The 265,394-nt window shown below is 46.9% G+C and overlaps 2 protein-coding genes and 1 pseudogene across 2 annotated transcripts; 2 read left to right on the top strand and 1 right to left on the bottom strand.

The window, feature by feature from the left end:
- The first annotated feature begins 63,333 nt into the window (after positions 1-63,333).
- Positions 63,334-258,064, top strand: reln (reelin). The gene is made up of 64 exons (XM_056281407.1): positions 63,334-63,938; positions 95,174-95,281; positions 138,953-139,091; positions 160,654-160,724; positions 183,874-183,906; positions 184,043-184,121; positions 184,248-184,344; positions 188,188-188,239; positions 190,008-190,116; positions 190,717-190,957; positions 192,192-192,337; positions 194,971-195,122; positions 196,679-196,794; positions 197,186-197,394; positions 198,392-198,520; positions 198,801-198,910; positions 199,894-199,960; positions 200,372-200,605; positions 206,268-206,429; positions 207,469-207,705; positions 208,279-208,471; positions 209,818-209,930; positions 218,295-218,432; positions 218,545-218,731; positions 219,220-219,425; positions 219,733-219,904; positions 220,453-220,659; positions 221,380-221,615; positions 221,909-222,066; positions 222,490-222,697; positions 222,792-222,868; positions 223,778-223,936; positions 224,589-224,783; positions 227,829-228,102; positions 228,253-228,393; positions 228,519-228,696; positions 229,360-229,444; positions 229,574-229,756; positions 230,184-230,352; positions 230,547-230,652; positions 230,785-231,011; positions 231,145-231,368; positions 232,576-232,726; positions 233,195-233,453; positions 234,098-234,347; positions 234,540-234,708; positions 235,707-235,847; positions 236,389-236,566; positions 237,636-237,829; positions 239,429-239,682; positions 239,935-240,089; positions 240,637-240,851; positions 242,154-242,331; positions 243,575-243,750; positions 244,517-244,623; positions 244,773-245,015; positions 245,271-245,446; positions 246,092-246,165; positions 246,364-246,525; positions 248,346-248,503; positions 248,875-249,094; positions 250,882-251,079; positions 251,227-251,325; positions 257,106-258,064. The coding sequence occupies exons 1-64, from the start codon at positions 63,686-63,688 to the stop codon at positions 257,224-257,226; spliced, it is 10,458 nt and encodes a 3,485-aa protein (XP_056137382.1). The 5' UTR covers positions 63,334-63,685; the 3' UTR covers positions 257,227-258,064.
- Positions 178,152-179,697, top strand: LOC130114799 (tetratricopeptide repeat protein 7B-like; annotated as a pseudogene).
- A 439-nt stretch (positions 258,065-258,503) lies between the features above and the next one.
- Positions 258,504-258,884, bottom strand: bncr (bouncer). The gene has a single exon (XM_056282336.1). The coding sequence runs from the start codon at positions 258,882-258,884 to the stop codon at positions 258,504-258,506; it is 381 nt and encodes a 126-aa protein (XP_056138311.1).
- Between the last annotated feature and the right edge of the window lie 6,510 nt (positions 258,885-265,394).

The following is a 265,394-nucleotide window of genomic DNA, read 5'->3' as shown; positions in this document are numbered from 1 at the left end:
AATCTGGAGTGTCATAAATCATATGCAAAACATGTGGAGACTCAGACATATCTGTTTGAAGATTAACTTTCCCATGGTTAATTGGAGACATAATGGAAACTTAAGGGATAACTCATCTTTATATTACGTTACAGCAATGTATGCACTGTAGGCATATAATTGCATGCTCGTTTAAGGACAAATCTTTTTATTTTTCATACATCTGTGTGTGGTAGCAATTCAAAGTGCTTTGCTTTCAACCAGACCTGGGCTCTCTCTCGCTCTCTCCCTCATATATATATATATATATAGATATATATATATATATATATATATATATATATATATATATATATAGATATATATATATATATAGATATAGATATAGATATAGATATAGATATATAGATATCTATATAGATATATAGATATATAGATATAGATATCATATAGCAGCTGGATAGCTCAGTAGGTGAGATCAGGGGTTCAAACCCTGGTTGGGGCAAGTCTCCAGTAAGAGTCTGTAGCTTAGACTCCTAGTACCATATAACCCAACTACCTCAGATATGAGTTAGAGTAAGATGAATAGAGTCATACCAGCTTGGCCGTTGCGCGAGTTAACAAAGTGTGTGTCAGGTGTTGGGAAACCAGGGCAACCTGATGAGAAATGGGCAACTGGAACAAGACATTCATGGACAAGGGCGGAGAACCTGATGGAATGCTACAATAACAGTAGACCCCTGGAGAAGAGCTATATGAAGTGATTGTGGGAACTGTGGACCAGTAGGAGACCTACTTCCACACTGACTCAGAAGCAGCTAGTTGCTCAATGCTCGAACATCGATAGAAGGAAGCTACTGTCATGACTTGAGATGGAGAGGCTCCAACAGGATGACCAAACAATTCAGCATTCTGAAGGGCCACCCAGGAGGTAGGAGATACATGAGGACAGACCCCAACCAGCTGAAACAATCTACCAGCCATGACAGCTGAAGCTATTGAGATTCAAATGAGAATCATGGCCAGACTAAAGACAGTCAACCCCCGGGCATGGCTTCCACAACTCAGTGACAAAGTAACATCACAAAGCCTGCTTGCGGATGTAAACACAGCCTTATGCAACATCTCAAGAGATGTTAGCCAGTTAAGAGAAGTGTAGAAAGATATGATGAAAGACAGGCCCCGGTTGAAGAAGAACAGCAAGCTGTCCATAAGTGAGGCCCTGGAAACTGCCAAAAAAGGGCTCACAGCTCTGGCCACCAGATTGAAGAGATGCACCAGAGGAGCAGAAGTCAAAAGAGTAAATGGGCTGTTCCTCAAAGAACTATCGAAAGTGTACTCCCAGCTGCAGAGTGACAAGGGAAAAACATCAGACCCACCCAGAGCAGAGACTGAGCAATACTGGAAGGACACATGGGAAAAGGAGGAATCACACAACACCAATGCCCAGTGGCTGGTGGACCTATGAGCAGACCACAGCCATATCCCAGAACAAGAACCAGTTATCATCACAGTGGCCAACATCCAATGACAAGTCTCAAACAGGCCCTGACATGATTCATCCCTACTGGCTAAAGAAGCTAACAGCACTCCATGAATGCCTGGTGACACAGATGAACCAGCTGCTACCATCAGGGTCTCACCCTGACTGGCTAACACAGGGGACAACAATACTGATCATGAAGGATCCCCACAAGGGTACAACACCTTCACACTACTGGCCAATAACCTGCCTCTCCACAACATGGAAGTTCCTGTCAGGCATCATAGCAGCTAAGCTGAATGGGCACGAGTCAATACATGAGGGAAACTTTGAAAGGAACAGGGAACAACACAAAAGGGTCAAGGCATCAGCTACTAGTTGATAGAGCAGTCACCCAAGACTCTAAGAACAGACAGACCAACCTGAGCACAGCCTGAAGTGATGACAAGAAAGCCTACAATTCAATGCCCCACTCCTGGTTACTGGAGTGCTTGACACGATATAAAGCCAACAGGACACTAATAGACTTCATGAAGAACTCAATGAGGCAATGGCAAATAACACTAGAGGCCAACTCAAAGACAATCACACAGGTAACTGTCAAATGTGGCATATACCAAGGTGATGCACTGCCCCTTCTGCTGCTCTGCATAGGCCTGAAGCCCCTCAGTCAGATCATCACAGAGCAGATAGGGATAAAGGTTTAGAAGTGGAGTTACCATCAGCCACATCCTATACATACATGGATGACATCAAGCTGTATGCCAGGAATGAGTGAGACATTGACTTACTGATCCACCTCACCAGGATCTATAGCGATAACATTGAGATGTCATTTGGACTGGACATGTGTGGTCAAATGGTGTAAAAAGAGGAATGGTGGTGGGCACTGAAGGGGTTGAATTACCAGATGGCAGGATAACAGACATACAGGACAGTTACAAGTACCTAGGTATTCCATAGGGCAAATGGAAACCACGAGGAGGCAGCAATGAAGTCAGCTATAGCCAAATACCTCCAGAGCATGAGGCGGGTCCCGAGGAGACAGCTCAATGTGAAGAATAAGATACAAGCCATCAAACACATGGCCTTCCAGTCATCAGATACCCAGCTGGAATAATAAGCTGGCCAAAGGAGGAGATTAAGGCCACAGATATCAGTACATGGCAACTCCTCACAATGCACGGAGGGTTCCACCTGAAGACCAGCAGCCTGAGACTGTATGATAAGGAACATCCATGAGTGTCATGGAACATCCATGAGTACTTCAGAAAGAGGGCCCCCCAGGACAAACTGCTGAGTGAGTACCTCAGGCAGCAGAAGACAGAAAGTGGGAAGGAAGAGAAGGTATGGAAGCTCAAGCGCCTCCATGGGATGTACCATTGACAGATAGAAGACATGGCTGATAGAGAAATCCTACCAGTGGCTAGAAAAGGCTGGACTGAAGGACAGCACAGAGGTTCTGATCATAGAATCAGAATCATGTTTATTGGACATGTAGGTTTGCACATATGTGGAATTTGACTCTGGTTTCACGGCTCTCTCAGTGTACTTAACATAGAATAACAATACTACAACACAACAATCCTCAGATATATTCACAAAGATTGACTTATACAGGCTAAATAAGAGGTGATAAAGTGCAATGATGCAGAGAATATATCAGAGATGCTGAAATAGACGTTAGCAAGTTTCTTACATACATGCCTGAGGTAGATGGACGTGACAGAGCGTACCAGTATATGTACAATGTACAGTACAGTATAGTATATACAAATTGATTGGACATAGCATCATAGCAGCACAAGAGCAGGCACTTGGGACCAGATCGGTTGAGGCAGGGGTCTACCGCACCAGACAAGACCCAAGATGCAGGCTGTGCAAAGACACCCCTGAGACAGTCCAGCACTTAGTAGCAGGGTGTAAAATGCCAGCTGGGAAAGTGTACACTGAAAGGCAGAACCAAGTGGCTGGGATAGTGTACAGGAATATCTGTACTGAATACAGACTGGAAATCCCCAAGTCCAAATGGGAGACACCACCAAAGGTGTTTGAGAATGGCAGAGCTAAGATCCTGTGGGACTTCAAGTTCCAGACTGACAAGCAGGTTCTGGCTAACCAACCTGACATTGTGGTTTTCAACAAGGAACAGAAGACAGCCGTAGTGATCGATATAGCAAACCCGAGTGACCGCAGCATCAGGAAGAAAGAGCATGAGAAGCTAGAGAAATACCAAGGGCTGAGGGAAGAACTAGATCAGATGTGAAAGGTGAAATCCACAGCAGCCCCAGTGGTAATAGGAGCACTAGGGGCTGTGACCCCCAAACTGGGAGAGTGGCTCCAGCAGATTCCAGGAATGACATCTGAGGTCTCCGTCCAGAAGAGTGCAGTCCTACGAACAGCTAAGATACTGCACAAAACCCTCAAACTCCCAGGCCTCTGGTAGAGGACCCAAGCTTGAGGAAGACACACACCACCCAATAAACGGTGAGAGGGAGATTATTCATTTCATACATAAATATATTTTCTCATTCTTTACCTGCTCAGAGGACCAGATTGGTGTGGTTTGCCAAACAAATGGTACAACAGAAAGATTGTAAAAATAAATTAGACAACCACACAAAATAACTTTTGAAAATCAAGATTATTTTTAACTGATACTAAGTTTTTGGTGTTGTTTGTTTGTTATTTTGTAGGATTCAATCAGATTCTACATTTTTAAAAAAAAACATTGGGCTTCATCCTCTAAAAAGTGAAGATGAATTAAGTTTTATCTTTTTTTATAATGTATGATACAAACACAAGTTATAATCATTTCAGCTGACTCAGAAGGGATCTATGAATGTGGTTAATACTTTTGGAGGGATAAATGTAAATGTAAATGTAATCCCTCATCAGCAACCACATCAATACTCGAGAATTCAAATAAAGCCCTGCTGTACAACTGAAGATAGGTCTTTAGATGCCTTGCTCGATACAAAAGACATTTGCACCACTAGGAGGATCTGTTCCTTACAGCGGGCTGTGGTTTGGGGCAATTTAGGTCAAATACCCACCACACCTCTTGTTTTTTTATTCCCGCTCTTCTTCAGTGGTAATTTCCATGACAGGTAACACATTGGCCGGGGATGTTTTCTTCGCTTCCTGCCATGTGTGTGCGACATTGCAGTCTTCATTGAACTTGGATTGTGGGGTGGAGGGTACTTCTGGGACAAGTTCCTCTTCACAGCACTCTTCAGTGATGATTAGTTTGGATGACTTGTCCACTCGAGTGCTGGCGAGGTCATATAGTACATCTTCCTGGAAGGCCATTTGGATTATCCATGGAGGTTAAACAAACCCACAGTACTGATGCTAGCACCCTGTTTATAATGGAACTTCTCTGCTGGACCTAATGCTTTTTCCATGTCAATTCAAATCAAATCAAGTTGAGTTTTATTGATCACCAAGGAGCTGTGTGTGGCAGGAAGCTGGTGTAGAACACAGGGGACATAAGTTATTGTAAAAGCAGAGAGACAGTTTAACTGTAAGCAGAAGAGAGCATCTTAGAGTCTGGGAGAATCTGAATATCTGTGAATACCAAGCGGGCAAGCGAGAATAGAGATTTAGGAACTTACGTCTGTACAAAACACGAAATATGAAGAGACTGCACTTCAACAAAAATCTCCACAATAGTGAATCTGTGAATAGCCAAAATCTACTATACTGTATTCACATACCGAGTATGGCACTGTTAAGAACCTCAATGCGTTAGTGAAAACATAGCTTTCACTCATGCATTGAGATTAACAATTTGTTAATTAATAATTTACTATTGTTAATTGTTCACCTTAAATAAAGCAAGCTTCAAAAACCAGTGTAGCATGATTTCCTCATTGCTGCCTCAAGGCGTTCTCTCTCTACAGATCACGTCCACTCATTGTTCATATGAAGCTAGAAGATTGGGGCGTTCATTCTTTATCAAATTCATATCCAGATGGGAAGTTGTCCATGTATGCCGTGTGTAATCAACAATTCACTGCAAATAAACATCTTGAAATTGTCTGAGGATCTTGACTAATTTTTTTGTAATGCAAATATCCGATTCACGGCATACATTTTGCAGCACTGCAATAAATCAACTGATCGTACGTAAATACTGTATTATCATTCCCAATATACTTTCATTTTATTTGGGAATTTACAAGAAACTACTGTCAGGGGAAAAAAAACCACTGCAAAGCAGATGCTGCCATTTGTTTTAAGAAAATAATTCTTGATTCAAGAATATTTTCACATCACACCAGAGGTAGATTTTTTTTACATATTGTGGTTTGGATTAAATTATTTGTTTAGATGGACTGGTGCATACAGTTATTCATATTGATCAGAGAGTGAATTGATTTGATGAATTAAGGAAACAAATTTGTCATATGCCACTTTATATTTCTTTTGTCCAGGAGATGGTGATGTTGTACAACTTTTATGATCAAGAGTCTTGTGTATTGACTGACCATAGCCTTTATCAGTCTCCCTGCAACGGAGTCTACAACCCATATGCACTATTTCACTTTTGTCAATTTGACATATCTGTCCTTTAATCTTATTTTAAAACGGAGGAGTCTTTAGTGCCTGATCAGTGATTTTGATATTTTACCAGGTTCCCTTTAATTCACTGTCCGTTAGATCAAAATAACCCAACAGTCTGAATTCCAAAGAAAACAGCATTATATGCAAACAATAATAGAACCAGATTTTTTTTAACGGTTTGAATAATCTGCAGTACTGCATCTGACCACCGAGGGTCAGCATAAGTTTACATTTGTCCATGCCGGGTACCTCATAAAAACATCTCCCATGAAAACTATTACTTTCATATCTATGCAATATGCACCAGTTGTCCAGTGGTTATTTTGCATAGCTACTGACGCAGTATATTAAAGATGCTTATTGGTCACATCCTAGCACAATATGTTCTCAGTGATGAGTCATGCTCGCTATGAAAAGAACAAATAGCCCAAATGTGCTGCTAGAACAATTTATGATGTCACTAATCTCCAGTAATCTATCGTCTCATCCCTGTATGAGTTGAGGCTCAGATGCAAAGGCCAGGCTTTCAATGCTCTGTGCCCTCTGGACCACTAAGCCTGGAGCTGTGCAGAAAGATAGCAAAGTGAAAATGGTTGGGGGGGACACAGCAGCACAGTATATAACAGCAAACCAGCACAGTGTCTAACAGTTTTGGGTAGAACAGAGACTCAGATGCAGAAAAAGACTCAAGGCACAAGGTAAAGTTCAAAAAGGCAATGTCTTTACTAGAAATTGACAATCTGGCAGGGCAACAGGGTAACCAGGGGAGTATATACACTCGCTAGGAAGATACAATAAGGAACAGGTGCGTGGGTAAGTGGGGGAAACAGGAAGGAACGGGAGCCATGAAGGCAGGAACTGAAACAACAAGACAGGCGAGTGCTTTGAAATAAAACAGGAAAGACAATAGGCGACGATTAACGAGAAGTTACAGTACCCACCCTTCTATGGAGGGCTCCAGACGTCCCAGGTTGTCCAGGTGGCACCGGTGAAAGGCTCTGACAAGGGAATTGTCCAGAATGTCTTCAGTGGGGATCCAGGACCTATTCTCCGGCCCATATCCCTCCCAGTCGACCAGATATTGGGGACCATGGCCCCTGTGGTGGAGCGCCAGCAAACGCTTCACTGTGTACACTGGCTCTCCAATGATTCAGGAGAGAACCGGTGGACTGGTCTTGGTGGGCATAACCTTGCAGACAGGGAAGCAGGAGTGCACTGTCATGGTCCTAGGGAGCCGTAGCTGGACTGCCGCAGGGTTGACCGCTTTGGAGATGGGAAAAGAGCCAATGAATCTGGGCACCAGCTTGTGGGATTCCATGTGGAGGGGAAGGTCAAGGATGGAAAGCCAGACCTGTCCCACTCTGTAGCAAGGGGCTGGAGTGTGATGCTTGTCAGCCGCCCTCTTATAGCAGCCAGATGTACAGAGAAGTGCATCCCGGGCCTTCTTCCAGGTGAGATGGCACCGGCGCACCAGCACCTGAGTGGGTGGCACTGTAACCTTGCCCTCTTGTTCTGGGAACAGCAGTGGTTGATAACCCTAGACACACTGGAAAAGAGACAGATCTGTGGCCGAAACTGGGTGAGCGTTATAGGCATACTCAATGCAAGTCAGCTGTTGACTCCAAAGACATGAGTTTAGAGATACCAGACAACGGAGCCCCGTCTCAAGTTCCTGGTTGTAACACTATTTGACTGGGGATTGAAGCCGGAAGAGAGGCTAGCCATGGCTCCGGATCAATCTGCAGAACTGCTTCCAAAAAAGAGAAGCAAATTGGGGGCTGCCAGAAAACACATCCTGAGATAGGCCGCGTAAACGAAAAACATGGGAGGAGCATGACCTCTGCCACCTCCTTGGCAGAGGGGAGTTTAGGCAGGGAACAAAGTGTGCCACCTTAGAAAAATAGTTAATAATGGTAAGAACTGCTGTTACCTTTGGCAGGGGGCAATCCAGTAAAAAAAGTCCAGGGAGATGTGGGACCACGGCCGTCACGACACAGGAAGAGGATTGAGCAACCTGGAATGACACTGACGGGAGGTCTTATTCTGGGTACAGACTGGACATGCAGAGATGGAACTCCTTAGTGTTCCCGTCCAAAGAGGGCCACCAGAAATGCTGTCTAAGGTGGCCGACAGTCCGATGCACTTCAGATTGGTGGAGTGCCCCCATTGCAAGACCCTTGAACAAAGGGTGACTGGAATTAAGAGGCGATTTGGAGAGCAGCCTTCTGGAACCAGCACTCTCTCCAATGCCCACCTGACCTCACTCTCGATGCCCCAGGTGACAGCACCAATCACGCAAGTCAGAGGCAAGATGGTAGTGGGGGTCCTGGGGGTGTTATCTGGCCCAGGCTTGTGGGATAGGGCATCCGGCTTGATGTTTCTAGAGCGAGGGTGATAACATAAAGTAAAGTTAAAATGGTTCAAGAACAACGCCCACCTGGCTTGTCGGCAGTTTAACCTCTTGGCCGTTCTGATGTATTCCAGGTTCTTATGATCTGTACAGATCAAGAACGGCTGTTCGGCCCTCTCAAAGGCAGTGCCTGCATGTCTCCAATGCCAGCAACTCCCAGTTGCCCATGTCATAGTTCCTCTCTGCCAGAGACAACTTCCTGGAAAAGAAAGCACACAGGTTAACTCTTGTTTTAAGGGGAGCACTGAGAGAGGACTTCCCCCACCCCCAAATCCAAAGCATCCACCTTGACAATCAACTGAAACTGGAGTCAGGCAAGGTGAGGACAGGTGCAGAAGTGAACCGGTGTTTCAGGGTCTGGAAAGCCTGGTCGGCTTGAAGCCATCACAGGAACTTGGTGCCTTGAGGAGTGAGGGCATATAGAGGGGTAGCCAGAGAGTTGAAGTCCTTGATAAAATGCCCACGGAAGTTAGCAAATCCCCAAAATCTTTGTAATTGCTTGCAATCTGAGGGAACAGGCCAGTCCGTGACAGCAGTAACCTTGGCAGGATCCATCTGGATGTTTCAGAGTGACGCAATGAATCCCAAGGAGTCAGGTTGCTGGGGTCTAAAACACAGCTGAAGTATTAGTGAGACCAAAAGGAACAACCAAGTACTCATAGTGACCGCTACGAGTGTTGAAAGTAGTCTTCCATTCATCCCCCTTCCTGATGTGGGCTAGGTGGTATGCATTCCTGAGATCTAGCTTGGTGAAGATAGTGGCTCCCTGCCACAGTGTGAAAGAGCCTCGTTAAAATGGAACTCCGGAGAGGTCAGGGATATCTAAGGGAGAATCAGGAGTCTTGGGAGAAATACTGGGGAAAGACAGACAGAAGACATGAGCGACACTGAATACCTCACCCCAGAATGACCTCAGTGGACCAATCAATGTGTGCGTTATGTTTCATAAACCAGGGATAACCAAGTATAATTGGCAAGTCAGGCGAGTCAATGACGTGCAATACAAAGTGTTCAGAGTGGTTACGTGGCATATGAAGGCCTGGGGGGGAGGGTGTCACATGACAGAGTAAGCGGCCGTCCAAGGCGTTGGCCACCGGGGAGCACAGGCCCTGGCCAGGCCCTGATTAATGAAGCTCTCGTCCGCTCCAGATTCCACAAAGGTGGCCAAATCCAGGTTAACAGAAGGGGAGATCAAGTGAACGCGAGTCAGAGATCGAGAGGGAAGAGAATAAATGGCTCGGCTCACCGATAACCCTCCGTTCACTGATGAGCCCGGCTCTTCTACTGGACATCCTACCAGGAAGTGCCCAACCTGCCCGAAGTAGATGCACCTCCTCCGGAGGCGGGTGAGTCCCGGCTGCATTGGGTTCCTCCCTTCCAAGGGGGCTGTAGCCCCGGCCCTTGGGATCACTGCAGATCAGACCATTACGGCAGGGATGACTGCTTTTAGTGGATGGACGGTCTCCACACAGAATACGCTCTTTTCTCTCCTTTTGAAGTCGGTTGTCTATAGACGTGTTCTCTTGTTTACATGCGCCAAATGTGCGTGCGCAGATTGTGAGGCAGAAAAGGGCCACGAATCTTGTGTTTGTAAACGTTAGTACGTTCATTTCGAAGTGATCATCACGTCAGGGAGAAATTGATTTAAAACGAAACGCCTCACAGTTGTTGCGCTGTCGGTTGTACAAATCGTAAAGATGGTAAAAGCAAACTTCTGCATTTTTATCGTATGCCGGAAGGGAAAAATCCAATCGAAAAACGAAGAAGACAGGCGTGGATTCATGCGATCCGTCGGGAGGACCGGAAGACGTGGTCAGAAGAGTAAATGTCAAGCGCGAAGATTTGCGGAGAACATTTCATATCTGGTATGTATCCGTTTCTTACACAAATAAGTACTGTGATTGAACATATGTAAGTAACAGCTCTAAATGTGATACCGTCATAGTAAAGCAATTGCCAAACCAAAGTTTGAGTTGTTAATGCCTATAGCCTTCCTCAAGTTTGACGACGATTCCATCAGCTTTCTTGTGTCATGATGTTTGAGATCATAATTTGCATCCAGCCTCGATCTCATAGACTCATACCGTACGAACTGTAATATTTGCTAGTAATATTTGATTTGCTAATGTCCCTTACGGCTTTCCGTAGCGCCACAACAAAGTCACGTGATGTACGTAACAACGTCAGTCGGAATCCGGTCGGTGAATAAACACCCAGCACGAGAGAAGTCGTCCTTGCTTTATTAATGTTATAAGTTAACATAGCCAGAGGGCACAGATCATTACATGGTGTCAGAGTAGCGGAGTTTAAATACCCAATATGGATTCGTACGGCGTTCCAGCTCCACGGATGGACTGGGAATCGGCGAACTTACCTGAAGCATGGAGACGATTTCGGCAAACAACGGAGCTAATGTTCAAGGGCCCCCTGCGCGGGAAGAACGAAGAGGAGAAATGCAGCTACCTCCTGCTCTGGATAGGGGAAAAAGGGCGCGATGTGCACAACACTTGGACACTCAGCGGAGAACAAGCCAAGAAGCTAGAAACGTACTACGATAAGTACACTGAGTACATCACCCCCAAAGCAAACCCGATTTATGCCAGATATAAATTTCATGAAAAGATGCAGGGAGAGAGTGAATCCTTCGAACGATTTGTAACTGAGCTAAAGCTCCTAGTCAAAGACTGTGGCTACCCAAATGCCGACGAGATGGTCAGGGACCGCATCGTGTTTGCCACCAACTCACCCAGAGTGAGAGAAAAGCTACTTAGCCAGGGAGCTGAGCTAACGCTAGAAAAAGCCATAGATGTAGCCCGCTCACACGAGCTAGCAAAGCAACAGCTAACGTTTATGGGCCAGGGCAGCACACATGAAACGGTGCACGCAATAGGCAGAAAGACTTACAAACCGAACGCACCCAAAGCAGCTAACGCTAACTTCAGACAAAGGGACGTTAGCACCGCCGCCAGGGCGTGTAGCTATTGTGGAGGGCTACACGGCGCTAAAGCCACTTGCCCAGCTAAGGGTAAACAATGCATTAAATGCAAGAAGCTCAATCATTTTGCTAAAGTATGCAAGTCTAGCTCCCAGGGACAGACAAAGTACTACCGCGGCACAGTACATGCCGTCGGAGAGAACCCAGAAGAGTACACCACTGACAGAGAGCAGGAAGAACTGTACTTCGACAACATTACAGTGGAGAGCACCGCTGTGGGAGAACAGACAGAGCTGTACATAGACTGCATCTCAATAGAGAACAACGGAAAAAGCAACGAGCAGGCTTACGTAGAGGTTGGAATTGGCACACCTCCACAGAAGGTAAAGTTTAAACTAGACACTGGGGCACAGGCCAATACTATTCCCACCAACCTGTTCCAGGCGCTGTTCAAAAATGTGACACTGAAACCAGCAATACACAGACTCACTGAATATGGAGGAGGCGCGCTGAGCGTGAAAGGCACATGCAAACTCAAATGTAAGTACAGAGACAATGCAATGATGCTGGACTTTTACGTCATTGACACAAACGCCCCACCAGTCATGGCAATGAAAACATGCCGTGACCTAAACTTGGTAAAAATAGTGATGGCTGTGAGCAAGGAAAACAATGTCACATCACAGAGCATAATGGATGAGTATGCAGATGTTTTCCAGGGAATAGGAGAGTTCCCAGGCGAGTGCACCTTCCGCGTCACACCAGATGCAACGCCGGTTGTCTGCCCGCCACGCAGAATCCCCATCGCCCTACGCAGCAAACTGAGGGACGAGCTTGACAGCATGGAGAAAGGCGGCATAATCTGTAAGGTAACAGAACCCACAGAATGGGTGAACGCACTCGTCATTGTTGAGAAGCCAAAGACAGGCAAACTTAGAGTGTGTTTAGACCCCAGAGCTCTTAACAAAGTGATACAACGACCTCACTACCCCCTCCCCACGCTGGAGGACGCCACCACAAAGCTTGCTGGAGCTGAGTACTTTAGCGTGTTAGACGCGCGGTCAGGCTATTGGGCCATCAAACTGAGCACTGAATCCTCAATGTTGACGACATTTAACACAGTGTTTGGCAGGTATCGTTTCCTCAGACTGCCATTCGGAATCGTGTCCGCTCAAGACGAGTTCCAGAGACGCGTGGATGAAACATATGAAGGATTGGACGGTGTGACGGCCATAGTGGACGATATACTAGTGTTCGGCAAGACTAAAGAGGAACATGACCAGCGTCTCAGAGCGATGCTGAAGCGCACAAGGGAGCGAGGGGTGAGGCTCAACCCCGACAAGTGTCACATATGCGTGTCCGAGGTAAGCTACTTCGGCCACACGCTCTCACACGAAGGCATCAAACCAGACCCACACAAGGTGAAGGCGGTCAAGGACATGCAACCCCCACAGAACAAAGCAGAGCTGGAGACAGTCCTCGGCATGATCAACTACCTCGCCAGATTCGCTCCACACCTCTCACAGATAAACTCACCCCTCAGACAGCTTCTGAAACAGGACAGTGAGTTTGTGTGGGATGCAGTCCACGACAAGGCGTTCCAAGAGATGAAGAATCTCATTACACAGCACCCAGGTCCAGTACTCTCATATTTCAACCCGCAGAAAGAGCTGCGACTCCAAGTGGATGCATCCAAAAGTGGCCTTGGGGCTGTCATGCTCCAAGATGGCAAACCAATTGCCTATGCGTCCAAGTCACTCAACAGCACTGAAGAAAACTACGCACAGATAGAGAAGGAGCTCTACGCTGTGGTCTTCGGCTGCAAGAGGTTCCACGAGTACATGTACGGACGAAAAGTGATTGTGGAGTCAGACCACAAGCCTCTGGAGGCAATACTAAAAAAGCCACTGGCAGCAGCACCACCCCGGCTGCAACGGATGATCCTGGCGCTCCAAAAATACGACATCCAAATCATCCACCGCCCCGGTAAGGACATACCGGTGGCCGACACACTGTCACGCAAGTCAATAGAACACCACGACAGTGACCTACAGGAAGGGATGGAGGCCCAAGTGCACACAGTCCTCAGCAACATCCCTGTGAGCGACACAAGACTCACAGAAATCAAGCAGGAAACAGCGCAAGATCCACAGCTCACCGCACTCAGACGAGCCACACTCACTGGCTGGCCAGACACAAAGAAAAAGTGCCCGCCCAGCATCCAGGAATACTGGAACCACAGAGCAGAAATCTCAGAAATGGACGGTATCCTGTTCAAAGGTGAGAGAATCATTGTCCCCCAAAAGCTTCGCAAGGACATGATACAGCGCATCCATGCCAGCCACCTTGGCGTGGAAAAAAGCAAATGCCGAGCAAGAGACTTACTGTTCTGGCCTGGCATGGGGAAACAGATCGAGGATGCGGTAGCAGACTGCAGCATATGCCAAGAACGGCGCAGCGCAAATGCAAAGGAACCAATGATGTCACACGCCATACCCGAGCGGCCGTGGCAAGTGATAGGCACAGACCTATTCACATGGAACTCACAGGACTTCATAGTCACTGTGGACTACTACTCCAGATTCTTCGAGCTAGAAAGACTTTACAGCTGCACCTCATCTGCCGTCATCATGAAGCTGAAAGCAGCAATGGCTCGACACGGAATCCCCGAGACTATCATCAGCGACAACGGTCCGTGCTACAGCTCTGGTGAGTTCCGCAACTTCTCACAGACATGGGGTTTCTCACACACCACCACAAGCCCCCACTACCCACAGAGCAACGGCCTCTCCGAGAAGACTGTCCAGACGGCCAAACGCATCCTGGACAAAGCCAAAGCTGAGAACAAAGACCCCTACATGAGCTTACTGGAGTATCGCAACACACCGGTGGACAACCTGAAATCACCGGCACAGCTACTGATGAGTCGGAGGCTGCGGTCCATTCTCCCATCAACAGCAAAACACCTGCAGCCACAGATCGCCAGTCAGGAGGATGTTCACAAAAGGAGAGAGGTATGTCAACAGCGCCAGCAGGCATACTACAACCGAACAGCCAAACCTCTGCCCCACCTGCCCGCAGGCACACCAATCCGCTTCCGGCAGGAGGATGGATCCTGGAGACCTGCAACTGTGGAAAGACCAGCGAACACAGACAGGAGCTACCACATCCAAACCAAAGAAGGTCAGATCTACCGACGCAACCGTCAACACCTGCGACAAAGCAGAGTGAACACTCACACTACACACACACACACTTCACAGCAGACTGTTACCAGCGCTAACAACAACACACAAGCCCATCAGCAAGAGCATGCTGAACCTCCAGACACGAACAATCAGCGACAACCAGACACACAGCCTGGTTACACCACGAGGTCAGGTCGCACGGTCAAACCAAGACAAATCCTTGACTTATGAATGTAAAAAAAAAAGAAATGAAAAAAAAGATGAAATGTTATTACGGTGTCACATTTAGACAGTGAAGGAAATGTTTTACACTACTTTGTTGCAGTCCAGTTATATAAGAGTTCCACTTTCATATTCTTTCTTATTAAGATTGTATTCGCTTATAAACGTGCTCAACGTGGTCTGTATCTCTGCAGAGAAAGCAGCACTTTTCAGAAAAAGGGAGATGTAATATTTGCTAGTAATATTTGATTTGCTAATGTCCCTTACGGCTTTCCGTAGCGCCACAACAAAGTCACGTGATGTACGTAACAACGTCAGTCGGAATCCGGTCGGTGAATAAACACCCAGCACGAGAGAAGTCGTCCTTGCTTTATTAATGTTATAAGTTAACATAGCCAGAGGGCACAGATCATTACACGAACAATTCAACTTTTGTTGAATACAAACAATTCAGCCGTACAAACAGTTAAACTACGAGGGCTTACCTTTGATTTGATGAAGCAAAACTTGTTTTCCTTTGATATCGGATGGTAAAAGCAGTCTTGGACATGTCCACCAACAAAGTAATAGTATGCTTCTAAAGACTTATATGCCTTCATTGATTATTTCGTAAATATACTTGGTGTGTCTGAGGTATTCAGTCACATCCCTCCAGCCGATGTTTGGCAATTTCCTGATGTCACTTGTCCACTGAGCTTCAGCAAGCATAGACGGGTCGGGAAGTTTTTCTTCACTGCTTAGTGTATGTTTCGACTCGCAATGGTTTCTGTCTTCCTTGCTTAGGACCTTCAACATATTCTGAGATTTCCATTTTCTCAAATTTCTAAATTTTCTTCGTTTAATTTTAAGTATTATACACTTTCATCTGTGAGTTTCTTAGGTACGCACGTTATTTCGCTACACGTTCTGCGCGCGCATCTTGTTTACAACGCAACTTTTACATCACGCGATAAGAGGGTCTATCTTAATAGCTAGGGTGAATACGGAATTGAAGTCAGTCTAGATATTGGCAGAAAGGCTGTGCATGACCACGTCAGACGGAGTTTTCGTTCTATTCGCTGTCATCTGCCAGGGTGTGGAAGCGAATGCCTCTCGGCAAGGAGTGCTGTGATCAAAAAGCCCCTCAGAGCCCCTGAAAAGTCTTATAGAAAGGCAAATGGATTGTTTCTCCCACTCGGCTGTGGCCAAATCACGTGCTCTCCCTGTGAGGTTGGTAATCATTAAGGCCACCCGAGATGATTCAGTGTGGTAGGACAGGGGCTGGAGCCCGAAGGTCAGGATGCAGAGTCAGAAAAGAGCAGCAGGTGGCAGGGTCGCTTTCATAACATGAGCTTTTATTTTGGAGCTTCATTTTGAAAAGACCGGTTGTGTTTCCGGCATATATATAGTGATGTATTTTGTGTTTGTCTGCTCGGGACACTTCCCTAGGGTGCCGTTAGAGAGCGCCAGTGTTTATATATATTGGGCATCACTGTTTCCGGGTTGTCTTATTCTGCTCTCTCTCTCTCTCTGGAATAAAGTCGGATCACAGCGCAATGAAAGTCCGCTCGCTCCTGTTATTTTATTACGTACTTCAAGTTTAGTACAGAGAAGGCGGTGACTTCCATCTGTGAATCTAACAAATTGGCGATGAGTACGGTGCACCCGGTGTTCTCTACAACGCTGTGGTAACGAAGAATCCGCGTTAGCAAGTTAGCAACGTGTGGCTAGGTTAACAGTGCTAGTTGCAAGTTAGCAGTGCCGGTATCACTTCAAAGAAGAGATGGCGGGGATCCTCGGGCATATTGATGCCTTTGACGAGGCGGCGGAGCAGTGGTCAACATATGCGGAGAGGTTTGAGCATTTTGTGCTGGCAAATGGGGTTGAGGGGTAGAAGAAGCTGCCAGTTTTTTTAAGTGTGATCGGGCCGAGAATTTATGGACTATTGCGCAGATTAATTGCTCCAGACAAGCCAGGGGGGAAAACATATGATCAAACTGTGGCTGTATTGCAGGCCCATTTCTCCCTGAAGCCCATTGTGATCGCTGAAAGATATCACTTTCACAAAAGGAACCAAGCGGAGGGGAAAACAATAGCACAGTATATTGCTGATCTAAAAAACTGTTGGAGCACTGTGAGTTTGGGGCTTATTTTCATGATGCTGTGAGGGACAGGTTTGTTTGTGGCCTCAAAAGCGAGTCCATTCAGAAGAAGCTGTTAATGGAGCCTGCCCTCACCTACCAGAGAGCAGTGGAAATTGCCGTCTCTATGGAGACGGTGGCAAGGGAGTACCAGCAGCTCAGCGGCTCCTTGAAAGTGAATGCCATGTCTCTTCCAGTCACTCCGGGGAGGAGATGCACTCGATGTGGCAGGACAAATCATACCGAAAGTGACTGTTTCTACAAAGATCAGCTCTGCCGCCGTTGCGGTAAGAAAGGCCACATTTCGCGCACATGTAGAGAGAGCAAGCAGGGAAATAAGGCAGGTAACGCAATGTGGAAAATAAAAGGGCAGAAAGGGAAAGATCGTTCCAAGAGACAGTTAAATAAATTGGACACCAGTGCCAAGCCGAGTGACACTGATACTGACTCAGACGCCGAATTAGCCCTGCACAAGGTAGATGTAGCTGTGAGTGAAAATGTCATACAGCAGGACAATCCGGCCTATTCAGTAATGTGGGTCAGGCCAAAAGTAGAGGGGCTAACAACAGAGATGGACCTAGACACTGTTGCCGCGGTCTCCGTTATTTCAGAAGAGTTGTACAAAGCAAAATTCAGCCACGTTCCCCTGCGCCACACCCACATCCTGCTGAAAGCCTACTCAGGTCAAATGATCCCCAATGTTGGGGTCCTGAAAGTTAGGGTGCAGGTAAACAAACAAAGAGCACGACTCCCCCTATATGTGGTGAAAGGTAATGTGCCACCCCTTTTCGGGCGGGAGTGGCTGAGAAGATTGAGACTGAACTGGAGAGCCATAGAAACTGTCAGATCCATACATCACACGCAGGGAGACACGCTGGAAGCCGTGCTACACCGACATGCAGATGTATTCAAAGATGAGCTGGGAACTCTGAGAGGCTGTGAAGTAGCACTGACACTGAAGCCAGAACATCAACCGAAGTTCTGTCAGGCTCATGTGGCCCCATATGCACTCAGGCCCAAAGTGAAAGCAGAACTGAAGCACCTGCAACAACTAGGTGTTATTTTCCCAGTGCATTTCAGTGAGTGGGCCACCCCCATTGTGCCGATCATGAAGAAAAAGGGGGATGTACGCATCTGCGAGGATTTTAAGGTAACTCTCAACTCTTCCCCTTGTGCTGAACATTATCCATGTCGACCCTGAGGCCACACCATGGTTTTTCAAGCCCAGGTCGGTGCCTTATGCCATGAAAGATTAAAGTTGATGAGGAGCTGGAGCGTTTACAGAAACTGGGCGTCATCGAGCCCGTCCAGTTTTCAAGGTGGGTAGCTCCCATTGTTCCGGTTTTGAAGGAGGACAAAACGGCAAGCATTTGTGGGGACTATAAGCTTACAGTGAATCAGGTCTCTAAGCTGGAAGAGTACCCATTGCCATGGGTGGAGGACCTGTTTGCAACCCTGGCAGGGGGTAAGCTATTCACAAAACTGGACATGAGCCATGCTTACCAACAGCTGCTGCTCGATGAGGATTCAAAAGAATACGTCACAGTTGACACTCACAAAGGATTGTTCAAATACAATCGACTGGTTTTTGGAGTAGCCTCCAGCCCCGCCATTTTCCAAAGGACAATGGATTCGTTGCTGCAGGGGATTCCGCATGTACCAGTGTACCTAAACGATATTCTGGTCACAGGAGCCACGGAGGCGGAACATCTTGCTAACTTGGAACAGGTGCTGAAGAAGCTCACGGATGCAGGGCTGTGATTGAAATGCAGTAAATGTGTCTTCCTGGCACCGAGTGTAACCTACCTAGGACACAAAATCACAGCCGAAGGGCTCTGCCCAGTGGAAGATTAAGTGTGAGCTATCAAGGAAGCTCCAAGCCCCAAGAGCGTCACTGAACTCAGATCATTTATGGGCATGGTGAATTAAGGAAAGTTTCTTCCTGACCTCTCAAAGGTCTTGGCCTCACTGTACAAGCTGCTTCACAGTGACACTAAGTGGCAGTCAAAGGAAGAGCAGGAGGAAGCTTTCAAAGAAGTGAAAGAACTTCTCCACTCAGCAAAGCTGCTCGTTTGTTATGACCCCGGCAAGGAGATCTCCCTTTCATGTGACACCTCACCCTATGGAGTCGGGGCAGTTCTCTCACATGTGATGGAGGACCGTTCAGAGAAGCCTATTGGCTTTGCTTTGCGTCCCCTGACAGCAGCTGAGAGGGGATATTCACAGCTAGACAAAGAGGGTCTGGCCATTTTCTTTGCTGTCAAGCGTTTCCATCAGTACCTCTATGGCCGGGCCTTCACGATTTGTATGGACCATAAACCACTGATGAGCCTGTTCAGTGAGACCAAATGCATCCTACCGCTAGCCTCAGCCAGGATTGTTGTTGGGCTCTCACACTGTCAGCCTACCAGTACACTATAGTGTACAGAGCAGGGAAGGATAATGCATACGCCGACGCGCTGAGTCGACTGCCTTTGCCTGAGACATCTGCTGATACATGTGCCTCCAGAGACTGTGTTTTCATCGGAGAGGTTGTCAGAAAACACCTGTGAAAGCAGCCCAGGTCAAGCTGTGTTCAGAAAGGGACCCTGTCCTGTCCCAAGTAGACTTTTCTTTTACAAGGCTGGCCCAGTGTTGTGGTAGGAGAGGAGCTGAGACCTTATGCTAAATGCAAGACAGAACTGAGCTTGCAGGATGGCTGCATTTTCTGGGGTGCGGGGGTCATTGTACCTCCCCCTGGCCGTTCACAGATTGTGGAGGAAATACATGAGACTCATCCAGGTATGTCACGGATGAAAAGCCTTGCAAGATCATACGTCTGGTGGCCAAAAATGGATAAAGACCTAGAGAGCGAGTTAAAATCATGCACACAGTGTCAGACAAATCAGAACATGCCACCACCAGTGCTCTTGCACCCGTGGGAGTGGCCAGACTGCCATTTCGACTTAGCTGGTCCCTTTATGGGGCAGATGTTTCTAATAATCGTGGATGCACACTCAAAATGGATAGAAGCCCACACAACCATAGACAGACTCAGACAAGTGTTTGCCATACATGGGTTGCCGGACACTCTGGTCACTGATAATGGCACAACATTCACCAGTGAGCTGTTCAGTGAGTTCGTGCAACAGAATGGAATTCATCACATACGGGTGGCTCCTTTCCACCCAGTCTCAAATGGTTTGGCGGAGCGGGCTGTTCAGACAGTGAAGGAGGGGCTGAAGTGGATGACAGGGGACTCGCTTAGCACTCATCTTTCACGTTTCCTGTTTAAACACCATCTCATGCCCCAGACTACAACTGCACGCACTCCAGCAGAGATGCTGATGGGTCGTAGGCCCAAATCAAGATTGGACCTGCTATGCCCGAACATGAAAGTAAACGTGGCAAGGAAGCATGAAAAACAGGAGGGATATAATCAACATGCACGAGAGAGACAGTTAAAACCAGATGACCATGTCTATGTAAGGAACTTCAGCAGTAACAACACTCAGCAATGGCTACCTAGGGTTATTCTCAAGCAGAGTGGTCCAACTCCTATGTTGTTAAGCTGACTGATGGACGTGTTCCGCAGACATCAGGACCATGTGTGCCTGCGTCATGATACAGGCTCAGAGACAGTCAGTTCCACGGAGCGTCCTGTGGTGGGATAGACTACTACTGGGGGAGCGTGTCTGCCAGAGACAGAGAATTAGGTAGAGGTGTCGGTGTCCCCCGGAGAGGATGGACATTTTCACACTAACATACAGACCCCTCCCAGTCCCCCAGCATCAGATCCACGTAAAACTCCCTCACCAGTAGCACCTGCTGGGTCCCCCGGGGTTAGTGCCCAGGTCACAGCGTACCCGCAAACCTCCAGACAGACTGAATATTTAAATGGAGAGTTTTGGGAGAATTAATGCTAAGTCGACCATGTTTTTTTCAATTGTTATATGGTAAATTGTTGCTGAGACACCAGTATATGTTTGAGGTGTACATCAGCTAAAAACAAAACAAAACTACAAAGTAAAGAAACTATTACTGTTATCGTTTTACAGGTTCATTTACATTTGGGGAATGTTGGAATTTAATGGGGGAGAGGTGTTGTAACATGAGCTTTTATTTTGGAGCTTCATTTTGAAAAGACCAGCTGTGTTTCCGGTGTGTGTGTGAGAGAGTGAGTGTGTTGCGCTCTCCAACTTGTTGGATGTTCACAGTGCACATTGCTGCATGTTACTGTCGAGTTTTGCCAGTCCTAGATAAAGTTAATTCAAAAGACACGAAGTTGTCGTGGGGTCCTTTTCTCCAAGATGGAGTTAGCACAGTCGCAGTTATTGACGAGTTTTCCCGCCCTTACCTGGGGCGCCGTGATTTTTTTTTAAATTTCCGGAGTGGGTGCATTGTTCTTCCGGTCTAAACATCCGTAGCCGGATGTAAACATGCAAGCCTAGATCTGCGATATCTTCAACAGCATTAAATATTAAAAATGGACATTAGAAAAAAATTTTTTTTAAATGGTCCAGGGACACATTGTGCGGTGCGTGGCTGTACTAATACACGGAAACGCCTGAATGAGTGGTTGGATGGAGAGCGTGTTGCCCATCGACCTGCCACAAAACGGCGATGTCCCTGCAGCCCATTGTTTTCCTTCCACAGAAAACCAACAGCGGATTTCGAATCACGGATGTAGTTGAAGGCTTTGAATTTGAAGAAACCGCCGAAAAACGTCTTTGTTTGTTGCCGTCGGTTGGGATACGAGCGCCCTCCACAGAGAGAGAGAGACGCGACCTTGAGCGAACCACCGGCTGCCAGATTGACCTTGAATCGCAGGGCAAGTTTAGCTAGCTGGCTGGTTATCGTGTTAGCTACTATATAGCTGATAATACCTGTTATTTTTTATCGTGTTAGTTTTGTGGGTTGTGCATTGTAACGTCGCCTGATTTAAAGCTGGTTACCGAGACAATAACGTTAACGTGTGTTAGTAGTGTAACCGGTTATTTCCTTGCCCGGTGCGGGATTCGATACGAGGTGTACTGCACCGTAAGGCGACATCACTAACTGCTCGGCTAAACGGTCAGACCCGTTAGCTAGGGGCTAACGTGTCTTAATAGTAGTTTACAGTAGAGATTGCAGGCTGCTATCGTTAGCCAGACCAGTCTGGTTAAAACAAAACACATCAGTGCACTGATATTTTATTGACATAATGCTCTCACTGCACTACATGCTCTCACTGCGCACATTTCATAATGGCATACATATTGTAACGTGCATGGATAAGTAGACACGCTGGCCACTGGTTCGCGGGTCTGACCCTTTAGTCGAGCGGTTAGCGATGTCTCTTGCGGTGCGGGCGATACGGGTTCGGTTCCCGGCCGCGGCAGTTCCTATGGTTGCGTTGTCCCCCGAATTCGCTACAATATACAAAACATTGTAAACACATCTCACCAACACACACTGCGTTACAGTTTTGTATTGTATATTTTGCATCATTGTGTGTATATATTTGGTACTGTCATCGCACTTTCCTGTCGTATTTTGGACTGTCATTGTCTGTTTGATTCTGACCAGCTTGTTTGTCGTCTCTGCTAATTAGCTCCATACCATCATCACTAATGTTATTAGGCGGGACACCGCAGTTTTAAAGTATGAAACACATGGCTAAACATGGCTAACGCTGTTTAACCAAGTGTTTGTTTGGGATGAGAGACGTTAATTCCCTCAGCCAAAACATTAGTTTGCTCATACTAATCAACCTGGTGTAGTGTTATGTAGCTCGCGCTAGCGTAGCTTGCTTAGAGTATGATTGGGCCCTTAGCTAAATGTACCACAGTGATGTTGTTACGCTAGATTGTGGACTGAGTGCATTATGCATTATAAGACTGACCGGTCTCTTATTGTGAAAGGCTACATAGCGGAAGTTCTGGCGCAAAGGACGATACCAACTGGTTTTGTTTATGTGGGTGACTTCCTGGTTTCATATTAACTTCTTACAACGCATTAGTACATATCTAATGGTCAAAGTCCATTCCGGAAGACATTATAAAGTTGATAGAATCCGGCCATAACATTTCAAAGCTGATATTTGGTGAAGAAGTTATAATATAATGGACTCTTCCGTTGTGGAACAAGCTCCTCGTTCGCGCCTGGCGCGTTCCCTTTCGCTCTGGACTTATGAAAGAGGCGGTATGTATTCTGTGTGCTGTTAAGAGTTTTGGTAAATTACCCTGTAAATACTGTTTCTCGTTTACCATCGACGGTAATGGTAATAACCGTTAACTAGTTAGTATTTTGTGTTGCAATTCTCAACTATTCTCTTCATTTACGGGGATTGAAAGTGTAGAAAATTTGACGGTAACTACGCATGTCATTCTAGTGTGGGAGTGCATTGTTAGGATGTCCACTAGAGTGTGCTGTTGCCCACTCGTGTGCTGAAAATAGCGTTGTTGGTGAATCAATTGCAGGTTGTGGGCACTGTATGCGGAAAGAGGCCTGTATATTCACTGCTGTGTACTGTTTCCATACAGGCTCCTGATGGCAATAAATACGATATCATGTACCTGGTCGTCGTAGCGTCGTCAGTCACACCAACAAACTACACAACGCAGAGAACCACGCTACACTAAGAAGGTATAAAGAAAATACAATTAAGACATGGCTAACCTACCTTCCTCAGTATCGCAGCTGCACGGCTACATGATCTCCCTGGTCCAGCTACACAAGTGCAGCCTGCAGTCCCCACAACTCCTGCCTCCGTTACCACCCCCCATGCACTGTGCCAGGAATCGTTGAGGCACTGGCTGGGGTTCGACATTTGCCTTCAGATACACAAAGCTGTCATGTTTGTATGTAAGCACACAACCAACTTTGTTGCTGTGGAGACATTGGTAGGCTTCTGAGCTTTTTAGATTTTCCATTGCGTTACCGTCTATCGCCATTGAGTCCACGAAGTAGGAACAAATCTTGCTGGATGTGATGCTGGGCCATTTTGTCATATTATCCTCCCAGGTGTGTACTGTATACGGGTGTGGGATAGTCACAACACCTTCCCTTGACAGAGAAGTCGATGCATGTTCCCATTTCACTTGCATTCCGGTAAAAACAGTAAAACAGAAATAAAAACACGGGGCTAGCAACAACTTTTGATAGCTAACTAGTAACTAGGTAGCTACTCGTTACACCGGAAAAGAAAAGCATAGGGTCGCCCGAATGCGGAAATGGACCGGAAGTGCCGCGTAAACACTACTTCTCAATCTGGGGCGCCCGTGGTTAAGGACAAGGAGCTGGCTGAGGCGTAGCAGGTGGCTGTTGAGCAGGCAGGACAGACACCGAGGGAGGCCGGGTATTTACACTGGTGAGCACTTGTTGTAGCTGGGCGTATGTATAGGTTGTGGAGCCATGTCTGTCATGGTAGCTTGGAAGGCGTGTTTCTGCCGTTAAGCTCCTGGACCCCGCTGATCAGAGTGATCAACAGCTTGTCTCAGAAGCACTGTTCTCTGCTGAGTCTGTCAAGGACAGAATGTGCTGTAACAGTTCTGGGTAGAAGAGAGACTCAGATGCAGAGTAAGACTCGGGACACAAGGTAAAGTTCAAAAAGTCAGAGCCTCACTGGAAAGCCGGGCAGTAGCACAGGTCAGTCTGAATTAAAACAAACAAGTCCAGGCAGGGAGTAGGCAAAAATCCGAAAACCAGACAAGTCCTAAACCATGGAGACTTACACTAGGAAGAAACGCGGGAAAGCGATAAACACACCAGGATGAACAAAGACAATATGGCAGAAACCGGAAACCAGGAGAGTATATATGCTATGGAGCTAATGAGGAAATGGGGAACAGGTGCGCACGTGAGTGGGGGGAAATAGGTAAGGAGTGGGAGATACAAGAGGGCAGGAACTGAAACCACAAGACTTGGCGAGTATTTCAAAATAAAACAGGAAACAAAAAAGGCAATAACAAAACTGGTGAGTACTTCCAAATAAAACAAGAAACACAGCAGGCAGTATTGATTAACAGGATGTTATCCAGTATTGGGTTATGTTGTATTACTCGATGGTAGCCGAAGACGAATGCTAGTTATTGTGTGTGTAGCCTAACCTATTTGGGTCATCACAAAAAACTTTTGAAAGGTTGTTTATCACTTTGACACCAAAAACCATCGCCGCATAATCTAACTAGTTAGCTTTTTTTTTGCATTTTGTCTTTTGAGAGCATGTGTCTTAGATTAGTACAGGATAAACTCACATTATTCACAATTATTTCCGGGATCAAGTATACCTTTGTCGTGGGGCCCAAAACAAGGACACAGAAAAGTAAAGATGGAGAGAGGGGTGACTGCCAGCAGAGTGTGTGTGTGTGTGTGTGTGGGGGGGGGGGGATGGCTGAGACAGAAGGCGGAGTGACGCCTGGGGAGTTAAAGGAGAGAATGGTTGGTAGAGGATGAGAGAGATTTGCCTCTGAATTTTGGGATGAAAGATATCCAGTTAACATGCGCCTGGAGAGAGAAGGAGAGGAAGTGTGGGCTATTTCTGAGTTGGTGTGTGTGTGTGTGCGTGTGTGTGTGTGCACGTGTGCGTGCACGAGAAAGTGAGAGAAAAGGGACACCAAAGAGAGAATGCCTGGGTGTGTTGAGATAAGCATAGTTCGTAGGGAGGTTGTCGTGTTCTTTGTACGTGTGTGTGTGTGTGTGCGTGCACATGTGTGTGGCTGTGTAAATAAGTTTCTTCATCTGCGTGCGTAATGGTGTTGACTGGTTTGTTGATTGGTGATTTGGGATTGTGCAGCCCTCTTCGAAAAGCTGGCCTTCAATGGCGCCACTCTTGATAAGCGTCCCTCTCGCTCTCTCTCTCTCGCTCTCTCTTCTCTCACCCTCCCTTCTTTTTAAACCGCCTCTCTTGCTATCCATATTTCCCAGATGCCTTTTCCTCAGTCATTATTGGCGCGTTGTGTTTTTGAAGTGTTGCTCCTGTTGTTTACTTGCTACTGTTGACCAAATGTGTGTGTTATCTTCTTCTTCATGCTGGGGAGTGTTGCCGGTTAGTGATCTGTCACTGCCGTGCTGTAATCCCTCCTCTTAAGTTCCTCCTTCACTGTTGTGTAACAAGCCCTGAACCCCTAACTGTAAAACACGCTTAACTCTCTGGATTCGGCCGTCCGCTGGTTAGAGTCCAACTTAGCGGGGATTCTGCACGTCACTTCTACTTTACTTGTACTGCGTTAGCGAGTACAGCCAGGAGTACTTCATTTCTACAGACAGAGCCCCAGATAGCTGCAGTACTGACAGCTGCAACACACTGTGATGGCTCAACATGCACGTCTTTAGCAGGGGTGTAGCTAATGGGGGGGGTGGTCATTCGATCTGTCCCCAGAAAGGAAAGGTCCAAATAGTCTTACTAAAGCATATTCAGTGAAACCAAGAAGCAACAAAATGAGCTCATCGTCACTCCCATATGACGCTGTTGATCGTGAAATCCATCATTTGGCGGTCCCTCCACTAAATTACAAGTGTTGGTATACAGTAAGTATGGCTACGGAAGTATTTCCGCTTCCGGTGTGGGAAGATGGCGGTATAAATTCACGTTTGCGGCGGCCTCACCCAGTACCGTCCATGCAGTGTCTTTGTCCACGTCTGTGTCTAAGTTTATCTTCATTTGATGGCTGGGAGAGCTGACGCTGGATCGGCTGGGAGAGCTTGGTCTGCTGCGTCCTGGGCCCAGGGACCACGGCCCTGCCTGGAGCTGTGCCTGAAGAGGTAACACCGAGGGTGGTCTGACAGGACGTGGAAGTGGGGCAGGCTAAGCTAACTGCTAGCTCATGCAGACTGATAACACCGAGGGCGGTCTGGCGGCGGGCTCGCCTACGTAGCCTTGACTGTGTTTTTAGTGTCGTCGTGTGGAGTGCGGGGAGGTGTGTCGAAGGTGTCTGGCCAGGAGAGCTAATGTTGGCCTGGCTGAGGGAGCTGGTCTGCTGCGTCCTGTGGGCCCAAGGACCACGGCCCTGACCGGAGCTGTGCCCGAGGAGGAAACACCGAGGGCGGTCTGACAGGTTGTGGAAACGGGGCAGGCTAAGCTAACTGCTAGCCTGTGCAGACCGGCAGTTCCGACAGTCATCCTGGCTGGCGTTCGTTCTCCTGGACAGTGATTTTTTTTTTTTTTTTGCTGTTGTTTAGTTTAGATATGTGTTAGTTTGGATATGCACATATGTGTTCTTGCATTTCTTGTAGTTTTGGGATGTGTTTTTCGTCTTTGTGTTGCGCTGCTCTGGGCTGGAGGAAACTGTTTCGTTTCATTTTACATGCGCAAGTGCATGAAATGAAAAGTGTTTCTGATTCTACTTCTATCCGGTATCCTTCGCCCAGAATAAAACCGCCCCACCCACTACATTTAGTACAGGCAAACTTCCACCCTGATTACTTTGCTTTCATTTAACGGTGCTTTTATGAACGTCATGTTCATCAGCTGCTTGTGTAAAATCCTTCTGTGAAACTCTTGACAAAGCCTTGTTCCCCCGTATTTGTTTTTCTTTTTTAAAGTCAGAACTGTCCTGAGGTGGTGTTGATGCTAAACGGGTCTGCAGCCTGCTGAGCGTTGGCTCACAGCTACAACCGACCGACTAATTTCAATGTGAAGAAGTTTCCGGCCTTTTTTTTTCTATCTTTTTGTGCGTTCTCTGTGTAAACCCATACTGGTCTATTGTAGAGGTGACCCCCACTGTGTCCCACAAACACATCCCCACACTCTGTTTACCATGACAATGCTGACACTGGCACTTTCCCTCGCTGTCAGGAAGACTCATATTTATGTATTTTCATTGTAATTACATGCCAGTGTTTTTATATTTTGAAAATGCCCCCCCCTCCCCCACTGGCGCTTTTCATCCAAGACGGCAGATCAAACTGGGCTGCTGCCAAAGCCTCGCTTTTCCCGAGCCACCGAGACTAAAACCAGGCCGTAAACAAAAGATAAAAAAAACCCGAATGGAAGCCAGAGAGGGGTGAAAAATCAGCACAATGAGGACTGCTGGATGGAGGCTGGCCGAGTCTGCAGTCTGATGCTGGCGCTGCTGCTGCTGCTGGAATCTGCTGTTTGTGTGTGTGTGTGTGTGTGTGTGTGTGTGTGTGTGTGTGGATACATAGCTCCATCTGTTTGTAAAATACATTTAAGTAAAATAAAAAAAATTGAGTTATGCATGTTTGTTGGCGCCGATAGACCCATTTGCTGTGTTTTATGGAGTCTATTTTAACCAGCAAGCCGTCTCACCTGAGTCTGTAAGTGCTCCCTGGTGCCTCCTTCCAGTTTGTACAGGAAGTTATCTGTTCTTAGTGTGGATGAGTGTGATAGAAGGTGCACATTGGTAGGCCGCTGAAACATCTGGCTGGCAACTGGCAGGATGGACAGATTGCTCCCCATCTGTGGGACCCTGGACCACCTCCTGTGTACCCCCGTATCTGCCGAAGTATCCTCAAGCAAAAATATTTGAAGTTATAATTCTGGAGATCGTGTTTCTGTTTGACTCACACCAATCTTGATACTGGTAACGGCACTGGTGTTTGACCTCTCCAGATCCCAGAGATGAAATGAAACAGGAGTCACAAGAGCCGATGTTGTATCAGTACCTCAACACACGGATGAAACCCCCCAAAACATGGTTGAACCTGGGCTCAGTTATCAATGTGGTAGTATTAGCTCTTCTACCAGCTGGCCATGTCTGCCCGTTAGCCACAAGAACTATGCTTCTTGTGCTTCTTGCTCTTCTTGCTCTTCCTCAGATGCCTGCCTTATTCCTCCTCTTGCTGCTCTGGTGAAGCTATAAAACATTGTACGGTGTGCATTTTATTCCTCCCAGAAAAATCCTACCTTACACTGAAATGAGCGACTACAAAAGCATTCATGGTTTGGATATCAGTGGATTTATCTGCTGTCTTAGATATGTGGGCAATAGAAAGTATGGAAAGGGACATTTGTTTGCAACTTCAGGACTGTTGCTGAAACCCTTCTCATGCCACAATGGGCGGCGTGGTGGTGCAGTGGTTAGCGCTGTCGCCTCACAGCAAGAAGGTGCTAGGTTCGCACCCCGGGGTTGTCAAACCTTGGGGGGTCATCCCAGGTCCTTTCTGTGTGGAGTTTGCATGTCCTCCCCGTGTCTGCGTGGGTTTTCTCGGGGTGCTCCGGTTTCCCCCACCATAATTGATGGTGGGGGAAACCATCATCACTATGGGCGGCATGGTGGCGCAGTGGTTAGCGCTGTCGCCTCACAGCAAGAAGGTGCTAGGTTCGCACCCCGGGGTTGTCCAACCTTCGGGGGTCATCCCAGGTCCTTTCTGTGTGGATTTTGCATGTCCTCCCCGTGTCTGCGTGGGTTTTCTCCGGGTGCTCCGGTTTCCCCCACACTCAAAAAGACATGCATGTTAGGGTTAATACTCCGGTCTGTGCCCCTCACGAAGGCATGGGAAGAAGAACTGGAGTTGGTCCCCGGGTGCTGCACGGCGGCTGCCCACTGCTCCTGGCTACACAGCTAGGATGGGTTAAATGCAGAACATAATTTCCCTGCGGCCATGGGGATTAATAATGTATATCAAAATTTAAAAAAAATAATAAAAAAACCCAACTTCACTAACCTGCTGCCAAAAACAGAATTCACTTCCTCAGGGGATTAACAAAGGTTATCTCCATCCACCCATCCATCCATTATCTGAACCGCTTATCCTGCTCTCAGGGTTGCAGGAGCCTATCCCAGCAGTCATTGGGCGGCAAGCAAGGAGACACTCTGGACAGGCTGCAAGACCATCACAGGCCCCCACCCCACGGATAATTTAGTACGGCCAGTTCACCTAACTTACATGTCTTTGGACTGTGGGAGGAAACCGGAGCCCCCGGAGGAAACCCACGCAGACACGGGGAGAACATGCAAACTCCACACAGAGGATGACCCGGCACGACCCACCCAGGTTGGACTACCCCGGGGGCTCGAACCCAGGACCTTCTTACTGTGAGACGACCGCGTTACCCACTGTGCCACCGTGCCGCCACTAACTAACTCGATAGGCTGCTCGTCCTGACTCATGAAAGCTCTGCAGTGTAAACTTGACCCAACAGCGGACCAGAACAGCTGGTAGTCGTCTCCTCGGCCTCGTGCGTATCATCTACAAATCACCGTCACCGTTGCTAACAGGCAGTACTTTGTACCTGGAGAAGTGCTGGTTTGTTATATTCATTGATGGCTGTGCTGTATTGCTCGCTTGGCCGCTGGTCAGGTTACGTACCGTCTCTGTATGCAGGCAGAGCCATGCATTGCCAAAGATAGAAGTCATTTTTCATTTTAAATGCAAAAAAAGAAGCATATTGTTCCACACACGTGAGTTGTCCACATGAGCTGTATATAGCAGCACGGGGTATTGGGGCACACCGGGCGAGCTTGTGTTTGCAGCATGTACTATCTTCCAGCTTCCCTTCTGGGAGGTGTTTTTGGGAGGATGGGGGAGCTTTCTCCGTCTCCGTCTCTGTCTCCGCCTGCTTCGTCCTGACCCTCCACTGTCTCTGGCTGATAGGCGTGTTTACACCACCCTCATTAGACCGATAATAAAGGCAAGCGCTGCACCGGCCTAATGAGGGCTGTAGTGAACGTGTTGTTCTGTGTGCGTGCATGAGTGCTCAGTGTGGGTGTACGTATATACGTGTGCGTGCGTGTGTGTGTGTGTATATATACACAGCTTCGTGTGTCAGTATGCAGTGGGGCCATGTGTGTGCTGGTGTATTTGTACTTGTATACACGTGCATGTGTGCTTTCCTGTGTGTTTGTGTGTGCCCAGGGACGTGCGGGAGTGTGTAGCGTTGGAAGTAGACAGGTTTATATACGTATGTGGACGGTACTCGTACCCTTATGCGTGAGCCTGTTTGTGCGCATGTGTGTAGCGCCTTTGCTCCCCATCTACATCTGCGGCGATCCAAAGGCTCGGGCCTGTCTCGCTGTCGTCCCCGTCCCTCCGCTGTTAAACCGAGGCACGTCTCGCACGCTGACCTGGTTTTGGGAGTCTTTCCTCCCCTCGGGAGTCGGCTGCCATTAAAGTTACGAGCTTACCAACAGCGCGGGACACATGATCGGCGTCGTTAATCTAATGTGACAGCCCTCTCTTTCGCGAGCGTGGCTGTCAGAGTTAAACATCCTGTCAAGCACATGTCATTTCTTCATGTGGGTAGTATGGTATCTTGAAGGTAAGGTGACGTCATGAGGGGGGAGAGAGCTGTAGTCCACGACGGCCTTGCTCCTAGCAAACAGTCCTCACCTGCTGTGTGTGTGTCTGTGTGCGTGCGCGTGCGCGAGTTCCTGTTCCATAGTACACCACTAGGTGGCAGGCTAAGCGAGGCTTTGGTCACCCCCCAGCTGACGCGTAGAGGCCAAGCAGAATGTATGAGGGCCGTCTGAGGAGGACGCTCCTTTCTGCAGAGCTGCGTTTCATACGTGGCTAAAATGGCCTTGATTGTGTTGGGTACAACACGGTAGACGTTCTCACACAGCAGGGCTTCTTTTTTAAGTGTCTCCGCTCTTGCAAACGAACGCGTGAATCCCTCCCTGCGTTCAGCGCTGGTCGCTGTGCCTCTTGCTGGGAACAGTGGGGGTGGTCCTCACCGAGGTCTAACACCAGGTCTCGCTGTCACAATATTGAGTCTGCAGGAATGTTGAGAAGTGAGAAATTCCAGCGGTTTTCACATACCAGCCGTCGAACAATAATGTCCTTTTTATGGGGACATATGTATGTGTGTGTATATATATTGTGTGTGTGTGTGTTTGTGCCAGGCCAGGCTGCGTTTGCTGTGCGTGACAGAATAAGAGACTAGTGCGGGGAGCAGCCAGCTGTGTGTACCCAGGGACAAAGGCTGCATCTGGGGAGGGGCGTCCCAATGCAGCGAGGCCAGCCTCCCTCCCACCTCTGCTCAGCCACATGAACACAAACCTGCTAGTCAACCTCTCTCTCTTTCTTATCCTCTCGCTTTCTCTCCATTGCACTTCAGTCAGCAGCTGTGTTTTTCTGTCTTTGTCCATCCATCCCAATATGTCTGACATCCACCTCTCTTCCTCTCTCTCTCTGTCTCTCTCTCTCTCTCTCTCTCTCTCTCTCTCTCTCTCTCTCTCTCTCTCTCTCTCTGTGTGTCTCTCTGTGTCTCTCTCACACCCTCGGCGCAATTGCACCGTGCTGTCTCTCTTTTCTTAGCAAACCTTTCTCTCATCCATTATTGAAGCTTGTTTTTTTTCCTTGAGTCTTAGAATAAAGGAGTGGAGCGGATCTTTTGAATTTTTAAAGCCGCCCATGAAAAATGGATCATCAGTCATTTCTCCACAATACGAGCTGGTAAACTTGGCAAGACAGGACACTCCCGAGTCACGAGATGACAGGGGGCTGTGGTGGTGAAAGAGGTGGGAGCGATGCACTTTGACCTCTGATGTGGAGAGATTGCGAGGGGAGGGGTGGGGTTTGAATGACAGACAAAGGAGAGGGGGACGGGTGGGAGAGCGAGACGGCGGAGGAAGTGGAAGCACACTTGCTGAGAGTGTAACCGGCCACCTGACCGTCCCTTCGCCTCGAACAACACACTCGGCGCCTCTGAGAAGACGGCTGGATAGGCATGTGGGAAAGAAGGAGAGGGGGGGGGGGTGTCAAGCGGAGACGATCGGGACGATGTGGAGGTCTACTGGAGAGGAGCCCAGATGAGCCGAGGGGGGTAATCAAATGCAGCGAGTAACAGGCGCCATTTGAATTCCAAAGGTTCTGGTGCACATTTATCTGCTGGGCCGGAGGGAGTTTTGTTATGCACCGGGCAGACCTGTTAGAGCTCGGTGCTGCATCCCAACCCCCCCCCCCACAGCCCCCCCCCCCATCATGGAGCATGCTCCACAACCTGTTAGCATTTCAAACAGCTGGCAGGTCAAGGTCAATGCCTGTGAAGTGGTAAAGATGCTCACCGCCGCCATACACCTGCTCTGCTTCACACACAGCCTTGCATACGATAAGGACTGGGAGGGCTCCTGCAGCCGGCAACTAGTGTGCCGGTGCACGGTGGGAAGCAGGTGGACAGTAGGTGGAGGCACATATCTAAAAGAGAGACGGATGAAAAAGAAGCGAGTTTGAATCAGTGTGTGTGTGTGTGTGGTGTGTGTGTGTGTGTGTGTGTTCTGTGTTTTCGTCTACCGCTCTTATTTCTTGCTCCATCTCTCCGCTTGATGAATTTTTTTTCTCTTGATTTTTTTTTTTATCTCCAGTAACCGTATGGGATTCATTGGCTGGTGAAATGCAGAACATTTCCAGGTCATAATTTCATGTTAGCTGCATTGCTCCATGTGTCAGACAAGAGGCCAGCCATAAGCGAGGCAGGGTAGGAGGGACATGGCTGATACATTTTATGACGGCCTTTATGTGCAAGGCGGAGAAATGATGCTGAAGTCGGGCCGTCTGGAATGATACCTCTGTGCATGAGATAGGAGGATAGGCCCTCATCTGGTTATCCCCATCGTAAATCTGACTCAAGAATGCATCTCCGTTGCCATACATGTGTGTGTGTCAGGGCTCAGGGTCTCGCGGTGAGGTGGGGGGTTCGGTATTGGGGTTGTTGTGGGGGTGGGAGACAGGGTGGGGTAGGTAGCCGGAGGGGGTCGTATATCCATTCCATCAGCCTGGGGCTTGTCATCTATATTTATATACTCATTTAGTTGTTTGTGTCTGCAGATTGGCCCTAACTGCTAGTCACTCATAAATGCTTCATGGCCAAGTAGATTTAATGTAAAGAGCCTCCTCGCCCCTCCCTCCTGACCTTGTGTCATCCCAAGCAGGAGGTTAATGCCTGCATGTGGGAGCGTGAGTGAAGCAATAAAAGTGTGTGTGTGTGTGTGTGTGTGTGTGTGTGTGTGTGTGTGTGTGTGTGTGTGTGTGTGTGTGTGTGTGTGTTTCATCGCTGGGGTCCATATCTTGCATCGTTATATAGTGGGAGGTCTTCATTAAACAGTGCTGTCTATTGTTTTCCTAAAACATCTTGTGTGGCTTTGGGTTTCATGCGATTTATTTATTTATTTATTTTGTTTCCAATAAAGTGAGATACAATAAAATACATATATTTTTTAATATGAACAAACATTTTATCCATCTCATAAAGTTATATGGTATGAGTTATATGACTAACGTTTTTTGGGTTCACAGATGTGTTCTTCAGATAACAACACACAGATAGATAGCTAGCTAGCTACATAGACAGACACAGATAGACAGACAGATAGATAGATAGATTGATAAATAGATAGATTGACCTCTTCATTAATTTCAGCAATTTCCTTTAATAATGCATACCTATTATATTTCATTAGATTTTTGTTTGCTTTTATACTAAACATCATCTTGCATCACAATCAAGTTTTTATAACAAAATACAGTGTGGTGAAATTCCACAGTACATTTCCATATTCTAGTGATATAGAGCAACATTTGACATTTTCCACTTTTTGTCATTTACTGGAAACACGTAACCATTGTTCATTGCCAGAGAGCATCAGATGTACAAGTTACCATCAGCAGAACAGAACAGAGAGACGGAGATAAAGAAGAAAAGGATGTGTTGGAGACAGAGAGAGAGATAGTAGTCCCTCATTGGGATGTGTTGCTGGCGTCGTCCTTGGAGTTTTCTCCCTCCGCTCTCTCTCTCTCTGTCTGTGGTCCCTGGTGTTGGAGCTTTGATTCAGCAGCAGTGGGCTGAAGGTTTTATATTGCAGTTATCCAGATGTCTTGATGTGATGTGTCCACTTGACTACATGGCAAGCGCGCGACCCTTGACCTGAGTGCCGGCCTCTGACCGCCAGCCATCGGGGAAGGAGGAAAAGTCAGACTGGAGGTGAGGGATGAGGCAGGGAGGCCTTCCTGCTCCAGTGTGTTTGTGTGTGTGTGTGTGTGTGGGGGGTTCTGCAATAGTTCTAGGGGGTTTATGGGAATTAGGAGGAACCGTTACGGTTTTTTACTTCATCTATAACCTCCACAATAAACCTCTCCTCTCTCTCCCTGAAATTTGATTTACACAGTGATCGGTACGGTGATTGTCACATGAATTCGATGGACAAATTGTGAATCCATTTAGATCCCGGCACACAGTCGGACAAGTGACCAGACACACCGCCGTCAAGCTTCAGAGAACCACTGCTGCTTAAACGTCACACAGGAAGGTGTCTGTCTGTGTAGAACACAAGTCGGTAATACAGCAGTGCAGTGCGAAGTGAAGTAAAACGTATTTACATTGCAAAGTGTTGAGGGGAAAAAAAAACACAACCTGTTTTTGGGCTGAATTGTTAGTTGTCAGTGCTCTGGAGATCGGGCAGAAAAGCAGGTGTTTCATATGTGGGCTTCATCTGTACATGTGCAATATGCAGAACGTATATGCAGCCTGCGGCATGGGACAGAAATAGGACTAACAGCCTGGCAGTGAACTGTCGAGAGACGGAGGGAGCAGGAGGGTTCAACTGAGGAGGAGGAGGAACAGCGCTCAGCCCGGCTAACAAAAAGCAGAGCGGCTGAGCGGTCAAAAAAGCTTAATAGTAACGGAAGGGGATAACCATGAGAACATCCATAACCATATTTGACAAAGGTTACTGTCCTCCATCTTCATTTCCCGGCTACCCCCCCCCCCTTGACATTACACCCCTCTACCCCACAACTGGGATGGAGTCCTAATAAGTAATAGATTTTTTTTTTTTTTTTTAGAAGGCTATTAAGAGAGAGACCCCCTGACCTTCTAGATGGCTGTAGGTGTGGCGGGAGATGGTCCCTCGTCCCTGGAAATCGATTCGCCAGATGTGGCGGACATCATAACCCTGCCTCAGAGGACCCAAACATGTCATCACGTCTCCGATAGCTATGAAATGAGAGCCCCCCCCGCCCTCCAAACACACACCTCCCGCCAACCCCCTCCTCTGCATGTGTTAGACAGAGGGGGTGGAAAGCGACATTTCCCCCCAATTCCGTGAAATGGTGCGGAAAAATGTGTGTGTGTGGTGGAGTGGGGCCACCGTGGGGTGGGGTCGGGGGGGTGTAGAGACACACCCCCAAGGCATCTATCAATCCTGAACTGGTGGCGGTGACCTCCCGTGAAACTTCATCTCCACGCCCTCATCTATCTGTCAGTGAATGGGAGAAGAGGAGGAGGAGGAGGAGGATGGGGGGTGGTATTGGAGCCAGTAGCCCCTCTCCCCTCCCTCCTCGGATGCATAATTCAGTGTTTCTCTTGCAACAGACTGTGCTGTAGAGGGATCAGCTCCCCCGACCACGTGGCCTGCGGTCTGTTAATATATAAAAGAGAACCTCAGTTCTCAACCCTGCAGTCGCCCTCATATGATTTATTCAGCTTGTTCAGGGCCAGGCCCCACATCATCAGTATAGGGGCAAGACCCGAACCCTCCAGCAGAAGGACTGAGAAGCATTTTTTTTTTGTGTCCTTGTCAGGGTACAGCCACAGAACCTGGCAAAGGAAGTGTGTCGGTACATCACAGTAAAGTTGTCAGAGCAACAGTGGGGGAGCTTATTCTCCCACCAGTGGTCGGTTTTACTTCTTCCGATGGGCCTATGCTGAGTCAGACCACATTGGCCATGCCGCGGCCTAACTAAAGGTCAAAGGAAGGAAGTGTAGAGGATAAGAGCACAGGACGACTGCCCCCGTGCCCAAATATGCCTTCACTCCTGGTGCTGTGTGTCACTCTGGTTGAATCCTAACCTCCAGAATGCTTTGCTTAATATCAACAACACATAACGGCGTGCAAAACACAAAGATCCAGATAGAGAGGAAGTAGATACACCGCACATTTTCCAACATCTGCTGTTTTCCTCAGTTGATAGTGTTTGTGTGTCCACTGTGTTGTTTGCTATGAGAGCCAAGTCTTCTGGGAGGCAAAATGTCACGCAACAACAAAAACACATGATCGGCTCTTGTGTTGTTGAATGCGGAAATCTGTGGCATGTGTATTTATTTGTGTGTATATAAATAAGATAAAATAGATTACATTTATGTAGCACATTTCTAGCTGCAGCACTCGAAGCACTTCGCAATCAATGAATTCCTCACTTTCACCCACGCACACGCACACACACATTCATACACCGACGGTGGTGTCAGCCATACAAGGTAACAACCAGCTCACCGGGAGCAGTAAGGGGTTAGCTAGTTGCCTTGCTCAAGGACACCTCAACATTTTTGCTTGGAGGAGCCCAGGATCAAACCGGCAACCCCCCAGTTACCAGATGACCTGCTGTACCTCCTGAGCCTCTGTCGGCTGTATGTATGTGTGTGTGTGTGTGTGTGGGGGGGGGGGGGTTCACTTTGTTTCGGTCAGTACCCTTCAGCAAGTCCCGCTGTTACTGACTTGTCCTAATGTGTTTTAGGAAAGGCAGAATATTACACATAATGCCTTTAAATGCTCCATGCAGCTGTGCCAATCAACTTGGACCTTGGCGGTTAAATAAAGGATCCCAAAATAAATGTAAAAGGACTCATTTGCCCGTCTCTGTGTTTACTGCTAAGAACACAGCGAACCTCTTGTCCAGGTCGTGCTAAGCTCTTATGTAGTCGGACTGCCACAGGCAGCAGAAAATCTGACATTCTGCATAGTCAGAATGTCATTCAGCCTCTGCAGGAGGGATTATTGAAGACTCTGGACGGCTCTGAAAAGCGAATTTGGATTTAGTAAATGCTAGACTTCTGAAGAACTGCGGCTGAAAGGAGGCCAGCCCTGGGAGAAAATCAAGAATTGTTAGCGTATTATGTTACCAGCGCATGCGAACCAATGCACATGTTCCCTGACCACTTACCCCAACACAACCTCCTACTATACCTGCACACACTCGTACCGCCATGTCTTTAGGCCAGGGGCGTACACTGATGCCATCCATGTTTGTCGTAACTGTGAAGCCTTTTATAGAATTTTATAAAACTGTGCCACTTCTTTATTATTGTTATTATTATTATACAAATTTCCTTTAACTTGATGCCATAATACAACATAATAACCGGGCCCATTCCTTGGGCCTCAGGTTAGAATGAGGTAGCAGTCTATGTGATGGATAGTGCCTTTCTGAGGATATGAGATGTTCCAAACAGTGCGGTCTTCTGGACTTCTTGTGTTCTGATGGTACCCGGGTTGGGTGTATTTCTCCATCCCTTTTTTTTACAAGGCCCAGGGCTCCTATCACTGCTGGTATTGTGGTTTTCATTCCCCACATTCGTTCAATCTCTATTTCAAGGTTTTCATATTTCAACAGTTTTTGTTATTATATTGTTATTATCATTGTTATTAGTCGTAGCAGTAGTGGGAGTAGTAAGTTCCGCCTTTTGGCCTGCACAAACAAGTCAAGAGGAGGAAAGACTTCCATTGATAGGCATGACTATGGGCTCTACCATGACCCTTGACCTCTCATCACATCGTTGTTCCCCCGGTGGGTGGCACGTTTTGCTTTCATTTCCGCAGGGCACGTCGCTGAATTCAGTCTAATGAAAATGTCAACACGTAATTCCGGTTTCTTATATCTGCACCGCGGCTTGCTCCAGTTCTGACATCCCTATGTGACGTCGAATCAAACGAGACGGCTTAATCCTCCCACACCGGCTCTTCCGGTGTAGGAAGATGGCGGCGCGGTTTTCACGTTTGCGGCGGCCTCACCCAGTACCGTCCATGCGGTGCCTTTGCCCACGTCTGCGTCTAAGTCTGTCTTCATTTGATGGCTGGGAGAGCTGGCGCTGGACTGGCAGGGGGAGCTTGGTCTGCCGCGTCCTGTGGGCCCAGGGACCACGGCCTTGCCTGGAGCTGTGCCCGGCGAGGAAACACCGAGGGCGGTCTGACAGGTTGTGGAAACGGGGCAGGCTAAGCTAACTGCTAGCCTGTGCAGACCGGCAGTTCCGACAGTCCTCCTGGCTGGCGTTCGTTCTCCTGAACAGTGATTTTTTTTAGATATATGTGTAAACTACTAATAAGACACGTTAGCCCCTAGCTAACGGGTCTGACCCTTTAGCCGAGCGGTTAGTGATGTTCCCTTGTGGTGCAATACACCCCGTATGGAATCCCGCACCGAGCAAGAAAATAACCGGTTACATTGGTGGCAGCGGTGGGATCCGGAAGTGTGCCGATCCTCAGAAGTCTCTTTGGAGCGCGGGAATAACCAAGCGCGAGGGCGCGCTTCCGGGGAGGGTGACGACTGTAAACTAGTAATAAGACACGTTAGTCCCCAGTTAACGGTTCTGACTCTTTAGCCGAGCGCTTAGTGATGTCGCCTTGTGGTACAATACACCCCGTATCGAATCCCGCACCGGCCAAAAAAATAACCGGTTACATATGTGTTAGTTTGGGTGTGTACTTGTAGTTGTTGGGTGTGTGTTTTTGTCTTTGTGTTGCACTGCTGTGGGCTGGGGGAAACGAGGTTTCGTTTCGTTTCACACATGAAATGAAACGCCAAAGTGTTTCTGATTTCTGATTGTAATGGCGTGACAGCCTGCCGTAAACAACGAAGAGCAGGAGGAAGTGGGTTGGATGGGTGAGCCCGGCCCACTCACACACTGGTTCATGACCAGAGACCACCAGTCTATACTGGTCATGACCCCGATCGTGTCTCTTCAACAGTTTTCCCCCTGTAAACCAGCCCGATCTCGCATCTCAGACCCCCACACCCATCTCTCCTCATCTCTGCCCTGATGCTCAGATCGAGGAGCAGGCTCATTATGAAGGAGCTCATTACACATGTTTAATCACTGCAGCTTGATTTTTACCCCCCCCCCGTTAAAATATTTTCCCCCATTTTCCGCATTGTTGTGATGTCAAATCACTTCCTGGCTTGTGTTCAACTCATCAACCCCCCCCCCCAATCATTTTTTCCAGTAAAAAAAAACCAAAAACTTTTGTTTTTTTAATCATCCACCCAAAATGTCGCCTGTGGACAAGAACTTTCTTATGATGTAATTACTCCCCACAGTACTGGCCATTCACAGAAACTTGAACTGACTTTGCTAACTTGAGTTTCCCTTGTTGTGGCTTTCATACAAAGGCTTTTCTCTCCGTGCACTGTCACTGAGCTGCCTGTGTGGGACTCAAGCCATTAGCCGGCAGTCATTAGCAAGTTGCCTAATTAAACTCATTTACAGACTGTGCTAATCTGCCGAGGTGACCTTGATTCTGTGTCTGGGTAATGTTTATGCCTGTGCAGCGGAGTGCGTCTGTCTCTGTGTGTCATTATGGCCACCAAATGGAGTTAGGCTCATGTTTGGCCATAAGTCTGCACTTCATTAGTCATAATTACCTTTTTGGCGTTACCCAGAGAGGGCCGACTGGTCCCCGCACGCCGACTACAGCAGACCCTCATTACAGCAGCGGAGCCGCAAGGGAGCGGCGCAACCTCAGCACCTCAGCGCCTCAGCATCTCAGCTTCTCAGCATCTCAGCATCTTAGCATCTCAGCACCTCAGCACATCAACACCTCAGCATCTCAGCACCTCTGACAGGGAGCATCTCAGCATCTCAGCATCTCAGCACCTCAGCATCTCAGCACCTCAGCACCTCAGCATCTCAGCACCTCAGCATCTCAGCTTCTCACCATCTCAGCATCTCAGCACCTCAGCATCCCAGCTTCTCAGCATCTCAGCATCTCAGCACCTCAGCATCTCAGCTTCTCAGCATCTCAGCATCTCAGCACCTCAGCATCCCAGCATCTCAGCACCTCAGCACCTCAGCACATCAACACCTCAGCATCTCAGCTTCTCAGCATCTCAGCATCTCAGCACCTCAGCACCTCAGCATCTCAGCTTCTCACCATCTCAGCATCTCAGCACCTCAGCATCTCAGCTTCTCAGCATCTCAGCATCTCAGCACCTCAGCATCCCAGCATCTCAGCACCTCAGCACCTCAGCACATCAACACCTCAGCATCTCAGCACCTCAGCACATCAACACCTCAGCACCTCAGCACCTCAGCATCTCAGCACCTCAGCATCTCAGCTTCTCAGCACCTCAGCATCGCAGCACCTCAGCACCTCAGCATCTCAGCTTCTCACCATCTCAGCATCTCAGCACCTCAGCATCTCAGCTTCTCAGCATCTCAGCATCTCAGCACCTCAGCATCTCAGCACCTCAGCACCTCAGCATCTCAGCACCTCTGACAGGGAGCATCTCAGCACCTCAGTATCTCAGCACCTCAGCATCTAAGCACCTCAGCATCTCAGCATCACAGCATCTCAGCATCTCAGCACCTCAGCATCTCAGCACCTCAGCATCTCAGCATCTCAGCATCTCAGCATCTCAGCACCTCAGCATCTCAGCACCTCAGCGTCTCAGCATCTCAGCACCTCAGCATCTCAGCACCTCAGCACCTCAGCACCTCAGCATCTCAGCACCTCAGCATGCACCTCAGCATCTCAGCACCTCAGCAACTCAGCATCTCAGCATCTCAGCTTCTCGGCACCTCGGCATCTCGGCACCTCAGCATCTTAGCATCTCAGCATCTCAGCATCTCAGCACCTCCGCATCTCAGCACCTCAGCACCTCAGCACCTCAGCATCTCAGCACCTCAGCACCTCAGCATCTCAGCATCTCAGCACCTCAGCACCTCAGCACCTCAGCATCTCAGCATCTCAGCACCTCAGCATCTCAGCACCTCAGCACCTTAGCATCTCAGCACCTCAGCATATCAGCATCTCAGCACCTCAGAATCTCAGCACCTCAGCATCTCAGCACCTCAGCACCTCAGCCTCTCAGATCTCAGCACCTCAGTACCTCAGCACCTCAGCATCTCAGCACCTCAGCACCTCACCCTCTCAGATCTCAGCATCTCAGCACCTCAGCACCTCAGCATCTCAGCATCTCAGCACCTCAGTACCTCAGCATCTCAGCACCTCGGCATCTCGGCATCTCAGCATCTCAGCACCTCAGCACCTCAGCATCTCTTCCTTCTTTTCCTCTACTCGCGCTTTCTCTCTTCACGTCTTTACGTATATCTGCCGTATATCAGCTTAACCTCTGCTGTTGCCACTGCCACGGTCGCCCAGAGGAGAGGGGCAGTAAATCTGGGGCAGTCGTGCGGGACGAGAGGCGAACGCATGGAGGAGGAGGAGGAGAGGAATAGGGGGTGTGAGGTGGAGCATGTTGGAGTGATGGATTAATGAGGCATGGCCTTGTCTCTGTGTGTGTGTGTGTGTGTGTGTGTGTGTGTGTGTGTGTGTGTGTGTGTGTGTGTGTGTGTGTGTGTGTGTGTGTGTGTGTGTGTGTGTGTGTGTGCTTCCTGTGACACCCTCTCTCCCGCCCCGCTGCTTCTGTCATGTGTGTACCAGCTGCCTGTTGTTCGCTGCTCTGAGGGGGTGTTGTGAGGATGCTTTTGACTATTTACTCTCGTAAATTCAAGCTAATCACATCGATTACACCAACTGGCTAGAGTTGAAATTCATTTTGTTCAAATGTCCTCAGTGTTTGTTTGTTTGTCCCCCGCCTCCCCCCCTTTTTTTCTCCCCAAATTACCCCACTCTTCCGAGCCGTCCCGGTCGCTGCTCCACCCCCTCTGCCGATCCGGGGAGGGCTCCGATATGTGTGGAGTCGCCAGCCGCTTCCTTTCACCTGACAGTGAGGAGTTTCACCTAGGGGGACATAGCGCGTGGGAAGATCACCCTACCCCCCCCGAACAAGCGCCCCGACCGACCAGAGGAGGCGCTAGTGCAGTGACCAGGACACATACCCACATCCGGCTTCCCACCCGCAGACACGGCCAGTTGTGTCTGTAGGGACGCCCGACCAAGCCGGGGGCAACACGGGGACTCGAACCGGCGATCCCCGTGTTGGTAGGCAACAGAATAGACCGCTGCGCCACCCGGACGCCCATCCTCAGGGTTTGTTGTCAAACATGCGTAACCAGAGAGTTACCAACAGGAACAAACAATCCCGGCAACATTTGGCCAGTAGTACAGCTAACAATCGCTGCACACAAAAAAACAACAACAACAAAAAACAAAACAAAACACAAACAGCCGCACGCTGACACGGTGACACAGTAACACAGTGACTGTCACACACAAGACCGACTGGCCCAGCTCTCTGAAAGAAGAACAAAACAAAACAAAAGGAAACAGGAAAAAAAGCAGCGACACGGTGGGAAGAATAGTTTCTTTCCTCCTTTTCTCTCCAGGTCGGAGAACTCCCCTCAGGGCAAAGGAGCTGGGAGACTTCCCATGTGATGAGAGGGAGGGAGAGGGAGGGAGAGAGAGATGGGGGGGGGGCAATCAAAGGCGTAGGAGAGAAAGCTCAGGGATGGAGGGCAGCGAATAAGAATAGAGCAGCAACAGAGAAGATAAGGCCTGTCAGAACAATACAGTATAACCGCGCTGCAGGCAGCAGCAGCAGCAGCAGCACCTACAGCTGCTAATGCAGGAGACATGTACAGGAGGAGGAGGAGGAGGAGCAAGAGGAGATCCGTGTATTGGATAGGTGTTTTCAAATAAGATGACCCCCGCCACTGGTGTTTGCAGGTGTCACCGGAGCAGATTTGACCAGTGTGTGTCTGACAGATCGGGGTGGGTGGGGGCAAATTTGGGGTGGATGGGGGGAAGGTCGGGGTGTGGGGGGACAGATCGGGGTGAGGGGGGGGCAGAGCAGGGTGGCCAGCCAGTGATTGGCAGCACACGATTGTGATGGAGACAGACAATGGCAAGCTCTCTGAGCACAGTCAATAGGCATTTAGAGGAGACGAAGTGAGAGATGACAGCTGGGGAGGGAGGGGTGGGGGGAGGCTGAAGAGGACGAGTGAATGAATGATGAATAACTGAGGGCACTCACTGAAGAAGTGTGGAAGTTGGGGGCGTTCGGTGGGGGGGGGGGAGTCAGGAGGCCCCGAGTCTATCTTGTGGTAGGTTGGGACTGTCCTGTGACCTTTGGTAGGATCACCGAGTGTGCCGGGCAGCTCGGATCCATCAGACCAGTCTCCCTACCCGGTGACGTCTATCTGCACCTCACTGCTAATTACCATTTGCGGCCATTGTAACGATGCCGGAGCAGGTGTGTGAACGGCTCGCCCCCCTTTGTCATTGGCACGGCGGCGGCGACGGAGCAGTTATTGTCCTTGGTCTTTGTGATGGAGCACACAAGTGGACAGACCGCACTGCGGCCCTTTACTGGAAGCAAAACACAAAGCCAGAACAGCAAACTCTTCTGATAGACCCTCTCCCTCTCCCCCCCCCCCCCTCTCTCCCTCTCCCTCTCTCTCTCCACCAGAGAGAGAGAGGGAGAGAGAGAGTGTGTGTTTTGTTGAGCTACTCTATGTGGGACCAGCAGTTCACCAGCCACTGGACCACTGACAGAGCTCCTCTCTCTCTCGCTCTCCCCCCCCCTCTCTCTGTTGTTGGAGTAATTGGAGTGTTGGTCAGCCTAATGTGCTCTGTCTGATGGATGCCTGTCATGTCCATCCCAAATCCGTTTGGTTTACCCGGCTCGGGGCAGAATGTTCATCCATCTGTGTGGGGTTTAAATGCCAAAATTGCCATGATCCAATCCCACAAGCCCACGGACACCATTTATCTCTGCTTATTTAGAGAGCCCGGGCCAATATGGATTTAGCTGTACGCTAAGCCGTGAGTGAGGGCTGCATGCCGATAGCTGGCTGAGCCTGGATGCTAAATGAGGAGGCTGTTGTGTGCTACTGCGCTGTGTTCTGGCCACAGCCATCTCTGGTCTTAAGCCCCCCTGACTTCCAGCCCCCTCTCTCTCTAATTGGTGTCATTTTACCAGTGTCAGAGCCTAATTTAGGAAGCTATGAATGTATATATAGAAAAAAGGGGTCAGGTGAAATACACACACACACACACACACACACACACACACACACACACAGATGGTGTGATAGCCCCGCCCCCTCTGCTTGGTGACTGACAGGTGTCAGTGTCTGCTCCGGTAATGGCACGGGGCCGATGCATCCTGGAAGTAGGAAAAGGGGGGGGCGGGCGGGGGGAGAAACGAGGATATGGACCGGGAAGCTCCACTCCTCCTTTTGTCTCGAGAGCAAAGTGAGAGAGAAAAGTGAGACGCATGGGGAGAGCTGACTAAAGTGAGGAGTGGGGGGTGGGGGGGTGGGGGGGGCGATCATTGCTTTATGCTTCTCCTGAATGAAGCCTTGATCACCATCATCATCAGGGACTCGGGCGCGGGGCGGGCGAGGTGGAGGAGGAGGTGCGTGTGTGTGTGTGTGTGCGTGCGTGTGTGTGTGCGTGTGTGTGTGTAGCCGCTGCTTTCAAATGAGATTTCCCTCATTTATTTATTTATTTAGCCGAGCTCATAGCTCAAGGCTATCCTCTTGCTTTTTGTTGTGTACTCTGTGGCCGCTGTGCCCCCCCTCCCCTCCCATCCCCTCCCCTCCTCCTCCTCCTCCTCCTCCTCCTCCTCCCCCCCATGTATTTTTCAATGCGAGCGCATCAGGGCAAGCTCACTTGTGCGCACGCACACACACACGCACACACGCGTGCTCACACCAGGCTGCGTTGCGCGCACGCTATACTCTCCGAGTGTGCACGCGCATGTGAGCACGGTGTCCCTGCGGTGGCTGCGAATGTGTTTTTTATTTTATTTTATTTTTTTTCTTCTTCTCCTCCTTGTGTTCTCTTCTCCGCCTAGCGCGCGCGCGCGCGCGCCGAGAGCCCGTGCTGCTGCTTGGGGATGAATGGCATCTTTTGGGGATGGATCTGTTTTATTATGTTTGTGCCAGACATGCTGTGCATCTATCTTTGCACACACACACATAGGAGAGAAGAGGAGAGAGGAGAGAGGAGCGAGGAGAAGCCGCCGCTCCCAGTCTGTTGCTCAGCACAGAAAACATTGTTACCCTGATATCTATTTCTTTCTTATTTGTTGGTTTACTTATTCTGTGTTACCAGCTCTCGGGCGTTTCCCCCCTTCCATACCCGATGCGGAGTCTGTTTGGCAGTGGAGGGTACATGCACAGGGGGGGGGGTTGTTTTTTTTGTGTTTGTTTGTTTGTTTTTTTGTGCAGGATGTAAGATGGCGACACATTGTCTCGCGTCCTGTTGCAGGCAGGAAGAGTTTGCAAGGCGTTGGCCACATAGCACACCGAGGCTTGTAGCACGGAGGGCCGTCTCGCTGATCTGTGTTATACAGGAAACGAAGCCCCCCACGGCAAGACCTTCTGAGGAAATGATTCCCCCCTGGCCGCGGACACAGTCAAGCATACGCCCATGAACGCTAAAACACATGTTTTTACGTCTTACTACCATAGACCCTGTCCTTTATTTCCTCTCAAATACTGTTTTGTTTTGTTTTTGCCGTGTCCCACATAGATGGGCCTGCTGGCCCCTTCCTCGCTGGTTTGCTGGGCGGCCTTACGGGGAAGGATGGGGAAGTTGCAGGCGGAGGTGTCATACTGTGTGTGTGTGTGTGTGTGTGTGTGTGTGTGTGTGTGTGTGTGTGTGTGTGTGTGTGTGTGTGTGTGTGTGTGTGTGTGTGTGACGGCGTGGCCAAGTGGCTGTCTCTCACCATCTCTCTCACAGCCTATATTCCTTTAGCTTGTTCCCTCTCAGCTCCGTTACCATGACGGCAGGATGGAGGGCTGAACTGACAGTGAACTGAGGACTGGAGTGGAGGAAGGACAACAGATTCCCGAGCTGGGAAAAAAAAAGAAAGAAAAGTGGACGGCCCACTTCTCTCTGCCTATATGAGCTACACACGTTGCAACACAACTCAATAAGAAGTATGACTCACAACTACTGAAAAATACATCACTCTTAAATGGTGATAGACTGCGTCCCTCAACGGGTTAAAACGCACACGCACTCACAAACATCCAGCCGTCCCTGTTGCACCAGTCATTCTGCAGACCACTGCATCCTGCACGCACACACACACACACACACACACACACACACACACACACACACACACACACACACACACACACACACACACACACACACACACACACACACACACAGAGGCATATCTACTCGAGCCAAGCCCACAGCAGGGAGCATGATGTCTCCTGCGTGATGCGCTCCAGTGCATAATTTTATCAAAGTGAAATTGTTGTTTCATCAATTATTCAATTATGAGAAAGAAAACTTAAAAATGGCTAAAAGAGTTAAAAATGCTGAATGCACTTAGAGTCACTTCCAGACAGCACTTTTGTCCTGCGTGCAGGCCGTATTTGGCTAATTGAGAGCCTTGCGGATCTAGGAAGGAGCTACCTTATAGAGTTTCACGTTTTGGCTTTTCTCCAACAGAGTTTACATTTGGATGAAGGACTCCGGCTTTATGAAAAGTGGTTTATATTTAACGTCAGAACAAGTTTAGTGTAGCTGTATACTAGAACGCCGGCACAGCTGACTCCCCCATCAAGCTCAGCCCCGTCTCATCAACTTCTCAGACACACACTCACACTCATGTGATACGGCCATGCAGGTTCCACGACCCCTGTGCCGAGGCAGTTTGGTGCACCAGGCCCATGCCGGGCCGACAGTGGTTTATGGCAGTAATGGTAGAGCTGGCTGCCAGCAGCTCCATCTTTTTTAGTTGTTTAAAGTAGTTTATAGTAGTTGGACCAGTAGTGACCGACAGGCCACGGTTTGTACGGCTACAGGGACGTGTGTTGGACTGGGTGGTGAGCAGCGCTGGTGCTCCACAGGGGACAATTCTGGGTCCCTTTCTCTTCACCCTCTACATCTCGGACTTCAGCCACAACACAGATCTGCCATCTGCAGAAGTGCTCGGACTGAGGACAGAGGACTGGTGGACGGCTTTGTTGAGCGGTTTGAGCAGAACCACTTGCTACTCAACATCAGTAGGACAAAGGCGATGGTGATGGACTTTAGGAGGACTGGGGTGCACTCCATCATATTCTTCATATAGCTTTTAATCTCATTATAATTCTGTTATCCTCTTTCAATGTTGTATTGTGTAAATTGTGTAAACACAACATCCATTGCACGTTGTCCGTCTTGGGAGAGAGCGCCCTCCTCTGTTGCTCTCCCTGAGGTTTCTTCCTATTTTTTGTCCCTGTTAAAAGGTTTTTTTTTAGGGAGTTGTTCTTTATCCAATGCGAGGGTCTAAGAACAGGATGTTGTGTTGCTTTAAAGCCGCTTGAGGCAAATTGGTCATTTGTGATATTGGGCTATACAAAGAAAATTGACTTGACTTGACTCACTGTCTTCTACTTCCATCCAGAGAGAGGATGTGGAGGTGGTCCAGAGCTACAGATACCGGGGGGTGGACCTGGATAATAAACTGGAATGGACCGGTATCATAGATGTCCTGAACAAGAAGGGCCAGAGCCGGCTTCATTTCCCGAGGAGGCTCGGGTCCTTTGGTGTGTGCAAGACTCTGCTGCACATGTCAGTGGTGGCCAGCATCGAGGACAGAACCAGCTTTCCTAATAAGCTTGTTCAGCCTCTCGGTGTCTCCCTGAACAGTGTGGAGGAGGTGGCCAATAGGAGGATGACCAAACTCCTGGCTATCATGGACGGTCCCTCCTATCCCCTACATGAAACTGTGGCGGAGCAGAAAAGCTCCTTTCGCAAGAGATTATGACAACCGCGTTGCACCCAGGAGAGCTATGGGAGCTCTTCTCTGCCTGCCGCCATAAAACTGGACAACTCCTCCTCCGGCTGGATCAACTGGGCTGAGCAGAGTCAGGCTGGGAATGGTAAATCATCCTGCACTGCTCTTACTGTAAAGTTTCAGATGTGTAATTTCTTCTATTGTCGCTTATTTTGTTGTTGTTTGCCATCTATCTATCTCTCTATCTATCTATGTATCTATCTTTGTATCTTTGTATGTATGTATGTATGTATGTATGTATGTATGTATGTATGTATGTATGTATGTATGTATGTATGTATGTATGTATGTATGTATGTATGTACTATGTATGTATGTATGTATGTATGTATGTATGTACTATGTATGTATGTATGTATGTATGTATGTATGTATGTATGTATGTATCTATCTATCTATCTATCTATCTATCTATCTATCTATCTATCTATCTATCTATCTATCTATCTATCTATCTATCGGTCTGTCTACACAGGGGAGTGTTAATACGGGTGGTGTTAACTGGCTTCTGGAGGGCAGTGCTGCAGTTGGTCAACAGAACAGTTTTATTTGCCAGGATGTAAATCTGAGCCCTTCCAGAGCATCTAGGCCTAATCCTGGACTTGTAGAGGGAGACACGGAGGGGCTCTTGTCTCCCGGAGACGATCGAGTTTGACAGCTCCGTGTTTCCGCAAAGGGAATCGGCTATCGGCAGAAGATGGGAGGTGGCAAAGAGGGAGAAAAAAATCATTTACTACAGCAGGTGGAAGGCGTGTTGACTTCGTGGTGAGCTGTGCTGGCACACAGCCAGAGGCGGCGGGTCCGGTCCCAGCCCTGCTGTGTGTGCAGTGGGAATGTCGTCCCCGTGTTCGTGCGGGTTTCCTCTGGGTTATCCCGGTTTCCTCCTGCATTCCAAAGACATGCATATTTATGTCAAGCAGAGACGCGAACTTTACCATAGGGCTGCGTGCGTGTGTGTGTGTGTGTGTGTGTGTGTGTGAGAGAGAGAGAGGGGGGGGGGAGAGAGAGAGAGAGAGAGAGCGATGGACTAGTGACCTGCTCAGGATGTCCTGCATTCTTCCCAGTGCATGCTGGGATTAGACTCACCCCCCACCCCCCCACCCCGAATTAGATTAGGCAGCTACGGACAGTGAATGGACGGATGGATAAGTGAGTGATATAATCTGAACGAATGAACGAGCTACGGTGGGCATGTTGGAAGGACAGTGGACATATTGGAGGGACAGTGGACATATTGGAGGGACAGTGGACATATTGTATTCCCAACACTTGGGATGGTTGGGAATGTGAGAGATTTGGCATGTTTTGGCGCTGTTAACGAAGCACATGACGACGTAAGAACAACAGGAGCGCCCCCCCTCCCCCCTCTCCGGGCGCGGCAGGGGGCGTCGGGGTGTCCGCAGACCCGGCGGCAGCGCCGGCGCCCGGATGAGCGCGACAGCGTCCCTCCCTCTCCGTCAGAGGCGACATTAAGAGGCTTTTGGGTAACGCTAACTGGTTGTATTTACACATGGGCCATGGCACGCCCCCTCAACGCCCATTGTCCTCCTCCTCCTCCCCCCCCTCTCGCCCCTTTTAGTGAGAACACGCTTTTCATGGGACTAATTGGAGTGTGCAAGCCATCGCTGCCGAAGTGCCGCCGCGGGGCCCTCTCTTCTTTCTCTTCCTGTCTCTCTTTCACTTCTCTCGCTCCCTCCCTGCCCTCCTCCAACACCCTCACTTTTATCATCGTATGTCGCATGGAGTCAACAACCTGTTAGTGTAAATTAGGGTCCAGGGAGTGATGAAGCGACAGCTCCCACCCCCCCCTCCTGCCCCTAATCCCCCCCCCCTCTCTCACTTTGTGCGTATGCGTGTGTGTGCGTGTGCGTGCGCGCGTGTGTTCTGACCGGCTTGGCACGTCTGACTGCCTGTTGGGAGGACAGTCGCGGTTTCGTCGCGGTGATGCTGGCGTGTGTGTGTGCGTGGGTGCACGCGCGTGTGAGGACACCGCCTGAGTGATGCGGGGAAAGAGGGCAGGAGGTGGTTTGGGGATTGGGGATTGGGGGTGGGGGGTAAAAATGAAGATTGAAACAGACAAAAAAAGAGCCCCAGTGCAACCTTGAGGTGGAAATTAATAATGATAAAAATAATTACTGCCCCCACGCGCCTGGCCCACCCCTCCCTGACCTAGTTTCCATAATGGAGAGCGATAGCCCCCAGCCCCATTCTGTGTGTGCGTGTGTGTGTGTGTGTGTGTGTGTGTGTGGGGGGGGGTTCCGGAGGGTCGTGGCGTAGCTGCAATGGCTGAAGGGCAGGGCATACATGCAGGAAACACACGTGCCATCAGGTGAGGAGATTGTGTTTCTCTGCTACAGGTAAAACAGATGGACCTGCTGTTACACGGTACCCCCACTCCCCTCTTCTTCTCGCTTTCACACCTCCTCCGTTTCCCTCTTTCTCTCTCGCTCTTCCATTGTGTGGATAACACTTCCTGGTTACACCGAGATGTTTCTCCTCATTTCAGGGCTAATTTGATGGCGCGTGTGCGCACGTGCATGCGTGATCCTCAAGGCACCTGTTCGGAACCCCTTGAAAACTTTCCCCTAGCAGTTGTGTGTTTCATCCGTGTGTGTGTGTGTGTGTGTGTGTGTGTGTGTGTGTGTGTGTGTGTGTGTGTGTGTGTGTGTGTGTGTGTGTGTGTGTGTGTGTGTGTGTGAGTGAGCAGGTGTATTCGGCAGGGGAGAGTGTGGAACAGACGGTGAACGCTGTGTTGTGACCGATCCCTGCCAGCCTCTCAGAGAAGGCTGTGGGGTCTCTCTCTCTCTCTCTCTCTCTCTCTCTCTCTCTCTCTCTCTCTCTCTCTCTCTCTCTCTCTCTCTCTCTCTCTCTCTCTCTCTCTCTCTCTCTCTCACACACACACACACACACACACACACACGGGCAAAACAAAACTGCACACTTTATAATCTTGAACTATGACACAATTACCCCCTTTGATAACCTATGGGCAGCACATATGTCCCGTCATAAGACCGTTCGCAAACAACCCCCATCCCTTCCCATAGGGTGACATAGGACACCACAGGTAGTGTATTCAACACTGTGAATCAGTGTTCCAGTGAAATAAGCGGATGCTAGTTTACACTATCAGGAAGTGGTGACATACAGCATACACTTTTATTTGGTTCTGCGGTGTTGTGGGTGTGGTCTGAAACTTAGCTAACGTGTAAAGATGTGTTATCTAGAATCTGATGCACTCCTGAAGTACCGAAAAGGAAGACAGTCTGCAAGACCTTATCTCATGATGAGACAGTAGCGTACCATGGGGTTTTAGTCAGGGCCTTCAGTAATCAACTGCACCCCCCACACACACACAAAACACACTATCATGCACTATATGCACTACTGGATCAGCACCAGCGAGACAGCTGATCTTCCTCAACAGCCACAGCGCACACCACTGTGCACTATATCTAGCTATTGCAGCACCACCATCAGATCTTCCTTTATGTCACTCAGCAACCAGATTGCACATGCACACCACAGGGCACAAAAACAAAGGCAACTAGAAGAGTGCACCCAGCAGGGTGCAGATCTCCACCAGGCTTATCGTGAAAACCATGACTTGGTAGACAAACCACGTCGTGGTTTTCATGCTGTAAAATGGACGTATTTGAATGACTTTCATTCATTCTAAAGGAATAACACCAAGATGAAAACATAGCTCATGTTTTATTGTAGCTACTGAGACTATTTCCGGCTGAGACTGTGATTAATCCTACTCCTGAAATTCAGAATCAGAATCAGAATCAGAATCATGTTTATTGGCCATGTAGGTTTGCACACACATGGAATGTGACTCCGGTTTCGTGGCTCCCTCGGTGTACTTAACATAGAATAACAACACTACAACACAACAATCTTCAGAAATATACACAAGGGTTGACTATCCATCCATCCAGCTATTATCCAAACCGCTTATCCTGCTCTCAGAGTCGCGGGGATGCTGGCGCCTATCCCAGCAGCCACTGGGCGGCAGGCGGGGAGACACCCTGGACAGGCCGCCAGGCCATCACAGGGCAGGATTGACTATATACAGGCGAAGTAAGAGGTGATAAGGTGCAATGGTGCAGAGAAAATATCAGAGATGCTGAAATAGATGTTAGCTGGTTACTTACATACATGCCTGAGGTAGATGGACATGTCAAGAGTGTACCAGTATACACACAATGGTTGGATTTATTTGACAATGTTAAGCGTTCATTTGAATGACATCCTGTGGGAAAAAAACTTTATATCTGGTTGTTTTGGGGTACGGTGCTCTGTAGCGCCTACCAGAGGGGAGGAATTGGAACAGGTTGTGACCAGGGTGTAATGGGTTTGCAGTGATCTTGCTTGCCCGTTTCCTGACTCTGGAGATGTATAAGTCCTGAATGGAGGGCAGGTTGGCACCAATGATTTTCTTCGCAGACCTAACTGTCCGTTGTCGTCTGTCCCTGTCCGGTTTGGTGGCCGAACCAAACCAGACAGTGATGGATGTGCAGAGGACAGACTGGATTATTGCAATGTGGAACTGAATCAGCAGTTCCTGAGGCAGGTTGAACTTCCTGAGCTGGCAGAGAAAGTACATCCTCTGCTGGGCCGTTTTGATGATTGTGTCTATGTTGGATGCCCACCTTAGGTCCTGGGAGACTGAGGAATTAATTAGCAAATTAATAAAGTGTAGTGACCTACTTGCAGGTTACATATTCACCATGCGAACCAGAGACAGTCCCTTTAAAACAGTGGGTTCAGGGGTTAGCAGGGGGGATTGTGGGTAGACACGAGGCTGAGGTTTTGATATTGTGAACTGTTCACTAAAAGTTAGCTGGAGGAAATAAAGGACCCCACGGCTGTGTGGTCAAAAGCAGAAGCGGTCTCCTCTCCTTTCTACCCTCCTCCACATTGGCGACCCCGACGTGAGCCATGGAGAACGAAGCTACCAGTGCAGTGGCTAACGGCGTCTCGCTCCAACTGCCCGACTTCTGGGAGACGGCTGCGGCAGCGTGGTCCGCTCACACTGAAGCCCAGGGTTAGGTGGCTGACATGCGTCACATACGAGTTTTTGTGCATTACTTTTCATATTGCAGTGAATTCAGGGGTGGACAACTGTAATGAATGAAAGGTCACGTGTTTAACTTGACCTACTCACGGATGTACGTGCAGTGCGTGTGACGTATACAGGAAGTTAGAAGCGCATGGTGATGAAGGTTGTATGTCGGATGAACGCTAGTAAAAGCTACACAGTTAAGAACCTACGAAGTCGGCTCGTTCCTGAATTATTCTTATGTCAGTAAGACAAGGCGTCTACGGACATTACATGGTGTCAGAATAGTCTGTGTATCGGAACACGAGTGGTCATGCCGAAGTTTAATCCGCCGAGTGAATTCAAGTTTGACTGCCCCGTTGAATGGCCGGAGTGGAGACAACGGTTTTCGCGCTTCAGGCTCGCGACAAAGCTGGATAAAGACGACGGGGAGATTCAAGTGAGTTCGCTGATTTATGCAATGGGCAGCGAGGCTGAAAAGATATTCAGCTCGTTTGACTTCGCGGCGGAGGGTGATAAAGTGGACTATGATATCGTACTGAAAAGGTTCGACGACTACTTTATTCCCCGCCGTAACATCATACATGAGAGGGCGTGCTTCTATCAACGTAGCCAGCAGCCAGGAGAGACAGCGGAGATGTACATCCGGACATTGTACGAGCTGTCTGAACACTGTGAGTTTGGGGACAAGAGGGATGAACATATCAGAGATCGTCTGGTAGTGGGCATAAAAGACAAAGTGCTCTCCCGTCAGTTCCAGCTCACAGCGGACCTTACTCTGGTGAAAGTCATTGAACAAGTGCGCCAGGCGGAGGCAATAACAAAGCAGCTCAGCCTCCAAGCTAACCAACCAGAGGCCCTGCTGGCTAACGTCAATGTTGTCCGATGGCGGGACGAACGCCAAAACAAAAAGGGCGGACAGCGTCATGGTGGCGGCAGTCCGGCAACCAACAAAGTAGATGAATGCGGGAGGTGCGGCAAGACGCAGCACACCGATGAGCGGAAGTGTCCTGCAACGAACAGTAAGTGCAACAAGTGTCATAAAAAGGGACATTGGGAGTGTGTATGGCACTCTAAAGCGGTGAGAGAAGTCACTGAAGAGGTTAAACAGCTGTACTTTCTGGGAGAAGTTGGCAAAGAGAGCAGTCAGGAAGATTGGACTGTTAGTTTAACAATAAGTGATGTACCAATAACCTTTAAAATTGACACGGGGGCTGACGCTACTGTTATCAACCAAGGGACATTTAAAAAGCTGAAGCCAAACATAAAGCTGGGACCTCCTGACACATGCTTCATAAGCCCAGGTGGAAACATCAGCTGCATAGGACAGTTTCAAGCCACAACCAACTACAAGGAGAAACAATACTCCTTTCCAGTGTATGTGATCAAGGGGAGAGGCAGCTGTCTGCTGAGTCGTCCAGAGGCAGTGGAGATGGGTCTAGTGAAGCGGATGAATGAGGTCAGTGGAGTTTTCGGTTCAAGTGGACTGCTGAAAACAGACCCAGTGAAAATAGCTCTGGTGGAGGGTGCCCAGCCATACGCGGTGCATACAGCCAGACGGATACCGCTGCCACTTGTACCACTGGTTAAGAAAGAACTGCAGCGCATGGAAAATGAGGGCATTATTGAAAAAGTGACTCAGCCCACAGAATGGTGCGCCGCTATGGTGCCGGTGCTGAAACCGGCCTGGCCTAAAGAGGAACTGATCAAAACCGCTGACGCCGCAGCCAAATCGAGGCAGGCTTTCTACTACAACCGCAGGAACGGCGTGCGGACACTGCGCCCACTGAACTCGGGTGACGCAGTACTCACCAAACCTGATGGACAGAAAACATGGACAATGCCAGCAGTTGTTCACAGTCAGAGCTCCACTCCCAGATCCTACATAGTGGAGACAGCTCAAGGTGAACATTACAGAAGGAACAGGCGCCACCTGTTGGCCACACCCAAAACACTCACCTCTGTCAGCAGGGATCCTGACCATGTCACTCCAGGGGAGAGTGGAAACACGGATGAGTCCCGAGCAGCAGAAATGCCAACTTCCACACCATATGTTACTCGCTCTGGCAGGGGGAGCAAGCCTGCAATCCGGCTGGATTTGTGAGGCGTATGGACTTGTGTACTGTGGGAGATTTTTAATTTTTTGTGAAAAGGGGGGTGATATACAGGTTAAAATTGTTGGCAGTAAATGTTCAGAGAAATGTTTAGAAAATAATCTTAGAGGGGGAGATGTAATGAATGAAAGGTCACGTGTTTAACTTGACCTACTCACGGATGTACGTGCAGTGCGTGTGACGTATACAGGAAGTTAGAAGCGCATGGTGATGAAGGTTGTATGTCGGATGAACGCTAGTAAAAGCTACACAGTTAAGAACCTACGAAGTCGGCTCGTTCCTGAATTATTCTTATGTCAGTAAGACAAGGCGTCTACGGACATTACAACAACCACAGGAACTGCCGCAGCCGGGACGCGAACCCGTAGCTCCCGCACATCAATGTAGCGAATTCGGGGGGGGGGGGTCAACCACAGGAACTGCCGCAGCCGGGACGCGAACCCCTATCTCGCTAACCGCTCGACTAAAGGGTCCGACCCGTTAGCCAAGGGCTGCCGAGCCAATTCATCCGTGATCGTTACATTGTCCCCTTTCCCTCGAGATTCGCGTCCCCGCGAATCGCCACAGCCAGGACGCGAACCTGGGGCTCCCGGCCTACTCATCCGCGATCTTTACAGTATGTTTTACTACGACCAGGGAATGAGAACAGCCTGAGCACTGGGTCAGTATACAAGCCAGAATCGCTGTGTAGCCCAACTCTGTAATCCGGTCTTGGGCCCAGAGTTACCCAGCGATTTACCACCGAGAGAAAAGTCGCGTCGTACAGCGTGTCTGACGAGAGTTAGCATGCTATGCTAGCACCACGAGCAGGCGGGCCGCCGAGTCGAGTAGCCGCTGGTCTCTGCTAGTTATGAACTGTGAGAGACGAATATTTTGGGCCATCTTCGGCTGCAGGGGCTAAAGGACACCATTTTAATTAAGCCAGCCGACGATGGGGAAGCGGGACCGGCAGAAGACGAGGAGAGAACTGCCGAGGCGTATACGCAGAGCTGATTCAGTTTCTGGATGATAAAAGCTCGTCGCTGGTCGTCCGAGAAGCGGCGGAGAACGGTGAGTCATCAAAACCGGCGAAAGCTAAATAAAGCCCCCGTCGCAGTTATTTACATGGTCTCACCGAGGAGAAAACAACAACAAAACCATGTTTTTAAACAAAACCTGAACATGGAAGAAACGCTTTCAGTTAACCTAAAAAGTCATGTTTGGTAAACAAATAGACATTTAGTATTGTAGCAAATTCGGGGGACAACGCAACCACAGGAACTGCCGCGGCCGGGAAGCGAACCTGTATCGCCCGCACCACAGGAGTCATTGCTAACCGCTCGACTAAAGGGTCCTACCCGCAAGCCAGCGGCCAGCGTGTCTTCTTATACATGCACGTTACACTATACTGAACATAAATGAATTATTTTTAGAAAACACAACTTTAATATGTGCAACCGACGTCGATACTTTTAAAAAAATGTAAATCAAACAGATTTGTTTTTTCCCCGGTGGAGTCCTGGCCTGACGCGTTAGCTCTACGGCCAGCGTCTGTTTGGTTTCCCGGATGTATAAATCACGACAACCCTCCCGGAACTTAACTCTATATTGCTCCGCTTGTGCCGGGGACCTGATCCTTGGGGTGCAGCAATTTCTGGCGAGGCGTGTTTTTGGGGTTTGAAAGCAACTGAGATGCTAAAAATTCGTGTCTCAACACCCCCCCCCCCCCACATATGGAATCACCACTGTTTTACACGTATGCTTAGACTGTTTACTTGGGATTTAATCCTTTTTTTATCTTATTGTGTTGCTAAAAGGGTTGAAAGTCAGCGAGCAAGTATGGTGCACTTTGCTCAGCAAGAAAGGCTGTGTTGGGAAAGCAGTCTGCATTGCTGAAGTGTCCATAAGCTAGAATCTGAACCCATACCAGCCCCAAGGCAACAACCCCTTCTAACTTAAAAACAATTCAATCTGTACAGACACAGATACAAAGAAAGGGTGGAGCAAGTTTAGTCAGGAAACTCCTGCTAATGCTGAACTAGTTGGCCCAGCCAGGTCTTACTACTACTACTACTACTACTACTTTCTGCTGATCCTGTTAGGGGTCGCCACAGCAGATCATCTGTTTCCATTTCTTCCTGTCCTCTGCATCTTCCTCTGTCCCACCAGCCACCTGCATGTCCTCCCTCACCGCATCCATAAACCTCCTCTTTGGCCTTCCTCTTTTCCTCTTGCCTGGCAGCTCCATATTCAGCATCCTTCTCCCAAGATACCCAGCATCTCTCCTCCACACATGCCCAAGCCATCTCAGTCTTGCCTCTCTTGCTTTGTCTCTAAACTGTCCAACCTGAGCTGTCCCTCTAATATAATCGTTCCTAATCCTGTCCTCCTCTGTTACTCCCAATGAAAATCTTAGCATCTTCAACTCTGCCACCTCCAGCTCCACCTCTTGTTTTTTCGTCAGTGCCACTGTCTCCAAACCATATAACATAGCTGGTCTCACAACCATCTTGTAAACCTTCCCTTTAACTCTTGCTGGTTCCCTTCTGTCACAAATTACTCCTGACACTCTTCTCCACCCACTCCACCCTGCCTGCACTCTCTTCTTCACCTCTCTTCAACACTCCCCGTTACTTTGAACAGTTTACCCCAAGTATTTAAACTCATCCACCTTCGCCACCTCTACTCCTTGCATCCTCACCATTCTGCTTTTATAACATGGCTCAACCATGTATTAACCTTATTAATTGTAGACCAAATCCCAATCGCGCGTGTTTAAGGCTTGGGTATTCAACTGGAGGAAACCAGTTTGGGCTCCTTCTGTACACCTATGTGGCTGTAGTTATGCTTGCTTCACTGCTGTTCACCTGCCTCCCCCCAACCTGCCACCTGTTTGGATCTGCCCTGTGTACAGTATGAGGGATTTGTGCTCCATGTTATTGGTAGATTTAGTGCATACAGATTTAGGTGTTCTGTGTCTTATGGCAGAGCCATCCATTGCCATTGCTTAAAGTCATATTGCCACTTTCAAGCTACAGAATATGCACTTCAAATATACAAGTTGTTCTGATTGAAATGAAGTTTCTTTCCCTCATCAGCAGATTTGTCCACCGCTTTAAAGAAGAAGGTTTTAAGAGTCAGTACTCGATCAAATATGTCCGTAGAATTGATACTTTTCTGCAGTGCGATGACTGCAGGCTAACTAACCACCACAGCAGTGCTATCGAAACTGCGCACACGGGCCCCCAGCTTAAGCTCATCAAAGTCTCACCGGCGAGTCAAATCTCCAAGATTAATTAAAAGTGTTTAATTAAGCCAATGAGGATATGGAGGGCGGCTGTGGGCTGGTTGTGAGAAACAGCGGTGGAGGACTGAGATAACCCCTGACCTCGCTCTCCAATCTTAGCAGGCAGGGCCACTTAACTGACCCCGCTGAGCAGCAAGGGAGGACACTCACCACTTTCTGGAAAGTTACTGGCCTGAGGTTGGGCCATCCATTCTTTAATGCAATGCTTTGTTATCAAAAATGGTGCAGCAGTCATCTGCTGTGACATTTCATCCATATTTTTGGTATAGAAACAGAAATACAGCTAAATTCCTGTTGAAAAACATAACAGTAATCACGTGTGTCATTGCATTAGACACATGCTATAAATAACAAACAGCAAATACATTGGACAGGATTTATACTCAGAATTGACATGAGTTAGGATGGTATAAGAGTCAACAACTTCCTTTAGTGCTGAGTCTTATGTGCTGAGTCGTATATGTGCAACAGAAGCAGCAGGGGTCTGATCACAGCAATAAGGAAGTCATGAATAGAGGAGAAAGAAACAGCCTCTATGTTGAGCCATTCAGACGCATGTAAATCTCCAGACTGCAAGTCTGAGTCTTTTGGAGAGTCAAATCTATATAGGGTAAAATGAGCAACTCTGCACCAAAAGCAAGACTTATGTTTTAAGTTTCAAGCATGAATAGCAGAACAGAGTGAGGAAACGACGAGACCATGATAGAATATTTGAACACTTACATGAAAATCAACTATTTTTGTATTTAAAAATCACCAAAGATTATTTGTGTTTGTGTTCAGAAAATCAGTTTGTTTTATATGCAGCAAGTCAAGCCAAGTCAAGTCAATTTTATTTGTATAGCCCAATATCACAAATTAAACATTTGCCTCATGGGGCTTTACAGCAACATGTAACAAATGATTATTTTCGAACATGTAACAAATAATCTGATGCATAAATCCACACTTAAATTATTTGCAAGGATTTCTGGCTTTGACATGTACTTATTCACACTAGTTGCATTTTGCTGGACGAGAGCATCGGCGTCGCCAGATCATTTTGCCGGGGCTTAAGCCACGAACGTTTTGTGAAGCCCGACAAAAAACGTAACGTGTGTGACTGTCTGATAGCTTTCGTAACATAATGTAGCGAATTCGGGGGGGGGGGGCAATCCGGGAACCGCCACAGCCGGGACGCGAACCCGTGCCTCCCACTCCGCACACGACAACGTTAACCAGTCGACTAAAGGGTCGGATTCGTTAGTCAAGGACCAACGTGTCTACTTATCCATGCACGTTACAATAACTTCCTTCGGCATCATCAGCTATGATGTTGGCCGCCGGAAAAAAAAAAGAAGCTCAACAAGCTGTTAAGCATATGCTGGGTTTTCGGTAAAAATATTCAGTGGTTCACCATTGCCTTCTGACCGCAGTACAGGAGACCAGATACTAGAGTTTCCAGCATACCTTCTGAGGTTACCGTTGGCCAGACGGTTTGGCTCGTCCGCCGGCTACAGGTACACTGCTGCTGCACAGTGTAGAGCAGGTCTATTTAAAGGCGACCTTCAAGCGCCTTGTCACAGTGCCGTTATGGGGCCTTTGCAGCTTTTTTATAGGTCCGCCAGTGCCACCCAATGGCCCACTGCGCCCCGGTAGCAACCGCCGCTGTTGGTCCGCGACTGCTTATTCGTCAGGTAAGCCTGCTTATTTCGCAGCTGTCCGCCATATTTGAGGGAGCGTTCCACTATCCGCCACCTGTGGACGCGCTCCATAGCAGTACAGCTCTGCCAGAAGACATACATACATAACAGCTTGTCAACATAAACACATACATACATTACATAGCCTATCAAAATAAATGCAGGTCTCTAAACTAACTCCGCGTGTGTGTACGTGCGCCCCCCTCCCCGCGCGCATGTGTGGGAGGGTCTGATAGGCCGCGCTGAGTCACGTGTGATACGACGTAAAGCCGGAAGAGGAGAGCAGACGAGCAATGGCAGAGCGTGCAGGAAAAGAAGAAAAACAGCTCAATCTTTTTGGATTTCTCCCATACAGAAAGAAGGGTAAGAATTTAGCATAAGTAGTAACTTTTCAATAATGGTTGAAATTACCTGCTGATTTATTGATATTTATTTACGATGTATGATATTGTAACGTGCATGGATAAGTAGACTCGCCGGCCCTTGGCTAACGGATCGGTTAACCCTTTAGTCAACGTTAACCCGCCCGGAGCGCGGGAGATCCGGGTTCGCGTCCGGGCTGACCCGGAACCGTATGGTGGGGACTCCCCCCGAATTCGCTTCCATATGAATTGGATTCGGCACCTGCAGTCATGAAGAGACATTCTCTTCGTCACGATTGTAGGCGCCGTTTAGCTAGCGGGCCATAATCGTCTGATGCCACGGCATACTTTTATCGTCCGTTAGGAGGGCTTTGCTCGTAAATACATCAAACGTCCATAAAACGAACTAATAATGATGCAAATAATGTAAATAAGGTGCCAGAGTGCACAGAAAAAGGATCAAAACAGAGCTTGTTCATCACTAATTTTTCCAAGGGGAGGAGTCCCGCGGACCTGCCTGCAGAAGTCCGGGCTTAGCCCCGAATGTCCTCAAATCCTGGAAACGCCCCTGGACAAAGTCAGCGCTAAATTGCATCGTATTTTAATGCTAAGGTTGTGTAATACGTGTCTTGGCGTCCAGGCATCAAGACAGCTGCTTAAAAAGAGGTGGCCTGGGATGAGCCGGGGCAGCTGGCCAGGCAGGTGAACGCATCACATCAGCCTCAAACAAATTACTATTTCAAAAGAAGAGGAGAGAAACCGTGTGTGTGTGTGTGTGTGTGCGCGCGTGCGCGCGCGCGCACAGCTAATCGGCAGGGAAGTGTTTATGTCTATAGCAGGCGTTTAACCACACAAACCCAGCAGGCTGCTAAGGAGACATGCCAGAGGGGCGGCTCAACCCCGTTACCCACAAGTTCCTCACGTTAGCCCATTAGCATGCGATCATGTGTTTAATGTGGTTGGCCTTGCAGAGATGCTATTGAATAGCGACAGGGAATATTGTCGTCTTCGTAATGCACAGTTGACAATTCAAAATGTCATTTTAGAATCCAATAAGGTCTCTGAAGAGAATGAAAGGAAGGGATCAGACAGACGCGTGAGACAGAGCGGGTTATAAGGGAGACAGAGACAGGCAGATGGACAGACTGTGGCCGAGAGGTGGGAAGGGTGCATTTCCATGTTGTTTGTGTTCACCTCATGACAAGAGAGAGAAAAAGAGAAGGAGGTTGAGTGAGAGGAAAGGAGAGAAAGCAAACAGAATGAAAAAGAGTGTGTGTGTGTGTCTGTGTGTGTGTGACAGGGAGATAGAGAGGTCGTAAAAATAGGCGTATTGGAGAGATACCGAACCATCACTTGGTGAGCTGGGAGGAGGTGGGGGAGCGGTGAGTTAATCTAGAACAGAGGGGAGGCGACAGTCAGGGGAAAAAAGTTGGAGAATCCTGTGGAAAAGAGAGAATCTGATGGAAAACCCATGAAGAAAAAAAAAACAGAAACAGTGGAGGAGAGGAAAAACAAAATCTGAGAACAGTAGAGCGCGAGAGAGGGATGAAAGGGGGAGAGAGGAGGAGGGAGAAAGAGAGGGAGGGGGGAGAAAAAAGAAAAACAAAATTTGAGAACAGGAGAGAGTATTAGCGATAGAGGGAGAGAGGGAGAAGGGGGTAGTGGTAACAGAAAGGGTTATGGAGATCGGTAAATGGGAAAAGGAGGAGGAGAGCGACAGCAGGGGAGGGAGGTGAAGAGGGAGAGGGGTGATGGGAGGTGTGATAGTGGGGTGTGTTGGAGGAGGAGGAGGCAGCCTGGTAGATGGGCAGAGAAACAAAGGAGGGAGAGACGGGGGAGAGAGAGAGAGGGATGTGTCAGAGAGCTGCTTGGGGATGGAGGAAACATCATGCACAGAAATAAATACCCACTACTACACAGCATGGACTAATACAGGAAGAAAGATACAGGGGAGAGAGAGAGAGAGCGAGTCATAGAAAGAAAGAGAGAGAGAGATTAGGAAAAACGCTGTGTGACAGACTGAAAGTGAAAAAGAGGGAGGAGAGAGTTGCTGGATGAGGTTGAGAGAGAGAAAAGAGAGAGAGAGAGAGAGATTAAGAAAAAAGCTGATAGACTGACAGTAAAAAAGAGGGAGGAGAGTTGCTGGATGAGAGAGCGAGAGAGTCATAGTGAGCGAGCGAGAGAGAGAAAGAGAGAGAGGGAGGCCGTCTGGTAGAGCGCACTCGGCGCGTGTGGAGCTGCTGCTACAGTGAGGGAGGGTGGGTGGAGAGAGAGGGAAAGAGAAGGAGGGGTTGAGGTATTTAAGCACAGGAACAGGACAGCACAACCGACGCTCTGAACTCTGCCAGAGTGAAAGGAGGAGAGAGGAGGAAGAACGAAGAAGAAGAAGGAGCTGAGGAAGAAGAAGTTTTGTTTTTTTTCCTCGCACCCCCGCTCGTTTGAAACATCGCCATCGTCTCACGCACAACTCCCTCCCGCACCTCCTGGACATCCTCCAAGGCCGAGCGAGCGGCGGACTCCCCTCCGCAGCAGCCGTCTTCTGGAGCTCTACCTGTGTGACTTCCCTCCCTCCCTCCCTCGCTCCCTTGCTCACCCGTCTCACTCATCTTTCCCGTCTCTCCTGGCCCCCACTCCTCTTTCTCTCTCTCTCTCCCTCCGCCCCATCCAGGCGCTCTCTGACCCCTCGGCCCCGTGAGGGCAGATGGCCATGGCGCGGGCCTCTCTCGGGGGTGCCCTAGGCTGTGCCCTGCTGGCCCTGGTCCTGGGGAGCGGCACTATGGATTTGGGGTCCCCGCCCGCCGGGTTCTACCCCCGCTTCAACCCCTTCTTCTTCCTGTGCACCCACCACGGGGATCTGGAGGGGACGGGCATCGCCGAGGCCAGCGGAGAGGTGCTGCTCAGCCTCCAAATCACCGGGAACCCCACCGCCTACACCCCCGGGCAGGAGTACCAAGGTGAGTTGGCCGGACATCTCCCTCCGCATAATAATTAGACTCGTCCAAGCGATCACTTTAATGTCGGTATCTGATCTAGCTCTAGAAGCGAACATGTAAGGTTAAAGAGTACTTTTCTACATGTTTTTCTACTTTTCTACATTTTGCTCGTCACCCACATGAACAAACGTTGCTTTAAATTAGTTCATGGCTGATGAACAGCTCCATACTGAATGCAAACAGGTGAAAGGAAAAAAAAAAGAAGAAGCTTTCGCCGGATGATGGGAGCAGTTCTGCCGTCGGTAGTTTCGTACACATCGGTGACGCGAGACGCAGCATGCTTACTGATGAGACGATATCTTGAAATATGGCAAAGAAGTGTAAAACCTCGACCCCGTGATGCAATTCCACATCTGCTGCGTGTGCAGCACATGTATATTTCAGCAGGTGCTTTGCCTTATAGATGATGTAGCTGGAGCTTATGTATGTATGTATGTATGTATGTATGTATGTATGTATGTATGTATGTATGTATGTATGTATGTATGTATGTATGTATGTATGTGTGTGTGTGTGTGTGTGTGTGGGGGGGGGCTGTGGCCAGAAACAAGCGTTTATGTAAGCATGGGGGGGGGGTTGATGCTGAGCGGACTCCTGGTTGGTGCCGAGGGCTGTTCTGTTGTTCTGCTGAGCCCGTGGTCCTCGGTGCGCTGCATGTAGGTGGCTTCTCCACCGGACCAATAGAGAGATCACTTCAGCTGAATGAAAGAGAGCGAGAGAGAGAGAAAGAGAGTGGATGGGGGGGGGGGGGGGGGCAGGAGAACGAGGGAAAAAAAGCAGTTTGAAAGAAAGAGAAAACAGGATGATCCAGTAAGATGGGTAATCTAGAAACAACGCAAGGGAGCGTGAGAGGAGACAAAGACCAGTGTTGCTGATAATGATGCTATGATGCCCTCATTACCCCGAACGCACTTCCCCACACCCACACCTGATCTGGGGGGGCAAAAAAACAAATGCCCTTTACCCTGAACGCACTTCCCCACACCCACACCTGATCTGGAGGGGGGGCAAAAAAAACCCAATGCCCTTTGACCTCTGAAACTGTGTCACCACGGCTGGTTCCCTCACTGTGGCCTCTCTCGCTCTCTCTCAACACGGCGGACAATGACCCGCTCCCGGGCCGGCAGAAACGGGAAGAGAGCGCGTTCCCAAGCAAGCTGTCCTGCTCCCGGAGATAATATATTATCTTATCTCGCCAGTTTGCGTATGTACACGCATCTTCCTCAATTAACTCTCGCTTCCCGGACATACACATGTTTCTCCCGTTGAGCCCGTCTTGGGGGCCGTAATCAGAAATGACCAGCGCTGGTTTTTTACGCCACGCCGAGCTCTCGCCCCTTTACTCCGCCGTCAGTTGTCACCAGCAGAATAAACCTCTCCCATTCTGCAGGATAGGTTAAAAGGGAGTTTGTGTAATTGTATGTGAGGGCAAAGAAGAGGGGATGAGTGGAACGAGGCAGGCGGCGAGGAGAAGAGAGCGGAGAAGGAGAGGAGGAGTCTGGAGAAAAGGCACATTTATCCGCCGTCTGAGGAAAACAGCGTGGATCAACCTTTCAGTCAAGCACCTTTTAAACCGGAGGGGGGGGCGGAGGGGGGCTTGTAAGGGGAGAGATTAGAATAACTAGCTGGTGGATGGCAGGGATTGAACACACGGAGAGGTTTAAATAATTAGCATTAGAAATGTGGTGGACTGGGAAGGGGAGGGGATGAGGGAGAGGTGGGTGGATGGGGGTGGAGAATTAAGCAGGGCCAGGGCTGGGATCGGATGGAGGAGAGGAGAGGCGACACATATAAACAGCGGTGAGAGGATTGTGCTGATAAGATGAGCGGGGCTAGCCCCGAAACACGACAGGGTTCCAAGCTGCTTTCGCTCCCCTTTATTTTGGCACACGATGGCACCCTTATTGTTGAATTCCAGGGGTTCTGACTGTTTGCATTGGGATGATCGAGGGATCCATGGAAAGTGTGCAAGTGAGACGTGGCAGGCAGTGTGTGTTTCCTTGTGCAATGAGGAGCAATCCTAGTCTCTCTCTCTCTCTCTCTCTCCAGCTCTCTCTCTCTCTCTCTCTCTGGCTGTCTCTCTCTGATCCTCATCTCCTCAAACTCTGTTTACATGAATCCTTATATATATTTTTACTGCTGTACAGTGAAGGGAAAGCCATCACCGACCTCCTTGTGGTCAATGTTGTTGTTGTTGTCATTGGTTTTAAGAGCTACACACACACGTGTCTCCCTGTGATGGCCTGGCGGCCTGTCCAGGGTGTCTCCCCGCCCGCCGCTCGGTGACTGCTGAGATAGGCTCCGGCTTCCCCGCCACCCTGAGAGCAGGATAAGCTGTTTGGATAATGGCTGGATGGATACACAGGTGTTGGAAAGGGGCTGGATAAGTAGTGGACCGCCACCTATCCAAGACAGATTGTCCCAAAAAATGATGTGGAGAATAGGTGGTTGGGGAGGCGGAGGTGGCGGCCCACTCTCACTTTTTTTCTTCTTTTCATGTCGTTTTACGCTGCCCTCCGGGTGGGTTTGATCATCTAAAAACAGCATGTGATGGAGGTGTGTGGATGTGGTGGGTGGAGGGCAGTGGGGACACTGGCCATGTTGGAGAAAACTGAAAAGAGCTTGGCGGAGAAAGGGAAAGTTAAAAAAAGAAAGAATAGGAAACAGCTCAACCAACTGCCTTTGTCTGACAACAAGGATGACCCGTGTCAGGTATTCCTTGTAGACCGCTGTGTGTGTGTGTGTGTGTGTGTGTGTGTGTGTGTGTGTGTGTGAGAACAGCATAGACAAATCACAGTGTGCACAGAGGTGCAGCTCTCATCAGGCTTATGTGTGTGTGTTTGTGTGTGTGTGTGGGGGGGACATGTGGTCAATACGTGGGAGTTGTGTTTCTGGTCTGACCTCCCTGCCTCTTGCATCACACTCATTTCTGAGTGATAAGGCCGTGTGTGTGTGTGTGTGTGTGTGTGTGTGTGTGTTAAGGTCAGATGTGTTACACTGAACCATGAGGATGAAGTGAATGGAAGAGGTTGCTTTATTAAATGCGGGGGCAGCGGTTTTGGGGACAAAATGGAGACGGGTGCAGACATACTGGACCTGTGAGACGTGGAAGGCTGTGAAAAGCTTGGTGCATTCAGCGTCTGTCTGTAAGACTCTCAGTCGGACAGACAAACGGAGACCACACACAAACACATGGATGCTCCAGCACGCTGGAAGGCCACAGGTGGAGAACAAGGCCCGTCCTCTAAATAACCACAAGGCCGGCCTGCCTGCCGGACCACTCTCACTCCACCCAGCGAGCTGTTTTGTGTGGCAGTCTGGCGTCCTCGCCGAGACCCGCGAGACGTCCTCTGTAAACCAGACGTGTTTGGAAGAGCCGACGTGAGGAGACAAACTCCACGAGCCCCGCACTACCTTCTTCTCTTGGTCCCTTTGTCAAAAAACAACGCACAAGTTCGTTTTCCCGAATAAACAAAAACGTTCAAAGGAGGGAAAGTGACACAACGGTAAAGAAATTCAGCAGAGTTCCTCCAGACTGTTTTGGTATTTCAAATTATGGCCTTGCCAAGAAAGCACATTGGATTGTAATCATACAGGGCGCGTGTGTGTGTGTGTGTGTGTGTGTGTATACATAGTGCACGTATTTGTTTTGTGTGTGCGTGTGTTTTTGTGGTGTGTGTGTATCCTTGGTATGTGTGTGTGTTTATTCATGGTGTGTGTGTACATAGTGCATGTATTTGTTTTGTGTGTGCGTGTGTTTTTGTGGTGTGTGTGTGTGTGTGTGTATTCATGGTTTGTGGGGTGGGGTGGGGTAGGGGGGGTCTTCCTTCTACAGTATTATGCTGTATGATTAGAGAGCACAATGAAGAAGATTGGTGGAGAGAATGGCGAGGCAGCATCGTGTCCTTGGCAAATCAATAGAGAATAGCTGGAAAAAAAATGCAAAAAATAAAAAAATGGAGGCACGCGGAGAAGGGAAATTGGGCCGGTGAGATTGATTGAGCACCTTTGTTATGTTCAGGAATTCGTGTTGTTTTTTTTTCTTTTTTGGTGGATTTCATCTCAGCTTGTGACGATGTGTGCAATCATGGCCGAAGCGGTGGTGGCGGGGCGGCTGCGGCGGCGTTTATTATGCCAGCGGTTCCCCAGCACAGCGTAGGTTTATATATGTGCAGAATGCGGCACTTTGTCTGCTGTCAATTAGGAGGCCCGTTTTACGGCCCAGTTATTTTAGCACCTCGCATGAGTGCTTGGTTGTGCATGATGTACATTTACATGTACCGTTTGCATGAGTGTGTGTGTGTTTGTGTGTGTTTGAGGCAGGGTCATAAATATCCGTGTAGAGCGCTGAATGAGGGGGCCACTCACACCAGCCTCTTCTGATGCCGGCTGGCTCAGGTAGGCAGCGGGGGCTCTAGTTCCTACCCTGCTCAGTCGTTCTGCCGCGCTATGGAAAGCCGAACAACGCTCGGTGGCCTTCGGCAGCGTGTCCCTAACCGCGATCCAACAACACAACGCTTGTTAGAGACACAGAACGAGCGGCTAGGGGTAAAGAAAGGGCCGGAGGGAGTGTCGCCCAGAGAACCCATTGGCAACAACAGCTAAAATGACCATCCCTAATCTGTCGATGGCCTCTGCAGCAGCCCCCCGCATCCCGCGGACCCTTTCATGTGCAAATGATCGAGGAGGTTTGAGAACCAATCAACATTTCAAGGAGATTTGGACGTTCCCGCCGAGTGACATTCCTAATGGAGACTCGGGAGGTAAGTTGGCCACGCAGAACGCCGCCGGCTCTTCTCGGTGATAACCTATCAGATGAATCATTCCAGTGGCTTGTCCACCAAACGCCCAGTAATGGCAGCAGCTCCCACGCGTGCGGCCAGAAATGGAGGGGGGAGGCGTTATCTGCATGAGCGGCTGATTTCTTGACACGCCGGAGCTTTTCTCTTGAGTGCGCTGTTGACTGATGTCTGGGGAACAACAAGTCACGCTTGTCCCAAGTGAAGGTCGCTGATACCGGGCCCGGGCTGGGGCCCGCGAAGGAGCCGATAAGATCTCGTCGCCAGTCGTGTCCGTTCGTTCTGACAGCAAGCTATCGCGAAAACACGAAGGCCCATCTTTAAGTCCTCACCGACACGCCGCCGCTGTCAGCTTCGCCTTCCCCATCGGCACGAAAACGCCGTCTGTCTTTGTCTCGCTCGGATGTCACCATACAAACCCCTTAACCTCTGAAGGAAATATTCAGCGCCTGCCTTTTGACCTTTGACCCCCGTCATGTCAGAGCCGCATCTCCGAGAACCCCCCTCAGTCATGGATTAGAGGGTTATTTGGTTAGAGCTGTGGCTGACGGGGGAGAGAAACGTCTTCATTTCTGTCCTCGGTGTGGCCACAGCCGCCACACGGTCCATGTTGATCTGGTTAAAGACGCAGGGAACTGCTGAGGGTTTCTGACGCTGTGGCAGGCATCGAGGACAGGAGACTGGCCTAGATTCTTCCAGGAGACAGCCTCGTTTAGGGGGTGCAGGGAAAAGGGGAGGGGGGAGCAGAGGGGGGAAAGGGGTTAATGGTTTATTAGGGCTCTCCAGTGAACGAGGGGAAAGTAATGCGCTACCAGCACCAGCACTTCCAAGATGTCCAGACCTCGTGTAGTCATTATCTCCCCGGCACTCGAGCCTCTCGGCCTCCCGCTGCTCCGTCTGAATAGGTTACGACGGTGGATCGGGGGAAGTGTGTCAAGTGTATCAGCGTTTGTATGGGCGTGCTGGGTGTGTTTGGGTGTTCCGCCTTTGTATTGTGGCACAGACGTTGAATGATGTACCATTTAAAAAGCGTTGTGTTCATCCAGATATGCCCGTCTACTTTATTCAGGGGGCAGATGGGTGAGAAATCAGATGTATATTGGGAGGGAAATCTTCCTCTCTTTTTTTTTTTTTGTTTTTTTGTTCACACATGCATGCACAAATGCACATACACATACAACACTTAACTCCTGGCTGGCGGGGTGATCCATCAGGACACAGACGGATCAGGTCATCAGGCATTCCGCCGGCTAAACATTCCTGTCCTCCTCATCGCCGGGCAATTACAACCCCTTTGTGTTGACTTCGCAATGCGATAAAACGAGAGAACGGTCGGTGTCATGATCATCAAGCTTTATGCCATATACAATTATTTATGGCCGGTTTGGACCGGAGCACACATTTACGACACCCCCCCGCCTCCTGAAGGGGCGGTCAGTGGTGTCCGGCTCAGAGTCCGTGGCCAGGTGGTGACGGAGAGATGCCGACCGAGAGGACGCGACGCGTTGACTCCATGGCAACACGTCAGGTCGGCTCCACGTGTCGGCGCCGCCCCTGACAAATGAATTCCCCACGTCAACGCACAGAGAGTCACTTCGGATAAGGGTGAAATTGTCCTCCCGTGGTGGTGCCGGGTGGCGCCAACACGACGCCAGAGCAGCACCAGGTGTGGTGGGGAGCAAGCTGTGGATGGTGCCAGCGAGGTGGTGGAGGTGGGGGGGGGTCTCCCTGCCAGGCTGTGCCGTGTGCGCTTGTGCCAGTCTTATCTGGGCAGGCAACGTTGGAGTTCTTCATTTTCATTTTCAATTTCTCCCCCACCCCACCCCCACCCCCCCTTTTTTCTTTGCAACCAGAGAAGAAGAAAGCTTTTAACACGCAAATGGGAGTTGTGTTTTGTGTCACTTCACCGAGCAGGCAGACGGGTTGGCGTAATCATTTTCAGGATGCTGGAGTGTGTGCCGTGGTTTTTTGGATGGGCTGGAGGGCCTCTCTGCTGATAAGGCAAGCTGGGGTGCGCAGATGCCAAGTCCTAACCCCCCCACCCCACACACACACGCACACATACTTTCTCTGGAGACTCGGGGCCAGAGCTTCAAGCCGCATGAGCCCAAACTGGAAGTGGTGAAACTAGAAGTGAATCCTGCTGCAACTTTGGTACATCTGAAAAGATTTATAAAGTCATAATTCTTTTTTCTTGCATCCCCCGTGCATAAACCCTTCTGATCCATCCAGTTTCTGTTTGGATTTCAAACCCGAAATCCTGCCCCATGCTGAAATTTCAGTTTCAATTTGGGAAGCTGCTTTTTTATCCTGACCACCTTGTTATTTCCCACATTCAGTGGTAAATCGCCAAGGGAAGCGGCACGCACCCGCTCCCCCGCGGCACCCAAAACACACTCCGGACCCCGCGGGCGCAAGGACGAAGCTCAAACACACTGAATTAACTACTTTAGTCTTGCCACAAGAGACACGAGGGGACTCGCCCATCTAAGAGTCTAATGACTATTTACTGGCACTTTGCGGGTTTTTTTTCCTTCGGCCTCTCTGATGTCTACTTCCCACTTACAAACAGGTTGTAAACGTAATTAGAAAGTTTCCTTTTCACCCCTCTCTCTCTGTGTCTGTCTCTCTTTTTGCATAGTGCATAAATAAAAAGTCAGTCTTGGCTGCGATCGAAGGTTTGGTGTGCCTATGCAAACGCATGCTAATGTCCCCCAGCTCGATCCACCCTGGAACAATGGGCCTGTGTTCATTCTCCTTAAGGAGTACCAAGTGGCACTAAGCCTGCTTTTGAGGGCTGACAGGTCCCCCTTTTTCAGCCCTCTCCTCCCACCTCCCTTCCCCCCCCCTCTTGCCGGTCGTCTTGTTTCCCTCGGGGGTTGATTCCCACCTTCTGCTGATCGGCGTGTCAGATTTGCCGATGGCCTCTTCCTCGTTGAGCAATGGAGCCGCTGTCTGAGGATTGTGCGCCTCCTATCCTCTTTTTCTCCTCCTCCTCCTCCTTCCTGGGATCCTCCTCCTCCCTCTTTCTCCCCCTGCCTCCATTGAGAGCACTGTAATCCCTGCTTGGGGTGGTGGTGGAGGTGGCGGGGGGTGGGAGGGGTGGGGTGGCAGTGTGTCTCCTGTGCTGATAGCATTCAAAGTGGGGCTGTGTGGCACACCGACAGAGACCTCACTACAGAGGAGGCAGCATGGTGCTGCTAGTCGGGCACTGCATGGGCACATGGTGGTGGGCACAGGGCGCGTGGCACAGGCGGATTAGCACCCCCCCACCACCACCACACACACACACACACACACATACACACCCATTCCCTTGATCCTCCACTGCACACCCATTTTTGGAAAATCAGGCATTTTGCTCTGCACAGAGGGACCAGCCTTGCAGGAGGAGATTACACCTCCATGGGCATCCAAAAAACCCACACACATGCTCATGTTGAAGACCGGCAAGGGGTTAAGGGTTGGAGGGAAGAGGGTAGAGGTTGTTTAGAGCATGAGGAAAAATCAGGATTGTTTGCCTTGTGTAAGGTGGGTTAGAAAAACTTCCTCACTTGTTTTCCTCCATTCCATCGCCAGGAATGGCGAGAGGTAAACTCACCTTTGCTATGGGGACGGTGTCCCCAGGTGTAGGGAAGTGGAGACCGGGAAGAAGTGATGTCATTTAGTGTATGGTTCTCAGCAGATGATTGGTTTCTTGAAGAGAGGACGGAAATAAATCGGTGACATTTAGTTTCGGATGAGCAGAAATGTCTTATTTTTACCCAAGAGTTGACATTTCCCTTAGAAACCGTCTGTCTCACGCCTCAGTAGAGGAAGTGTTGGATCGTGTGTCCAACTTGTCAGCTTTTCTGCGACAGACAAGACGACACATGACACACAGGATGGGAGCAATGCAGAGGCCCCAACGATGGGCGAGACATCGCCTAGCTGCACCCACGGCCCTCTGGGAATTAGAGTTCATACATTGGGCCAAACATGGCCTCTCTTTGGCGTTTGCTGTGCGCTTGGCTTTGCTCTTTCAGCCGGCTCTGCTGCGGAGCTGGTAGCCTGCCTTGGTCACCTGGCCCTCCCTGCTTGGCTCCTCTGGGAGCGACAGCAGGAAATGAGTTCGGCTCTCGCCTCGGATCACAACAATTACCGTTGTCCTCCTCCATATGTGTCAGGAGAGGATACGGCGGCACGCTGGACCCATCCAGTGCAGATAGAGCAGGTTTTGAAGACTACAGCGTGAATCAAGCCGGGGTGTTGTTGTTGTCTACGGTGTACTTCTGAGTCCACTGTGTGCAGAACTTCAGGTGCTGACGCTTAGAAATAGGAGGTCCACACTCGAAATATGTCTTGCTCTGTTTTTCCTCTTGTTTTCTTTCCTTGCTAATCTTGGGCAAAAGTTTGAAGTCGATTTAAAGAAAAGGTAAATTGGTATGTGTTTCCATCAACTGGTGTTTTTCAGAAGAACAAGCGTCCTTGCCCAGTGCTGATAATGGTTTAAACTCCCGGTAAACACTAAACTGCTAAGCGGATGAATGTATTTCAGCATAGAATCTGATCACCTGATCAGCTGTTTCTTCCACTTAACCGGTCCATCCTTGTCGTGAGCGTTGCAGTATGGACGCATGATGTAGGACGCATAACACAGATCTGATGGAAATGCAGCTAATCTGCACTTCTTTTTTTTTGCAACTTTAGAAAAGCTCGCTTACAATTGAATGGAAACATGCCTACTGACAATTGAACCTGACAACTGAATGGAAACATGCCCACTGACAGACAGTCCAGACAGGAGGTCTGAGGTTGTCGGGGAGAGGATGTGTGTTGGGGGAAGTGAGGGTGAGAGGGGAAATGAGGGGGGAAAGCGGAGCATCCTTAATTACCGCAATGAGGCCATCCAAGTTAAGCTGCGCTCGTGTGATTAAGACTCGCTGTCGGGGGAGAAGCTCCCCATTGATCCCCTGCCAGTAGAGACCATCTAGTCTTTCATTACTGCAACCGGCCCGTTAATTAGAAATCAATCTCTCTCCCCTCTGCTCCACGTAGCGCCTTTCCCTGCACCCTGCACACCCAAACCTCCATTCACAAGGGCTACGGAGGCACCGCCGAGTTTGACTAATATTGGTACTTTTTCACTTAGTGTTGGCCATAATCTGTAATGTCAGCGCCAGAGAGGGATCGGGGAGCAAAGAAGGAAATGGGGAGGCACAACACCGTCGTTCCTTTCCAAGCTTCCCCGAGGGGCTTTCTTCAGGGGCCTCTCCGGAGAAATCTGCCAAACTCGGAGCACTGTTTGCAGACTGACAACTGAGGTCCGATTTACCAGTCGAATGACAAACGGCAACACTGTCGTCCCTCAGAATGGGCCCACAGCCCATCCGTGGGCCACACTGTATTTAAAGGGAGCGATCGCACACCTGAAGATGCATTTGGTCCTGGTAACAAAATGTGCCCTCTCCCAAGCCTCACAAGAGTCAGAAACAACCAGGGCTCAAATACCAAACAGGCAAATTATTGAAAGAAATCGAAAACAAAAAGAAAAGACAGGGGAGAGAGAGAGCGATAGAGAGGGAGAGATGGAGGAATAGACGCCGAGAAGGACCAGCGGTGCAGGCATGTAATATGGAGCTCCTGTGTATAGCGACGGCTCCATTATTCATATTAAAGCTATTATATCTGTGATAGTGGGGACATGGTTAAGACTGCTGTCAGCCTGGCAGCCTGCAGGCAGCTTTAGCCTGAACCACTGCTAGCCTACAACTCTGTGTGTGTGTGTGTGTGTGTGTGTGTGTCTGTGTGTGTTTTGCATGCACGTATGTGTGTGTGTGTAGTTGGAGCTTACAGGCAGATAGATACCAGCTGCCTCTTTAGGAGCAAGGTGCCACCAGATGTTTTACAGCAGTGGAGGGTATTCACAGGATATTCACAGATGTTTGTATGGTGTAGGTGGGCCGGCTCGTACTGAAACGGCTTATGTTGTTACTCTCCATGAAAAACACGCAGCTACGTGTTTCTCCATTTAACTGGTCTCTGTTATACTGGTAATGATTCCTAGGTGAAACATCTAGCCTGTAACGAAGTGATTACACCATCTGCAAGTATGTGTGCTGTCGCTCTGATGTGAGGGGAGGACTCTAAAAGTCACCTCCTCGTTTAACTCGTTTTAAGCATGCCATCACAGAGGCTCTCATGCTACTTTTCCCTTGCATTATTTTGGAGAAGGCTCACGTAGAAACCTCACTTGCATGGAGGAGGAGCTTGGTTAAGTAGATAGTCATGGGGGTTGAATTAAGCCCACGCCACCTCCAAAAGGCATTGCAATAATAATATTAATAATACATATAATAATAAGAAATATAATAATGATAATAATAATAATAAGATGATAACCCATCCATTATCCAAACCGCTTATCCTGCTCAAGGTCACAGGATGCTGGAGCCTATCTGAGCAGTCATTGGACGGCAGGCAGGGAGACACCCTGGACAGGCCGCCAGGCCATCACAGGGCCAACACACACACACATTCACACGTAGGGACAATGTAGTATGGCCGGTTCACCTGACCCACATGTCTTTGGACTGTGGGAGGAAACTGGAGAACCCGGAGGAAACCCACGCAGACACGGAGAAAACATGCAAACTCCACACAGAGAACGACCTGGGACAAACCCCCAAGGTTGGACCACTCCGGGGCTCGAACCCAGGACCTTCTTGCTATGAGGCACCCGCACTAACCACTGCTCAGCCTTGCCACCCTAGAAGAAGATAAATGTATGATACATTTTATGCACCACCTTTTATTTAATAATAATAATAGCTTTTATTTGAATTTTGCGTACCTAAGACAGACTGGATTTTTCTGGAAAATGTTAAACAAAAAGTGAATTTTGATCACTTCCTTTCCCTCATCTCAAACAAGGCTAACAGTGTGACTGAAGTCCAGGTTGATATTGCTGATAAAACCTGCAGTTTGAAGTAGCGGGCCCATGAGAATGGCCAGTAGGAGGGCAGCTACAGCCGGCAGGAACGTAGTCTCTTTCATCTTCTGAGCCTCAGCCTGTTATGGGAGGTTCAAGGCATTTTAACAAAGATCAGCACTTGGTTGTTTTTATATCCAAACGGTGCTTTTTCAGATTTCACCAGTATGTTTTGATTCATTGTATTCAAGATGTTTAATTTGAAGAATATAACTCGTCTGTTGTCTAAGAGACATTGCACAGAATGCTTTATTGTTCATTGCAAAATTAGAGAAGCCCTTCGAATTAGTCTGGCCTCTCTCTGTACGCTAGATAAGCTGTAAAAAGATTAAAGGAGGATGTAACACCACCTTCACATCATCTGACTGACTAGCTTCCTCGTAACAACCATACAGGTCATATACCATAACCATACAGGTCAGCAGCATCAACCACTTGGAAGTGCTGACGTGTTTAACTTGCCCGGACCCAGTTCATCCCAAGATGGGGGTTTACCAGAAAGTTTTATTTATGTTGTTATGTCTGTTACAACGTTCTGCATTGTACATAAAGACAATGAGGAAAAGCAGAAGTGAGTGAGGTAAATAATCTTTAAATCAAATAAATAAATACCATTCAATAACAAAATACATTGGTTCATATAATTTGTTGAAAATATGTACCTAACTTACATTTGACCATGTTTCTAGACTTTTAGTGATGGGAGTTGTGGCTCTTTTTAGTGAGTCGGATAATTTGGCTCAGCTCAGCAATAAGAGCCGGCTCTTCATTTAGTACCACTTCTGGCTTATATAATTTAGCCAAATTTAGCAATGTTTTGACCTATGATTGGTATGTGTGCACATCTCATCTCATCACATCATCAGCCACTTCTCCGGGGTTGGGTCGCGGTGGCAGCAAGCTAAGTAGGGCACTCCAGACATCCTTCTCACCAGCAATGCCCTCCAACTCCTCCTGGGGGAACCCAAGGCGTTCCGAGGCCACATTGGACATGTAGTCCCTCCAGCGAGTTCTGGGTCTCCCCCGGGGTCTCCTCTCAATTGGACATGCCCAAAAAGCCTCCAAAGGAAGGCGCCCAGGAGGCATCCTAATCAGATGCCTGAACCACCTCAACTGGGTCCTTTCGATGCGAAGGAGATGCGGCTCTTCTCCGAGCTCCCTCCGGATGTCAGAGCTCCTCGCCCTATCTCTAAGGCTGAGCCCAGACACCCTACGGAGGAAACTAATTTCAGCTGCTTGTATCCGCAATCTCTCCCTTTCGGTTACTACCCAAAGCTCATGACCATAGGTGAGGGTTGGAACGAAGATTGACTGGTAAATTGATAGCTTTGCCTTCCAGCTCAGCTCCCTCTTCACCACAATAGTCTGGTACAACGTCTGCATTACTGCCGATGCTGCACCAATCCACCTGCCAATTTCCCACTCCATCCTACTCTCACACGTGAACAAGACCCCGAGATACTTGAACTCCTTCACTTGAGGCAACAACTCATCCCCAACCCGGAAGGAGCAATCCACCATTTTCTGGTAGAGAACCATGGCCTCAGACTTGGAGGTGCTGACGCTCATCCTGGCCATTTCACACTCAGCTGCAAACCGCCCCAGTGTGTGCTGGAGGTCACGTTCTGATGAAGCCAACAAAACCACATCATCTGCGAAAAGCAGAGATGCAATTCTGAGGTTCCCAAAATGGACACATTCCTCACCTTGGCTGCGCCTTGAGATCCTGTCCATGAATATCACAAACACAATTGGAGACTACGGACAACCTTGGCGGAGTCCAACACCCACCAAAAACGTGTTTGACTTTTTGCCGAGAATGCTGACACAGCTCTCATTTTAGTTATACAAGGGTCAAATGGCTTGTAGCAACTGCCCCAGTACCCCATACTCCCGCAGTGCCCCCCTCAGAGTGCCCACCCTGAGGTATATGGTTGTAAGCCTTCTCCAAGTCCAGAAAACGCATGTAGACTGGCTGGTCAAACTCCCATGCCTGCCTCAGCACTTGCGCGAGAGTAAAGAGTTGATTCGGTTTTTCCACAGCCAAGACAGAATCCGCATTGTTCCTCCTGGATCTGAGGTTCAACAATCGGTCGGAGCCCCCTTTCCAGCACCCTAGAGTAGACTTTCCTAGGGAGGCTGAGCAGTGTGATGCCCCGATAATTGGAGCACACCCCTTTTTTAAATATGGGAACCACCACCCCAGTGTGCCACTCCACAGGTACTGTCCCTGACCTCCATGCGACATTGAAGAGGCGTGTCAGCCAAGACAGCCCAACAATGTTCAGAGCCTTCAGCATCTCAGGGACAATCTCATCCACACCCGGTGCCTTGCCACCGAGGAGCTTCTTAACTACCTCAGAGAGCTCTGCCAGGGATATGGGTGGGGCTTCCCCCGAGTGTTCAGACTCTACCTCCTCCACTGGGGATGTTTTAGCCGGGTTCAGGAGCTCCTCAAAGTGTTCTTTCCACCGCCCAACAACATCCCTAGTCCGGGTCGGCAGTTCCCCTCCCCAACTGAACACAGTCTGAGTTGAGCCCTACTTCCCCTCCCTGAGTCGCCAGATGGTTTGCCAGAACTTCCTTGAGTCCAACTGAAAGTCCTCCTCCATAGCCTCGCCGAACTCCTCCCACACCTGAGTTTTTGCTTCCGCGATCGCCGAAGTCCTTCTGGCCTCCCGGTACCTGTCTGCTGCTTCAGGAGACCCTGGGCCAACCAAGCCTGAAAGGCCTCCTTCTTCAGCCTGACGGCTTCCCTCACCGCCGGTGTCCACCAGTGGGTTCTTAAGTTGCCACCTCGACAGGCACCGATGACCTTATGCCCACATGTGTGCACATACTATATCACTTAAATTATTCAATGTAATTACACTTAACCTTATAATTTCCAGAGTACCACAATTTTACATTATGTTTGGTATAAAAACCTTAACCAATGTAAAAAAAATCAACACTATTACACATATGTTTTGAACATTTATTTATATTGAACTATGTTTTGTATGTTGGTGTCTGGCACAACACACAAAAGTCCCACCATGCTTGGCTCTTAATGTTATTACCAAAGTGAGATGTTTCCGTGTCGTATTTAACAAACACATTATAGGATCATCCTATTACTCTGTCTTGTATTAATTTACAAGAAGAAAAAGAAAGAAAAAAAGAAATCAGCTCTCAGACGGGCGCCGTCTCATGGAGCCAACTCGTTTGTGACCGACACATCCCTATAGGCTGCTGTAGACTCTTACCTTGCTGGCGTCAAGTGGGAGAAAATGGAGAAAAGCAAAACTCTTGAGTTCACATTTAGTATTTAAAAGCTGATGTGACCAGTATTTCCAGGTTTGTAGCTTGTAGTTACTATTGCTACCGTATGAAAATGCTGCATAAAGTCACCTAGTATCGGACAATTTTCTAATGTGTCCTTCTAGGAATTGCTTTAAAAGAGCTGTGTGTAGTGTTACTTGGATCCTGACCTTTCGTTAAGCAATAGGAATAACTACAACTGCAACTCAAAGCACACAAGAATAATTTTAAGTGGAAAGGTAGAGTCGGCACATTCAGTGAGAAGTGGGAGTACAATGGCAGCCATGAGTCATTTACTTTGTTCTGATCAGTAGCAATTCAGCAACTCCTGTTGATAGTCATGTTAAACCCCTGATTTACTAGTCATAATATTCTTCAGGAAAGCCGAAACATCTATAATGGCACCCTTAAATTAGTGCCCAACTACATAAACAACTCCAGGAATTCCCTCATCCATGCTTTCATCTGATTAATGAAATTTATATGGAGACTTTATAGATCAAAGTGCAGAGTATTGCACCAATTCCCCCTTGGGGATGAATAAAATATTCTGATTCTGATTCAGAAATATTAAGGGTTGGATTCCCTCTAGACACACTGCTGTCACAGTGGCCCAGTGGTTAGCACTGTTACCTCACAGCAAGAAGGTCCTGGGTTTGAACCCCAGGCCATTCCAGGTCCTTTCTGTGTGGAGTTTGGATGTTCTCCCCATGTCTGCGTGGGTTTCCTCCGGGTGCTCTGGTTTCTTCCCACCATCAAAAAGACATGCATGTTAGGGTTAATACTGTGCCCCTGAGCAAGGCAATAGAAAGAAGAACTGGAGTTGGTCCCCAGGTGCTGCATCTGCCCACTGCTTCTATACAATAGGATTTTGAGATACTTTATTGATCCCCGTAGGGAAATTATGCTCTGCATTTAACCCATCCTAGCTGTGTAGCTAGGAGCAGTGGGCAGCTGCTGTGCAGCACCCTGGGACCAACTCCAGTTCGTCTTGCCATGCCTCGGTCAGGGGCACAGACAGGAGAACTAACCCTAACATGCATGTGTTTTGGATGGTGGGGGAAACTGGAGCACCCGGAGAAAACCCACCGCAGACATGAGGAGAGCATGCAAACTCCACACAGAGAATGACCCCCAGGGTTGGACACCCCCAGGGTTCGAACCCGGGACCTTCTTGCTGTGAGGCGACAGCGCTAACCACTGTGCCACTGTGCCGATGGGTCAAATGCAGAGAACAAATTTCATTGTAACCAAACAACTGTGCAATGACAAAAATAAAGTGGCTTTCTTGCTATAATTGTAAATACTTATTTTTCTGCTGTATTCTGGTTACATTTGTTGCTGTTATTGTTGTGGTTGTAACATAGGTATATAATATAGTATGTAGTTGTGAGGTGGATGGGGGTGAACATATAGTGTATACTTCTGGTACATAAGATAATATAGTGTAATATAGTGGGAGTATATAGTATTGTATATGGCTATGATGGGGTATGGAGTCATGGTATGGTATATGGTATAGCGTATGGACAATATAGTATATTAAGCAATGTGGTAGAATATATGGGTATAGGCTATTGATTACTCAACCTTATCAAGACTGTATAGTAGTGACATACCTGTTGTGCTTACATGCCTCCATCCAATGTCCTGCTGTTGTTCCATTTATTCTTGTTTTTTTCTTTTTTGTTTGCTGTTTTGTTTTTCTTTTTTGTGCGTGAGTGATGTCTGCAAGTGCTAGAAGCTGCTGTCTACCAAAGTTAAATTCCTTGTGTGTGTGTACAGGCACACTCAGCCATTCAAGTTGATTCTGATTCTGATAAAAGCGCAACACATTCGCCGCGACTGCAACAGCAAACTTTGGCACAGCGGGAATCAGTGAAAAGTCAATGGGAAGAGGTGATGTGGTGCAAGATGCCACCGTTTCGCCCTGGCGTGCACAACATAAGGGACACCATTGCTTGCTCAGTTTGAAAAATGTTCAACCCGAGCGATGATTTCGCTTGTAGGCGAACAGATTGGCTGGAGAAGCAACTGTGAGGAAAGGGATGGAGGTCGCCTGGGTTTCCCTAAGAGGGGCGTTTGCAGGACAGGACCCGAGAGTGCTGTGAGGGGCAGTGAGGTTATACACGCCGCGGCCGAGGTCTTGTTCCTCATTAGCCACTTCCTGTTTCCTGTCTGGCCTGCTCCCCGTGGGACAGGTCAGGTGTGAGGTGGGAAGCAGAGTGGAGATGGAGAGCAAAGGGCGAGGGATATTAGGAGACACAGGCATTTGTTATGCAACTGTGGCCATGGCCAGCGACTTCGTTTTTCTATGTGCATGTCCACAGCTGGCTTGCTGCGCGTTGGTTAGTTTTGTGTGTGCGTGTGTGTGTGTGTGTGTGTGTGTGAGAGAGAGAGAGAGGGAGAGAGAAAGAGAGAGAGAGAGAGTTGTGTCCTCATGTGCTTTCACTGAACTAGTCATAAAATTGGGCGTTATATTTGCAGAAGTGTGTGTGTGTGTGTGTGTGGAGTGCCTTCATGTATTCAGTGGTATCACTGGACATTTAATTTGCTTCCAAATCAGGTTATACACGGAATTGTGTGTGTGTGTGTGTGTGTGTGTGTGTGTGTGTGTGTGTGTGTGTGTGTGTGTGTGTGTGTGTGTGTGTGTGTGTGTGTGTGTGTCTGTGTGTGTCTGTGTGTGTCTGTGTGTGCGTGCGTGTTTGCACTGTACATCTGTGTAAAGCGTTTGAGGTTTGGGTCTTACCCCAGTTTTTGAGGCTGACTCGGTCTTTTAGCGTTTTCCACTGCATTCCTTTACTCCATTCTCTGCAGAGAATCCCCCCCCCCCCGCCCGCCTCCTGTGCGCACACGTGTGTTCGGATTGTGTCTGTTAAGAGTGAACTCGGCCGTCTTACTGTCTCGATGTCCACGCAGTCCCGTCGCCCAGCGCCGCGGGCGCCGTGAGCGAGAGGATGTTCGGCGTGGCTCTGATTAGCGAGGGGAGATGTGCTCGTCGGAGCTGAAAGGACGAAGCCGGTTTTCTGTCTGCCGAACACATGGTGTTGATCGCTCTCCCGCTCCTGGCAAACACCGAGCGGCAGAGGGAAAGATCACGCTGTTCCTTCAACCTATTACAATATACACCCGCTTTATCATGCTGTCACTAAAACAGTGTAATGAATTTTAAAAAAAAAACTCACTTGAACAAAAGCAGATTCAATCATTTTTTCTTTTCATTTATTGGGGTTTCAAAACATGAGGATCTCTGTGCGTTCATCCTCTATATTTTCTCGCCCTCTCTCTCTCTCTCTCTCTCTCTCTCTCTCTCTCTCTCTCTCTCTCTCTCTCTCTCTCTCTCTCTCTCTCTCTCTCCCTCTCTCTCTCTCCCCATGTCTTCTGTGTGAGCAGGGCACATTCATGATGACTGAGTCCAGATCAGAATCCAGATCAGAGTCCAGATCAGAGCAGTGTCGAACCGTGGTCCTGGACCCTGGGCCTTCAGTAGGGCCACATGTGGCAATAACAAAAAATCAAACATAATAATAAAAATAATAGCCAACCTTATTGAGTAATTGCATTAAAAAGCTGAACTTGAACCACATAATTTGAATTTGTGTCACTCAACTTGAATAATTGCATTGAAAACTGAATCTGAATAGCATAATTTGAAACTGAACGTAATGCTATGAAATTTAATTCATTTGCTCTGAAATTACGTGATCCTCACTGAAACTAGAGCTGAATTTTCAGTCAGGATGAGGGTCAAGGCTTACTCCAGACATTTTGCCACCATTTTTTTTTCAAAGTTAGCACCGATGCGACTACACAATTAATGGATGTTTTGGGGGGGGGATCTCTTTTCCCTGTCTGACTGAAACTGTTTTGGTCCGATTGTCAAATAATATGCTGGAGCGACAAACTGGAAAAGTTAGCCTTGTAGCATATTTCCGTGCATACTCACCTTGTGGTTGTGTGCAGTGGTCTGTCTCCGCTGTTGCTCACTCAGCTGCTGGTCAGCACTGTGTTTCCAAATGTGTTCTGGAGAAACAGTGACACGCAGGTGTCCGGGGTGGGCTGCTCTTTCAGAGCTTCTTTAGTGAAGCAACTCAAATGATTAAATCCCGTGCTGGACCAGAGCCTGTTGTCATATTGAAAAGCAAGCAGTCCCGGCAGCAGTACAGCATATTGGTGTGCAGGCTGCCCGTTAGCCACGGTTAGCGACTGTGGCTGCTAGTTTGAAAATGCCTTTGGTAGCTCTTGGTAGCTTGCACCAATCCTAGCAAGGTCAGGTGATGGTTGAACTCTCTGGATTATTTCTCGTTTTTCCTGAAAAGGCGGTCTAGAAAATGGAGTTTCTATTACTTCACGCGGTCTTCTTCTTCACTAACTCCCGCCATTTCGCTGCTCTCTAAACCCTTCATTGTTGTTCTGTTGTCTCTTTTTCTCCGTGCTCGCTCACTGATGACCTTCGTGGGTCGCTTTTCAAATCCGCGAATACCTGGGAGATGTTAAGATGCTCTGTTATTGTCCCGTCCACAACTCAACAGAATATGGTTGGCTAGGACTGTTAAAATCAAATTCATGCCCACGTTGGCTTGAATTACACAGGCATTCGGTGACAGCTACCAAAGGTCCTGGCACGGGGGAGCCGCTGATTCACCCAGATACCATCGGAAGAAAAATTGTGATTGGTCCATTTCCCGTTCCATTATATTAACCCATTGTTTGCCAAAACATATTAGTCCAAGTTTATGATCTAGAAATTATAACTATTATTTCAGTGAATAAAAATAATTAAAACATACTATTTATTAGGAGTACAAAAATACTCTCAATATTGTAGCGAATTCAGGGGGCAGCCCGGGAACTCCCGCAGCCGGACGCGAACCCGGGTCTCCTGCACCACGGGCGAAAACGTTAACAAGTCCACTAAAGGGTCTGACCCGTTAGCCAAGGGCTAGCGAGTCTATTTATCTGTGCAGTTAACAATATTTTTTTCTTAGGTATTTGCTGAATACCCTGAAGGTCCAGAGCAGTGGTGGCTAACCGTGTGCCATGGAGAGCCATGTGTATGCATATTTTCATTCCAGCCCGACTCCACGCCAGGTGATTTCACCGATACATTCTTCCTCTTTGGTTGAAGGGTTGCTAATCAGTGAAATCACCTGGTGTGGAGTCCGGCTGGAATGAAAACCTGCGCACACATGGCTCTCCATGGCACATGGTTGGCCACCCCTGGTCCAGAGGGTTACCCTGTGGATCAGAGTCTAGCTCAAAGGCTGGAAGCTTTGCAAAACTTCTTGAGACTCTGCTTGAGGATCTCCGGTGCGGGATCCAGTGTGGGATCTGCTTACTGTTTCAGGCCTCTGTCAAATGAGCCTCTGAATAATGCCGAAAACGCGGTGGGGTGATTTGGTATTAAAGCTGATCTGAGGTAAAGATAGCAACCTTTCATTTGTCACAACATGGTGTTTTATTGACTCTGAACTGAGCTCGCTCAGTGAGAGAGTTGGAAAAAGGGCTCCATCATAAGTGGTTTAGCCTTCTTGTTAAATAAATATGGCCCCTCATCGGAATTATGTTTTACTCCGAGGGAACTGTCAATGTTGTGGCACATCATTAAGGATATTAAATACGTACACAGAATAAATATATATGGGCGAGCTCAGATGTACAGGTGCAAGTATACATGTGCTCATATGCATGCATATGTGTGTGCAAGTGCAAGTAAATGCACACACATACATACTCACATAGCCTTGCATGAAGCACTGGCACACACACACATATACACAAACATGCAAACTTGCAGCCCCACACCATCACACAAACGTGCATGCTCGCATGCCCAGTACATCTTCAGAGAAGTGTGATTCTGAAGCAGATTATGTGTGAGGAACAGGATGCTGGTGACAGAACTGCCTCTTCATTCCTGTTTTTCAGCACGGCTGTTGCAGGGGTGAAGCCAAGTTAGACACACAGGAAAGCTTCATTTCTCCTCCTAGAAAAACACTCCAATTACAGCCTGTCTCAATGTAAAGTAAAATAGACAGCACAGGACTAAACGTGACCTCACCATCACGTTCAATTAATTCAACCTGTTGTCGTCATCCATTAAAGGAAATAGCAACGTTATATGTGCCCACATCAATGACAGTACCTGTGAGCTAGTTCCCCAAAAAGATGTTTGCTTTCATCCAGACCATCTGTAAGAAATTAGTAGAGATGTTGTAGTCAATGCCTTTAGTCAAGCAGACCTGTGGGAGCTGGTAGGCTGTTAGGATGCCTGTGATCTGGGCTTTAACAGCAGCAGATGGCAGTGCCAGCAGGCCAGGATGGTGCCAGAAGGTTGCGCAATGGAATGATGCCTCTTGAGACCTGACTGGAACACCGCATGAGACCTACATGTGCAGAAGCACACTTCCCACACGGTCCACAGAAACTGTAGAAATTATATCGATATTTGTGCGATTTGACTTTTTATCATCTTTTGTAACGTAGGGTTGGTACGAAGGGACGAATGCCACCCCACCACCACCACCAATCGAATCAGAGGAAATGGAACTGCCCATTCTTTGTGGCAGCACCACCCACAGGTGACTGACAGCTTGAACCATTTCAGGAAGCTCTGGAGGTCGCCATGGCGCTCCGACAAGGGCCTGGCCATGGAAACAGATGGAATCCGAGCTTCCCTGTGGTCTGGTCACCGTTTCCTGGTCTTCTCTGGGGCACGTGTATGTCTGCCAGTGGGATATGGGTCAGATGGCCAGTTATCTTCATCCAGCTTGTCGCCAGTAAAACCATCCATTCATTCGGAAACAAGAGGGCGCCCACTTGGTCCATTTGGAATGAATTTCCATTTTGGAATGCTTTGGCAGCTGTCTGTGGTACAATCTCCTTTACCGTAGCCCACAGCCATTTAGCATTATAGGGGCTAAATGGTGGGTGGGGGGCACATAGGTAGATAATAACCTTAATCATGTGTGAAACTATAGAGTGTAGATCACAGAAGGTTGAATCGGTTCATCTGGATATGTCCCCCCCCCCCCCCCCCCCACTTTTTCTCTCCATTTGTACCTGGCCAGTCACCCCACTCTCTGAGCTATCCCAGTCGCTGCTCCACCCCCCCTGCCGATCCGGGGAGGGCTGCAGACTACCACATGCCTCCTTCGATACATGTGGAGTCGCCAGCTGCTTCTTTTCACCTGACAGTGAGGAGTTTCACCAGGGGCACGTAGCGCGTGGGAGGATCACGCTATTCCTCCCAGTTCCCCCTCCCCCCTAAACAGGCGCCCTGACCTACCAGAGGAGGCGCTAGTACAGCGACCAGGACACATACCTACATCTGGCTTCCCACCCGCAGACCCAGCCAGTTGTGTCTGTAGGGACACCCGACCAAGCCGAAGGTAACACGGGGCTTCGAACCGGTGTTCCCTGTGTTAGTAGGCAACGGAATAGATCGCTACGCTACCCGGACGCCCTGATACAACGTTTATTGACAGATACGTTTCACGCGTCAGGCCAGGACTCTACAGGCTAGTGGCCACTCTTTCAAGGATGAGGATGTGCACATCCTTGATAGGGAGGAACGCTGGTTTGAATGAGAAGTCAAAGTGGCCATCTATGTTAAGCGGGAATGACCATCCCTGAACTACGAGTACATCTGTCACCATCTTACAATGCTGTGATTGCAAACATTCCCAAATCCTCTCGTGAGTAGTACACACAGCCATTGTAACTCTAGTTAATGATCACGCCCATATTTGCATATGAAAGTGATCATTGGTTTCGGTTGTTATGCCACTGTATTGTTTGTAAGGGTGGGGATACCTGCAGTCAGTTGAGACTGAAGAGGTCACTTAGATGAGTGATGAAACATATCTGTCAATAAACGTTGTGTCCAGATGACCCGATTCAACTTTATTTGATTTTCTTACCTGGATTATTGAGCATGCATAAAGACGTATTAAGTGTAGACCAGTTATATCCCGCTATGGATGTATAAGTTACTTAAATAGCATAAATTCTGCCTGTTGGGGCAGATTTGGCCATGTTTTTCCAGTCTTTGTTTTGGTTATTACTACCATGGGGCGTTCAAAGGCCTGGTGTTAGCTAGGAGAGGATATGAGTGTGGGTGTGGACAGTACCAGCGGGTGTGTTCATAGCAGAGAGACGCTGTTCAAGACATGCCAAGTGGAGGAGAACTTTCCTGCACACGAGCCGGGTTCTGTCACGGCACAACTCAGGTCTGCCCTCAGGGATCCTGCTGGCTTCCTCTCCATCACCAGTCTAATCCCGTGCCATGCTTTGACCCAAGACTGATGTCATGCTGCACCGCGCCAGCCACAACACCAGCCACACTCTGCCGCACCTAAAGGGGACTTTACAGTTGCTAAGTATGCCAGTGGAACATATTTTCCCAGGTTTCCCGTGTGAGTGCTAACCCAATACAGAGAACTATTCAGTTCTACTAGTTAGTTCTGAACAGAGCTTGGGTCTGTCTCTCATAGTCTGACAGACCTGTTGCTTTTCCAAGGACATTCCAAAAACACATTGGTGACGGTTATCAATGATGGATGCTCTGTCGCTACTGGTATGGTAAATATCCAGATACTAGGATGATTTCTTTTGTCCTGCAATGAATCAAGAACTGAAATTTGAATCTCAAGTTCTAAAATAGGGGCACCACAGTGGTGCAGTGGTTAGTGCGGTCGCCTCACAGCAAGAAGGTCCCACAGTCCAAAGATATGTAGGTCAGGTGAATCAGCTGTATTAGATTGTCCCTAGGTGTGTGTGTGTGTGTGTGGGGGGGGGGCTGTGATGGCCTGGTGGCATGTCCAGGGTGTCTCCCTGCCTGCCGCCCAATGAGTGCTGGGCAGTGTTATAATACTGGAGTCCAGGACTCGGACTCGAGCCCTGATTTACAGGACTCGTGACTTGACTTAGACTTGAGCACCGATGACTCAGACTTGGACTCGGACTCGAACACTGGGGACTCGAGACTCGACTCGGACTCGAGGTTTAGTGACTCGACTGCAAACATGCTTGCGAGTGCATTTGTTTGGCTATTATGTCACAAAGTAAATAAGCTCCCTTTGAAATGGTGACAGCTGTGTCATTTTTGTTTCATGCAGGCCTTTTTTATTTGTATGTCTGCTTTTTTACGGTGCCAGAGTGGCGCACCGGAGTCCATCTTGGAACTCGACTCAGATTCAACCTTGATGACTCGGACTCTTCTTTCGGGACTCGGACACTGGGGACTCGAGACTCGACTCGGACTCGAGGTTTAGTGACTCGACTACAACACTGGTGATGGGACAGGCTGCAGCATCCCCGCGACCCCGAGAGCAGGATAGGCCGTTTGGATAAAGGATGGATGGAAGTTCCAAAATAGCCTTAAATAGCTATAAGAGAGATGGAGGAAACAGGAGAAAAAAGACGAGGTTGTTCACTTACAGTGTGTTGAGATACCACGCTGTGTCTTATTGTTTTATCTACACTCTGTTGCTGTTGCTTTTGGAGTGACTTCATTTCCTGCGCCCACGTTGTTCCACGTTGGAATTGTTCGCACAGTGTCCACAGTAAAAAGGTGTCACGGCACACAGAGGTTTTTGTTGAGCTGTGAAAGGGGCAGAGGCACCAAGTTTAAACAAGCAAGAAGGTTTTGGGACAAGAAATCTGTTTTCCACACTAATGAAGCTTCTCGGATGGAAAGTGTGGCATTCATGGACAGGTTTTTGGTGTTTTCAGTGGAAGTAAGTAACATATTTCCATTTTCCAGTGGTGAGGGTGTGTTTGTGTGTGCATGAGGCAGGATGTAGATTGCCTGTGTGTTTGTATCTGTTTGCCTGTGTGTGTGTGTGTGTCTTTGTGTGTGTGTATGTGTGTCTGTGTGCGAACACATGTGCGTGTGAGCACAAACAAAGCCGGTGTTTGTTGTGTGCTTGTACTTAGTGCCTTCACATTGCTCCTGGTAGCAGTAGCGAGGAGAAAGAGCTCCAGGCCCATCAATAGTTGAAGAGGAGCGCGGCTGTGTGTGTCTGTAATGAGGTGTACCACATCACATCGTCAATATTACATGCTGGCTCAGGGCCCAGGGATGTGCCTTGTGGTAGTTTTTGTGTCTGCATGCTTGTGTACACTGTAAAAGTGTGCATACTATATTCACCACACCTGTATATGTATGTGTGTATGTCTTCAAATGTGTTTACTTTATTCAAGAAAGGACTAGAAATTTTCCTTTTTCCCGGCCTACCTAGTTCATATTCCGTCTCCGAGCATGGCTGTGATACTGATTTGTGGCATTGTCCAACTTATGTCCAAATTTAATCCCCTATTACCAACTACTTGTGTTATTGCTGGTGAGCTGCCTATCGCACACGTAGACTAATTGCACCAAACATGACATGCACGCTTGGCTTAAAGAGCGACCGGGATTCCACTCTTACCTAAAACGACCACGGCCGGTCAAAATGACCGCCGGTTTTTAAACTCTATATTCTGTCAAGATAAATACCCAATTGAGATGTTAATGCATTGCATATGTTAGTCTGTTAAGAAATGACAGACACCAAAATTAACATTTAAACAACTTTAATACTATTTTTTAAACAATTTAAAATGGCGGCTGTCCAACACCTGTAAATACTGCAACGCCTCGGTGGTAGTCATGGTGCGTCTGAAACGGCGTCTGTAACAAGACATGTTGGCAATAATCAGAAATCAAGTTTAGACTATTACTCTGCACTGGAGGACGCTAGTGTGTCTCCAGGACAGAGCGATGAACTCCGCGACCAACACACATCATAAACAGTGACATGACACATACGATGACGCCCAAATTATGTGGGGTCATTTTGACCGGTCATGGTCGTTTTAGGTAGATCTTATCGTAACTTTTTTTTGTGCAATTGCTTTAAACCTCATTTTAATGCAAATATGTGCAAATTTAGGAGCATTCATGGAGCAGCAGGTCTGCTCCCTGAATTAAACTCTGAAAATCCACAACTGTCAAAATGACCACCTTGGTTGATCTAGTGTTCTATACGATGACAGTTTAGTGTCTAAGATGGCTGTAGGTTGACACATGGCTCTGACTCTGTTGTAGGTTGCTTTGGATAAAAGCGTCTGCTAAATGAGCCCATTTGAAATATATATGTATGTATGCAAAAAGTGTAATGGCTGCATCCTAGACTGGTCCTGGACCATGCAGAGGTCTCTGTACGCTTGGGGCGGTCGGTGGTGGACCACAAAGCAAAAAGCTTGTGTGCAGGTGCACACATGCATGCTGGGGGGGGGGGAGGCTAGCTGCTCTCAACACACAGCTAACAGCTGCACCTGCACCCTCTCTCCCAGACGTGGAGACAAAGGGAGAACAGAAAACATCACTGAGAGCATCAGAAAAGCCCCGGTCTTGAGTTTCGGTCTACTCCGAAGTAGTTCCAGCTAATAACCTCTTCTGCTCATGTGGTGGTTAACGTTCAGAATAACTGCAATTTAAAGTTGACAGATTTGATCATTTAATGGGTTGGCTATCTTTGGACTTTGCTGGTTTGCAGTAAATGTTGTTATTTCTTCACTTTCTACTTCTCGGAGGTGTTTTGGTTTTGCAGGAAGGGAGGTCAATGGCGAGGACTTGAGTGACATGACATTATTTGGATCTGCAAACCCTAAAATCTGCACAGCAGCGTGTTCAGAGGGAGATGGTGTAAACTGAGTACCCTTTGATAAAAGCCATTACCCTCTTGTAATTGCATTTATTTATTTTTTTTAATTTCATCTCATTGTTGTTTTATTCTGCAGGACTAACTCACTAATATATTTACACCTTATATATTTTGTAATGAAACCATGGCCCTGATCTGACTCCCAGTATGAGCAACGTCAAACAATACCAATCCAGATGTGTAGAGGAGCCTTTGTACTTACTGCTGTTCTGTCTGCATAAACACTTATTACACAGGCACACAGTCGCACACACACACACACACACACACACACACACGCACGCATGTAGAGCTTGATAAGGCGGACTTATGTGTTGGGTAGGGGCTGGTGAAGCTCACCTCCCTCATGGCTCTCATACCCTTCGGCCAAGTGAGCAGTACACACCCAGGAGTGTGTGGAGAGGAATGTTAAAGGCTACCTTCAAAGGCCGCCAGCTTTCTCTTTTAGATCTGTATGTGTGTGTGTGTGTGTACATGGAGACCCCCCTCCCCCACCTTTCCCTCCCCACCTCCCGACAGGTGATTGGATCTGATCCGATCTCAGGTGATTGGCTCGTCTGTCCGTTCCACAGCCGATAAAGAGAGAGAGCGAGGAAGAGAGAAAGATAGAGAGAGAGATACAGAGCAGTGGAGTGGTGTTAGAGGCCCATCTAAATAATTTAAAACCTTGCATCTATATTGATCGGCCAGCTCTCCGTGGTCTGCTCCCTGCTCCGATATATAGCCCCTTACTCCCATCAACCCCCCGCGCAACTCCCCATCTCCCCATCTCTTCGCATTCGCATCTCCCTGGCCCCGCCCCCCTCCTCCACTCACCCCAACCCCCCACCCCCCTCCCCACCTCCACATCAAACGGGAGCCAGGTACACTGCTGTGAGAGCGCAGAAATACATGGTTATGTAGTAGATGAGGAGAGATAAAGAAGGAGGCAGAGAGAGAAAGAGAGCACTTTCACCATGGTTTCATGGGAGGGAAGGGAGAAGAAGAGGCCAAAAAAAGCCTGTGCGTGTGTATGTGTGCATGTAAGTGTGAAATGTGTTGCCTGCACACAACGAGGGGTGTATGATGAGAGTGTGTGCCGCTTTTAAGATGCAGGTCAGTGGAGATGGGGTGTATTGTGTGAATGATGGCTAGTTTAGCCGGGGTCTAGGTGAGTGCATTCAGCTCAGTCCATTACTCCATTAAATACTGTCTCACGCCTCGGCCTGGGCACGGTACAGCACAACACCAGTAGTGGGTTTCTTTGCACACCAGATGGGATTTGCTACACATAAAATGTATTCTCAGAAGGAAGATAAAAAAAATAAAATAAAATCATTAAACAGCACAATAGGGATATTGTGTGTATGAAAAGTATGACTATGCGCGAATGAGACGGTATTTAGCCGGAGCGCTACGGGCTCGTCGTTGTTAAGACTTTATACAGCATGTGCTCAATGTGACAATATGATTCCTCTTATGAGCTCGTGGCAACACAATGGATTTTCATGCATGCCATGCACATTTGCAAGACTTGCTGATCCTCGCGGTTGTGAAAAGGTAGAAATAGATAGCATAACATAATCGGATGCGCTAGGGTTGCGTCGGCCACAGGGGCATCGCCCCTTACACCGAGGGATATGTACATGTTCTGCAAATGTGATCGTTTGATTACATGATTTGGCGCCGTACGTGTGAGCCGAGTACATGTTAAGTATTAGTGACTGGTCTTTTGTGAGGACAGGAGAGGAGAGGGGAGGATATATAGCTGTGGGAGGGGTGGGATGAATTATTGAGACTCGGATATTGAGGGGAGACAGGGTGGGGTGGGATGGGCGGAATTCTGCTCTTAATACAGGGTGTAGCACATACAGTACACACACACACACACTCGCACCCTGTCTGCCCTGGACTATGACTCCTTAATAGAGTCATCCAGACAGACGGACCCTTAGAAAGACAGGGGCCACCGATTAGTCTGCCCTGCTCACATTCCCACACCGAAGAATGAACGTCCTCCAGACCAGACTAGCCGAGCACGGGGCACAACCCACTAAAATCACCCCGGCACTGTGACCGTCTCCTCCAACTCCCATTTATTTCTCCAAAAAAACAAAAACCAAGGGGAATTCTGGGGTCAGTGGATAACCACACCTCCCTCTTTTCTTTAACAAAGCCTTTTATTCCCTCAAGTGCCTAAGCCCGGGGTTTCTTTTTTTGTTAGTGTGTGTGTGTGTGTGTGTGTGTGTGTGTGTGTGTGTGGACCGAGTTTTCCTTTGAGCTGCAGACTTTTCCCCAGTGTTAGATGATCTGTCTGGCTGGAAACAGCCCAGCCTCTGAGTCTTTTCCTCTGCTGATCTAGCTCGAGCTGTGGTCCCGTCACTCAGTGCCTTTGTTTATCGGGCCGATCGATAGCTAACTTGCCGTTGGACACGCTGAGTTGTAGATCTGGGCCGCTGGAGAATCGACCTCAGGGCCCACACTGACTGCTTCTCTGCTCCTTGTGTACGTGATGAATAGAGGCCTTCATCAGCCTATCAAGGTTATGGCCAATTAGCTCATCAATCAGGTTTAATGGGGTTGTCGATGGGGATTGGGGTTCGATTAAAGCGCCAGGATTCGTGCGGGATTTATTAGATACAGTATGGAGCTGTTGTCTCGTGTGTTGGGGAGATAGCATCTATTTTGATAAGTTCGTTGAAATGCGACTCAGTGTAAAATGCCAGTAGTCTGGTCATTATGCTCCAGGTTGCTTTTGCTTTTGGGACTGATGATTCTTTGGGAGTGGTTGCTTCTGAGTCGAGTTTGTGTGTTTGTGTGTGTGCAAGCTGGAGGCAAATCGCCACCACTGTGGAGCGCTGCCGCCTTTGGCTTTTGCTCTACCTCCCCCTTCCTCGCTCGGTTCTCACTTGCAAACCCTGCAGACGGTCCGCGCTCGTTAACGCCTGTGCTTGGCGCTCATTAGCAGTGTGTTAGTGGTGCACTTCCTGTCACATGTATGTACATCACACTGGCTAATTGTATATGTTGCCTGTGAACAGGGTGTGAACAGGTGTTTGTGAATGACACCACATCGTTTTGTCGATATTGTAGCGAATTCGGGGGGGGGGGCAGTCCGGGACGCGAACCTGTATCTCCCACACCGCAGGCGACAACGTTAACCAGTCGACTAAAGGGTCTGACCCGGTAGCCAAGGGCTAGCGTGTCTACTTATTCGTGCACGTTACAATATATTTGTAATGAAAGACCAGATTAGATGTGATGCAGTTTGACGTTCCCTATGCAGAACACTAGAACGACCAAGGCGGACATGTTGACCCTTTCAGATTTTCAAAGAAAACTTAATAAATACAGACCTGCCGCACCCGGAATGCCCCTGAAATTGCACATATTTGCATTAAAATGAGTTTTAGATCAATTGCACACAAAAAAAGTTACGATAAGATCTACCCAAAACAAATCTGAGCGCGTAATTTGTGCGTCATCGTGCGCGTCATCGCACTATTTATGATGTGTGTTAGTCGCGGAGTTCATTGCTCTGTCCTGGAGACACACTAGCATCCTCCAGTGCAGAATAATGGTTTAAACTTGATTTCTGATTATTGCCAACATGTCTGGTTACAGACGCCGTTACAGACGCACCATGACTACCACCGAGGCGTTGCGGTATTTACAGGCGTTGGACAGCGGCCATTTTAAATTGTTTGAAAAATAATATTAAAGTTGTTAAAATGTTCATTTTGGCATCAGTTATTTCTTAAGACATACTAACATATGCAATGCATTACTATCTCAATTGGGTATTTAAAAACCGTGGCTGTCAAAATGACCGCCCACGGTCGTTCTAGTAGTTTTTAAGTTCCGATCGTTTGGGACTGTTTCAATGGGAATTTTCAGTTTTTTTTTTTTTACATTTCACGTTTTATAGGCCTTGTTGCGTTTGTTAGATTAGCAATATGTGTTTTCCATTTTGTTTTTCAGGTAATATTTTCACTTTTTTAATTTTGCTATTCAAGTTCGACCATGTCTCTCTGAAGTTTAAATCGTTTAAAAATAGTATTAAAGTTGTTCATTTTGGTGTCAGTCTTTTCCTAACAGACATAATAAGATATGCAATTTGTTAATATCTCAACTGGGTATTTATCTTGACAGAATATAGAGTTTGAAAACCGGTGGTCATTTCGACCGCCCATGGTCGTTTTAGGCAGGAGTGAAATCCCGGTCGTTCTAGTGGCCAATACCAGTACTTCATAAGGGTGATGTTGATGATGATCTGTTGTATATTTCATAAATCACATTCATGTGGTTTGTTTCCTTGGGTTTCCGGTCCCCATTTTTCCCAGAATATTACTACATTAGGAAGTCCACTGACACTCTTGCAGGTAAGAGTTGCAAAACAAACCGGTAAACCTTGTCCTTCTGCTCTTTCCACAGTGACCATCTCCACCAGTACGTCTTTTGATGGTCTGCTGGTGACGGGCCTCTACACCTCCACACCAGTCCAGTCCGCCCCTATCCCGGCACCTGCCGCCTTCGGCTTCGGTGAGTCTCACATCCTCCTGTCTGCTGGATGGCACTGTGGAGACAGGCCTACCCCACGACTTCTCCCATACATACGCTTATGATCTAGGCTGCTTGTTGTTAAAGAAGCCTAAGCAGGGTTTGCATCCCGCCCCACCTCGCCTGTCATTACACACATGTGCCATACATCTATAAACACACATACACACCCACTTGTCTTCCTACATCCGTGCCAGCGTTCGCACCACCGCACTGCCTTCTTCCTCATGTTTGCCTTGACTCTGGGTCCTTTTATTTTGCAGGCACTTAAAACTCATTTTCAAGAAGCACTACATCAACAAAATCAACGTTATTCTAAACACAAAGACAACAGCAATGCAGAGGATCTACTTGTGCATCCAGACAGTATATGCACTTATATACTAGATACTGATGGAGAATACGGTCCCATTTTTGTGTATTATACTGTGTGCACTGTGTATATGAGGTTAACCCCAGCCAGTGATCCACATCATTTTCCAGTTTATTAGACTGCTGGTTGTGTGACATGGCATGATGGATGAGGACAATGGGGACAACGTGGCCATGGGTTTTGGCCCCACGGGTCAACAGTTTGATGGTGGGGAGAAGAGAAACAGAACAGTGCATTTTACAGACCATGCTGGAAAGTTCTGCTCGGCGTCAGAACACCGGACAAAAGAGTAAGAGAGGACCAAACCACACACATAGAAGTGAATATTTGACGATTCGCAGGCTGATTCTTGGGCCACATCCAGCCGGAGACCACAGTGGTGTTCGGTATTCCCCTTCAATCGGTCAATTTACACACTCACGTCCATTGCATATAACCGCAGAGTATTTAGGACGCATCCTGCTCCTAAAAAAACCCCATTAAGAAGTAGATTTTCTTGCACAGTCACAGAAGGCGATTGCAAGTGTGACCCATTTCTGAGCCCACAATGGAGGGAATTTCAAGACTAAGATGGCGTGTTTGAGGATGGGGCCCCAGTGTGGCAGGGCGGGAGCTCTCTTAAGGGCCGATGGATCGGTTGTAAAGAACTCCCAGAAAGAAGAGGGCTCTGGGCCCAGAGACGCTGCCCAGAGGGCTCACATGCCCTGACTGACTCCTCTGTTCTGCAGAGGCTGACTTCACCCCGGCAAGTACTGGTCCTCATTCTTGGCTGCCGTGTTTGTGGGGAAGTGATCCAAGCAAGGATTGCATCATCTCTGCTTTACTCTCATTAATTTGAAGAGTTTTAGGAAAAAGTTCAGCGCGGCGGCGCGTGTAAGAGTCGGCCCCGGCGTGGTGTGTGTTAGAAGAAAGTATGTAAAGCCCTCCGTAAGCGTAGATGTAATCCGCTGAGCAAAGCAGACCTCCGCAGCACCTGTGTGTCATCCGCACCGGTCTGCCTCTCTCCTCAGCCCTGTCAGCCTCAACCTTGGCAGCACCGGTTGCTCACTGTGTGTCAATGTAAAGAGCTCCTGTTCGTCCACATCCTCTCCCGGTGTGTGCTTCAGGAGCCACCGGAGCCACAAGCACAGACAAAGAAAAGAGAGAAAACAGAGGAGTGATTTATTAGTCCTCCCATAGTCTCAATTCGATTCCTCTCTACTATTTCAGGTCAGTGGGGTTTTGGTCAGGCACCTCTAAGTCATCCAGCTGCAGACCCTGACAGGGCAGGGCAGCACATCGGGGACCTGTGGCCGCTGCAGCCCTGTAGGCTTTGGCTCGGAGAAAGGCTTCATAAGGGATCCAGGCCTCCTCCACAAGGACATGGGGAGCGGGTGACATTGGGCTGTAACGTGAGGATCGCCGTCAGAGCAGGGGTCTTTGAAGATAATGTAGATGGCTCGATGACGGAACGAGATAGCACACGGCGTGCATCGATGTTGTGATTTGTCAGGGAAAAAGAGGTCATGTAACCAACAAGGGAGTTTAACGGGGGTGGGAGGGAGTGTTGGCGGGGAAGTGTGGAGCGCTCGACTTGGGTGTGGCTATAATCTCTGCAAAGGAGGCATTCAGGGGACACGGATAGACACAAACAGAAAAAAAACACACTCACATGAGATAGACACACATACACACAAACACACACACAGACAGAAACACCCACCTACTCCCTACTCTGTCTCACAAACACACACAAACTCAAATACACAAAAGCTGCCACCCATACGTTTTCTCTTTCTTCATATCATCTTTCTCTCACCCTCCCGCACGCACACACACACACACACACACACACACACAGTCACCGACATATTAACACCCACTCCAGATGTGTGCAGCAGTTTGTGTGGTGCTTGCCGAGGGAACATGTGGTGGACAGATGTGTTAGGGGCCGTAGTCTGTGGACTGAAATGAACCACTGGAGGATCACAGTTCACCCACAGAATAGGTGGTAAAGCAAGATTGTCCATTATATGATGAGCATTTGCTGAGGTTTGAACTCCTGAGTCTGGGCTGAGAAAAATGCAGTGGCAATATTTTTTTTTACTTGCTCAATTTAAAACTGCAATCCAGAAGATTTGCGTGCAAGCAGAGGTCCTTGTTGATAATTTGTATCGTGGCATGTTTAAAGGAATATAAAATGTTACTTAAATACATGCAGGTGTTGGTAGCTTGTAATATTGAGAGCCTGTAAGAGGGGTTTCGGGCATGTTGGACCATATGTGTGGAGGCGGCATGGTGGCCCAGTGGTTAGCGCTGTTGCCTCTTAGCAAGAAGGTCCTGGGTTCGAACCCCAGGCCGCCCCAGGTCCTTTCCGTGTGGAGTTTGCATGTTCTCCCCGTGTCTGCGTGGGTTTCCTCCGGGTGCTCCAGTCTCCTCCTACCATCAAAAAGACTTGCATGTTAGGGTTAATACTCCTGTCTGTGCCCCTGAGCAAGGCAATGGAAAGAAGAACTGGAGTTGGTCCCCGGGTGCTGCAGCTGCCCACTGCTCCTATACAAAAGGATGGGTTGAATGCAGAGAGTGAATTTCATTGTAACCAAACTGTGCAATGACAAAAATAAAGTGGCTTTCTTTTTTGTGTAGCTGTTGTAGTGCCGCTGGAAACACCCCGTGCAGGCTACTGGAGGAGCGATGCGTTCTGGTCTAATAGAACTAATACTGAGAAACTCCACCAGTGTCCGTTTGATTGATTGTTGATTGAGCGATATTCATTTGAGTGATTTTAAGTTGAATTGAAATGAACTGAAAAAAGCCGAATTAAACAACTGAATTGAATCGAATTGAATTGAACTGAATGTAATTGAACTGAATTGGACTGAAGTGAAGTGAAGTGTATTGTATTGAATTGAATTGAACTGAATTGAACTGAGAAAGATGGATGATGGAGAGAGAGTTAGGAAAAGGGTTGTATTAGACAGAGAAGCGAGCAGGGGACTTTGTAGGAGGAAGGGAGAAACGGAGGGCAAAGGCATCCCACAAAGCCTGGGGATGGAGCAGCCAGTGTCTGTTTGCTGTGTGTGGGTCGGTGTAGTGTTTGGTATGGTCAGGGCTGTGGCAGGGAGCAGACACGACGACTGTATGCCCATCCCTAGAGAGAAGCAGCCTGCGGCATCCGGTATCACCCTTCACTGCTCTCCGTGGAAAACTCATAAAACTGCTTCACAAGCACACGTGCTGACACCCAGAGACCCCCATGCACGCACACACAAATACACATGAGTGCACAGACATCGTGCACGCCAGCATGTAGACACATTCCCCGACAAAGTAGAGCTGGGTGATATGGTACGGCCTATAAATAATATTGCGATATTTTTAGGCTCTATCATGATACACAGTATTATATTTTGAATATATATATATATATATATATATATACAATATTATATCACATTTTGAAATCTCCTCTAAAGCGCTTCATAAATGCTCGGTTTGACCCTTTGGTGCATACAACCACACCAGTATGATGATTCTAGTAGTCCCTGCAACATATGCCTGCATTAAAACATTCTTTTTTATATTCATTAGCGGTTTCTATTGGAAATGTGCTGACAAGCGAGGAGAGTGTGTTGAGAAGGTGGAAGGAGTGCTTTGAGGGGCTGGTGAATGAAGAAAATGAGAGAGAGAGAGAGAAGGTTGGATGATGTAGGGATAATGAATCAAGAAGTGCGGTGGATTAGCAAGGAAGAAGCGAGGGCAGCTATGAAGAGGATGAAGAGTGGAAAGGTGGATGGTGGTCCCGATGACATACCTGTGGAGGCATGAAGATATGTAGGAGAGATGGCAGTGGAGTTTTTAACTAGATTGTTTAACACAATTAAATGAAATGAAACAGTTAAACAATTGTTTAACTGTTTAATTTCCCCTACTACCTACATGAGCTGGTATCCACAAAAACTGGACATCTGTTCCCAACCTAGCAATCCCGTATAATAACTAATATTTCACACAGGCTATCCTTGTCGACAGTTTGAAGATGTCTTTTTTTAAACTAATTAAGGCTGCACTGGAGTCTGAACAAACGCAAACTTGCAATGGTTGTATTTCTTCGACCCACTGAGGAGCTAATGAGGCAGCCATAATTTCCACAGTATACGCCGCTAAGTGATCACTTGCTCACCTTTTCACCCTGATCTTTAACTCGGGAACATAAAACGCACAACCGGTTTTTCCATTCTCTGGATTTTTGGATCCATCAGTAAATATATGTATATATTGTCCGTTTCTATTTGACTTGTTGAGTGACAACCGATTTTTATGCATGTGGTTAGCCCGGCATGCGTTGAAATAATTAAATCTATTTGAACAGTTAACATGGAGACAGACCCATTCGGCCGTGTTAATGTGCAAAGCCTGTGTGCTGTTCAGAGGCTCTGATTCATTCCCACGTGGTAATAATGGAAATGGTAATGTTAGGTGCAGGAAAATAACTTTGTAGTTTCTGGTGACCATTCCACTGCTGTTGACAATCCAATGTCTGCATACCGACTAAAGTCTGTCACTGATCTGCTTAATGGCAATAGTCTCAAACGGCCCACGTCAGATCTTTTTGTAATACACGTGTGAATAAGTTAATCATTGTAAATCACATTTCGGTGGCCTTACGTATACGAAATAGGTGGCGATTGTACTGAAAACGGCTTGTGTTCTATTATAACAGGTGTCTGAAATTCAGATTTGACCAGAAATGTAAAGCGCTTTGAGTGGCTGTTGCAGCTAGAAAAGTGCTATATAAAATGCAACTTGATTGATTGTTTAACAGGATCTTGGAAAGTGAGAGGATGCCTGAGGAGTGGAGAAGCATACTGGTACCGATTTTCAAGAATAAGGGTGATGTGCAGAGCTGTAGCAACTACAGAGGTATAAAGTTGACCAGCCACAGCATGAAGATATGGGAAAGAGTAATAGAAGCTAGGTTAAGAGGAGAGGTGATGATTAGCGAGCGGCAGTATGGTTTCATGCCACGAAAGAGCACCACAGATGCAATGTTTGCTTTGAGAATGTTGATGGAGAAGTATAGAGAAGGCAGAAGGAGTTACATTGTGTCTTTGTGGATTTAGAGAAAGCATACGACAGGGTGCCGAGAGAGGAGGTGTGGTATTGTATGAGGAAGTCAGAAGTGGCAGAGAAGTATGTAGGAGTGGTGCAGGATATGTGTGAGGGAAGTGTGACAGTGGTGAGGTGTGTGGTAGGAATGATAGATGGGTTCAAGGTGGAGGTGGGATTACGTCAAGCAGCAGCTCTGAGCCCTTTCTTGTTTGCAATGGTGATGAACGGGTTGACGGACGAGATCAGGCAGGAGTCTGCGTGGACTATGATGTTTGCAGATGACATTGTGATCTGTAGCAAGAGTTGGGTGCAGGTTGAGGAGATCCTGGAGAGGTGGAGGTATGCACTGGAGAGAAGAGGAATGAAAGTCAGTAGGAGCAAGACGGAATACCTATGTATGAACAAGAGGGAAGACAGCGGAGTGGTGAGGATGCAAGGAGTAGAGATGATGAAGGTGGATGAGTTTAAATACTTGGGGTCAACTGTTCAAAGTAACGGGAAGTGTGGAAGAGAGGTGAAGAAGAGAGTGCAGGCAGGGTGGAGTGGGTGGGGAAGAGTGTCAGGAGTGATTTGTGACAGAAGGGTACCAGCAAGAGTTAAAGGGAAGGTTTACAAGATGGTTGTGAGACCAGCTATGTTGTGTTGTTTGGAGACAGTGGCACTGACGAAAAGACAGGAGGAGGAGCTGGAGGTGGCAGAGTTGAAGATGCTAAGATTTTCATTGGGAGTGATGAAGAAGGACAGGATGAAGAGGAACAGCTCTGAGATTTGTGCCTACATACGGTAGCATCGTTCTACAGAGCACAAGCTCAAGAAAGGTCCTTAACAAGCACGAGACACTCCAGACCCACGGTGCTATTTGTTGTCATTATTTGTTGTCCTCCATATGTCCCTACATCAGTTGGAGCACGTCCTGCTAAATGTCCCTCTCGGGTTGTCCATGAGTGAGTGAGTGACCACAGTTTGCAATGCATAACGTATGGCGGCAGTTACCCGCACGCCGTGGGAAAAACAGAGCTCAAAGCAACAAATCCAGTGCTGTTTCTTCTCTGAACCAACTTTTCCTCCTCCTCCATATTCTATTTCCGGTTGCAAACTCAACACATATCAGCTCACTTTGGCGCTTCACTTCTTTCGCTCTTGCCAGGCTCTTTCCCTGTTCCCTCCAGCTACAGAAACACATGCCTCACCTATATACGTCACACACTTGCCCAGGAGAGTGGTCTGGATGGGCAGGCGAGTGTGTGACGTATATAGGTGAGTTTTTTTTCTTTCTTTTTTTGGGGGGGGGGGTTCCCCCTGTTTTCTCCCCAATTGTATCCAGCCAATTACCCCACTCTTCTGAACCATTCTGGTCGCTGCTCCATCCCCTCTGCCGATCCGGGGAAGGCTGCAGGCCACCACATCCCTCCTCCGATACATGTGGAGTCGCCAGCCGCTTCTTTTCACCTGACAGTGAGGAGTTTCGCCAGGGGGACGTAGCGTATGGGTTGATCACGTTATCCCCCCCCCCAGTTTCCCTCCCCCCCCTAAAAAGGTGCCCTGACCGACCAGAGGAGGCGCTAGTGCAGTGACCAGGACACATACCCACACCTGGCTTCCCACCCGCAGACATGGCCAATTGTGTCTGTAGGGACGCCCGACCAAGCCAGTGGTAACACGGGGATTCGAACCGGCGATCCCCATGTTGGTAGGCAACGGAATAGACTGCTGTGCTACCCGGACGCTCAGGTTTTTCTTTTTTTCTTTTTGTGTCTTGAAAAAATTACTTAACAATTTGTAATCGATGTTGGCAATATAGTCATTTACTGCACACACACACACTTACAAAGACACACACACACACACACACACACACACACACACACACACACACACACACACACACACGCTGACTTGGACACAGAGATGCATTCGCTGGCATCTCATCTCTGTGAAAAACCATCCCCTTTCTATCGCACTACATTCTTAATAAAAGAGCGCAGCTTTGATGTGCTGGCATTTTACTGCACTGTTAAAACTCAACACTCACTCATTGTCTGATTAGCTGGAATGCAACAGAGCAACTGAAGTGCCATTCATGGCAGACCTATGAAAAGCATATTTTGTCCTATGGGGAGAGCCGAACCCTTGGCCGGCCTTTATCTCAGTGCTCCATGCACAGTTTAACAGCAGGGGATCCCCTCTTTCAGCCTCTGGGTGGCTTAACCACAGACCTTTATGGCGCTGTAATGAGAATGGCATGGCTTGCACACATGAAGACGAGCTGAAGTTAAAAACAATGTTGTGTTTAGGTGCCATGCCCACTTGAGGGACGGAGGGCGCAGGAAAGCAAATTAACTGTGGTCTTTATGAAAATGCTGGTAAGGGCCCCTGCTCGAGTAGTCTGGATGAGGAACCGCCGCTGCTATGAATCCTTCTCAGGCAGGAAAGACGGGACATGTCATGTTGTACGTCATATAGTCACAACATACAATTAACGGGCAAAGTAGAGTGTGTTGTTATTGTATTGTATAGTGGAGCCGGGAAACTGGATGAATGCTCATTAGAGATAGTTGCAACTTGTTGGCAGCCGTCTCTAATTGCATGTGTGTGTGTGTACTTGTGCATGTTTGTGTGCTTGTGCACGTGTGTGTACTTGTGCATGTGTGGCTGTGTGTACTTGTGCATGTGTGTGTGTACTTGTGCATGTGTGTCTGTGTGTACTTGTGCATGTGTGGCTGTGTGTACTTGTGCATGTGTGTGTGTACTTGTGCATGTGTGTCTGTGTGTACTTGTGCATGTGTGTCTGTGTGTACTTGTGCATGTGTGTGTGCACACATGTGCTTGTCCTCACACAGGCTCTGAGGGGATGTCTATGCACACCCCTGCCAGAAAAGCAACACAAGTCTGAAGTGACTCAGCCGGGGGAGAATTCTAACTACTTTGTGTTTTCTCTTCCCTCCTTTGACTTTTATTCTATTAAATAACAGAAGAAAAGAAAAAAAACCCCTTTCTTTCCGTTCCAGTGCCTCGGCTCCCGGGGGGGGGAGAGGCGGGGGTGGTGGTGGTGGTGGTGGGGGGGCTCGCACAGTTTTCACTGGAATCCATGCTGACTTTAAAATGCAAACAGCGGTTAATTTACATCATTGTCACCGTGATTCGTGTGAGATGGGCTCTGCATCAAGAGCAGCCCTGCGCTGCGCTTCACTCAGCCGTGATGAAGTGATATACAGGACCCCGAAGGCCGGCACGGGGCGGCTCTGGAACGGGAACTCCACCTCGAGGTCTGATTTGTGGAGCTCTTGTAATGAAGGCAAAACGTTCCCTATCGCATCATTATTCCTTCAAACAGCAAGACAGAAGAGGTATTCAGTCTAAATGTCTCCAGCCGACCCGTAATTAAGATGACGAGGGACCGACACTTGCACAGAGTGGACGGAGCCTTTAAAGTAAACAGGGGTGGAAATTGGAGAGGCAAATATGCCAAAGGGGGGGGGGGGTGAGAATGTGTTTGGAGACTAAGGGAAGGAGCGTGAGGGAAGAGTGAGAGGGGAAAGTTGGAGAAAATGGAAGGAGGCATGCATGATAAATACTTAGGAGGAACCAGTGAAAGGATAGACGGAGCGGGGAGATGATTAAAAAGAGGGGGGAGAGAGAGAGAGAGAGGATGAGAGCATAGCGTTCCATCACTCCCTTTGACGGAGTGCTTGATTGGTGTTGCCGTGCCGATGCTGAGTCGTTGAGAAGCTGGTCGTTGATGGATGGCCCGTTTGGCGGGGCGATGTTTATTTTGTCGTTAATCTGCATATTTGTATGTATTTGTGGGCAGTTGGCTCCCGCGAGCGAGGACCCGTCCACGTCTTGTTATGATGGACCTGGCTGCCTGACAAAACGGACAGCTCAGTGACGGGGACGTCTAACTGCCGCTCCGTCGCCATGACGAATGGGCAGGCGCACACACAGCCAGATTAGAGCGCAAGAATCCTGATGCTCCTTGACCCGTGGAGGAGGGGCCAGAGGGGGGAGGCAGCCCAAATGTACAATCACAACACACACACACAAACACACACACGCACACACTGTGAGGGCTCACCTAGAAGGAAGCCATTGGGTGTAGGCCTGAACTCCCAGTACTACCTGCCCACCTGGAGATGGAGCGGCTGACGGCTACACCCACTGAACCACCAGCACAGCTAGTCTGCCGTCACTCTACTAAAGCCAAAAAGACCAAGACTTTGGGGGGGGGGTAGATTGAAGGGGAGAAACGTGAGTACAGCTTGTTGGAAAAGGAGGCGTGGGTTTGCGACCGTATCCTGTGACGGAGGCATGAGAGGAAGAGTGACCCCCGGCAGCCAGACGGTGGAAGTGAAGAGACGGACGCGGACAACCGATGGATGGCCACGCTGGCTTGGTATCTTGTTTCGCTCTTGTGTCTCACTCCCCTCTTCTGTCTGTCTCCCAGCACACCGCAAAGTAGGACCCCCAACCAGGAAGAGCCCGAGTTTGATTCAGCCGCGCTCCTTGCCCCCACCGCTTCATAAAGAAAGTGTATTTGAGTTCTGCAACACTAGTTTGTCCCCATCTAGTGGGTTTTTCCCCCAGACCGGGAGCCCACAACACACACACACATGCATGCACATCAGCAGCAGCAGCAGCAGCAGCAGCAGCAGCGGTCACTCGGGGTCGAGTAAGGCTGTCCTGCTTCTAGGTCCTTGTGGGTATCCTTGCAGGAGGACGCCTGCGTGTGACAGCTTTGTACATGGAGGCTGATGCGCCTGCAGCCACCACACGGTCCTTGGCAGGAGGTGGCCAGAGTCCAATGGCATGGAGAACCAAGACAACCGGGGACCACCCGCTGTTGCAGCCTTCATCCACCTTCACTGGCATTGTGTTCCGCCAGGTCCGCCGTTGGGGGCTTTGTTGGATCGCGCTTCGTCCGGGACCTCCCTGTTGGGCGACCCTACCAGGAGCCAAGCTCCGGACGGCACAGCTCTTGGGATCATTGGTACACGCAAGCTTCTCCACCACGACAAGGTGGCGATCCAAGAGAAGAAACACACATGCACACACGGACGGACACACATGCATGCATGCACACACACACCTAACAAAAAGATGCACACACAAGCACACAAGCACATATACACCCACACAAATACACACACACACACACACACACACACACACACACACACACACACACACACACACACACACGTGCTCGAACCTAATATTGAACACAACAGTATTTCATATGCACGAGACATCCAGGGTGAACAAATACACACACACACACACACACACACACACACACACACACACACACACACACACACACACACACACACACACACACACACACACACACACACACACACACACACACACCTTATTCATCCATCTCCAGGCTGAAGGTCAGCTGTCAGGGCCCTCTTGCCACTGAGGCAGATTGAATGTCGCCCAGAATGTCATCCCATGAGAGATGTTAGCTCATCATGTTTGTATTTACAGGGACACACTCGCAGGTGTGTGTGTCCCGCCCCACCCCCACTAAACAATGCCTTGTATTTTTGTGGGGGTTTTTTTTCTTTTAAAAAAATTCCAAAAAAAAACCAGTGCGCTCTCCCAGACAAAAGTGCTAACAACCCCCGGGGAGCTTGGCTCCGCTACCACTGCTCTTTCACATCCCTGTATCAGTGAGGAGGAGGAGGAAGACGAGGAAGAGAGGAAGACGATGCAAAGAAGAGATGGAGGATGAAGGGAGAGAGAGAGAGAGAGGAGAGAGAGAGAGAGAGAGAGAGAGAGAGAGAGAGAGAGAGGGAGGATGTAGGAGAGGAGAGGAGAGCGTGGAGAAAGAAAGGGGTTCCCATGGGGGAGAGGAGCTGTCAGTCCCTAGGAGACTTCAAACGCAGTGCAGCCCTGTGATCAGCTGCTCCCTGACAGGTCCCTGACTGCACCGCTTAGACTCCTTCACACAAACACGTGCTGTTACACACCCACACACACACACGCACACACACACTAACAACCTTAAGAGTGCTCGCACTCGCTGCCTTCTCCCCTCGTACCTCAACACATTCAAATTCTGCCAACATACGCACATGCCTGCGCTGATACGCACACGCGGGATGATCGTCATCCGGCATCCATCTTTAAAACAACCTTCACAGCAGCACTTCCGGAGATGCCCCCTCTCGTCAAGGTTACCCCCTCACTCCGCCCTGTTGCTTCGGGCCGCGGGCGAAGCGGGAGTGGGTTGCTTTTTGGTGGGGGTGATAATTACGAGGATGATGATAATAACGGGGACGATAACCGAGCCATTACTCCCCGCACTCTGATCCAGCTCCGTCCACTAGCGGCTGATGAATTCATTAGCGCCGAAGATGAAATGAGTTGTCGGGGGCGAGGGAGCCAGCCGCATTACAGAAGGTGATTTGTGGTGTGTGTGGTAGTGGATCAGGGAGCTAGACTGGCTGGGTCAGCCCCCTGTAAATCTCTCTCTGCATTGCTTGCACACACACACACACACACACACACACACACACACACACACACACACACACCCCACACGCCCACTGGATAGTAGAGGTACTGATCCAGCTCTGCGGAGGTGAATCAGTACCTCTCTCTGCCTTCGGTACCGCGACTCTTGCAGGTTGCACACGGGTGGCTCAGCATTGGGGCGCTCTCCACAGGGGTCCCCAGGGTGACCATGCATCGCTAGACATAGAGCTGCTCAGCACGCACTGGTTCCCGGGCAAGTGAAGAAGCTTCTCTGGCAGTGGGGGATGGGGGATGGGGGTGGGGGTGGGGGGGTAGAAAAAAAACTTTACCGCCTTCAAAGAATTCAGTGAACATAGCGCGTCATCCATTATTAAGTAACGGTGGAACCACAGTAATCCCTAGCCCTGTGCATTAGTTTGCTCAAACCGCCGACCTGAGTCCTGCCTTCCAGGTGTGATGGTGTACCTGATGGAGCGCTGCTGGGGAGTTTACCGGTTCACTTAATGTACACAAGCCCTGCTGCGGTTCAGCGTCCTCACGCTGAACCCCCACTGCTTCACACGCCGTGCTTCCCACTGTAGCTATTTGTGTTTCTGCAGGTGTACAGTGTGTTTGTGTGTGTGTGTGTGTGTGTGTGTGTAGTCGCATTCAAATATAAGTGTGTGGGTTTGTGTGCATATATCTCTTCATCTATACATGTGCATGCGCATATGCACATGTATGTGTTTTTTTTGTCTGGTAGTAATGACCGGATGCAAGTGAAAGTACAGTCTGTATTTTGTTTCTGCGTGTATGCCTCTGTGTGTGTGTGTGTGTGTGTGTGTGTGTGTGTGTGTGTGTGTGTGTTCATGTAAGCTCACACATGTACTTGCATTGTAACATGCTGTGCCTTCTTCCTTGTTGCTTCTCTATATTTTTGCATTCAAACAACAGTAAAAAGGTGCAGAGAGAGAGAGAGAGAGTGAGAGCAAGAGAGAACGAGAGAGAGAGAGTGAAAGAGTGAGAGCGAGAGTGAGAGCGTGAAACAGTGAGATACAGAGAGAGAGCAAAAGAGTGAGAGCGAGACAGAGAGAGCAAGAGAGAGAGAGAGGGCGAAACTGAGAGAGAAAGAGAGTGAGAGAGCAATAGAGAGCGAGACAGAGAGCGAGAGTGAGAGCAAGAGAGAACGAGAGAGAAAGAGTGAGAGAGAGCGAGAAATAGAGTGAGAGAGAGAGTGAAAGAGTGAGAGAGAGCGCAAGAGAGAGAAAGCAAGAAAGACAGAGAGAGAGAGAGAGAGAGAGAGAGTGAAAGAGCGAGAGAGAGAGAGAGAGAGAGAGGGGGAACCTAATCTAAGCGGTTGTGAGGGTGGTGTGAGATGCTGGCTAGCTTTATTTATTTTTATTTTTTTCTCTTAACATGCAGTAAAGAGCAGCAGGCGTAGGCTGGTCCTCCCATGTGTGATGTGTGGTCTCTCTGAGCACAGCGCTGTTATTTTCTGCTGTGCAGAGTGGCTGGTTCACTGCCAGAGAGAGAGAGCGAGAGAGAGAGAGAGAGAGAGAGAGAGAGAGAGAGAGAGAGAGAGAGAGAGAGCAAAGGAAGGGATTGCGAGGCAGAGAAGAGAGAAAGAGAGCTCTAGCTTTGACTCAAAGCGTGCTCAGCTCCACACATTTCGGTGAACGCCAGTGGGTTTGCATCATTTGAACACAGAGGCAAAGCTGACTTTGAAATTCGCCTTTGTTGCTTCCCGATGTAAAACTCCTCACAATCTATACCTCGACATGCACCTTGTGAGTGTGTGGGCATCTGTGGGCTTTGTGTGGAATCCGAGAGAACGTGTTTTTTTATAAAAAAAATTTTTTCCAAGTCTTTTTACAAAGTGCACGGCGTCCACGCTGCACTCCGAGGTCTATTCATTTTTAAAGTTCCCTGGCAGAAAGTAATAGAAAACGGTGGAAGTGCTCTCTTTGACTCTCCCAGATGAAGAGGCTTAGCGGCTCCATTTGTTTCTCCCCGCCGGTCCCGGGGTCGGCGCCCTCCGAAACTCTAAAAGCCCTCGGAGAAGATCTGAAGTGTTGGCGTTCCGACCGGGAACCGTTTTTTTACACGAGTTTTCCGCGAGTGACTCACCCGGATCTTCTCTGACCCACATTTTGGCAGGGAAAACGGCTGTGTGACCTTCTCCGCATTCCGCCCTCCTTACGAGAGCCAGGCTGTTGCCGCGCTTAGTCCCCTCCCTCCTAGCAACCGCTCTGTCAGAACAGGCTCCGCTCCAACCTCCTCCGTAAACACGCTCGCGGAAAACATGGGAAAAAAATAACCCGCACGTACACACAGGCCCATACGCATGCAAATGCACCACATGCCCCGCCACGTGAACCCTGACCCCCACCGCCGCCACCCCCGCCCCCCATCCCGCGGCTGCTGCTGCCTCCTCACCTGTCACCCCCGGTCCTCATCTCCATGTTCTCGGCATGCGTGTCAGGACAGCGCCGCGCCGAGCGAGGCCGCACCGGTTTGCTTGTTTGTTTGTTGCTGGTTTTTCCCCCCCGCGGTTGGTGGGGAGCAGGAAAGTGGGCACAAAAAATTAGCACAAGTCAAATCAGATTAATTAATCCGCAGCTCAAACTATTAGCCGAGGAGTCGCGTCGAATTAAAAATCAAATTAACGCCCGGCGCCTGCCGGTAAAGCCACGGCACGCGCACGCCAAGATGGGCTGACACACTCCCACAGGAGGCAGTAGCTCAGGGGGCTTCGCTGATGGATAGACGTACGGATGGATGGATGGATGGAAGGATGGACAGAGTGCAAGGAAGGAGAGCTGGAGGGCGAGGGGGTTGGGCAGAGGGGGGAATCGGGTGACTTTGCCACTCGGCATGGTAAATTGGTGCCGGGGCGTGGAGCACGCTCTCCTCCCCTGGATCCTGTTGCACATCCTCACTCCAGCAGAGCTCGACAGGCTCAGCTGCGTCACGCCAATCAGCTATCTCACTAGCAAATCATCCTGATAGCTTTACATACTGCTCGCACACACACACACACACACACACACACACACACACACACACACACACACATCTTCAGCCTGGGATTGAGACCAGTTTTTAAAGGCTAACATTTCTTAACTGGTCCCTAAAGAACCATCTGAGATGCGTCACTATGTAGATCAAGTCTGGCGGGGATGGTGTTGGTCTGTGTGTGTGCGCGTGCGCGTGCACGTGCGTTTTGAGATGGATGATGGGCTGTGAGGACTCGGGGGGGAGGGGGGAATCCCATTTATTACACAAGGTGGGGCACAATGCTTGCATATTTTAGACTAACATTAATTTCCATTATGACACATTAGTTTGGGGGGGGGGTATATTATGCTTCAGCAGCATTCCTGTTCTCCATTCGTCATCCCTGATTGTATTATTTGTAGCTCTTAATAATTCAAAGCAATCCAAAAAACGTGTGTGGAAGAGAGGATTTGAGATGACTTGTGCCCTGCGCTCATTGTGCCGAGACGTCTGAGTCTGCCAGAGCTTATGATGGGTTCACTCTCCCCACACTCCCTTATCACCTTACTCTGTGATGCTGGCCCTGCATATCACCCTGCCCTGTGATGCTAGCCCTGCATAGCACCCTGCCCTGTGATGCTAGCCCTGCATATCACCCTGCCCTGTGATGCTAGCCCTGCATATCACCCTGCCCTGTGATGCTAGCCCTGCATATCACCCTGCCCTGTGATGCTAGCCCTGCATAGCACCCTGCCCTGTGATGCTAGCCCTGCATATCACCCTGCCCTGTGATGCTAGCCCTGCATATCGCCCTGCCCTGTGATGCTAGCCCTGCATATCACCCTGCCTTGTGATGCTATCCCTGCATAGCACCCTGCCCCGTGATGCTAGCCCTGCATATCACCCTGCCCCGTGATGCTAGCCCTGCATATCACCCTGCCTCGTGATGCTAGCCCTGCATACAACCCTGCCCCGTGATGCTAGCCCTGCATAGCACCCTGCCCCGTGATGCTAGCCCTGCATATCACCCTGCCCCGTGATGCTAGCCCTGCATATCACCCTGCCCCGTGATGCTAGCCCTGCATATCACCCTGCCCCGTGATGCTAGCCCTGCATATCACCCTGCCCCGTGATGCTAGCCCTGCATATCACCCTGCCCTGTGATGCTAGCCCTGTGTAGCACAGCTGCATAAGTTGTCCTCTTCACTGAGCCTCTGTGTGTGTGTGTTTGCACTTAAATTGTCTCTTCGGAGATAGATAGCTAGATAGATAGCGAGCTAGATAGATAGAAAGACAATATTTTGAGTGTCATATATTTTGTGTTTATCTGGATTCAAGCAAGTGGAAAAGGATCTGGGCTTTATACGTGTGTTCATGTTCAACTGTGTTCTTCTGTACAATATTACTTGCAGTCGTAATTGACGTAGTCCCTTTCTCTCTCTCTCTCTCTCTCTCTCTCTCTCTCTCTCTCTCTCTCTCTCTCTCTCTCTCTCTCTCTCTCTCGCCTTCTCTCTCTCTTTTGCTTACTCTCAGCTGGTTAGAGCTGTCATGGAGGCATGTGCATTGTGCTCAAGCTGAATATTTGTGTGTGTGTGTGTGTGTGTGGGTGGGTGGCGGGGGCAAGTATGAATGAATCTGTGTGTGTGTATGTGTGCGCGCGCAGGTGTGGGTGTGTTTGTGTAAGTGAATGCATGCACGTTGGGCTGCATGACTGTGTGTGTGTGTGTGTGTGTGTGTGTGTGTGTGTGTGTGTGTGTGTGTGTGTGTGTGTGTGTGTGTGTGTGTGTCTGTGTCTGTGTGTGGCCCTGCCCTCAGGAGGTTATGGATGATGGATGGTGTAACGGAGAATGGAAACCTAAATGAAAGATGAACTGTTCAATGGATTCATACATTCAGGCGAATGTGGTCCACAATCTGGTATTTAGAGACAGCCATACCTGCACACCGTTTAAAAACAAACAGCCTCCAACTCAGCAACGACATCCACCATGCCACAACTACATCCACCATGCCACAACGAGATCCACCATGCCACAAATACATCCACCATGCCACAAATACATCCACCATGCCACAACGACATCCACCATGCCACAACGACATCCACCATGCCACAATTACATCCACCATGCCACAAATACATCCACCATGCCACAACTAAATCCACCATGCCACAACGACATCCACCATGCCACAACTAAATCCACCATGCCACAAATACATCCACCATGCCACAACTAAATCCACCATGCCACAACGACATCCACCATGCCACAACTACATCCACCATGCCACAACTACATCCACCATGTCACAAATACATCCACCATGCCACAACTAAATCCACCATGCCACAACTAAATCCACCATGCCACAACGACATCCACCATGCCACAACTACATCCACCATGCCACAACGACATCCACCATGCCACAAATACATCCACCATGCCACAACTACATCCACCATGCCACAAATACATCCCCAATGCACAACGACATCCACCATGCCACAACGACATCCACCATGCCACAAATACATCCCCAATGCACAACGACATCCACCATGCCACAACTACATCCACCATGCCACAACGACATCCACCATGCCACAAATACATCCACCATGCCACAACTACATCCACCATGCCACAAATACATCCCCAATGCACAACGACATCCACCATGCCACAACGACATCCACCATGCCACAAATACATCCCCAATGCACAACGACATCCACCATGCCACAACTACATCCACCATGCCACAACGACATCCACCATGCCACAAATACATCCACCATGCCACAACTACATCCACCATGCCACAACTACATCCACCATGCCACAACGACATCCACCATGCCACAAATACATCCACCATGCCACAACTACATCCACCATGCCACAACTACATCCACCATGTCACAAATACATCCACCATGTCACAAATACATCCACCATGCCACAACTACATCCACCATGCCACAACTACATCCACCATGCCACAACTACATCCACCATGTCACAAATACATCCACCATGCCACAACTACATCCACCATGCCACAACTACATCCACCATGTCACAAATACATCCACCATGTCACAAATACATCCACCATGTCACAAATACATCCACCATGCCACAACGACATCCACCATGCCACAACTACATCCACCATGCCACAACTACATCCACCATGTCACAAATACATCCACCATGCCACAACTACATCCACCATGCCACAAATAGAAATACATAGATATATAACTAGTCCTGTTGTTTTCACACTCAGAGTACATGCATACTGTACACACAGCTAAGCATAAACACACACACACACACACACACACACAGAGTCATGCAGCTCAACATGAATGCGTGCACTTGCCCACACACACACACACACACACACACACAACCACACACAGAGTCATGCAGCTCAACATGAATGCGTCCACTTGCCCACACACACAACCACACACAGTCATGCAGCTCAACATGAATGCGTGCACTTGCACTTACACACGCACACACACACGCGCGCACACACACACACACACACACACACACACACACAACCACACACAGAGTCATGCAGCTCAACATGAATGCGTCCACTTGCCCACACACACAACCACACACAGTCATGCAGCTCAACATGAATGCGTGCACTTGCACTTACACACACACACACACACGCGCACACACACACACACACACACACACACACACACACACACACACACACACACACACACACACACACACACACACACATTTAGTACTTGGATGAAGTGAAAACGTTTCCAGGTGCTCTTTATTGCTGAGCTGTCTCTCATTCATACAGCAAATCTTTCGTCCTCTCAGTTTCCCATGGAAACTCGCAGCCCTTTTTTGCCCGTGGCCACTGCCCCTTTCAGCACACAGCTTCATCCTGGCAGCATAACGGCGGACCCCTGCCATCACCATGGCAATGCCAGCCCATCGCCATGGCAAAGTGATTGGCAGGTGTAGAGATGGATGCTTGGACCAGCCACTGGCAAATCAGGGTTGGGTTCCCATGTACTGTGAGAGCCCGCTGTGGTCCCAGATGACCAGTGCATTCTAGTGTTGGGAAGGCGGTGTGCAAGCACACACACACACACACACACACACACACACACACACACACACACACACACACACAGAGTGCAGCACTATTCAGGTCCACAAAGCTTATGGGGGCCCTCTGTAAGGCTGTCAGGGCTGTTGTGATGTATCATTTATGTTGCCATTGTGTTGCCCTCTATTGGGCCATGTTGACAGAGGTATTATGCTGGCTTATGACGGATTCCCATACATTCACAAGCTTTTAACACCATGTGTTAATGCTCCAGTAAGTTTATGACAGGATTTAAGAATTACCACATGAAATATGAGCCTTTTATGGGCCCGCGCCCCAAATTATCTGGGGTGGTATGCATTCAATTTCAAAGCCTGAGAAAGTGGGAGAATGATAGCCAGATATGAGGCTATTATCGGTCCAAGTGACTGTGCAAATTATCATCACACACACACACACACACCGTATGGGTAAATACAGTAGACCTGGAGGACAAACGTTGTGCATCATAAACACTGATTTAGCTTTTTATAAAATGAGATGCACGTCTCTGCTTTTAATTAGAAAAGTCTGTGGAGATGAATATGAATCCTGCTACAGAATAAGATTCCCCAAAGACAAAATCAAATACCCTTCTCCCCCCCCCAGCATGTAATACCGCCACACAGAGATTTCATTAGTGCTCCTAGCAAATCAATCCACATACACATATGCATACATGCATTTTAATCACGTGTTTGTGTGTGTGTGTGTGTGTGCGTGTGTTTGTTCATGGTTTGCAAGTTTGCATATTTCAGAAGTGCCTGTGTTTGTGTTCATGTTTTCATACTTCCATCAGCAAGGACACGGGTAGTGCAGTATGGAGGGTGTTCAGACCGGTGAACCAGATGAAGGGCGAGGTGGAAGTAAGCCCCACAGAAGTGTATGGGTTCGCTATATGATGCCTGCCATGACCCCTGGGTTACGTGATATGCTGTGGCCCACAGCCGGCCCATCAGCACTCATCAGCGCTCCCACAGCAAAAGCAGAAAGGAAAAACGAAAAAGCTAGCCAGAAAGCACGGCGTGATATTGCCCTGAAAATCTTTTAACTAGACAAATGCTATCAAAATCCGAACAATGAAAAGATAATTCAACTAAACTGTGTGGGTTCCCACTGAACAGAAGGACACTGGCTCCCAGTTCATTCATGGCTGCTGCTTGAAGGACAAAGTTGAGGTCAGTTTAGAGCCCAATAGCTTTTTGATAACGACCAGATGTCAAATAGCTTCCATAAAGTCTGAATGATGTTGGTAAAATCTGAAACCTCATTGTAAACGGTGACCGTCCCCTCCCCCTGGCACTGATACCCCATCCTGCTTCCCATAATCGAGCCTTAATCTCTGTCCTGATGCCATTCAGACTGGTCCCCCCAACAGCCCCGCTACGCCAACAAGCACCCATCTGCTTCATCACAGACAGTTCTACATACTCATTACCCTTGCAGAAAGAGAGACAAAAATATCTGCAGAACTGCACAGCAATGCTTCCATGCAGCTTGCAAGAAGAAGAACACGGGATGTGTTTAATGCTTTCCATAGGAAACAGAAGGAGAGGACTGGATGTTATAAAAACCTGTCAACCTCCCCTCTTCCCTCTCATGGGCACTTTAAAAGATTTGCTGGAGATTGATGCCGGAGTGTCAGAAATGTTGGTCTGACAACGAACAGCATGTGACCCTTAAAATCTTGGCACACCCATTTCCTGGCTTTATTTTTTTGTGTGGGTGAATTAGCATGCTCACACATTGTAACATGCTTCCTCGCTGGATTGTGTGTGTGTGTGTGTGTGTATGTGGGAGTTAGCAGGTCATCTTCCTTGCCATTAATCACTGCTGACAGCTCACAAGTGCCAATCTGCATGTGAAAGACCTATGTAATTGTGTATGTGTACTTGTGTATGTGTGTTTGTGTGTGTGTCTGGGTGGGTGGGTGGATGAGTACCCGTATGTGTATGCGAGGGAATAAGTATGTGTGAATGAAGTTGTATGTGTATGTGTCTCTTAATTTGTATGCATGTGTGTATGTGTGTTCATACGCATGTGTATTTATATGTGTGGGTCATTCCCTCAAGGTGCTCTATAGGTAAACTGATTGATGAGGTCACCTGTGCCGATTTTACATGCAAATTGCATGTGTCACCAGTTGCGTTGAAACGCAAGCCACATCCAGGCCCGCCCACAGAAATGGCTGGGCCCCTGAAAAGGTCTGGTGAATGCCCCCCACCCCACCCCAAACCCCTAAAATCTGCATTACTCATATCAATGCATGCACATGCTTCTCTCCCTCCTACTACACACAATAATAGAACTCATTGACACACGTAAACACAACAAGGTCAACAAAGATCTGCTACATTAACACCACACATTTCTTAGTAGAAAATGCAATTTATTACCCTATGGCTTCACCTTTGCCTCTTACGCAGACATCCTCCTTGTCCTGAAGAAGATGGCGCTGTACCATGGCAGCTTGCTACGAGCTGCTCTTGCTTTGTTGTTTGTGTTCATGTTATATGTCGCTTTTGTTGCACAAAACACGTCTTGCACAATTACATATGATCCCCAGACTCTACCGGACATAACATTAGGCATTCCCAACAGCTGGAAGCCGTGCGAATTGCCGAGAGAGATTACAAACAGGTACCACCGTGGAGTAATGGCTGCATACATTGCTACTGTAGGCGGTGTAAATGAGGTGGTACCCTGGTCAGGCTACGACAGCATCCTACCTGGCCCCTGATTCCCAGCATGCTGCTGTCTAATATCAAGTCCCTCAACAACAAGCTGGACGAACTTCATTGCCGAATAAGCTCTCAAAGGGACATGAAGGACTGTTGTGTGTTCTGCTTTACAGAGACTTTGCTGGGCCCTAGTACACCTGATAGGGCTATACAACCGGAGGGTTTTTCTGTGCACCGCATGGACCGTTCCATGACGACCACAAGCAAGGTAAAGGGAGGTGGTGTATGCTTCTTTATTAACAATTCATGGTGCACTGACATGGAAATAGTCTCTCAGTCCTGTTCGCCAGTGTTGGAACAACTAACAATAAGCTGCAGACCATTCTATCTCCTAACGAAATTCCTCTGCTTGTTGTTAACTGCTGTCTACATACCGCCACAAGCTACTGCCACAGTGGCACTGGACGAACGATATGGAGCCATTAGCAAGCAGGCAGGAGCACTTGCACCATGAGGCCATTTCAGTTGTGGCAGGGGACTTTATCCTGATCACTTAATCACTGTAACCTGAAATCTGTGCTACCAACATTTTACCAACATGTCACCTGGCCAACCAGAGGCAATAAAAAAATTTTTTTTGTGTAATATCCACATCTGGCTTCCCACCCACAGACATGGCCAACTGTGTCTGTAGGGACCAAGCCAGAGGTAATGCGGGGATTCGAATGGGCGATCCCCGTGTTGGTAGGCAACAGAATAGACCGCTACGCTACCAAAACACTCAGCAATAAAACTCTTGACAACTGTTACTCGACGGTAACCTCGTAAAACCTCATTTTGGAAAATCTGACTACCTGTCAGTGCTCTTGCTTCCTGCCTACAAGCAGAAAGTGAAGTGCATACAGCCCACTGCGAGGACAGTACAGTCCTGAGGAACATGAATCCAAACTTCTAGGATATTTTGAATCAACAGGCCAGTCAATCTATAAGGATTCAGCCCCAAGATTGGACGAGTATGCCGAATCGGTCACTGTTAGATTCTGTGTGGATAACTGTATCCCAGTATGATCTATTTGCTGCTACCCCAACCAGAAGCCCTGGATTAACAGCAACATTCACCTGAGGTTGAGGGAGTGCACCACTGCTTTTAAATCGGGGGACAAGGAATGCTACAAAAAAAATCCAGGTTTGACTTAAGGAGAGTCATCAAAGCCGCTAAAAGACAATATAGGGACAAACTGGAAAATGACTACAGTGGCTGTGATTCGTGGCACACGTGGAGGAGGCTGCAGGCGATTACAGACTATAAATCTAAACCCAGTGTGGCTATCAACACCTCTGCCTCTCTCTCGGATTAGCTTGACAACTTTTATGCCCGCTTTGAAGCTCACAACTTGGACCCAGTGACAACAGCACAGTCCCCACCCGATGAAGTCAGTCTACTGATGACAGAGGCTGATGTGAGTAAAACTTTTAAAAGGGTTAAGGCTCGTAAAGCTGCTGGCCCAGACAGCATCCCTTCCCGTGTCCTCAAAGCATGTTAGACTCAGCTACCTCAGCCTTTTCCTGACATTTTAATTGTCCCTGTCATTATGTGTGGTTCCACTGTGTTTTAAGAAAACCACCATAGTGCCTTAAAGAAAACACCTGTCTCTTGGCTTAATGATTACTGACCTGTTGCTTTGACCTCTGTTATTATGAAGTGCCTGGAAAAAAATGGGTTATATCATATATAAAATGTAACATTCCTGTTACCCTTGACCCATTACAGTTTGACTACTGTTCCAATAGATCTGTAAATGACACTATCTCACTTGCTCTGCATAATGCTCTAGTACACCTGGAAAAGAACCTATGTCAGAACATTGTTTATTGATTACAGTTCTGCTTTTAATACAATTGTACCATCCAAACTGGTGTTGAAACTCAGAGGTCTTGGTCTGTGCAACTCTATCTGTAATTGGCTATTTGATTTCCTGACAAGCAGGCCCCAGACTGTGAGAATAGGTAAAATGTACTCATGTACATTAGTTCTTAGGACTGGTGCACCTCAGGGCTGCTGTCTTGGTCCCCTATTGCAGTGTTTTTCAATCTTTTTTGAGCCATGGCACATTTTTTACATAGAAAAAGTCCGACGGCACACCACCATCCCAAATGTTACAAAACGAAACAGTACATAGCCTATCATAGTATGTAATATAAGGACTTAGAGGTATACTCAGTGCAAAACCTGGGCCTGTTTCGATGAACACAAAGCTGGTATCCTGGCAGGAATCGACGAGAGAGACACAGAGAACTCTTGCTTGACTGCTCTCAGTCACTCTCTGTTTTTAGTTTTTATCGTAGTTGGGCTTGAAAAGCCAAGCTCGCAGAGATAGGTTATGGAAAATGGGAGCAATTTTGTGATGGTTCAGTTTGCCACGATTGGAAAGTCCTTGACAGCAGTCAACCAAAAACTATCCAGAGATAGATCAGCATAACTCAGTTTTAAAAAACTGTCTTGTCTCAGTTCCACGAGTTGCTCTTTCTCCTGCAAAGTCATGTCCTTTCTGAAAACTATTACTGAGCTATATGGGTCCCTGACCCAGTCAAAAGATTCAGTGGAGGCTGAGGGGAAATAAAAGGATAATTTCTCCTCAAGAGTTTTCAAATGTTCACCTATTATTTCACACAACGCAGCAGTCTCGACATATCCTTGCCATTTTTTTGTCAGGGGGAACATTTCGAGCGTGTCCCTTTCCAGGTTTTGTTGCCAGAGACCTTTGACCGGAATCCGTTTGTCTTGTCCATGCTTGTGAGCAGATTTTTGTTTTGGCCTTGCATTTGAGTATTCAGTTCATTCAGGTGTTGAAAAATACCCGCCATGTATGTGAGCCTTGCACACCATTTGTCACTTGCAAGCAGCTTTGCGTCATCACACTTCTCATCAGTTAAAAAGATTTTCAGTTCCTCCCACAAATACACGTGGGCCAGTACTTTCCCACAAGATAACCAGCGGACCTCCATATGGAGCAATAAGGCCTTATGCTCCGCTCCCATCTCCTCACATAAAGTTGCAAATAAGCAGCTTTTCAGAGGTCTTGTTTTGACAAAGTTTACTATACGCACGACACCACTCAACACATCAGCTAGGTCCGCTGATAAGGTTTTAGCAGCAAGTGCCTCACAGTGCAAAAAGCAGTGTGTGATCACAACATCTGGGTTTCTCTCTCTCACTCTGTTAACGAAGCCCTTGCTGCGCCCGACCATGGCTGCTGCTCCATCAGTGCAGACACTCACGCAATTGTCCCACTGAAGTCCTTCTTGTTCGAGATACTCTGATATGACCCGAAAAATTTCCTCCCCTGTTGTTTTTTCAGGCAGTGCCTTGCAAGAAAGGAAACTTTCTCTGGTGGTGTCTCCATCTGCAAAGCGCACCATAGCCAAGAGTTGAGCATGTCCACTGATATCTGTCGACTCATCAAGTTGCAATGCAAATTTCCCCATGGAACGTATCCTTTCCAAAACAACACTTTCAATTTCTGCAGTCATGTCATCGATGCGTCTGGCAATCATGTTATCCGAGAGGAGAACTTTGGCAATTTCTTTAACTGCATCTGGACCAAGCATTTTGTTCACAATGGCTTTGCAGGCCGGTAATATTAATGTCTCTGCCACTGTGTGTGGCTTTTTTTGCTTTGGCCACGAGTTCAGCTACTAGGTAGCTAGCTTCAAGCTCTCTCAGACACCTTTGTGGTCTTCCTCATCAGAGTTGTCTGTTTCTCAGTGTGATCACGCAAATGAACAAAATACTCTGTGTTCTTGTTTTGGAGAGACGGGTGTTTTGTTTGCAGGTGACGTTTAAGCTTACTAGAGACGATGGCACTGTTGGCTAGCTTTCCCCCCACATACTAAGCACAACGGAATCGGTGCGGTAGAATCTCCCGTGAAAGAAAATCCAAATGACAGAGAAGTGTCACTGTATTGCCTTGATGAGCTCACCGTTTTTGATTTCTTTTGACCCCCATTTGTAGTGGGCTCTTCATCTGGGTTAGTCTGACTTTGATCAGGATCAACATGATCAGGAGCATCTTTTCTCTTCAAATGTTTCTCAATTTTTAGTGCGTTGTCACTTGTGGCTAACGGTCTACCTGCATCTCTACTTCTATTGTCTGAATCAAAAATAATTACTAATCACACTACCTACTGCCCCCACAGGCATTGCTTCCAGTGTGTATGTTGGGATGGGTTAAATGCAGAGCATGAATTTCCCCACGGGGATTAATAAAGTACATCTCTCTATCTATCTTATAATGTCTTTGAAGTCCATCTGTTTAGCCATTTCATACTCAATGGCAAGTATTGCCATTATCATTGCTTATATTTAGGATGAACATGACTATTGCTAGGCGGCACAATGGCGCAGAGATTAGTGCGGTCGCCTCACAGCAAGAAGGCCCTGGGTTTGAGCCCCGGGGTAGTCCAACCTTGGGGGTCTTCCCGGGTCGTCCTCTGTGTGGAGTTTGCATGTTCTCCCTGTGTCTGCGCTGGTTTCCTCCGCGTGGTCCGGTTTCCTCCCACAGTCCAAAGACATGGAGGTCAGGTGAATCGGTCGTACTCAATTGCCCCTAGGTGTGAATGTGTGTGTGTGTGTGTGTGTGTGTGTGTGTGTGTGTGTGTGTGTGTGTGTGTGTGTGTGTGTGTGTTGGCCCTGTGATGGTCTGGCGGCCTGTGCAGGGTGTCTCCCTGCCTGCCGCCCAATGTCTGTTGGGATAGGCTCCAGCATCCCCGCGACCCTGAGTAGGATAAGTGGCTTGGATAATGGATGGATAGATTGACGACTATTGCTGGCCTCCATACCCCCCCCCCAGCAGCGGGGCCCCAGAAAGCCTTCCTCTTTCCCCTCCTTGTGGGCTGCTCTGGCAACAGCCTTTATTAGTAGCTGTGTTTCCACCAAAGTGTTAGACTATTTTGAGCAAAAAAATATATAAAAACTGAAGTGAAAAACTTTCAAGAGAAAAACTTTAGAAGGGTATAATATGTTGAGAACCGGTAAGAAAAGTTTCAGGCGTGTCAGGCCTTTTATGAGAGTTGTTGTGTGTGTTTTACTGCCACTAGGTGGCGCCATAAGGTCTGCTGGAAGAGCGATGCGTGCCGTCACATAAGCTGCCGCACTTGCAAACTCGCGGGCTTTGCGGGCGCGTTCCCGGGAAGTCTGCGAGTGCTGTGGGCTTTCCAAATCCACAATTCATCCAGTCCACAAGGGGCCTCAAGCTGACCTTCTACGGACTAACAGAGAGTTCGTTTGGAGTGCGGACTTCACCGGCCTTCACTAATTTAATTACCCACAGTTCATTGCAATACGGACGCGACATTGTAGTTTTGCCGACTAAAAACAAAACAGCTTATTAAGAACAATTATTGTATTCAAATATTACTTGAATCATGTAGGCCATAAATAATATTCCACCGCATCGTGCTACAGAAATCTGTAGAAGTATTGGCAGCCTACCCTATAAAATCTGTGCATGACTCAGTGGCACATGTTTCATTATGCATATCACAAGGAAATTAAAGAGCCATTTCTGTAGAATTACATCTTGTTTTGTTATGGAATATTGTGGATTCTCCCCAGAAAAAAGTATCATTGAAATCAAGTTAAATGGTCATGTGTCTAGTGAGCAAGCCAGAAAGAAATGAGAGAATCTTAAAAGGAAATACAGGCAACCCCTGGCCTCTGGTATCGTGATAGCAGTACAACGATTACATGGGCAAGTGCTGCAGCGGTCATCGTGTACGACTGTCGCTCGAACGTTTGCACAGCAGCGAGTGAATCAGACATGAGGCTTGTCAATCAGCGGCTTTGACAGTGTTGTAGTCTGTCGCAGACTTGACATGATGATGGTGAACACACCACAGTGCGTACGACTGATGTCCGCGAGAGCTCAGTCCGCAAATCCGTAGGGTGGAAATTTGGATTCAGTTATAGACTCAATACTGAGGAACTCCACTGGTGTCAATAGCTGTACTTACACGGACAATATTTCTTCAACCATTCTGATTAGAGATTCCAGCTTAACTCTGTGGACACTAGATAAAGTGATCCGATAAGGTGTGTGTTCACATGCCCCAAAGCATTTAATCAGAATATGACTTTTTGGACATGCGCAAAATGGTTCCGCCTGTTGTGAAGCGTAATCTGCTGGAAATGTAACAGAAGAAGAAGATGTGGTTCCGCCAATTAATACAGTTTTCAAGATGGACCCACATCGTGTCCTCGGAGCGCATAAGATTGTCATTCATCCTCTTTATCTGTAAAATGTTAAAGTGGTAATCTCGAAGATTCTGGTTGCGTCTATTTCCAATGACTTCCCAGAAGTCATTTTGAAACCGCTGACTAGTTTGTTAGCTATGACACCAGAACGCAACTTTTTTTCTGCCTATCATGACACATTGCTAACATGTCACTTCATGTGGGATGCCTGATTTTTTTTTATCGGCGGAAATGCCGCCACAGAAACACGTTTGCACTTTTCATTACTGCTAATGCAAAGGGGTTTCATCAGTGGCCTGATAGGCTGAATTGTCATTGTGTCACATTGTTCAGCGAAAGGTAGTAACTTAGCGGACATGTACTATTGAAGTGAGAAACTTAGAGATTTTTACTTTGGAGTCCGCATAGCTAAGCTTGATGGAAAACAGAGAAAGTGTTGGCTTGTTACATTTGGGCATGTCCAGCCTGTATGCTGCTGGTGGCTCTGTTGGCGTTATCTATATCAGGACTCAGGAACAATTTATTGTAATTTCTTTTATGTACTTGTGTACACAAAAAAAAAACCGAAATGCCATTTCCCCCAGCCCACAGCAGTGCGACACAAACGACAAAAACACACATCCCAAATTTCCCAAAAGCGACACCACCAAAAACATACAAAAAACAGAGAGAACAAAGCAAAAAAAGAAGAAAAACCCAAACCGTTAACAACACAGTCCACTCAGTACAACACAGTCCAAACCCCCAGAGAACGAACGCCAGCCAAGATGACTGTCAGAACTGCAGGTCTGCATGGGCTAGCAGTTAGCTTAGCCTGCCCTGCGTCCTGTCAGACCTCCCTTGGTGTTTCCTCCTTAGGCACAGCTCCGGCAGGGCTGTGGTCCCTGGTGCGGGCGATACGGGTTGGCGATACGGGTTGGCGTCCCGACCGCGGCAGTCCCTGTCGTTGCCCCCCTAATTCTCTACATTGGTGTCAGAAGTTGGATGGTGAGACTGTAAGGCCATCGGAAGCGTATGCGCCCAGAGGTGTGAAGCAGCTGATATGCTTAAGCATGCTTCCTGAAGGGGGGGTGGGGTAGTGTAATGTGCATGGATAAGTAGACACGTTGGCCGCCAGCTGACGGGTCTGACCCTTTAGTCAAGCGGTCAGCGATGTCTCCCGCGGTGCGGGCGATCCGGGTTTGTGTCCCGGCTGCGGCAGCGCCTATTACCCCCCCCCCCCGAATTCGCTACAATATACTTATGTTTAGTATCGAATGCAATTTTTCAAAAAGTTTCAGACATTTTGCCTCATGGTTTCACCCATGTATATTGCTGCGTACACAATCCTCTCTGTCCACTCAGCTAACACCCAGTCACACCAATGGCTTCTCTGATGTGTTTGTATCAGATGAATCATGAGACCGAGCAGTGAGGAGAGGAAGAAAATAAAGGCTGGATGAACCAAAGAAGACGAAGCAACATCAACTTGTTTATGGGTTTGCAACATGAAATCTGTTGTGCATGTGGAATACCGCGGGTGTTTGATCTAAAAGCAAAAAGACAAGCAGTAAGGATCTGAGAGAAGAGATGTTTGAAAAATCACTTTAACAATTTACATGACCCGAGCGTGTAAGGACACAGGAATGGCTTTGTTATCCCTCTGCCTTTCACAAATACCAAAGTCTCTCTCTCTCTCTCTCTCTCTCTCTCTCTCTCTCTCTCTCTCTCTCTCTCTCTCTCTCTCTCTCTCTCTCTCCTCTCACTTGAGCAACTCCACTTGTTCTGCTCATTTCCCTGGATGGAACCAGACATGGCAGATCGCTTTGTTTTTTGATGGTCACAATACGGCTTGTTGCTTAACTGGAACAATTGGGATTTGGATCCCATTGAATAATAGTGATATTCTCTCCTCCTCCTCTTTCTCTCTCTCACTCTCTCTCTGTCTCTCTCTCTCTCCGTCTGTCTCTCTCTGCACACCCGGACATGAAAGGGACTCGTTCTTTATTTGCATTTTCACGCCTGAGTGTATTTTGCATGAGGGAATAGATATTCTGTGAGTGGTGTAGAGTCCCGGCATCGCCGTGTCCTGCAGTGCATCAGTCTGCCTTTTCATCTTCACCCTCGCCCAGCCGCTCTCTAGCCTTCCCTCTTCCCTCCCTCTCTCTCTCTCTCTCCATAGAGCTTTCCCTCTCTCTTTCTCTAAATGTTCCTTCCCCTTCTTTTCTTTCTTTCAAATGTTGAATTCTCTATTTTGCGTCTTTTGTTCATTTTCCTGTTTGAACATGTGATCGATTGTCTCCCGTGGCACTCTCCGTTGTTTGATTTCCTTTCCCCCCCTGTCTTCCTGCAGACATGATTGCAGACAAGTGATACGGTGGCCTTTGTTAATTCTCTAAAGGCTGTATTGCAGGACTATTGTATCATCAGTGTAAATGCAAAACCGTTCTCCGGTGTTGGAATTGAAGTGTGACTCCCGCAGTTCAAAAGACAGGCCACGGGGCCTTTAACCTCTCCGCTCTCATCCTTCTTGCAGTCTGTCCGTCCACATCCATTTAACCTCTTCTCTTTCATCCTCTTTCCCTGTCCCTCTCACTCTCTTATCCTACTCCTTTTCTTAGTCTCTCCCTCTGTTTTCTCTCTTTATCTGCCCCTCTCTACCTGCCACTCCCTCGGCAGAGTTTCCGTGTTAGTGGTTTACCCTGTATGATGCACATCTACATGGAGTCTCCAATTGCCCCTGTGGCAGAGAGACAGGGGGACCTACAGCCCCCACGCCTCTCCTCTATGCCCCTGCCCTGACGCTAAATTGGACAGCACCACAGCCGGTACCTTGACTTCCGTGGCGGGGGTTGTAATGACATGTCATGTAACAGCGATGGAATTGTTCTCGAAATGGCAGTGTTTCCGTGCACATGTGTGTGTGTGTGTGTGTGTGTGTGTGTGTGTGTGTGTACTTGAGAGAGAAAGATGTAGAGGAATGTGTCTCTAAGTGCTAACAATGTGGCCTGTCGGTCCTTTCAACATAAAGATAGGGTGCCCAGCAAAACAATCCGTGTTAATGGAGAGAGAGAGAGAGAGAGAGAGAGAGAGAGAGAGAGAGAGAGAGAGAGAGAGAGAGAGAGAGAGAGAGAGAGAGAGAGAGAGAGAGAGAGAGAGAGAGAGAGAGAGAGAGAGAGAGAGAGAGAGAGAGAGAGAGAGAGACAAGATGGACACAGACAGACAGACAGACAGACAGAGAGAGAGAGAGAGAGAAACAGTAAGAGACGGATGATATCGAGGATAAAAGACAGAGGGAGAGAAAAGTAAGTGAAAATAAAGAGGTAAAGAGGTTCAATGTTGATGCTTAAAGCATCAACACAACAGCAGCATCAATAGCAGTATCAGAGGTGTGTGTGTGTGTGTGTGTGTGTGTGTGTGTGTGTGTGTGTGTGTGGTTTGTTTAACAGTACATCGCAGCCATTAAGCAGTCAAGTTGAAGCAGCAGAGGTGCTTGGAGAACATCACTGCCATTAGTGGGTTATTACATCTCAGTCTGTAATTACACACAAGCGGATCCCCTCAGCACGCTAACAGGCTGCTCTGCTTGACACCCCATTAATCTGGCAACACACACAAACACACCGTAAATGAACATTGTACACATGCGAAGACACACAATATATTATGATATTAACACATAAAGACACAAACAAACCACTCTCAACGGATCCGTGGCACCCGTGACACAGTTGTGATGTTCTCACTGAAATTCGAAGTCCATTAAAGGATGCTCCGATACAGTCATCTTAAACTGTGTACATATATTGTGCACACTTACCCAGGCAGGAACACACACTCACACAGTCATCCGAACACAAACGTACTGCAAAAAAACAGCCTCTACAAAGAGGTTCACACTACATCCACACTAAACTGTAGAAATTTGAAAATGCCGTTTTCATGTCAAAAGCACCTCCGAGGTTTTCTGTCCGCACTACTGTTTTCAGATCACTTTCGAAGAGCTCAAGTTCAAATGCCGAACGCTGAAATGGAAAACACTTATTCTATTCTATTCGGACATGCACAGGCTACTGAAGTCTGCAGCCTTACACCCATCGCATGACAGTCATATGTCACCATGTTTTCTTTGTCCACGCCACAACACAGGCCAAAATTCATCCACTTTTGGAGAACGTCTTTGAAAAGATATGTTTTTGGCGGAAAAGAGGTTGGAGAGTAGGGTAGCAACGTCGATTTCTTAACAGTTCCCTCTTATTGATTTGATTCCTTGACGATTTTCTTTATCGATTCCTAAAATGGGAGCCAACTTTTCGGAAAGTGATGCTGAGTTTGGCCCCTGTCACCACACTTATCATTTATATTTATCCTCAATATAAATCTTTTCATTTATTTCAAAATTTGTCTGTCCACATTTGATATATTACTTATATAGCATCCCGATAACACAAGGCCCTGATTTACCAAGACAAGTGCAAATTAGCACAAGTTAGCTGACAGTTAGCATTGATGGGAGGTGGCCAGTTTAGTGCAGTACCTACTACAAACACAGATGTGGTCTTGTTAATATGAACACGTTTTGGGCACATCTCCCTTTAATTGCCACAAGTGTTAATGGGGAACGCTGTTTTATGGCATTGAGAGCATCGTGGTTATTTGGGAACGGTGTATGATGGTGGACTCTTTAGTGCATGAAGGACTTGTGACTGCGTGGGTGATAATGGTCTGTAACGCTTGTCAGTTCAATATTCTTATTTCAAATTAGTAGTGGAAAATTAAAAATTGAAGCCAATATTTTAAAATCTCAATTGCTTGTTCCTCAAATATATGAAGAAGCATGGAAGCGAAGACCAAGATGGCTACCTAAAATGCGTGCTCCAGCTACTCTGATAGATTTAATCTTTAAAAGAGTTTATTCCCGAGTTCATTTTCGAATCAGTATTTGGAGCGAAATGGGCCCAAAGAAAGGCATTAGCATTACAGACAAGGTTGAGGAGATCAAGAAATCTCTCGACTTCTTGTCGACTGAGATAGCAACAGTCTCCGTTCAACAAAAGAGGATCTTGGAGCTGATGGATGAAGTCCAGTCACTCAAGAAACAAAACGTGGAAAAAGATCGAAAGATCACATCACTGGAGAAACGAGTGGCCGACCTCGAACAGTACTCTTGATTGTGATCTGATTATCACCGGCCTAAAGACCAGACATCGGACCTACGGAGCAGAGGCCTCTGAGGACAACGCCGCCCGGAGCGGGGCCCGATGCCTCCCAGGCTGACAGGGAATCACTGGAACATCAGTTGGTTGGTTTCCTGGATAGCAAGGACTTTTCTGTCGATAGCAGGGAGGCTTGTCACACCCTTCCCAGCAAAAACAAAGGTATAGCTATAATTACCTGCTTCAGGGAGAAAAAGCAGGAGCTTCTCAACAAGGATGGAAATTAAAAGGGTCTGACGTGTACATAGATAAACACCTCACCAAGGAAAATGTTGACATTGCAAGAAGAGCCCACAGTAAAGATGCAGAGCAAGATCCGGGCGACATGGACAGCAGGCTGCAAAATATTCATAAAGCTGAATAGATCAACACCACAGGCAGCTGAAGTGCTTATCATCCGGGACATAAATAACCTGGACAAGTTTGATGTGTGAAAGCTGGGGGAGCAATCACAACAAGGTCACAGTATGAGAACATGAAGATCAACATCACAAGGTAACTGAACTCACTAAACACACCCGTGTCAAGTTCAGACAGAAATCACTCATCCACAGAATATGAAAAACTGGACTTGAAAACTTTCAAATATAATGAATATATATCACAAGACACTGAAGATGACACAGATTCTGAGAAAAATGTCTACCAGAACACACACAGACATTGTGAATACTACACAGAAGATCAGTTCAAAAGAAATGTAAAAATGGATGAAGCAATATCAGTAATTCACTTCAATAGCAGGAGCCTTATTTCAAACTTTAGTTCAAAGGTCAATCACTGCTTAAGAAAACTGTACAAAAAATTGCCAGAAATATCTGAGACTTGGCTTAGTGAAGAACAGACAAACATGGTCAAGACTGAGGGATATGAAATGTTTTTCATTAACAGGATACAAACAAAAGGTGGGGGAGTTGCACTATACATCAATGAAAATTATAAATGTAAGGAATATGTCAGGAATATGTTGTTTGTCTTGGTATGGAATTCATTAAAGTAGAAATGGAGATGGAGAAATAAAAAAAAAATTGTAATAATCTGTGTTTACAGAAAACCTGGATGTTGTATCAACACATTTAGGGAAAAGCTACTGGAATTGTATAACAATGTAAATAATAAGAAAATGGTCTGTCTGTGGGGATTTCAATATTGATCTGCTAAACCCATAAGAACACAACACAACCACAGAATTCATTAACTCAACATACAGTTCCACCTTACATCCCTCAATCACAAGGCCAACTAGAACAACAGCACAGTGCTACACTAATTGATAATATAAATACTAATGTTATTGACAAGGAAGTAACAAGTGGATTATTAATAAATGACAAAAGGGATCATCTGCCAGTCTTTGCAATCATACAGATCTGTACTAGGACCAAGAATGACCCTACAACAGTCAAAACAATTAGATACAAATCAAAAGACACTACCAACTACTTTAAACAGTGAAACAAGACTGGAGTAACGTTTATGTGGAAGGCGTAGATATAGCCCATGACACATTTCTGTCCATAACAAATGCTCTTTCTGAAAAAAAAAAGTCCTTCAGTAAAGAAAGTAGTGGAACAAAAATATGGCAAGAAACCATGGCTCGGAGAATATTAAACAAACGCAAGAGAGAAAAAAATATTACATAAAGAATTCTTAAAGGATGGAACAGCAGAGGCCAAACACACATATCAGATATATAAAAACAAACTAACATGAATTATGAGATGCAGCAAAAAGGAATACGACAGTAAATTACTGGAGGAAATAAAAACAATATAAAGATACATTGGAAATATTGAATGGCATTATAAAAAATGGAACTGGGAAGGTAGGATACCCCAACCATTTCCTGGCAAAAAAAACAACACAACCACTACTGACATCTGACATGGCTGCAGCTGCAGATAAGTTGATAATAACATAGAAATTGACATAGAAATTATTGACAGTGTAAAAAAACTCAAGAGCAAGAAGTCCACAGACTGGAACATGTCTATGGTTTTTGACCGTAGACATGTCAATATGATTCCATATAATCGAATGTGTAGCAAAACCCCTGACCACCCTTTACAAACCGGCATATTCCCAAGAAAAAGGAAAACAGCTAAATTCATACCAATATACAAAGCTGAAGACAAACATGTACTCTCAAACTACAGACCTGTTTCCCTGCTTCCACAGTTCTCTAAAATACTGGAAAAATATTTTAGTCAAGACTAGATGATTTTATCACGAAACATAATGTACTGAATGGACAGCAATATGGTTTTAGAGCAAACAGGACAACCTCATTTGCACCGATAGAATTTGTAGACGAAATTACAAAGGAAATAGAAACACTGAATTTGAGCAAAATAAAATTTATAATCTTTGGTAATCGATCTCAGACAAGTAACTCACGATAAATGACGTAAAAATCGAAATTAGTAATTAGTATCTGAAATTAAATTTCTCGGCGTATTAATAGACTATAAATTCAGTTGGAAGCCGCACATGAATTATATTAAAGCTAAAATATCCAAATCAATTGCAATACTGAAAAAAGTCAAAGGTCTACTAAATCAAGCTTCCCTATGTACACTGTACTGTTCCTTCATTCTCCCATACATTACCTGCTGTGTGGAAGTGTTGGGGAACACAAACAAAACAAACACAGAGCCAATTTTCCATCTCCAAAAAAGAGTTACATGATTTGTAAATAAAACCACTTACAGAGCATCAATACATCCACTTGTTATCAAACTAAAAGCATGAAAATTTAAAGATAGGTCGATTTTAAAAGTATTCAAATTATGTACAGAGTAATAAATCAGCAATTACCTATTAGTATCCAAGAGTTGTTCCAACTGAGAGAAAGTGAACACAATGTGAGAGGAACCTGGGTATTCCAAACACCACCAGTAAGGACATCACTGTGTTACAACCAAAAGAGTTGGTTTGTGGAATAACTGCAGTGATGCACTGAAAACGTGATACTTTATCTGAACTGAAAAGATTCTTCAGAAACAAAATATCAAGCAGCACTGAAAGTTGAATCAGTTGGACACAATGTTGATTGAGAGAAGCGTTTCATCCCTCATCTATAAGTGACCTCTTATGAGACGGACCAGTGACCAGTTTTTTGTTTTTTTTTGTTTTTTTTGGAGCCGACTGAGATATCGTGGACACTGTGATGGCTGTAAATTGAACTTTCTTTCTTTTTTTTTATCATCAATGCATGAATAGTATAAGGACTAGAAAAGTTCTCTACTTCTTACCCATTTTGAACATGATCGGTTATTATTTGAGTTCTTTATATGTTGCTGATGATTTTGTTTGTTTGTTTATTTGTTTTTATTGCTCACAGGTTTTCTTTAACATATTTAATGAAATTGATTGATTGATTGATTGATTGATTGGTTGGTTGAGTGATTGATTGATTGACTGTTATGCTCCTTTTTTGTTTTCTAATTTTTGTTTTATGGTATAAAAAGTAGAAAACTGCAAATAGTACCCAAGACACCATTATTTTCTGAACAGAACCTGGAGGCAAATAGTTAAAATGTGGCCAGGCGATTCGTTATTGCTGGGATCGCATGACAACTTCTGGTTTGTGGTTCCACAGCTTTATTGATTTCCTCCAGCGAAATGGGTATAATGTGACTTGGCAGGTGATCTGTTCACACAGTGTTTTCATCTGGCATTGTATATAAACCTGCATGTGTTTGAAAAAGTCTCTCCTTTCTCTCTGTCTCCTGCGGTGCTGTCTCCAAGCCAAAACAATCGGAGCCATGTCAGAGACGCAATAAGTTAAACATGTTTTTCCCATGTATTAAATAGCACTCGAAATCACCACTCTCTGTTGTGCACTAAACACACACTTGCAGCCCTGCTTGCAGTTTCAAAGTTGTCCATGTGACGTCTCTAAATCCCCAACGCAGTCACATCATGTCACGTGATAACCATCGTGAAAAGAATAAGGACGAAAACTTGGGAATCATTAACCGAAATGCATTTCGATCCAGTCTATTTTTGCAATATATGAACTGGGTTCTGTCGGTGCCAAACCCTAGGAGAAAGAATGATTATTCAGGTGAATGGAGCACCGGCCAATTTAGTAAAGATGGGGCTCTGGATACGTCTATCTTCTCCACTTTTCATCCTAATTCATGCTACTCTGTTCTCTTGTGGCCCCACCATGGCATGCATGACTCCTACAACAGATGGGGAGGTCATACTCTTCCATATGCATCTTATGATACACATGGAGGTTTCTCTTCTCATGCTGTTTCCCCAGATCCACTCAGAGCTGTACACCCTGTATGAATGCCCATTTACAATGGCAGGACACATTACCCCTGCTGGCCCCCCACCCAAAATGAATTGCCCAACTGTGTCCCGACATGGTGTATCTGATATCGCCATGCTGTTGATGTTCCTATGACATCATAAATAATGTTGCTCCAGGACCGTCATTGCAACTGACCAATTAGATTGTTGTGCTGCCTTGCCTTTATGACTCGGGGGGGACAGTTGTAGGATTACGTTGTGGGTTAGCGTGGGCTAGCTATCAGTTAGGTTAAGGTTAGCTATCGGTTAAAGTTAGGGTAAAGTAAGTGTAAGGTTAGGGTTAGGTTGAGGTTATGTTAGGTTAGCTTTGGTATTTTTCTGGTCTAGCCACAACATCACAGCAATGCGATTGGTCAATTGCAATGATGGTCCTGGAGCAACATTAATTATGATGTCGTGGGAACAACACCAACATGGCAATATCAGATTGTGTGTCCCTACACATATGGGGGCATGGGGGCAACTACAGGGTTCAAACTGAATTTTGGCATTTGGACGCAAGTGTTTTAGCTGTTTGCTTTTTATGACAAACCATGATTATTTATCTTATTTTAGATGCTGAGGGGCATCCATGTAGCATAGCGGTCTATTCTGTTGTCTCCCAACACAGAGATTGACGGATCAAATCCCCGTGTTACCTCCGGCTTGGTCGGGCGTCCTGCAGACACAATTGGCCGTGTCTGTGGTATGTGTCCTGGCCGCTGCACTAGCGCCTCTTCCGGTCAGTTGGGGCTCCTGTTCGGGGGGGGAGGGGGAATTGGGGGGAATAGTGTGATTCTCCCACGTGCTACGTCCCCCTGGTGAAACTCCTCACTGTCAGGTGAAAAGAAGCAGCTGGCAACTCCACATGTATCGGAGGAGACGTGGTAGTCTGCAGCCCTCCCCGGATCGGCAGAGGGGGTGGAGCAGTGACCGGGACGGCTCGGAAGAGTAGGGTAATTGGCCAAATACCACTGGGGAGAAAAAAAAAGGGGGGGGGGTCAAAAAAATAAAATAAAAGTTAGAGGCTGAACAGACACCAAAAATATTGTAATGATGAAGTCAGTTAGATTATATCGGCAGTCAATGGAGAGATGCCTACTTTGGCGACATTTTTGCCGCTCCTGATGCCTGTTGGCTTTAGAGCCAAGGGAAACATTGACGCCCCGGCTGGTCAACACTGTGTGGACTACAAATTGCATGGTTAATGTAAACTGCATGTTTCACCATCAAGAAAGACTTTTAGATTCTCACTTCCCTCACATTGTTTGTGTGTGAGTGAGAGAATGTGTGTGGGTGCTTTTGAATGTGTGTGTTTGTGTGCATATTTATGTGTCTACACATGTTTCTACATATATGGCCGAGTTCCTGTGATTCTGTACATCTGCATGTTAATGTGCCTTTTCTCTTAATCAAGTCTTGGTGACTCTTCGCCACAGGTGCCATCACCGCAGTGTAAAAGTAGTACGCCAAACTTTCTCCCCAAGCACAATATGCTGTATGCACTGGATAAGGGACTAATAAAGCTACCTATTTTTTGTTCTGCGTGGTTATGTATGTGAAATATTTTAATGCCGTAATTATGGATCTTATCACTTCAATACAACAGTTTCCCACAGATTTTTTTTTACTATGGTTGGTGAACCCAAAACCCTATAGGGTGGTCAAGAAGCATGAACCCCAGTTAAGACAGTTATCACAATTATAATATCTAAATACTGTTTACATCATGAATTAAGTCTCAGCAGCGGCTGACGGCCACACAGCTGAGTCGAGTACTTGTCTGAACCGCTTAACGTTAGAAACTGAGGAACACGTGCAACGACGCTTCAGTCAGAAATACCGGCAGCTGTTGTACAATACTGGTAATGATGCCAAATATGCTTGTTTTATATGTCCACATCTCACCTGTGGTTTGAAGTCTAGCTAGATGATATTTGACCCAATCAGCCGACACGTCATTTCCTCTGACCCGTTTCCCGCCGTCTCTGGTCGTGGTGCTCTCGCGGTGCCCGAGAGGAACGTTCCAACTGTCCGCTGCGACACAGAGCACAGGCACTCAGTTGGGGCAGCGTCATACTCGTATCTGGCTCATTGATAAAGACAAATATTTCCATGTATTGCAGCAGATGCCCTAAGATTCTTCACGACATAAAATTAGGTTTCCGTTAAAGCTTACTCAAGTCTTCTAAAGGAAATAAACGCCATATGGTCTGTGAAAAAGTAGTATTGCCAGGCAGGGCTGTCCCGGGGTGGGGGTGGGGGTGCTGCTCATTGACATGCACATGAATCACGGTCACACACTGCTATTCTAGTTCTACGGCACGTGTAATCTCTCGGTGCAATACATTTTTAACAAGCAGAATAATACAGCGTCATCATGCACATGGTCTCAGCTAGGACTTTTTGCTATTGTAATCTTTCAAAGGAAAAATCATCAGCTGTAAATCTATTGGCTTTGCATCAAGTCAGCTCAGCTGCCGCTTTATATTGGCATGTTGAAGTATGGCAGTATGTCACAATTCAATATTTCGGGTCTTTTGCCTACGTTTCGTTCAGGTTTTAGATCATTTTTTTGGACCAGTCACTACACATACCCTACGGTCACAGTCACATGCACCCGCTGGCTTTACACACCTGCTCCGCTGCCACGTCTCTGGAAGGGCTGACGAATTCATCCAGCGATCTTCACAGCGGATTTCTTCCTCCTTTTGAAAATGTTTCCTTCTCTCAGCCCCCGACTCGTGTTTACGAAATCGGTCATGCTTTTGTGCAGCCAGCATTGTTTCCCCTTCTCCGTCTTCCTCACAGTGCACTATGGGACAACACAATATTGAAAATGGACACAACCTGAATCATTTGTTAGATCTTTTCATGTGATCTTGACTATGTATAATGGAGGTGATACACGGGAATTTCATTTTTGAAGCATGTTGGGTCAAGAAGAGTCACAAAACAATTATATATATATATATATATATATAGGCAGCACAGTGGTGCAGTGGTTAGAGCATATATATATATATATATATATATATATATATATATATAGGCAGCACAGTGGTGCAGTGGTTAGAGTAGTCGCCTCACAGCAAGAAGGTCTTGGGTTTGAACCCGTTGTTGTCCAGCCTTGGGGGTCGTCCCAGGTTGTGCTCTGTGTGGAGTTTGCATGTTCTCCCCGTGTCTGTGTGGGTTTCTTCCGGGTGCTCCGATTTCCTCCCACAGTCCAAAGACATGTAGGTCAGGTGAATCAGCCATACTAAATTGTCCCTAGGTATGAATGTGTGTGTGTGTGTGTGTGTGTGTATGGGCCCTGTGATGGACTGGCAGCCTTTCCAGGGTGTCTTCCCACCTCCCGCCCACCCAGTGACTGCTGGGAAAGGCTCCAGCATCCCCACAACCCCGGTTGGGATAAGCGGCATGGATAATGGATGTATATATATATATATATATATATATATATACACTCACCGGCCACTTTATTAGGCACACCTGTCCAACTGCTCGTTAACGCAAATTTTTAATCAGCCAATCACATGGCAGCAACTCAATGCATTTAGGCATGTAGACATGGTCAAGACGATCTGCTGCAGTTCAAACCGAGCATCAGAATGGGGAAAAAAGGTGATTTAAGTGACTTTGAACGTGGCATGGTTGTTGGTGCCAGACGGGCTGGTCTGAGCATTTCAGAAACTGCTGATCTACTGGGATTTTCACGCACAACCATCTCTAGGGTTTACAGAGAATGGTCCGAAAAAGAGAAAATATCCAGTGAGCGGCAGTTCTGTGGGCGAAAATGCCTTGTTGATGCCAGAGGTCAGAGGAGAATGGCCAGACTGGTTCGAGCTGACAGAAAGGCAACAGTAACTCAAATAACCACTCATTACAACCGAGGTATGCAGAAGAGCATCTCTGAACGCACAACACGTCAAACCTTGAGGCAGATGGGCTACAGCAGCAGAAGACCACACCGGGTGCCACTCCTGTCAGCTAAGAACAGGAAACTGAGGCTACAATTCGCACAGGCTCACCAAAATTGGACAATAGAAGATTGGAAAAACGTTGCCTGGTCTGATGAGTCTCGATTTCTGCTGCGACATTCGGATGGTAGGGTCAGAATTTGGCGTCAACAACATGAAAGCATGGATCCATCCTGCCTTGTATCAACGGTTCAGGCTGGTGGTGGTGGTGTAATGGTCTGGGGGATATTTTCTTGGCACACTTTGGGCCCCTTAGTACCAATTGAGCATCGTGTCAACGCCACAGCCTACCTGAGTATTGTTGCTGACCATGTCCATCCCTTTATGACCACAGTGTTCCCATCTTCTGATGGCTACTTCCAGCAGGATAATGCGCCATGTCATAAAGCTCGAATCATCTCAGACTGGTTTCTTGAACATGACAATGAGTTCACTGTACTCAAATGGCCTCCACAGTCACCAGATCTCAATCCAATAGAGCACCTTTGGGATGTGGTGGAGCGGGAGATTCGCATCATGGATGTGCAGCCGACAAATCTGCAGCAACTGCGTGATGCTATCATGTCAATATGGACCAAACTCTCTGAGGAATGTTTCCAGTACCTTGTTGAATCTATGCCACGAAGGATTAAGGCAGTTCTGAAGGCAAAAGGGGGTCCAACCCAGTACTAGCAAGGTGTACCTAATAAAGTGGCCAGTGAGTGTATGTATATATAATCTGCAGGATTATAGGCCAGGCGCGAGGCCCTGTGTGTTCGTACCCTTTGCGCGGCCCATGCCACGGTTCTGTTGCCAGGCAGAGTGGCGGGTACCGACCGCGACGGCCGTGCTCTTCACGAACGCTTTTGAGTTTATCCAATTAATAACAGAGTGGCTCTAAGGGCGAGGGCGTCCTAACCTTGCCCTCCGTGGCACTTCAAGACCGGGGAATGATGGCGAGATTGTGCGACATGATGTAATTGCAGCAGGGGGATCATAGCCGGACACTGGCCCTCGTTAATAAGAGCACCGTTAACGCGCTGTCAGTGCCGAGAGGGAGGGGGACACGAGCAAGAGGTCAGCAAGGAGAACTAATGGAAGGAGGGAGGGAGACGGGAGGGGAAGTAAATGGAAGTTTTTTGAGAAGGAGAGGAAGAAGGAGCATAGAACGGGGTTTAGAATAATTGGGAGGAGAAAAGAGACAAATGAAAGAAAAGAGGATGAGAGGAGGAGGAGTGTTCCAGAGAGCAGGGCCTGGCATGGTGTGTGTTTCTGTCAGCAGACCAACAAGAGAATACACTTATTAGTCTGCAGCCAACGAATGAGAGACAGTCCCAGAAACGGTCCTAGGTACACTTTGAGGTTAAAAAGCCTCCGATGGAAGGGATACATACGCCTACACGTGTTGACAAATAGTCCAAATAACAGAATTCCCTCCTCGCCTCTTCATGTGAGAACCTTGACTCCAAAGAGTTCTTCCTCGATTCAACATAAACAAAGTAGCGCTTCCCCTCATTTCATCTATCATGTCTCTTTGCCTCATGCTCCCTGTCCTGACCACTTATGTTACCGAGTTTCACCTGCTTCTTAAACCCATTTACCATACCAGTTTAACTATGGCGCCATGGCTCATCATTACTGAACACATTATTTGAGGAATCTGTTGACATATCTCATTTCTGGACTGCCACCCTGGATCTGCTGCCGTTTTACTATGTTGTCTGTCTGCCTGCCTGTCTGTCTGTCTGTCTGTCTGCCAGTCGGTCTGTCTGGCTGTCTGTCTGGCTGTCAGCCTGTCTGCCTGTCAGCCTGTCTGTCTGTCTGTCTGTCTGTCTGTCTATCAGCCTGCCTGTTTGTCTGCCTGTCTGTCTGGCTGTCAGCCTGTCTGCCTGTCAGCCTGTCTGTCTGTCTGTCTGTCTGTCTGTCTGTCTGTCTGTCTATCAGCCTGCCTGTTTGTCTGCCTGTCTGTCTGGCTGTCAGCCTGTCTGTCTGTCTGCCTGTTTATGTCTGTCTATCAGCCTGTCTGTCTGCCGGTCTGTCTATTTATTTGCTTTATATGGAAACACCAGATAACTCTCTCTCTCTCTCTCTCTCTCTCTCTCTCTCTCTCTCTCTCTCTCTCTCTCTCTCTCTCTCTCTCTCTCTCTCTCTCTCTCTCTCTCTCTCTCTCCCCCTCTCCACCCAGGTGTGATGCCAGAGCGGCAGTTCAGTGGGACCCAGTTTGTGTGCAGTGTGGTGGCATCCCATGTCAGCCACCAGCCCTCAACCAGCTTCAGCTTTATTTGGATTGCCCCTCCACCCGGCACTGGCTGCGTTAACTTCCTGTAAGTCTGCATGTGTGTGTGTGTGTGCTTGAGAAGAAAAGACAGAGACAGATAGAGGTAGCGAGTGAGTTCTCATCCTTGTATGTCAAGGTGTGTGTGTGTGTGTGTGGGTGTGTTTGTATTTGAGTGTCTGTGTGCATGTGAGTGAAAAGAATCATGTCGTGATTTACTGAAGAACATGGAGAGTAGAGGGAGACAAGACATTGCAGACGAGAGGTCCTGCAACACCAAAAAACATCTCAGCTCACTGTAACTGCTATACGCTGAAACACCTTGTGCCTCTCCATACGTGTGTGTGTGTGTGTGTGTGTGTGTGTGTGTGTGTGTGTGTGTGTGTGTGTGTGTGTGTGTCTGTTTGTAAAATGAAGAGAATTATGTTCATGGGGCTTGGAAGTCTTCTGTTAGAGAAGTCCATGTGTTTGACCAGAAACACCACCCATCCCACTGGGAGAGGAAGTCAGACAAACACACACACACACACACACACACACACACACACACACACACACAAACTCAGACACAGGAATTAAGGTCTTCTGAGCTAAGCCCTTAGATAAAGTTGTTTTTTTTTTTTTTTACTCCAGTCTGAACTGTGTCATTGGAGAGAAGGAAGTCAATAAAGGATGCTCCTATGCTTCTCTGTTCATCTGAAAAAGCTCTCAGCGGGCTTTACTGTGCGTCTGTCTCTGTTGAAACAGACACTGGACGAGTAAAAAGCTGGTAAGGGACTGCAAACGGGTGATTTAGCCGTCTGTCTGTCAGTCTGTCAGTCTGTCAGGTGTGTATGTGCTGGGGCCCTCCGCAGAGTCGTTGAGGCCGGACGGCTGCACAGAGAATATGACATATGACCTGGGATTAAACGCCTTTGTCGTTCCCTCTCTCTCTCTCTCTCTCTCTCTCTCTCTCTCTCTCTCTCTCTCTCTCTCTCTCTCTCTCTCTCTCTCTCTCTCTCTCTCTCTCTCTCTCTCCAACTTCTAGCCCCATTTTGTATGCTTTCATCTGTCTTGTCTCGCCCTCCATCGTGTTCTTGCCCACCCCTCCCCCGCCTCTCTTGCCTTCATTCACTTGCTTGGTAATTAAAAGCCTTATGACAATAATCAGTCAAAATGCAATTAGTGGCTGCTGTTGAAGAGGCATACAGGGGAAGGGACGGGTTTCAATAAGCCTGCATACACAAAGCCACTGCAGCATGGCGCTGACATGCCGAGACAGATCGATTGATCGAGACCCTCCCAGAATTGATTATTTCACCGTCCTATGGTGTTTTGCTAAATGAACCGCCGTGCACTTATAAGAGGAAGGAATTATAATAGGCTTATTTTTGCAGTTTCCCTCTAATATAGTTGGAGATCACATCTTTTACCCCTTTTTTGTTTGGCTACAGACACAAAAGACGTTGCAATGTGCTCCCAAGTTTTTCCAAAAATGCTGCAACTAAATCGAGCATATTGGCAGGCCTAATCGCAAAAAGCCCTCTGTGAATTCCTGGAGGGACAAGATAGACTATCATACAGAGACTTTTATGGGGAGACTGACAGACGGGGCTTCAGACTGGGAATTTTTGCCGAAGAAGAGCCGCTATTTAGACAATAAGCACTCAGCCAAACGGATTTGCTGGCTTCTCTGTCTGCCAGCAAACACATTTTCACTCGAGTGTGCGTGAACTTTGGAGTGCTGTGTGCGGCCGGGTATGTCTATGTACGCGTGTCCCTGCGTGCACGTTTGTGCTTGCGGACCGTGGAGCAGCAGTTTGCCAATGCAGATGACAGCGAGGTTGGCAGGTAGCCCCGGCTGTGACAATAGGGGCCCCTGCGGCTGACCTTATCAAAGTCAACCAGTCAAACTCCAGCTGGCTAAAGAGTGCTACACACACACACACTACACCAAACCTTGTCCCAGTTCACCGCTCCCATCTCTACCAGTGCACCCTGCCTGTCTCACATCCCGAAGTTCAACAACTTGATTCTGGGGGAGACTCGCCCTGCATTACAGACAGGGGGCACCACCTCATGTTATCGAACATTGAATTGTCAGTGTAGTTGCTTTTTTTTTAGATTCCCCCCCCCCCCTTTTTTCTGCCCAACTGTACTTGGCCAGTTACCCCACTCTTCCGAGCCGTCCCGGTCGCTGCTCCACCCCCTTTGCCGTTCCCGGGGGGGAGGGGGGCTGCAGACTACCACATGCCTCCTCCGATATATGTGGAGTCACCAGCAGCTTCTTTTCACCTGACAGTGAGGAGTTTCACCAAGGGGACGTAGCACGTGGGAGGATCGTGTTATTCCCCCAGTCTCCCCCGCCCCCGAACAGGTGCCCCTACTGACCAGAGGAGCCGCTAGTGCAGTGACTAGGACACATACCCACATCCGGCTTCTCTCCCGCAGACACGGCTGATCGTGTCTATAGGGACGCCCGACCAAGCCAGAGGTAACAGGGATTCGAACCGCCGATCCCCGTGTTGGTAGACAATGGAATAGACCGCCACTCCACCCGGATGCCCAGTATAGTTGCTTTTAAGTGGACATTTAATCCATGTATTCATAAAAACAGATTCATCTGAGTAAAAAAAAAAAACTTTAGGCAGCAAAATTTACCATTAAATAACATTAATGACTAATAGTTCTTCTAGATCATGACTATCAATATGAGTTTTGATGACTCGTGGTGGCACTGTAACAGAGATGACATGTGTCCTGGGCTTGACACTTGTAGCTAATGGGTGCTTCACGGCATGGACATCAAATACCTCCTGCCCTTGTCTAGCAACCCTGGCCCGAACGATACGAAGGCCTCAAGAAGTCTCCACGACCATTTAAATTAAAGGCACAGACACACTGCGTCCTTCACAAGGCTGGAACCAGCCCGCAGTCACATTAATGTGGCGCTGGCGAGGAGTTTTATGGCCGATACTGTGAGAATGTTCTCGGTTACAGATCACTAGGAGGAGTGTAATGGAGTGCTTTGATGTGGGCCTCTGGAAGATTTCATTTGCTGTGTGGCTGTAAATTACCCCCCAGGACGAGGTGCGTGGGTGGGCGGATAGTGCACCTGTGTGTGTATGTGTGCACTTTTGTGGCTATATTTACAAGTTGGGGTCAGACAGTCCAGTATATACATATACATATACATATAAATATGTAAATCAATAGGGTACTCCAGTCCAAAATTGCAAATTAGCTTACTTTTGATTACTGCAGGAGACGAAGGGGTTTGGTGTTGAAAACTGAAATTATTTCATTATAGTCCAACAATTCAGTCAGTTCTTTTTCAGAGGAGAGCAGGGACAAAGAATTCAGTCTGTCACAATGGATGCTCTGATACCAGTTTTTATCCAACTGACAGTTGAAAAGAGTCTTTCAACAGTAAAGATGCTGACGGGGAAAGGGCTGAATTAGTAGCCACATATGTGTCGTTACTACTTGGCACTTGAGGAGAAACTGGTGCAGGAGTAGGTGTCTGGGTTGAGAATGATGACTGAACTTGAGATAAACTTGTGACAAACTTGAGCAAACTGCTTTGTTTTGCCACGATTTAACCTACATTAAAAGCAGCTAGCTAGTGGAAAGCAGGCTTCTGTTCCTTGGTGCAATGCGCGGGTTGTACACAGTGAAAGAAGAGGGGCTGCTCACAATCTGGCATTTGTGAAATGCACTGCCACTCAAAAAAATCTGACCTATCATCAGCATATTTTTTTTTCTAGAGCAGTCTATCATACAAAATCAAGAGCGAGAGAGATGCATCGTCGGCCTTTGATTATGCACCAGCCCACATGCTCCTCCTCAACACCACTCACTACTACTACCACTTTTGGTACTCGGGTCCACCCAATCAGAAGGCCTCCTTTTTTGCTGGATCATCCAGTAAAAAGTAGTCAATGAATACTGTTTCAATTATCTGACTATGCAACCAATAAAAATAAATCAATTCCTGTTTCTAGCTTCTTGTTTACAAGTGGCCCACAGATCGACCGGCCAACCAGGATTTCTGCTGGTGCTCCCTATGGCCAGTCCAGCCATTGTTAGATATTCATTTGGCTATCTAGAAAGCACAACATGTGACAGACAGAGGTAGCCAAGGCTTTTACCAACCACTTTTTTTAACAACATGTTATACCACCCCCTCTGCCGATCCAGGGAGGGCTGCAGACTACCACATGCTTCCTCCTATGCATGTGGAGTCTCCAGCCACTTCTTTTCACCTGACAGGGAGGAGTTTTGCCAGGGGGATGTAGTGTGTGGGAGAATCATGCTATTGCCCCAGTCCCCTCCCCAACCGACCAGAGGAGGCGCAAATGCAGCAACCAGGACACATACCCACATCTGGTTTCCCACCCGCAGACATGGCCAATTGTGTCTGTGGGGACGCCCAACCAAGCCAGAGGTAACACAGGAATTCAAACCGGCGGTCCCTACGTTGGTAGGCAAGGGAATAGACCGCTACGCTACCCGGATGCCCCCATGAATAACAATGTTGCTGAAAGTAGTGGTGCTGTGTGCCTGGGTTCCCTGTTTCTCCCTCTGTGATGCCAGCATCCTACGATTATCCTCTATGTTGGAGACTCTGGCCCTGGGTAAACAGTGAATCAAGGCTGGCGATGCTAATCTGATATTGTGGGTAATGGAATCTCCTTTGACTAGCGTGCATTGCTTTACTCTGTTGACAGGAGCAGGAGAGGTACGCTTGCTGTTAGGACTACCAACAGGGCTAGTGAGGGGCGAAAACCGGTTTGCAGCCAGGAGAGGTAACTGCAGACCAGGCCACACAACTGGTGGCTTGCTCTTGCGAGCCTTCCCATCCTGCCAAACAAAGACAAACTCCACCGCATCTGCTGACGAGACTGAGCTAGTGCTAACAATAGTGGGTCTGCTGTCAGTTCCGGGGCTAAGGCTGTCTCATGTGCCAGTCACATCTAACGTAATCCTAGCTGAAAGAAGCTGCTCTAACTAACGGGCACATGTCTCTAGTAGAGACGACCTGTCTGTAACTGCGGAACAGTCACCACAAACCATCGTTTTAACAACTCTGCTTTGACTGCAAAAGCAATAGAGCTAACTGCTAAGTTAGGCTAAGTTTGAAGCTAGTAAGCAGACTAGGAACGAAAGGCTGCCCATTAAGACTAAAGACTCTTTATGCATGCTCAATAATCCAGGTAAGAAAATCAAAGAAAGTTGACAGTTCATCTGGACACAAATGTTTATTGAGAGAAACGTTTCATCACTCATCTAAGTGACCTCTTCAGTCTAAACTGACCGCAGGTACCCCCACCCTTATAAACAATGACCAAAACCAATGATCATTTTCATATACAAATAGGTGTGACCGTTAAATAGAATTTTAATGGCCATGTGTACTATTCACAGAGGATTTGATAATGTTTGCAATCACAGCATTGTAAAATGGTGACAGATGTACTCTTAGCCCCCCCCCCCCCCGCCCGGTTCATAGATGGTTGTTCCCTCGTCACATAGGTGGCCTCTTTGACTCCCCATTCAAACCAGCATTCCCGTTCTATGAGAATGTGTTGAACTTTCAGCTGATAGATTCAGGTACAGCAGACCCCACCATGAATCCGAAGTGGGAGACTCTGGAGCGCAAGATGCCATACATTTTCAAGAGATTTGAGAACGAGAAAGAAAGAACCTTAATCAGGTCCGCCTTTTCAACAAGCTGACTGTTCTCCAGGAAAATCACTGAAAATTTCACAAATTTATCAAAGTTATTTATTGCCAAGTGCTCTAAGTATTCAGCATTTCCAGGTGAGTGCTGCTTATCAGTGAATGAATGAACCGAGGGTATGCGGTTCAGTCACTGATTATACCAGATAATATGGCTGGTTGCTGACAAAGCAAATCACTAAATAGAACACTCAAGACATCGTTAAGTTAAGTTGCGACATGTGGTGCTTGGTTTGTCACTGAGGAGGAGCGGGGTGCAGACCAGATGCCCTGAATTAGCCTCATTAGCTTGTGACATATTAAATAGCATCCACAGAGACAAGGAGAGAATGAGACATGGAATTGCAAAGCTCTCTCCCATACAGACTCTATCGATGTCTTGCTTTAACTTAGTTTTGCTGGTGTGAGAGTTTTTTTTAATCACTTTTTAAATACTGGGACTGTTGGGTTCTCAACTGCCATCTTTGTCATTTGTCAGGGCCATGAAATAATCTTTCTTTTTTTTTTAAATGAATCAAAATTTGAAAAAATTAATGAAAACTTGCCAAATTAGTACGCGGATGACAAGACCATACCGGATCGGTTGAGGCCCGGGTTAACAACAGCCACCATTGGTGCTGTGCCCTCACGTGGTACCGAAGGAAACTATAAAATCTGCTGTGGCCACCCCTGAAAAACAGGGAACAAGCTGAAAGCCAGTCAGACTAGCTTGGTCTAGTCAGAAAGGCACGAACTGTGGAAGCCTCTTGGATGAGAGGCGAAATGTCTTCACGGATGTATACCAAGTCCAGTTGCACTTGATTCAACTCCTTTTGGATAACCATGACCTGGATAAATGAGAACATTCACAGACAAGCTGAAAGAAGAAGAAATGAATTGATTTGAAATCAACTTGCTATTTTCTTGGATGGTCCGAAAGAACCGAAGTTTGTTTTGGAGAGTCAGTCTTCCCACCACTATCTGTGAGGGCTTTCTATGACTCTTGTTTTCTTGGGAGGGCTCTGCCACAAGTGCAATCGTCTAGACTCCAAGTAGAGAAGTGGTAATAAAAAAGATGACTAGGACACAGTGATCACTGTTCAAGGGGCTGGAAAACAAAAGTACAGCTTCTTTCTCTACTCTCAATTGCCCTCCTTTTTGATGAGGCTTTGGATCAGAGAACCATGAAATGAAATGAAATTTTATTCTTTTTTTTTTTTTTTTTAAACATTAACCCCTCAGGAGATAGCTACCTAATCATCCATGTTGATGACAGACAGGAAGGATGTCGGGTGGTCATCATCTCAGCAGGATGTCAAAGGTCACAGTTCACTGGGTCAGGTTGACAGATGATTTATCTAAACCAGTACCCAATTTCTCCTGGTATTAGGCAGCCATCCTCCACCCAATCGATCCTCTGTTGGTTGAGTCAATAATTCATTCTGATTTAACATAAAATCACTGGTTAATGAGCTTCCTTCATCATTAAAGCTCTATAGAAGTCAAACACATTTGATTTTTGTCCCATGGCAGTGTCACGGGTTCACTGAAGACATCCCACCACAGACCATGAAATATTAATCTGAGGTAAATTGCATCTTTGCGGTGTAGCTGAGGAAGTATGAGTGGAAGTGGCCATGGGTGCTAAAGCACATAAATCCCAACCTTTTTTACCCTTTCAAATATACTAGGGCTGCAAATCTGACACAATCCACCCATATAAATCCACTTTTCATTAATCACATTTAATCACATAGACCATAGATCTTTCATCTATGAATTTAACCTTTCTTAAACAAAAATGTGACAAATTTTTCTCACTAGTAAATCATGGCTCCGTCTGGAGAGGCAAACGTATTCCTGTTCAACTCAACAGATGATTCATCCCCCTCCTGTTGCACTGTGACCCCCAGGGCCTATACCTCTATTATTTCCCAAGACACACACACACACATGCACATATCGACACACACCATCGGTCTGATCAATACTGCCCTGATTTGGCTGTATTTGATCACATCTGTTACCCATCAGCACACAGTCTCATCTCCCACCTGCTGTGACCATGAGCTCTGTGTAAATCCCAGATAAAAAAAAAAAAGAGAACGGAGATTACAAAAAAGAAAAACATTTCATTTTAAATTAACCATATACTCAAGGGAGAGGGGGTGGCTGAACAGCTGCATTTGGTGCAGAACGATTGGTGTGTGCTTTGAGATGACTGTCCCTCCAAAGACAAATAGCAGATATGACCGAGTGTTGGTGTCCATCTCTGTTGACTCAGTAGAGACATACCCTGACTCTGCCCCACTATGACCCTTGCAGAGAGAGAGATTAACTTTTTTTTTTTGATCGGAACAATATGAAGATGTATCAGTTAATCTATTTGCTCTCCATCGTTCGGTATTTCTCATTTGACTCTGGTTGCATGATTTGTCTCCAAACGCTGCTGTTTTCCTAATCGCCTGATTATCAATTACACCTCGCTAACAGAAAGACAAGGTCAATTGCTCTTCCAGCGGCTGTGCGCTGAGCAGCAACTCCCTCCATGACCTCGTGCTAACAAGCAGGTAATTTGCCAAACAATTCCCAAATCCCTCTACAGTGGAGCGCCATTAAATTTGCATGTTCTCCAAGAGCCCTTTTCAATTAATTAGTTTAGAGGGGGGGAGGGGAGGGGGCAAGGCCATTCCAAAGAGACCGGTCACACCTCTTTCAACCCAGATGGCAGGAAAACAAGAAACAGCAGTGGCTTGTTGATGGAAATGCTAAGAAAAAACCTAGTGGAAGAATTAGACTGCTCTTTCTATCCATTTCCCTCTTTGTTCCTTTCTCTCTCTCTCTCTCTCTCTCTCTCTCTCTCTCTCTCTCTCTCTCTCTCTCTCTCTCTCTCTCTCTCTCTCTCTCTCTCTCTCTCTCTCAAATTCAAATTCAATTTGCTTTATTGACATGACTATAACAAAATACAGTATTGCCAAACCATTGTACAAATGACGAATGTTAACAAATATACATACAGAAAGAAGACAATAATATATACATATAATAAATAAATAAGATGAGGGTAACTTAAACCAGGCCTGATGATGTAGATCAGCGGGTCATTCTGATTCCCTCATGTGGTGGCAGGCAGAGATAAACTCCTGCGAGAACACAACTTTCATTTCCCCCTGTATAATTTTTAGCTTTTTGTTATCTGATTTAATAAAATGTGGATTCTATTACTGGATTTTGGTAAAAATTTGTTCCCTGATAAGTTTACATTTTGGGCACTGTGTGAGGGAGTGCTGCTCTGTCTCTACAGCAGTTCCTCCACACTGTTGGCACAAATGCTCCTCTTTTGGCAGCCATGTTTTCTTATATCTGCCTGTTTCAATGGCCAGGCTATGAGCACTCAGTCAGGACTTTCTTAACATCAGTCACTGTGGTCAGGTAGGTTCCCACAGTGTACTGTCTTTTTAGGGCCAGATAACATTGCATTTTACTTTGTGTGTGTAATTGTGTGTTTCAATAGGTGAGGTACTTTTGTTTCGTTGTGTTATAATTTGGTTGACTCTGATAGTCCTGGTGTCAGACTTGTGCTGAGGCAGAACAATGCTTGAACTGGAACAGAGCGTCAGGACCAGCTGAGTGAGGTGACCTTTGTTTTTGCTCATCCCTTGGCTCTACAGGGCTTTGTGTGGTGGTAGGAGTGGGGGTCACTTTCTTTAAGATGAAGCCAATATTTAATTGATCATTTTTGGATTTTCAATAATAATGGAAATTGGCCCAATTCAGCTCTGCAGGCATTATTAGTTGTTGTCCTGTGCACCTGCAGAATGCTTTTACAAATTCTGAATGTGAGTTTGTCTTTTGATTGCATAAAATGCCCTGCATGTTTTTTTTCTCAGTTCATTGACTGCTGAGTTGAAATTTACAATGGAATTTATTTTCAAGCCTAAATAATTATATTCCAAACAGTTTTGTATTGTTTGTGTTCCTATTGTAAAGTGATATTTGTTTCTCTGACATCTAGATCTTTTGAAATATCATTGTTTTGGTCTTTTTCATGTTAATTGGCAGGGCCCAGGTCTGACAGTAACATTCAAGTATGTTAAAACTATGTTGAAGTCCATCTTCTGTTGGACTTAACAGTATTAAATCATCTGTATACAGCAGGAATTTGATCTCCGAGTTGTGTAGGAGCTGTGGACTGTTCCAACATGGTGACTAATTCATTAATATAAATGTTGAACAGGGCAGGTGATAAACAATCGCCTTATCTCGACCGACATTCTTGAGAAATCAGTGATCTTCTCGTGTCCAATCTTGATGCTGCACACGTTGTTTGAAAATGTGGATTTTATTAAGTTTTATTTACCCCATACGCCACTTTGAAGTAGTTTGTAAAATAAACCAATGTGCCATATTGAATCAAATGCTTTTTTGAAGTCAATGAAACGTGCAAATATTTTGTTCTTATTTTGATAAACATATTTGTCGACCAGGGTGAGTAGGGTGTAAATATGGTCTGATGTGCGATGATTTGCTATGAATCCAATTTGACTTTTGCTCAGGACATTGTGTTTTGTAAGGAAGTGTATGAGCCGAGAATTATAATGTTGCAGAAAACCTTCCCCAGATTACTGTTCACACAAATGCCTCTGTAATTATCAGGGTCAGATTTATCTCCGTTTTTAAAAATCGGCATAATGAGACCACGCGCTCTCTCTCTCTCTCTCTCTCTCTCTCTCTCTCTCTCTCTCTCTCTCTCTCTCTCTCTCTCTCTCTCTCTCTCTCTCTCTCTCTCTCTCTCTCTCTCTCTCTCTCTCTCTCTCTCTCTCTCTCTCTCTCTGCCCCTTCTGGTTGCAGGGGCATATAACCACAGCTGGTCCTCAGCGTGGAAGATAAATCGGTATGTTGCTGTATTATTTTGAAGTCTGGCTCCACTGGGCGCTGGTCTCCTCTGTATCTCCTGGTATTAATCATGATTACCAGTGAGGCCAAGCTAGCCGGGGGGGAAAAATTAGCTTTTAATTGGGATTATGGAGAAGTGGCGGGAGCGTTGTCTAACCAGGGGATGAGGAGCTGATCGACTATCTCAGAGAGGAAGAGGAAGTCAAACTCTCACCCTTGCTTTTTTTTTTTTTTGCTGTTGTTGTTTCTTGTTGAAAGAGAAAGAGAGTGGAGCTTTGGAAAGGAATAATTGTCATAAATTGCTTTTTCGTGACTGTGTGTTTGCTCCTGCATATGTTCACTGGACTGTGAACACAAAAAGGCTTTGTGCGGTCCAGCCTGTGAGGTGCACAAGGCCAATGTGGCAGAAGATCTATGTTACCTGTGTGCATGTATATGTGCTTGTGGGCAGTTTGGTGGTTTAGGTATTAGATTAAGATTAGATTAATTTTGTCAGTCGCTGTGAGAAAATTAAATTGTTGTATTTGCAAAATAGAATTGGAAATAAATGAAAACAAGGCATCCGGGTGGTGTGGTGGTCTATTCCGTTGCCTACCAACATGGGGATCGCCGGGTCGAATCCTCGTGTTATCTTCGGCTTGATCGGGTGTCTTTGCAGACACAATTGGCTGTGTCTGCGGGTGGTAAACCGGATGAGGGTGAGTGTCCTGGTCGCTGCACTAGTGCCTCCCCTGGTCAGTCGGGGCACCTGTTGGGGGGGGGGGGGGAGGGAGACTGGGGTGAATAGCATGAACCTCCCACGTACTATGTCCCCCTGGTGAAACTCCTCAGTGTCAGGTGAAAGGAAGCGGCTGGTGACTCCACATGTATTGGAAGAGGCATGTGGTGGTCTGCAGCCCTCCCCGGATGGCTCAGAAGAGTGGAGTAATTGGCCAAGTACAATTTGGGGGAAAAGGGGGGGGGTATCCAAAATAAAACGGGTTTTACAAAGTGTCATAGGTGCAAATATGATTGAACACACCAAAATCAAACACAAGCCGGCCTATTATGGCCGAAGAGAAACAGTAGAAGAAGAAGAGAAGAACAAGTTAAACATAAAGTTGGCACAAAAAAAATGGAAGTAGGTGAGCGTGTGTGTGTGTGTGTGTGCGTGTGTGTGCGTGCGTGTGTGTGCATGTGCACACGCGTGCATGCACAGTTAAGAGCTGTCAAGCCTCCTCCTGGGGGGTGCTTATGGCCGACAGCAACATGTAATCTAACGTGGAAGACATGCTTGGTAATTATACACTCGGGGCCTGTTGGGAGCTCCTTGAGTGACAGTCTGTCTATCCTCATCCATGGTATAGCACTTATAGATGTGTACGAGAGAGTGTGTGTGGGCAAACGGGGGGATGGATGCCTGATTCAGCTAACATATTGGGGGATTTGACAGTCGATAAAAACACAAGGCCATCTTCTCTCCATCTCTACTACTTACCACCCCGCTCTCACTTCTCTCTCTATCTACCCATTTCTCTCCATTTTCCTCCTCATCCTCTCTCCCTCTCTCTCTGTTTCCCCCTCTGTCTGTCTGTCTATCTATCTATCGCTTTCTCTTTCACCTATTCTTTCCTACTTTCTGTTTCTCTCCCCACACTAATGAGAGGGGAGAGGATGACACTTATTTTCACAAGATTAACGATCTCTCTTTTCGAATTAGAGGAGAGGAAGATAAAAGGGGGAGAAAAAAAACACGTTTAGGGCCCTAATTGCTTTTCCCCCCAAAAAGAAAGTCAAATTAACATTTAGATGTTCTATGAATGCTTCGTGGGTGTATGTGTTGCTCTTTGTGTGTGTGTGTGTTCGATGTGGAGACGGTAATGAGAGACACACGCTAAGCGGCTAGCGGAGTGTGACGGCAGGACAGACGCTGGCATCACGCTGCACCGATCACACACTCTTCGCCTCACACAGATACAGGGTCTAAATGCCCCCTTTCAGCTCTCCTGCTTTAATGACACACACACACACACACACACACACACATTCATAGACAGATTTGTATACACACACCATCAATTCATATATGCTCCAAAACATATAGTTGTGTATAAGGGTTTATATGTGAACACACACACACACACACACCACCAAACAACCTTGTCTAATTCTTACTGAGATTGTCTCCCGATTCATTTGTTTTGCAGAGTTGGGAGGACTGAAGGGAGGAGAGTGAACGCCATTAGAAACACAAAAGTACCGTTGGCATTTTCAAAGAAAAATGGTGCCTTGGCGTAATTGCGTCTCAAAAAGTGTTTTTATCCTCAAAGTAGTAAAATGACACTCACATTTCAGTCAGTCGTGCATAGCATTTCTCCTGCCTATGTTTGACTAGTGTGTGTGTGTGTGTGTGTGTGTGTGAGGTCAAATGTGCTCCCTGGCAGCCCCCCCCCTCTCCCTGGCAGTGTGCAGGCTCTCGTTAGCGACTCTCGTTAGCGACGTGGAGCGCGGACCGGGACTGTGTTTAGTAAATATTTAAGTGCCTTGTTCCTACACCCCCACCCGCTGTTTGTTGCGCAGCATCTTTTATTCATAAATACCAAAGTCAAATTAGTTTTCAACGAATTGTTAAATATGAACATAATTAAGTGTGTTTTCCCTAAGCCTGCACAGACACAGCAGTTTTTTGTTAATTGATGAGGGGCCTATTCATTATTCATTAGCTGAGATGAATGTGTAAATGCCCTGACACCCAGAAAAGGCCCGGCTCGGTGTGGTCGGCCGGGGTGGAGGAAGAGTTTGGAGGAGAGGCGTTTTAGACTGACCGAGAGAGCAACAGAGGAATGCAACAGCAGGACGGCAAGACTAGAGTGGATGTGGACCGCACTGAATCAGAATCGGACTCGTGTTTATTGGCCATGTAGGTTTGCACATACATGAATTTGTCTCCGGTTTCATGGCTCTCTCAGTGTACTTAACAGAGAATAACAACACTACAACACAACTAATACTACTACTACTTTCGGCTGCTCCTGTTAGGGGTTGCCACAGCAGATCATCCGTTTCCATCTCTTCCTATCCTCTGCATCTTCCTCTGTCACTGCCTTCCTCTTTTCCTCTTCCCTGGTAGCTCCATATTCAGCATCCTTCTCCCAATATACCCAGCATCTCTCCTCCACACATGTCCAAACCATCTCAATCTTGCCTCTCTTGCTTTGTCTCCAAACCGTCCAACCTGAGCTGTCCCTCTAATATACTCGTTCCTAATCCTGTCCTCCTTCGTCACTCCCATTGAAAATCTTAGCATCTTCAGCTCTGCCACCTCCAGCTCCACCTCCCATCTTTTCGTCAGTGCCACTGTCTCCAAACCATATAACATAGCTGGTCTCACAACCATCTTGTAAACCTTCCCTTTAACTCTTGCTGGTACCCTTCTGTCACAAATCACTCCTGACACTCTTCTCCACCCTGCCTGCACTCTCTTCTTCACCTCTCTCCTGCACTCCCAGTTACTTTGCACAGTTGACCCCAAGTATTTAAACCCATACGCCTTCGTCACCTCTACTCCTTGCATCCTCACCATTCCACTGTCCTCCCTCTCATTCACACATGTATGTATTCCGTCTTGCTCCTACTGACTTTCATTCCTCTTCTCTCCAGTGCATACCTCCACCTCTCCAGGCTCTCCTCAACCTGCACCCTACTCTCACTACAGATCACAATGTCATCTGCGAACATCATAGTCCATGGAGACTCCTGCCTGATCTGGTCCGTCAACCTTTCCATCATCAGTGCAAACAAGAAAGGGCTCAGAGCCAATCCTTGATGTAATCCCACCTCCAACTTGAACCCGTCTGTCTTTCCTACCACACACCTCAACACTGTCACACTTCCCTCATACATATCCTGCACCACTCCTACATACTTTTCCGCAACTCCCGACTTCCTCATACAATACCACACCTCTTCTCTCGGCACCCTGTCGTATGCTTTCTCTAAATCCACAAAGACATAATGTAACTCCTTCTGGCCTTCTCTATACTTCTCCATCAACATTCTCAAAGCAAACATCTCATCTGTGGTGCTCTTCTGTGGTATGAAACCATACTGCTGCTCGCTAATCCTCACCTCTCCTCTAACCTAGCTTCTATTACTCTTTCCCATATCTTCATGCTGTGGCTGATCAACTTTATACCTCTGTAGTTGCTACAGTTCTGCACATCATCCTTATTCTTGCAAGTCGGTAGCAATATACTTCTTCTCCACTCCTCAGGTATTCTCTCACTTTCTAAGATTGTGTTAAACAATCTAGTTAAAAACTCCACTGCCATCTCTCCTAAACATCTCCATGCTTCCACAGGTATGTCATCAGGACCAACTGGACCAACAACACTACAAAACAACAATCTTCAGATATATACACAAGGATTGACTAATACAGGCAAAATAAGAGGTAATAAGGTGCCGTGGTGCAGAGAATAGATCAGAAATGCTGAAATAGATGTTAGCAAGTTACTTACACACATGCCTGAGGTATATGGACATGACAGAGTGTACCAGTATACGTACAATGTACAGTACATTATATATACAAAATGGTTGGATTTATTTGACAATGTTAAGCGTTCATTAGAATGACAGCCTGCAGAAGGAAACTGCTTTTATATCTGGTTGTTTTGGGGTACAGACAAGCCATCCGGTCCTTGTATAACCAAAGTGGGAGCTGTGTCCGCATTCTTGGCACAAAGTCAGACATGTTTTCGGTGGGTGTCAGACTCCACCAAGGTTGTCCCTTGTCTCCTATTCTGTTTGTGATATTCATGGACAGGATCTTAAGGTGCAGCCAAGGTGAGAAGTGTGTCCATTTTGGGAGCCTCAGAATTGCATCTCTGCTCTTGGCAGATGATGTAGTTTTGTTGCCTTCATCAGAACGCGACCTCCAGCGCACACTGGGGCAGTTTGCAACCCGAGTGTGAAATGGCCGGGATGAGAGTCAGCACCTCTACCGGGTTGGGGAGGAGTTGTTGCCTCAAGTGAAGGAGATCAAGTATCTCAGGGTCTTGTTCATGAGTGAGGGTGGAGCGGGACATTGACAGGCGGATTGGTGCAGCATCAGCAGTAATGCGGACGTTGTACCGGACCATTGCGGTGAAGAGGGAGCTGAGCCAGAAGGCAAAGCTCTCAATTTACCAATCAGTCTTTGTTCCAACACTCACCTATGGTCATGAGCTTTGGGTAGTGACCAAAAGGGTGAGATCGCGGATACAAGCAGCTGAAATTAGTTTCCTCCGTAGGGTGTCTGGGCCTTAGAGATGAGATGTTTTGGGGTACAGTGCTCTGTAGCACCCCCCAGAGGAGAGGAGTTGGAACAAGTTGTGACCAGGGTTTGATGAGTCTGCAATTACATTGCCTGCCCATTTCCTGAGTCTGTAGGTGTACAAGTCCTGAATGGAGAGCAGGTAGGCACCAATGAAATTGCGCTGAATCAGATATACATTCTCTTCTCTTCTCTTCTCTTCTCTCCTTTTCTCTCCTTTTCTGCTCTCTTCCTCGTGCATAGTATTTCTGATGGCTGGTCATGAGTACAAGGTGCAGGCAGTATGATTGCACAGGGGCCCATGGGTTGACTGGGGCCCATAGAGAGAGCATGACTGCATGATTAGGAAAGCAACCTTGAACAAATCACTTCATTACTGTACACGAAATACTGCACAAATGACGTGACCCGTGTGCAGTAGAGCATTTTAAACTGCAGTAATGACACATCATGTTTTGAGTGTTACCTCTTTGAAGGTTTGCATCACCAGCAACAACGGTTTCTCCCGACATGTCAATCATCAGCTGACGAACGAGTCTCCGTTCTGTGAAGCCAACAGCAACAAGCAGCAGGTTAAACTGACTGCAGAAACAGTTTGTCCAGTTTATAGGCTAGTTATCTAGCAACTCACCTGCTATGTGTGTTTTTGCCTACATACCTTCCCAATAACGGCTATAGTTATGTAAACATTCCAGCTGTAGTTGGTTGATTAGTTGAATTGTTGATGTGATTGACCGTCTGTTACCATGTGTCAGATCACTATTCATGTTTCTGCTGGCTTTCTGTTTACCTCTCTACTTTCCCAATACAATAACCCGAGTAACTTATTCAACTGTAAAATCCAACACATTGTTGGTAAAATATACATACACCTAATGGTGTGCGTTTGCGTGTGCATATATATGTGTGTGTGTGTATGTGTGTGCGTGTATTTGTCACTTCACTCCAGCACATGTTGTCACAGTTAGTTAGATGTGCGGGTGGATCCATCAGAGGATGATGGGGAATGAGTTGCACATGGGGAGTTTCCTCTGAGCTCTGCCATGTTGGCTTCTCTTAATAGACATGTTGTATCATGTCTTCAGTTTGCGAGCCACCAGCCAGTGAGTGACTCTGTCTGAGCCACTTGTCTGATTGTGTGTCAGACTGCCTCAGTGTTGGACTGAACCAAAAGATGAGGTCCTCATTTTCCAGAGCAGCCGCTTAACGCACCTGATACTGCATGTGACAGGATGCACAATATTGTGTCTCTATTTGCACATGTGTATGCAGAGCTGCATCACTAAACTTGGTATAACAAGCATGTTGATATTTACAAACTTAGGGACAGTGCTTTCATTATCCAGCTAGAAGCCAAATTACACCATTAAGTTCTTGTCTGTGTGCCAGACAACTGACTAAAGATGAAAAAGAACCAGCTGTGCTCCTCGCCACCATGGATGGGTGGTGATGCTGCAATCTAAGATGGTGCATTGCCAGACAATGAACTGGCCAAGACAGAAACAGGCTGGGATATTTATCCTTCTTTATGTTTTTGACCTTGAAACCACAGTAACTGATTTCCCTCCGTTTTTCATGAGGGTGAAATGTAGCATCTAGTGGTGGTGAAGACAGCTTTTATTGCTTAATGTCATTTATGACTCATGTCATTTGAAAGAATAGTGTTTTTCCCTCCACAGAGGTTTCCTTCAGGGTGGTACTATTCATTTTATTTTGATGCCGCCAAATGGCAGGAAAGAACGGCACCGAGCTCCGAGGCTGGACGGTTTTATGCCAGTAGATACTTTCAAGGCCTTGGAGAAAATTGGAGCTGCTTCACACACAAGAATAACTGAACCTCAGCGTTCTTTGTGTCTTCCTCACTATGAACTTTTTCATGAATGAATATGCCTTCACAATGATACTTAACCTGTAGTCAATGGCAAAATGCAGGATTAGTGGCCGTTCTGCTTTATTGTGGTGCTAGTTTCTGTCCCGTTCTTCTCTTCTTCATCACACTTAATGTTGGCATAGTCAAGCCCCTCTGTTTAGTCTTTGTTTCTGTTTTAATTTATTCCTTTCATTTAAATTCAAAATCTCTTTTTGACCTGTGTTGTGAGAGCAGCTCTGCTGGTGGGCAAGCTGCCCACTTAAAAAAAGATGAACTATAACTAAAGTAGATCCTGCTGTGTGTAGGCACACAGTGTGTTGTGTGTAAAGTAAATTATTGCTGATCTTTGTACCGTATTTTCTGCCTTGGTTTATCACTGAGGCATAGACGGAAGGTGGAGTCGGCACTTTGAAACTCAGTTCAAACATAGACTGTATCAAAAGAAGGATGTAGCGCCTGTGATGTCACCCATTGAAGGGGTGTTTTAAAGCCGGACGTTTGTCTTTATGCTTACCACCATCTTTTCAGTTGTTGGAGCCAGAAAGTCCAAATTTGGGTAATGTGGTGGAGCATCATGGAGCTGGGGTGGGACTGGGATGGCGGACGGGTTGATAGATCTGTCAATCAAGACAGACCCCCCCCAACATGCCAATCATTTATAGCTTCGAAACAGACAAATAATTTTTAGAATAACCACCCTATCACCTGTGTGCCATACCTGAAGTTAGCGATGAGATCCAACCTCTTGTGGAAAATATTTATTGACTTTGTAGCCCATGCATACCGGCAGTTCCGATAACACCGAAGGTGGTCTGGCGGCGGCCTCGCCTAGCATTGACTGTTTTTTTGGTGTCGTCGTGTGGAGTGCGGGGAAGTGTGTCGAAGGTGTTTGGCTGGGAGAGCTGGCATTGGATTGGCTCGGGGAACTTGATCTGCACGTCTGGTGGGCCCAGGTACCACAGCCCTGCCTGGAACTATGCCCGAGGAGGAAACACCCAGTGCGGTCTGACAGGATGCGGAAGCGGAGCAGGCTAAGCTAACTGCTAACCCGTGTGGACCGGCAGTTCCAACAGTTATCCTGGTGTTCGCTCTCTTGAAGCGTGAAAAAAAAATTTTTTTTTTTGATCTGTGATGGCCTGGCGTGCTCTGTGATGGCCTGGCGGTCTGTCCAGGGTGTCTCTCCGCCTTCCGCCCAATGACTGCTAGGATAGGCTCCATCATCCCCGCGACCCTTAGAGCAGGATAAGTGGTTTGGATAATGGATGGATGGATGGATGTTGTATCTAGTATGTGCTTTTGTAGTTTTTGTAGTTTTTTTGTAGTTTGGATACATGTTTTTGTCTTTGTGTTGCACTACTGTGGGCTTGGGGAAACGATATTTCGTTTCATTTCATGTGCGCAAGTGCATGAAACGAAACAACAAATAAATGTTCCTGATTCCTGATTTGAAGGTAGGGAAATTGGCAATTCGTTCATCGACTTTCGCTGGAGCGGTTGTTTTTTTTGGAGCCAGTCATCTGGTGGTCTGGTTGGAACTGCAACATAGGGCATTTTTGAGGCATTTTTGCATTTGACTTGACTTCCAGCCCCGGTGGTTGCCGCTTGGTTCAAACACTAAAATGAAATAATGTTTCAATTCAAATGTTACAATGTTTCAAAACTGCTTCCTGTACAATGAAAGGAAAACCACAAATGTACTTTCTACTTCTACTTTGCTGGAGGGTCCTAATCACATAGCCTCTCTTTTTTTAAGTACTTTCCACTCGGGGAGAGTTGTATCGCGTAACACGACAACACAAAACTGTAAAGTTTGTCATCGTTCTCTCCAATCTGAATTTTGTAGAGTCAACAAGAACAAACAGGTCTTTCTGCTGGCCAGCTGCATGGATTGGCACATCAAAGTTCATCAAATTTAAAGTGTGAGGGAAGGAAAAGGGGAAAGAAATCATGTTTTTTGCTCTTTACCTGATTTTCAGTGGATGGTGATGTGAAGCAGTATGCGTTTCTGTGTCTGTTTATGTTAATGTGACTGCAACTTTACAGTTGCATTTGTATAGCCTCCAAGTCACAGCTGATAGGCTGAGCGTGGATAGATGTCTTGAGGATGAGGATTGATAAAAAAAGGAGGTCGCAAGTCCTCACACGTTGTTTGTCTGTATCTAATCCAGATGACCATATATTTCTTGAAATCTACCCATGTCTACTTTCACCATCATCAACTGTGTTGATGCTCTGCAGCAGGAAAGCATTGGAACAGGCTATCTCAGGAGCTCAAGACAAGACTTTTAGACTTTAGACTTTAGACTTTTAGATTAGAGCCATGGACATCTATAGCTCTGACAACGACTCCAAAGAGGATAAATTCTGAGTCTCATCACCAGCCAGTCAGACTAGCTTGGTCTAGTCAGAAAGGCACGAACTGAGGAAGCCTCTTGGATGAGAGGCGAAACGTCTTCACGGATATATACCAAGTCCAGTTGCACTTGATTCATCTCCTTTGGATAACCATGACCTGGATGAATGAGAACATTCACAGACACTTTTAGACTTGTTAATAGAATCTATGTATTTTTGTGGTTCTTTGCATGTTTCCATGTATTTTTTATCTCTTCACTTGAGGCACATTTCATTGTATTATTATGCACAAGATATGTAGCATTAAATGTGATATGTATTAATCAGTTGTCCGTGCTGTTTTTCAGTCGTTCTTGTACGGTGAAGAGTTTAAAAGGGTGTTGCAGATAGAGTTTATGAAGAATTCACTAACACTTGCTATCTTATCCTGTAAAGGGAAGCATCCCACAGGGAATGGACATACAAAATTTCGTCGAGTGCGACCTCGCTCCTTTTAACTCTACACACTTACTAGAGAGCTGCTGCTCGAGCAGCATGTGTCTTTACACACTGACCTTGCTGCTATTACAAGCCTCAGTGACTCTCGTTCTCTGGCTTCAGCACTGGAAAGCACATCTCAGTGTCCGCCTCCTAAGCCATTTCACCCTCTTATATTCACAAAGTACTCTCTATATTCTGATGAATAATACATTGCAGGACCACTGGAATAAATGCATATTCCATGCAGTGAATATAGCACGCCAATGTACAGCTAGAGACACGCTATAGCATGCAATCGTGTACCAGAGTAGGGCAGGGCGAGCAGGAAATGGTAGCGGAAGAGATTTACCTAGAGGATGTGTATTTCTGAAAGATTGTTTTTGTGTGTTTTTTTTCTTGCTTCAAATCCATTTAATTTTTTCATTTCATTCATTCCATTTCATTTTCATCCATTTACCCCACTCGTTTTCACATAGAGTTTTTTCTTTTGTCTGTAATGGAAACAGTTCTGTGGGAGGTTCTGGGACAGCATGATGTCCAGGTGGTTAGCATCCTTGCCTCACGGCAAGAAGGTTGTGAGTTCGAACCCCAGGCCGTCCCAGGTCCTTTCTGTGTGGAGTTTGTATGTTCTCCGCCATGTCTGCGTGGGTTTCCTCCAGGTGCTCCGGTTTCCTCCCACCATCAAAAAGACATGCATGTTAGGGTTAATACTCCTGCCTGTGCCCCTGAGCAAGGCAATGGAAAGAAGAACTGGAGTTGGTCCCCGGGTGCTGCAGCTGCCCACTGCTCCTACACAGTAGGATGGGTTGAATGCAGGGAACACATTCATTGTGAGAATACAATTCGTTGTAAGAATACAATGTCGAATAAAGTGCTTTCATTCATTTTCATTATTTTCAATATGGGCAGATAAAACTCATTGTTCTGTTTTTCTCCTTCGTAATCTTTGTTAATAATTCTTTTTCTTTCTTTCTTTCTCCTTTGCTTTCCTTTTCTCATTCTTTTCACTCTCAGGGCCACGGCTACACACAGAGGACAAATCATCTTCAAGGATGCTCTGGCCCAACAGCTCTGTGAGCAGGGAGGTGGGTTGTAGAGTGCAAACATGAACACATGCACATCTCTCACTCAGACGTGCACCCACAAACCTACACAAGCACACATCACAAACACACACATAAATACATGTCTAAAATCACAAACACACAAATATGTAATCACACACACACACACTCATTTTTTATTTAAAACGCAACCACCATTTTTCTTTGTGCTGATCCACACACTCTTACCCATGTGTGCACGCGCACGCACGCACGCACGCACACCCACACACACACACACACACACACACACACACACACACACACACACACACATGTATATGCACAGTTTCACACATATCAGAAAGCTCAAAGACATAACATGCACACACACTCGCACACACAGATCATTCTCATCATTTCTCATTACCGGCCATCAAGCACACACAACGCTGATGACATGTGGCTGACATGCCTCTCCATGACAGTTGCACTGCAGCTCTGCCTCGTCCTCTCCCATCTCTCTCCTCTCTCTGCCTAATGATGTAGCCAGAGCCACACATATTTCAATGTCATATATTGCCAGCTTAATTTCAGCTTATGCTAAACTTAGTTTTTTTTTCCCCTTCTGCTGGAGATTTGCGCTTTATGGCCAACACTTCTTACATCCACTTCCTGTGACAGGTTTAAGTCACTTTTGACAGACAGTGAATTCCCGGTCTGCTTGCTGAGTGTGTATAATTGCTTGTTTACAGGCTGGAAGCCTCTTTCCCCCTTAAGAACGCTCCCTTAGATATCAAATTTGCATTAAATGTTGTGAGTAAAGATGCATGCTGGATGCAAATGAGGCCTTTTATGTTACCATTTGAAAGTGGACTAAATTTTCACTTTGTATAACCTTGTTCTGCTGAAAAGCTAGTCTGTAAAAGAGTGGTCCCAGCTGTCTCACCACAAACAAGTTTAAAAGGACTAGGATCCACAGCAGTAAGTCACTGGAGACAGTGAGTACTATATAATGCAGCACATGCTAGGCTGGGACTGGTCAACCCAATGACTCCATGCCACCAAATAGTAGCCCTAAGTCCTCTGGGAGAAAGAGAAAGAGAGAGAGCGATACAGTGAGACAGAGACAGAGAAAAGCCGCAAGCCTTCTCTCCTATCTCCTTGCCCTGAGAACTCATTCTCCTTCTTCTGTCACCACCGTTGACACATTGCGCTCATCTACTTCCCCTTTCAAATTAAACATCTGCAGCCAAATATCAGTCCCTTTGCTGATCTCTGCCAAAGCTTGATGGCATCAGACACACATATACACACACACAAGTTTGTACACTTGCTCGAAGACAAACTGAGGGGCCAGAGGGCAATCTTGGAAATTTACACTAGATTTACAGTTACGGACTTTAAAAGGACATGGAGGAGAAAGGAAGTAAAAATAACATGGTAATAACAAGTCTTCACAACTTAATTTTATCTTATTTAGTGTCAGCTCAATGGACAGAGCATAAGGTATCCCAGGAAGCGCCCCACCCTATCTGAATCCCCTTTTTACCTTACAAGGTGCACACAAGCTACCATTTATTTTGAGGATACTATCAAATATCATCACACAACACCTTGATAGTTTCATTAAGACCAGAGCTACATCTGAATTTCTGAAAGGTTTTTCTACAAATACAAATGTTCCACTCAATTTCTTGATCAAATTGCCTTTTCTTGATTGCTTGCAGACACAGAAATGTCCAAAAGTTCCAAGGTCAGAAAAATGTTGTCAAAAACAGACCTACTAGGAACACAATAGTTTTGATCTCGGTGAATTACATGATCCATTACTTTCTTTAGTTTTTTTTTTAGATAAGGCCTTGAACAGGGTCGTATAATTAGTGCACTGGAGTGTGGAAGACATTTTCCCAGAGCAAAATAAATTCTCACTTGTAGAGTGAAACTTTCACTTAGCTTTAATCTTGCAATGCAGGTAAGGGAGACCAGTGGTGTACAGTAGTTCTGATGGACTGGCTCCTCAAATGTAAACATTTATTTTTTTCCTTTTTTTTATTACAGTGAATAGCAATATGCATAGGATGTAATTGAAATTTCTCACGATTGTATCAGTTTCATTGGCAATAGCATGATAGTCATACAGGCTGCAACAGCAATGTGAAAATAATGTAAATTAATTTATATTAAATGCCGTCAAGTTTGGCCTGGGATATAGACCAGTGTTTTTTTTTATGAACAAGAATAGTTAACATATAGAAGGGGGTTGTCTCATGAGGTGAGAGGAAAAATCCTCCAGGGAGTAATTATCAAGTCACAGATAACTCAATAGAGCTCAATTTCAGTAAACACCTACTTAATATAGAAAGGTACTCAGAACTTGGTGCCTTTCTGTCTGAAGGAAAACTCTTGATTATAATGAAGATGAAAAAATATTCTTCCACATGAGCCAAGTCAATTTTATTTGTATAGCCCAATATCACAAATTACAAATTTGCCTGTGGGCTTAGCAGCAACACAACATCCTGTATTTTTTATCTCTTCACTTGAGGCACATTTCATTGTATTATTATGCACAAGATATGTAGCATTAAGTGTGATATGTATTAATCAGTTGTCCGTGCTGTTTTTCAGTCGTTCTTGTCGACCCTCTTATCGGACAAGGAACAACTCCCTAAAAAAAAAAAACCATGAGTGACAATGGTTCCCAGCTTTTAATACTCTGCAACTTGCAGAGTATTAAAAGCTGTTGGCAGTAGAGTTATCTCCGCCCTTCTGCAGCTCGTGGGTAGAGAACCTTCTTCAGGCTCTCATTTAACACCGCATGTAGATCTCCTCCGCTTACTGACCAAAAGGCTTTGAAAAATTCCACTGGTAGTCCATTTATCCCAGGGGCCTTTCCTATGTCCATGCTTATCAGTGCCTTTAGGCATAAGGGACTTTCCAGTTCCCAGTTGGTTCCCCCGGGATAATTGCAAAAAACCATCATAAAAGAGGGCATTTCCCTCTTGTTCTTGATATTCACTGTTATACAGTCCTGAGAAAAAACTCAGCATGTCTCCTAATGTCAGTAATTCTCATTTGCGCCTGTCCATCTGTGGAAAGTAAAGATTGCACAGTTCTGTTTGGCAGTTTTTTTTCTAGACTAAAATTTTTTTTGATGGTGTATCCATCTCATCTGCACTTTGAAAAAGGGAACAGGTCAACGGCCCTTAAGTTATTATGCACAGTAAATTTCTAAGAGCTGCTTTTCTTCAATCTAAGCCAATCTGCTCTCTATTTCCTGTAGTCTCTATTTTTTTCTAGTTCTCTAATTTTCCGTCTCTAATTCAAAAATAGATCTAGTATTGTTACAACTGACAGTGAGCAAATACTACTGATCTAATTGCCTTAACTTTACCACAATCCCACAATCATCTAAATGAGGAAAAATCCTTTCCAGAAATAATTGAACAAATCCTTACAATTGTTATGACAAATAAATGGAGCATTAAAATGCCAATATGAGCTTCTTGGCTTGATATTTGCAAATAAAAGTACTTAAAACCAGACAATGATCACTAATGCTTATAATCTCCCAATTTTTCAAAATGTTTGCCAAATTTTTATTGATTTAAAAAATAGTTACATACCAACATGGGGATCACCAGTTTGAATCCTCTTGTTACCTCTGGCTTGGTCGGGCATTGTACAGACACAATTGGCTGTGTCTGCAGGTGGGATACTGGTATGTTTCCTGGTCGCTGCACTAGCGCCTCCTCTGGTTGGTCTGGGCGCCTGTTTGGGGGGGAGGGGGAACAGGGGGAATAGCGTGATCCTCCCACATGCTGCGTCGCCCTAACGAAACTCTTCACTGTCAGGTGAAAAGAAGCGGCTGGCGACTCCATATGTATCGGAGGAGGCATGTGGTAGTCTGCAGCCCTTCCCGGCTTGGCAGAGGGGGTGGACAACGACCGGGGCGGCTCGGAAGAGTGGAGTAATTTTGGCCGGATACATTTGTAGAGAAAAAGGGTGGGAAAAAATCCCCCACCCCCCCAAAAAATAGTTACAAACTTGTTATCTGTAAACAGCAGAGTAAAAAGAGCGTATACAGAAAGGTCTAACCAGCAACATGGGTTACTCCTTCCCAAAAAAATTCTATATAAAACAAATAAAAATAGTAGGTCTATGTGCTGTACCATAATCTTTTTTAAGAACATACTCTTGCAGGCTGAACCTTGCCCCTTTAAGGGACAAGGCTCAGGTTGGCAACAAGACACTGGGGTGGATCCACAAAATGGATCCGCCCCAGTGTCTTTTTGCACAACGGGCCAATACTTTAGGAGGCCACACTCTGGCCAGAGGCACGGGGCGGTCTAGGAGCAGATGTGATTGATCTGCCGGAATCGGCGTAGAGGTGGGGGGTGATCTATGGGCGGATTTGATTCCTATGCGAACCTGCCGGACTGTGGGCGGATCCGGCCTAGTTTCAGGTGCTATGAGGGTAGTGGGCCCCCTGCCCCCCTTCCACAGTTTAACTTACCTCCTCACCATGGTGGACAGGACCACTCGATGGACAGAAAACGTCCCGCTGTCATCAATGACATCCACTGACATAGCCCGGGCATTCATCGGGACCTGGGTCGCCCGGTTCGGCACCCCATCTAACCGCTCCTCAGACTGGGGCTCAGTTTGTGTCTGAGCTCTGGAACGCAGTTGCAGAGAGCATAGGGGTGAAGGTCCACTGCATACCACCCGCAGGCCAATGGGTTGTGCGAGCGGTTTCATTGCTCTATGAAGGCTGCTCTTCGGGCTAGCCTCAAAAATAGCAGCTGGATCAACAGGCTCCTGTGGGTCATGCTGGGCCTCAGAACTGCCCCAAGGAGGACCTCCAGTCCTTGTCCACTGAACTGGTTTACGGACAACCGCTGCGGGTACCAGGGGATTTTGTCCCCAACACCACAGCTCCCTGGTCTGCAGCCCATCAATGGACCACGCTTCTGGATAACACCAGAGCTTTCGCACCAGTCCCCACTTCGCAACACAGCCTTCCATCCCCGCAAGTCTGCAATCGGCAGCATATGTTTTCATTCACCACGACGCCCACTGTGCACCCCTGCAGCCTCCCTACGATGGGCTGTTCAATGTCCTGGAGACCCGAAACAAGCACTTTGTCATGGAAGTCGGCAGCAAGCCAGACCGCATTTCAGTAGATCACCTCAAACTGGTTCACCTGGACTTGGACCGACCTATTGGACTTGCCAAACCCCCACGGCGGCGCGGCCCGCCTACCCTGCCCCCACCCCCCCAACAAGAGCCCTAAGGTGCCTCCACCATCCGCCCTACCCCCACACCACCACAGGGTCCTTAAGGCCCCTCCTGTAGGCACCCTGGCCTCTGCACCTGTTCGGCGAAGCCGTTAAGGCCGGGCCATCTTGATGTCATTTCGGAGGATGTTGGGGGGTTGGGGGGGTGGAGACATGTTAGGGAGCAGGGGAGGGATGGGAATAATACTGGATTTATTTCGTATGTTGATTCTGTGATTTGTAAAATGAAAAATCCATTAAATATACGTTTAAAAAAATGTAGAGTGCCTAATTTAAAGCAATTTATGTAAAAAATAGAAATAAATAAAAATATGACAAGCAGCTTTTTGGCTGCGAAGTGAAATAAAGATTTATACTGTTTAACTATCATCAGCATCATTATTCACTTCTTGTCTGAGTTTTTGAACAATTTTCTTTAGTCTGTATATTTATTGTTCAGTAAAAGCCTTTTTTGCTGTGTCTTGCACGAGGGACCTCATTGAATCAATAAACCTTTCCTTATCTGAAAAGTTATCATTCACTCCTTTCATATTTTCAATTTCCTCTGAAAAAGTATTTCCCAAATGATGTTCACTAATATTTCTATGGCTGCTGAGCGTTTTATGTTTAGATATTTCACTGTCAGTGTCGGGAGCAGAGTCATCATTCGCACTAAAGTTTGACTTTGTTACCATCTGTTTGCTTCTCTCATTTTGAGCTTTACTTCTTTCTTCACATTTGAAAATCATCATTACTTTTGGTCTTTCTTTTCATACTTGTTGCTTCCAAACTCATGCCCTTGTTTGCCATGTGAAAAAGAAATAAATTCTTTTTAACACCCCTCCAAACCAGACTGCTGTAGCCATCCATACTTGTTGAATTAAACCACACCAGGTCTCCTTTTTTGACTGTTATTTTCTGCTAACATGTTAAGAACGTTTGATTCATCCTCATAGATGTGACAAAGGCATATGAGTTTAAATACTTGGGGTCAACTGTCCAAAGTAACAGGGAGTGCAGAAGAGAGGTGAAGAAGAGAGTGCAGGCAGGGTGGAGTGGGTGGAGAAGAGTGTCAGGAGTGATTTGCAACAGAAGGGCACCAGCAAAAGTTAAAGGGAAGGTTTATAAGATGGTTGTGAGACCAGCTATGTTATATGGTTTGGAGACAGTGGCACTGACAAAAAGACAGGAGGTGGAGCTGGAGGTGGCAGAGTTGAAAATGCTAAGATTTTCATTGGGGGTGACGGAGAAGGACAGGATTACGAATGTTTATATTAGAGGGACTGCTCAAGTTGGACTGTTTGGAAACAAAGCAAGAGAGGCAAGATTGAGATGGCTTGGACATGTGTGGAGGAGAGGTGCTGGGTATATTGGGAGAAGGATGCTGAATATGGAGCTGCCAGGGCAGAGGAAAAGAGGAAGGTCAAAGAGGAGGTTTATGGTTGTGGTGAGAAAAGACATGCAGGTGGCTGTTGTGACAGAGGAAGATGCAGAAGACAGGAAGAAATGGAAATGCATGATCCACTGTGGTGACCCCTAACGGGAGCAGCCAAAAGTAGTATTAGTAGACATTAAGAGCGTTTGATTCTTCCCTCTCATTACTTAAATTTTGGTCCTCACTCATGTCCTGTTTATTTTCATCTGTATTACCAAAAAGGGTACTGCCATCATTGGGTTTCATATTCACATTTTCCTCCTTTGATGTTGAAACTTCATTGTCTTTTGACATGGCCTACAGCTCAGTCATCATCAACCTCAGCAGCTCATCAACCTTCATTTTGAATATCAAATGCAAACAACCAATTTACAGATAATCTTCCGAATAGGATAGACTATTTTTCTGTGTTGTGATAATTCAGTCAACAAGATCTGGTCACCGGTAAATGAAGAACATTGAACAGCGTGATCTTTTTAGTGGGTGGAGCTAGTATAAGGGGGTTAATGTATTGTTGATACCAACCAACATTCATTCAACAACCAGATTAAGTTTTTTAACACTGTCCCAAATGATCCCTATGGCCTTGTTCATTCTTGCCACCAACTTAATGCTATTTCATCCAACATATCGACTACGACCAAACACACTCCTCCACTGAATACGGAGCAGATAGGCAGATCTTAATATCATGTTCACGGGATAGTTTAACAACAACAATTTAGTTTTGTATAGCACCTTTCAAGGAACCCAAGCATGCTTTACACTAGATAAGAACAGCAAAAAAGATCAAAAGACTACAGACCATAGGCCTTAGTAAAAAGGTAGGTTTTCAGTAGTCTTTTAAAATTGTCTATAGAAGCACTGTTGTGGTTCTCTGATGAAATAGAGTTCCAAAGGGTGGGGGCTGCCACACTAAAGGCTCTATCTCCAAAAGTCGGCAAGCTGGTGTGGGGGATGGAAAGACAGCCCGTATCTGCTCACCACAGATTCAGGGACGGAATATAGGGGTTGAAGAGATCTGATACATACTGGGGTGTAAGGGCATGGAGGGATTTATAGGTGAGGAAGAGGATTTTATAGGAAATGCGGGATTTGACCGGGAGCCAGTGAAGGTGGACAAGGGTGGGAGTGATGTGTTGCCAGGGCTTGGTGTGGGTGAGCACATTGGCAACTGAATTCTACACATACTGAAGCCTGTCTAGGGCTTTGCTAGGTAAACCAGACAGGACTCCATTGCAATAATCCAGACGGAAGGTGATGAAGACATGGATGAGGGTCTCTGCCACAGAGTCTGAGAGTGGTGGCCGGAGTCTGGAGATGTTTTTGAGGTAAAAGAAAGCAGATTTGGTGGCGTATTTGATGTGTGATCCGAATGAGAGGGTGGAATCCAGAATGACACCAAGGTTGCAGACTTCTGGGGATGGGCAGAGGGAGCAGCAATCCATGCCGAGGAGAAGATCTCCCAACCTTCTGGAGCACCACCTTGGGAGCCACAACCATGAGCTCAGTCTTATTGCTATTTAGCTTGAGTAGAATTGATGGCATCCAGATTTTTATTTGGTGGAGGCAGTTGACAAGACATTGTGGGAGGAGCTGGGAGTATGGTCTAGTGCTGAGATAAAGCTGCATGTCATCGGCATAGCAATGGAAACTTAAACCATGGTGGCAGATGATCTGACCAATGGGGAGCATGTAGATGGTAAAGAGGAGGGGTCCAAGCATGGAGCCTTGTGGCAAACCTTGGTTGACTGGAGCTAGGGTGGAACTGGAGTCTCTGATAGTGACAAACTGTTTCCTGTTGGCGAGATATGACTGGAACCAGGAGAGAGTTACACCAGTGAAGCACAGGTATTCAAATAAGCGGTTGAGGAGAATGGTGTGGGGCACAGTGTCGAAGGCTGCAGAGAGTTCTGGGAGGATGAGAATACTGATGTGGCCAGAATCAGCAGCAATGAGGAGGCCATTGGTAATTTTGAAGCCAGATTGGAGGGGTTCATAGAGCATGACCAAGTTCATTCCAGAAGGTCTTCTAAAACTCCATAGGTAGGCCATCAATGCCCAGGGCTTTTCCTCCATACACCCCCTGCAGGGCTGCATACAGCACCTCTACAACCAGTGGCTCCTCTAGCTCAGGATGGTCATCTCTGGAGACTGTGGGCAAACCCTCACAGAAACACTCAAACAGCCATTCATTCTCCACATACTCTGTTTTGTACAGCTCAGAGTAGAACTGCATGGCCCGTCTTTGGATTCCATGAGGTTCCTTGAGTTCTTCTCCATCAGCTGATCTTAATGTGTAGCTGTACCCGCTCTGTCCATTCTTCATCTCCAATCAAAAGAAAAACTTGGATGGAGCATCCATCTGGTTGATGCTCTGGAAACATGAGCAAACCAGTGCTCCCTGAGCTTTAGTGCCTAGTAGGTCCACTAACAAAGCTTTTTTTGGATTTGAGAGCTTCAATATACCCTTGATTTCCTGTGGACTCAATTAAATCTTGGAGTTCCACTATCTCAGTCTCTCTCAATGATCTAGTAATGTTTCACATGACATTCAGAGTGTATTGCTGACAGAGCTGCTTGATTTTAACCTTCCCACAGTCCCACCACTGTCTCAAAGAAACAAAACTGTTCTTTTCAGACCTATGAACCCCCAAGAAAAGGTAAAAACGTCTTTAAGTTAGTATCACGCACTAGATTGGTGTTGAAATGCCAATGTGCACTCTGTCTTTTGACTTTTGTAATAAAAGCACTGCAGACTACTACAGAGTGATCACTAAAATGTACAGGTTCAACGCTACACATCTTAAAAACACTAAAATTATGTTTGGAAAAATAAAACCTACCTAGTCTAGCCAGGGAAATAAAATTTTCTCTTGTATGAAGTCTGTCTGTTTTCACTGTGCAACTTTCTCCAGACGTCCACTAAGTCATGTGTCTTTATGACATTAATTGCTCTTTGGGAAGCAGCATGAGATTCAATTTGATTCCTGTCTAAAGAATCATTTTGAGTACAATTAAAATCACCTCCTAAAAAAAAAAGAAAAAAAATCATTTGAGCTACAGCTAGACAAAGTGTCACTTAAAGTATGTATAAACTGAACTGAGCTGACATTTGGAGCATATACAGTGATAAAAGTGAGTGTGAAACACTCAAACTTGGCTCTGACCATCATCAGTTTTCTCTCTATCACTTTTTTTTAAGTTCAAAAGAAATTGGCAGAAACTTTTGGAGAAGATAACAGCTACTCCTCCACTAACTGAGGTTAAAGAGCTTAAACTGACTTCCCCATCCCACTCTGACCTCCACTTAGTTTCACTGGACCTGTCACTGTGTGTTTCCTGGACAAACATCACATCAACCATTTTCAGCTTCATCAGCTCATATAGCTGCATCCTTTTCCTGATGTCTCGTGCTCCATTTATATTCAGTGAGCCAATTTTAAAATCATTCATTGAGAAAAAAATAAAATAAAAATGAGACAACCAGATAGCACATACGGACTGACAAAAAGAAATCCTTTAGCTTGAGTCATCTCCATCTTCAGTCAGCTGTTGCCTGACCTTCACCACCATTTTCTTTAATCTGTAAATTTCCTGCTCAGTAAAACCTCCTTCTCCTTTAATCTTCATTTTTAATCTGACCAAGTTAAGAAAAAGTCACTTTATTTGGAAAGTAATTTTCCACTTTCACTCCTTTTGTGTCCTTTGTTTTTGTAGGAACTGTTATATTTTCTCAACCCCATAAGTTTGCTCACTCACACTGTATCAAAAAAATCTTCATCTCAGGTCTGCCTCCTTGCTCCCTGTCTTTCTGCCCTGATGTTCCCTTTCCAGTAGTCTCTTTAGTAAGCTTAAGCAAGCTTTTTGCCATGAATCTGCAGGTTTCTCTTGACAAACTCTGACCACATGTCCCTCTTTACCACAGCCAAAGCATTTCATGTCTTCTGATATAATCAAACTCATCAATTCTCAGCCGAAAAAAACAAGTTTAACTCCTCGTTGCTGTTGTTCAGAATCATGAACAATTGTCTCCTGTGAGACACCACATGTTAAAGTGAAGGAGACTTACTGCCAGACAGGTTTTTTTTAATGGGGGGCACTATTGTACTGTGTCTGGAAAGCTCTCTTTCCAACACTTCATCTCTGGCGAACAGGGGGGACATTAGACCGAATCACCTCCCTGGTCGGTGAAGCCAGAGGCAGCACCGGCACATATGTGTCATTCATTACAATGGCATCTGTGATGACGGCATTAGCCTTCACCTCATCCACAAAAATCACCACCACTCCATTCATTCTGGCTGCAGATTTAACACTGTCGGCCCCGACAACCTCCGCCACTGCTTAACCCACACTCCTCCACCGAACAGGAGAAACTCGGATAGATCTTACGACCGCGTTTCCTCGTCAGTTTGGAGAGATCCATGACGCCAAACGGCTAACTGATAGAAATACACACCTCAATAATTTAACACAGTATGAAAAAAGAGAGAGAAAAACTCACTCACTCTGCAGACCAATGCTCACACCATGCTCCCGCTTCCACTCCCAGCATGCACTCAGAGAGAGAGGACAGCCGAGCAGTGTAGACCAGTAAACTAGCGATAGAAAGATATGGGAACAGAAAGACCAAGGAACAGAGGGCATTAATGAAAGAGTCGAATGTCACAAATTGCTGGCCAGGTGGGTTTGGGTGCAGGAGCACAGGGGTGTTTAAGCACCAAGAAAGAGGAGAAAGCAGTTCAAAAAGGTCAGTCAACCTTGTTGCAGGGCTAATTCTTGGATGCCCAATAACCTCTTCTTTCTTCTTTTTTTTTATAGTTGCCCGACACAGTCAGGAAATCTGAATTACAAATTTGACATGAACATCCCACAGGCAACAAGAGGGAGGGAGACCAAGGAGCGATAGAGAGAGGGGATTGGCGAAATGAGGAAGGAGGAGAGAAAGAGAGAGGGAGAGCGAGAGCGATGTGGTCGGGTGGTTTGCAGTCTCCAGTGGATTGTCCCAGAAGAAGAATGTGTTCAGACAAAGACCGACATCACTCAGCTCTGCTCCACCAGTCAAAATCGGCACAATTGGTTCCTCTCTCTCCCACACCAAAACTTGTGACTTTTAAACAGAGAAAGTAAAATATCATGGAAAGAAAGAAAGAACACAAGGCTTTTATGGAATGTGTTATGTTCTCGAATGCACAAACAGAAAAAAAAACATGTTTAAACAATCTTTGCTTCCAGGCAGCCAAACTGTATCACGGTATGTTGGCCAGAATTTCTTTCAACAGTGAATGGGGAAGGTCAGGAGCTACAATAAAAAAAATCCTCTTTTTACACTCTCACTTCTCTGGACCAATGCAGGGGGTGAGCCAAAGGGCTGTCCAATTTTCCCTCTCTGGCAGGATCAAATAGGGTGCTGTCCCAAATTTAGCCTGCAGAGTGGCACAGAGAGTGCACGCCACTCCAAGCAAAGTTTCTTCAAATCAAGGCATTAGCATTCAAAGTAGAATATAAGATATGGGCCAGCTCAAGACACTTCAGATGTTCATGTGATTAAGACTCTGGCTTTGAGGTGTCGGGAGGAATAAAAGCTATCTAAAGCAGGGTTATGATCCACACAGAAGAGGGAAGGAGGGATGGAGAGAGAGGAGGGGAGATTGGGGAAGATGAAAAAGGAAAGAGAGCATCTCTAATACGAAAGAAAGTCACAGGTGATCAGCTAGGCAGAAGCCTAAGAGAACAAATGGGCAGATTAGTGAATGAGCCAGAGAAGCTAACGCTAACACTGCCGCACTAATGTGATCTGAGAGAGAAAGAAGAGGGGGGGGGCACGAAGAGAGGAGAGGAGAGGAGACAATTGAAGCAGACTGCTCAGTAAATAGGGGATGAAAGAGGACATTAGAAGAGGAGAGGAGAAGGAAAGGAGAAGACACAGGGGAGAAGGGGTGGAATGAGGAGAGGAAAGGAACCTTTAAGTTGCTGAGGAACTTCTGATGAGCTTCACATTCTCCCTCGTTAACAGACAGGTGGTTTTTTTTAATGTTTACCCCCATTACTTTCCTACCAAGATAAAAAATCCTCAGTTCCCCACATTTCAGCCCTTTTTACACATTCAGAAGACAGGGTTAATGAGCGTCCATGACAGATACTGTTGCAATCAACCACACAGCAAGGCGTGCTGGGACAGTTCGACGCACCGATCAGCACACCGCCGAATAGTTGCAGCAGGCTGCCGTGCCATCTCTGCAGACGCTTTGAAGCATGATGCAGCAAAATGCAAAATACCTCCAGTGATTTTTAAATGACTGCAAGTACGAGAACAGACAGGCGGAAGGAGAAACCGAGTGCTGTTCCTCTCTCCTACTGAGTGGCCATAAAGGGCCCTATTGAGTCTGGATAAGAGGAGCCGGGAGGGGGTATGACGAGAGGGCGATGCTGGCCAAAGAGGGATGATCCGTGCTGGGGGATGGACATTTGGGGGTGGGGGTGGGGGGGTATTGGAGGTGGTTGAGGGTGGTGGATGGGGGTTGCAGCATGCAGTCCATCAGCCGTATCTGCTGACAGGAGGGCCAGCAGCCTCTCTTTCTGCCCTGCGTTGCCAGCTCCTCTCATTTCCAGCGAGGGCATAAATCAGCTCTTTATGGGTCTGGCCGAGTGCACCGCACCCCAGATGGATTATTAAAGGGACATATAACTCAGAGAAGCTACTGCTCCCTGAGGGACGTTGCCTGATTACGGTACGACAGAGAAGGTTGGGAGCAGGGGGCTGCTCCGTCCACCCAGCCAGCCAGCCAGCCAGCCAACCTGTCTGCCCTCCAGCCTGCCTTGCTGGCTGGCTGGCTGAATGCCAGTATGCCAGCCCTCTTCCCTCATCCCTCATCGACAAAAAAACAAACCTTGAAGCCTCTCTGCCTCGTCTCGCCTCCCAACCCTCCCCCCCACGCAACCCCCCTCCTCCTCTGTTTTCCCTTCCTCTCTCCTCCTAACAACTTTTTCCCCCTCGCCTCACTCTCCTCCACCCCCCCCCCCACCCCCCCCCCCACACACACTCACTTCTTGCTCCATCGTTCTTCTCCCCATGCTCATATCTGTCTCTTACCAATTTGTCTCAGAGGGTGATTTTAGCAAGTTTATCACCAATAATCTCCTTTCCCCCGGTAAGGGAGGTTGTCATGTTGTTAAAAGACCATCCCGTGGCCTCGACCCCCCCCCCCCTTTTTGTGTCTGACATCGTCAGATGGGAGATGTCTACCAAAAAGATCAACAACATTAGACAGCCAGCATGCTATATTGTGTGGTTCCTGCATGTTTTCAGATATGTGACAAGGCTCTCTAATTTTTAGTACTGGGAAGAAAAAGATGTCTGGTCTGTTCTGTGGATTCAAAAGCCTCATTGCAGCTAGACTTCAGAATTGTCAGCAAAATAAACATGGACTCAAAAAATAGACCTGCACTCATAATGACAACAATTGAAGGCAATTTAAAAGGGCCTGTTTGTTCTGAAGTGGATGGGAGTGGAGTGACAGTGGAACCTGACCTTGGACAACCGCATCATTTAGCCATTTCAGAGAAGAAAACAATGACGTCCATGCATCCTGGCGAGTCCGTAATTGCAGCCACCAATTAGATATGGGTGCATCTCAACTTCAAAAACACAGCTCTACATTGTCAGAGGAAGGGGAGGGGAAGAACGAGAGAGAGAGATTGAATGAGGGAGATGGGAAGAGTGGGTTCTCTTTAATGAACAAGGAGAAAAGGGAAGGGAGAGTGAGGCGACGGGGAGCTGAAAGATGGAGAAGAGAGGGGAAGAGAGGATTTGAGATGACTTGTGCCCTGTGCTCATTGTGCCAAGATGTCTGAGTCTGCCAGAGCTTATGCTCGTTTCAGTTTCCCCACACTCCCATATCACCCTGGCCCTGTGATGTTAGCCCTGCATAGTAGCGCTGCATAGTTTGTCCTCTTGGGTGTGTGTGTGTGTGTGTGTGTGTGTGTGTGTGTGTGTGTGTGCGTGCATAAGCCCTGGCCGGGGAGATACAGGCATTAGCAGAGATGAGCTGCTAATAGGGTAGGCAGTAATTGAAGTATTTAAGAAAGTGAGTGGGGATTAATCCCAGTGAAATGAGAGCCACCGTCTGCCCCCCCCACACACACAAGGAGGGTTAGACAGCGGGAGACGAGGACAGAGGAGGAGGCGGGGAGGGGGAGGGAGGGAAGAGCTTGCGATAGGAGGAAGAGGAGAGAGCAACAGCGAGAGAAAGAGGTAAAACGAAAAGAAAGACAAAGAGAAAAACAGAAGGAGTGGATGAAGAACCATGGAGACGGCAAACTGTAAATGAGTCTTTTTGGAGGCTTGAAAAGGATTATTCAGCACCGGAAAGAAGAAAAAAAAATCTTCTGGGCCTTGCCTCAGCCAAATAGACTGGGAGAGATTTAGGGTTTGTTTAAGTGAGAGAGAGGGAGAGAGAGAGAGAGAGAGAGAGAGAGAGAGGGAAAATACTTGGAAGAGAAGAATATCAACCAGGCATTTCTTTATTAAGTAAGTTTTGAGTGGGTGGATTACCCGGTTCCAAGACGGCCAAGCTCTGCCGAGATGGATCGATTGAAAATGAAAGCTGAAAACCGATATAAATGCATCAGTGCACATATACCACATGCACCAAAACACAGACATACTTGAACAGGCTCACGCTCTTCACGTCAACATTTCATCATCATTATTATCATGTTATTACAGTTTGATGCTTGATCATGAGCAGCAAGGAGCAAGGGGGGGGGGTTGACAGCTTTTCTAAACACGTTTTTTGTATCAGCAGACATTTGGAGGATTAGAGGTGTAGGAACGTGGCGAGAGAGAGAAAGAGAGAGACAGTAAGAGAGAGACAGACAGAGAGAGAGAGAGACAGAGAGGGAGAGGGAGACAGGGAGAGAGAGAGGGAGAAAGAGAGACAGACAGAGAGAGAGAGAGAGAGAGAGAGAGAGAGAGAGAGAGAGAGAGAGAGAGAGAGAGAGAGACAGAGAGAGAGAGAGAGAGAGAGAGAGAGAGAGAGAGGGGGAGACAGAGAGAGAGAGGGGGGGGGGAGACAGAGAGAGACGGAGAGAGACAGAGAGAGGGGGGGGAGACAGAGAGAGACGGAGAGAGACAGAGAGAGGGGGGGGGCAGAGAGAGAGAGAGGGCCCTTTGATCTGCTTTTAATGGGCTTCAGCAGAACCAGATCTCCAGCCATGGAGCTGAGCGTCAGAGCCCACCAGAGCAGCCGCTGAAGCCCCCGTCTCTGTCAAACACAGCGCTAAGACCCCAACTTCTACAGTCAGCATGAAACTTTACCTCTCTCTCTTTCCGAATATTAAATCCACTTCCAAAAACCTGGCAGATGAATCCAATGGTGGTGGGAAAAAAAGCAGGCCATCTAACCAAAGTAGACTGGGACTGGAAGTAGGGATGTTCAAGAGGGGAATTACTATATTAGAAAGCATTTCCCTTAATCCTTCCTCCTCTATTAACTCAGGTACTATTGTTTATGTTGGATTTTTAGCAAGACTCTCCCATGTGAATGCCCCGGCGCGAGGAGGAAATTCTAGGGGAGCTCTGAGGTCTTTAGAGTCTTAAGAGCCTGAAAGTTAAACTGTGGAATGAGGCGGCGGTGCTCTTATCTGAGCGGTGGCTTATCAGGTGGGCAAGGCTCATCCTGAATGGAGAATACATTGGTAGATTAGCCCTCTCGTCAGCCCAGAATAGGGCTTTCTTAACTCGGCCCACCTAGCAAGGCCCGTGTGAAGAGGATCCAGGACAGAGCTTGGCCCCATTAAAGTCAATCCTATTGTGAAAAGAGTTGTGACAGAAGTTGGCCAGCTAATTCTTCATTGTCAAATAAAGTTAAACTACTCCTCTATTGGTAAGGTCCCACAAAATTGACCCCATACTTGACTATAAAGTGAGCATATTTTTACCAAACATCTTCAATGGTTGAATATGAAACCCACCAATGGTGACCAGATGCAAACAGTCCAAATGTAAGACAAACAGTGAGCTTTTGCAGGACATCATGGGATATATATTTGTAATGTCAGCTCTTTATGGGTTGCCAGCGCTAAATGGAAATGTGTATCTGGTTTTATTAGACACTTTTATACCCCACCTGTACTTATATTTTTGCACACTATTGGTGTACAGACTAGAGGACAGAGGGCAGATCCCCACCAGGCCAATCTCCACTTACCCGCTCGGACGTAGGCGACAAACCGGCCGAGGAGTTAGCACTCAGTTGCTGTATAAAACAGGTTTTTAAAAGGTTTTGACTCACTGCAACCACCAGAGGTCCTTGATCATACAATCATAACTGTACACAAACATAATTAGGCTGACAGGCCCAGTAGTATGGGAGATTAGCAGCAGGGGAGGAGTTGCATGAGTGCATAATTTTACAACTTGAGTACTCCTCCCCTGAAAAACTGCATGTTTTATTTGTTTTAAAATGAATGAACCAAGACCTTTTCCAAATTCATGCCAAAGCTTTTACTGTCCCACATGCCGGACTGCGTGTTCAAACATCCCAACCTCTAACCTAAGCATGTCACTAGCCTACAACATAACACGTAGGATACTAGGTAATGCAGTTCCCACCAAAGGCATATAACAACGCATCTTCCCTTCTTTAAAAAACAAAACATGTCTTCCCTTAAGAACGAACAGCATGAAAGATCTTAACATACAATAAACATAAATTACTCTTCTTTTCTTTCTTTCTTTTTTTTCCACAACTGGAGACCGAAATAGAGCGATGCCGCTCAGAAGGGCAGTGGGATAAGATACCAGAGTTAGTGCGACAGCTCTCGGCCAAACTAATATCAAACGATGACCTTGGAGAGCTGTTGCTGGGGGAGTGTAAACTCCAGTAGTATCTGAAGGAGAACCCCATCAAACAGGGAGCCAGCCCTAGGGGACCACGACCTAAACTGGTTGAGGTCAGGAAGCATCTCACTGCTGCCCTGGACAGAGGAAACCTCAAGGCTGGCTACCTCCAGGAAGCCAATTTGTTGATGGCAAAACTCTACTATGTGGATGGAGACTACAGAGATGCCCTAGGTCAGTGTTTCCCAACCCAGTCCTCAAAGACCCCCTATCCTGCAGATTTTCTTTGCAACCCTGAATAGGTACCTGTTTTTAGTTATTCAACCAATCAGCAATGAATTATTTCAGATTTTGCACACCTTGCATAATTAAGTGCTATGAGATGATTGGTTGAGTAAGTACAAGCAGAGCCACCTATGCAGGATTACAATGAAAATCTGCAGGATAGGGGGTCCTTGAGGACTGGGCTGAGAAACACTGCCCTAGGTCACTACAGCAAAGTCAATCTGGATGAATTACAGCTGCAGGGAGCTCCTGTTGACTGTTAATAATAGCTGAAGCTTGTTACTGAAGGATTGTGCCTACAGAAAATCCCGCACACCTCCCCGTCTTTGTCCAGTAAGAATGCGGCTTCCCCCTCGATATCCAATAGGAGTGTGTGGGAGCAGGACAAGGAGATCATCACCTGCTAAAAGAAATCTGGTGACATTGCTTTACTCTACCTGCAGGAGTTGGAGAAGGCTTTGTCTGTGAGGATGCAAAATCGCAGTCCAAAGTCTGGCCCCATGGCTCAGGACCAAGAGCGTGACTACTTCCTGGAGACAGGCCTGCAAGGAGCACATGTCATTTACTTCAAAATGGTAACCTGACATGGAGTGTGGGCCAATTCTGAGATATTCTACACACTGTGGAGACCAGAACCACCCAGAATCTTCGCATGACCATAGCCAGACAGTTAGCAGAGATCTTGCTCAGAGGGATGTGTGAACAGAGGTATTGGTCTCCTCTGGAAGACCTGCCCACTGTGTCTCCATTGGACAATCCCACATGGCAAGGACATACTCAAACCAAGAACTACAACCTAAGCCAAGACCCAATAGTCTACTCTGGGAGAATCTGTTTTGTCTGCAGGAGAATACAGAGGAGGCCCTGCTGCTGCTGTACATCAGTGAATCCATGGCCAACCGTGATGCTGTACTGAGCAGGATACCAGAACATAATGATCGTATCATCAGCCCCAGTCCGCCTCTGTGGTGTACAACCTGGTGACCATAGCTCTAGGGAGGAGGGGGCTGTATGAGATGCTGTCTGGGTGCTTTGAAGGGGCCATGAAGTTTGCCTTTGAGGAGTTCCACCTGTGGTACCAGCTCGCCCTGTCGCTAATGGTGGCAGGGAAGTCAGCGCGGGCAGTTAAAGTCCTTGAAGGAGTTCATCCGACTGAAACCAGATTAGCCCACTCCTGGAACCAGATGAGCCCACTCCTGGTACTATGTTTTGTTTGTTGTTTTGAAATGAATGGACTGAGACCGTTTCCAATTTCACGCCGAAGCTTTTATTATCCCACATGCCAGACTCCATGTTCGAACATCCCAGCCTCTAACCTAAGCACGTCACTAGCCTGTAACATAACACATAGGATTCTGGGTAACAAAGGCATGTTACAACACACTGGAGTTCTTGAATAGGCAGGGAAGTGTCTTGCATCAATTAATATACTATTACATTTCAATGTCAACTTTTCATTTTAGATTAAATGGGTGACTCAAGTCTAATTTAAATTTGTTTATCCTTCGACATGTGTACACTGAAAATTTTACCTTATTTTTAGTCTATTTTTAGTTATTTTGACTTTAGTTTTTAATTGCTCAGTCTGGTCTGTAAATACTGTAATTTTATAATGGTTTTTTTTGATAATTTTTTGATTTTTTTTCAAGTTTCAACTTAAGCTGTTATGTCATATTCTACCTTTTTTTCCCCAAGTTTGAACTGATGCCTAAACATTTCATTCCCAACGATGCATGCCACGCTGTATTGTTGTGCATTCGACAAATAAACACTTGAAGCACTTGAGTTGTGGCATCCTAATGGATCAGTGGGCTAGAATTTGTGCCATGTGCACACAGCGGCAGGTTTGAGTCCAGGCCATGAACCGTTTTATGTGTCACCCGCGCTGTCTCACACACCTTCCTCCCCTGCCGTCGCTCTGCGGCCCTGTAGGAACCTCATGAGATTGGTGGGACGTCGTGTTTTACAATAACAGCTTGATTTAAGGAGTCCTAAACCCGCTATCTGCTACCTGCCCCATCGTACCCCTGCCTCTGGCACTAAGGTCACGCGCGATCTCAGCAAATTAACGACATCTCACCAGAAAGCGTGTTCCAACTTTATTTGACAAAATGTTATTAATAATTAAGTCTGTGGTGTACTGTGGTGTGAAGACCAAGCTTTAACGGGGAGGGGGGGAAAAAGAAAACTTGTATGATTCATTAAGACTTTTACACTCACTACCTCCTCTGTCCTTGGTGTGCATCGCTCCCTCCTCCTGTCAGAGCTCTGTGTGTGTGTGTGTGTGTGTGTGTGTGTGTGTGTGTGTGTGTGTGTCTGTCCCCTTGTGAGAGATTGATGGTGGAGTGTGTTGGTTCGGCAGCAGCCACAGATTAGGGCATACTGAGAGGCCCCTCTGGGAAGGACAGCAGTTAATTGGCAGTGAACCGTTAATCACAGCCACCCGGCCCTTCATTACGGAGAGAAATGAACATCAGAGTGGACATTATCTGCAGCCAGGGCCCAGCCAGGGCACAGAGGGATGTTTGTTTCTCTTAGAACTGATTGAAGAATTATGCAATTTTCCTCCGTTGCTGGCCATGACACACTTGTCTAGATATCCACAGGGAAGGTACAAATAACACATTCATCCAAATACTGCATAACATCCACACGCAAGTAAATGTCAGCAGCATACCAACAGGCATGTCCTACATCTTAATCTGACAAGAGATATAAAGATGGACGGACGGACAGAGGGACCCAGAGAGAGGATGGTCATACTCGACCCCGAGTGACCACTGATGATGATGATGATCATGATGGAGATAGATAGATAGATGGATACTAGATAGATAGATAGATGGATGGATAGCCATTTCTATTAATGGTGATGCAAGACCCTGCATTGCTTCTCATGTCCTTCACACTGAGTTAAACCAGTCAAACCAGTGTTTAGTTCGGAGGTGTCTCGATGACAAGACTAATGCCTCCAGGACTCTAGTTCTTGGCCAGTGCTCAGATAAAGTGACAGCCCGCTAGCCAGACCCATCATAGCTCGCTGCACATCAGCAGTGATATACAGCTTGTGTGAAGACTAGACCAGGCTCAAATAGTGTTTGCAGATAATTCTCAGTTTGTTTACAACCGGCCTGAGCTGCCGGGTGGATGGGGTCGACCACTTCACAACAAGAATATTGTTTCATGTGAGCTGCCAGTCACATTAAAATATGCAAACTCTGTGGTTGTAATGTCATTTAGACATGCTAAAGGAAGGACGGACAGAGAGACAAGTTTCCTGGTTCACCACGCATGATTTTATTACACAAACAGTTTTTCAAAGTCCTGCAACTCAATTAAAGCTCTCTTGTCAGGAGACAGACTGCCAGATTCCCTTAAAGGGGCAGAAACTTAGTTTTACTCATAGTCAGCTAGACATATCAGGAATCAGGAACAATTTTTGTCATTTCTTTTCATGCACTTGCGCACATGAAATGAAACGAAACATCGTTTCGGCCACCCCACAGCAGTGCAACACAAAGACAAAAACACAAATCCAAACACTATAAGAACTACAAGAACACACATATTAACTAACCCATACATCTAAACGAAACACATATAGCCAAACTAAAATAAAAAAATAAAAAAATCACTGTCGAAGGGAACGAACACCAGCCAGGATGGCGGTCGGAACCGCCGGTCTGCATGGGCTAGCAGTTAGCTTAGCCTGCCCCGCTTCCGTGTCCTGTCAGACCGCCCTCGGTGTTACCTCCCCGGTCGCAGCTCCAGGCAGGGCCGTGGTCCCCGGGCCCACAAGATACAGCAGCCCAAGCTCTCACAGCCGATCCGGCGCCAGCTCTCCCAGCCATCAAACGAAGACAAAACTTAAAACGCAGATGTGGACAGTGACGCTGCATGGATAGTACTGGGTCACTGATCTAAAAAAAAAAAGAAGACTGGATCGCACAACCCATAATTCCTTGCCACCAATTTATGAAGGCCAGTTGAACTTGATCGGCGCCATCTTAGGTAGACCAAAAAGCGATCAAATTGCATTAGAATTGCCAGCTAAAATGCCGAGTTGCGGCGCATACAAGTGCTCTAACCGCACAGGGTGGAAAAAAAGTGGCAGTCCAGATAATATAACATTTCACAGGTAAGTACCCTTATTTATTTGACTCTTGCAGCAACTGCTGTTTTAAGATGCCTTGATTTGTCAAAAAAAATTCCCGAGCTGGCTCCTAACATGTTCGACACTGCTGTCACGGATAATCATGTTTTTAATCTTATAAAAGTCATCTTGTAATTTTTGCAAGATGCGACTGCGTCATCTTGGCAAAGAATGCACTGCAAAGCCAGCTGGCAAGAAGCTGCGAAAACAGCTGACAAAACCTCCAAATGTAAATGTAAGATCATGATTGCAGAACATGAGAATATGAGACTCTGTTGTTTACAAACAACAGACTCATTGGAGAGTTTAATAGTCTTGCTTGCACATATAGGTGATCGTAAAGTAGCCTCATTTTCTTAGGTAGCGAGCTGGCGTGTTGCAGCGATGGCGAGCAGCGGCCTGATGAGGCCAGGACGCACCGCTCTCTCCCTCGCGAGCGGCACGCGCTGTGTCATTCTTTCACGCACTCGTCTGAGGAGCCAGCTCGGGAAAAACATGTTGACATATCAAGGCATCTTAAAACAGCAGTTGCTATGGCATCTTAAATGCAAGAGTCAAATAAAAAAGGCTACTTACTTGTGAAATGTTATATTATCTGAATTGCCACTTTTTTTCGACCCTGTGCGGTTAGAGCACTGGTATGCGCCGCAACCCAACATTTTAGCTGGCAATTCTAATGCAATTTGATCGCTTCTTGGTCTACCTAAGGTGGCCGCCAAGTCGCCCATGCTGGCTTCACTTCATATGGCGAGTTGCTCGATCCAGTCTTTTTTTTAGATCAGTGTACTGGGTGTGGCCGCCGCAAACGTAAGTTCGCGCCGCCATCGTCCCGCACCGGAAGCGGAAATATATGAAATATCTTCATTGCGGGGTTCAAGACAAATTTCCCGTTGGGGACAATAAAGTTTATCTTATTTGCATCACTTCTGGACACAGAGTAGTAGACACAGGTGTGCCTCGTCGCCAGATCGGTCAAGTTTATTTGTGTGACATTAACCCACATTTGCAGTATCAGAGGGCTTCACGTTCACTCACTCACAAACAGGTTAAAAGCAATGGATGACCAAGGAATCTAACATATCTTTATACTTCACCACCTCAAGTCCGGCTACATACTTATCTGAGAGATGTTAAGAATAAACTTGCTTATCAAGTGATATATATGTTATTTTCTGCTGTGTCTGTTTCAGCCCCAACTGAGTCCCCATTGAGACCAAGCCTTGGTGAGTGGTATTTAATGGGATACTTGTATAGTTTATCCATACATTACTATACATGTGCTGTGAGTAGTCTGTCTTATACAAATGCAAAGTACAGTGCAAATCCAGTTGAACTGTGAGCATGTGTTTTGTTGTGCAGCGGAAATCCACCGGAAGCATGCTGTTCTGCGTGACGACTTCGACTCCAACCTGCAAGTGGAGTTGGACCCAAACATTTGGTGGGTGGAGAGATGGAGCCGCTCCCATAACCCGAGAGCCGTCTGTCATTTTCCGCCTCCCTGCTACATCCTTTTTACCTTTTATCCCGACTTCTCTCCTCTCGTCTCCTCCCTGTCCCTCCGCAGGTCCGAGTGCAGCGGCTGTGAGGTGGGAGAGCATTGCGGGGTGCTGATGCACGGCAGAGCGGTCACTTTCTGCGAGCCCTTCGGAGAGCGAGAGCTGGTGAGCACCATGTCTGACCACAATGCAACCGCCGTACATCTTACAGCCCATTGACCGTGCAACCAAACCAGCCACTCACACTCCACAACCGCGGCTAAATTACAGTGTACTGTTTATAGCTATAACCACACTGGAACCTCACATGCCATCGTGGGAGTAGGAACACAGCGTTTAAGCTGCAGTACACTAACTAACACATGTCATAAAATAACTGGTGTTGGACTGAATGTGTCAAGAATACATTGCACACTAGTTTTTCTTGTTCAAGCCTGCATTGGATTGCTAGTTTTAAGGCTTGTCTTTTATTGGTTGTCCAGTGGTTAGCGCTGTTGCCTCACGGCAAGAAGGTCCTGGGTTCGAACCCCAGGCCATCTCTGGTCCTTTCTGTGTGGAGTTTGCATGTGCTCCCTGTGTCTGCGTGGCTTTCCTCCGGGTGCTCCGGTTTCCTCCCGCCATCAAAAAGACATACATGTTAGGGTTAATACTCCTGTCTGTGCCCCTGAGCAAGGCAATAGAAATAAGAACTGGAGTTGGTCCCCGGGTGCTGCAGCTGCCCACTGCTCCTATACAATAGGATGGGTTAAATGCAGAAGACAAATTTCGTTGTAACTGTGCAATGATAAAATAAAGCGGCTTACTTCTTCTTCTTTCTTATCCTTAGTTGAATTGTAGAAATGCAATTTAAACACATACCTGTGATTTGTTTGACACACCTGCTAGATTCTCTCTTTGTCGAGTTGAATGTAAACTGGTTGTGTTTCTCTGAGAGATGAAAGCCGGTTAACAACAGCTAAGTGTTTAGCGCCTCTAAATTCTGTTTGTTTGTCTGATAAGCCTTTGTTTTGTCTGTCACTGTTTCGAATGTTTGATGCAGCTGCCTCGCTTCTGTCAAGTGGCAACAGGCACGCACACCCAGAAACACACACACACATGCCACACACTTATGCTCTCTCGTTCTCACGATGCATTTACACAGGTAAAGGCGCACACACACACACACACACACACACACACACACACACACACACACACACACACACACACACACACACAGACACACACACACACACGTACACACTCTCTGTACATACATTTATACCTGAAGCTTTTGTACAGGTGTTATGACTTCTATAGATATCCAGTGTTTCTCTGCATCATTCCATAGATACCCAAAGCTTTGCCAGCCAATTTATCTGGACTGACAATGAATACATGATCCCAAGTCATCAAAATCTGACACACTCAAATTTTTTTTTTAACTTCTTGGTCATGCTTGCATCAGCTAATGTTTAACACCGTTGAAAACTGAGACTAAATTTAAATAATTAAATGCAATTATTAAATTAATATATCATTAAAATATAGATAATATAATAATATATAATACATATAATATAATAATAATCCAGTGATTCAAGTAAATTCTTTATGAGACAGTACAACCCTGTTTCATGCCATATAATATATATATATATATATATATATATATATATATATATACACTGCTCAAAAAAATAAAGGGAACACCTAAAAACACAATATAGACCTCGATGAATGAAATATTTCAGCTGAAAATCTTTATTTATTAGACAGAGGAATGTGTTTAGAGCAAAATAACCTAAGAATGATCAATGGAAATCAAAATCATTAGCCCATTAAGGTCTGGATTCAGAATCATACTCAAAATCAAAGTGGAAAATGAGAACATAGGCTGATCCAACTTCTGTGGAAATTCGTCAAGACGATTCAAAATGAGGCTCAGTAGTGTGTGTGGCCTCCACGTGCCTGTATGCACTCCCTACAACGTCTGGGCATGCTCCTGATGAGACGACGGATGGTCTACTGAGAGATCTCCTCCCAGACCTGGATCAGGGCATCGGTCAACTCCTGGACAGTCTGTGGTGCGACATCGCGTTGGTGGATGGTACGAGACATGATGTCCCAGAGGTGCTCGATTGGATTCAGGTCTGGGGAACGTGCAGGCCAGTCCATAGCATCAATGCCCTCGACATACAGGAACTGCTGACACACTCTGGCCACATGAGGACGAGCATTGTCATGCATGAGCAGGAACCCGGGGCCCACTGCACCAGCATATGGTCTGACAATGGGTCTGAGGATCTCATCCCGGTACCTAACGGCAGTCATGGTACCTCTGGCTAGCACGTAGAGGTCTGTGCGGCCCTCCAAGGATATGCCTCCCCAGACCATCACTGACCCACCGCCAAACCGGTCATGCTGGAGGATGTTGCAGGCAGCAGAACGTTCTCCACAGCGTCTCCAGACTCTCTCACGTCTGTCACATGTGTTCAGTGTGAACCTGCTCTCATCTGTGAAGAGCACAGGGCGCCAATGGCGAATCTGCCAACCAAGATGTTCTCTGGCAAAGGTCAATCGGGCTGCACGGTGTTGGGCTGTGAGCACAGGCCCCAATTGTGGACGTCGGGCCCTCATACCATCCTCATGCATTCTGTTTCTCACTGTTTGAGCAGAAACCTGCACATTAGTGGCCTGTTGAAGGTCGTTTTGTAGGGCTCCGGCAGTGCTCCTCCTGTTCCTCCTTGCACAAAGGACCAGATAGTGGTCCTGCTGCGGGGTTGTTGTCCTCCTGCGGCCCCCCCCCCACGTCTCCTGGTGTACTGGCCTGTCTCCTGGTACCTCCTCCATGCTCTGGACACTGTGCTGGGAGACACATCAAATCTTGTTGCCACAGCACGCATTGATGTGCCATCCTGGATGAGCTGCACTACCTGAGCAACTTCTGTAGGTTGCAGATACCGCCTCATGCCACCTCTAGTGGTGAGGGCACTAGCAAAATGAAAAACTAACCAAAGATCGGCCAGAAAAGATGAGGACAGGCAAATGGTCTGTGGCCACCACCTGCAAATCCATTCCTTTTATAGGGGTTGTCTTGCAAATTGTCTAATTTCCACCTGGTGGAAATTAGACAATTTACCAACAGGTGAAATTGATTCACAAATCAGTGTTGCTTCCTAACTGGACAGGTTGATATCTCAAAAGTGTGATTGACTTGGAGCTACATTGCATTGCTTATGTGTTCCCTTTATTTTTTTGAGCAGTGTATATAATTGTATGTGTCAGCCCTGTGATGGCCTGGCAGCCTGTCCAGGGTGTCTCCCTCTCTGCCGCCCAATGACTGCTGGGATAGGCTCCAGCATCCCCACAACCCTGAAAGCAGGATAAGCGGTTTGGATAATGGATGGATGGATGGATGGATGGATGGATGGATATATATATATATATATATATATATATATATATATATATATATATATATATATATATATATATATAGATAGATATAGATAGATATAGATAGATAGATAGATAAATATATATAATAAATTAATTTAAAAAAATTATTTAGATAATGAATTAGAGACCATGGCCCTGCCGGAGCTTAGCCGAAGGAGGAAACACCGAGGGCGGTCTAACAGGACGCGGAAGCGGGGCAGGCTAAGCTAACTGCTAGCCCATGCAGACCGGCAATTCCGACAGTCATCCTGGCTGGCGTTCGTCCTCTGGACAGTGGAATTTTTGGACTGTGTTGCACTGATAGACTGTGTTTTTAACTGTTTGCGTTTTTTTTTTCTTTTGCTTTTTTCTCCCATTTTTGTATGTTTTTGGGGAAATTTGGGATGCCTGTTTTTGTCTTTTGTGTCACATTGCTGTGGGCTGGGGGAAACAGAATTTCGTTTCTTTTGTGTACGCAGGTGCATGAAAGAAATGACAATAAATCATTCCTGATCCTGATCCTGATTGTTAAATCATAGACTGCTGTTCGCTAGCTTCTGAACTGACCAAAACGTCCCTCTTCCTCAGAGCACTGTGCCTCTCAACACCAGCACTGCCTCCGTCCTGCAGTTCGCCCTGGGTGAGTACCACTGCTGCACGCTACACAAATATCACCGGGCCGCTTTCCACACGGCCAGCGGCAGCTACGCTATGCAAAGGCCTCCTCCGCCAGACGTTTTGTCATCCTTTAGTTAGATGTCAAGAAGATGACTGGTAGACGGCGTACCGCTCACTCCCTGTCTCTCGCCCCCCTGCTCCTATCACTGTGATGAATCTTTTAGGGTGATCTGGAAAGACATCCACCAGGCCATGCAAGAGTTTTTAGAGCTCTTGTATTTTTCATGTCCATTACATTCAAACAGCAGGTCTCCGATGAGCAGACAGGAGTATGACCTGCACTGATGTCACTCACCCTGACTGTCATTCTCTCTCTTTCTCTCTCTCTCTCTCTCTCTCTCTCTCTCTCTCTCTCTCTCTCTCTCTCTCTCTCTCTCTCTCTCTCTCTCTCTCTCTCACTCACTCACTCACTCATACACACACAGACGCACCTACACACACCAAACCCGTGAACACACACGCTGTTTCCCTTTCACTCTGTCAATCTTGCAATTTGTTTCTGCAACTGTCCCTCTCTCGCTTCGTCTTTCTTTTTTGAGTCTCTCTTTCATTCTCTCTGTCTCACTTTTTGTTTCTTTCTGTCTCTTCTCACTTCCTTTGTTGCATCTCACTTTTTTTTACCTCTCTCTCTCTCTATTTGCTTGTCTCTCTCTTTCGGGCTCTCGCCCTCGCTCTCCCCCCGCTCTTGTCTGACTAGGGTCCCATTTGCAGGTCATTAATAAGAGAGTCTATGTTACCCTGTGTGTGTGTGTGGGGGGGGGGCAGAGCACAGTGGGGTGGAGGCAGATTAATGCACGGCTTTCATCTGCAGGGACTTTTCAGGGCAGCAGGAGACAAGCTAAACAGATGCTGTTCACCGTATGAGTGGGTGGGTGGGGGGGCATTGTGAGGAGTGGTTAGTTCGCTTCCTCTATTAGTGACCTTTGACCTCTTAACTCCTGCGCCGCCTCGACAAACCCAAGTTTGCTGCAATGCAAACAGTCACGAACAGGATGGGCACATACACACATACATACACTCATGTAAGAACATATACACATACGCAAAACACACACACACACACACACACACACACACTCACTGTTGTGTCCCTTTAGCCATTTTTATTTGCTACAGTATATTGGGTTAGAGAGCCTGTGGTACCAACATCAGCACTTTTCTTTTTTTTTTTAACCTCACCTCCCACCCCCCCAGCCCTGACACCACCCCATCTCTCTCTCTCCCTCTCTCTCTCTCTCTCTCTCTCTCTCTCTCTCTCTCTCTCTCTCTCTCTCTCTCTCTCTCTCTCTCTCTCTCTCTCTCTCTCCCCCCCCCCCCCTCTCCTGGCTGGGCGCTGACTCCTCTTAGGCCTGTTAAGCTGCTGATCACTTAGTTTTGACGTGACACTGTTAAGAGAGCATTTTCCACATGGCTAAGGAGGGGAGGCTGATGGGGGAGGGGAGGTCATACAGGTGGGGTTGGGGTGGATTGCTGCCGTCGGACTTAGGAATGAAATCAATTGGGGAAAAAAAACTAGCTGACACCTTCTATAGCTTGAATTCACCACTGTTCCCCTTCAAAATGTTTAAAGTCACGTTAATACAGCAGGCTGTGGGCTCATGATGTGTATGGAGAAAGAGCGCTGTGACATCTCCCTCATGTCTTTATTTTGTCCCGTGTGTGTGTGTGTGTGTGTGTGTGTGTGTGTGTGTGTGTGTGTGTGTGTGTGTGTGTGTGCACGCGCACACCAGGCTCAGGCTCCTGTCGGTTCAGCTACTCAGACCCCAGCATCCTTGTGTCCTACAGCCTGGTCAGTGGCAGCAACGGCTCAGATGACTGGATCACCTTGGAGAAGATCAGGTCTCTTTCTCTCTTTCTCCAAATTTTGCCGTCTCTGTCTGTCTGTATTTTTATCTCTCTATATGCCCTCCTACAATATTCCTCTCTTAGCATCTCTCCTTCTTAACATCCATCACATGGCCCTTCCATCTGGTGTAGTAAAACGCATGCCTGTTTTTTTTCCCCCTCATCCTAAGATATCACTCTTTTCATTTCGTTTATTTCTCTAACGTCCTTCTCCTGTCTCATCCCTCCTTTTTCGCGGCTCTTGAACTGAGCCACACTTTAACGATATTATCTTGTCGTTAACCACGGCGCTGTGTTAATTAACTTTTTATGCTTTCGTTGAACCACTGGGCTGGGTTGATTAAAGCGGGGCATGGCGAGACCCCGTCTTTCAGCTCACGGTGCCGGATCCCTCTGGCTCCGTGTCACACATGTTGCTTTTTCAAGTTTTGTTGGCTCCTGTATTACTTCTCTCTTGTGCTTTTTATCTGTAGTAGTCCGAAGAACCTCTCCATCCCACTTTTCATAAAACCGCAACCGCACTTACTCCTCATGTAGAGCTTAAATGCACACACACTCCCTGATCCTGATTCTGTGTGCCCCCATCCCATCCAGGGCTCCCACCAACAGCAGCACTGTGGTCCACCTGCTTCCACTGCCGCGGGGCTGCAGGGCCGAGGGCGTGCGTCTGCGCTGGTCCCAGGAGCCCCCCCAGGGCCCCGAGGGTTATGAGTCCTGCTGGGGGCTGGACAACATACTGCTGGTCAACGCCGCCCACAGACCCACACTCATGGAGGACCACTTGGACCCTCCGGACACGGCCAACTGGCTGTTCTTCCCTGGAGCTACCGTTAAGGTGCCGTGACACACCAGTGGCGTTAACGTGATTTATCTGAGCGTTAAAGCAGCTATTTATGTATTCGTCTGTGACTGAAGGCATCATGTGGCCTCAATCAAAATCACGTTAATCTTTAGACATGCTATTGGGTTATGAAATATTACAGCAGAGCTGTTAACATCTGTACAGATAGTTATAGTCTCTCAGTTACTGCCCTTTACAAGGAATTTCCCTGTAAAAGTGAATGCCTTCCCTTCCTGAGGGTTTTTTTGGGGAATTGGTATCTCTTTAAAGCCATTTCTTTACAGTTTTTAAGCTGAAAGCTTGGTTGTGTAGAATACAAGCATGTTAGTATTTCCCTACAATTTTAAAACTGATCGCCCTGGTCTTAAATTCAACCACAAAAGAGGCTGTATCACACGGTACCAGCGAGGTATGAAATCTAATGCTGTCTGTTTCTCCAGCCTAAATGCTCATTACAATACAATCAACCCCCTTTCCCAAACTGCCGGTTCATTAATATGGGGCCATCAAATACGACGACACCTTATAGGCAGCCCAGTCTAGTGTGTTAAACCTGTAAAATAAGAGGTGAATAGAAAGGCGATGCGTCAGCGTTAGCCAAGTAAACTGTGTGGGTGGACTTCTGATAAGCTGGTCTTCTCCTTGATCGCCACCTTGTTGTGGTGGAGAACCTTGTGTGTACCAATGATCCCAAGAGCCAAGCCGGATAGGTCAAGGGGGCGGTTCCAGATGAAGTGCAGTGCAACAAAGACCTCAACGACAGAACTGGTGGAAGATGTCTCTGGGTCACAACAGCAGTGAAGGCAGATGAAGGCTGCAACCGAGGGTGGTCCCCAATCGTCTTGGTTCTCCATGCCATTGGACTCTGGCCACTCCCTGCCTAGGACCGTGTGGTGGCTGCAGACACATCAGCCTCTCCACGTAAAACGCTGTCACAGGCAGGCGTCCTCCCATTATACAGCTCCAGGATCAGCCTCGGCGCCCACCTGAGGACCCAGAGGGACCAGAGAAAGGACCGTCATACTCGACCCCAAGCGACCAGCGATGATGATATAAGCTGGTGTGTGGTGGTCTGCCACAACAGTGTCACCTTCAGCCCCCATACCAGCCTCTTTTCTTTTTTTCCCAAAATACGAGTGGGCGGAGACAGGTGACTAATGAGTGTTTATCTACCCTCCAATGCACTGCATACTGTATGCTGATGAGTTCTCGTTTCCTTAATGTGCAGCATGCCTGCCAGTCGGAAGGCAACGCTCTGTATTTCCATGGCGGCGATGGGGCTGGTCACACCTTTGCTTCCACCAGAGACATCGACTTGCACCGTGAAGAAGGGAGGAGCTACTGGGAGGAGGACTTTGAGAGCCCACCGTCAAAGTAAGTTATGATGAAGGTGCCTTGATGTCGTCCACACATTTTTCCTTGCCTGTCAATACTGAATCGGATTGTCCTTCCCATAAGATGTTGAAGTCCGTGTTAAGCCATGTCATATTTTATCTTATTACGAGACACCCAAACTCGGTGCGTGCAGGATTAGTGGACGACTAGGTAGTGAACCACAATCACAAGTTGATCATATTACTCTTTCCCTCAGACTGGGTCTTGTCTCCCTCTCAATTAGAGCGATCTCACCATCGGGGAGCCCCCCCAAAAGGGGATGGTCCAACCACAGCTTTGGAGAGTGACCAAAGTTTGCTTGTTGAGATGTGATAAAGCAGAATTGTAAATAACAACAGTGGCAGCGGTGAACGGTGTCGTCATACGGACAAAACCTTTCCATACAGGAACAAGAATAACAATTACATGCCTTTTTTTTTTAACACCCCCCCCACCCCCCAATTGTATCCGGCCAATAACCCCACTCTTCTAAGCCATCCTGGTCACTGCTCCACCCGCTCTGTTGATCCAAGGAGAGCTGCAGACTACCACATGCCTCCTCCAATACATGGGGGGGGACATAGCGCGGTGGAGGATCACGCTATTCCCCCCCAGTTCCCCCTCCCCCCCTGAACAGGCGCCCCAACAGACCAGAGGAGGCGCTAGTGCAGCGGCCAGGACACATACCCACATCCGGCTTCCCAACCGCAGACACGTCCAGTTGTGTCTGTAGGGACGCCCGACCAAACCGGAGGCAACACGGGGATTCGAACCGGCGATCCCTGTGTTGGTAGGCAACGGAATAGAACACCACGCTACCCAGACGCACACAAGCCTTTTTAAGATCACTCTCAATGAGAGGGAGGCCAGACCCAACTCTCACAAAGGAACGGGGTCATCAACTCTCAACACTGGTTCAGCTCACAAGGAAGTTAACTGAAACTTAGGAGCCGTGTGTGTGCGTGTGTGTGTGTGTGTGTGTGTGTGTGTGTGTGTGTGTGTGTGTGTGTGTGTGTGTGTGTTTTAACTGTAATTTCTTGTATATCAAGTGATCAGATCTTTCGGGGGAACTGATGCAGTTGAGTGCCATCCCTCTTGACTGCTACAGTGACCGCACTTCATCTGTTCAGAGCAGAACACACACACACACACACACACACACACACACACACACACACACACACACACACACACACACACACACACACACACACACACACACACAAGGGTACACATTCACAGGCTCTGAGACCCCAGGAAGCAGTATTAGGACTGCTGAAAGGACGGAAAGTACAGACTATGGAGAAATCTAGGGAGAAATGATGAAGCTTTGCACAGTGTCTGTCAGAATATTTCCTTAAATGAGATGGGACTCAAACAAGTGTGTGTTTTTTTCAGCCACCGTGCCACAGCGGCACACCCTCCTGCAAAGCGCACACGCTCCGCCGTACGGCTCTTGCCCATTAGCCGCTGTACGCTGACACGTGTGTGAGCCAAGCAGGGAACACCTCTGCTTGTGCTGCAGGAACGCTCCACTGACTGTCACTGTAACCCAACACCGGCAGTGACAGGGACACCCCGGCTCATATATACACAGTGTGTGAAAGTAGGGGGGGGGGGATTGTGGAGCAAGAATACAGTAGAGAGATGACACACTGAGTTAACTGCTGTCAGTGCTAATGAGGATCTCTACTGTGCAGCAGCATGTGTGTGTAGTTACAGGTGCGTGCGTGTGTGTCTGTGTGTGTGTGTGTTTGTGCGCACGCATCCTCTTCTGAGTTTTCTTCCAGTCATTTCTGCTCTACTCCTGGGCTTTTGTGCTTGTTTACTTGCAAAGTGTGAATTATGTCAATTGCTCCCTGACTTCATCACTACCCTGCAGGGAGCTATACCTTGTGGAAGACACCAATTCACACTTCCTATGTGGTGAATTTGTAGTGTGTGTGTGTGTGTGTGTGTTTGTGTTATCAGTGAAATGCTGACTTGGCTATATTTTTATGAGAAGCCACAAGTAGCGCCTGGTTGAAATTTACTATGTAGGTGAAACTTTGTGTGAGTTGATTAAACCTTTTATTACAGACTCCATCTGAGCCTTCTTTTAGTGTTAATTTCCATATTTATTCTGATGCAGTCAGCCTCTTAATAAAGGGACTTCCTGAGCCAACCACACTGGCTTTTCATTCATTTTCACACTTCCTTAAGCTGACCATGACTGGTCCAAAGCTATAATGATGATTTTACACTGATATTGAGACATTTTGTGGTTGCCATTATATAATGCTTTATGTAAACTGGCATATTCAGAACTAAGCTATGGACACAAGTATGGCATGATAGTTAAACTATCTTCCTGCCAAAAAAAAGAAAGTCTCATGTAAAAAGAAAATACATGTCCTTATCATATTTAGGGGATTCCTTACAATGTGAAGATATATGTATGACTAGGATACTGTCGTTGGATATCTGAAAAGTTAAAGTTAGGAATCATCGTTTGTCAAAGGGAGGATGGTTTCCAGGAAGGGGTCATTTCTCCAAAATGGACAGATGGAGGTATTTTGGAATAACACTCCTCTACATCATCTAGTGTCGTGTGTTTGAAGGACTCTAACCCTGCCTCTGCACCCTCCACCCAGCTGGGACATTGAAGGGGCCGTCCATGGGACCCAGTGTGGGGAGATCGAGTCGGGCTCGGCACTGGTGTTGGAGAAGGATGGGCGGAGGAAGGTGTGCACGCCCTACCTGGACACCACCTCCTATGGCAACCTCCGCTTCTACTTCACCATGGGTATCACACCTCTTATATGTGTCTGTCACACCTCTCATATGTGTCTATCACACCTCTCATATGTGTCTGTCACACCTCTCATATGTGTCTGTCACACCTCTCATATGTGTCTGTCACACCTCTCATATGTGTCTATCACACCTCTTATATGTGTCTGTCACACCTCTCATATCTGTCTATCACACCTCTTATATGTGTCTGTCACACCTCTCATATGTGTCTGTCACACCTCTCATATGTGTCTGTCACACCTCTCATATGTGTCTATCACACCTCTTATATGTGTCTGTCACACCTCTCATATGTGTCTGTCACACCTCTCATATGTGTCTATCACACCTCTTATATGTGTCTGTCACACCTCTCATATGTGTCTGTCACACCTCTCATATGTGTCTGTCACACCTCTCATATGTGTCTGTCACACCTCTCATATGTGTCTGTCACACCTCTCATATGTGTCTGTCACACCTCTCATATGTGTCTGTCACACCTCTCATATGTGTCTGTCACACCTCTCATATGTGTCTGTCACACCTCTCATATGTGTCTGTCACACCTCTCATATGTGTCTGTCACACCTCTCATATGTGCATAACTGGTGAATTGGTTACAAAAAGCCACTCAGATCTTTGCAGTGACTTCCAAAGTATGAGGGGGGCTGGAAAACGTGGTTGGAATTTGTTACAATGTTACAAAGTTACAATGACCATCAAGCTAAAGTGACCCCGCACATACGACGGAGGGTCCGGCTTCCTTCTCTCCTCACTTCCCCGTGAATGAGGAAAACTTAAAGTTTAGATTTGTGGCAAAACTGGCTGTCTCTCAACAGTCAAGCTTCAGATCAGGATATTAAATTATGAATACATAAAAGAAAATCATGGTGGTGACCAGGTCGCGTAGCGGTCTATTCCGTTGCCTACCAACATGGGGATTGCCGATTCAAATACTCGTTTTGCCTCCGGCTTGGTCGGGCGTCCCTACGGACACAAGTGGCCGTGTCTACCGGTGTGTAGCCAGATGTGGGTGTGTGTCCTGGTTGCTGCATTAGCGCCTCCTCTAGTCGGTTGGTGTGCCTGTTCAGGGGGGAGGGGGAACTGGGGGGAATAGCATGATCCTCCCATGTGTTACATCCCCCTGGTGAAACTCCTCACTATCCAGTGAAAAGAAGTGGCTGGCGACCTCACATGTATCAGAGGAGGCATGTGGTAGTCTGCAGCCCTCCCTGGATCGGCAGAGGGGATGGAGCAGCAACAGTTCGAAAGAGTCGGGTAATTGGCCTCATACAAACTGGGGAGAAAAAAAAAGGGGGGGGGATAAAAAAAAAACTCATTACGACGCCCACAAAAAACAGCTTGTTCAGTTCAAGGAAAAAAAAGAGATGCTGCATAATCAATTCGGAGAATTAGATTTTTTTTTCTTTTGAAGGAAACTTAATTTGATGCGTAGACCCCCCAGAGTTAATAAAATTTTTGAAAACAACAAACATTTAAATAAGAAACTGGTCCAAAATTTCCCAGTCGCGTGCTGATGTGTTGATGTGTGTTTCTGTCCAGGAGGTGGCGACTGTGACCCGGGAGAGTCACATGACAACGACGTGATTGTGTTTGGAAGGTCAGAGGGCAGGAGGGAACGCGTGGTGCTGGACTCTCTCCCCTACTCCTCTTACAGGGTCAGACACACACACACACACTCGCACACAGGGGAGTGGAGGTCATATATTATACCTGACCATACTGTGTGCATCACCATTTGGAGACAGGAAAACAGTCCCATTCTCTCTCTCTCTCTCTCTCTCTCTCTCTCTCTCTCTCGCTCTCTCGCTCTCGCTCTCTCGTCTCTTTCTCTAACACACACATGTACGTGCATGCGCACACAAATACACATGCATATACTCTCTCTCTCTCTTTCTCACTCTCTTTCTCTCACTTTCTCTTTCTCTCTCACTCTCTCTCTGTCTCTCTCAAGTGCAGACACATTAGATCGCACTAATGTTAATCTTTGCCTTTCATTATTGGTCATATTGACCTCCCATGTGCCCGGTCCTCTCTGTCCTTCCCTAGACTCCAGCTGTTGTGTCGGTGGCGCTGCCCACCGAGCTCCAGACGCCAGTCACCCAGTTCTGTCTGGAGCAGCGGTCACATGGGGGGGCCAACCGCCACGTGTGGGCCGTGGACTTCATGCAGCTGCTTCCCGTGTTGCCGGGCACCCACACACATGTGGCCCAGTTCTCCATTAACCTGGGCTGTGGCTCCTACCAGCCTGCCAACAGGTGGGCCAACATTTTCCATGCTTTATACACCTAAAGGCTGGTGTGACTCACAGTAATTGACAGAACTGAATTGAAGAATTGAGAAGAAGAGAGTGCAGGCAGGGTGGAGTGGGTGGAGAAGAGTGTCAGGAGTGATTTGTGACAGAAGGGTACCAGCAAGAGTTAAAGGGAAGGTTTACAAGATGGTTGTGAGACCAGCTATGTTGTATGGTTTGGAAACGGTGGCACTGATTAAAAGACAGGAGGTGGAGCTGGAGGTGGCAGAGTTGAAGATGCAAAGATTTTCACTAGGGATGACGAAGAAGGACAGGATTAGGAACGATTATATTAGAAGGACAGTTCAGGCTGGACGGTTTAGAGACAAAGCAAGAGAGGCAAGATTGAGATGGCTTGGACATGTGTGGAGGAGAAATACTGGGTATGTTGGGAGAAGGATGCTGAATAATGAGCTGCCAGGGCAGAGGAAAAGAGGAAGGCCAAAGAGGAGGTTTATGGACATGGTGAGGGAGGACATGCAGGTGGCTGGTGTGACAGAGGCAGATGCAGAGGACAGGAAGAGATGGAAACGGATGATCCGCTGTGGCGCCCCCTAATGGGAGCAGCCGAAAGTAGTAGTAGTAACAGTAGTAGTAGCAGAAGTAATTGACAGCTCCGCCTGGCAGCCTAGTGGCTGCTGCTTTGATTTACTCTCAAATTGAAAAAGGTCAAAAAGGAAAAAAACAGTCTGTCAAGTATTATGTTACACCGATGACAATTCAAACAGGATTGCCAGACAATAGCACTTAATAAGCTCCAGAATGTGTGCTATCTGGACACGGAAATGATTAACTCAGTTGTTATTTATGAGACTCACTTGACTTCTCCAAGGAAAATGTCTATAGTTCCAGTAAGGCTTTGGAGTTTGGTTTTTTTTTTTGTTTTTTTTTTTAGATTTTAAACACATCATGCAATCGGTATGTGGAGATGAGAAAGTCTGTGTCTCTGTCTCTTCTGTTAGTGTCAGTCTGGAGTTTTCCACTAATCACGGTCGTACCTGGTCGTTGCTCCACACCGAGTGTCTTCCGGAGCTCTGTGCAGGACCCCACCTGCCTCACAGCACCGTCTACTCCTCCGACAACTACAGCGGGTGCGAGTCAAGTAACGTCTTTATCAACGTTTGCTCCACTTTGCTCCACTATCTTGTGTGTGTGTGTGTGTGTGTGTGTGTGTGTGTGTGTGTGTGTGTGTGTGTGTGTGTGTGTGTGTGTGTATGTGTGTGTTGTCTGCTTTTCATTGAGCCTGTCCAAATATTGGTCAATAAAAAGCAAGCTGTCTCTCTGCCAGGCAGTCTGTCCAAATTCAGTGTCGTCTGAATCCTAATCTCACTCATCCTTATCCAACCATTCCTCTTGTGCTTGTCTCTCCAGTTGGACCAGGATCTCCATCCCACTGCCCAACGCTGCCCTGACTGAAACCACGCAGTTCCGGTGGAGGCAGACGGGGGTTGGAGCTGGCAACATGTGGGCCATAGACAACGGTTAGAACAGAGTATACATACATAACACACTGGCACTCTTAAGGGCCGAGAAAACCCATCCTCCCTCACAGGGCCATGTCGGAAGTAGTCCGGTGTGCCCCTGTGACAGGAGTGGCTCTACGCAAGATTAATAAAACAAGAAGTGGGCGTCCAGGTAGCGTGGCGGGCAATGGAATCATTGCCTACCAACACGGGGATCACTGGTTCAAATCCCCGTGTTACCTCCGGCTTGGGTTGGCATCCCTACAGACACAATTAGTTGTGTCTGTGGGTGGGAAACCGGATGTGGCTATGTGTCCTGGTCGCTGCACTAGGGCCTCCTCTGGTCGGTTGGGGCACTTGTTGGAGGGGAGGGGGAACTGGGGGGAATACCGTGATCCTCCCACGCGCTCCGTCCCCTGGTGAAACTCCTCACTGTCAGGTGAAAAGAAGCGGCTGGCGACTCCACATGTATCGGAGGAGGCATGTGGTAGTCTGCAGCCCTCCCTGGATCAACAGAGGGGGTGGAGCAGTGACCAGGTTGGCTTGGAAGAGTGGGGTAATTGGCCCGATACAATTGGGGGGGAAAAGGGGGAAAGAAAACAAGAACAAAACAGGAAGCCCAGCACTCAGTCAATCCAAATGACCTTTACTAGTTCTTGTGAATAAACATGCTGAATACATGCATACAAACACAGCTGTCCAAAGTGTCTGTAATACCCCAGCTCTCTCTTCCAGCCTGCTGGAACCATCATGGCCTTTCCAGGCAATCTACCCAAAGGAGGAGGGCATGAAGTGTATTTGGGGTCTTTGGGCATGTTGTGCTGTAATGGAAGGTCTTTATTTAGATTAGATGCACTTTAATTGATTGCACGGAGGTGGATTGGTGCAGTAACAGAGGTGATGAGTAGAACAATAGCAACAACAGTAACCAAGCAAAAGAAGCATGAAAATCAATGTGATGATTCCCTTGTCTGTTTTGTCTGTCCTTTGTACTTTTCTAGTGTATATTGGTCCAGCCTGCCTTCGTTTCTGCTCTGGAAGAGGACACTGTTCCCGCACAGGCTGCAAGTGAGGACTGATGGTTATTAAACTGAATAAATCCAATATGACCGTCTACTCATTACCCATCAAATGCCTGGCAGCAGCAGTCATTATTCAACAGTCATCAACCTGGATGATAGTCATGATTTATTAATGGATATTCATTACATCTTTCCTCTTTTATATTCTTCACTCTCTCTTTTAATTTTTCTCTTCTTCTTTCTTCTCTTTCTGCTTTGCTATTCTTTTTTCTCTTCTCTGCTCTTTTCTTCTTTCCATTTTTCCTTTCCACCTCTCCTCGCCTCTCCTCGCCTCTCCCCTGAACTCCTGCTTTCTTCTCCTTTCCTTTCTTCTCCTTTCCTTTCCTTTCTTTCATTTCCATTCCTTCTGTCCCTCCACTCTTCCTTTAACCAATCATTCTTTCCTCCGTCTCTTCAGATGTGATCCAGGCTTCAGTGGTCCAGCATGTGAGCTGGCCTCCCAGACTTTCCCAGCCTTCCTGTCAGAGGGTTTCTCCAGCCCACGGCTCTCCTCCTACCACAGCTTCTCCTCCCTGCGGGGAGCAGAGGTCAGCTTTGGTTGCGGGGTGCTGGCCAGCGGCAAGGCCCTGGTCTTCAACAGGGACAGCCGGAGACACCTGGTCACCGCCCCATTGGACAGCTCCCAGGCCAGGTAAAGGAAGTGGAATGGGTGCTGGGGTAGATAGGATGCTGCACACATTCACAGGCAGTTGTAAAAATGGATTCATTTCGGGCATCTTTTCATAAGAGACACAGTTTGCGATGAGTTGAAATTTGTTGTGTGACATGACAAAAAGTTGTCTCTGCTTATTTTTGGGTCTATACTAACATTATATAATATATTATTGCCTATAAACCACATTTATACACTCACCGGCCACTTTATTAGGCACACCTGTCCAACTGCTCGTTAACGCAAATTTCTAATCAGCCAATCACATGGCAGCAACTCAATGCATTTAGGCATGTAGACATGGTCAAGACGATCTGCTGCAGTTCAAACCGAGCATCAGAATGGGGAAGAAAGGTGATTTAAGTGACTTTGAACGTGGCATGGTTGTTGGTGCCAGACGGGCTGGTCTGAGTATTTCAGAAACTGCTGATCTACTGGGATTTTCACGCACAACCATCTCTAGGGTTTACAGAGAATGGTCCGAAAAAGAGAAAATATCCAGTGAGCGGCAGTTCTGTGGGCGAAAATGCCTTGTTGATGCCAGAGGTCAGAGGAGAATGGCCAGACTGGTTCGAGCTGATAGAAAGGCAACAGTAACTCAAATAACCACTCATTACAACCGAGGTATGCAGAAGAGCATCTCTGAACGCACAACACGTCGAACCTTGAGGCAGATGGGATACAGCAGCAGAAGACCACACCGGGTGCCACTCCTGTCAGCTAAGAACAGGAAACTGAGGCTACAATTCGCACAGACTCACCAAAATTGGACAATAGAAGATTGGAAAAACGTTGCCTGGTCTGATGAGTCTCGATTTCTGCTGCAACATTCGGATGGTAGGGTCAGAATTTGGCATCAACAACATGAAAGCATGGATCCATCCTGCCTTGTATCAAGGGTTCAGGCTGGTGGTGGTGGTGTAATGGTGTGGGGGATATTTTCTTGGCACACTTTGAGCCCCTTAGTACCAATTGAGCATCGTGTCAATGCCACAGCCTACCTGAGTATTGTTGCTGACCATGTCCATCCCTTTATGACCACAGTGTTCCCATCTTCTGATGGCTACTTCCAGCAGGATAATGCGCCATGTCATAAAGCTCGAATCATCTCAGACTGGTTTCTTGAACATAACAATGAGTTCACTGTACTCAAATGGCCTCCACAGTCACCAGATCTCAATCCAATAGAGCACCTTTGGGATGTGGTGGACCGGGAGATTCGCATCATGGATGTGCAGCCGACAAATCTGCAGCAACTGCGTGATGCTATCATGTCAATATGGACCAAACTCTCTGAGGAATGTTTCCAGTACCTTGTTGAATCTATGCCACGAAGGATTAAGGCAGTTCTGAAGGCAAAAGGGGGTCCAACCCAATACTAGCGAGGTGTACCTAATAAAGTGGCCAGTGAGTGTATGTGTGCTGATGCAGATATTGATCTTAAATAGTGATATTTTTACATCTTCTTCCTCTTCTTTTGGCTGCTGCCGTTAGGGGTTGCCACAACGGATCATTCGTTTCCATCTCTTCCCGTCCTCTGCATTTTCCTCTGGCATGCCATTCACCTACATGTCCTCCATCACCACATCATCCATAAACCTCCTCTTTGGCCTTCCTCTTTTCCTCTTGCCTGGAAGCTCAATCTTCAGCATCCTTCTCCCAATCTGATCCTTCGCCAATCCTTGATGTAGTCCCACCTCCAACTTGAACCCGTCCGTCATTCCTACCGCACACCTCACCAATGTCACACTGCCCTCATACATATCCTAATCCACTCCTATATACTTCTCTGCAACTCCCGACTTCCTTATACAATACCACACCTCCTCTCTTGGCACCCTGTCACGTGCTTCCTCTAAAGCCACAAAGACACAATATAACTCCTTCTGGCCTTCTCTATACTTCTCAATTAACATTCTCAAAGCAAACATCTCATCTGTAGTGCTCTTTTGTGGTATGAATCCATACTGCTGCTCACCAGTAATCACCTCTCCTCTTAACGTAGCTTCTATTACTCTTTCCCATATCTTCATGCTGTGGCTGATCAACTTTATACCTCTGTAGTTGCTACAGTTCTGCACATCATCACCCTTATTCTTGAAAATCGGTACCAGTATGCTTCTCCACTCCTCAGGCATCCTTTCACTTTCCAAGAGCGTTTTAAACAATCTAGTTATAAACTCCACTGCCATCTCTCCTAAACATCTCCATGCCTCCACATGTATGTCATCAGGACCAACTGCCTTTCCACTGTTAATCCTCTTCATAGCTGCCTTCACTTCATCCTTGTTAATCCACTGCTTTTAGTGATTCACTATCCACACGTCATCCAACCTTCTCTCTCTCTCTCGCTCTCTCTCTCTCTCTCTCGCTCTCTCTCTCTCTCATTTTCTTCGTTCATCAGCCCCTCAAAGTACTCCTTCCACCTTCTCAACACACTCTCCCCGCTTGTCAGTACATTTCCATCTCTATCCTTCATCACCCTAACCTGCTGCACATCCTTCCTAGCTCAGTCCCTCTGTCTAGCCAATTGGTACAAGTCCTTTACTCCTTCCTTAGTGTCTAACCTCTCATACAACTCACCATACGCCCTTTCCTTCGCCTTCATCACCTCTCTCTTTGCCTAACACCGCATTTCCTTGTCTTTCTTCATCTCTCTGACTATCCCACTTCTTCTTTGCCAACCTCTTTCCTCCGTATACTTTCCTGCACTCTTCATTCTACCACCAAGTCTCTTTGTATTCCTTCTTCTGTCTAGATGACACACCAAGTACCTTCCTAGCCATCTCCCTCACTATTTCTGCAGTGCTTGCCCAACCATCTGGCAACTCTTCACTACCACTCAGTGCCTGTCTTAATTCCTCCCTGAACTCCACACAACAGTTTTCCTTCTTCAATTCCACCATTTGATCCTTGGCTCTGCCATCATTCTCTTCTTCTTGTTGATCTCAAAAGTCATCCTACAGACCACCATCTGATGCTGCCTAGCTACGTTCTCCCCTGTCACCACCTTGGAGTCTCTAATCTCTTTCAGATTGCACCTCCTGCACAAGATATAGTCCACCTATGTACACCTTCCTCCACTCTTATATGTCAAGCTGTGTTCCTCCCTCTCCTTGAAATACTTATTCACCATAGCCATTTCCATCCTTTTCGCAAAATCCACCACCATCTGTCCTTCCACATTACTCTCCTTGACATCATCCCTCCCCGTCATCTCCTCATCACCTCCGTTCCCTTCACCAAAATGCCCACTGAAGTCTGCTCCAATGACCACTCTCTCCTCCTTGGTTACACTCTCCACCACTTCATCCAACTCACTCCAGAATTATTCTTTCTCTTCAATCTCACACCCAACGTTGCGGGGCGTATGCCCTGACAACATTCATCATCACACCATTTCCAGCTTCATACTCATCACTCTATCTGACACTCTCTTCACCTCCAACACACTCTTGACATACTCTTCCTTCAAGATTAGCCCTACCCCATTTCTCCTTCCATCCGCACCATGATAGAAGAGTTTGAACCCACTACCGATCCTCCTGGCCTTACTCCCCCTCCTGGCCTTACTCCCCTTCCACCTTGTCTGTTGCGCGCACACGCACACACACACACACACACACATAGAGAGAGAGAGAGAGAGAGAGAGAGAGAGAGAGAGAGAGAGAGAGAGAGAGAGAGAGAGAGAGAGATATTGATTACATCTACCTTCCTTCTCTCCATCATATCAGCCAGCTCTCTCCCTTTACCAGTCATAGTGTCGACATTCAAAGTTCTGACTCTCACCTCCACACTCCTACCCTTCCTCCTCTCCTGCTGCCTCTGGACATGCCTTCCCCCTCTCCTTCTCCTTCACCCAACAGTAGCATAGTTTCCACCGGCACCCTGCTGGCCAACAGTACTGGTGGCAGTCGTTGGTAACCTGGGCCTCAACCAATCCAGTATGGAAATCTGATTTATGATCCACATATTTTATTTGACAAAGGTTTTACGCCGGATGCCCTTCCTGACGCAACCCTCCCCATTTATCCAGGCTTAGGACCGGCACTAAGAATGCACTGGCTTGTGTATCCCCAGTGGCTGGGGGATTTTACATCTACAGATGTATAACAAAAAAGATCACTTCCCAAACTCGAGCCGGAACTGCTTGACACACGCAGCAGATGGGAACATGGGAGCATTCATGTACATAAGGGGAGGAGTGAAATGCTGACACTCAGATTACTTTAAGTGGCTATCAGTGATTTGAATTTAAAACACTTTTTATAATATTTAGTCAATGTCTTTCTACATCCTGACACCTATCAAGTAGATGCACTGAGAAAAAAATCCTGGATTCTGTTGCCGCTTTAGGCACCGTAAACATGAACATTTTCTCTGTACCCATTCCTTATCAGCCAGTCAGGAGAGTTCTTTGCAAGCCGGCGTCGCCATTGCTCCATTGGTCTTTACTTACTCTCAATCAGTTTGCATGTTCACAAGGCTCTAAGACAGGTGACGGGTGAATTATTTTTCTAGGTGTTTTCAAAATATGGTTAGCTCTTGCTAACTTCCGTGCGGGATTGCTGAACCCCACTTTCAAACTAGCGAGTTGCGTCTGGTGCAACTTTGGCACAAGACCTTTGCGCACATGCACGTGCTGACTTTTTTAAGCAGTTTCTGCTGTCTTTATGATTGGTAGCATACTCTGTAAAGGTGTGGCACCTCTTCAGCGGGTGTCCTTCCTTCTGATTGATACCGTCACTGTTCCAGCCAGTCAGCTCTCTCGTCTCCTTTGTCAATAGCTCCCTCTTTCCCCTCATTCTTTCCACTCCAGTGCCCAGAGATGGATTGTGATTGCAGGGTGGACTGCAGATGAGAAAAGAGATAAACTGAGAGAGAGAGGGAGAGAGAGAGAGATTAAGTTAGATATGGCATCTGTGTTAGATTGATTATGCCTGTTGCGGCTCTCTGTGCCACCTGACGGCCATATTTAATGCCAGTGTCCTGGCTGATTGAGCAAACAGCTGCCTAGGAGAGGAAATCGCACCGCTAATGAAAGCAGAGCAGAGCCAAGGACAGAGAGAGCTGGGGGCTGGCTGGAGGACAGAGACAGAGAATGGAAACTATTATGAATATTACATTACTACAGATTACTCTGTGTGTCACCTGAATCATAGGTGGTCACGTGGGAGCACACAAATGCCACAGTATAAGGGGACTGTGTAAACATGGATATATGGGCACTGCATTAGCATGACTGACTCTCATTTCACTCTCTATTCTCCCGTTATGTCTTTCTCTCTCTCCTCCTTCCTTCATCTAATTTTTGTCCTCATTCATTTAATCATCTCATCTATCATCCTGACACCCCCCACCACCATCCCCTCTGCCTGACAATCTGTGTATCTACCCCCCCCCCTCTGCTAACCTCACCTCGCCACCCTGAACCTTCTCTGCCTCACCTTACTTGGTCTCCATCTCATTTTTCAACCTGCCCTTATCCCTGTCCTTTCATATTTCTCTCGCTCTGTCTTCCTCCACCACTGCTCTCTCTCTCTCTCTCTCTCTCTCTCTCTCTCTCTCTCTCTCTCTCTCGCTCTTGCTGTTGTTTTCTCACACCTTCTGTTATTCTTTTTTTTTGTCCCTTTCTCTACAGGTACTTACAGTTTACCCTCCGGCTGGGCAGTCGGAGCACCCTGAGCTCTTGTCCTGCCCCAGACCAGCCAGGAGAGGGCGTCCTGTTGCACTACTCCTCAGACAACGGCATCACTTGGACTTTGCTGCAGCACTACGCTTACCAGGGTTTCCATGAACCCAGGTACCGTGTGTGTGTGTGCGCGTGCATGTGTGTGTGTGTGTATGTGTGTGCGGGCATGTGTGTGTGTGCATGCATCCATCTGCACTTACATGTTTAGAGCTCCGTAATTCCATGAAGGCGCCCTAACTCCATTAACAAAAGCATTTGCTCTGCTAATGGCACGCTGGAGGCCTAACACGCAGGGAGCTATCAAGTCAGTTAGTGTCGTCTCTGTGGCTGATGAAGACAAAAGGGCCTGGACTCATACTGAATAGGTCCTCTCCAGGGAGGCAACGTTTCTGTGCCAAGGTCTACAGATCACTCTGAAGTGTGTGTGTGTGTGTGTGTGTGTGGGGGGGGGGGTTGCAAGCTTTTCCTGGCACTATCCTTTTTTTAGCTTGTTTATTTTAAAATTATTATTTTACCTTTAAATAACGTTGCCTTTATAAAGATATTACAGTTGAAAACGACTGAAAGGATGGGGGACTGGAAGGATGGGGTAAAAGAGTTAGAGGAATACAATTCAGCAAACCAGCAATGATGTGCTTTATATCTGAACCAACATAGTGCAGGTTTAAGTGGTTGAGACATTAGGATGCACAGGAAGTTTATTTTGAAGCAATGCGAGGAGGTAATATTGCCTTCAGCATAAGTGCAATCTGAAAAATGAGGAAAGATTTTTTTTTCTAACGTTACATAAAGGGGTTTAGAATCATAAGCTTCATAATAAATAGTGTTTTTATCATGACTGGTGATAGAACTGCCCATCTGCGTCATCTCAAAAGCTGTGCAACAATGGGGAAGCGTTATACCCAGACAGCAGACCATGATTATGTGGGCTTTGGGCTAAGTCTGAGCCTGAGTCACAGTCCCGGTTACATCTGTGACTACGCAAGTCCAGCTGGACTGGTTGGCATTACAGATTTTTTTTTTTGATTGCGATCACAGTGCAAGTGTGACTGATATAATCCAAGCTTTCTGTCGGGGATAAGTCATGTTGAATCTTCCCATGTGTGCGATTCGCTTGTCTTTTTGTTTTGTGTTTGTTTTTCGTTAACAGGATTGTGTCGGTGGAGCTGCCCCCCGGGGCCCGTAAATTTGGGGTGCAGTTCCGCTGGTGGCAGCCGTATCACTCGGGTCGCAGTCAGGATGTGTGGGCCTTGGATGAAATCAGCATGACCTCTGTACTATTCAACACCATTAGTCTGGACTTCAGCAATGTGCTGGACGTCACCCAGAGCCTGGGCTTTTACCTTGGACACGTCCAGCCCTACTGCCAGCATGACTGGACCCTCAGGTAGACCCACAAATATGCAAAGCACTAAAGTGTTGATGTTTGCTGACTTTGAAATGAGAGGTTACAAAACATATGAGTTCCTTAAGTAAATTTGATATTTAAGCTATAGCACCGTTTCTCAAATTTAAGTTGCTGCACAGCCGTTGTTGTGGCGTTGGCTCGGCTCGGGGAGCCTGGTCTGCTGCGTCCCGTGGGCCCAGGGACCACGGCCCTGCCTGGAGCTGTGCCCTCGGAGGAGGCACCGAGGGCGGTCTGACAGGAGACGGAAGCGGGGCAGGCTAAGCTAACTGCTAGCCCATGCAGACCAGCAGTTCAAACAGTCATCCTGGCATTCGCTGTCATGGGCAGTGAATTTATTTATTTATTTATTTTAAGATATATTGGATATATGCGTTTTTGTAGTTTGTTTTTGTAGTTTGGATATGTGTTTTTGTCTTTGTGTTCCACTGCTGCGGGGTGGGGGAAATGATATTTCGTTTCATTTCATGTGCACAGGTGCATGGAGTGAAATGACAAATAAATGTCCCTGATTCCTGATTGGCACATGGTCTCTGGCTCCATGTCATTTTACAGTTTCTCTGGTGAGCCCAGCCCCGGCTCCAGTATCCGCTATGTGGAGACCCAGTCCATGCAGATTGGAGCCTCCTACAGCCTGCAGTTCTCATTGGTCATGGGCTGCGGCCGAGAGCCCTCCCCCCACATTGACACGCAGGTCCGCCTGGAGTTCTCCACCAATCACGGCCTCACCTGGCACCTAGTGAAAGAGGTGTGGATCGCACAACACTTTCAGCTGGTTCTTCCCAGCAATCACAACTCCACAATTGTTTCTGTTTTCATGACCCACCTTGCATCGTTGTTTGTGACGTGGAGGAACTCACCCTGGAGAGAAAGGCTGGGAATTGTATCATTTATTCATGATCATGAATATTGATTCAGCCATTACAGCCTCGGTAATAATGTGTAAATAATGAGAGTCTTCAAATGTGCCCCTTTGTTTCAGAAGAGGAATTATCCCAATTACTATTCTATCATCCAAGTGTTAGCAAATACACGGTAATACTTGAATCAGCAAGCAGATTATCTCCCCATGATTCAACAACGATTTTCTGTGATGACAATTGGCTCATGGATATTCATAAGGTGCCAAATTGTCCGCCAAGATTTTTATTGCCTTTGGAACTGAATTGGGCATAATGAGTCCTCCATCATGGCATTCTCTCTTATTCCTCCATGTGCATGAAAACACACTTCTGTCTCTCCACTGCAGTGTATTACTCAGTAAATATCCTGTACTATGAATACGTGTGTGGTTTTTCACGTAAAAGATTAGAGGTACCCCTAATATTGTATCAGGCAACAATAAGCTTTGTGGAATCATACTATGAGATCTATTGATAGAGTTATACTGTACTCAGATCCTTCCACATGGAAATATCCACTATTTCTAAACGGCAGCATCTTAGCTGACAGAATTACAGATAGAATATGTTTGTTTTTCCTCTTGTGTGTTCACACACCAAGAATTACGACTTTGGTGAGCTGCTCATATTAAACATATAAGATGTGAGATGGCATTAAAGTAGATTATCTCAGTCTAAATAGGCAAGTGAGATAAAAAAATAACAGCAGTTTTCTTACCCATGGCCCTAAAATGGTGGACTGAACATGAGAGAGACTCACTCACCTATTCAAAGGGCTGAAATCACTCCATGTCCAGACCTGCCTTAACCCATAGATAGTCTCTAAGTATGACTATCATACTGAATTGTGACAATTTGTAGGTAAATTGGTATTTGAATCCCCTATTACTCACATCACTACTAGTGATCTACCTGTTGCATACTTACACTATTTGCACTTGACATGAATTGATATCTTGGCTTCGATATGATTACTGTTTAGCGTTCAAAGATGTCTGTAGGTTGGCACATGAATTTATCTACTAATCGCTGATTATTTGTAAATAACTTAAAATAAAAAGGGTCTGCTGAATGAGAATGTGTTAATGTAATTTAACATATATAATGAATAGTGACAAATGAACACAAGGGACTTTCCCTGGAAACGTGTAACATGTGGTTTTGAATGAAACCCTTCATTTCTTTGACACAGGCTTGCCTGCCCGGTATGCCCAGTTGCTCTGAATTCACAGCCCCCAGCGTCTATCACCCATCCGAGTTTAAAGACTGGAGACGCATCACCCTGCCTTTACCCCAGAAGACATGGTAAGGGACACATTCACACATTCAAGTTTTGTTTTAATCATAACTTTTTTTCTTTTCTTTTTTTTTTGCGAGTCTGATTTACTATGTACAATGTGGATAGAGTCAAATGTACAACATAATGAGAACCAGAGCACACTGGGAAGCTTCCAGACATCATCAAGCGACTGGGAACGCCCATCCTGACACTCATCAACGCTCACATTAATTCACATCCACATCTCCCCATAAACACACACACACACGCTTGCTTGTTGGTAGTCCCACGAGTCCGATGATGACATCCCTTCTCATTAATGGTGTGTTCTTTGATGACCGTAGAGTCCAATTCTTGATCCACAAGTTATATTGCACACTGGGCATATAAAATCAGTTTGTGTGGGCAGGCATGGTTGTGTGTCTCCATAGTCTTTTCTGTTGTTTTTTCACATTTCTATCCATTTCCAGCTGTTCTATACCTCTCTAGCAGATCTCCCGCCAATTGGAACGGTTAATGGCAGCTTGCTCCAGTCTCATTTCTCTCTTCTCCAGTCTCGTTTCTTCAGTGATGTTTTTAGCTGTTCTTTGTGTCAGTTCTCCTGACCACCTGCGGACCGGCGGCCCAGATGGAGCTGTCCATACAGAACTTGACGTGGCAGGCATTCTTGAGGCATCCTGATGACATGCCCATGCCAGCACAGTTGGTGTTCAGTGACCATGGCTTCTATGCTCTTGCAGTTTGTCCTAGCAAGAATCTCGGCATGGTGAACACGGTCACGCCACATGATCCCCATGATTCGCTGCGGACCCCTTATGTGGAACCGCTCCAGCAACCTTTGGCTGTATGTGACCCAGGCTTCACAGCTGTGTAGGAGCGCTGTGATGCAGACAGCTTTGTAAATAGCAATTTTGGTGTGCAGATGGAGATGTTTGTTTTGGAAGACCTTACGTTGGAGTTTGCCGAAGGCTACAGAGGCTTGTTTGATTCTATTGGGATTTTTGTGCTCAGTGTTGCAGCCCTCAGAAAGGATGCTGCCCAGGTATTTGAAAGATGGAACAACTGAGTGGTTGGTGTTCTATAGTGAAGACAGGCATAGTGGGTGGGGGGCTGGACCTCCATCGGCATAACACCTTAGTCTTGGTGGTGTTGACTGATAGACCCAGCCTGCTGTCGGCATTCACAACCACGGCAAGGATGGTCTGCAGGTCTTCTGGTGTGTCAGCTACAAGAGCGCATGGACCTGCACCGCTGACAACTTGGTGGTTGACTGGAACCTTCGAATGTTGAAGAGGTTTCCATCTAGCCTAAAGTCTATTGTGATCCCACTACTGCCTTCTATATCTTTATGACAAAGCTGTGTGACACATAGGAAGAAAATGTTGAAGAGTACCGGTTCCAGCACACACTCCTGCCTCACTCTAGTGCATACGTTACAGGGTGGCAATTCCTGTCCTCCTCAGCCACCTGTGCCACCATACCATTATGGAACTGTGACAAAATGTTCACAAATTTGCTCAGACACCCAAACTTTCTCAGGATTTTCCAAAATAGCTCTCGATTCAGTGTCAAAAGCTTTGGAGAGGTCGGCAAAAGCACTTTTCTTGTAGCTGTCTTACTGTGAAACTCATATCTGCAATACTCCTGTTCTTCCTGAAACCACAGTGTGACTCTGGCAGCAGATGTTCTGTCAAGTGCCTAACCATCCTGCATAGCATGACCTTTGCTAGGACCTTGCCTGCAACAGCTAGCAGGGATATGCTGTGACTGTTACTGCAGATGTACTTGTCACCCCTGTTTTTGCACAGGGTGACAATTTTAGCATCCCTCCATTGTTGAGGGACACTCCTGGTCCCAGACCTGCAGGATGTACTGATAGATAGATAGATAGGTCTGGGATGGGCAGATGAATTGGCAGCTCTTACAGGATGGATCGGTCAGTTGGTGAGTGCTGGTTAAGTAGGGCTTCAAAATGTTCAGCCCACCTTGCCAGGATCTGCTTTTGGTCTTTCAGGGTTGTCAGTCTGTTCGCTGATTTTAAGCGTGTGATAGAGCAGTTCCTAGAGCCATATATAGTCTTTACAGCATTGTAGAAGTTGTGCATATCATTTCTGTCAGCATATGATGGAATCTCGTGAGCTTTGTTCATCCACCATATTTTTGCAGAGTGCGCAATGTTGTTTGTACCTCCTGTACTTGCTGTTTGCCACTGCTGCCGCAAGGTGGCAGATGCAGGGCAGTTGAGAGTAGCCCTGTGTGCCGTATGCATGGTTTCCAGCAGGGATGTGATGATGTCAGAGTTCTCGTTTAAACCAGTCTTGATGTTTTCTGGCTCTGTAGCCTATAGTCAACTGCAGCTTGATGTAGCAATGAGGTTAGGAAAGTCCATTTCTGATCCATGGAATTGTCAGAACTCAGAGTGGCCTCAAACTCTAGTGCCATCATGCCTATAGAGCAACAGAACTCATTCCGTGCTAGGGCTGACTTCAGTTTAGCACAGCTCAATGGCTTTTTTATGGGTTTCTTGAGACGCTGTTGGGGGCGCACTTTGATGTGGAGTTTGGTCATGATCAGGCAGTGATCCGTCCAGCATTCTGCAACTCTCACGGCCTGGTTCAGCAAGACATCACTAGGGTCAATACGTCTTGTTATGATATAATCAATCGTGTGTTAGTGATCAGGTGTTAGTGTTTGGATCGTGGGTGCGTCCAGGATGTTCTGTATTTGGTCTTCTGCTGAAACAGTGTGTTCGTAATGTTGAGGTCATGCTCTACACAGTGTTAGCAGCCTCAGACCATTTGCATTAACCTCACCAACCCCATGCCTACCCAATACTCCATTCCATATACCGTTGTTCTTTCCTACCCTAGCATTAAAGTCTCCCAGAAGAAGGATCGTGTCATTTTTTGCGATATGATTAAGGGCCTCATCTAGTTGCTGGTAGAAGCAGTCATTCACACCACTGTCAGATGGTAGTGTTGGCGCATATGCACTTAACAGTGGCATAGTGTGCCTTTGCTAGGAAGATATGGAGGGTCATTAGCCTCTCACTTATTCCAGTGGGTGTTTCAGTGAAGCTGGGTAGAATGCTGTTCTTGATTGCCAGTCCAACACCATGCTGATGTTTTCCGCCAGGGGGATAGCTCCTCCAGAAAAAAGTGTACCCTCCTCCTTACTCTCTGAGGAAGCCTTCACCCAGGAGCCTGGTTTCGCTGAGAGCGGCAATGTCCATGTTGTAGCGTAGTTCCTCAGTAATCAGTGTGGTCCTTCAATGTGGTCTGTTGCCATCATTATCAAGGAGAGTCCTAACATTCCATGTAGCCAATTTGAATGGGATGATTTTCTTGTTTTTACTGCAGGATGGAATTCCCAATAGGCATGGTAACCTACCCAGGGGGTGGCTGGTTGGGTGGACAATTTTTAGTCCCCTTTTTGTAGGCCCCTCCCCAATTAGGTGAGCAGTGTGGTCCCTCAGTAGAGCTGCTCAGTCACATTGGGGGTCTGCCAAAAGCAGCTACCACTCAGTCAATCCCAGCTGCTAGAGACCATATACCCCGTGCCACTGATGTGCAGGGCTCTGGCTAGGAGCTCCCAGGCCAATTCTACCCTGCTCCCATTGCCAGACACCCCAGTGCCACCAGACTTCAACCAGATGTAACGCCAGATATTGCACACCATGGTCAGAGGTGGAGACCTACGCAAGGAGGTTTTTAGAGTGCCACAGGGGGTGCACAGTCTTCAATAGCACTGTCTTTGCCATGACAGGTTGGTCCTGGTGGCTAGGGTTTATACCCAAGATGACCAGTCACCCATCATGACTGCTGGAGGCTGTGGAAAACTCCAGACCGTTGAAGAACATACACACACATGTATGTAAAATATAAAAAAATTGTGGCAGCGCATCTACAATTTTTCTTGAGGGGGGGGGGGTTTCCCTCTTTTTCTCCCCAATTGTATCTGGCCAATTACCCCACTCTTCCGAGCTGCAGACCACCACATGCCTCCCCCGATATATGTGGAGTCGCCAGCAACTTCTTTTCACCTGACAGTGAGGAATTTTGCCAGAGGGGATGTAGCACGTGGGACAATCACGCTATTCCCCCAGTTCCCCCTCCCTCGTGAACAGGTGCCCCGGCCAACCAGAGGAGGCGCTAGTGCAGCGACCAGGACACATACCCACGTCCGGCTTCCCACCCACAGACACGGCCAATTGTGTCTGTAGGGATGCCCAACCAGGCCGGAGGTAACACTGGGATTTGAACCGGCGATCCCTGTGTTGGTAGACAACGGAATAGACCGCCATGCCACCCGGACGCCTATACAGCTACAATTTTCATCTGTCATGAGACAACTCTGCCACAAAAAGAGAGGACTGTGAAGCAACATTCACAAACAGTCATATACATGCACTCAGGGCTGTGACCTCCAGTCTTTATTCCCTTCTACGCCCCAGCTCTTAAATAAAGCTGTTCTAATCTCATTCCTGGTTTGATGAAAGGGTCATGGGGTCATGGCAGTAAATGGTGGTGAAATATTAGAGTCCAGCCCTGCGGGGCTGGGAGCACCTCTGGGTCGATATGGGCCACTAACGCATCCAACCAGGCTACTACCGAGCCATATAACCCCCCATATACCTGCCCATCTACGCTTCTAATACTATTCATCATCAATATACATGTGGCAGCATGTGTTGAAAGGTACACACAGACACACACACAGGCAGGCAGGCAGTCAGGAACACCCACCCACCACATGCACACTAAACATGTGCACACTATTGCTAAGCCGTCAAAACGACAGCGTTGCCGTTTGACTCGCACACATTGCACACACCTACAGAACGTACACACATAGATGACGAGGTTAATCTGTCACTGTCAGAGCACTGAGTCCGCAAATCTCTATCTCCAGTTTAAAAGAAGCAGACCGGCGGATAAAATGTGATGATGAAGCCGTCGCGATATCGATCGCTGTTAGTCATCTCAGTTCTGAACCCACTGCGTGCATTTTTCCTTTAATCTCAGAATCTGAAATATATATTCTCATCACTATTAAGTCAGTTATCAGTCAATACTGTGTGGGTGGGTTTTTTACCTCACTCTGTGGCCACTTATGTTCATCCAGCATATCTTAGTTTTCCTATTTTGAAATGGATTTCAAGGGTTCTCCCAAGGGTATTGTTGTGTGTGTGTGTGTGTGTGTGTGTGTGTGTGTGTGTGTGTGTGTGTGTGTGTGTGTGTGTGTGTGTGTGTATTTGACACTTCACTCCAGCACATGTTGTCACAGTTAGTTAGATGTGCGGGTGGATCCATCAGAGGATGATGGGGAATGAGTTGCACATGGGGAGTTTCCTCTGAGCTCTGCCATGTTGGCTTCTCTTAATAGACATGTTGTATCATGTCTTCAGTTTGCGAGCCACCAGCCGCTGAGTGACTCTGTCTGAGCCACTTGTCTGATTGTGTGTTAGACTGCCTCAGTGTTGGACTGAACCAAAAGACGAGGTCCTCATTTTCCACAGCAGTCGCTTAACGCACCTTATACTGCATGTGACAGGATGCACAATATTGTGTCTCTGTTTGCCCCTTGTGTATGCACAGCTGCATCACTAAACTTGGTATAACAAGCATGTTGATATTTACAAACTTTGGGACAGTGTTTTCATTATCCAGCTAGAAGCCAAATTACACCATTAAGTTCTTGTCTGTGTGCCAGCCAACTGACTAAAGATGAAAAAGAACCAGCTGTGCTCCTCGCCACCATGGATGGGTGGTGATGCTGCAATCTAAGATGGTGCATTGCCAGACAATGAACTGGCCAAGACAGAAACAGGCTGGGATATTTATCCTTCTTTATGTTTTGTGTGTGTGTGTGTGTGTTTTTCAGGTATCAGATTCAGAATTGCTTTAATTCCACAAAATTCACAAAATAAAATGAAGGTAACGCTTTATTTTAGGGGGTCGGAAATTACCTAGTAATTTCCTAGTAATAAGGTAGTAATTGTCACGTAATTTCCTAGTAATACGGTTGCAATTATCTTGTAATTACCTAATAATAAAGTGGTAGTTTTTATAGGTAATTTTACAGCTAACCCTTACCCAAATTACAAGGTAATTTCAACCTTATTTCTAAGAAATTACGTGATAATTACCACCTTATTACTAGGAAATTACTAGATAATTTCCCACCCCCTAAAATAAAGTGTAACCAAATAAATGAAAAAATAATCATTTTTGGCCTGGCGGCCTGTCCAGGGTGTCTCCCCGCCTGCTGCCCAATGACTGCTTGGATAGGCTCCAGCATCCCCGCGACCCTGAGAGCAGGATAAGTGGTTTGGATAATGGATGGATGAATGGATAATAATAATAACAATAATAATAATAATAATAACAACAACAACAATAATAATAATAATAAACATAATGCACATCACATACTAAAAAAACACAAATGCAACTCGCTAAACAGTAGCTGACGTATTATAAGACAGTCACATAATTGACAAATGCAGGATAAAACATAACAGGATCTCATCTATGTATAATTCTAGCATGACACACAACATAACAAAATGTACATGCCCAGCAAAAATACAAGCATCGAGCAAATACACATTCGCTGTATGTATATACAGTGCATCCGGAAAATATTCACACCCCTTCACTTTCCCCACATTTTGTTATGTTACAGCCTTATTCCAAAATGGATTAAATTCCTTTTTTTTTCTCATCAATCTACACACAATACCCCATAATGACAAAGCGAAAAAGGTTTTGTAGAAATTTTTGCAAATTTATTAAAAATAAAAAACTGATTGCATGTACATAAGTATTCACACCCTTTACTCAGTACTTGGTTGAGGCACCCTTGACAGTGATTACAGCCTCAAGTCTTCTTGGGTATGAAGCTACAACCTTGGCATACCTATATTTGGGGTATTTCTCACATTCTTCTCTGCAGATCCTCTCGAGCTCTGTAAGGTTAGATGGGGAGCGTCGCTGCACAGCTATTTTCGGGTCTTTCCATAGATGTTCAATGGGGTTCAAGTCTGGGCTGTGGCTTGGCCACTCAAGGACATTCACAGACTTGTCCCGAAGCCACTCCTTCGTTGTCTTGGCTGTGTGCTTAGGGTCGTTGTCGTGTTGAAAGGTAAACTTTCGCCCCAGTCTGAGGTCCTGAGCACTCTGGATCTCTCTGTACTTTGCTCCATTCATCTTTCCCTCGATCCTGACTAGTCTCCCAGTTCCTGCCGCTGAAAAACATCCCCACAGCATGATGCTGCCACCACCATGCTTCACTGTAGGGATGGTATTAGCAAGGTGATGAGAGGTGCCTGGTTTCCTCTAGACATGACGTTTGGCATTCAGGCCAAAGAGTTCAATCTTGGTTTCATCAGACCAGAGAATCTTGTTTCTCATGGTCTGAGAGTCCTTTAGGTGCTTTTTGGCAAACTCCAAGTGGGCTGTCATGTGCCTTTTATTGAGTATAGGCTTCCGTCTGGCCACTCTACCATAAAGGCCTGATTGGTGGAGTGCTGCAGAGATGGTTGTCCTTCTGGCAGGTTCTCCCATCTCCACAGAGGAATGCTGAAGCTCTGTCAGAGTGACCATCGGGTTCTTGGTCACCTCCCTGATCAAGGCCCTTCTCCCCCGATTGCTCAGTTTGGCTGGGCGGCCAGCTCTAGGAAGAGTCCTGGTGGATCCAAACTTCTTCCATTTACGAATGATGGAGACCACTGTGCTCTTCGAGACCTTCAAAGCTGTAGAAATTTTTTTGTACCCTTCCCCAGATCTGTGCCTCGATACAATCCTGTCTCGGAGGTCCACAGACAATTCCTCTGACTTCATGGCTTGGTTTCTGCTCTGACATGCACCGTCAACAGTGGGACCTTATATAGACAGGTATGCCTTTCCAAATCATGTCCGATCAATTGAATTTACTACAGGTGGACTCCAATCAAGATGTAGAAACATCTCAAGGATGATCAGTGGAAACAGGATGAACCTGAGCTCAATTTTGAGTCTCATAGCAAAGGGTGTGAATACTTATGTACATGCAATATTTCAGTTTTTTATTTTTAATAAATTTGCAAAAAATTCCACAGAACCTTTTTCACTTTGTCATTATGGGATATTGTATGTAGATTGATGAGGAAAAAAAGGAATTTAATCCATTTTGGAATAAGGCTGTAACATAACAAAATGTGGGGAAAGTGAAGGGGTGTGAATACTTTCCGGATGCACTGTATATTATGTGTTTATATTGTGTTTATAGCATCATATGCTAACAGTTTTGTGATATTTTTTTGGGGAGGGACACCATATCTCAATTTACTCATCAATTTGCAGTTGAGCAGTTAAGAACTGTATGGCATTTTTGCATTCTATATGCAGGTCCAGTGCCACCCGGTTCCGCTGGATCCAGAACTACTACGGGGAGCAGGATGAGTGGGCCCTGGATGACATCTACATTGGCCAGCAGTGTCCTAACATGTGCCACGGACACGGCTGGTGTGACCATGGTCACTGCAGGTCAGCCAAACACACACACACGCACACACACACACACACACACACAGTTGTACCTGTACCTCAGTGTTGTTGTCTTTGTTGGGATAAGAAGTGATCATCTTTTGTCGTGCAGGTGTGACGATGGCTTCTCTGGAACAGACTGCCAGCCCTCCTCCCCGCTCTCCTCCAGTGTGCTGTCTGACTTCGAGTCCCAAGATGCACTCCTGGCCACATGGCAGGAGGTAGTAGGAGGAGAGGTGGTGACCCCTGACATGGGCTGTGCGGTGGTCTCTTCTGGCTCCTCCCTGTACTTCAGCAAGGTAGGCAAACGTTTGTATTTGTATAACCTTTCAACTCAGTCTGGTTTTGCTACACTGACGGAAAAAAGAAACTTGACACTTGTTGATCTGAAACAGTTATTATGTGAAAACAGAATCAGAAAGAGTTTGTCATTTTATTTCATGCACTTGCGCACATGAAATGAAACGAAACATCCCCAGCCCACAGCAGTGCAACACAAAGACAAAAACACATATCCAAAAACTACAAGAACACATATATCAAAACTAACACATATAGTAGCTAAACTAAACAACAACAAAAACCTCTGTAAAAGCACTTTCTCATTCCAGAAAACTTTTCTTTTTACAATCAGTTTGCTTTGCAAATGTCAGAAACACTGTATTCCCCCTGACCTTTGACTCTGGATTTGCGTGCACAGTAATTTTTACATTTTATAAACATGCACTAGTGTTTTGTGTGTGTGTGATTGTACATGTGTGTGTGTGTGTGCACGTGTGTTTATCAGGCTGGACTCAGGCAGCTGGTGAGCTGGGACTTGGACACTGAGTGGGCGGAGTTTGTGCAGTTCTACCTGCGGGTGGGCGGAGACTGGGTGGAGTGTAACCAGGCTGACAGCAGGGAGGAGGGGGTGCTGTTGCAGTACAGCAATGATGGAGGCATCAGCTGGGGTCTCATCGCCGAGATGTACTTCACTGACTTCACCAAGCCTCGGTGAGAGAGCTTAGAGACTGCATCTCTTCTACCAATCCATAGTCTTCCTTCACTGATCATGTTGTTTTGGCATTTGATAGATGAGATGGGATGGGATGGGATGGGATGGGATGGGATGGGATGAGATGAGATGAGATGAGATGAGATGAGATGAGATGGGACGGGATAGTATAGGTTAAGATAGATTTTCAATATTCCTTCACTCGAATGCTAACGAATAGAGTTGTTTATTCCCATTACAACAGTGTCGATCCCAGGCAGCACAGATGATGCCTGGATTAACCATCTTGTCTCCCATCTCTCACAGGTTTGTCCACTATGAGCTGCCTTTGGCCTCAAAGACCCCCTCGACCAGGTTTCGCTGGTGGCAGCCCCTCCACTCTGGAGAGGGATATGACCAGTGGGCCATTGACGATGTCATCATTCTGTCTGAGAGGGAAAAGCACATCATCCCCATGGCCAATCCTACTTTGCCACAGGTCAGCAATCTAAATGTACTGTATAGATTTATAACATGTATATCAGTCCCTTCTCTCAGCAGCTGCAGCCATGATTCAAAATAAACATTTCACACCAAAATCTCAGACAAGGTCATATCAAAGCAGCTTCTAGAAGTTTTTAAAACAACAGCATATTCAGATATAATTAATTTTGGTTATGTTGGCATATGATAATTTGGCTTATTGTGTCAGGGGGATGAATGACATCCTGACAAATGACAACCTTGTTAAGTATTTCGTGTTGGTGTTGTTTGACTGTTGTAACGCCTCAATGCTGTAGATCGCTGCAAGTGTAAGGCTCCACTTTGGTATTTTGGGTGCTGCCTCAGACTGGCAGTCTTCCTACCTTACAAATGGAAAATGATTTATGTCCACTGATGGCTATGTCTCCTCGCAGTCAGTGAACTCATGTGGCACACTGTAACACTCTGTTCTGGCTCCAACTATTGTCCTTGTGTATCCTCTGCCACAGATGCGTACCCGCTACACAGCATGTTCTCCCCTTCTCTGCTCTTCCATCTCCACAGAACTTTTATGAGAAACCAGCATTTGATTACCCTCTGAACCAGATGAGTGTGTGGCTGATGCTGGGTAATGAGGGCATGGAGAGGGAGAGCAACGGCAGCTTCTGTGCCCCCACACCCTCTGCTATGGTGTTTGGACGCTCCGATGGCGACAGGGTGGCAGTCACCAGAGACCTGACCCTACGCCCAGGCTACACCCTTCAGTTTAAGGTACTCAAGGGGTATAAACGTGAAATTAAATCAGTTTTAGATTTAGAAAGGCCAAATGTATTGTGAGCGTACCTAACATTTTACTGAGTACATTCACTATTGTGGGCAGCATGGTGGCACAGTGGTTAGTGCAGTCGCCTCACAGCGAGAAGGTCCTGGGTTCGAACCCCGGAGTAGTCCACCTTGGGGGTCATCCCGGGTCATCCTCTGTGTAGAGTTTGCATGCTCTCCCCGTGTCTACGTGGGTTTTCTCCGGGTGCTCCGGTTTCCTCCCAAAGTTGAAAGACATGTACTAGGTTGGGTGAATCAGCCATACTAAATTGTCCCTAGGTGTGTGTGTGTGTGTGTGTGTGTGTGTGTGTGTGTGTGTGTGTGTGTGTGTGTGTGTGTGTGTGTGTGTGTGTGTGGGCCCTGTGATGGACTGGTGGCCTGTCCAGGGTGTTTCCCTGCCTGCCGCCCAATGACTGCTGGGATAGGCTCCAGCATCCCATGACCCTAATTAGAATAAGCGGTTTGGATAAGGGATGGATGGATGGATTCACTATTGTATTGTGACTACTTTAGCCATTCTGGAATCGCATCTGTGATAAGTAGTGTGTGATACCAAAGCAATGTAATCATTTCTTCTGTGTCTTGAGATGCATTTTCCAAATAAAGACTATGCCTGTATAACTGGTTTTCCCTTTCCACCCCTTTCCCCCGTTCTCCCTCCCCTCCCAGTTGAACATCGGCTGTGAGTCAGAATTCAGTGCATCGGCCCCAGTCCTGCTGCAGTACTCCCATGACGCTGGCCGGACCTGGGCCCTGGTGAAGGAGGGCTGTTACCCAGGTACCCCCGGGACAGGTGGCTGTGAAGGCAGTGGGCGTGAGCTCAGGGAGCCCACTGTCTACAACACTGGAGACTACGAGCAGTGGACGAGGGTCACTGTTGTCATACCGCGCAATGTTGCAGCCAGGTAAAAGACTGCTTTATTCATCCTCACTTGAGAAACTTACACAATATTAATCACGCCAGCTTGAAATTACATTATCACTCCATTAATACTGTCTTATAAGTACTTCATACTGACCAGTTGTGTTACTGGAGCTATTTAGGATTTATTTGACTTTGTGATGTCAATTTCCCGAAAGCAACTTGACCAAAGTTTTTCTAGAGGACAGATAGAGAGGGTGGTCTATTCCACATCATGCATTGAAAAACTATATTGTCCCTGTCTTTCTCCTTCGCTCTTGCCCTCCTTTTCCCCAGTAAAACCAGGTTCCGCTGGTTCCAGGAAAGCAGCATGCATCGCGACGCTCCACCCTTCGCCCTGGACGGGGTCTACATTTCGGAGCCCTGCCCCAACCACTGCGGAGGCCATGGAGATTGCATCTCTGGGGTCTGTTTCTGTGACATGGGATACACAGGTACAGCCGCTAGGAGGTGCAGAGGGGATCAGGGATCGATTTAAATAGTCGACAGTGAAGAAGAGAAAGGGAAAGAAAAGAACAAAACAAAAAGAAGAGAAGAAAACAAAAGTTAATGTATCATGAACATACATACAAATCTGATTTGACCCAAGTCCATTACAAAGCAGGAGGACTAAAAAGAGGGAGAGGACACGAGGAGAGCACAAATAAAGCAGCAAAAAGAAAGCACAAATGTTAAAGAAGAGTCAGATGGTGAAAGAGTTGTGAAAAAGATGTTAAAGGGGTTAGCAGGAAAGCTTCCGGATATGAACTTATTAGCTTCCCAATCTTTGTTAACAATTGTAGCGCATAATTTTTCCATCTTTGTGCTAAATTGTGTCTTGTGTTTCTCTGTTTTCTGTCCAAATGTCTTTCCTCCAGTGGAGCAGGACAGCTGTGTGCTTTCTGTGGCCAGTCCCACAGAGCTGACGGAGGGGTTTGAGGGGAAGCTGAGCCCACTGTGGCAGAGCCTTAGCGGGGGTCAAATCGGAGGGGGTTGCGGGGCCATTGGTGAGGGAAAGGCCCTGTACTTCAGTAGTTCGGGCAGGAGGGAGGCGCGTACTGTGCCCCTGGACACCACCAACACACGGTTAGCACAATCCATACCTTTAAAACCTCCAATGACTGATCGTGAGTGTCTGCGCTACAAGTCTCTCTTAAACTCAGTATCCATCTCTGTCCAGGCTGGTCCAATTCTACATCCGCATTGGCAGCAAGAGTCTGGGACCCACCTGCACCAGGCCTCGCTCACGAAATGAAGGTATCCAACTTTTATAACTGCACTTGTTTGCCAACACTCGTCAGTCAGATCCATCTGCTGCCCCACTGTGGCTTGCTTCTGACACTGCAGCCTGTCATAACTGACTACCACTTCCTTGGATTCAGCGTCGGTTCAGACCTTGTGCCATATGTGCCTTGTCACGCTACCCGTCTCTGATCTGCCCTGTAAGTTCTCGTGGTCTAGCCGAGACTGCGCAGCTGTAGACCGGCCGCATCCTCAGTGCCTTTTAAATGCAAAATCAAAGCCTGTTGTTGTCTGATTTGTAAGCTCTAGCTTGCAGCAGTGGAAGCCAGGGGAAGGTAGTGAGGCCTCCGCCTGATCTATTGCAGATAAAAAAAAAAGACACCTTTTGTACAGCGATAATTAAGATCATTATTAATTAAAGCTTCTCAAGGACTATAGGATCTATTCTATTATTCTGTTTTACTCTAACTCCATGAAACGCTCTGAAGGACAGTTTGTAGTTGACGCATGCCTGCAGCCACATCCTCAGCCCTGCGGCGACAAGATCAGGTACTTTAGAGAGTAATGTTGCCTCTGATGTGGGCCAGCAGATGCAAGACCCTAACCACAAATTATGACGTTAGTAGGCAGAACACAGATTAAACCATTTGCCTGTTGTTTGTATTAGGTGCCTTTATGAGTGTTTGTTCTGGATTATGGCACAGGAATTGTTACATCATATCCTGTATTTATGTTAAAATAAGACTCTATTCTATTCTATTGTGTAGAACCATGGCTACTATAAACCTGATTCTACCATTCATAATCTTTTTCACATCATCATTGTTTTTGTTTTTCTTTGCATTCTGCCTTTTGTGACCTGCAAACTATTTTTCAGACAGTGTAACCTACTGGTCCACCTCGGCTCTCTCTCTTGGATCCTAGGTGTCATTGTCCAGTTCTCTACCAATAATGGCATCCAGTGGCAGTTCCTGAGGGAGCTGGACTTCGGTTCCTTCTTGGAGCCCCAGGTGGTGACCATCGAGCTGTCACCCCCTGCCAAGACCCCCTACACCGTGTTCCGCTGGTGGCAGCCACAGCAGGGTGAGCCCAACACACATACACACACACACACACACACACACACACACACACACACACACACACACACACACACACACACACACACACACACACACACACACACACACACACACTCTAGAACCTTTCAGACACACAGTTTCAAGGCATCACATTTTTCTGTTTCAAACTGTGCTTGTGTGTTTGAGGTTATTTTGTATATTGTCCTTATCTCTTTTTTACTCTCTCTCTCTCACTCTCTCTCTCCATCTCGCTCTCTCTCTCTCTGTCTGTCGCTCTCTGTCTCTCGCTCTTGCTCTCTATTTCACTCTTGCTCGCTCTCCATCTCCCTCTCTCTCGCTCTCTGTCTGTCTGTCTCTCTCTCACTCTGTCTTTCTCTCTGTCTCTCTCTCTTTCTCGTGCTCTCACTGTCTGTCTGTCTTTCTGTTTGTCTCTCTTTCTCCCTGTCTCTCACACTGTCTGTCTGTCTGTCTCTCCCTCTCTGTCTCACGTGCGCGGTCACTGTCTGTCTGTCTGTCTGCCTCTCTCACGCTCTCGTTGTCTGTCTGTCTGTCTGTCTGTCTCTCTCTCTCTCTCTCTCTCTCTCTCTCTCTCTCTCTCTCTCTCTCTCTCTCTCTCTCACACTCTCATTGTCTGTCTGTCTGTCTCTCTCTAGGTAAACATTCTGCCCAGTGGGCACTGGACGACATTCTCATCGGGATGAATGACAGCTCCCGGACAGGTTTCCATGACAAGTTTGACGGCACATCGCCCCTCAGACACAACTGGTATCGGATCCAGGGTGGAGAGGTGACTGTGGACTGCCTGTCCCTAGACACAGCTCTTACCTTCAACTCTGAGGCTATCGACAGTGAGTTAAACGCACATGTACACAAAGACTCACACGCACACAAATGTACATGTACACACACAAACTGGAACATACACACTTATGTAAGACACTTACATTTTAAATGTACACAAATAAAACACATGCACACATGTATGTGTGTGATTATATGTATGTATGTATGTATGTATGTAATATACTTTTTATAGCAAATTATTTTTAAAAAATGCTTGTGCCCACGACATCACAGTAACACACACACACATGCACAGACTGAATGAAAGTGAATCACCACGACACCCATGGGTCCTGCATTATTAATGAGAACAAACCTGATTGAACAGCCTGCCTGCTATTTATGTGCGCATCAAGCTGTGAGCGGATTTATTTTGTGCAAATATCACATTACAACCGGGTCCATCCATTAAGCAGGACCAGCAAAAGCAATTTGGCAATACTTTTATGAACATAAAGCTGCCCTGTATGCCTTTACACTCATGAAGCACTGACAGCCAGACTTGATGGCTTATTCCATATGAATTAAATAATAATTCAACACCATAGATTACGCTCACCGCTCTCGTGTGTTAACGCTGTCACTGACTTTGTTTGGAGGTGTATATTTATTTTATTTTATGTCATATGGATGGAAAAATTATCTACAATTTAATGAAACTATACCAAATGTGTTGCACATACCTCACCATACCATAGATGCACATTATCCAAATTAGTGGAAATTACACATGCAGTCATGGAAAGTGTTTCACAAAAATGTTGCATTTCATATTTATGCCAATCTCATTTTCATACCATGACAGAGAGGTCTAGTGATAACAATTAGTTTAGGTTCACAGTAGTTAGCTTTACTTCCATTCAAGTCATTGATCCATTCATTTGATGGATATTTTATTTTTAGTCCACTACGTTGCAAATTTTCTAGTGCGGAGACAGTAAGCTAGTGGAGCATCCTGCAGTATGTAGGGGTAAAGAATCTGCTACTTCCTGTCATTAGAGGGTGTGACAAGGTTTAGATAAGACACACTATAGTAGGCAACCATGTGCTATGGAGCACCCAGAGTATGAGGGTTTACCTTCCAACCAACCACCATGCCAGATGATTTCACCTATGTGCACTTCTACCAAAGATGACAGCCAACTAAGCTACTACAGCAGCATCCACACCACTCCGCCATATCCAAAATGTCTTCACAAGGCCATTCTCATCCCACGGTCTCATATACCAATGCTGTTGAAATGGCGTCAATATATGTCCTGGGTTAATGACGACTGGATGAGATTTGGTTAACCAGGTTAGGTGCATGAAGTTAACCACTACCTAATCTTAACCCTAAACTTTTTTTAAACAGGGTTACTTTTCAATTTTCAAACACAAAGCAATCAAACAATGGACCCACAACTACAATACCCCCACTGCCCACCCACCCTCCACACAGATCCATATAGAATCCCCCACCACACTCCCACCCCGCCTGCATTGCCACCTGAAACAACATGAATTCAATCAAACCATAATAAAAACGAACAAACAAGTAAAAACCATAAATTAAATAAACAAAAGAAAAGGGTAAAAATTAACTATAAATAAATAAATAAGCTAAAGGGAAAAGGAGAATCGAAGAGAGAAGGTTGAGCTTTAGATTGTAAGCCCATCAACCCCAGCCACCAACCGAGCATCTAACTCCTCCATAAAAGTCTAAAAAGGATGAGTGGAATTTGGATATAGATCCTCTCATGGTATATCTGATCTTTTCTAATTTCAGTGACTATATAACCTCTGCAATCCAATGGGTGAAAGTAGGAGGGGAAGCTTCCTTCCATTTGAGCTGTGTCAATCTTCTAGCAAATAGAGTGGTGTAGAACAACAGGTTTGCCTGAGTAGCGTTTAAATGTGCACCAGCTGGAACGAACCCAAAGATGGCACTCAGAGGAGCAGGTTCAGGTGGTTAACATAAAACAGGGGCCATGGCCCCAAAGATGGAATGCCAGAACTGAGTTAGTTTCGGACAGGACCAGAACATATGTTAGAGACTGGCAGTGGCTTATTTGCACTTGTCACATGTTGGGTCTAAATATGAGTTAATTTTAGCTCATTTCTTTTTGCACCGATGAAGGTGGTGCACTACTTTGAACTGGATTATGTCATGTCTTGGGCATATAGAGGAGGACTATATCCTCTTAATTACTAGATAAGTTTCCTCTGGAATGGACATTTCCATATCACTCCCATTGATGTTTTTAGGGGTTCAAGTGGTACCTGATCAAAAATATTAATTGCATAATAAAATTTGCTGATATACCCTTTTTCAGCAGGATTACTTTCAAGAATGTGGTCCAATTGGGTCTTTGGAGGCAGAACTGGGAAACCATTAAATTTAAATCGAGTAAAATCACAAATCTGCACATATCTAAAAAAGTGACTTCGAGGTAAATTAAACTTCTCAGACAGCTGATCGAAAGACGCCAATGCGTCATCAATAAATAGGTCCTCCAAAGTGAATAGTCCATTGAGCCTCCAAAGCTCAAAGGCTCCCATCAGAATTAGAGGGGACAAAACACGGATCTTTTTGCAAGAGGAGTACCAATAGGGAGAGCTTTACATTTGAAATTTCCAAATCTTGATAGACTCAAATATGACTGGGTTATCAGTAAATTGGGATATAGGGTAAGCCCAAGGGAGTGCTGAGCAGAGAAGTGAGTGTAAAGATACATGAGAGACAGATGACATCTTCAAGGTTAACCAATGTGGAATTTCGGTGTCAGCTGGTGCAGTTGACTGACCTACTCATACCACTCCCTGGTCAAGATGTTTGTGACATTGTATGTCACTGCAGGAGATAATGGACATGAACATCTATTAACAAAGTTGGAGAGAGAAATACAGTCAGTATACAAAATGAAAGGGGACATATTTACCATCAGTAGACCAGTAGAGGAAAGATAGACTGCCGAGATGAGTAAAAAGTAAAAAAAGAAGAAGGGGGGGCTTCCTGTAGAATAAAGCACCACCTTAACCCATGAAACGTCTCCTCCCTGTGCTCATAGAGAAGCCCCGGTATGCTGAGAGCTGGGACTTTGAGGTATCCGGCTCGTCCTTCCTGCAGTTTGAGATGAGTATGGGCTGCAGTAAGTCCACCTCCTTCTCCCACGGTGTGCGGCTGGAATACTCCACTGACTGCGGCCGCCACTGGGCTCTCATCACCCCTGAGTGTGTGCCCCCGGCCATAGGATGTGCTGGTTACACACAGAGCTCCATCTATACCTCCACCCAGTACAAACACTGGAGGAGAATCACTGTGTACCTGCCAAGCGCCGCCAAGTAAGTGTCATGGGCATGAAGTATGTCTGTGTTCAATGTGATGAACTTCAGTTGGAATCTAAAATGGTATTTTTGCATATGCAAGCTGATACAGCAATATTGTGTAAATGTCTTTATGTGTAGGATAATATTTTCCATATTGCCCCCCAGTTCCCCTAGGACTCGTTTCCGCTGGATCCAGACCCACTTTACCCCTGGAGCAGAGGGCTGGGCCCTGGACAACGTGCTGCTCGCTCCCGGTTGTCCCTGGATGTGCTCAGGACATGGTCTGTGTGACAATGGACGCTGCATGTAAGTGCATTGGCTCCTGTATGAAATCCACTTTTCAATCATTTTTCCTTTTGTTCATGTTCTGACTATCCTTTTCTCTGGAAGTCCATCTTTGTCACTAACCCCTTTTTCCAACTCTGCCTCAGGTGTGATAAAGGTTATGGAGGGGCTCACTGTGTACCCTTGGCCCCTTTGCCATCTGTGCTGAGGGATGACTTTAATGAGAACCTGCAGCAGGAGACATGGCCTGAGGTGTACGGCGCAGAGAGAGGGACACTAAGCGGAGAGCCTCTTAAATCTGGCACTGCCATGATCTTCAAAGGGGTGAGGCTCTTAAAACTCTTGTGGAGAGCAACCAGAACACAGATAAGTTAAGATATATATGTACAGGATACTTATATTGTGCAGCAAGCAAACTTACATACACATTGTAAAAGAGGAGCACTCAACACAGCTATTGCACAAGCTATAAACATTGTATATTGTGGGATGAGCGGCATAGTGGTTAGCGTGGTCACCTCACAGCAAGAAGGTCCTGGGTTCGAGCCCTGGGGTAGTCCAACCTTGGGAGTCATCCCAGGTCATGATCTGTGTGGAGTTTGCATGTTCTCCCTGTGTCTGCATGGGTTTCCTCTGGGTGCTCTGGTTTCCTCCCACAGTCCAAAGACATGTAGGTCCAGTGAATCAGCCATACTAAATTGTCCCTAGGTGTGACTGTGTCAGTCCTGTGATGGCCTAGCGGCCTGTCCAGGGTGTCTCCCCGCCTGCCGCCCAGTGACTGCTGGGATAGGCTCCAGCATCCCCGCGACCCTGAGAGCAGGATAAGCGGTTTGGATAATGGATGGATGATGGATTGTGGGGATGAATACCATTCAACAATAATGTCCTTATCAGCTCAATCAAAATGAGCACACACAGATGCACAAGAGGCGGGCAGGCTTACTCACAATCCAACATACATACACCAGTAATGTCATTTTTTTGTAGGACGGTCTGCGTATGTTGGTCTCACGGGACCTGGATTGCACCAGCACACTCTACATCCAATTCTCCTTCAAGTTCATCACCAAAGGTACATCCATTTTCAACTCGTTATGTCTTTTTTGTGTTTATTGTTTTGTTGGGGGGGGGGGTTGTGTGTTAGAGCTGCATGTTGATCTGCCACACACAGTGGAAGAACTGTCCTCTGTTTGGGTACCAGGTGTGCCGGAGCGCTCCCACTCAGTGCTGCTGCAGTACTCTGTGAATGGAGGGATCAGCTGGCTGCTGCTGGACGAGTTCTACTTCCCCACCTCCACCGACACGCTGTTCCTCCACCTGCCGCTGCCAGCCAGCGCCCAGACCAACGCCACCCGCTTCAGGCTCTGGCAGCCGTACAACAGTGGTGAGCCGACGCAGACCGCGAGAAGACACACGCATAATAAACGCAGGAGTTCATAAAAATTTCTCCTCCCTTTCTTTCTCCGTTGCCTGCAGTGTTTCCTCCTTGCACTTCTCTTTTTTCTCTCTCCATCTGTTTCTGCTTCAGTCCCCCCCCCTATTTTTCTGTCTTTATCTCTATTTCTGTTTCTTCCTCCATCCATCCATGTATCCATCTATCTATCTATCTATCTATCTATCTATCTATCTATCTATCTATCTATCTATCTATCTATCTATCTATCTATCTATCTATCTATCTATCTATCTATCTATCTATCTATCTATCTGTCTATATCTCATTTCAACCTGTTGTAAAGCAGCAGAGACTCAGCATGCTGTAACCACATTCCTTTGTTGAAGGCATGTTTCTCTCTCCATCTGGCCTGCAGGTAAGAAAGAGGAGGTATGGGTGATTGATGATCTCATCATTGATGGTAGCTCCTTGAACAACCCACCACTAGTAACAGACAGCTTTGAAGAAGGCCCCAATGAGTCCAACTGGCTCTTCTACCCCGGGGGTAACACTGGCCTTTACTGTCCCTACCAGAAGACTGGCCTGTGAGTAACAAAAAAAAACACACAAAAAAAAACCCCAGTTGTTTTGGTTGGTGGTTTTTTGTTGTTTTTTCTTTTAGTGATTCAAGATGGCTTGTCCTGATTTTATATGATGTGTATCTGGAGCTGAAAATAGGCCTGTTTACATCTGATAATCCCTATGTGTGTGTGTGTGTGTGTGTTTTTATCACAAACAGGGAGGAGGATGAGTCAGCCATGGTGTTTGTTTCCAGCGAGCTCGGTGAGCACTCCATCACCACCAGGGATATTGACGTCAATGAGAACACCATCATCCAATTTGAGGTATAAACAGTCACACTCTTAGTGCCTTGTTTAGAAGCAGTAATGAAGAAACGAGCATGCTTCCCTTTTTTTTGCAAGATGTAACTTGTAGCCCACCGTTTCCACTCGTGTTGTGTGTCTCTGTTTTGCCAGATCAACGTGGGCTGCACGGCCGACAGCTCCTCGGCCAACCCAGTGCATCTTGAGTTCTCTCGGGACTTTGGAGCAACGTGGCACCTTCTGGTGCCCCTGTGTGCCGGCGGGCCCCAGCCCTCGTCCCTCTGTTCCACAGAACTGCACCCCGCCAGCGTCTACTATGCCGGCACCACCCAGGGCTGGAGAAGAGAGGTCATCCACTTTGGCAAGCTGCGCCTCTGTGGGTAAGGACAGGACACACGCAGTAGACCACCACAACAAAAAGAGAGAAAAAGGGGGGGGAAAGTATATTCATCTTCTTATCTGTCTATTTATTTATCTATCTGTTCATCCATCTGTCCACCCCTCACAACTCAGGTCAGTGAGGTTCCGTTGGTACCAGGGTTTCTACTCAGCTGGCTCTGCTCCTCCCACCTGGGCCCTGGACAACATCTACATCGGCCCTCAGTGTCAGGACATGTGCAATGGCCACGGGGCCTGTGTCGGCGGCACACACTGTGTGTGTGACCCCGGCTATTCTGGAGCTGACTGCTCCGTGCCCAACACCCCAAACCCCGACTTCCTTAAGGCGGACTTCGAAGGTATGCGAACAGGCAGGATGCCCATTCAAACACACAGGAAGCAGCTTGTATGAGGGGCTGATTAGTCCAATAACATTGAGATGCTTTCACACTCACAGCTTGTGTTTCTGCATATTTGTATGTGTGGTGGCATGGTCGCCGAGTTAGTCAACTGTTCAAGCAGTCTTGTGGAAGGTCTCGCCTAAGAACCGCAGTCTGGACACTGAAGAATTGTTTTACAGAAACAGTCTGTCAGAGCCCAACTTTCAGTCCACACAGGTTTCCTTTTTCGGATGAGAGCGCAGTCTCTTGTAATCCTTTTGCTGAGTAACAGCTGACAATTCTCATATGAGCAACCGTACGCACCATCACCTAGCATTCCCTCAGGCCCCTTTTCTCTGCCTATCAAACACAAACACATATTGTACACAGCAAAGTTAATGACAAAGGTGTTCCTCATTGCCCAGATGAGCCAATCTGAATGTTCCTTGCTGCCAAACCAACGTCAGGGGCGCCAACTGTCACATTAGCCACTGCCACTGCAGTTTTTTTGTTTGTATTTCTTTTAGATATATGTGCATTAGAGACTGCAGGGTGGTGACAGGGGAAAACTTATAGCTAGGCAGCATCGGATGGTGGTCTGTAGAATGACTTTGGAGACTAACAAGAGGAAGAGAGTGATGGCAGAGCTAAGGATCAAATGGTGGAAGTTGAAGAAGACTGTTGTGTGGAGTTCAAGGAGGCGCTAGACAGGCACTGGATGGTAGTGAAGAGTTGCCGGATGGCTGGGCAACCACTGCAGAACTAGTTAGGGAGACAGCTAGGAAGCTCTTTGGTGTGTCATCGGGACAGAGGAAAGAAGACGAGGAGACTTGATGGTGGAATGAGGAAGTACAGCAAAGTATACAGAGAGAGAGGTTTGTAAATAAGAAGTTTGATAGTCAGAGAGATGAAGAAAGTAGACGGGAGTTCATGGCACAAGATTGAGATGGTTTGGACATGTGTGGAGGAGATATGCTGGGTATAATGGGAGAAGGATGCTGAATATGGAGCTGCCAGGGAAGAGGGAAAGAGGAGGGCCAAAGAGGAGGTTTATGGATGTGGTGAGGGAGGACATGCAGGTGGCTGGTGTGACAGAGGAAGCCAAAAGTAGTAGTGGAGATATAACTTCGCTGTGTTTGTGTAGATCAATGCATGTGTTTGTGTGTGCATATCTTTCGGTGTCAAGGGGGAGCAGTTGATGCTGGGCAGTTCAAACAGTTAAGTGGAGGTAAACCATCCAGAAAGTGTGGCATCATGTCCAGCGGCAACCACCTGTTCTTCAGCGAAGACGGCCTGCGCATGCTGGTCACAAATGATATGGACCTGTCTAACGCTAGGTATATATACACACACACACACACACACACACACACACACACACACACACCTATTTATTTTACATGCTCAAACTCCTTCACTCACTCACATTATTACGCCATCTCTCTCTCGTTCTCTCTCTCTCTCTTTTTCACTCAAACACACACACAGAACAAAACATAAAATAAGACTAAAAAGTAGACTGTAAAATCCGTTAACAATGTCATTCTCTATCTTTCATTCACTTATCGCTAACCCACAAATACACATTTACTCTTCCTCTCACACAACCACACGATACACTGTCTCCCACTCACACCTACACACATACACATTTAAACACAGTATAGTCAAACATTAATTGAACTGCACAGAAAACTCATTTTTACACAAGTTCACTGCATATTTTACTAATCCAGCCCAACATGTTCACCACTCGTTTGTCGCCCTAGATGGAAGCTGGAGGTGATAAGCTCTGTGTTTTCCAGGTTTGTGCAGTTCTTCCTGCGTCTGGGCTGTGGTAAGGCTGCCCCAGACCCACGCTCCCAGCCGGTGCTGCTCCAGTTCTCTGTGGACGGAGGTCTGACCTGGGCCCTCCTGCAGGACTTCCTCTTCAGCAACAGCAGTAACCAGGCTCGCCTTGTGGCCCTTGAGATCCCACTGCGTGCCCGCACCCCGTCCACCCGCCTCCGCTGGTGGCAGCCCTCTGAGAATGGACACTTCTACAGCCCCTGGGTCATCGATCAGGTACAGTAAAACAGGAGATGTATCAGCCATTTTCTTTCCCTCCATATATCAATTAATTTATCAGTTCATCCATCAACCCATTATTCCATTCCTCCTTCCATCTTTTCATCCATCCATCCATCCATCCACCCATCAATCAAATCATTCATTCATCCATTTCCATCATAGTTCTAATCCATACATTAATCTCTAAACAATTAACAGATATGCCATCTATCTATCTATCTATCTATCTATCTATCTATCTATCTATCTATCTATCTATCTATCCATCCATCCATCCATCCATCCATCCATCCATCCATCCATCCATCCATCCATCCATCCATCCATCCATCCATCCATCCATCCATCTATCTATCTATCTATCTATCTATCTATCTATCTATCTATCTATCTATCTATCTATCTATCTATCTATCTATCTATCTATCTATCTATCTATCTATCTATCTATCTATCTATCTATCTATCTATCCATCTGAATCCAACCGACCATTTCAGCAAAATGACTGCTGTTAGGATGATGGAAGAGAAATTGTTGTATTGAGAATCATTCCAGTTGAATAATTCCATTTGACCCACTTCAGATGGCCAAACTGAATGTGCCATTATGTTCTCTCTTTCTCTATCTCACTCTCCAGGTGGTGGTGGGTGGCAGCGCCAGTGGCTGGGGCCCTCTGGAGGACGACTTCTCTTCCATTGATGGCCGCTCTTGGCTCCTCCACCCCGGGGGGACCCGCATGCCTGTGTGTGGTTCTGACGGGGCCGCCTTCGCCTTCATAGAGAAGTCCAACACGCGCTATGCTGTCACCACCGACATCAGCCTGGGCCAGGACGCCTTCATCCAGTTTGACTTCTCCGCCTCCTGCTCCGTCACAAACTCCTGCTACTGTAAGCAACAAAAAAAAAAGCAGCCTCACTACAGGGAGAAGACTAAGGAGGGTTTGAAGCTGGTTCAGCTTCAAAACAGTCTGTTTCACAGTCATTTCATCAGGCAGATGTGGATGCAGATGGTTAAATTGCGCCAAGTTGTGCTTATTCACATGTGTGTTTCTGACTCCTTGCTTTTGCTCTGTGTCCCAGCCATAGAGTTGGAGTATTCTCTGGACCTGGGTCTGACCTGGCATCCTGTGGTCAGAGACTGCCTGCCCACCAGCCCAGACTGCTCCTCCTACACCCTGCAGAGGCTGCTGGTCTCAGACACTTACAACAAGTGGGGCCGTGTCACCATGCCCATTCCATCATATGCCAGGTTAGTTCTGCCTTGCAGCTGACACACTTTTACTTTTATTGCTCATTATTACAACTACCATGCACAATTAAAGAATTGCATCGGAATTATCTTAACGCTAATTTACATCTGTAGTCCCTGCACAGGGACTACCCAAGAAATGGCATATCACCAAGTTATAGATGTCGAGACTGTGTTGACTTAATTTCGGACACAAACTGTGATTTGGGGCGGCATGGTGACGCAGGGGTTAGCGCGGGCCCCTCGCAGCAAGAAGGCCCTGGGTTCGAGGCCCTGGGTACTCTAACCTTAAGGGTCATCCCTGGTCGTCCTGTGTGTGGAGTTTGCATGTTCTCCCTGTGTCTGCGTGGGTATCCTCTGGGTGCTCCAGTTTCCTCCCACAGTCCAAAGACATGTAGGTCAGGTGAATCGGCCGTACTAAATTGTCCCTAGGTGTGAATGTGTGTGTGTGTGTGTGTGTCGGCCCTGTGATGTTCCAGTGGCCTGTCCAGGGTGTCTTCCCGCCTGCCACCCAATGACTGCTGGGATAGGCTCCAGCATCCGTGTGATCCTGAGAGCAGGAAAAGCGGTTTGGATAATGGACGGATGAGCTGTGATTTAAAAGTAGTAAAGCTTTCTGAATCTGATGTTCAAAACACAAATCAAACCCATGGACATACTGAAGTAGCTTGTAACATGGCCATGGACATAACATTTGCTGAAGGCTACGCCTGTACACACACAGCTGTCCTGATGGGAGTATGGTGAAATACTTTGACTTAGCTACTGCGGCAATAAAGGCAAACTCTGTTCAAGTTAAGTTGGTGTTTTTCTGAAAACCTATCAAGAAAATACAGGCACTCCTCTACTTATTAATCATCAGGTCATGACGTCAAGCAGGCTTCCCCAGAACTGATAAAGAATAGATGGCCTCATTTTATGCTACCTCAAGTGTGAAGTGGCACAATATAATTAAGCTGTGTTTTAGAGATTGTTTGCTCTTTGTTCCTGTCCATCAGGTCCCCAGCCACTCGGTTCCGCTGGTACCAGCAGGCTCCCTTTGACAAACAGCAGACTTGGGCTCTGGACAACCTGTACATTGGAGATGGCTGCCCAGACATGTGCTCTGGACACGGCCGTTGCCAGCAGAGCTCCTGCGTGTAAGCAGCTGCATGCTTTTAGAACAACGTTATTCAAAGAATGAAAGTTAGCAGGACACTTGGTGAGAAACAGAAAAGACATGATGCAACATTCTACAAGAAGGAAGAATGTCTACGTTGTTAGGCTTAATTGACAGAACCACCCTGATACCACCTCAATTACACTTCCACACATCTGACGCACATCAGATTGATCTGCTCAGTGTAAACAGGCGAAAAACACGATACACCATCTTTTGAGCTCTTCGTATTATGGAATTAAATTCCAATACAATACCGATTGCCATCGTCCAAACTGAATTTAAAAAACTCAGGACAGATTTTGTAAACACACAGGCCACATACAGATCACATAATATAAGCACTATAGACAAAAGACCAGATTTGAACCATAAATCCTACAGTGTGGATGTAGAAATTGACATATCTGTGACTGACAAGCAGAGGAGGCGTAAAGTGGGTGAAGGAGTGATGAAAAACACACTTGACGGCTATAGATTTTCAATCACTGGTGCGCTAATTAATTCCACTGATGTCCCAGGTGTGACCCGGAGTGGGGAGGCGAGTACTGTGATGAGCCTGTGGTTCCTCTACCTTCTCAGCTGAAGGACAGCTTCAGCCGGGCTCCCTCCCTCAGCCACTGGCACCTGCTGACCGGGGGCAAACTCAGCACCGTGTGTGGGGCAGTGGCCTCTGGAGCTGCCCTGCACTTCAGCGGGGTAACCACATCTCTACCTAATCTTGACTGTCTGTCTGTCTCTTTCTGTCTGTCCGAGATTTCCCTTATGTGACAAAATCATTGATGCCATCATGTCAATAGTGTGTCTATATTTCATTATAGCACCATGTCATCAAATAGAAAAGCATTAGGTAGCTCGGTAGTGGGGATTGACTTCTATGACCTGGAGGCGGTCGCAGAGGGGAGGATAAGGAGGAAGATGGCTGCCATCTTGATGAATTCCTCCCATCCCCTCCACAACGAGATAGTGGGGAGGAGGAGCACATTCAGTCACAGACTCATTGCCCCTTGGCAAACCATGAAATGCCTTGGCCAGTCTTTTGTACCAACAGCCATCAGGCTCCACAACAAGACCCACCCCCTGCCCCAACCTAGTCCCCCCCACCCCCCTTCCTACCCCCCACCTCCCGCACAATGACTGACTAGGACCGACTCCTTGACCCCCTGGCTCCCGCACAAGGACTGACTAGGACGGACTCCTTGACCTCCATAGGCTGCCACTGAGCCCTCTGACTTATAATTAGGCTGACTTGATCTGTGACCCACCTGACGGTACCATACCTTGCATATTGCACATGGTGTATTGTTTGTACAAGTTGCTACTCTTCACATATGTGTGTATATGCTATGCTATATATATGTATGTATATATATAGATATAGATATACAGAATATATGTGTAGATACTGATCTCATATCTATGGTGTTGTTTAGTATTATTAGTATTAATGTTGGGTTTAGTATTGTTCTGATCCTGAGGTGACTGACGTCTACTATCTATCTATCTATCTATCTATCTATCTATCTATCTATCTATCTATCTATCTATCTATCTATCTATCTAACTACCTATGTTACTCTACCCTGCTGATGTCTTTTTCTCTCTTTTTTTTACCCTCTTTGCTGCTATCTACACCTGAATTTCCCACCGGGGATGAATAAAGGTTATCTTATCTTATCTTATTACATAGTATGTCTATCTTTTGTGTGTGTGTGTGTGTGTGTGTGTGTGTGTGTGTGTGTGTGTGTGTGTGTGTGTGTGTATGTAGAGTTGCAGCCGTCAGCTGGTAACCGTGGACCTGAACCTGACCAACGCTGAGTTTATCCAATTTTACTTCATGTACGGCTGCATGATCCAACCTAGCAACCGTAACCAGGGTGTACTTCTGGAGTACAGTTTGAACGGAGGCATCAACTGGCATTTGCTGACGGAAATCTTCTATGATCTCTACACTAAGCCAGGGTGAGTTTTTTTTAAACAAGCAGCTGATGGACACATTAATTAAGTATATGCAATTGTAAGCCTTCACTCAATGACCCGAATGAGTCATAAAGCTGAAAAATCTCTATGTGGAAGTTAAACCATCCCACTGTAATAAGTTTGCATTGGAATACATTGTTTTATTCACAACTTCTGTGCTAAACATCAATTCTTATAAGTATGTTCATAATAATAATATGATTGTGTTAAAAATATGTTGAAGTCTCCCGATTGTTTGTTTCAGCTGTGTTAGTCAGACAAGTGATACCAGGGAGATATTTCACAAAAGCGGGATTAGAAAGTCAGCCGGATAATGGTGATGCTGTTGCCTGGTTATCCTGAATCAGAACATAAGGTTAAGAAATATTATTGGGTTTAGAAATATGATGTGGTCATGGGGAGGATCTGGAAGTAGAGATCACAGAAGACCGGTGGGAGGTAATTCTACGGCGGGTCCACTCCTCTTCAATTTGTGCTGGACATGGACTCATTCAATGTAAAAATTGTACACCGTACACATTTAACTAAAGTTAGGTTAGCTAAGATCTATGATAACATTGATCCCACCTGTGACAGATGCCGTCAGGCTCCCCGGCCACATACGTATAGTCACATGTTTTGGTCCTGCTCGTCCCTATTCAATTTTTGGTCAGAAATGTTTAAAACAATTTCAAATAATGTTGAGATCCCAGTTAGGCCGACAGCTTCAACAGCTTGCTTTGGTGTCCCACCTACTGACCTGCCATCACCCTCATGTAAAGCAGACCTGGTAGCTTTCACAACTCCTCTCGCCAGAAGCCTCGTTTTATTCCGGTGGGAATCACCCACTTCTCCATCTCACTCTGTGTGGCTTAGGGACGTCTTGTATTTTATTAAGATGGAGAAAATAAGATGTGTCACAAAGGGTTCAACAACCAGATTTCATAAAATATGGGGTCCTTTCTTTAAAATTGTTAAGGAACTGCGGTCACTTGACACCCCATGAACCGGGGGTAATCTATTTACATGTGTGGTGATAAGGGTGTATCCCTTAACTTTAGTTTTTTACCTTTATATTGTCTCTGTATAATCTATAATTTCATTTTATAATATTGTTTATTTGTCTTGAATATACAAGCTGTGTTTTTTCTAATTGGCTAGGCGGACAGGCCATGTTTGTTTTGTTTTTTGTTTTTTCCTGTGTTGAATTTTGCTTGCTCCTTTTTTCTGTTTTTTATTCTTATGTAAATATAAACATTGAGTTCATATATGCATAAATAATATTTTGATTGTACAATTTCAACAAAAAAAGTTGTGAAAATCTCATCACATCTAGTCAAGTTATCTGGCTAACTTGCTAATCCTGTTTTGTGAAAATGCCCACTTTTATAAATAATTTTTTAGTGAATATTTAATTAATAAATATTCAAATTTGTTTTTGGAAGCGTATGTTCCAATAGATGTACTGGCATGTTTTTATTTACCTGTTGATGGATTGTTGACAATCATAACTTTCGCAGTGAAGGTAGATATCACAGTATATAGTGTATGTAGCTAACGCCTCTAATAATGTGTGTATTTGTCTCTGCTGTGTGATTTCAGGTTCGTGAATGTTTTGCTGCCCCCTGCTGCCCGTCAGGAGGGAGTGCGTGTGCGCTGGTGGCAGCCGCAGCACGACGGGGCAGACCGGGGTGACTGGGCACTGGATAACGTCCTGATCGCAGGTTCGGACCCGCGGGCACAGATCTCGGATACATTTGGAGGCGTGGCCCTGCCCAACCACGAGAGGGCGCCCGCTGACGGCACCCCTGCTGGAAAACCGGCACAACTCAGCGAGCCAGAGGAAACCCCCATAGGTACGACAATTTAGGACTTTATTAGGACGGATATTTCAAGACACCAGCCAATGTGTACTGATAGTCCTCGGGGTCCATTTTGTGATAGTGTCTAAATATTAACACAAAATGAACATTCAGTTATTCAAGATCTACCTTGACTTATGACCCCACATTGTCTACCTGATCCTGTCTCTGACTGTGTGTGTGTGTGTGTGTGTGTGTGTGTGTGTGTGTGTGTGTGTGTGCCCCTTGCTCTCTCTCTCTCGTCAGTGAGTGATCACTGGCTGTTCTCTGAGGACTGTGCGGTGCAGCGTTTCTGCAGCTCCCCTGATGGGGTGATGGTGTGCGGCAGTGTGGACGGCAGGGAGGTGTATGCAGTCACGCACGACATTGTCCCCGACAAGGGCTGGGTCATGCAGTTCAAGGTAAACGATAAACCGTACCGTGATGAGTTAGTGACAGAATATCTGTCTCCTATGAGACATGTGCCCTGACATGCAGAGGCTGATTTAGGTGGAGACGCCTGTTATGTCTACAGTATCTTCTCTTAAATTGCGAAGATTCTTCGTCACTACAGTTACCAAAAAGCTTCTGGGCTTGAGTCAAAAATCAGGTAGTGAAAAACCAGCAGCTGCTGTCTGCTTCTTTGAGACAGAGAGGACCCAACATACATAAAAAAATAATAATTCTTTATTCTATTACTGATAAACAATTAACAGAAAATTAACAGTACACTTACACTGATTGCCTTAGAAATACAATTCACTCTTGGCTTTGAAATTAATACTATTTGTTGGTCTAAAATTCCTGTAGGTTGACACACAAGTGTACCTGCTGATTGCTGACTTTCATTCACTTTGAATAAAAGCGTCCTCCAAACGAGCAAGTGTAAATGTGCACAAGAAGGTTGCAGTCTGTATGTGTATATCCTTCAGATGATCTAACCTTATTGATATCTGCGCCTTCATTCAGATTGCGGTTGGCTGCAATGTCCCGGAGCGCCATGCAGACCGGCAGGTCCATGTCCAGTATTCTGTGGACTTTGGGGTGACATGGAAGTACCTGGTGCCGCAGTGCCTACCTGCTGATCCCCGCTGTGGGGGTCAGGTGTCCCAGCCCTCCGTCTTCTTCCCTGCTGACAGCTGGAAGAGGGCCGTCTACCCGCTGCCTGACAGCCTGGCTGACACGTAAGCACTCCTGTGTCTAGATTTCGCATACAGCATGCCTGTCGACCCAACAGCAAATGAATGAAATGCATGTGGCAAAAGGTAATCCGCTCAAACCCCCCCACCCCACCCCACAAAGGGCCATCCAATTTGAAATTCTGCAAGGCACGTGCATTCTGTAGGCTACACATAAAATTAGTATAACAATCAAAAATTAAGGTAAGTTAAGGTAAGGTCAAACCCGGGGGTTGTCCATCCCAGGTCATCCTCTGTGTGGAGTTTGCATGTTCTCCCCATGTCTGCGGTGGGTTTTCTGCGGGTGCTCCAGTTTCCCCCACCATCAAAAAAGACATGCATGTTAGGGTTAATACTCCTCTCTGTGCCCCTGACCGAGGCATGGCAAGACGAACTGGAGTTGGTCCGCGGGTGCTGCACGGCGGCCACCCACTGCTCCTAGCTACACAGCTAGGATGGGTTAAATGCAGAGCATAATTTCCCCACAGGGATTCATAAAGTAGTAAAAAAAAAAAACTAAACTAACCAATATATAGGTTAGGCCTACTGGACTTGACATTTTGATCAACAATAAAAGAGCCCAATCAAATGTACTGATGTTTCAAAATGATCTGACGACAATTAATGATCTAGATAAACAATTAGGCCTACACAGCAGTACACGGTTTACACAGGTTTCTTGCAGGTTCAGCCGTCACTCATCTCCCTGTTCATATTACCCTCCTGTTAATTGGTGTGCCAATCTTAAATGAGCAGAACTTTACGTCACTTCTGATTAGATATTGCAGACATTCAATATCGATAGGTCAACATTTATGTTGCTGTTATGGTCAGGATCATAGCAAGAGCCAATGCCCTCCACAGCACCTGGAACTTAGTCAAGTTTTGGCTTTCTTATTTGTAGTGATAGTTAGGCAAAACCTGCAGATTTGATTTCACAGCTGTGAGATGCTGGCAGAGACAAAAGCATGACATCTTATGGGTAAAACGTAGGACTTGGTAGATATATGTATGCATATAGTACAGAGTATAAAGTACACAGTATCCTCCTCACCGCCCTGGTTACTATTAGAAAGTGTGGTCATTGTATTTATTGATGAATCACAACAGTTGTAGCAGACTGATCTCATACTCTCATAGAAACAACAAGATCCAACTCCAGAGAAAGAATTCGCAATTGTTTTAATTTAGCAGTGAACATTTTCAGTAAAAGTGGAGTTTTTTCCAGAAATATCCAAGATCCTTTTTTCTTTTTCTTTTTTTTGAAGGCTCACATGTTCAACTGAACCCATTGTGTGTGTTCCTCAGGGCAGTCCGGTTCAGGTTCTACCAACAGCACTCTGACATCCAGTGGGGGGTGGAGAACTTCTACATCGGGCTGGCGTGCTCCGGCCACTGTGGGGGACACGGGGACTGTCTGGACCAGCGCTGCCTCTGTGACCCCGGGTTCACCGGACCCAACTGCTACGCCAGCTCTGCTCTCAAGGTGCAGGGGGAAGAGCCGATGCTGTTTTACATAGACCTTCATCACAAACATGGCCAACGTACTTCCACTTCGTCATAGAAGGGTAAAGGTCGGTTCCTTCTGTGATGGCTTATTTTGGGTTTCAACATAGCATATAACACAATACAGGTGTTGTCATCGACATATCTTTATGCTTCTGTAGTCAAATGACTCCACAACTATAAAAATGTCATTTGATCGAGAGTGCTAACAAACCTGAAATTGCCTTCATTAGCCAGTTAGCAGTTTGTGACCCTTGATCAAATCACTTTTTTTAAGGATGTGCAGTTGTCTGACAATAGAATATGTCAGTAATAACATTTGTATTGTGTCACTGTGTTGAAACACAAAATAAGTGTTTACGGGCGTCTGGGTAGTGTGGCGGTCTATTCCGTTGCCTACCAACGCGGGGATCTCCGGTTTGAATCCCCGTGTTAGCTCTGGCTTGGTCGGGCGTCCCGACAGACACAATTGGCCGTGTCTGCGGATGGGAAACCAGATGTGGGTATGTGTCCTGGTCGCTGCACTAGCGCCTCCTCTAGTCAGTTGGGGTGCCTGTTCAGGGGGGAGGGGAAACTGGGGAATAGCGTGATCCTCCCACGCGCTACGTCCACCTGGCGAAACTCCTCACTGTCAGGTGAAAAGAAGCGGCTGGCGACTCCACATGTATTGGAGGAGGCATGTGGTAGTCTGCAGCCCTCCCCGGATCAGCAGAGGGGCTGGAGCAGCGACCGTGATGGCTCGGAAGAATGGGGTAACTGGCCGGATACAACTGGGGAGAAAAAGGGGGAAAATCCAAAGAAAAAAAAAGAAGTCATCACAGATGAGAGCAAAGGTGACAGGAAGTTGTCTGTTTAACATTGCGGGCAATGGGGAGAACTGACTTTTACCCTTCTATGATGAGCTGGAAGCAGGCTGGCCGTGTTTGTGAAAAAGGTCTACTACTGGCTTCTCACAGTGTCTGATATATATATATACTTTGACTTTGTTCATTTGGGACTTACCATATTTTCTTATTATTTCACTTTCTTCTGTTTTGCAAAGCACTTTGGCACTAACTTGTGTTTTAATGTTCCATTTATATATAAATCTGACTTGACTTGACACCGGTGCTGCTCTTTCAGGTACGCACCTGTTGTCAGTGTGAAGTCACTAAGAACAGAAAAGAATCCGTGTCTATGATCCAGTGCTTAATTCTTTCAACCATCATGTGTCATCTCCACAGGCCTCTCTGAAGGAGCGTTTTGACTGGGAGGGGGCAGCGGGGCCCCAGTGGCAGGTACTGGAGGGGGGCCGGCCCTGTACTGACTGTGGGGTACTGGTGGAGGGGACGGCCCTGTACTTTGGAGGAGCGAACGCCAGGCAGGCTGTCACAGCTGACCTGGACCTCCGCGGAGCCAAGTCAGTAAAAAAAACATAAATTTCCATTGCCCCAAGTGGGTTTTTTTTCTTCTTCTTCTGTGTTACTCTTCTATATGTGCAGAGTAATGGCTTCATGATTAGCAGAATTGCTTCACGTGACAGTCTTTGGTTTGATTTTCTGTGTTTGTTGCATGCTTCCGTAATTGCCCGAGTTTTCTCTGTCTGCTCTTGTTTCTGCCCTTAATCCAAAGCTAAATGGGACTCTTGAATTTGAGCTTCTAAACTTGCCATAGAATGGAAGTTTGAAGTGACTGTGTGTGTGTGTGTGGGCCGCGTGATGGACTGATGAGCTGTCTGGTGGTGTCTTCCTGGCTTTACCCTAGTGCCAACTAAGATCAGCTGCAGATCCCACAACCCCGAATCGGATTAGGTGGTTTTAAAGGACTTAATGAACGAGTTGAATGCTACTCCTTCATCTAGCAGCGAAATCAATTCGGTCCATACCCTCAAATCAAGACGTGAAGGTCGTGATTTGGGTTTTCTCAGATTCTAATGGCTTTCCTGACTAGCCCCATTATCCAGTCTAGTAGACATGTGAATATGCTTGAAACCATAGATCTTGTCATTGTTGTAATTTTGTTATAGCTGTTTTATAATTGTTGTTTTGTTGTTAAGTATTTTGAGACCGCTCTGTGAAATGCACATAAGGGCGACTTTACTTGACTATTGAGCTGATCCATGTTATGGTGTTCTCGCCCATGTTACGATCTAACTGTGATATGAACTGCTGTGTCTGTATGGGCAGGTTTGTGGAATACTGGGCCAGGATAGGAAGTGAAGATAACATGACCTTGTGTCACCGTCCAACCTGCCGCAAAGAGGGAGTGCTGCTTGACTACTCTACCGACGGAGGTGCAGAGACACAAACACATTACCTCTTCACGCTGTTCATTTACACATTCATTTACAAGTCTTTGGATGGGATAGTTCTCCCTAAGTCCTGTATCTGTAGACCCTTCTCTCTGTAGGTCTTTATTTTGCCATCTCTGTCTGTATCCTAGGCATCTCCTGGACCCTCCTCCATGAGATGGACTATCTGAAGTATGTGTCAGTCAGGAGAGACTACATTGTTTTACCTGAGACTGCTCTCACCAATGCCACCCGGCTACGCTGGTGGCAGCCCTTTACCATCTCCTCTGGCCTGGCCTCCCCCAGTCTGGAGAGAGCCCAGTGGGCCATAGACAACATTCTGGTGGGGGGGTCGGACATCAACCCCTCCACACTGCTCGACACCTTTGATGATGGTGAGGTTCCTTTATCTTTTGGGTTTGATTTTGTTTTTATTTTTTTTAAATGTTTCCCGACACTGGTTTTGTCTGTTTTATCTCTGAGGTTGTGTCTTCGATTCTTATTCTTTCACCGGGTGGAATCTCAACTATCAAGATGAACGTTTGCCTCTGGTTTGGCTATTGCTAATAATACATAGTCTATTTTGGAAGTGATTTTAAATATCTGTCCACTCTCCTTTTCTCTCCCTCCCCCGCCCACTCTCTCCTCAGAGGGTGTGTCTCATGAGGAGAGTTGGAGCTTCTATCCTCATGCCGTACGTACAGCTGGCTTCTGTGGGAACCCCTCCTTCCACCTGTACTGGCCCAACAAGAACCAGGACCGGACACACAACATCCTGGCCACCCGCGAACTCATCGTGCAGCCTGGTTACATCCTACAATTCAAGGTAGCTATGCTGACCACTAAATCAAACGGCCCCCTAGCATAATCCGCATATCTTTGTTGAGTAACCGGCTCACTCAGATTCATTTTGTTGTAATAATGATAGTGTAACAGTGTACGACCATGGATGTGTAGGCTCACTAGCCAGTTGGCTAATGGGTCGGAGCCTTTAGTTAACTGGTTAGCGAATTCCTGCCTGCCCCCTGAATTCCCGCTACATTTGGGGGCAGTGGTGGGATGCATATGTGCTCAGAAGCATGAGGAGGAGCTGGTATACAGAAGTGCAGGACCGGAGACGCGCTTCCCGAAGGAGGGGAGTAGTGTAACAGTGTACGACCACGGATGTGTAGACTCGCTAGCCCTTGGCTGATGGGTCGGACCCTTTAATTGACTGGTTAGCGCAGTCGCCCGTGGTGCGGGGGAACCTAGGTTCGATTCCCCCCTGCCCCCCAAATTCCCGCTACAATATTTTTGGTAGTTATATTTATTTGGGAGTACATGACTAAAAATCCTAACCTATATTTGGTTGTAGTTACGGGTCAGTAAGCAACCAGAGGGGTGTAAATGTAATTACATATGATGGACCTTTATGGAGGTATGAGAGTTAACACTGATTTCCATCCCCGACTTCTTTTTCTCATGGATGCAGATTGTCGTTGGCTGTGAAGCTGACACGTGTGAAGACCACCATTCTGTCCTGCTGCAGTACAGGAAGGATGCGAGGTAAGAGCCATGAGGATCTGCCCTTATGAAACATCGTAGCTGAGAGGTTTGTTCATAGCCTATGTGTCCTTTATGCATAGAGTGCATTCACCTTCCTCTCTCTTGCTCTCTCTCTCTCTCTCTCTCTCTCTCTCTCTCTCTCTCTCTCTCTCTCTCTCTCTCTCTCTCTCTGTTTTGGTTTTTTCCTCTCATCCCCAGGTCTGATTCGTGGCAGTTGGTGCAGTCTGAGTGCCTCCCCTCCTCGGTCAACAATGTGGGCTGTTCCCCTTTCCAGTTCCACGAATCCACCATATACAGCCCAGTTAACAGCTCCTCGTGGACCAGGGTGACTGTCCAGCTGCCAGACCACGTCTCCTCAGGGTACAAGCACACAGAGTAGAAACCACAGTTAACTCACATGTGCGTGAATAAATAATCACCCTATGGACCATGGAATGAAGTCTGAAGTTTGTTTGTCAGGAGCAAACAGCCACACGTTCTGTCACCAGCACAATGACTTGTGGTCAACCTCATACAAAAAAAAGATGTGAAAATATGTCAAATGGCACAAATATGAATGCTTAGAGATAGCCGGGTGGTTATCTAACATGTCTCTCCGTTGGTCCAGGATCATGTCCCACCTCCAACTTTCTCTCCCGCATCTCCCATTACTCCCTATTCCTCCTCTTGTCTTCCTCTCAGCTTTCCTGTCATCATAATGAAGAATAAATGCTGTGGCGAATTGACCATCTGCTCCTTTTCTTTCTTTTAAAAATACCATACAAGTAAAAAAACAAATGTAAAGGTAAAATCTAAAGGCAAACATATATATATTGGATTTAAAGGTTTAGCCCTGTGATGGACTGGCGGCCTGTCCAGGGTGTCTCCCCGCCTGCCACCCAATGACTGCTGGGATAGGCTCCAGCATCCCCATGACCCTGAGCAGGATAAGCGGTTTGGATAATGGATGGATGGATGGATTTAAAGGTTTAAAGCTGTGATCTGTGACTTTTTTTGTTATCTTAACCATTTGAAACGTGATGACGATGTGGCGAGTCAGCTGGACAGACAACCAGTATTACAGTCGCACACTGTTCCAGTATAGTTTACTGTAGGAGGTAGAGAGACGCAAACCTGTTGACACCGATTTACTCAGAATACAAACAAGCTGTAGCAGCCGTTGTTGCTTGTGTGGAGTCAGGTCACCAGTAAATAGTCTGCACCCATATTAAAAGATGGCATCCAGGCAGTCTAATGTATTACAAGGCCTGGTGGAAAAAGTATTCAGCTCCTTTACCTAGGTAAAAGTAGCAATATGAAGGTTTAAGAATACTCCATTAACAGTAAAAGTACTGCATTCAAAATTTCACTGAAGTAAAAGTAATGAAGTATTAGCAGTACTTGAGTTTCCAAAGTAAAAAAACTCATTCTGAAAAATTGTAATCTTCAGAGTGTTAAAATATTTGTTAACTGTAAACTTATTTTTAATGTTGTAGCTGGTCTGACTACTTCATTTTCTGTTGGCAAGTTTAAACTCTTAACAATGCATAATATTTTATATGAGATTATCGTATGTTGTGCATGTAAAACCCTTTTCAGCAAAGTAACTAGCTACTAGAGCCATGAGATAAATTTAGCAGAGTAGAAAGTACAATATTTCTCTCTGAAATGTAGTGGAGTAAAAATACAAAGTTTCACAAAATGACAATACTCAAGTTAAGTACCAGTACTGCAGTACTTGTACAGTACATGAGTAAATGTACTGTGTTGCTTTCCACGTCTGATTACAGAGTTCATCAGAATATGTCGTAACTGCATGTTCAACAGTAATATTAGTTGTCTGTCAAAAAGAAGCGCGGCCACACGGGCAAAACGTGTCAGTCTTTTTTCTGCTGTTGTCGTTTCCAACATGTACCTGTTTGTCACTGTACCAGTTGGTGCTACCCGGCATAAAATGTCAGCCGTGTTCTATGGGGAGGGTCTCCAACTGTGGTGCGGATGCCAGCCTGTATTATGTAACCTGACTCCATGACCCAGATGGATAAAATGACCATTTGATTTTTAAGGGAGCAAAGTTGCAGCTTTAACGTGTTCCTCATTTTCTATTTACTTTTTTTTTTAACTAAGAGAATAGATGGCTTGTGTTCCTTCAATCCCAGTTCCAGTCTGTTCACCTTTTTTTATCGGGGTAATGTTCGCAGAGCGACCCAGTTCCGCTGGATCCAGAGGGAGGGCGCGGGCGAGCGTCACAGCTGGGGCGTGGACAACGTCTACATCGGAGAGGTGTGCCCGGGGCTCTGCAGCGGCCGCGGCTACTGTACCAGCGGGGCGGTCTGCATCTGTGACGAGGGACACATTGGTGGGCCACAAACGTTTTGATACTTTACCGTCCTTTTTATTTCCCGTGTGTACTGTTCATACTCAAATATCGCATAATTTAATGGATGTTGATGGAGTTGTTTAAGGTCATTTTTAGCGAACCAGCAGATGACATGAGGGAATATCCTGCACAGTGTCGATGGGCAATGGCCCCCAATAATAAGCAACCAAGGGAGATAGGGTGAAAAAAATATTGTGGTAACAAGATGCTTTTGCCTGATAAATACAACAATGCAAGGAAAACAATCACCGATCAGAGTCTCTGAAAGAGTTGACCAGCCCTGTGGTGGGAGAGTTTCTTAACCTTCTCACTGCCTTTCTGCCTCCTTTCTCCTCCTCCCACCTGTGTAGGGGACGACTGTTCCTTGTCCAGCAGTGACTTGCCCAGCTCCATCAAGGACAATTTTGAGTCCGGCAGTGTCTCGCAGGAGAGCTGGCAGCTGATCCAGGGGGGTGGGGTGGGCAGCGGCTGTGGTCAGCTCTCACCTCATGCCCACGGCGACTCGCTCTACTTTAACGGCTGTAAGATGAGGCAGGCTGTCACCAAACCCCTGGACCTCACCAGAGCCAGGTACAGGTACTACCAACACATACCAACTAATGATGTGATCTGTCTGTCTATCTATCTATCTATCTATCTATCTATCTATCTATCTATCTATCTATCTATCTATCTATCTATCTATCTATCTATCTATCTGTCTGTCTGTCTGTCTGTCTGTCTGTCTGTCTGTCTGTCTGTCTATCTGTTTCTACATGCTAGACAACTCATAAGTTAAAGCAGAAAAAAAAAATCAATGGAGATATTTAGTTTAGCCCTGTGATGGCCTGGCGGCCTGTCCAGGATGTCTCCCCCCCTGCCGCCCAATGACTGCTGGGATAGGCTCCAGCATCCCGCAACCCTGAGAGCAGGATAAGTGGTTTGGATAATGGATGGATGGATGGATATCTAGTTTAGTACTCCCAAATAAAGGTAATCATCCAAATCTTTGTGTCTTCACCTCACTAGAGAATTGCGTAAACCAATAAACAGGCAAAGGCAGGGAGACCAGTTTAAGGTTGCTTCTTTTGGGCATCTGAGTGGCTTAGCGGTCTGTTCTGTTCCCTACCAACACGGGGATCTCTAGTTCGAATCACCGTGTTGGCTCCGGCTTGGTCGGGCATCCCTACAGACACAATTGGCCGTGTCTGCGGGTGGGAAGCCGGATGTGGGTACATGTCCTGGTCGCTGCACTAGTGCCTCCTCTGGTCGGTCGGGGGGCGCCTGTTCGGGGGGAGGGGGAACTGTGGGGAATAGCATGATCCTCCCATGCGCTACGTCCTCCTGGTGAAACTCCTCACTGTCAGGTAGAAAGAAGTGGCTGGCAACTCCACATGTATCGGAGGAGGCATATGGTAGTCTGCAGCCCTTCCTGGATCAGCAGAGGGGGTGTAGCAGCAACCAGGACAGCTTGGAGGAATGGGGTAATTGGACAGGTACAATTGGGGAGAAAAGGGGGGTGGGAATCCCCCCCCAAAAAAAACCACCCCCCAAAAAAAAGGTTGCTTTTTTTATCATAATTTGCATTTGGCACACTTGCAAGTCATTGTGCATTCCCTGCACAAAGTAGAATATCATTATGAGCATTAGAGTCGTCCCTGCAATGTGTCACACAATACACAGATAATCATTATTCCACATGTACCTTTATTTAGCTTCGCATCTCATTCATTTGACTTAGAAAAGGTATTGGGATGGTGGAGCGTTTGGTCTTAAGATGTACTTTATCAATCCCTGTGGAGAAACTCATCCGCTGCATTTAACCCATCCCAACACACATTGTAGATAGGAGCAGCGGGCAGCATCCGGGCACCAACTCCAGTTGCCATGCCTCGGTCAGGGGTGCAGACAGGAGCATTAACCTGATATGTGTTAGTATGGACTGGCTGTTTTGGCAGATGAGCTCTATATGTAATAACGTTATCCAGCCTGAGTCAGCCTTCACACTATTCTTTCTCTGCTTTTTTCGCTTTTCATGTAAGGTTTTATTCTTCAGCAGGTTTTCACTTGCAAGGAATAGAATATGGTAGGATGCTCAACTTGAAAAACACAAAGGCCATTACACACCATTGTAAAAGTAGGAAGTCTAGGAGGGTCCAAGGATATCTAGAAAAGAGGTCCTAAGAATCTCAGTATGCGCAAATCTAGGAATATTAAGTGGGCTAGAGAGGAAAAGGATTCAGGCAATAACAAGCGCAAGAATCCAAAATAACCTAGTATTAGAAAATCTGCCGGTGGATTGTCTGTGCAATATTCAGAGATTTGTTTTACGTTGACAGATATTTGTTCTCTTTGTCTCTCCATCTCCCCGCCCGCAGCAAGATCATGTTTGTGCTGCAGATTGGCAGCACGGCACAGACAGACAGCTGTAACATAGCTCTGGACCAGGCCGACACCGTGGACAGAGCCGTGCTGCTGCAGTACAGCGTCAACAACGGAGTCAGCTGGCACGTCATCGCCCAGCACCAGCCCAAAGACTTTATCAAGGCTCAGAGAGTCTCCTACAACATCCCACTGTAAGTGCCATTCACCCTCAACCACACACACGCACATTTGATACACTCTCTCTCACCGTGTGTGATTAAGTGTATTTGACTGTAACAACTACAAACTCTGCCACACTTTTTGGCCGACTTTGACCCCAACTCTCGTGCTCTGTCCAGAGAAGCGAGGGTTAAAGGGGTGATGCTGCGATGGTGGCAGCCTCGCCACGACGGAGCGGGACACGACCAGTGGGCGTTGGACCACGTGGAAGTCGTTCTGTGAGTACCCAACCCCCAGCCAGCCCCCGGCCTCCTTCCCCCCACCCCCCAAATGGCTGGCCCCGACAGAGCCCCACTTCTCCCCCCTGCCTCAGCCTCAGCCTTAGAAATGGTGGCATCTCCTCCTCACAACCACTCGAAAACACACATGGACCCCGTTAACTGCCCAAAATAAAGTTCTCAGTGAGCTGATTGCCACTCCTAAAATGGGAATACACTACACAACTTAAAAATCCTAAAAGATGGCGCCCGGGTAGCGTAGCAGTCTATTCCATTGGCTACCAACACAGGGGTTGGCGGTTCAAATCCCCGTGTTAGCTCCGGCTTGGTCGGGCGTCTCTACAGACACAATTGGCCGTGTCTGCGGGTGGGAAGCCGGCTGTGAAGAGTAGGGTAATTGGCCAAGTACAATTGGGGAAGAAAAAGGGGAGGAGGGAGGGGAGGGGGCTAAGAAAAGACTGGGTACCTCACACTTACTGATTGATTGACGTTTTGTAGATTTTTTTTATGATGACTGAAAAATTTAGGGCTCACACACTTGTAAGCGACTCAGCAAGACGAGGGATCCTACACTACCCAAGTTGTCACTTGCAACTGAACCTAAATAAACGCGCCAAGCTCACCCGACGTGATAGCAAAACAAACGCGAGACATGTTTCTTTCTTCGTCCGTGCAGTTTTGATGGATCTTTGTAATTCATGTTGTACAGACACTCATGTTCCTGCCACAACCCAGTTAACAGTTCATTCATTTCTGTACTCCAGTGCACCCGCCCATTACTCCCTTGTCTGTTGCACCTTTTTTTTTTAGGAGGGGGAATCCCCCCCTTTTCTCCCCAGTTGTATCTGGCCAATTACCCCACTCTTCCGAGCCGTCCCAGTCACTGCTCCAGCCCCTCTGCCGATCCGGGGAGGGCTGCAGACTACCACATACCTCCTCCGATACATGTGGAGTCGCCAGCCGCTTCTTTTCACCTGACAGTGAGGAGTTTCACCAGGGGGACGTAGCGCGTGAGAGGATCACGCTATTCCTCCCCTGAACAGGCACCCCGACCGACCAGAGGAGGCACTAGCGCGGCAACCAGGACACATACCCACGTCCGGCTTCCCACCCGCAGACACAGCCAATTGTGTCTGTAGAGATGCCCATCCAAGCCGGAGGTAACACGGGGATTCAAACTGGCGATCCCTGTGGTAGGCAACGAAATAGACCGCCACACCACCCGGATGCCCTGTTTCGCCTTTTTTAACCCTATTTCTTGTAAAAAAAATTTCTTTTTCTTGCTCTAAATTTTCGCTGGCAAGTGACGGGATCCATTCAGACTTGACACGGATTCGTGTCGTTGACCAGCATACGCTTCTCGATTATGTCCGATTCCGCACATAAAACTCAAACACGTTTGATGCAATTGTAGTTGCTCTGAATTACTCGAAACTAGATTTGGAGGCAAGAGGTTAGTGGCTGTACCCTTCGCACACTTCTCCATTTTCTGTGCAAACCATCCACTCTGACTGCCCCAACATCTTTAGACTGGTGAAAACCAGTACAGACTTGGTCTGGTTGGGAATCCTGGCTCTAGCCGGGTTTTGAGTTGTGTAGTGTAACCCTAGATATGAAGACGAAACACAGCAGACTATCACTGTGCCAGACTGTAGAGGGTGGTAGAAGACTATAGCATGCTTCGCAGTGAAGGTTACCGTCCATGGCTGCTCAGTCGACACCACATCAGCTTCTGTTATCAAAACGTCTTATTTTCAGTACCATGCAGAATCCGAGTATCTCCAAAATTAATAACATTTCCCAGTATTAAACAAAGAGAGCCGCTGGTTTTCCCATCGACATCTCTCAGAGTTAGACCTGAGCCTGGCATCAGGACGACAAAATATTTCCCATAAGAAGAAGATGATTCCAGCTGTCAAACACACACACACACACACACACACACTGACATTGGAGATACAGGTGTTTCTGCAGATTGCCGAAGTCTACACTCGGTTTACATGGCAAGTCCATGTCGCATTTTGAATGCATATTTTGCATGCCACTGGGGGTATCAGAGCAATGGTTCTTCATCACATGGGTGCTACTTGTTCATAAGCTTATACCCATTGCATTTCAAATGCTTCACACATGTCATGTAATGCAATCTTATACTTTAATGTACAAGTGGTATTGCGATATGTACAGTTGCTCACTCACTCACTCACCACACACACACACACACCAATCCTGAGCTGTCCCTGGTCTAGTACAGCCATAACCTGCCCCCCAACCCCCCTCCTCCTCCCCCTCCTCCACTTTCTCACTCCCACGGTTTCCAACGGTGTCTGCTGAAAAGAGTGACCGTGTTCCTCACACTTTGCTCTTTTGTTTATTTCTTCCTCTCTATTCACCACTCCTTCACTCGCTCCTTCTCCTCTCGACTCCCTCTCCTGTTCAACTCTTTTTTTTTTATTTCTTTTTTTCCCCATCCTACCGTCATGCCTCCGACTTGTCGACCTGTCATGTGACCACGGTCCTCCTCTCTGCTTGTGCTGCATCGTGTCCTGGCATCAATCTTCATCTAATCCTTCCTTCCCTCTCCTTGCACTTTCCTCCTTCCTTCCTTCCTTCCTTCCTTCCTTCCTTCCTTCCTTCCTTTCCTCTTTTTCTCTCTCACATACATCGAATGGACCACTGCTGTTTTCTCTCTCTCTCTCTCTCTCTCTCTCTCTCTCTCTCTCTCTCTCTCTCTCTCTCTCTCTCTCTCTCTCTGTCTCTCACTTTCTCTCTCTTACAACCTTCTGTGTGGGATTGTCTCTCACTTTCTCCCCATCTTTGTTTCATCCCTCCTTCACTGCCTCGCACTCACTGTCTTTTTTCCTGCTCTGCACTCTTCCTCTCCCTCATCCAATCCCATCTCTCACTCTCTCTCTCTCACTCTCTCTCTCTCTCTCACTCTCTCTCTCTCTCTCTCGCTCTCTCTCGCTCTCTTTCACTGCTTCTTTTCCTGACTCTCTGACTTCCTCTCCTTCTTCTCCTCCCCCTCTCCTCCCTGCTCTGGGCCCCTGCCTCCCCAGGCCGGGGTCCCTGCCCCCCCAGACCTTCCTACGAGACAGCTGTCCCCTCCTCCTGCCCCTCCCCCCTCGCACTCTAACCTCTGCTCTCTTCTGTATTCTGCTCCCTCTGGCATGGCTGTAGAGTCAGGTAAGTTTCTCCGCCTCTTCCCGATTGAAGCCCTGCCACCTCCTCCCCCCTACCCCCCTCCTGTGCCCCCTTTACCCACCCACCCACCCACCCGCCGAGCCACCCCCGCTCCCTCATGACACCGCGCGTCCTCACTCGCTTTAAGTCACATCCTGGCCCAAACGCCCTTCACTTCTTCCTCCTCTCTCATCGTCATTACCATCCTCATCATCTTCATGATCCTCATCGTCACCGCCATCATTACCATCTACTCGCCTTTACTATAACCAGTCCATGGCAGGCCGGTAAACAGGGCAACCACTCACGGCACCACTCGGCAGAGGCTGCACTGATAAACTAACATGGCGCTCACATCACAAGTCAACTCTTAAGAGACACCTTCCCAAATATAAAAACAGAAAGAGAAAAAAAACAGGATAGGCAATCGGTTGAACACGGGTTGAAAGTATTTTACCGATGCAAACATGGAATGATTTTGTAAGTCTGTGCATTAAAGCAGTAATTAAAGATTTGATAATTGATCACAGCATCACCAGATGAGATCAAATCTTTAAAATATGACTTGAATTTTACATGCTTTCCATAATATTACCCTGCACTTATAGTAGCTGGAGATTACCCATCAACTATATCTGTTCAGCAATGACTTACAGACTGCCCAAATCTCAATGGTATTGTGTTTGTGTGATGTGTTTCAGTGTGATGTAGCCCATCACTATTTTTATGTTTGTCGTGTTCATGCTACTGCCTCTACCACACTGTATCCCGGTGGTTTTGATGCAACTGCTACATAGATGTACAAACCGACTGACATACAACTCTGGATTCAGAAGTTCACTCCAACCCAAGCTTTTAACCCCATTTTATTTCATCCAACAATGCTCACATCATTTGGGGTGCAGCACATCTAGCACCGCTGGCTCCCCCCGGTCGACTCAAGAACATAAAGAGTTTCCCCCCCTCCATCGAGCTCCTTGCATGGGTTCTACGATCCAACCATTGCGCCAGCTCTCCATCCATCTCAGCTCATGGCTGTCTGTCTGAGGACAACAACATGACCCTGAGCCAGGAGGTCCCGCCATACTGCCCCCCTGGCCTCCGCCTTGGGAGCTACCATCAGAGGCACACACATTCACGCCACACGCACAGCTCCTCAACATTCACGCCCACAGCCATCTGCCTTCGCACATCCACCTTCATATCTCCACCCACAAGCACCCACCCACGACCACTACACACTCCCCAGCCCCACCCCTTCCCCCATCCCCCCCACCCCCTGCTTCACAGAGGCCACTGGCTACACTCCTGGCTCACTGGCACCGCCCTGCTGGATGGAAGAGGCAATGAACAGGCTAAGCAAGAGCAATCCTCACAGCTTCTCTTTTTGTGTCTCTTAGTTGAAAATCACTCTTCCTCTGCTCACCACCCTCTCTCACTTTTGTGATTTTTTTTCCCCCAGTTAATTTCCTTTTCTTTTTATTTTATATTTTTTTCCTCCCAGTGATGGCTGTTGACCTTTGACTTCTGACCTCAAACACTCTGGTAGTGAAGTGTCAGAGCTATATGAGCCCAAAACCCCTCCCCCGCCCCCGCCTTTAGTGTTTGTGGTAGTGTATTTTGTGATCTCTCGTGTTCTGTGTCTTGTCCTGTCACCATTGGTGTGGTGATGCCATCGTAAACGTTCTAGCTAGCTGCACCAGCCATGTTCACCTGTTAGCTGCCTCTCATTCGTTACTGTACCGAACTCCACATGTGTCAGAGTAGCGCCGTGACGCTAGTAGCATCCACCCCTTCTCTTAGCCAAAGGACCCATAGCGCTGTGGAGTGTTTGAGGTTGTGGCTGAAATGTGATTGGAGAAACGCCAGCATGAAACTCCTGAGTGTGCAGCAGCCGTGTTTGAGCGATGGTGCGTTTCATTGTGTGTTCATGCATGGAAAACTGCGTGTGCATGAGTGTGTGTATCTAGAGGCCTTTGCCTCCTAACTAACCGTCACCCTCTCTCTCTCTCTCTCTCTTTCTTTCTCCTTTCTCTCCCTTTCCTCCTCCCTCATAATCCCAACCTCCCCACCCCACCCCTTGCCCCCACAGCACCCGTAAACAAAACTACATGATGAACTTTGCCAGACAGACCGGCCTGCGTCACTACTACAGCCGCAAGAGGCGGGCACTGCAGCAACGTGCCTAACACCCCCCATCCCCCACCCCCCCACTCGATGAGAAAGGCATTCGCCCTCCGACCTGCCAATCACACATCGACCCGCAAAACGCATCCTTTTCTCCTGTCAACATATCGCTCCATCGAGTCCCACTCACCAGTGGATTCCAGTCAGCCTTAGACCACCCCAAGCCCCCCCCCCCACCCACCCACACACACACACACATCCTCTCTGCCAGACACATGGGCCATCCAATCGGTTTACGCTGCAGCCAATTAAGGCCTTCCCAACCATGCAAGTTGGCGGGAAGGAGACTCGGAAGGATAGAGCGAGGATGCAGCCATTTGTTTTTTTTTGTTTTTTTTGTTACCATGGACTTACGGGGTTTCTAGTTGTTTTCTAATTGTTGCTGTGATTCTTCTGATTCCTGTCCCCAGTTGCGATATCCCTCCTCCCCCGGCATTTCCCTCTGCTGTCACCCCCTCCTCCTCCTTCTCTTCCTACCACACTGTGAAGTTGAGAGATATTATATCACTGCTAAGCTGGCCAGCTAATTGAAGAAGTGCCTCCCGGATTCAATGTGCCGACGGGAGGATCGCTTCACTGCCGCCACCAGTACCAGTACCAGGAAGAAGACCATGATGATAATACTGACGATAAAGAGGAATAACGGCTGATGATGCTTAAAAAAAAAAGAGTACTGTGTTCTTGCTGTTCTGTATGTCTGTGGGTTTTTTTGTGATGAGTTGACTGTGGTGTTCTGTTCATTCGTTTGTTCGTTTTCTACTAATTCATATGCTTTGTTTTTTGCTGGGGGGGGTGGGTGGTTGGGTTTCATTTTTTTTCTTTTCCTCACCCATTCCGAGGTGGATGTGGGCAGGGTGGAATAAGCCCCGCCCCCCAAGCAGGAAAGAAATAAAGCAATTCGCATGAGGAGGAAAAGAAAAGAAAAATTAAGACTGAGCAATTTTTTTTATCATTTTTTATATATGTTGGTTCCCGAAAAATACAGATATTTATGGTAAATGGTTCTCCACGTAACCTATTTAAGATGCACTGTGCGTGAAATCTGTATGTTATTTTCTAGTGTTAATTTATTAGGCAGTCGAGTCAGGCTCTCAGACTGCATCATCTCCCCTCTCTCTCTCTCTCTCTCTCTCTCCTCTTGTGCTGTTTTCCCATGCCCATTTCTCTCTCTCTCTACTCTCTCATTCTGCTGATTTCTAATACCTGGAGGTGAGGCTCTGTCAGTGTTGTTTTTTGAAGTCTGTGTAATAATGGATCCTCTTCCCTCAGTGTAACTCCAGTATAGCAAACTCCTGTATATATATGTATATCCACTATGGGGAGACCCAGCAGCCTTATAAAAGGGAAATAAAGAACTGTCCAAACCTCATACTGTACAAACTGGTCTGGCAGCTCTCTTTCAGTGGGACTGGTTTGGTGCAACTCTGTTGCCGAGGTAGAGATATTCAGCACTCGAAGTACAGCATCACTAAAAGCATGAGGAATCTTGAGTTTGGTGAAAATCTTTATTTAAAAGCACACATAAGAACATGTTTAAAACCAAGTATTTACTAAGCTACCGGGTTGTACTAAGAATAATGATGGGATCCAGCCATCAGCTTGGTGCACACCTCAGTTTCATCAGACTGGGTATGTCATGCAGCGTGTTAGTACAGTCGGTAGTTCATGAGTATGATCCAGATGACCGTGCTAACTTTCAAGCACAGCTCAGTGCGAAGTCAACAGAATGTCTCATGTGTTGGGCCCCTCCAATCTTCACATAACATTTGCCACAACACCCATAAAACTGTGCCTGAGTAGCCTGTAAGTCACAAGTAGCCCATGATCACAGCCAGAGTCAGCAACGTCAACACGAGGGGGAAGGATCTGGCCGTGACCCCAGGGCCGGAGTTACAGTAATGCCAGTCGCAGCAGGCGTAGTTCATGGTGTAGACGGTTGCTTTGAGGTGAAGGCTGTGCGCCTGGCCGCAGTCTCTCTCCGCCATGCAGCCCCGTGCCGACAGGGCGCTGTGGTTCCCGTAGCGGCCATCTGCCTTGAAACACCGCTCAGCGGGAGGGCATTCTGTCAGGATTAGCCGGAAGTTGGCCTCCGCCTCTTTCTCTCTCTCCAGGATGGGGCTGTAGTAGCAGAGCAGGTTGTCACAGCGTATGGACGGGAGGAGCAGGTAGAGATACAGGAGCGGCAGCATGCTAGGCCAGAGAGAGAGAATTTTTGAATTTTAAGCAACTCTTTATTTCACATGAAACAAAACTTTAACATTGATGTGCAACTGGACTTGGTATATATCCGTGAAGACGTTTCGCCTCTCATCCAAGAGGCTTCCTCAGTTCATGCCTTTCTGACTAGACCAAGCTAGTCTGACTGGCTGTTGATGAGACTCAGAATTGATCCTCTTTGGAGTCCTTGTCAGAGCTATAGATGTCCATGGCTTAACATTGATACTCCTATTTTACAATATTTACAGAAGTAAGTCCTTTACAACTCTGGATCAATTCAAAGCTGAAGAGAGAATTTTTTTTACTTTTTTTTTTAGAATTTAAAACGGCTCTTTGACAAGGAGCAAACTTTAACAATGACATATTTTCTACAACATTAATGGTCACTCCTTTACACTAATATGGCCACACAAAAAAAGTTCATCTACTTTTTGTAGTAATCCAGCGGGGGATACCATACATGTTAGCTTGTGACAGAGGGGGGAAGCCACCAAATTATTAACAAGTAAAACTCTTCCTTTGTAAGACATCTGTGGCAACAGCCATCTCAACTTTTGTAATCTCCTCTCCACCTTTTCCACCACTCCCTCCCAGTTTTTCCCCAACTGTCTGGTCATCACCTAAAAACACCCCTAGGTACTTGAAACCTCCCCTCTTCCAATTTATAGTACCTTCTGGCATCTGAGGGAGACCTGCAGACCACCTCCAACTGCTAAAGCCTTACTTTTTGCCCAATTTACTTTAGCAGCCAAGAGATTTCCAAACCTTTTCACAATTTTTCCCAACCAAATTTACATCATCTTGATCATTTACAATGACAGCAATATCATCTGCATACGCAGATAAAACAACTTGGGTGTTAAAATCAGGTAAAAACAGACCACCACTATAAGAGCCAAAATTGTGCAACAAGGGTTCAATTGCAAGTGTATAGAGCACGCCCAACATCGAGCAGCCCTATCTTATACCTCTAGATGCTTTGAAAGGTTTACACAAAACATTAATTTTCAGTACACTTTCAATATCTTCATACAAAACCTTTTGGCAGTAAGTCCAGGGCTGAGGCCAAACCTTTCTAACACTTTCCAAAGGTATTGGTGCTAAACCTGGTAAAATGCCTTTTCCTGATCCAAAGAAACCAGACCAGCATCAAAGCCCAATGAACCAGAGACTTCCAAAACATCCAGAATTAGTGACACGTTGTCAACAATGGACCTGCCGTGCACATAGTAGGTTTGGGTCCTATGGATGACCTGATCCATCACTTCTTCAAGCTGTTGGACAGGACTCTGGAAAACAGCTTGTAATCCGCACAAAGAGCAGAGACCGGGCACCAGTTCTTTAAATCTTGCAGGCCACTTTTTTTTTTGGCAACAAAGTCAGAACTGCTGTCCTGCAGCTCTGGGGGAAAGATGAGTTATTAAGGCATTCAGTGAAGACTGTAGTGATGTCATCACAGTTCAAAAAGCCTCCAGTGGGAGCCCATCAATCCCAGCCCCCCCGCATGGTCTGCAGCACTGTAGACAGCTCCTCTGTAGTCGGACGGAGCATATACATTTACAAAAACCAAAGTAAAAGACTCATATTTGGCCTCAACTACCATCAATCTCTTCTTCTTTCCGCTTATTCCCCGTTTCTCAGGGGTCGCCACAGCGAATCATACGGTTTTCATCAGTACCTTGTGAAGGCACAACACCAATGGTGGCTGTTGTTAACCCAGGCCTCAGCCAATCTGGTGTGGACCAATCTACCTTTCACTATTTCTTCTACCACATAAGCTTGTGGTAGAGTTTTTAGAAAAGAGGAGGTGCCACTCCTGCACTAGTTTTACTTAAATGACTTAAAACAACTTCACCATCCTGCTCCTCCTTCCAGTCAGTTTTATTCATGACATCGCTGTGTGTTTCCTGGACAAACAACGTCAACGAGCTGTAACTTTACAAGTTCAAAAAGACGTGCTCTCTTTCTCACATCGCTCACTCCATTTAAATTAAGTGTAGAGACTCTGAAGTTGGCCATCGAGACTGATGTAAGAAAAAAACACGTGAAAAGGACATTATCAGGCATGGGAAATAATTTGTCCTATACTGCTTCTGACTCTTCATGCTGTATTTGTTTGGTTTTCAGAGCCATTTTCTTTGACCTGTAGTCCCCTTTTTTCTTTTATTCTCATCTGGGATTTAGCAGAATATAGAAACAGTTCTTTATCTGCAAAAAAAAATAATCCACAATTTTGACATCTCACATTTTTTGTCTGTTGCATGAATTTCTTAATCTGGCGTGCATCGTCGTTCTCTTGCTTTGTTGCACCAGACAACTGAGAGGTAGTGTGAGTCTGGCTGTCTACTCCACAATCCTCCTCCTCCTCCATACGTAGCTTCAGACAGCTGTACCTCCTGCTGCTTTCTCTTTAGCAGTCCCCTTCCTCATCCTCCTGAACCTCAGACAGTTGTTTCTCCTGCTGCCTGCCTCTCCCTCCTGTGATTGCTCCTTTTTTAGCTTGACAGGCACTCCTTTTAGCTGACTGCTTTCTCTTCAGTACAGGAACCTTACAGATATTTGTCTTCCTCCATCAAATCCTCATCGCTGCTCCGCACTACACCTTCTGCAGCTCTACCTGTAGCGTTTGATGCCACCGCCTGTTCACTTTGTGCCTCTTTTTCATCCTTCACATTGTTCTTTTCAGACTTGCCACTCCGTGTGGGTGTTTCAGCTTTGTCCGTGTAGTCTGGACTCTTGTTCCTTTTCTGTTGCCTCTTCCCTGCTCTGCCTGGTTTTACTCTTTTGTGTTTCCCCTCACTCCGCGTTTGGTCATCAGACGGGTGTTTCTCGGGACATGCCCGAACCAAATGACCCTCTCCTCCACAGCCAAAACACTTCAGAGTCCCCGAGTTTACAAAAACCAGTCCACGTTATCTACCTTAACCTTAAACACCACACCCAGTTCATCTTTTTTTATGCATGATCCTATGAACCTGCCGTCTGTGTGAAGCTACATGTTGCACCAGCGGCGACTTGCAGCCAGACGACAGTTTCCTGATCGATAACAATGTATCGAATCCAGGGGCAGCAGCCGGGAAGCGGGCCCGGGTCTCCGGCACCACGGGCGACTGCGTTTATTCACTGCCAATAATCAGCGCGAGCAGAGAGTCACTGCGCGAGCACAAAACCACTTTCACGCGTGGAAAAACCAGCACCTCTTGTCATCCATGGTCGTTGCACCAGTTTTTCCATATCTCGACAGTTCTCAAATAATAGAAAAACATCGGTAATTAACGGCGCAATGTTTGAAATCGTGATTCTTGTCAACGCTGTGGTGAGCGGCGATACTGACACGACTGCTTCAACCACGGCGTGTGCTTTTCCTACAGCATCGACAAGGATCCGCACCACGGCAGCGCCGCTCCTGCTGGCAGCAGATTCAACGCTGCTGCTGCTGTGACCCACAACCCCCCCCCCCTACTACCGACACACAACCCGCCACCGAAACCAGTAAAACCAGCAAACACTTTAAACCCATGTTTCCTGCCGAGTTTGGTAAACGCCACACCGGCATTTAACACGACTTGAAACACACAAACCACTTAGAGCCTCTCTCCACACACACACACACACACACACACACACACACACACACACACACACACACACAAAACCAGTAACTCTACAATACACAGTATGTACAAGGAAGGGTAGAGATAGAACGCTCACTCGCGCTTCCGCTCGAGAGAAAGGCACGCGACAGAGGCCGGATTCCATCCCAGGCCGCTGCAGAGAGAGAGAGAGAGAGAGAGAGAGAGGATCTAGCGCTCCACATTGATCTGTTATTTTATTACAAACGGGATCAGTCATTAGAAACAGCCTATTGATATGTCAGCTGTCAAAAGCCCAGTTAGAGTTGTACCACAACTCCGCAAGAACAAATCTAAAACCCAAATCAGTGACTGAGATTTGAAACAAGTGTTCGGACTCCCTCATACACCGCGTCGCACTGCAAATGCTACTTGGTGTACGTGTGACAAATATTTGTGTGTGAAATAATTAAAAACCGGATTGACACCAAGATGCCTTTCTTACCTGCACGTTCTGGTAAGTTTTCGGCTCAAATTGCAAGATTTTTTTTTTAAAGTGACCCCACACTCAGCCTTCACTGCTGATTGATTGGGAAGACTAGCTGAACCTGCACAGGCCACACCTCTCCCACACACACCTGCTGGCAACAAGTTACACGCTCACCAGGAGATTCGGAAGGATCTGGAATTTATTTTGGGACATGCGGTCAGTTACCACACAAAGATCACCGTTTTCTTGCCTAGCAGCAGTAAAGTGTTAAATACTGATACGTTTTACTCATTTACATGTCAAAGTGGCTTCATATTCTTATATTTGACACCAATGTTGGTTTCATCTTAAGGAAGGTGAAGGGAGTGTCTGTGGATAAGAGCCCCCCCCCCCCAACTCCTCACTATTGTGGCCTAAGCATCGCTACGATGTAGCCTCCAGCAGTTTAATTAAGGCCCTAGACAGTGATGTATAGTTCCCACACGAATCCCGGGGGCCCTCTGTGACGAGGTCGCCGTCGTTTCCGAAGTCTGCGTGATCCGGTTGGCCCGTGGTCAATCCTAGGATCTCCTTCAGGTAGGCGTCGGGCCTCGGCCTGTGGTTGCAGCGGTCTCTGCAGCAGCACGCATGGCTGACGCTGTACGTGGTGCCGCGGTAGGAGACGGCAGCGTGGGAGCCGCAGAGGTCAGCAGCCACACAGCCCTGGGCGGAGAGGACGTGGAGGGAGCCCAGGTGGCCCCTGGAGCTGGAGCAGCGCTCGGCGGGAAGGCAGTGGCTAGTGACATTGGGGCAGGACTCCCTTTTGTGTTGCAGGGGGCAATAGTAACACAGCAGGGTGTCCAGGGCCAATCCTGGGAGTACCAGGACGGTCGTCAACAAAAGCCAGCTCAGGCGCTGGCCTGGACTCGGCGCATGGATGCCAAGACTAATGTAAAGAGTGTGCACCCATAAAAAGGAAGCAAGAGAGAAAGGTTGAAGTGGATAGTTTAGAAAAATCACAGTTCAGGAACATCACATTTGTACAAAACAGTCAGGAAATGTGTCACGTCTACACAACTGTTGTTCACCTGGGGTTTCTCTGGAGCATCTTCATGCTGTATGTGTGAGGCCGGGGCCTGCCTGTGCAGAGCCTGAGCTAAACCATGCTAGCTCCTGATTACCAAATACACCCAGCTGTGTCTGCAGGTGTTTCAGCTTATTCGACCAATGTGTCTTGATGCATGCTCAACAATCCAGTTGAGAAAATCAAGGAAGGTTGAATCAGTTCATCTGGACACAACGTTTATTGACAGAAACGGAAGTGAACTCTTCAGTCTCAACTGACTGCAGGTATCCCCACCCTTATACTATATCGTCGGTTTCGGTCGTTATACATCTGTCATTTTACAATGCTGTGGCTGCAACAATTCCTAATCCTCTGTGAATAATACACATGATCAGTGGTCACACCCATATTTGCATATGAAACTGGTCGTTGGTTCCGGTCGTTAGGCACTGTATTGTTTATAAGGGTGGGGATACCTGCAGCCAGATTAGACTGAAGAGGTCGCCTTGTTGAGTGATGAAACTGATTCAACTTTCTTTGGTATCAAGCAGTACTTTTAGCTGCATCAAATAGAGTACGCCAACAGCTCGTGAAATGGGAGTTTTTCACCGTTTTATTGTGCAAAAAAACCCCTTACATTGTTTTCCAAACCAAATCCAACTTCATTACAAATAAACATGAAATTTAAAAAAAAAACCTCAACTAGAAGCAGAGACGGGGTTGCAGTGCCACCTGCTGGCTATAGCGTTACATAGCACACAAAGTACAACGAAGCAGCAACAGGCGATGCATTAAAGTTGTCCAACTGCTGCTTCCAGCAAACGCTACAAGTCAAAACCGGGTGTTAGAGCAACTCCAGACAAGGTCAAAATGTACCATCAGTGCAATTTACTGTTTCAAATCCATTTGTAAAGACCGAATTCATCACTGGCTGGTAAATATCCTGCAAGGCAGTCGTGTCTGGCATTTCATTGCAATGAGATTGTCTGTGTCCCGTAAGTCCTTTGGTGAAACAGCCATTGTTTGGTATTGCTGGTTTTTACCTATTACAGGTAGGGGTAAAGGAGAGCTTCCCTTCCTTGCACAAGGGCTCCGGCAGCGTAGAACAAAGGAGAATGGAAAAAGTAGAGGAAGAAGAGGTAGAATAACAATGAACACGGGCAGATGAGATTTGTGAAACCCCCCATTATCATGAAGAGTGAATTTATTTCATAGACACTGTTTTCAGACAGTTAGTTGTTCAATGTTACACTCTTTAAAACAAAATGTAATTTACTCCCTCCACTCCCCTTCCCAGGTGATAGACCTAGGCACTCTTCCCTACGTCTTTAAGAAGACCACGTCCCACTGTGTTTATTCATGTCGGCATCACACC

This window comes from Lampris incognitus, chromosome 6 (assembly GCF_029633865.1).
Source record: "Lampris incognitus isolate fLamInc1 chromosome 6, fLamInc1.hap2, whole genome shotgun sequence".
In the NCBI taxonomy this organism is placed as follows: Eukaryota; Metazoa; Chordata; class Actinopteri; order Lampriformes; family Lampridae; genus Lampris; species Lampris incognitus.
Note: the sequence above shows the minus strand (reverse complement) of the source record. Positions and strands in the feature narration are given on the sequence as shown.

What these genes read in the sequence shown, in the direction of transcription:
- reln (XM_056281407.1), top strand. Translation starts at nt 63,686, where the DNA reads ATGGCCATGGCGCGGGCCTCTCTCGGGGGTGCCCTAGGCTGTGCCCTG. An exon ending in ACCTGCCGCCTTCGGCTTCG is followed by an intron (nt 95,282 to 138,952) that starts GTGAGTCTCACA and finishes CTCTCCACCCAG; the next exon opens with GTGTGATGCCAGAGCGGCAG. An exon ending in CTGTGACGAGGGACACATTG is followed by an intron (nt 248,504 to 248,874) that starts GTGGGCCACAAA and finishes CCACCTGTGTAG; the next exon opens with GGGACGACTGTTCCTTGTCC.
- bncr (XM_056282336.1), bottom strand. Translation starts at nt 258,884, where the DNA reads ATGCTGCCGCTCCTGTATCTCTACCTGCTCCTCCCGTCCATACGCTGT.